The 288,358-nt window shown below is 44.7% G+C and overlaps 1 protein-coding gene across 2 annotated transcripts; it reads right to left on the bottom strand.

Annotated features, from left to right (window-relative positions):
* Positions 1 to 49,624: 49,624 nt before the first annotated feature.
* Positions 49,625 to 279,543, bottom strand: RNF13 (ring finger protein 13). Of its 2 annotated transcripts, none has more exons than XM_078668038.1 (10): positions 279,428 to 279,543; positions 218,128 to 218,255; positions 202,057 to 202,137; positions 180,375 to 180,503; positions 167,261 to 167,348; positions 135,692 to 135,782; positions 116,635 to 116,740; positions 113,512 to 113,605; positions 88,388 to 88,468; positions 49,625 to 50,476 (listed from the first exon to the last, which is right to left on the bottom strand). In XM_078668038.1, exons 2-10 carry the CDS (start codon positions 218,239 to 218,241, stop codon positions 50,121 to 50,123), a joined length of 1,140 nt encoding a protein of 379 aa, XP_078524164.1. In that variant the 5' UTR covers positions 218,242 to 218,255; positions 279,428 to 279,543; the 3' UTR covers positions 49,625 to 50,120. The 2 variants fall into 2 exon arrangements, with proteins under 2 accessions (XP_078524164.1, XP_078524165.1); XM_078668039.1 differs by having other exon boundaries at positions 49,972 to 50,476; positions 279,461 to 279,507.
* Positions 279,544 to 288,358: the final 8,815 nt, after the last annotated feature.

Raw genomic sequence — 288,358 nt, 5'->3', positions numbered from 1 at the left:
TACCAATCATGTCCCATTTATCAAAACCTTTTGTCCGCCATAAATTACCCAAACATTCAGTCATACAGGGGGGGTCGCACGGGTAAATCTGTCAGTCCATCCAGGAGCCGCAGTCGCATCACGCCACACTTGTACCGCAATTTTAGTGGGTCCTGTAAGCGATTTACAGAGCCTCCGGGAATAAAGCGCCCTGCTGAAGTTTCCCCCCGGCAAAAGGTGCTTATCCATTGCAAAGGCCGGGGCCGGACCGGGGGCATAGGTCGCGTGGTTAACCGCACTCAGCTGGGAAGCCCAATAGTAATGTCAGGGAGAGCGATACCTCCGTCGTACCACGGCAATGTGAGTTTAGACAGAGCAGTGCGCGCACGCCCATCCCAGACAAGACGCCTTTGTAGACCCTCCACCTCACGAAAGTACCGAGAGGGAACAAGATCAAACGAGTTCTGGAGAGCGTACAGAAATCTGGGCAGCGACATCATTTTAAAAAGGGCCGCACAGCCCAAGGGGGAGAACGGCAATTGGCGCCAACGAGCGACATCTAACTTCAGCCGTTGAAGAGGAGGTAGCAAGTTACGTTCATAACGGACGGCGGCATCCAAGGAGATATAGATCCCCAAGTATTTAAAGCCGGTCTCAGTCACTTGAATTGGACACCTACGAGGCAAAGGGGGGATTCCCCCAGCCAAAACGTAGACACAAGATTTAGTCCAATTGATAACGAGACCCGAGTTCTTCCCGAAGGAGGTCAGAACATCGAAAAGCACATTGAGAGATTTCCGAGGGGAGGTAAGGTACAAGAGGATGTCATCCGCGTACAGCAAGATACGATCCTCAAAGTCGGGAGTCCACCGAATGCCCCTCATGGAAGGCTCCCAACGGAGCCACTCAGCCAGCGGTTCCAAAGCGAGGGCGAAGAGTAACGGAGACAGCGGGCAACCCTGCTGGGTACCTCGCCTGAGCGCAAAGGCCCCGGAGACCTTACCATTAACCACCACCTGTGCCAGGGGCTCCTCAGAAAGAAGCTTAACCCAAGCGATAAACCCCGGGCCGAACCCAAACTTCGAGAGAGCAGCCCAAAGGTAGGGCCACTCAATGGTACCGAAAGCCATCGTAGCGTCAAGGGAAACCAAAATGGCCGACTCAGTAAGAGTCCCAGCCCTCGCGAGAACTCCATGGAGTCTCCGCAAATTAAGGGCGGTGTTACGATGAGGAATAAAACCGGACTGATCCGGGTGGACCAAGTCCCCGATAACCGTAACCAGCCGGGTAGCCAACAGTTTGGCAAGAATTTTGGGTTCGGCGTTAAGCAATGAAATGGGTCTATACGAGGCACAGCGATCACGAGATTTACCTTCCTTGTGGAGAACCACAATGGTAGCAAGCCGCTGATCCGCAGGCAAGGAACCAGAGTCCAAAGCCTCCAGGAACATCCCCCTTTAAATAGGGTGCCACAGTGTCCGGTCGCAGCTTATACAATTCGATGGGTAAGCCATTGGGGCCCATTGCTTTACCAGAGCGGAGGGAGCGGATAGCACCCGCGATCTCGTCTTCCGTGATGGGAGCGTCCATAAAGTCTGTCGTCCTCAGAAAGACAGGGCAACGCTATGTCCCGAAGAAGTAACCGGGAATCCTCCTCGTCTCTAACAGAGACCGAGGCATACACAGTTTGAAAGTGATCAACAAAACAATCAACGATCCCAACAGGATCAGTAACACGCTCACCATCCAGCCTCTCGATCACAGGGACAACACGATTCTCTCTCTCTTTCTTATCCAGCCACGCAATCAATTTACCAGCCTTGTTCCCCACGTCATACAACCGGCCCTGTTGCTCACTGTACATCACCTTAGCCGCCTCAGTAACGAGGGCTTTGTAATCAGCCTGCTTCAAACGGAGGGAATGCGACACTAAACGTGACACCCCAGAACCGAGGTCATTCTCAAGTGTAGTGATATCTGTTTCAATCCGTACCACTTCCTCATGTTTAGCTTTCTTTGCAGCAGCAATAAGTGACAGGGACTGCCCACGGATAACCGTCTTGAAAGCCTCCCACAACGAAACAGAAGAAGAAACAGACCGCACATTGTCATTGAAGTAATGGTCAATAGCTTTAACAATTTCAGAACGGGTCTTAGGATTACGGAAATACCAAGGATTGATGGGGCCATCCTACCCACACTGCCGACCCCAACCTGAAACCTAAGCCACAGAAGAGAATGGTCCGATATGCCCCTGGGAAGATGACGAACCTCAGCAATGAGGGAAGATTGGGCTGAGGGCATCAGAAAATAATCTAGCCGGGAGAGACTACCATGTGCCCCAGAGTGAAAGGTGTACTGGAGCTGTGTGGGATGCAGCAGTCTCCAGCTATCAATGAACCCAAAAGTTTCCAGCAGATCACTTAGCCACATCTGAGATCTGGCCAACTCCCGGGGCGGAAAACGGTCAGCAGTACCAGAGACAACGGAGTTAAAGTCCCCACCAAGGATAAGAAACCCCTCGGGCAACCCCAGCACAACCTTACCAACATCAGCATAAGTAGGGGCCTGTAGTCCCGGAGGGACATAGATCGAGAGAATGGAGAGTCGTCCCCTCCCACCTACCCGTGAGGGCAGCATAGCACCCCCTATCATCAAGTATCACCTCATCGATCTCGAAAGGGAGAGATGACCGGATGAGAATGCCCACCCCCCGGGAGCCAGAAGTGAAACCAGAGTGAGCGACTAAGGGATAACCACGCCTATGCAAGGCCTGACAGACGTTACCAATCAGATGTGTCTCCTGTAAGAGAACAACATCGGGAGAATGGCGTCTGAGGAACTGCAAGACCACCCCCCGCTTTATTCTGTCTCCCAACCCATTAACATTCCAGGACAACAGTTTCAACTCACCACCCCCATCCCCGAGAACGAAGCAGGGCACCCCACTCTCGAACCCAAATGACACGATCGGGAAGGAGAATCAATATGAAGCCTTCTGACAAAAAAGAAACGCACACAGTCCCCCCCACCACCCCCCAACCGAAACCCGTTACAACGCCCCCCACCCTGCACCCCTGCGTAGGACTCAGAAGCCACCCCAACTTGCAGTGTGCCTGTCGCCCCATAGTGAAACTATTCTACACAAAGAACCCAGGAGGAGAAAGAGTCCCCAGTAACCCCCGCCACCCTCAGGCCCAAGCAATAAAATAAAAGCGAAGAACCAAAGTCCAGACTCAGCCTAGAAAGTAGAGAAGTTCAGACGCCAGGGCCCACGGCATCATTCCTGCTCCGACAAGCCACCTTCAGCACCACCAGGGTGCTCAGTTCGATCATCACTCTTGGGCAAAGAGTCAAGCCAGTCACTGACACTGTCCGGGCAATCAAAGAAAAACGTTCGTTCACCACGCAACACACGAAGTCTGGCTGGAAACAGCATGGCATATTTGAGTCCCAGGTCCCGCAACCGTCTCTTAACTCCCTGAAACCCCATCCTCTGCCGCTGTACAAATGGAGTAAAGTCGGGATAGAAGTTCACGGTAGAATTCTCGAACTTCACCGGGCCTTTGTCCCGGGAGGCTTGCAGGATAGCGTCTCTGTCCCTAAAGTGGAACAATCTGGCAACAATGGGTCGCGGGGGGAGCCCCGGGCCGTGCCTTCCCTCCCGGAACTCTGTGAGCTCGCTCAACCGCAAAGAATCTGGTGAGCCCGGGGGGAGCAAGATAATTCGAGACCAGATCTTCCACTAGGAGGTCAGTAGCAGAGGGCTCGGGAGTCTCTGGAACGCCAATAATGCGCACGTTATTGCGATAGGACCGATTTTCGTAATCCTCCAGACATGCCATCATGTCACGAGCGGAACGCAGGTTCCCGATCTCCGTTTGGATCTCCGTAACATCAGTAGTCAGGCTGGAAGTCTTCAAATTTAACTCCTTAACCCTCTCATTGGTCTTCGCCAAGTCCGCTCTAATTAGCGTAACATCCACTGCCACCGTGTCTATCTTGGAGGCAAGCGCCTCATATTGCTGTCCCATTGAGGTCCGAAGGCCGGTGATGGCGCCCATGACATCCTGCAATGAAAGTTCCGGTACAGCCTAAGGATCGTCAGGCAAACGGCTAGCACTGCTGGGGGACCCCTTTAGTTGAGAATAATGGTCCATAATATTCGTTTGGGATGGGCCCCCACGAAGCGGTGCCTTGGTCTTACGTTTCTCCGGCTCTTGTCTGGCGGCCATACTGGAATAGGGACCCCGAAGGAGTCCGCGCGACCTGGTGAAAATGGCCGAATGCGATGAGGCCAAAAAGCCACGAAACTGGAACAAATGGGCAAACGTCAGCAACGTTGAGGACACGGTGGTCAAACGGAATGGCTGGAAATAGTGCAGCTAGACCAGGCTGGAGCAGGAGTCAATCTGAGCCGTAGTCCAGTCAATCCTCGCCAGGAGTAGGAAGTGAAACCGAAAGTTAGACAGAGGCCGTCCAAGGGGGAGCAACCCCTCCGGCCGATGTTGTTCAACTACTCCCCGGCCAGCAAATCAACTGAGCCCCCGGTGTCGCCTCGGGGCAGGCCGAAAAAGGTCCAGACGATGTAAAAATGGACCCAAGCGTCCGATTTCGATTTTTCGAAGAATGTTGAAGGTAGCCAGAGTCTGCCTTCAAAAGCCCATCGGTAAAATCAGGATTCGGAAAGGATAGATGCGAAGGGCGGCGCGGGTCTCGGGAGCTCCTAACTCACGCGACCATCTTGGATGCCCGCGAAGCTCCTCCCTCAGGAATATGAATTTTTGAATAAGTACCCACGCATGCCCACAATCTACACTCTGCCCAAAGTCCATAAACGGATGGAAGATCCCCCTGGAAGACCGATCATTTCAGGGTGTGGCTCATTATTGGAGCCTCTCTGTAAATATATAGACATATTTTTAAAACCCATCGCCATATCACCTCCAACATATTTGAGAGACACAATGAATGTGATCCAGTTAGTGGATGGGCGCACATATGATCCTGCGACAAGTATACTGGCCACTATGGACATCATGGCTCTCTACACAAACATTCCGCAGCAAGCTGCATTAACGTGTATGGAGAATGTCTTGAATGAGAGACCCACACCCCATCAAGTGCCGACAGAATTTATCATTCAACTGCTCACAATAGCGATGACACAAAACTTTTTTATGTTTTTGGGCCAATTTTACATTCAGACAAAAGGTGTAGCGATGGGGGCGCAAGCTTTCCCCCCAATTTAGCTATAATATACATGAGTGAGTTTGAACATCGGTTTGTCCTCAACCAGCAAAATCTGTATTACAATCATATTGCCCTATGGGCACGGTACATTGATGATGTGCTGTTAATTTGGCAAGGAAGTAGTGAACAACTGATGGAATTTCACAAGGGGCTTAACACCTGCTCAGATGATATTCAGTTCACTTTGGAATACGATAGGGTCTCAATTAGCTTCCTGGATATTCAGATCAAATCAGATGAAGGCCAATTGTATATCACCCTTTATCGGAAGAGCAGTGAGCGAAACACTCTATTGTGGTACACGAGTCATCATCCCCGCAACCTCAGAGACAATTTGCCATTTGGCCAATTTCCGAGGTTGCGGAGGAATTGTACCAAAAAGGAGGACTACTTTGATGAGTCATCGTTGCTCATTGTAAGGCTTCATGAACGAGGCTATCCAATGCGGCTTTTAAAAAAAGCCCGTAAGAGGGCATGGTATAACCAACGTGAAAATCTATTGGTTTCAAACCCGAAAAAGCAAGGTGAAGATCGCCATGTTTGTGTCACTACTTTTAACACTAAGAGTAGTGCCATAAAGAAATCTATCAATCACCATTGGCATTTGGTGAGCGAGGAATTAGGGGGCTTACCTCCACCTCTACATGCATTCCGTAAGGGAATGAATGTGAGGGACCATTTGGTTCGATCACTGTTACCTACGAATCGAATCTTGGGCCAGACAACACTTTGGGACCTTCCCCCTATCAAGGGACATACGAAATGTGGCTAATGCCGTGCATGTCCCCTAACAAATGAGTGCACCACATTTAACTATAACAACAAAACACATACTCTGACGCAACACAGTAACTGCAATACCACAGGGGTCATTTATGCCATCTTATGCCCTTGTGGTTTTTTGTATGTGGGTCAAACGACACAAAGAGTTAAATGCAGAATCCTACAGCACTGCAGTCGCATTAGATGCAAAACACCAGGTGCACCCTTGGTCGAACATTTCACCTCTTTTGGATATGATTGCAATAGCCTCCGATGGTGGGTGATAGAGAAAGTGGCCACTAATGTACGGGGTGGCGACTTTGGAAATGTACTCAATTTAAGAGAGTGTAAGTGGATATACTCCCTTAACACTGTGAATCAAGGACTAAACGAACAGGAGGAGATAAATAGACAGGTGTCTCTCCTGAGAGTTTAGTAATGTGAATGCGAGGCTTTTGCTCACTATTTATCATGAAAATGTACCGTTGTGATAAGATATGATATATGAACCCTGAGTTGTCATCGATCGTATATAAATGTATATGTAAATGTGCCTTTCTTGAATCTGTACTACCAGTCTGCAACGATCATTTGAGTTTTGGGTTTTGTATGCATTGGACACCGTAATATAGACAAGTACTATTAACTATGGGAGTTTTCTGATGCATATGTAATAATGTTTTATATGGCTGCCATGATATCACGAATAAATGTCAAATCCGTTTTAATCAACATAGATTGCCATAATAGGAATATTTCATTTATAAAACCTTGTCTGTAAGGCATCAACTTCGATCTTGTCCCAATCCAAAATGGCCGTCACATGTTCTCGAATGTGATAGGTTTTATCTAAAAACATCCATGAAAGTGCATTTTCAATAATGCTTTGACTCATATTTACCGACCAAATATAACTTTGCCATAAGCCTTTTTGTTTCCAGTTCCGGGCACCTAGTCCTCCCAACATGCCGTGTATATAGTCCGTTCTCTATATTGATGATGTTCTGAACTGAGCGTGTAGACACCGCTCGAACGCTTGTGAGAAATTATGGACTAATTTGGTGAGTGCATTCTTGACGACCGAGCTAACTCCTTCTGCACTCCGTTTCTTAAGTATGTGGCGTGTAATGACTCAAACTCTGCTTTACTTGTAGGGAGTCGCGTGCCTTTGAAACTGAATGGGCTGAATCAATTGTACTTTATTGAACTACGGTACAGCCTTACAGCTGATTTACTTAAGGGCTGGCTTGCCGGTACACTACTGGTAAGATTTACTTCTGAGATATCTATTGGTACATTGAGTGTTGAGAACCCTCCCCCAAGCCCCGACCCCCCCCCCCCCCCCCCACCCACCCCCCGGTATTAAAACATTATTGGTTCTTTTTCAAAAATAGGACCAACTCTAATCCCTATGGAAATCGAGTATGCAGAGAATTTAAGCCTGCTAAATCTGGAAGACTAAAAATACCAGTCCCGCCTTATGTAAAAGGTAATGACATAGACATACTAGGTGGGAGCAGTGATTGTGAGATATCACAGAATTGGTCTAATGACCACCTCATTATGTCTCTAGGTATTAATTCACTTATCCGTGGAACAAGAGTAAAGACATTACCGTCCTGTTCTCCACTACCATTGGGTAAGCCTAATTCCTTACCATGGATGATTGCGATACTTGAATGATCGCAATTTTAATGCAACAGCTTGATATATATATATTCACTTTGTTTCAGGGCTTGTGCTGCTCCTCTGGTTGCCCAAACTCGTAGTTCTGATGAAGACTCGCATGGCCACGGTCTAATTTACCTAAAGGCCCCAAGACGAGTTGAAACGTCGACGCTTTATTATTTTGTCCTGGATGGTGTCACACATTTTTAGTGCAATATAAGTTTGGAAGCAATGTCTCCATTTAATGTAAACTGTGTTTAGAATCCATAATACACGCCAGGACATTGAGAAATTGTATATTGTGCAAATTCACTGCTTGTATATATAAAACTGTAAATATTATTCTGTGCTCTTTTTCTCCTTTTCTATTAAGCACTCTACATTTAAACTTTTCGGCACACTTCTCTTTGGGCAACTAAAACGCTTTTATATTGAGATAGCCATGAATGCAATGAATTAAAATTGCCCCAGAATTTCGAATTATTGCTGTTGCTTTTTTGCGTTTTTGTGTATAATAATAACATTGAATGGACTGGGCTGATCTGTTGGACATGTCCCATGACTAAGAGAAAGCTTGAATAATTATTTGATTTATCTGTCTTGAGTAAAAATAATAGTTTGAGACCATTGTTTTTGAATAAAAAAAAACAAAAAAATCTACTGGCGCTTTTCCACAGGTGCCTGGTGACAAGGAGTCTAAGAAGCTGGAACAATCAGCTAAAAACGTTTTCTCTTCGGGCTAGCATGGCCCTCAAGTCCACGAATGCTACGTGCCTTTTAGGGCGCTATATACACGCTTTGATGGACTCTGTGAAGCAGTTGGTGCCAAAGATTCCGGATGAAGACAGGCAAACCTTCAATGAGGTTCTTGCGGATACTCAGGCTGCTGCTCGCCAGGTGATCCAGAGCGGTTTGGACACGGCTGACTCTGTGGCAAGGGTCATGGGATCATCTATTGCCACCAGGAGGGCTGCTTGGTTGAAAACTTCTGAATTTTCTCTAGATGTGCAGCGTACTTTAATAGACCTTCCATTTGATGGTTCCGGCCTGTTTGGAAAGAAGGCGGATGCTGCCTTGGAAAGGTTCAAGGACAGTAAGGCGATGGCGAGGTCTTTAGGTCTTCAGTCCAGAGGATCTTCTAGTAAGAGGTTCAGAGGTTTTGGGAGATCTTCCTTACCCTCTTACAAGCAACTGCAGCAGTAAAACTCATTGTACAAATCGTACAGAGGGTAGAAACAGGCCGCCCTAGAGGTCGTCAATCTTCCTCCTCCTCCAATATTCCTTTTCCCACCCCCCTCCTCCCACAGCAAAGCAGCCCTAGATCCGCCATTCTGGATCATGTTGGTTCTGTGGGGGGGTCGGCTTACACATTTTCTGCGAGATTGGGAATCGGTCACATCAGACCTTTGGGTTCTCAATCTCGTGGAGAATGGGTATGCTCTTCCCTTTCGGAATTTCCCCCAAATTACCCTCCTTGTCAAGGATTTTGCACAGAGGACCACCTTCTTCTCCTGCAGGAGGAAGTTCTGGCATTATTGAGAAAAGGTGCGATAGAGGTGGTCCCAGAGCAGGAAAGGGGTCAGGGATGCTACTCCCGGTATTTCCTGATTCCCAAGAAGGATGGCAGGGTTCGTCCAATCCTGGACCTCAGGATCTTGAACCTCTTTCTGGAACAGGAGAAGTTCAAGATGCTCACCCTTGCGCAGGTTCTTCAGGCGCTGCAGCAAGAGGACTGGATGGTGTCGATCAACTTGCAGGATGCGTATTTTCATATACCGATCCTGAAGTCGCACAGGAAGTATCTCCGTTTTACGGTAGGGTAGCAACATTACCAGTTTCTGGTCCTTGCATTTGGTCTTACTACTGCACCTCGAGTCTTCACCAAGCTGACGGATGTGGTGGCAGCACATATCAGAAGGTCAGGGATTCCAGTATTCCCTTATCTGGACGATTGGCTGATCAAAGCGAAGTTGCCAGAGAAAGTGCTCCATCATCTGCTAGTCACAACTCAGTTGTTGTACAGATTGGGCTTTTCGATAAATGTACCCAAATCTCACCTGGTGCCCTCCCAGCGCAACCTGTTCATAGGTGCTGTACTGAATACCACTGTGTGTCGGGCATTCCCTCCTCCACAAAGGATTCTCGACATACAGGAAGTGATTCCTTTATTTTACAATGGAGCGGTTGTTCCAGTCCTGAAGGTCCTTAGTCTGCTCGGTCTGATGGCTTCCTGCATTCCGTTGGTCAACCATGCACACTGGCACATGAGGGCACTCCAGTGGTGCCTCCGTAGGCAGTGGTATCAGCACAAAGGAGATCTCCGGGAGTCTGTGAGGAACTCTAAGGAAGCGGCGGCGGATCTATCTTGGTGGAGCGTGGAGGGCAATCTGTCTCAAGGAAAGCCCTTTCATCTGCCTCCATCGGTGGCCACAGTGATAACGGATGCATCCACCCTAGGGTTGGGTGCTCATCTGGGAGATCTGGAGATCAAGGGTATTTGGTCTCCAGAGGAAAGGTTGCTTCACATCAACCTTCTAGAATTGCGGGCAATACGTTTGGCGCTCAAGGCATTCCTCCCTTCCCTTCGTGGTCAGTCGGTTCAAGTCCTAACGGACAACACTACCACGATGTGGTATGTCAACAAGCAGGGAGGAGTGGGATCTCATTGCCTTTGCAGAGTGGCTCTGCATCGCTGGTCCTGGGTTCAGGACCATCAGATTTGTCTGATTGCAAGTCATCTGGCCGCTCACTGCCCGTCATTCTGCAGTCTCGAGTATCCGATGCAGGGAGCTTTGGGGGACGCGTTTCAGTTGAGTTGGGGCGCACAACTCCTTTACGTGTTTCCTCCCATACCCTTGATTCCTCGTGTTCTGAGGAAGAATCGCCAAGACCGAGCCCAAGTCATATTGATCCCCCGGATTGGCCAAGAAGGGTGTGGTACACGGATCTTCTCCACCTCTCCCCGTGCCCTCCGCTCCGTCTCCCTTTCAGGGCAGACCTCCTCTCGCAGTCGCAGGTTCTATACCCCCACCTCCAGACCTTACACCTTCATGCCTGGAGATTGAACGGGGCAACCTGAACTCTCTCCCACATGACGTGGTGGATGTCATTTTATCAGCCAGGTGTCATTCCACCAAATCTATCTATCTATTCTAGGTGGTCCAAGTTTGTTTCATGGTGTGGAGAGAAATCCATTGACCCCTTGCAGGCTCGCTTGTCTGACGTTTTGCAGTTTGCACTCTCTTTGGCTCAGCAAGGATTTGCTGTGGCAACTGTAAAAAAGGTTATCTTTCGGCCTTGTCGGCATTCCTTTGTTTGCCGGACCAGCCTTCCATATTTAAGTCTCCTATTGTTTTAAGGTTTTTAAGGGGCCTTACAAATAAATTTCCTCCTACCCTTTTATTGTGCCTCAATGGGACTTGAATCTTGTCCTTTCTTTCTTAATGGGTTAACATTTCGAGCCCTTGCACAAGTGTCCCTTGAGGTTGTTATCTTTTAAAACGGGCTTTCTGATTGCGATTACCTCGGCAAGGAGGGTAAGTGAGCTTCAAGCTCTAAGCTCAAAACCCCCATTCTTGACCATTCATGCTGAAAGAATGGTACTCAGGACCAGGGCTGCTATTCTGCCTAAGGTGGTAACTCCCTTCCATCTGGGGCAGTCCATTACCCTCCCTCCCTTCCTTCTATCCTCCCCCTCCCAGGAGGAGGAGAGACTTCACCGTTTGGACCCTAAGAGGGCGGTGAGCTCCTACCTGGACAGAACCAGGGAGTTCAGAATTGATGACCAACTCTTCGTGGGTTTCCTTGGTGCCATAAGAGGCAAAGCGGTGCACAAGCGCACGCTGTCGAGATGGATTGTCTTGTGTATCAAGATATGCTACCCTCTGGCCGGTAAGGAACCTCCAGTAGGTTTGAGAGCGCATTCCACTAGAGCAAAGTCATCTACATCTGCTTTGTCTAGGGGTGTTCCTGTGGAGGACATTTGCAGGGCGGCAACTTGGGCCTCCCTCCACACTTTCGCAAAGCATTATTGTTTGGATGCAGAGGTGAGGAGGGACGGACACTTTGCTCGTTCTGTCCTTCAAGACTTCTAGGTATAGAAGGGTGGACACCCTCCTCCAGGAGTGGGACTGCTGTGGGAATCTATGCACAAGGTGAGGAATCCACTGGCAGTTGTATCCATCAGAAGAACAAGTTATTTACCTTCGGTAACTCTTTCTGGTGGATACAGTATCTGCCTGTGGATTCATCACTGGCCCACCCGCCTCCCCGTTGTCCATCTTGTATACCTTCAATAGTGACAATGTTTTAATGCATATATTTATTACTGTTAAAGGAAGTGACTTGTTATAATTGCTTTTCAGCATTGTTTGCACACTATGTGTGTTATCTTGTACTGTGTATATATCTACTGTTGTCGATCCCTCTGTGTGCCTCGAGGGCACTGAAAAAAGGGCGGAACTGATGTCATCACACCGACGAAGTCCTATTATGGAGTCAGTGACGTCAGCGGAGCCGCGCATGAGGCCGTGCTTCTGTGACGTCGTCAGCGTGAGGAGCTACAAAAGAATTTCAGAATGTTGCTGACGCAGGGGAATATTCACGAGGTGAGGAATCCACAGGCAGATACTGTATCCAACAGAAAAAGCGTTACCAAAGGTAAGTAACTTGTTCTGCAGGTGCAAGGATGGAAGTCTGCAATGTCCACCACCTGTTTAGATGGGGATCTGCGATTGAGTAGCATACATTTCAAGTGGGGTATGGTCAACTGAGGTAGCCTGTGTGATGGAAATTTGCTTAAGATTGGAATTGTTTATGGCTCTGGAATTGAGCCTAGGTTCTCTGTGTGGGTTTACAGGATTTTTGGGGATTTGAGCCAAGTTGTCAATATTGTAGTGTATAGAATAGTATGAGGAGGAGGGAATGAATGACCTTGTTGTACTGTGGATCTTTCATCCTGAAGGGCTCAGTGGAGGCATTGGGGGTAGGGCATGGTTCTCCAAGGCAGAGACTACAGGGTTGCTGAGATCTGATTGGGGGGGGGGGGGGGGCTGGCTAATGGGTGCCTTAAGTACGTATTGACTTGGGAGTGTCTATTCCCTGGAATCCTGACAAGCCACCAATAATTTGCTAGCTGTAGGTGATGGTCATTAAGCTTTGTAGTTCTGCCTTAACTTGTAGGTTAAGAGTAATCTCGGTAAGTCTGGAGTCTAGTGGGGATTTGGAACAGGTGGTTGTGGTCAGTGGGCCAGGAGTTGAGAAGGTGCTGTTAGTGCTGCTGAACTTGGAGAAGAGTGGGGGTTGGAGATGGAGATAGGTTTGAGGGGAGGAGGTGTAGAGTCAGTGAGCGAGCTGATAAGTGCTGGGGGACGCATAAGCCATGTTGCTAGTCGTGTTTAGGAGTTCAGCCTTTGTAAGTATCATGATTTGGTCCATGGGGAATGTCAAAGGTGCACTAGTAGTGTCCACACGAGTGTATTCACAACTTGAGTTTCCAGTCGGTTGTCTGAAGAAATCAGATGAGCGTGGGCGGGGAGGATTCCTTACTATTCCGTTTTTTTATGAAAGAACATTTCATCTAGTACTTCTAGGTTTTGGTCAGATGACTGGATGAGGATAATCCCATTGCTATATAAGGAGGGAGGGAGCTACTGAGTCTTCGTCCATGTGAGGCTTTTTTTGTTGTAGTAATCCGGTCAGATGACTGGATGAGGATAATCCCATTGTTATATAAGGAGGGAGGGAGCTACTGAGTCTTCGTCCATGTGAGGCTTTTTTTGTTGCAGTAATCCGGAGCAATTGCCTCCATTGTGCCCTTTTAGTGTAGAAGATCAGACAACTAAATAGGAGCTCCTTTTGTGCAGATGTATGGGTCAGAAATGAGGGTTTCTGGTTGGGATTTGAGACGCCTGTGCTTAAAGTTCTTTGATGCTTTTTTAGTTTGATTAGGAGGGCATTTGATGCTGTAAGCATTGCAGTCAGCTGGTACCGGTTTGGTGTTTGATGACTTTTGAGAGTTTGGATCCATGATTGAGTGATTGCTAGAGCTAGAGACGTATGAGGGGGAAGGACAGTATGTAACGCTCCCATGGAGACAGAGGAGATTAAGTGGTAAGGTCAGTTGGGGAACGAAGAGCTGAGGCAAATCATGGTATAGGTAGATGTACATGGCTCCATTCTAGGATACCCACCCTTTTATCAGCATCATGACAAAGGATGTCCAGAGAGATGAGGGTTCTCTTTCTGTATCCGGTTTCCCACCGGTTGGGATCGTAGGACTTTATATACTCGGTGGAAATCTGCTTTCCTGGAGGGGAAGGGGGTTCGATTACAATTACAGATAACTGACACTATTACAATCGAACCAAAGTGTGATAGTTAAGCAAGGTTGAACACTGATTAATGAGGGGGGGTAGGGATGTTGTGGTGGTCAATGAACTATGATGGGATGAGGTGGTGTGTAGACAGGCTTGGACACTCCCTAATTTGTAATTTCATGGATACCCAAGAAATCAGGAATCAACATCATTCCAAGATGGCTGCCCACTTTATCTATTATTGATCATATAAGTCCTCCTTTCATGTCAATGAAATGGTCCTTCTGAGTCCCTTGCCAATTTCAAAGATGGAGGGAGTGTGTAGACCTGCTTGGACAATCTAAATTGTTGGTAAAGCCACCATTTTAAGTTAGGCAGAGACCTTTGTGAGGGGAAACAACCCCAAGTTGGAGAGTACGCCAACCCTATTTGGACCTCTAACACACAAAAGTCCCCAAACTACTCCTGCACAATTAGGTTGGACATCGGCATGCCTTCAACAAAATTAGGAAATCATCCCGTCAGTGCGAGCCAAACTCTGAACAAGTCCTCAGTAATGTTGCACAGTTGGGAGGGCTCCAGAGAACGGAGGCGAGCCCCTGCTAGCAGTGCTGGAGCCCAGCACGGATGGATGGTCCAGAGTGAATGTAGGCAGCCACTCGTAGAGTGTCAGAGTTGAAAGATGACCCAGAGCGAACACAGTCGGAATGGGCTCCGTCTGGGCCTCTGTGGATGCTCATGTAAGCTGATATAAGTTCTTGCATGGACAAGAGCCTGGCTAGGGACATTTTATTTGGGAGCACCCAAATTTAGAGTAGACTGTGACTGGCGCTGCAATAACTTGCCAATGTAAGCATCTGTAAGGGCGAGAGACTGGTGAGGTCATGAGAGGGTCAGACAAGGGTTGAAAGCGAGGGCCGTGCCCACAGTGAAGCCTGCGGCTCAGAGGGAAGGCACAAACCAGAAACAGGCTGCAGGACAACTCTAGAGTGTGTCAGAGGCCCCAACACAAAGCCCTGGCAGAGGACAGAGCTATAAATGAAACAACGGGGGTCAGCTCCAAGGATGGGCCTCAAGGATGACCCAGCAACTCACCTTCAAATACGTGGACCAGGTCGGGACTCCGGACAAGTCATCATCAAAGGGAGATACACAAGGACACTCAGCATGCTCCTCAGCATGAGTTGTGACCAACCTGCCTCATAATTCGGTGGCAGGCCCTCATCCATACTGGAAACTGATCTCATGAGGGACTGCACAGAAGCCCAGGATGACACAACTTGGGGCTGGGGACCTGATGTCTCGGCTCTAGTTCGTGCTATATAATACTCCTAAACACATTTCTTTTTAAAGCAACTGCTTGTGCAAGGCGTGATGGGCTATAGAAACTGCTGGTTTCTTATAGGGGTAGTATCAAATCACAGCTACTCCGTGCTGCTTACCTAGTTCCTTCTTGCTTTCCTTTATATCTAGGCAGCAAAGTCAATGTGTGCTGCAATGTTTTAATGTATTTTTCTAATATATATATTTTTTTTAATTCACCCTTAATGTGCTACAGTATAGATAACTGGAATTAAAATGTCAGTTCTGCATTAAAGTCTCTTTATTGATAGTCCTAAACGCTGAATAATTACCAGCTGCCTGTGCAGACCCTGGAACACCTTAGAAAATATAGCCTTTAATGAAGTTACCTTTGTGAATGTTCTACATTCTAGCTTTTTCATATGACAACTGCAGTGTTAGGCTGTCAGGGATGTCATTTCTTTCCGAGTGTTAGTAAATCTTGATGAAAATCAATAACTTTTTCAGCTTACACCTTTTAATATGTAAAGCATAAAAGGAAATTGCAGCCTAGCCTGATGGGAGAAATAAAGACTCCTTCTCACAGTTGCCTGTACGAGTCAGTTCTTTATTCTGGCTCCTTCAGGTAGGCTCTCTAAACACTGCAGATTTTTTTCTTGACATATTTTCCTCTACTGTTGGGTAAACCTCCTCTGATACCCTTATAATGTTTGAATTATTTCTCCTTCCTTCTTGTGGAAAGAACAAGGTATCTTCTGATGCACACAGTCTGTGTGGTATGCCTGTTGCAATCTCATCAGGCAAAAGGGTCTAACATTTGTGGCAAAATGCAGAACATGATTCATAAAGACAGCGAGGGCATCGGATTGAGAGGTCTGATGCAGGATATGAGGGCAGAAGAAGATTGGAAAGATCCTCTGTTAAAATTCATAGATCTGATAAAGACTCTCAGACGGAGATCTACAGATAAAAAAAAAGTCACCTCCAAAACAGTCATTCTCATTGACCCACCCGATGGTGTCAAGACCAGTGCCACTGCTATGGGGTTCAGTGTAGACTCGCTCTGCTTCAAAAGAAGGGTCTATATCATGTCACTGCTGCAGCTTGCTGTCAAAATAGACTTTGAGAATATCTGTGCCTCTTACAATGCCAAAGATCCCGACAGCAGCAGCTTGTTTGTCGCTGCAGACCACTTGATCAACAGTACTATACACACAGTTGGAAATACACATATCACTGCTACAGTTGACGGCGTCGACAAAAAGCCCTGCACTGCGTCTAATCTCCCTCGATGGTAAAAGTTTCACAAGTGGTACTCTCCTTCACCAGGGTGGTCTGAATCACTTGTGCATTCCACCTCACCTCAACCATCCTTTGATCCAGGTATTCAAATGAAATCAGTCATACCCCAGATGATCCCTTGCAGACACACTTGTATCCCTTAGTTCTCTCGCCAGTTAAAAGGATATCAAACACTATTTCCATGTCCCCAGTCAGAAAATGGAAACCCCTGTCACCCATTAGAACAATATCACAGAAAACCACCCTCAAACAGAAAAAATGCATTCTATTCCAGATCTCCTTTTCCAACAACATACCCCTTATACTCCTTCACCACCACAGTCCTCTTTATCTCCTGTAGGGGATATTCTTACTTTTAAAGATGCTTTAATTAGAGGAGCAACTAAGTTAAATATTAATCTAGACATACCTCAACCCAGGGTTTCTGCCATACTCAAAACTCTACATCAAAAGGCAGCTCCGAAGCCTTTTCTACAGGTCTGTTGGATATTGTGGAAGACAGATTTCTTAACTCAGCCACTGTTAAAGCCGCCACTTCAAAACGTCTAAATATATCTTAATCACCCCAGCAAGATCCCTTTTTGATCATAATGGATCCTAAACCCAATTTAGTATTTTTTACAGTGGTTAGATGGAAACAAAGTAATATATTCAAGATTTTTTCTAGTCTGAAAGAAAAGTCAAGCCAGACAGTTTTAATCAATTCTAGATTTTTGGTTCCTCAACAAATGTATCTCCATATTTACATTTTGAGTGTTGGCTCTTCATCAAATCTAACCACAAATACAAAAAGGCGATTGTTCTGCGTGATAGATTTACACATTTTCACATTCCAGTTTACCATCCTCACAGGAAACTTCTCAAGATTCCTGGTAGGAAACAACCACTATTGGTATGCTGTAATCCACTCTGGTCTAAAATCAGCTCCTCTAACCTGCTCAAGATGCATAATCGTCTTAGCAGCTCACTTGAGAAAACAAGGAAAATGTATATACCCTTCTCTCAGTGATTGGATGATAAAGGCAGATTCACAGTCCGAGGCAAAACAAGACTTCAAAACTGCAACAAAATTACTGGCCAGACTGTCTTCAAAATAAATTTCAGCAAGTCAATTACATCACCACTGCAGTGTTTGACTTTTCTAGACACAAAGATGGATACCTAAAAGGAAAGCGTGAGTTCTTTGGAGGAGAGGGTATCAGCCACATCCATGCAAAAGAAATTCTCAGATCTGATCAAACCATCCGTCCATCAGATCTCATCCCTCCTATGGTGTCACAGATTTTCATAGTCCCAAATCCAAAACTATTCATGAGACCTCTTTACTGCTGTGTAGAAGACCAATGGTCGCAGAAAACAGGAGGCCCAGAAGATCACATTTGCTTGACAGACTGCGCTCGACATTCTTGGATCTAGTAGTCCAAAGCTCAAAATGTACTATTCAGTCACTCACCATCACAGACGCCTCCCTGTCCGGTTGCGCATATGAACCATCTAACAATTCAAGGTCTATGGTCAAAGAAGGAGAAATCTTGCTATGTAACGGGTTTGGAACGGAAAGCAGTATATCTTTATTAAAACCATTCTACCATCTCTTTCCTCCAAAGAAACTTGAAATCAAACTATACCAAGACAATATATCACATCAACGAACAAGGAGGAACACAATCGAGGCTGTTATCACGTCAAGCTCAAACAGTGTCGCACTGGGTGCTAGCAAGAGGCTGTTCACTCACATCTATTCATATACCAGGAGATCAAAATGTCAAGGCAGATTTTATAGGTTATCACAAAGAAAATAATGAATGGATACTTGGCGATGAAATAAGATATTTTTGCAGAGTGGGGTACTCCCACAATAGATTTGGTTGCTATGGCACAAAACAAAAAATGGCTGAAACTTCGCATCTAGGGTACCAGAACCACACTCAGTGGGCAGTGCCCTCTTGATCAGCGAGTCAACTCCCATTTCTTGACGCCTTTCCACCAATAGCACTAGTGATCCGCAAATTGCGCAAATCAAACATGACAATTATTGTAATAGCACCTCATTAGCTGGGACAGTGGTGGTACATGTACATTCTTCACCTATCCTTGAGACACCACAAACGCCTTCCACTCAGAGGAGATCGCCATCCTGATTTCAGGGCCAAATTTGGCTTCTGACCCTCAGTCTTTGAATTTGGCAGCATGGCTCCTTAAATCACACAATATGATCACTCAAATGTACCTATTGTTTGTATTAACATTCTTGAGAAATCAAAACACCCTTCCACAAGACCATGTTTCCCACTTAAATGGGAAAGATTTTGTATCTGGTGGCAAAGCAATGGGCATAATCCTATCACTGGTCAGGAAAACGCCTGTTCGAGGCATATGAGCTGCAAATTTGCACTGTTGCATAGATCGCCATCTATAATATCCACATTTGTAAAGCGCACAATCACCCGTAAGGGTCTCTAGGCGCTGGGGGCCGTCGGGAAGATTAAGCAAGCTATTGCCCAGAGTCACATGGTGCTGGGCTAACCTGCCGCCGGAGCTGGGGATCAAACCCTGATCCCCAGATTCCAGCGTCAGTCGCCCTGGCCGCGGTGCCACACCTCTCCCACCTCTCCACACCTCTAGTGTTGGGCCCGGATGTTTGCACTTGTTATTGTCCTGAAAAATTCTTTGGAAGTCACGAGATAGGGGACTCCTCCTTTGGATCACATTGCGCATGGGCATCGGCTCCATCCTCAGATTGTTTTTTTTCCGCCATCTGGCTCGGATGTGTTTCCTGTGCTACAGTTTTGAACCGAGGTTTCGTTCGGCGCGCAATCGCTCACCCGTTTCCGAGGGTGTTGTCTCTTACACGTTTCCCTCTCGACAGCTTCGAGGTCTTCGATTCCTGTCGTCGACGAAGGACTTCGGGCCTACCTAGGCCATATCTTCTGGTTCATGGAAAGGACGACATTCAAGAAGTGTCCTCAATGTGGGTCGAAGTTTCCCTACACCGATCACAATGAGGTGTGCAACCTTTGCCTCTCACCAGAGCACGAGGCCAGGGACTGTTCGGCTTGTGCCTCCTTCCACTCCAAAAAGACAATTCGGGACCAACAAGCTCAAAGTGCCATGGCTCACTCGTCAGCTTCGATCCCCAACGACCTCTTTGAAGAGGGCTTCGATGTGTCAGAACAGCAGCGGGCCGCAGAAGGTGTCAGCTACTCTGACGCCGAGGACATCACTCCAGCACAGCGGGTCAATAGTAGACACGTTGCCCCGACCCGTCCTCTACACCCTCCAAAAAGGCTTCGGTCACACCCTCGTCTTCAGGCCCGGGTGCACACCGAGAGACTGCTTCCCATGCCCTGCCTTCGGGCTCAGTAAAGAAGCCTACTAAGCCTTTAGGCGACTCAGGCTCGAATCAGCCTACCCCCAGTGCAGACACACACCGACCTGCACAGAAAAAGAAGCAATCTTCTTCCTCATCCACGCCGACTGCTGCTTCAACATCCAAGCACTCTGCGCCAAAGACTGGCACCGGCTCATCGACATTGAAAACACACTCGGAGCCGACCAAAAAACTGCCACCTAAGGGCCCCGACTCCCATGTTTTGGAGCCGAAAAAGGCCTCGGAACCGAAACAACAACACGCTTTGCCTGCCAAGGACACTGCAAAAGGTCACGGTTCCAAGTCAAAAGAACCTATAAAAGATACCAAGTTGGTGCCCGAAAAAGCCTCCGGAGGCGGGAATTTCGACACCAAAAGATCTGTCTTATACAGAGGAACTTTTTCAACCAGATCCTACCCAAAAGACTCTTATGAAAGATCCTAAGACTCGTCAATTGGCTCTTCGCTCCAAGAAGCGACCACTAGATGCGCCTGCACTGGCTCCTCCTCCAAAAAAGAGAGACTTTGCAACATCTCCATTAAGGATCCCTTCTCCTCCTCCCCCACCACATCACTCTCCTGCACCATCACCTACTCCAGATGATGTGGATACCTATTCTGATGATACGGGGAGGTGCGGGTGATCCATTAGAGAACCCTAGTCCTCCTCACTCCCCTAACCCATGGATGATTATAACACCTCGGACGTCCCTTATGTTCCCCAGGATGATATATATATCCCTCCAGGCTTTCCCCCCCAGAGGACACTTTAGGCTTTAACCAACTTGTCCATAGGGCTGCCCAATACCATGGGGTTGACCTACACACAGACACAGTGGAGGAAGATTTTTTTAATGGGCACTTTCGACACCACACAAAGATCCACTTCAATTCTACCCATGCTTAAGGGGGTCATTAAGCATGCACCAGAGGTTTTTAAAGATCAAGTCAGGGCTCGAGTCCTCAACCCCCGAATCTAGAAAAAAATAAGGCTGCCCCTACAGATCCAGTCTATATTAGGGGCCCCACACCACTAGACTCCCTTGCACGGAAAACGGCCAATTCACAAACATCAGGTGAGGCCCCCCCACCAGATAAGCAGTCTAAACTCGTTGACGCCTCTGGCAAACGAACGGCGTCACAGGTAGCAAACATATGGCGCATCGCTACTACTCAAGCGCTGTTAGCAAGGTACAACAGGGCACATTGTGATGAGCTGGAATCCATAATGCAGCACCTTCAAGATTAATACAAAAATAGGGCCAATGGACTCCTACAAGAAGGTAAAACTATCACTAATACCTCCATACGTTGTGCCCTAGATGCAGCAGATACTGCGTCAAGGGCAATTAACACCAGCGTCCTTTTGCGTAGGCATGCCTGGCTACGCATGTCAGGTTTCAAACCCGAAGTCCAGAGTTCCATCCTCAATCAACCATTCGATGAGCAACACCTATTTGGCCCTAATGTTGATGTATCCCTTGAAAAGATGAAAAAGGATACAGACACAGCTAAATCTATGGGAGCCTTTCAGTCGCAAGCTCCCAGACGCTCCTTTTGTCGCTCATCCTACAGAGGCAATACAAGAGGCTACTCCTTGGATAGCCCCTCCACTTCTTACAAAAACCCTAGCCAATCCACCTTCACTAGGGGCTACCAAAGAGGGGGTTACAGGTTAACAATAACAAAGGCAGAGGCAAAACTAATAATTCCCGCTCTGCCTCCACCCCTACACTAACATCTACCCTCCAAACATACCACCCAGATAGCGCCATGTCACAAGAGCATCTATTACTGCTAAAGCAAGAGGTAATATCCCTCTTACAAAAAAGTGCAATAGAACCAGTTCCTCTGCACCAACTAAACAAGGGAGTTAACTCCCTGTACTTTCTTATCCCAAAGAAGGACGGCTCTCTAAGGCCTATTCTAGACCTCAGACCCCCATATACATACAGTCAGACCATTTCCACATGGTCACACGCCAGCAGGTCCTTCCTCATCTTTCACAAAACGACTTCCTTGCTACTCTCGATCTCAAGGACGCCTACTTCCACATTCCCATTCACACCGCTCACAGGAAGTATCTCAGATTTGTAATAGACAGTCAGCAGTATCAATTCGAAGTACTCCCATTCAGAGTCACGACAGCACCAAGGGTATTCACCTAGTGCCTAGCAGTAGTGGCAGCGCACTTAAGAAGACAGCACATTCACGTCTTCCTATATCTAGACGACTGGCTCATAAAAGCCAGCTCTTACAACCAGTGTGTACAACACACTCACGCCACTATCCAACTACTTCACGACTTGGGGTTCACAATAAACACCTCAAAGGTGCTAGCTTATCCCTCTTCTGTCAGAATAGCAGACATAGTAAACAACAAGGGGGACAATGAGAGCTTGATAAAGGGACACTGTACTTTCCCTGAATAGAACTAGAAGACTAAAAAGGTACGATGTTCCTGGGTGGCAAGTTGGCCACCTGGTGAGTACTCGGGGAGGTGGGGAATCCCTCCTTTCGGAAACAGGACCCTCACACACCCAGCAAGCTAGGTGTCATGCTTCATCATATTGGTCGGCTCCTCGTTGAGCCGGCGCTGCAATTATCTGGGGGTCTCTCAGTTTCGACTTGTAAGTCTTCAGCGTGTGCGGAGTGCAGCAGCCCATCTGCTGCTGAGATGCTTCCCTATAGCCTCCGCTCTTGCAAAGGTGCACTAGCTTCCCTTGAGAGAAAGGTTGTCCTTCAAAGCCTTGTGCTAATGTCATATAATCCTCAACAGTAAAGGCCCATGGTATATGCAACCTTAAGTTACATCCTATACGCCAAGAAGAGAATGGAGATCTGCCGGGGCCTCTTTGCTTGTATTCCTAACATTAAAAGAGCTTGCATTAGAAGCTGTCGTTTTGGCTTTCTGGCCGTCAAGATGTGGAACTCATTTCCTCTTTCGCTTAGGCAGGAAAAATCAGCTAGATTTTCAAAAGAAGCTAAAAACCTGGGTTTTTAGATCGGCATAGTACCTTAGGACTCACCTGACCTGGACTTTAGGCGTGAAACCATAGCGCTGGGACACTTCAGTCAGTGTAACCATGCACTTTATAAATTACTTAATTATTGTTAAAGCTGGGAAAACAATCATGTGTAATGAAGTCCAACAATGAAGATGGGTGGAGCACTTTGAAGCACTGCTGAATCAGCCCATGCTGCAGTCCCCACCATACATACAACCAGCAGAAAAGGATTTGCCAATTGACTACAGCAGATCAACCAAGGAATCAAGGACTGCCTTCATTCAGCTAAAGAACATGAGCTCCAAGGACACAACACTGCAAACCAAGATCAGGCTTTTTAACACTAATGTAAAATCCGTTATTTTGTATAGGGCAGAAACTTGTAGGAAATCTGTGACCACCACCAACAAAGTTCAGACCTTCATCAACACCTGTCTGAAGAAAATCCTCCAAACTTGCTGTTCAAACACCATCGGCTGCAACGACCTATGGCAGAAATCACATAACGATGCTGGGGCTGGATAGGTCACACCCTCTGTGAGCCAGCATGACATTACCAGGGCAAGAACCCTCAAGGGAGAAGGAAAAGAGGAAGGCGAAGAAACACCTGGCACAAAGGTCTGAAGGCTGACTGCAAGGAGATGGGTTACACCTGGAGTCCGATTGAAAGAAAAGCCCAGGACAGATGGCTGAAGAGTCATGGTTGATGGCCTATACGCCGAGAGGTAAGAGGCATAAGTAACATGTCAGCCTATGTTTCTTAGGGGGATCTTTTCACAATGTGATAGTGTCTTTGGTTAGCTTAACATTAGCATTTCTGGGTTATTACCCCCACCTCCCCTGCAAAGTAGGGGGCCATATGATGTCATATTTGCCTCCCAAGTCAGTTTTTCCTTTGCTAATAGCCTCTATAGTCTACTTGACCATTCCTGGATGTTATAGCCATGGTTTTCCAATGTAGGGTGATCAATTGTTTAGCAGCCAGCAGAATATAAGTAATCAATAGCTGCATCTATATTTATCCGGAGTCTTTCCGCCTTGTACAGAGACAACTCAAATAGCAGTCTGAGTTGGGAGACCGGATAGTAGCGCTTAACATCAAGTAACCTAGACCTCCTATTTACTTTACCCAATATTTGTGCTAGTTTCTCTGCCCAAATGAAGGCATCAATGGCTACCTAGAGCGCCTTCATGTCCTTCTTGAGAACTGTCACTAGTAAGGCTTGAAAAAAATACAATAATCTGGATAGTACATTGAATTTCACAGCCACTACTGTCCTTAGCCAGAATATAGAGAGGTTTTGCGGTCTGCTGAGATCAGTAGTAATATCATTAATCAGGCTTGGGTAATTGCACTAAAAAGATTTCAAAGCTTAAATATAAATTCCATGGTTTTTTAATGTTAACCATGGCCCATTGCAAAACGTTCCTTGGAAAAAGACAGCCCTTTACATGTTGGGGTAACCCCACACTGAAAAAGTCTGACTTATCTAGGTTAACCATAAAACTGGAGACACTCTTCTATAACCTTTAGGGCCTTCAAAATAGATGTACCTGTCCCAAGAATATCCTATGCAAATAAGTGAATTGTGTGTTTACCCCCAAAAGGCTTCCCTTAATATCAGGATGGTATCTTATAAAAAAAAAAAAAAAACAGCCTGTGGTACAATTAATGCAAAAAGAGGAGAGGCTAAGGGGCGCCCCTGGTGCGTATGTCTATATAGAGGGACTCTTGTCATGTTTTTGCCCCATTAACTGTTTTTACATCCTACATTCAGTGTTTTATAACTAGCTTCAGTCCATGTTTTCATATGTGGACCCAATGCTATTGCTTTTAAGTCAACGAAGGAATGTCCTATTCACCCTATCGAATGTTTGTTCAACATCAAATAAAAGTATGCCCAGAGGAGATTTCTGATGGTTTGACATTTCTAGAAGGTGGAGAACACGACTTGTATTATCCGCTAGATTGATGTGGTGTATAAGGTAGGGTGAGTTTTATGCAAGCCTGTAGGTTAATATTTTCGTGAAGATTTTAGAGTGACTTTAGGAGCGCTATTGGTCTGTATGGCGCACAAAAGCCTTCAGCCTTTGTATCGGTAATATGCGACTCAGTCATCGAGGGAGTAACTATATGTGAGTGGATAAAGGAGTTAAGTGTCTCTACCAGACGTAGAATCAATTCAGCATAAAACTGTAAAATAGATTGGTCATCGCAAGGGGTTTTATTGGGATGCAAGTCTGCAATTGCTTTTGAAACCACGGTCTTCTTTTAAATATAGGTGTCTAGAGCCTTATAGTTGGTAGTCAATAACTTGGGGGGATTAACCGTCCTCATAAAAGAATCCACCAAGTCTAGGAGTTCTTCTGAGTAGAGCTTACCGTAGTAATCCCTGAATGTAGCTCTATATCTTCCATGCTAATTGGATTGCTCTCAGGCACTGGAGTGAGGAGATTCTCTTATCGGTTAATCACAGTCTTCAGTTTCATGTCAGGAGTCAATCGGTCTTAGTACTTTTTTTAAGAAATCTCTACTTTAGATATAATGGTGCTTTTTCTGTGGCCAGGAGATTAAATTGTCCTTGACTTTAGGAATCCCATTCCAAACAACCTTTACATTTAAAAATATTGCAGCAGAAACGCTACATTTACATAATTACCCAGTGTATGTCTGCACAATTGCCCCTTTCCCAAACACCTTTTTCTTTTCTAGTTTAACCCGTTGGCTGCGTCGAACGTTCAGCTACAGTGCTGAACGTTTGAAAAACGGGTGGGGCAGCGTCGGCCAACGGACGTGCGCAGCACTGTGGAAAAGTAAATTTTGCCATGTTATATGTGCCTACGTGTTCCCCATGTTATGTTATATGTGCATGATCGATATGCATGTATTCCCTTCTGATCGATTAAAGACGCAATTACAGTTGTGTCCAACTCTGGTATGCCAGTTTCCAGTTCTCGTGAAAGCTACGAGTATTAAGCTTATGTAAAGTTATGTTGCCACGTTTCACAGTGTGCACGTTAATTCAGTAAAAGTCCCCGTTTCTAGGCCTCAAAAGGGCCCGGACTCAGATTCAGCTCCTGTCTCCTGAACCCTCTCCGAGGAGCGATACAGCCCCCACCTGTATCCCTGACCCTTCACTTACTTCCTGCCTCGCAGTGCCCGGCTCGGCCTGGCTCTGCCTGCCAGTCTGCCAAGAGTATGTTATGATTCTAGTTATCAGTCCAGCCCTCCTTCTCTGCATTCCTAAGCTACTGAATCACATCAATAGTTTCCGTCATGGTCTAGCCTTTATGTCTCCATGTAAGAGAAATACTGTATTAATGGTCATTTAATATTCCTCAACACGCACTACATGTAGAATAATGCAAGCATCAGTCTTAGAGTCTGTTAGCCTTTACCCTGATAACTTTTGGATTCTATTAACATGTTCTCTAAACATCAGATACTAGATAGTGTTTAGGTACATGTCGCTCTGACTCTCCAGACTATTAGTCTCTTCCTCTAGCGCAGAAGTCATAGCCCCCAGTTCCTCCTAGTAACACGTCATTGCCAGCTTGCGCGCACCACCAGGTCAGAGGTCCCGGCTCCTTAGGTAGCCCCCTCCATGTTTCCACCCCATTTATGACATATTCTGTTACGTTTACATCACATGTCAATGTACACGCCTCTTGTTACACCCACTTCAGCCTTATCTTTCGCGACTGCTACGAACTCCGCCCACTGCTACGCCTACTGTATTAACTGTAATGCAATTGTTCTAGTATATATATACTTGTGCACTGTTATTAAAAGTTGCCATTCCTTTGTCCCTGCCCCCGGCAGCTGCCATCCTATTCCCGTGCAGGTTGTCCTGTTGCTGTCCTTTATGCTGTATTAAAACCTGCAAACTCAAGATACCTCGAATCTTGACTCTTATTTATTGAGCTATCTGTTATTGTATATCTAGTCAAAAATAGAACAGGTATTTAATTATTTATTTACCACATAATGGCGCCCGAATAGGGACTTGCCCTTTCCCCAGGCGCCGGAGAAGCCACGCAGGCCCCCTGATCCTCTGCAGCCGTGACGGAACCATCCTGCGCAGTGGCAGATATTTCTGCTTCAAGTATCCCTCAGGCCCACGGAGGAGACGGAGGTTGCGGTCCAGCATCCAGACGAGGCGGTGGAGGAACGCGGCGAGTCCCGACCAGAGCCCAAGCCGAGAGTCCAAGGTCCGAGGTATCCGGAGGCCCACCCGTAACTGAAGTCCGAAGTTCGTAGTCCGTCGTCGTAGCAGTCCAGTCCAGTCCGAGGCCTTCCGTTCTTGCTGCCCGGTGAGTACCGTTGCTGGGGTAGTATCTAGACAGGGTCAATTAATTTGTCTCTGGTCCGTGGGTTTGGGTACGCAAATCCAACACGAAGTGTCCACCTAGGTGGATGCGGGTCCTGACGTGTCTCTTTATGAGACCGGTATGTTTCGTACTGTTTCAGCAGTGCATCTAGTAATTCTAGTAAGTTCTGTTCTCGAGAAATTCATGTGTTTCTGTTTTCAAGTATTCCAGGTGATGTTTCTACCCGAACTGTTATCTTAAATGTCATTTTAATGTGTTTTCAATGTCGTGGTATGAATGAGTTGTTTCCTCAGTCATTATTGTGCTCATCGTGTATTGTATTGTGTCCAGATCCCAGTTTACGTCATGCCTCTGTTCTCCAAGTTACGTCAGTTAAGAACTAGGAAAGGTCTGCTCGAGGAAGCAGTTCCTGTCCCGCCTAGGGACAGTCCAGGTCATTTTATGTATCATAAGCATGGCATAAGTGCCATATTATATCTGGACTTATGGGTCGAGTATACTAAAGATCTAGAAGAGAAATATAGATGGCCTGTATCAGGCACATGGGATGCCGAGTGCATCATGCGAGTAGAAGAAACATTATGGAAAAAGAAAGCCAGACAGTCACAGAAAGATGCCATCGAGTTATGGCGCAAAGAATCTCATAAAAGAACCGAGAAAGAAATCAGAAAGTCAGAGTTAAGTAGAGAATCCTCAGAAAGAGCCCAAGAAAGGGAATTAATCGAAATAGGTGAACGAGTTAAAACCGAACAGTCAGACAGACAGAGGAATGCCCTTATTAAGGGTATGTACCCTCTTCTTGCCGAGGGGTTGCCAAAAGCAACCCCGGAGGCATCCAGTAATTTCCCGCCACCCTTAGTTCCGACCAAGCTACGTCACAAACCGACCGCAGCTGATATTTTTCTCTCGTCCTATTTGGACGACACAGTCCCAGAATATGCGAATCCTGCTCCGCCCGCTCCTGTAAATAATGTAATTCCTGTTCCTCCAGCCACCGGGGCACCTGTTACAGCACCTGTTACGGTACCCCCGGTCCAGCCCATAATACAAGGTCCCGCTACATCGGTCACTCTGCCAGCACGAAGAGTATCAGTCGACGATTCCAGTTTAGGGGCCGCGGGAGGAGGTCCTCCTGGTACCCCGCCGCCACACAAACGTGTAACATTAGTCGAGTTACATGAACGTGCGTTACAGCGTACGCCCAAACATCAGTCCGTTGCAGATATCAAGCGAGCTCTTACTGAATGCCGTTATGATCCAGTCCCAGGTGATGATAGTATGGTCATATATTCATTGTGTGTAAGACGGGTGACCGAGTATTTGGACACCCTACCGAATATGAAAGAAGATCTAGACAGAATATATCGTTTCATCCGTACAGGGGATGATCCAGAAAGTATTGGCGAAATCATGTCTCTAAGGAAAGCTGAGACCCAGCTCATGCTATTAAAGTTTCTAATCAATTGTTTAATAAGGGAACAAGATTGTCCGACTAAAGATCCGACCGAAATGAAAGTCCTGACAAGGTGGAGTGATAATATAGCCGAGGGTAGACACAAGACACTCAGTAGTATAGAGAGTATGTACAAGAAAATTCGTAAAGAAATAATAAGGTTACACGTGCAACGCAAAACAGCACAAGTAAGCGAGAAGGAAAACGACTCTTCTACTGAAGAGGTAGACGACGAGAATCCTACCAGAATAGCGTATGTAGGTAAATCTAGATTTCCAGACCGACATTTACGCCTAGAACACAAGAAAGTCGTTCATCTTCCAGCACCGGAACAAGGTTCTCTTGAACAAGTATTTCAAGCTACCGATCACATTCTGAAATCACGAATCGGTTATAGTGAACTTAGTACCATGCATGAACAAGAACTAGCCCGATCAGCAGTCCGATGGATTACTGATTCTACCACTTTTCCAGACGAAATAGTGGCACAAATGTTTCTGAAACTGCCCCCAGCCGAGCAGCGACTGGTGGGTATGTATATGATCCAGCACCTCATTACATTGTATGAGGGTCAGCATTCTGATCCAGGTCCGTTACATGATGTTCTGAACGAATTACTCCAATATAAATGGAAAGGTTTAGGTACCGATTTAATTAGTGTCATTCTAGAACAGCGCCACAAATATAGAACGTTTCTGAACCCGCATTTTGTTCATGTCTCACCTCCAGAAAGTAAACCATTCTACATAGATAGACAGCATCCGTTACGAGAAGTACACCCAGTTAGAGGAACGGGTGGCGATCTAGAACGAGTATTTGTTTACACCCCGATTACCAAGATGGAACTCTTAGAGATGAAGAAGTTAATTCCCTGTCACGACAAAGATCCAGCAGGGTTCCATCGAGAATTAAAAGACATGCTCCGTATGGGAGAATACACGTATCCAGATATCATTAAAATGTTAAAAGTCCTGTTGCCCGCAGGGGTATATGAGAAACTCAAGGAAAAGGAATGGGAGGTGGGAGAGAAAAAGATAGATTGGACAGCTCTAGAAGCTGAAGATAATGCACGTGTACCAGGTACCGGTCTTGGAGATAAATGTAAAGAATTACCAGAGTTATTGATTCAGGTTCTGCCAAGATTACTAGCCACGAAAAAGGAAGACTGGGATGCAATCTCTGCATGCAAACAGAAACAGGATGAAGACACTAGTGATTTTTATTCTAGATTTGAGAAATGCTTTATCAACAGTGGTTTGAAGACGAGTAGCGAGTCATACCCTCATCTTTTTGTTACTAAATTAGTCGAGAATTCAAGTCCACAAGTTAAAAATCGAGTTTTGAAAGTCGAAAGTACTTGGCAAGCTAGTACCCCATCCCAGATGTTACAGATGCTCCAGTATCACCAGAATAGAATCAGAGAAGAGCAAGAACACGAAAGGAAACGTATGAAAGATACGAAAATGAAAGTATTAGTTGCACAATCTGTTCCACAAGACAGTCAGAAGAGGGGTCCGAATCAAGCCAGTCATCCTGCAGTTCCCGTTAAAGGGACCTGCAATTATTGTAAACAGCCAGGTCATTTTATAAACGAGTGTGCAGTTCTGAAACACAACATAGCCACTGGTAAAACTAAAGAAAGACCACGTCCGCCTAGACAAGAACAAGTTTCACAGACTTCACCGTCATCACAGAATGCACAACAGACAGTTCCAGCACCGCAGCCTATAGCTGCAACACAGCATGTTACACAGCAGATGTACCAGTATGCCCAGTCCGAGTATCCAGAGTACCAGCCGTATTCATGAAACAGCCTAGAGAGGGAGGTAGGCTTGCCTCTCATCGAGATACCTGTAGATCAAGAGGGTCCCTATGTTCACAGTCAAGTATTAGGGAAAGACAGAAAGTTTCTGATTGATACAGGGGCAAGTAGGACTACTATCAGTCATGACGAGGTTCCAGGGGCTCCGCTCTCAGGCTCTAGAAATGTTTCCCTTGGATTTTCAGGAAAGCCTATTGTAAACGAGATATCAAAGCCAGTTACTCTAGAAGTTGGTCCATTGTCCCGAACTACTGATTTGTTACTTACGAAATCATGTCCAGAAAATTTGTTAGGTATTAAAACATTGAAAGAATTAGGTGCAGTTATTTGCTGTTCCCCAGAGGGAATACGCTTGTTTTTAAGGGACTATAAAGGTCACTATGTATTACGTGATTTTGATCCAAGATTGTCTAAGGTTCCGCAGCATTTATGGGCGCAAGGTCCAACTGATGTAGGTTTAATGCAAATCACACCCCATCGTGTGACTCTCAAGCAAGGTGTAGTGTTACCACGAATCCGACAGTACAGATTGCCACCTGAGGCTGTAGCAGCCTTATCCAAAATTATTGACGAGCTCATTGCTCAAGGAGTGGTTGTAGAAACTGACTCCAATGTATGTAATTCTCCTATCATTCCAGTCATGAAACGTACTGATCCAAATGCACCTCCAGTATATCGATTAGTGATTGACCTTCGAGAACTTAATAAATGTATCATACCCCAGTATCCAGTAGTCCCAGATATTTCATCCCTATTGACAGCTATTGATTCTGAAGCTGTATTTTTCACTGTCATAGACCTCAAGAATGCATTTTTCAGTGTTCCCATTCATCCAGACAGCCAGTACCTTTTTGGATTCTGTTTAAATGGAAGGAGCTATAAATTCACACGAGCTCCTCAAGGTTTCACAGAAAGTCCTAGTATTTACAGTCAAGCACTTAAAAGACAACTAGACAATATTCACATGCCAGCTGACACTGCCCTGCTCCAGTATGTCGATGATCTACTAATCACAGCCCGTTCTGAACGTGACTGCGAGCGAGCGTCACTTACAGTCCTGTATTTCCTAGCCGAGATGGGGCACAAGGTGTCCCCTTCGAAGCTTCAATTCTGTGTCCAGCAAGTGATCTACTTAGGCCACTTACTGTCCAAGTGGGGTAGGCAGTTGACACCAGACCGTATCCAGTTAATAGCGAGTCTTCCACAGCCCAAGACACAGAAGGAGGTACGTGCTTTTATTGGCCTCACTTCTTACTGCAGACAATGGATTCCTCAGTATGCATTTCTAGCAAAGCCACTGATACAGTTAACGACACAGGAGGCAGCCGTATCGACTGTCCTCCCTTGGACATCTGAACATACACTTAGTTTTAATGAATTAAAGAAAGCCTTATGCCAAGCACCTGTTCTAGCTACACCGAACTACAGTAAGCCTTTTACACTTTTTGTCACAGAACGTGATGGTACTGCATTATCTGTTCTCACACAAGATCAAGCCGGACAGTACAAGCCTTGTGCTTATTTTTCGAGCACATTAGATCCAGTAGGCCAGGCTCTGCCTGCGTGCCTCAAGTCAGTTGCAGCCACAGCACTAGCTATCAGACAAAGTGATTCTATAGTATTAGGACACTCCCTGACAGTACAAGTTCCACACTCCGTGGAAGTTCTTTTAAACCGAACACAGACTCAACACTTGACCATTGCACGTTTAACAGGTTATGAACTGACACTGTTCCAGCCACACATAGAAATCAGACGCTGCAACGTTTTAAATCCTGCTACACTGTTACCGTCAGTTACTTCAAATCCTGCCACACATGACTGTGTGGAAGTCATTAACACTATGACTAAGCCAAGACAAGACCTGACAGACATTGCATTACCTAATCCCGACCTGACACTTTATGTGGATGGTTCATGTATGAGAACGAGTACAGGAGAACTAGTAGCCGCGTATGCAGTGACTACTGACACTGAAGTTATTGAAACACACCGTATTGACACCCTGTCTGCTCAAGCAGCAGAGCTAGTTGCTCTGACCCAAGCCTGCATACGTGCCAAGAACCTGAAAGTTAATATTTACACAGATTCACGTTATGCATTCGGAGTCGTACACGACTTTGGAGTGCTCTGGCAAGAAAGAGGTTTTATGACTTCTCATGGAACCAAGATTCAGCATGGTCTCCTCATTCAAGCTCTGTTAGAAGCAATACATTTACCGACAGCTATCGCTATCATGAAGTGCAAGGCACATACGAAAGTTACTGACATCATTTCCCAAGGTAATGATCTAGCAGATCGAACAGCCAAGCTTACAGCTCAGACACCAGACATTCCAGTTAACAAGACACAGACATCCACTCCAGAACAGACTACTTGTATGACAGTTAAGGACCCTACACAAGATGTCATAGACATACAGTTACATGCTACTCCCGAAGAAATCAAGAAATGGTCCGAACAAGGAGGGGTCCAGACAGATCAGGGATGGGTGACGAAGGGAAAAGCCACATGGTTTCTCCCCGACTCTATGGTTCAAGTCATTATCAATACCGCACATAGTCCAGCACATCTAGGAGAAAAAGCTATGTTAGACAGTATCCAGAACCTTTGGTTCAACAAGCACTTACGAGCTGCAGCCAAGCAGAAAGTCCGTACTTGTATGATATGTTGCCAGTTCAATCCAGGTAAAAGTGTCCCGGTGGAACAAGGTGGATTCCAACCCCCTGACCACCCTTTTAAAGTCCTCCAGATGGATTATATTCAGATGGAGCGATGTCGAGGTTTCAAATATGTTCTCGTAGTTGTATGCGCTTTGTCCAGGTGGACAGAAGCATATCCAGTTCCAGACTACACAGCAGCGACCACTGCCAAGCAGTTGGTTCGTGAATTCTTCCCCCGTTATGGACTCCCTAGGGTCGTGTATTCTGATAACGGCCAGCCATTTTCATCTGAGCTAATGAAACATGTTTCCCTTTTGTTAGGGTACCAGTGGAAGTTCCATTGTGTGCGCCATCCTGAAGCAGCCGGTCTCGTAGAGAGACATAATCAGACCCTGAAAATTCGAATTGCTAAGATATGTCAAGAGAAAGGTGTAGACTGGCTAGTTGCCCTGCCAGTTGCTCTATTCTTCATGCGAATGGTCGCACATTCCAGATCAGGTCTGTCCCCTTATGAGGTCGTATTCGGCCGCCCCCCAAACATGTGGGGAACACCTAGACCCCGAAGTATTACAGATGTTTCCAGTAATATGCTGACAGATTACCTAGCTTCCTTGATGTCTGCCCTCCACTCTTGTCGTTCACAGGTTGCCGCCGCATTTCCAGACAATACCGAGGTGAAACCGCATGAAATCGTTCCAGGATGTTTTGTACTTGTAAGGAACTTTGATCGTTCAAGTCCGCTGGAGCCCCGCTGGAAACAACCTCAACTTGTCCTTCTGACCACCCGCACGGCCGTGAAGCTAGAAGGCCGCAAGGGCTGGGTGCACCTGTCCCACGTCAAGAAATTTCATGGACTTCGAAAAAAAGAGTTTGCCGAGAACATTTTCAAGGACTGCCGGAATTCTAAAAACTGCCCTATTCTCAAGGACTGTCCCGCTACAAACTTTGATTCCAAGCCTCCCCTGTTAGAGGAAACTCCGCAGCAGGAGTATAAAAAGAAGCTCAGGTCTAGTAAAATAAGTCAGCCAGTTTAATTGTCTAAGTCCCCCTCGGGTGAAACGGTTAGACAGGTTTCTGACATGTATGAGGTAGACCCCCATAGTGAGAGAGTTAGTCAAAACTCTATCAGATGTATCGTTATTTTATGTTTTCTTCTATTTTTGAGTTTGATGGTTACCTGCACAAGTTATGCATTGCATTTATGTTTTCCAATTTCTCATGTAAATAAGTTTCCTAATGCTACAGTAGAGCACACGTTTAGTGATCTGCCTCCTCACGAGTTATCCTATCGTCTTGCTATGAGAAATAACACATTCATCAGAATGTTACACTATTCACACCAGACCAGCAATGCCACTAATTGTTGGGTGTGTGGTCGACTCCCCCCTTTCCAGACACCGAAGGGAGTTCTACCACTCTTTCCTTATCCATTTTCACATAATGGTTTGTGTGGAGCATGGTCCACGTTAACGTCATCCTCAACTGATATGTCCCTTTTGAATAGTACATGTTTTCCAGACAAGCAAGGTCTCACCCATAGAACAGGGTTAGATCTAGAAAATGAAGTTTATAATTTAGGTAATTATTCTTCGAATTTTATGGTCTTGAATGTTCAGTCTGACACTACTCCAGACTTACCTGCTATTTCAGTACTACCAGTCAAAGGCGAATTATGTGTCAGAAAGAATGGTTCCGCACATGTAGGACATAGTGATTGTACTACTATTGTCAAGTATAGTGACAGTGGGAAATCTATTTTCAAAGCCTCACGTCATTCTTATTTTGTTTGTGGTCAGACCGCATATGTTCGTCTGCCCCTCGATTGGGATGGAACCTGTTACATTGCCTTCCTACTGCCACCAGTTTTCCTAGCCCCATCCGATTATCATAGAAACACATATCTAGTACACATTAAACATAGAAGGGAGATCGAGTCCCCGATTGTCGATCAAACTGAAACTGCTCTAGAACAGTATACAGACTTTAATAAAGGATTCTTCTTCTTTATAGGACCTGTCCAGAATAGTAAGTTAATCCGTAGGTTAACCAGAACCCTTGAAGCAGTAGTGAATGAGACTACTTCTGCTCTAGGTAACTTAACTGAAGAGCAATCTGCTATGAGATTTGTCGTGCTCCAAAATAGTCTCGTTCTTGACGTCATACTGGCCGATAGAGGAGGAGCATGTAGAGTCATCGGATCTAGTTGCTGCATTTTCATTCCTAATAACGCGCCGTCTGTTTATTCAGCTATAACCAGACTTCATAAAATTGCCCATCAGTTACACCAGAATCCAGGCACCTGGACATGGTCCGGTTGGCTCTGGAGTATCATATCTGCCTGGGGATGGAAAGTATTGTCATTTCTAGGTATTGCAGTAGCGATCATATTCAGTTGCTGCCTCTGTATACAATGTGGCCCTGCGATTTGCGGCATGTGTGCTACCTCTTGTATTCCTAGTCCTAAGTCCCGTTCCAAGACAATTCGAGACGAGCAAATGATGATATATGAAATGATAGATGGTATCATGAATATAGATGTTTCCTGATGGAAACGTAGGGCACAAGGAGGGAATGAGGAAAAGTAAATTTTGCCATGTTATATGTGCCTACGTGTTCCCCATGTTATGTTATATGTGCATGATCGATATGCATGTATTCCCTTCTGATCGATTAAAGACGCAATTACAGTTGTGTCCAACTCTGGTATGCCAGTTTCCAGTTCTCGTGAAAGCTACGAGTATTAAGCTTATGTAAAGTTATGTTGCCACGTTTCACAGTGTGCACGTTAATTCAGTGAAAGTCCCCGTTTCTAGGCCTCAAAAGGGCCCGGACTCAGATTCAGCTCCTGTCTCCTGAACCCTCTCCGAGGAGCGATACAGCCCCCACCTGTATCCCTGACCCTTCACTTACTTCCTGCCTCGCAGTGCCCGGCTCGGCCTGGCTCTGCCTGCCAGTCTGCCAAGAGTATGTTATGATTCTAGTTATCAGTCCAGCCCTCCTTCTCTGCATTCCTAAGCTACTGAATCACATCAATAGTTTCCGTCATGGTCTAGCCTTTATGTCTCCATGTAAGAGAAATACTGTATTAATGGTCATTTAATATTCCTCAACACGCACTACATGTAGAATAATGCATGCATCAGTCTTAGAGTCTGTTAGCCTTTACCCTGATAACTTTTGGATTCTATTAACATGTTCTCTAAACATCAGATACTAGATAGTGTTTAGGTACATGTCGCTCTGACTCTCCAGACTATTAGTCTCTTCCTCTAGCGCAGAAGTCATAGCCCCCAGTTCCTCCTAGTAACACGTCATTGCCAGCTTGCGCGCACCACCAGGTCAGAGGTCCCGGCTCCTTAGGTAGCCCCCTCCATGTTTCCACCCCATTTATGACATATTCTGTTACGTTTACATCACATGTCAATGTACACGCCTCTTGTTACACCCACTTCAGCCTTATCTTTCGCGACTGCTACGAACTCCGCCCACTGCTACGCCTACTGTATTAACTGTAATGCAATTGTTCTAGTATATATATACTTGTGCACTGTTATTAAAAGTTGCCATTCCTTTGTCCCTGCCCCCGGCAGCTGCCATCCTATTCCCGTGCAGGTTGTCCTGTTGCTGTCCTTTATGCTGTATTAAAACCTGCAAACTCAAGATACCTCGAATCTTGACTCTTATTTATTGAGCTATCTGTTATTGTATATCTAGTCAAAAATAGAACAGGTATTTAATTATTTATTTACCACAGCACTACCAAGGTAGTGCACGTGACGACCGTTGGCCGACGGCCGCAGCCAACGGGTTAAAAGGAGAATGTATTTATACATAATTCTACATTCCGCACTTGGGCGCACTGTGACTAAGTATACTTTAGGATATACTTACGGATGTCACAGTACTTTGTTTACAGTTGACTTCAAATTGAAAAGTTTTAACTACCATATAGTATGATGAGGGAGAAAATTGTAAAGAACAATAAATCAGATTGAGTAAAGAATTCTGACAGTGGGTTGCAATTGAAATTTCTCACACACTCGTTTTAACTTCAAAATGGGCAATGCTGAAGGGTGACATTTAAATTGTACAGCTTTTCTGAAAATAAAGTGTGGGGTCATCCAGCTGAAAACGGTCATTACTAAACTTACTTTTTAGGTTTTGCTTGCGCTGTGTTTGAGAGATCAATTGTTTTTAATATAAACATAAAAGGGACTTACATCCTGTCTCCTCTCTTTCCTGGCTTCTCATTGGTTCCTATGCATGAGACTTACCAGTCCTCCATTTCTATTGGCTGTAGCATATTTTCCTGCATTACAAATGCTTGTTCCTTGTCTGCTTCTCCTATCAATTTCCTCCCTGCCAAAATATTGCTAACATCCGCTTTAGTGGAACTATATTTTCATAAAGGTTTGCCTTTTAATATTGCAGCATATTTATAGAACAATTGATCACCCGGAGAGATTAAGTGATTTGCGTAGAATCACAAGATGTAGCGTGCCTCAGCCAAGACTCGAACCGGGATCCCCAGCTCCTGAGTTAGCAGTTCTGGCTGCTGCCCCACATCATCTCCACTCCTGTGTTATCTGTCAGAGAGCTCTTTCCTTTTCCCAGATGATTATTGATGAAGACAGCTTATTATTCATTACAATAGAGAGCCGATGCATTACCAATGCTTGTTTGGCTTATGTCCACTTTTTCTAGAGACAATTCATCATGCATACCTCAGCACGTTTCTGTGCCCTCATGTTCCATTAATACAACGTTAAATACTGCCATTTGTAAGTCCAATATAACCATCTGGAGAGTGTTCAATCTCATGTTTTCATAGGACAAATTCAATTTGCAGATTCATACTTTTACATGACACCGGTGTCATTTAAGAGGGGTAACTACTGGCTTCAGTTGTACGCTGGTATTTGAGACACTAAACTTGAAATTGCTTATTTGTAGGTACTCTACAAAAATGCTGCTTTAATACCAATGTTTGGATAAAGGCTGATAGTTTTTAAGAATCGTTGAAATACAATATTGCATTTAGTCCGCTAGATAGACCTGTACTGCTGAAACTTGAGCAACCTGTGCTCTGGACATCTTGAAATATGTATATTCACACACTGTTAAATCACTGTATTCACCATAGCCATTTAAAATAAGAAAACTAAAGAATTATATATACATGAAAGAACAATTGGAAATGATATTGGTTTTATGTGTTGTAGAGCACACTAATCGCTTGTAAGATTATCTAGGCGCTTGAGCAAGTGAATCCACGTGTTGTCACTGCAGAATTATTCGAAGAGCCAAGTCTTCAGCTTCTTGCAAAAATCCAGAAGAGAGGAGGTGGCCCTGATTTGCTGAGGGAGGTCGTTGCATGTTTTGGGTGAGATGTAGGAGAACGACCTCCAGCTCTGTTTTTGTGAATATGGGGTGTGTACAATAGGGTCTTGTTGGCTGATGAAAGTATAAGCTGCTGTTGAGGTATGCTGGTCCAGTGTTGTGTAGGGCTGTATTTATGGGTGAGGAGTTTGAGTTGCTGCCCTTGTCAATGTGGAGCGCTGTGAGGTGCGATGTGGGTGTGGCGCGGGAGGTCTAGTATGAGTCTAGGGGCGGCATTCTGGATGGTCTGTAGTCTTTGGAGGAGTTGGTTGGAATAACTGACTTGACTGTCTGGCACAGTGGTTGGGTTACCATTAAGAATAACAGAACTGATCATAGTTTGTTTGGATTTATTTTGAGGAGGGACGTGTCGCTGGCAGAAGGCCTGGGGAGAGAAGTCTATACCTACCTATGAAGTTAGTCAAGAGTAACCTGAGCTGTCGATCCAGACTATGCCACTAAAGACTTGACTGTTGTTTACCTTGTTCACAAAATAAAAACCCGATCAATACCCCTCAATTGGTGCACACCTTGTACCTGCACCTATCGCAGTGAGAAGCTGTGCCAGAGTATACTGCTTGCACTGCTGGGGGGGCGACTGACTTCCATCAGGCCCTGGGACTGTCATACGTACTCATAAGCACGGCGTTGACCCATGGGTGTGTCCGTCCATACTCGGAGGGGGCTGCCCCCACCGCCCCAACATTGTTGGTTCCACCCAGTATTTTGCCTCTGTCAGGCTTTAATCATCACCCTTCTAAAAAAGACAAACCCTCTGATTTATGTGACTCATGTCGGCCTTTATCCCTGATTAACCTTGATGCTAAAATACTCACAAAAATCTTAGCCACCCAGCTCCAGCCTTTGATGCCTTGTTTGGTCCTGCCAGACCAATCTGGCTTTATCCCAGAGTGGTTCACATCTCACAATCTTAGGACTATCTTTGCGATGATGCATGTACTTGACCCGAATCTGTACGCTGCAGCCGTAATGTTGGACGCGGCTAAAGCGTTTGACTCCATAGAGTCGAGCTACATGTTCCGAATCCTGCAGCGGATGGGGTTTCCACCGCTATTTCTGGGCTGGGTGGAAATATATGCTGAACTGACGGCAAGGATCCGGGTGGGAGGTCTGACATCCGAGCCATTCTCAATCAAACGCGCCACCCGTCAAGGATGCACCTTATCACCGTTGCTATTTTCTATTGCACTTGAGCCACTGGCTCCACCACAGCCCAGGGTCGGATCCCGGGATGGACGGACGGGCGACGTGGGATACCTGCTGGATGCCTTTAGTTATAGCGTGCAGAGAAGGCTGTGCTGCCCTATGAAATGTTAAGTTGCAATAAAGCACTTTGAATCGTTTTGGGGCTCATTGTGGAGTCAGGGACACGAGGGACATTCCTGGAAACTGACCAGTTTACGAAAAATGACCGTCCAGGTGTTGCTTTTATTATTATTATTAGTGTATCTTATATAGCGCGCAGCTATCCCAACGGGATGTCCCGGCGCTCCTTCGTGTGTGCTGAGACTTACTTAGGTGACTATTTTATTAGCAGAAGAGAAAAGTTTTCAGTGCTCTGCGAAATGGAGGTTCTTCATGAATCATCCTGATGGAGAGTGGGAGTTTGTTCCAGAGGGATGAGGCGCGTACTTGAAAGGTTTTTCCACCGGAGCGTGCCTTTTTAAATCTCGGGGTGGCGAGGAGAATTTTTGAGGTGGATCGCAGGGATCTGGCATTTCTATAGGGGCGAAGGCAAAAGGAGAGATGTGCAGAGCCCTTCCCTTTGATTGCCCGGTGCGCCAGTGTGAGGGCTTTGAATTCGGCCCTTTTTTGTACTGGGAGCCAATGAAGCCTTCGTCGATGTGGCGTGATATGTTCTCTGAGAGAGATGCCACAGACCAGTCGGACTGTGGCATTTTGGACCATTTGCAGCCGGTGGCAAAGGCCAGAGGAGAGTCCAGTGTACAGGCCGTTGGTGTAGTCTAAATGAGAAGTTATGAGCGCTTGGACGATGGTTTTCCTGGTGTTGCTAGGAAGGAAATTAATACATTTTTTGACCATCCTTATCTTCGCGAAACAGGCAGCAGAGACCGTCTGTACTTGATTGTGGAAAAAGAGGCTAGAATCCCATCTAACCCCTAGGTTTTTCACTGATTCCTTGGGGGAGGGGGGCGAACTCAGGTCGAGTGGCCACCACAGGTTTGAGTCGAGTGGGGACGGCTGGTGGAAAAAGAGGATCTCGGTCTTTCCAGCATTAAGCCGGAGACAATTGTTGTCCATCCAACGGGCGATGTTGCGGAGACAGTCTTTTAGTGGATCAAAAGTAGACTGGGAAGGCTTATCATAGGAGAATAGGAGCTGAATGTCATCAGCATATGTGGTTGCTTTAATTCCAGACTGGGCAATCAGCTCTGCCAGGGGGGAAAAGTAGACATTGAACAGGAGAGGACTTAAGGAGGAGCCCTGAGGGACTCCCCACTTAAGTGGGCGGCTATCTGAGGTAAAGGGAGGGGTGAACACTGCCTGTTTCCGGTTGGCTAGAAATGAAGACAGCCACTCCAAGGCCTTGCCTTGAATGCCCTTGGAATGGAGGCGATCGAGTAGGACGGGGTGGGAGACGGTGTCGAAAGCTGCCGACAAGTCAAGCAGCACCAACACCGCTCTCGCACCACCGTCCAACTTCCATGGAACGGAGTCAGCCATTTCGATCAGGGCCGACTCAGTGCTATAACCTGGCCTGAACCCGTGTTGTGAATCGTGAAAAGACCCGTGGGCTTCAAAGAAGCTCGCCAATTGCTGTTGTACTAATTTTTCGAGCACCTTGGCTGGAGCGAGTGCTTTTCGCTAACTTTACCAAATCAGGAGATTTTCCAAAAGTTTGGTATAAACGGCAGTGGCATAGGAAGGATGCCAAAACCCCCAAAGATGGACTCCCAGATGTCGTTTCAGCCATATGTAGTACACCCCCTCAAACTCCTGGGCCTCGGTGCCACTGCACCTGCCTGACCTTTGATGGCTTTGAGGACACTGATGCGCAGATACATACCTATTAAGTCAGATGTTAAAGTTTGATTCAAAAGATGGCTCCCAGGTTTGAGACCCATGTATACTGTGTTCACACGCTAAGCAATTCACACTTTCTTTATCAGCCAGTATTTTCAGCCAGAAAGTGCAGTCCTAGTTGAATAAAAAAGCCCGAAAACCATGCTGGAATGACTTTATTAACAAGGGTAAACCCAAAATCCACCAAGAAAAATAATAGGTAGCCAGTATAAAGAAAACAAGGAGGCACAGCTCGCTCCTGCATGCAAAACGCAGTGCAATGGGAGGAATGCAGCTGAGGGGTGGGGGGAGTGCGGCTGAAAGCGTTTCCCTTGCGGGAACGAGCAGGAGCACCATCTGTTTGCAAGTTAATTACAAACAGATGGTTTCAAAGCTCGCTCCCGCAAGGGAATCACCAAACATGGACGCGTTGCCATTGAAAGCAATGCAAAGCATGCACGTTTTTGGCCCAAAAAGGGAATTAATTCCTAAAGGTCTCCTCCTATGTAGCGCATGCGCGCTGCGTAGGCGAGACCTAAAAGTGCCCAAGCACAATATGCATATTTCTGGTTTAAACCGCATGCCTACACTCCTCATGTGGCAGTTGAAGACGGCGATGCTCTTCCGACCCCCCTAAACAGTATCATCACTCATGCATGACGGGGTACTCCAAAAGCTGAAATTAACACAGACACAATTGCAGCATGGCAATCCATAGGTCAGCTAGTCAGTAAACATCCTATATATGCCCCAGCACTACCTCTAGCACATCATGCCGCATTGTTGGTGACGCAAGAGGCCAGTCCAGTGCGTTCACTCAGGCATAGTTACTATGCAGGATCTTTATCCAGATGGCACTTTCATAACCTCTGAAGACCTCCGGTATATTGATAACCCTACATTGCTCTTTCAATTCATTGTCCATCGACTTAAACAAGCTATTAAATAGCATTATGTGACATACCTGGCTGCACCACCCATTCTACAATCATTACAGCTACTACTGACTACTCCTACATGGAGAAAGTTAATCACTAAACTATATAGAGCAATACGAGCCGAGAAAACCAGCAAGCCAGATAGGAGCCTTGCTCAGTGGAACGACAAGCTGACCACCCCCCTGACACTGTCTGAGTGGGAACATATTTGCAACCTAACAAGCCAACTCACACTTAATGGCAACCTCTGAATCATAGATTTTAAGTACATCCATCAGATATATCACACACCTCTTCAATTACACAGCTATGGCCTGCGGGATTCTAGCAGATGTAAGCGGTGTGGTCAATTGGAAGCTGACTTTTTGCACCTTACCTGGGACTGTGGGAGGGTGGCAAGATTCTGGCAGCAGGTGGTGCATCATATACTGGAAATGTCTGGGTCAGAAATACAATGTATACCGTTGGTGTGTCTCTTCTGTTATGTTCCTAAGGTGAAGGGGACTCTGAATAAATGTATACGCATTGCCTTGCTCATGGCCAAACGTCGGGTCGATATAACGTGGGAAGGCACTCATACACTGAAGGTTGAACACTGGCTTAAGGACATGGTGTATTGCAAAGAAAATGTGGAACTATATGCAGAAGAACTCCCAACGTCATCTAAACCCAAAGAGATTTGGGAGCCCCTACACCAATTTCTCCAGCAACAAGCCGCGGCTGGATCTCCAGCTGGGACGGGTTGGTGCACTATGTGGCTATGTCCTATCACTTGTGGTGTTAGCTAAGATCATTGATTTGATATGTAATGATCATGCCTTTCCGTGTTGATCAATCACAAATGTTTTTGTTAGTTTTGAGTTGGAGCTACCTTGCATGGTAGCTATGCTGCCTCTTTTTTTAAATGCAATACAAAGAGTTTAAAAAACAAACAAAAAAAAACATTGTTGGTTCCACAGACGGTGCTTAAACTTTACCATGGGCAAAAAGATAAAGCAGCCAGAAACAGGCGAGGAACTAGAATCTACTTTGGATTTTTTTTTTCTTAAAAGCAACACATGTCCTAACAAAGGAAATAGAATTGACTTAACAAAGGCTCTCATTGGGAGAAGCGGGAGATGGTTGGTGCTAACCCCCAAAGACCTGACTCTAGTAATCTACCTGGGGGCCTCATCGCAGATTTATCCAACACCATGATTTATGTGATACTATAATGCTATCTCCCAAGTAGGCCACATGCAAAAGGAAAAGAGGCAGAACCAGAGACACATTACCCATTAAAAGATCTAAGAAAGGCCCGGTCATGGGAACTCTGACTCCCAAATTATTTTGCAGGGCGTGCTGTTACCAAATATGGAAGATCTATAGCCTTCTGGTAAGTTTGCTCCAACCTTTATTATCCTGCCTAAAAAATATTGAACAGCGGGTAGTACAACTAGTTAAGAGGGGAGGGCAGACGGTACTAACAGTGCATGCTACGTAAGCTCCTAACAAACCTAGGGGCATATTACCAAGATTAAGCGATATTTATCGCTTAACACGGTTTGCGGCAATATTATCATCGCAGAGCTCCGCCGATTTTTATCGCAGATAAACATTGCTATTATCAAGGTTTATCTCAAAAGCGATAAAAATCGGCAGTAATGCATGAATATCGCTGAAAAGTCAGCGATATTCATGCATTACCGAGCTAATGCTCTTAGCCATGTTATCCACCTACCATTGGATAACATGGCTAAGAACTGCTCTGGGCAGGCGTTAGCTTTTGGAGATATTCGCGCTTAGCGCGAATATTTCCAAAAGTACGCCTTTGTAGGTAATAGGAGATAGCGATGTTAGCGACTGTTTACAGTCGCTAACACCTTGGCACGCCCACTTTGCATGTCATTAGCGATAAATATCGCTGACATGCAAAGTGGGCCCCAAGATGATCGCTATCTCCTACTAGCTGTCGCTAACTGGTGTTAGCAACAGCTAGGTAATAGGGCGATAAAGTTATCGCCGCTTTAGCGGGGAAAAATACCCGCTAAAGCGGCGATAAGGCCCTTGGTAATATGCCCCCTAATGCCCTGAATACACTCCCAACCCTATATTGAGCCTCCCGTGACAGGGTGGTAAGGCAGGGGATAGAGGATTAGGCCCCCAAGCAACTCCTTATGTGCCAACTATGGAGAACAGACAGCAAGGTAGTGCACCTAGAGGTGTGAAGGGGGTCTTAGGCCTACATCCTCAAGCCAGTCTACCAAAAGACCTAATTTAAATCAAATCTGTCCTAGTGAAGAAGAGAAAAGGATAATACCAAGGGAAGAGAGGGAGAATGGAGCGCCTCCCTAACTAAGGGAGGGAGTAGAGCACAATTTATGATTCTCCCCCGGCATGGTCCCCGTATGTCATAGTACTTGTTAATGTACCGGAGTTCAATTCTACACTACAAGCAACAACAGAGCAACTAATGGACAAAGCGCCCTACCGGCTGACTAAGCATGCTAGAGGAGGGCTGTATATTCAGGGGCATCTCCTTATGTCTGGGAGAACCCCATTGGTAGGTCCTGGCTCAAACAAGATCATGGGGTATTGCATTGTAGTCAATTTTGATAGTACAAGATTAGTGGAAGATCTCTTAGGACTGCTTCTTTAATTGGAACACAGATTTATGCGCTACCGCTGGGTTCTTTTATAAACCCCAAGACATCTTTAGGTACCAGAAAAGGAGAGAAGGCAACAAAGGCTCTCACTACATCAATTTCGCACCTCAAAGAGGTTTTTATGACTCCAGTGGGATCCATACTTTAAACCAGTTTGCTCCATTAGACAGCTTAGAAAGCTGCAATTGACTTCCCCTGATAGGAAACAAGGTCGAGCCTGAGAGGGTATGTACGCAATCAGGAACAAGGGAGGAGAATTAAAACGCAGAGGGGATAACGCAATTGAAGCTGATATCATGGAACATCGCAGGGTATAGCGGCAAGAAAACCAATACAGACTGGATTAGAGATCATTAGACGTGATATTGTTTGCTTTAAGGATTTCATCTCCCTGGATGGTTATCTATCGTTCCAAACTCCGGTATTACCATCTAGAGCAGGCAGAGCAAAGGGAGGCCTAATAACATTAGCAAACACAGCTAAAATCAAAATCCTAAACATTTTCAACAACTCGCCGTATTTCCATTACCTGGCCTGTGAGTGACAGGGTGAGTGGTCATAAATTATTATAACAACCATTTTGGGAATCTGATATATGTAGTGGAAGAAGTTGAAAAGGAAATTGAGATAACTTCCCATCATCCTAAACCTTTGAAAATAATATCAATAGGAGATTTTAATATCAAGAACTGCCAAATAGTTGAACAACCCATCTGTGGAATATCAGATTCGGATGGAGACCTTATTACACATTTTATCCACTCATCCTACGGTAACGCCCTAAAATACTTTTGATCACCTGGAACTTAATGGTTGGTAATGAGATAAACGCGAATATTGGACACATGGACGAAATCTTTAAAAAGGTAGGCAAAGGGTCAACCATAGTTTATATTATTATTTCAGAGAAGGCAAAAAAACGTGAAGGAATTGCTCACAGACTTTAGTTATCACGTCCCCTGACTTGTGTATTAGGATGGAAAGGATTCACCAGTTTGACGGGAAGGAAAGTACCCAGGCCAATTTTATCCCGGAAAAATAGTTACACATTAAAGTGGGACAGAGTGGATAAAGCTAACTTACTCACCTCGGTTTTGTCATCTAAGAAACGTGAGATTATGACCTGTTTAGATGACCTAGCGTCCCCAATTCAGGTGCTAGTGCTATATAAAGATAGCCTAATTGGCATTAATCAGTTTTTAGCCTGCCTTTCCACTACCACAGTGTGTCCATCAACTTGATAGTTTGATAGCAATTGCTCTAAGGCACTAGCAAATTTGCGCACAGTCTTGAAAGGGGTTCCAAAAAATATCCAACTTGTTAGGTCCCTTCGGGCCAGGTACAAAGAAACAAGAGACAACAGATTGACATACCTGAAGCTTGGGAGAGCCTAAAGCAAGCCTCAGAGAGAAACCACAATACTGGGTTTTGAAAGATCGTAAATAATCCTTTCTTAAAAGATACAGTGGGACCGTCCCTAGACACCGACATTGAGGAGAATGGGTGGGTTAAATCTTTTCAAAATGTTTTTCAAATTAATGAGGGGTTAATCAAGCACGTGGATTCCCTCGAGGATAAATAACCATCCCCTGTTCTTTGAAGTGGTAGATGTAGAACAAGCTCTGCAGCAGTCACGTTGCCTGAAGGCCCTCTAGCTCGATGGGGGTACCTGTTGACATCTTTTCAACCAACATGTCACTGTGGGCCCAACTATTGGCAAATGTCTTTAATTTTATAGTAAAAACTGGACCGTCAACTTCATGGACTCACTCAATAATTATACTGATTTTTAAACAGGGAGACGCATCTAACCCAAAAAATAATAAGCCTAACCCCCTAATTGATTGCTCAGCAAACATTATGGGACGCCTACTGCTAAACAGGTTAGAAGAATGGTCAAGGGGAAAAGAAGATTTTATCGGAGGCTCAATATGGGTTCAGGAAAGGTAAAGGTACCATTGACCAATGTTTGAATTTAATGATAGTGACCGCTAAATATACTATGCCGAAACAAGGTCAACTCTGTATGGCCTTTATGGACCTCTCCTACACGTTCAACTGCATGGCCCATAGCAAGCTATGGGGCATCATGGAAAGCATGGGAGTAGAAGAACTGATAATAACTTTCATAAGGCAGCTGTATGGGAGAGCCATGGCAAGTGTGCGGTATGGGAAACAAGGGGAATGTACAAAAACCTTTAATATCGAAAAGGGCATGAGACAAGGCTTTGTCCATGCCCCTTTTTTATTTGCACTTTATACTAATAAATTGGAATCTGTATTGGTGGAGAGTGGGAAGGTATCCCATATGTATAATCTGCCCCCTCCCAATACTCTCTATGCAGATGACGCAGTGCTCTTGGCTAGAACTCCAAGGGCACTGCAGAGACACCTAGAGGAATATATACACTTTATGGCAAGCTTAGACCTACATGTTAACGAGACTAAAACAGTTGTCTTAATTGCAGGGGCAGGCTCTAAAGAATTACCAGAGTTCTTCATATGTAACAGAAGAGTAGAAGTGGTGGATAAGTTTTCTTATCTGGGAGTTCCTTTTGATCGCAAACTAAATTGGAAGGACATGGTGACAAACAGGCAGTCTTATGGAAAAAAACATTGTAACAATTTTGGGGAATTTCAAAACAATTAGGCTAAAAACCTATCCTGGAGATGCTTAAGATGTACTCGGCTAAAGCAAAGGCTTTTTCTACATATGGGGCTGCAATTTGGCGTATGGCGAAAGTTGGAGAGCGTGGAGGACGCTTTTTGTAAAAGACTATTATCTGCCCCCTGCGCTTGCTTGAATTTCATCTGCCACACTGTAGTAGGTTTACCTTTCATCAGTGATGTGATTAAACTGGCCCCTATATTACTGTGACACTCAATATGAAAAAGGGAAAGTGTCAAATTGAACCAATCAGTGGTAACAGATGTTCTAAAAATGGACCATGCACTTAGAATCCCATGGTTAAGTTCTATAAAGACCACTTTGACATTGTAACGCCTCGGTGAACTGTATGATCCCCATCATTGTGTATCACCTTCCCGAAGTGTAAACTAAAATAACTATTTTTGGCTAAGGCAGCAAATGACCGAGCAGTCAAAAACAAATATAAAAGCACAATCATTGTATATAAGATGGTACCTTCTGTAAAGCACAGCACACTCATCTGGGCTTTGTTAAAAACTTACAAGATCGATTCATTTTGATACGATTCCATTTAAACCTTATTCCACTTATGATTGGTTTCCCTGAAAATATATAATTCTTTTAATCAGCTGTCGCCCTGTCCCTGTGATGGAAAATCTACACAAACTATTATGCATTTTGTATTCTTTAGCTTTTAATATACATTAGAAAAAAATATATATTGGTGACTTTCTACGCAAATATGGATTCATACAGTGTCTGCAGCTCTATCTTTTATACAGCAACTAGACTATGTTTGTCTGTTACACCTTTGCTCATTTTCTATCAGCAGTTATTAAACGTCGCCGATTGTTATAGTCATGATAATCCTCACTAGGATAAGTATTTTTTTTTTAGCCGTCTGTCTTGCAAACAGCCTACTATATATAATAGGATGACATAAAAGTTTGACTGACTAGAGGAAATACGGGGCTTAGACGTTTATACTATTTTATAAGATCCGAATCCGTATGACACAGGATATAGATGAATTATATTTCTGAGTTTAATAGGCCGCTTGCTTAGGGCATTGTTTATTCATTGCACCTTCTTGGGAGCCCAGTGAATTTTATTAACCAGATTTTTACTTAATTATGTTCTGTTTACTTTTAGAAATGTTTATGTATTTATTGCATTTTTATACTTTTAAATGATGCGACAACGTTTTTTGACAGACTGATAATTTAAATTTATTTGGTGCCTCGTTAATGAACATGAACTGTTACTGCTCTGAGATGGAGTACACCTGATCAGTAAGGATTGTCTTTTTTACCCTGTGGCACTCCTTTAGGGACTTTCTAGTATTTGCTTTGTTTAGCTCTTATGGATTATGTACATTTATAAGCAAATTCTTGTTAATTTGTCTCTGCTTGTGTTTTTATTACATTTGTGATACAGTCTAACTCATCTGATTAAGTATGCATTTAAAAAAAATGCCACACACTATTAAAACACATTGTTTACAGACAGATTGAATACATTTATTACACATTTTTTAAAACCCTAGGCTGCTGTGTTTCTTTGTGCGAATCGTTGTGATGTTTTCTCCTGGTGTTGGTAAATCACAAGTTAAAAGCACTATTATTCAGAGGGACTAGACCACTGTACAGCAGTAAACTACTGATGCTCAGGTAAACCAAAAAATGACCCTACAGTAAACTGCTGCAGTTAAGCTAAAACAAAAACACACTAGCAACAGTTTTAAAGTGGAAAATACCACTTTGATATTTTATTAGAAATTTTCCAAGGCTCAAAAGGCTGATTTTAAGCATCACTAGAATAAGTAGCCTATAGTGTACATATCGTGGTATATACATACATGTTGTACGTAGCTTATTTGCATACTGAGTACATACAGACAAAAATCTGTGACAGTGTTCATGGTAGAATCATTAGCCTCCAATTGCAGTAATAGTTCAGTATCAACTCCCTGGCAAAACGTAACCTTCTCATGCTCTCCATTTACCAGCAGATATTGTATTTAAGGATTAATTCATGATGTTCATCCACACTTTGAAGAAATCCATATGTCAAATATGTCTAGATTTAGGTTAGATGTCAATAGCGTCCAATGTTTTTGTCTGCAGCAGATGTAAATATATTTGTTAATGCTAAATTAATTGCTCCGTGGGACTCCCATATTTGGGTAACAGAAGCGATTACGCATTTATTTATATTGTTGCACGCAAGTTTCTAAACTATGTTCGTTCCTTCTGAAAGTAAGTCAGTATTTTGTTGCAGTTGAACCACAATCCTATCTTCATTTATTTCATCTTCATCACTGCTATTTGTATCTTGGTTGTCATCATCCTCGTATTCAGAAGAATCTACAATATTCTGATGTGAATCTGACATTGCCCCAAACGACTGAGTACTAATGGACGTTAGGGGTCTAATCAAGGGTGTGTGCTCAGTGACTACTTCATCTTCTTGACTACTGTCTGAATCGGTATCCGAGTCCCCTTGAGATGGAACAACTTTCTGTTTACAAACTGGACAAGTCTTCTTTGTTTTAGTTAACCAGGGGTCCACACACTTGCAGTGATAGGCTGTCAGATAAAACAGAAATGATACAAAATGTCAGATGCATGTTTTGGTATGAGTTACACATTAATGACATGTACGAAACAATCTATGATTACATATACAATTCTTAAAATTTCTATGAAATACTTTTATAGAGCCATATTTGAAAAACAATATAGTAATCTTTGGTCTAGTCATCTTTTGTTGCAGTGACAGGAACTGTACAAGTGCAGTTTACAAATGAGGAGAAGAGGTTTGGACTGGAAAGAATGTTCAATAAGGATTTCCATGAAGAACAACAGTTATATTTGAGGGGCCTTTTCGTCGTAATGGATTTTTTTTTATTGATGGCCCAAAGTACTTAATAAAATAGACCATTTTTTTCAGAGACAAGACAAAAATACAAAGTGGTCACCGACCTTGAAACCGAGCTGTACTTGAAAGGTTTCATAAGGAAACCTGGCCCATCTGGTTTGGAGACTGAATTAAGGTAGAAGCCCTTATTAAACACATTAAACGATCTCCCAAGTGACAGCCCTGTAGATTTTGAAAAAGTGACTTTCCCTAAAGAACTGCTTCAGCGCTTGGACAAAGCATACAGTATTCTCAGGAGGTGGCCTATTAACGTTATGAAAATGTAACAAAATGTAGAAACTAGATATACGTTGATTGGAAGCAGTGAAACCTAGCTGAAGTGTAAGATTTAAGAAACCTACATTTTACTGACTCTTTCAAAATGAAGTGATGACCAAATAAGCGGCTGCTGGTACAAGGCATGATGGGATATAAAAACTGCAGGTTTCTTATAGGACTAGTGCCAAATTAGAGCTATCCATTGCTGCTACCTGTTTTACAAATATTTTAATTTAGACAAAGTATTGACTATATGGCTATCTCACCCTCCCACTCTCGCAAATGAAAAAAGTAGTACTTGCTGCCTCATTTGACCCAGACAAAATCCATAGAGTAATTAAAAATTTAAACTCATCCAGAGCTGGTCGGCTAAACATTTCATTTTTTATAAAACATACTGTATTTCTATCCAATGTCCTCTAACGGAACTAAACCACCACTTCTCATCCTCGGGCGAGACAAACTGTAATGTCAGATGGAAGCTACGGTAGCCGTGATCTCGAAAGGAAGTAAAGTCTTAACCATACCCACAAATTATAGCCTATATTCCTGATCAATGTAAATTGTAATATACATGTAAAGGTCCTGGGGCCAGATATACAAAGATTAAGAATTCAGATTTTCTAATTGTGATTCTCTCCAATGCGTAATTAAGAAATCGGTAATCCTAAAGTATGAAACTCGTTTAGTTTCATTTAGGGATTCCTTGTGGGTTGCAAATCGACCCACCTTATGAATATTGAGGTAGGTTGCAGTTTGCGACCGATTAGGAATCAGAGCCATCATAGGGATGGTGCACTGCTGAGGTTAATAACGTAATCTTTTCTTTTCATGCAGCCCATTTCCCGTAATGGAAAACGGGATGCGTTTAAATACGAAAACCTTGAGGTTTCATGTTTTAAGAGTAGGCGGTGGTCTGTAGAACCACTACTTGCTCTTGACAAATATTTTTATTTACATTCTTTTGGGACCTCTCACCCTTTGCGAATAGGTTGCCACCAGTTTTAAACCAGTGGTAAAGTATAACTGTTTTGCGACTAGAATTTGATCACAAAACCGTAATACCATACCTATTCAGTATTTGGAAAGGACGCCATAAGTATGCCCCTTCCAAATACCGAATCCCAAATGCAAAATGTCATTCAGTAACTAGTTACTAAATCGCGTTTTGTACATTTGAAAAACCATTTTTCCAGTTGCAAAAGACCTGATTCTACAAATCGGGTAGTTTGTGACTAGAAAAATGCATTGTTCATCTGACCCCTGGCAACTAGATTAGAGAATCTCTTCCTTATCAACCCAACCAGAGTAGATTTCCTAAAGCAACGCCTCTAGTGTTAATACCAGATTGTTCTGTCATGTAATAGAGAAAGCCCACCTAGCTGACTTCCCCGCAGTAGCAACAGCTCTCGAAACAGAGAAGGCTTTTTCAAAGTTCTCTTGGCCTGTACTAAGAAGAGTCCTTCACAAATTTAAATTAGGATATTTTATTACATTAATTATGGCTCTATATGCCAACCCCAGAGCACAAGTTAGATTACAAAGTACCATACATGACTATTTAGACTTAACAGGACTGCCCTCGGTTGCCTGGCTTATGTGTATTGATAATCAAAATTGTCTTCTATTCTATTAGGGAAAACAAAAATCAGGTGGGGAATTTAGTGACATCACAATTAAAGTAGGCACCTACATGGATGACCTATTAATCTTTACAGAAAATGCATGATCCTTCATCAGGGCCTTAAAGAAAACCAAAGAAATCATTCAAATTGGTTTCTGGATACACCCTTAATAGAGACAAATCAGAGGTATTAGTACTGTATAAATTAGGTAGTCAAGAAGTTCTGGGTAACCCAGGACTAATCTGTCAATTCAAAGTTATAAAATATTGAGGTACAGAATTCAATTATAACCTTAATAAAGCAGTCAAGCAAAATGAAAATATCGCCCTTTAACCCCTTCGACGCTCATGACGAGCTGGGCTCGTCATGCAGTAGCCTCCCAGCACGCTCATGACGAGCCCAGCTCGTCATGAATAATGGGTTTTTGTAAATCCCAGCGCAGCAGCAGAATATGATGAGCTTCCAAGTGGTTAAATTAATGTGGTTCATCTAGAAAGCTGGTCTCCCAAATTCATGTCATGGTGGAGGCAGGCTGGAAACAAGGATGGATACTACCGCGGTAAACTACATTGTAATTATGATCCCAGTGGTCCTCTCAAATAACTTTTTCACTGAATTAGATATAACACATTTCTGAGGAAAGACAAGTAGCCTAGATTGTCTGGGAGAAAAATTCAAGACTACCCAAAGACCAAGGAGGAGTGAAATTGGCAAATCATAGAGGCTGCCATTCTTTTTCAACTTCAAAGACGGTGCTAGACGTTTGACTCAAATATACTTTTATGGCTGGGTGTCAAAAAATATATACCTCATAGCTTCAGTTTGATCTCGCTCGCTCCCTAAAACACTCTCCCTCACTTTAACGCTATTCTAAATAAAAGAAAAAACTGTCATACAAAAGGAGGCAAAATTAGATGTACATCTGAAAAAATTGTCAGCATGGAACAATAACAAAAGACTTGGGGATAACCCATAAATTGAAACAAATGGACCTCAAAAGGAATTTTCCTGGTTAAACAGTTAACATTTTGAACCAAACATACTACCCAACAGACTCATAATCTTCATTTCTATAGATTGTTGAAACTGAAGGTGATGTTGAATAAAGCTAACCTAGACTGTGACCCTTCACAACTAAGTCTTATAACAAAGTTGTTTATAGCTGAGACCTGTTTGTTACTATTGCCCGTTTTAAGTAAATTCTTAGGGCTATATACTCAAGAACGTGTGATAACCATTGCAAAAGTAACAACGCAACACTCAACATCGCAGTCTATCGCTGGAAAATGACGCCGTGTTAACTAAGTATTCACAAGACGGTGGCACAATGCAATAGTCTCCAGATAACCCGCCAAATGACAGCGTTAACATCAACGACACGCCACAAAAATGCGAAACGCGAACGCAGAAAACGTTGTGATGAGACCAATCGCCATACAAAAATCAGTGAAAACCAGCGACAGGCCTGCAATTCACACACTTCAGGCGGGAAAAATCACCATGAAAGTAGAAAAAACAGATAACAGCAGCAAAGCACAATGGATGTTGCCGGAGCAAGTACGGAGGAGAACCAGAACCCCACAAGCCCACCGGAGGACCAGCCTGGGACCTCGGGGTCAGGGAAGGCCAAGGAGAAGAAGAGTAGGCAGAAGCGGTTCAGTTCGCAGGAAAACAGGATCATGATAACGGAGGTGGTAGAACACCATCAACAACTGTTTGTCTCCTCCACTGTGTCATTGGCAAACAAAAATAGACTATGGCAGTCCATCGGGGACAAGGTGATTGCAGGGAGTGCTGAAGAGGACAATGGAAGAGGTCAAGAGGTGCTTCACCACAGGAGGAGCTGGATGACATGGAGGAAATGGTGTCCACAGTCATCAGTGGGGAGACGGTGGCAGGAGTTGGGGGAGCGGACACTGGTCAACATGACCAGACAACAGCACCAGGGTGAGTAATGACCGGGGAAGATGAGCACAATGGCACACATGCACAATTAAGTAGAGCACATCTGCGGACAAACCATGCCCCAGACCACCAACTCCCGCCATAAGACCAGTGCACCCAAGTATGCAACATCTCTGCATTGTACAAGCACAGAAGTCAAAGGCACACCGCATGAAAGGGAGAAGAGGCAGCAAAATCAGAGCTGCAGGAGCGCCTTCCCCAAAATGCAGCGCACACACACAACATGCAGAGCACACCAACACTGACAACAATGTGGTATAAACCGCAAAACACCTACAACAGAACACACAACACAACTGATGCCGCTTGGGTGTAGACACTGGCCAATCACATTTTGCTTTGCAGGAAAATGTGAGTTGATAATGTACAAGTACAAACACACAGACGTCTGTTGTCGAAATGTCCAATGTCCCCCATCAAATAGACAGCTCATCCCAAACAGGCACAATGTAGACAGTCATGCAGTCTTTATGAAAACATGTACAATGCAACAACATATATGTGGACACATTGTTAAACTGCATCTCTCCTTCACATTGCAGAGGGAGCGCGACCCTCTCTTTGATAAGAAAGAGGCCCACCACAGCTTCGAATCAGACGCCCTCCAAGAGTTTGACAGCCTCCACACCACACCTCCAGGAGCTGGGCAGCCCAGCAGCTACGAGGAGACCCCACCCCCTGCACAGACCACACAGCAGGCAGCACCCACCACCACGGCTGTCTCCCAGGACCCCCACGAAGAACACATGGCCTTCCAACGCCGTGTGTTGGGGTGCCAGGAACAGCTGGCTGAACAGGTGTGGTTGAGCTTCGACTGTATGGCAGACAAACTAGATGCCATACGTGGGTGTCTAAGTCCCATCAGGGACACTCATGGTCCCTAACAGACACCCACAGTCCGCTCCGTGCTCTCCAATGAACCATGGCTGACAGCGCAGGAGCCCTGACTCAGAGAGTAGAACAACTGTCCAGTCAGAGTGGCTCTAGCGATGTCACACAGGAGTTGGGAAACATGCGGAGGTTAATGGAGACCATGGAGCAGGCGAATGCGGAAAGAGCGGCTGCTATGGCTGCATACCAGAGAGTGATAGCTGGGTTCCTCAATGACCTCAGGACCATCCTCATGGCATTGCTGCCACAAGGCCTGGCTCTGATTCATGCTGCTGCTACCACTATATCCACATCTCCGCCCCCTAAAGTGACAGTGCGGCAGACATTCCACCTCCTGCTCCTGAGGTGTCACTGCCACACAGTGCAGGAGACAGAACACTGCCACCCATATGTGAGGCACATGAAAAGCAGAGGACAAAGATGCAGATGAATCTGCCCTTGTGGTAAGAAGGATGCAGTAGCATGCATCCCTGCCATAGGGCTGGCTTCAGCTTGGTTCTCTCTGCATCATCATCTTCCACTGTCCCCCGATGCACTCTGCAACACTCACCTAGGAACTCGACATGAACTGCCATATGCTGTTTGATCGCCAATGACACAAGCAATCTGACTGCGGACTGAACTCTTCCTTTTCCTTTAGACTTGTCATTCCCTGAAGGACTCTGGCTGGCCCTCCACGGGCCAACATAGTCATGTGGGGTTTGCATGGCCCTGTACTGCTCCAGATGCAACACTCCACTGAATGTGCATTTAACATTCATAATCACACAGAGGAGTCATGTCTATGGTCTTTCAAGTGTGGAAGTATGGATGAATGTAGGCTCACTGGACTCCTCTTCCGTCTATGTGGCTCATGTCATAGAACAGGGAACACATTGCGGAATGCGGTCCGGGTGGCGCTGACACAACAACAGGGACACACGCATAAATTACTTCCTTGTCTAGCCCAGTACGGAACCTCGCCCAGGGTCATTTACAAACACTTACGCTGGACTGGCATACGCCAGGCCAGCCCACTCCGCTTACAAGGGGTGACAGCAACGCTACATGTCCCAGGTCTTCATGGTAGTGATCTCATGGTCACAGGTCTAGTTGTCAGCATGCCACAGCCACTCCCTCACGGCTGGTTTACACCCACACAACACCCATCCAGCACACGCGTCACAGGACTTAACACCCTGCCAATAAAACGGGCCGGGCGCACGTGGTGGACGCAGTTTCCACTCTCTATCGAGGTGAATCCGTGTGGTGTACATGGAAGCATGAGGGCCTAGGGCCCTGCAACGTCACATTCCCAGGGCCGGAGGTGACATGCGGTCGTCTGCAACACGATACCCAATCATACAGGGTCCATGACTATGGGGGCACAGACTTGGTGGCACCGGATACATTGCGGCCGGCACAGACACACTGCCACGGGACAGTGACTTTGGGTGCACTGAGGTAGGGGCACCTTAAGTGCTGAGCGGGTGTGCAGCCCGCGATGATGCCCCGTTCCGGACTGCTCAGGATGTGTGTGCCCTGCTGGACCGCAGTGTAGGCCAGAGCCAGTGAGCAACGCGGGCCTACCGCCACGTGGCGTCGCATCCCGGATCACAGAGTTAGTGGCACCTCAAGGGCTGAGCAGGTGTGCAGCCTGCGATGATGGCCTGTGCACTGGTATGTCCTCTGCCAATGCAAAATCAAGACCCAAAATCAAATGTGAGACCTGGTGGCCTACGGAGTAGGGCTGCATGAATGTGGAGGGTGCCATGTCCGTAGGCTCCGTTGTCGTCGCTCTTCTTTACCCTTATACCATTGCTCAGGATGTGTAAAAAGTTACGAGTATGACACTTGGATATAAATATGTCAACACAACAAGCCAGATCTTATAAACACACTCCCTTTCCATCCTCAAACTCTCCCCTTTTTCACCTGAAACTTCAACTACATTCTTGTTTTCATTACAAGAACGGTAAAAGTGTAATCATTATTATAAAAATCTAAATGGAGGCATGTGTTTGTTCCTCCATTTTACATTATACTTTGAATGATGTTAAAATATTTTTAACTAAATAAAAGCATCCACCAGAAGGACCAGTTCTCTTTCAGGGGATCCTCATCAATAGTCACAAGCACTAAATATTCCCGCCCATGTGCGGGGACCCCGGGAATACTAAAAATCACATATGAAAAACACACACACACATATATATATATATATATATATATATATATATATATATATATATACACACATACATACATACATACACATAGATAGATAGATATATATATATATATATCCAACATAACCTCCCTTGTAGAGCACAAAGAAGCACGCCGCAGACCGGATTTTGATGAAAACAGGCGCTTTATTTAATGCAAACTTCGGAATGTCAACAGATTGTCAACAGATTGTCTTGACGCGTTTTAACTCTCTTCGAGTCTTGTTCACAGGTCAGCCAAATGAGGAATGACTTTAAATTTAGTCCGCTTTTAAAGGGCCACGGCGTCACTCCGTAGTCCCTTAGTACTGCAATGTCCATAATGCACTGGGAAAACTTCCTTTGCAACGTAATAGTGCTGTGTTTTTCAAGCCTGCAATTCCGTTTTCCACTATAATAATTAGTTCTGGGGAAAATGCTGGCTTATTTATTTTGAATATGTTCGTGATTTCCCATGCACAAAAATGCTCCAAATATCTTGATGCCCAATTTTCCTGCAGTGTCTGTTTCTCAAAATCCATCAAAAGGGCAAGTGTCCATTTGAATTTCCTTGCTCTGCTACACGTCGTAATACAAGGTGAAGAAGTTTTGCATGTTGGCTCTCCATCAAATATATCCACATCTCAAGCAGGGAGATTGGATGTGTTTGCTGGATCTACAGGATGCATACTTTCATGTTCCGGTCAGTCAGCATCACAGACAATACATGAGATTCCTGGTGGGATCTTCTCACTACCAGTTCAAGGTACAACCCTTCTGGTTGAAGTCCGCTCCCCAAGTGTTCACGAAGTGGATGGCGGTGGTGGCAGCCGCACTACACCGCAGAGGGTCCCTCCCCCCACAGCGTAAGAAGTCATTTCCTGCATTGCCTAGAGCTTTGTCACCGGCTGGGCCTCCATGTGAACTTCAACAAATCGACTCAACACCCCACACCGAGAATCCATTATCTAGGAGCTCTGCTAGACTCCGAGGCAGGAAAAGTGTGTTCAAGGCATATGAGCTGTAGATCTCACACTGAGCATTAGATCGCCACCTGGTGTTGGGCTCGGATGATTGCATGTTGTTGTCGTCTTGAAAGAAGTCTTTGTAGTCACGAGATAGGGGACTCCTCCCTTGGACGATAGTGCGCATGGGCATCGACTCCATCCTTAGATTGTTTTTTTCCGCCACTGGGTTCGGATGTAACTTTTCCGCTCTGGTTCGAAATCTACTTTCTAAGTAGTTTGACGCGTAAAAACGTAAACTCTTCTAAACAAAGTTAGACATCAATAACCATCGACTCAATCTCATCAGCTTGATTCCGGTCGTCGACGCGGGCCGTTGGGCCTATCCACGCCGTTAGGCCTACAGCTCATGGAAAGGACGCTGTTCAAGAAATGCCCCCAGTGTGGAGCAAAATTCTCGCACAGTGACCATCACAAGGTCTGTAACCTGTGCTTATCACCAAAACACGACGAGCCCAGCTGTCCAGCCTGCGCATCATTTCAATCCAAGAAGACCATTCGGGATAGGAGGGCCCGTCGAAACATCATGCAGAGATCAGCTCCGGAACCGGTGGACATCTTCGACGAGGGTCCAGATGTACCAGAGGAAGATTCTGAAGATCTTGAAATCGTATCTGGGGCAGACGACTCAGATGACTCCATACCTTCAGGTCAACGCACGAGTACTACTGCCTCTACCCCAACCGAAGCCCGCCTTCGAGCCCGGCTCCAAAGAAAATTCAAAAGCCTTCCTGTAGCTTGAACCAAGCAAACCGCATGTGCCAATACCACCAGCTCCCTCGGCAACGAAACCGAAAGAAGTCCTGGTTCCGAAATCCACTCCGAAACCGTCGACTCCGAAAGACAAAATGGCTCTGAAAATAATAAAGCCTGCTTCCAAGCCGACAAAACCAGCTTTGTCTCCAAAGCCAAGATCTTCGGGGCCAAGAACCATGCCAAAGGACTCTGCCACAACTCCTAAGGCTAAAGACATACAAAGCAACAACCACGCTCGGAACCAAAAGAATCGGCACCGAAAGCGGTTCCTGAAGAAGAGGAGCTTTTTCACCTTGATCCTAGACAGAAAAAGATGTATAATAACCCAAGGACAGGACATTTTTCTACTGTGCCAGACAGAAAGAGGAAGTTAGATATAGCACCTCCACCTCCAGTGCCTGTAAAGAAGGAGGACTCTGCCACTTCACCTATGCACGCCTTCTTCTCCTATACCTCTCTCTCTATTCCACCTCCTCTTCCTTCACCCCCTCAAAATTCTCCTCATTTTTCACCACGACATACACCTCCTCATAAAGATGATGATGATGATGATACTATGGGGGGAGGGGTGACCCAAATGTCCCTTTTAACTACCCAACAGATCCACCTGACTGGGAGTACCCTATCCCACAGGATGTACCAGATATTCCTGACCCTCATCCATACCCATTAAACCATCTCCTCCAGAAGATAATATTGGGTTTGGACACTTACTCAATAGAGCTGCCATCCATCATGGGGTCACAATGCCCTCAGATGAGGCAGAAGAAGATTTTTTATCTAGACACTTTTGAACAATCCCAAAAGACAGTTCAGATATTACCTATGATCAAAGGGGTCATTAAGCATGCACCAGAAGTATTTAAAGATCCTGTACATGCTAGGATCATAAACCCTGCTCCGGGGATCCTGCCTACATTAAGGGACAACTACCTTTAGATTCCCTAGTCGTTTCCAATGCTAGAAAACTCCCAAACCTCAGGTGAAGCGCCACCTCCTGATAAAGAGTCAAAAATGATAGACGCTTCAGGCAAGAGAATAGCTGCCCAGGCAAGCAACACATGGCGCATAGCTAACACACAAGCCCTCCTCGCAAGATACGACAGGGGTCTTTATGATCAGTTAGAAACACTCTTACAGCATCTACCTGACCAATATAAAGCACAAGCAAATGACCTTATCCAAGAGGGTAAGCTAATTTCTAATGCTTCTATCAAGTGCGCACTTGATGCAGCAGACACTGCATCTAGAGCAATCAACACTAGTGTCCTTCTTAGACGCCACGCATGGCTACGCATCTCAGTCTTTAAGCAAGAGGTGCAAACTACCATCTTAAATCAGACATTTAACCAACAGCAGCTTTTTGGACCAGCTGTAGACACAGCACTTGAAAAAATGAAAAAGGATACTGACTCTGCCAAATCTATGGGAGCGTTGCAGTCCCCACAAACACAAGGCTTCTTTTGTCGCTCCTTCTATAGAGGAGGCTCCAAACAAGCTGGAGCAGACAATTCAGCTTCCTTTAAAGCCAATACGCAAACTTCCTCCAATAGGGGATATTTTAGAGGAGGCTACAGATGCAACAACAAGGGAAGAGGGCGAGGTAATAAAAATCAAACCTCTCCCAACACAAAACAGTGACTTCCTTCCGCTCCCCCAACAGCATTACACTAATGTCGGGGGGAGACTAACAGTTCCTACCTGTATGGAATTCTATCACAATAGACAAGTGGGTAAGACTGATTATCCAGTATGGTTACTGCCTAGAACTTACAGCTACCCCTCCACATATACCACCCAGACAGCGTCCAATGTCCACAGAACATCTTATGCTGCTCAAACAAGAGGTTCTCAAAAGGACACAATAGAGAGAGTTTCCATTACAACATCAAGGGACAGGGGTTTACTCGCTGTATTTCCTAATTCCCAAGAAGGACGGGACACTAAGATCAATTCTCAACCTCAGGCCCCTCAATCTGTATATACACTCAGATGATTTTCATATGATCACTTTACAAGTGCTCCCACTGTTGCAACAAGGCGATTTCTTTACTACACTAGATCTCAAGGACACCTACTTCCACATACCCATACATCCTTCTCACAGGAAGTATCAAAGGTTTGTACTAGAAAGACAACACTATCAGTTCAAAGTCCTTCCATTCGGGGTCACAACTGCACCAAGAGTGTTTACAAAGTGCCTAGCAGTAGTATCAGCACATCTCAGAAGACAACATATCCATGTCTTCCCATATCTAGACGATTGGCTCATAAATGCCAAGTCATTCAATCATTGTGTCCAACACACATCTGTGACAATTCAAACATTGCACAACTTGGGGTATACAATCAACTACACCAAGTCGCATCTCCAGCCTTCTCATGTACATCAATACCTAGGAGCTACAATAACCACTTCTACAGCTCTGGCTTATCCCAGTCCAGCCAGGATACAGAGCATTCAAGCCTTAGCCACAAGGTTTCAAGACCAACACTCTCTCCCAGCCAGAGTGTTCATGCAACTAATAGGCATGATGGCATCTTGCATTTTTATTGTACCATATGTAAGACTGCAAATGTGCCTATTGCAAGAATGCCTAGCTCATCAGTAGAACCAAGCTCAAGGACAACTTACAGACCTGGTTTTGGTGGACAGCGCACACATCGCTCTCTGATGTGGTGAAACACCAAAAACTTGTCCACAGGGCGGCACTTCCTCGAACCTGTTACACAGATAGTACTTGCAACAGACGCATCCCTGACAGGATGGGGAGCCCATCTCCTACACCATACAACTTAGGGAAGATGCTCCACATCAATCACCTAGAGCTGCTAGCAATACTCCTAGCACTGAAGTCCTTCCAAGTACATGTACAGAACAAAGCTGTCCTGATCCGGACGGACAACAGGACCGCCATGTACTTCATTCAAAAACAAAAAGGCACACATTCTCTGCAACTGTCCCAGCTTGCACAGAACATTTGGAGATGGGCCATTCCACAAAAAAATATATCTACTAGCAGAACACCTTCCAGGAGTTCACAATCAGATTGCAGATCTGTTAAGTCGACAGACACAACAGATTCACGAATGGGAACAACATCCGCAAGTAGTTCTACCATTCTTTCACAAGTGGGGTCATCCAGACATAGATCTGTTCGCCACACACGAAAACGCAAAATGCCCAACCTTCACTGCCAGGTTTTCACACCCTCTGTCCAAAGGCAATGCGATATGGATGAACTGGTCAGGCAGATTTGCGCTACGCTTTTCTGCCACTCCCACTATTACCACTAGTAGTGCGCAAGCTACGACAACAAAATGATCTTAGTAGCTCCCACATGGGCACGCCAACCGTTGTTCACAACACTGCTAGAACTCTAGTTTTACGCCAAAGACTGTGTCCGACACCATCCATGCTAACGCGGAGACATCAGACATCCAGATTCAAGTCAACTGAATCTGGCTCCTGAATTCTTAGAGTTTGGTTACCTTAACCTGCCACCAGACTGTATGAATATCTTTAAGGAAGCCAGAAGACCTACTACTAGAGCTTGCTATGCTGCAAAATGGAAAAGATTTGCCATTTACTGCACCAATAATCAAATAGATCCCCTGGATACTTCCATCCAGAATATCATCTGCTACCTTCTACACTTACAAAGATGCAATCTAGCATATTCATCTATACATCTACATCTTGCAGCCATTGCTTCGTACCTACAAAATAGACAACATATTTCATGATTTAGAGTGCCTGCAAATAAAGCATTTATGGAAGGATTACAAAGAATAATTCCTCCTAGGTTACCACCTTCTCCAGTGTGGAACCTAAACATTGTTCTTACCAGGCTCATGGAACCCCCTTTTGAACCTTTACACTAATGTGAGCTGCAATTCCTCACATGGAAAACAGCTTTCCTTGTTGCTATTACCTCTCTTAGGAGAGTGAGTGAGATTCAAGCTTTCACTATACAAGAACCATTTTTACAATTACACCGTAATAAAGAAGTCCTAAGAACAAATTCCTTCCTAAAGTCATTACTCCTTTTCATCTAAATGGTATGGTCAAGACGATATTAAGGGGTAAGTCGGGACCAAGATATAGAGATAAACAGGCGAAATAATAAAGTGAAGAAAGCAATAAATTCGAATAATCAGAAGAGTTCCTATATTTTTTTGTAGCTATTATTGAGATTATCCAGTCTATTCCCCGCAACCATTGTGCACAAGACGGTGGCTCCAACGTACCATCACAACAGGGAGTTGTCACATGTTGTAAAAGGTAAATTACCTATGAATAGTTGTGAGTTTTCTACTAATTATATTTGAAGACAGTCAATAAGTTCTGACTAAGGTCTTTAATATTTTTATCCTAAAGGCGACAAGTAAACAGCCGATACTGAGGTGGATACTTTGAATGCCCCAGGGATTATGAAATTGATGAAACAATCCGATTAATATAATAAGGTATGGATGAGAACTATTGTCATCAAGACGGTAATTTATGCCCAGCTAAAGAAGAAGAGTCTAATCTTTTAGAAATATGAGGGTAATTTGATTTTTATCCCAATTTGTCCATTCCTAGTGTTGTAATGCGAGACAGAGATAGTTGTCTGCAGATATTACTGTTGGACTCGTTTTAACCCCTTCGACGCTCATGACGAGCTGGGCTCGTCATGAGGTAGCCTCCCAGCCCGCTCATGACGAGCCCAGCTCGTCATGAATAATGGGTTTTTTAAAAAACAAGCACAGGGGCAGAATTTCGCTAGCGCTCATGTGGTTAAAAAAAATAATGTTCTTAAGAAAAAGTTGATATGTTCAGGCATCTCGAAGAAACAATGTTAATAATTAAATACTAGGGTTCACAGTATATGCTAGGCGTCTAAATGTATTGTTTTTATTTAGATTTAGATTTTAAGAGTTGTTTCGTCCTGATGAAGGTGGAAATTATCTACTGAACACCGAAACGCCGCGTCGACTGTTTTTAACAAATTATATTTGTCTCATCAAGATAAAGAGACACGTATATATATGTTTTTAGATTGTAACCCTTAGGGAGGTCCAAGTATGATTTAATATGAATAAAAATCCTTTTTAACTAATATCTTTTTTATTTGTGCTTTGTAATGTACTGTGATACCCCGAATATCATTAGAATATTTTAAACATTTTGTCAAATGAAATTCAGCCTGTGAAAGCAAACGTTATGTGCATGCTGATAAGTGGAATTATTACTGTGGTTGATAGTTTTCTCTTGTGTAACATTGTGTAACAGGGTTTATGTCCTTTTGGTTCTACAACACATACCTTCACTAAACACTATTGTGTTAATGTGCAAGCCAAGCAGCAAGCTGCTGTAGGCAAAGCTGTCCTCAAAACTCTCTTTCAAACTACTGCAGCAGATACAGGTGACCACCGCTAGGGGAGACACTGCTGTATAATCAATGCACAGTGTGAGATCTGCAGCTCACATGCCTTGAACGGAAAATGCTACTTACCAGTATGCATCTGTTCTTGGCATGTAGAGCTGCAGAGTCTCACACGCCCACCCGCCTCCCCAGTACCTGTATCTGTTCCAGTTCTATCTTACTTGGATATACACGCATGGACATCCCTTTTTCTTTCTACTAACTCCATCATTTCCCATCATGGCGAAAAACAATCTAAGGATGGAGTCGATGCCCATGCGCACTATAGTCAAAGGGAGGAGTCACCTATCTTGTGACTACAAAGACTTCTTCCAAGACGACAACAACATGCAATCATCGTAGCCCAGCAGCAGGTGGCGATCTAATGCTGCAGTTCTACATGCCAAGAACAGATGCATACTAGTAAGTAGCATTTTCCTTCCACTGGAGGAGAGACAATTTTCCATCATACAGAAATGCAAACTTGTTCTGGACAACAGAATGCTGTTGGTTCATTGGATTGCCTCCCTGTTAGGGTCAATGGCATCCTGCATTTTTCAGGTCCCCAATGCCAGGCTCCGAATGTGTCCTCTACAGCAGAATCTGGAGGACAAGAGAGACTTAATTTGTTGCGAGCTGGGATGACAAAATAAGTCTCTCGAATGCAGCAAGAGCATCCATCACATGGTGGATGAAGGAGAATATGCAAGTAGGGATACCTTTTCATCAAGCACCTCCCTCTCAAACACTGATCACAGACGCTTCCCTCCAGGGCTGGGGATCCCACATGGGGTCTCTCCAGACACAAGGTCAATGGTTGTCAAATGACCGGTCATATCACAAACATGCTGGAGCTGAGAGCAGTTCACCTGGCCCTCAAGGCTTTCCTCCCTTGAATTCGAGCAAGTTCAATCTTAGTACAGACGGACAATACCACCACCATGTACAATGTGGTGGTTCCATGTACCTGAATAAACAGGGGGGCACTCGCTCATGCACATGGTCTTTGGAAGCTCAAGCCCTCTGGCATTGGCTCCTGGCACGGAATCTATTGATCACAGCGGTATATCTGCCAGGAGAACAGAATGCAAGAGAGGATGCTCTCAGTAGACATTTCGAAGACAGACAAGACTGGGTTCTCAACGACGAGGTCGTCGAAGACATCTTCCAGACTTTGGGGCGTCCCAGCATCGATCTCTTCATGGACGACGAAAATATAAAATGCCGAGACTTCGCTTCAAGGTTCTACCGGCCAGGGTCAAAGGGGAATACCCTTTTGATAGACCGGTATGGGGCATTTGTGTACGCCTTTCCACCCCTTCCTCTCATTCCAAGGTGGTGACCAAGCTGTCTCATTCGAACACGAGAATGATCCTGATTGCCCCGATCTGGCCGAGACAATGGTGATACCCGGACCTTCTGCACCTGTCAGAATGCCCTCACAGGAGGCTGGCGTGCAGAATGGACCTGCTGTCCAAAATGAATGGGGGGGATTCATCACCCCAACCTTCCCTCACTGAACTTGGCAGCCTGAGGTCCTCCAGTATGGTCATTTAGGACTGCCTCAAGACTGCATGTCCATCTTAAAAGAAGCAAGAAGGCCATCCACTAGACACTCATGTGTGTGTAAGTGGAAAGGTTTTTATATGTGTTGCATTCAAAACAATTGTAACCCAACCAAAGGGTAGGAAGAGGTCATTCTACCATACCTGCTTTACCTGGCTAAAGCAGGCTTGAAGTCTCCTTCCATTAAGGTGCATTTAGCAGCTATCACTGCATATAGGCGCTCACCTTCTCAGCCTTCTTTCTTTCAGTCACAGGTTGTAAAAGACTTCTTACAGGGTCTGAAAAAGGTTTACCGCCTCCTTCACCACCCTGGGAGCGAAACCTGGTGCTATCAAAGTTGATGGGTCCGCCTTTCAAACCTATCCACAAAGCAACCTTGCAACACCTTACTTGGAAGGCGGCTTTTTTGGTGGCGATCACGTCAGCTCGCACAGTGAGCGAAATACAGGCCCTCTGCTCTAAGGAACCTTATACTGTTTTCCATCTTAATAGGGTCGTATTGAGGACCCATCCCTCTTTCCTTATGAAGGTGCTGTCAGATTTCCATGTGACTCAGACTATCTCGGCCCACTTTTTTCCCTAATCCCTCCACTCCAGTTGAGAGGGCTTTACACTCTCTGGACCTAAAAATAGTTTTAAAATTCTACCTGGATAGGTTCAGGTCCATGAGAAAATCTGTTCAGCTATTTGTTAACTAGGAGTTGATCAGAACAGGTTTTTCAGCTTCAAAGCGGTCCATTTCCAGGTAGATAGTTTCATGCATCAAATTAGCATATCAATTAGTGCATGGCCCCTTGGGCCTACTCCCAAGGCGCATTCCACGAGAGGAAAAGCGGCTATGACTGCTTTTCTTCATAACGTGCCTATCTCTGAAATCTGTAAGGTGACAACTTGGAGGTCTGTCCATACTTTTACGAGGCATTATTGATCTGTTCAACAGCTGATGGCGGCTGTTATTGTATGTTGGGTCATTCTTCCTCTCATTTGCCTGCAGGTGGAAGATGGTCTTGCTATTCTATTCAGTGCTTATGACTATTGATGAGGATCCCCTGGAAGTGAAGGATAAGTTACTAACCTGTAATCCTAGTTCTCTTCCAGGGGTATCCTGATCAAAGTCATAAGCAACCCACCCACCTCCCCAGGCAAATGAGATTTTCTTCATTGTTAAAGGATATCTTTGTGCCCTGTTCTTCAGGGTTACGCAAAGAACAACTGACCTAACTGTCACCCCTGAGGCATGATGGGAAGCTATGGGTCATGGGTGCCTTAAAGGCACAGTACCAGTTTTGTATGAAAATGCTTTCATTGTCTATGCTATTGGATTACAATGCAGCCTGTAGGATAACAATGTCTATTTTATTTGCAGTTTTTCTTCACGAGGTTTACTCATTAAAAACAGAGTTTAAGTGCTACTTGCCCGCTTGTGTTTTTATATATATATATATATATATTATGTATTTTGCAAAATCAGTTTGTGTTTTATTACATTGTTTAGCCTCCTAGATGGAGCTGCATTGGTGTGAGAAAAAAGGATATATGTGTGTGTGTATATATATATGTTTTTCATATATAATTTTTATTATTTGCGGGGTGCCCACACATGGGCGGGAATAAGAACTAGGATTACAGGTAAGTAACTTATCCTTACTGACCTTTGGTAACACTCTTTCTGGTGGGTACTCTAACCACAGACTCCTCACCGGCCTCCTGTTTTGTGGAATGGACTCTTTACATCTAAAAAATGGTCTCTAATTCAAGACCTGAAGGCTGGCACAAACAATTGTTTGTGGTGGTCTGTGTTCAGCACCCTTGATGTCAGTGTGCATGGGTGGTGCCTGTATGTGGCTGCATGCCGGAAACAGCAACATGACACATCTACTGGCGCAAAGCAGCTATGCTGAAATATCTTCCAGATCCAGTCTAGCGCCTTGTGATGTGCTAGAGGTCAGGAATCTGCAGTTTGAGTATCGACCAGAAAGACCATAAGCAAATGTAAATAACGTGTTCTTTACAGATGCCGTCTTCACTAGAAATTATAAGGACTATATCTCTGTGTTTTTAGAAGTTAACATATGAGGAGAGTAGCTGGCCTTTATGCTCAAATAAGTGCCTGATTATGCCACCAGAAATACTGGCCGGATTAGGCCTTAGAAATTTACTTTGTTGGGAAACCTTATTTGCAGACTCTACAGATTAAGTGAGTGATTTACTGCCAAGTTTTATTTCTTCTATAGGTAGGTGTAATCTGGCACCTGCTAAACCTTTAACACATTTGAGGAATGTTTCTGCTATGCCTTCAACTTATGTTTAAGCTTCTTTTATTGCTAGACTGTGCGGCCTGAACAGGCAAAATCAGGTTATGCAGTCATCTCTGTGATCGCTTAACCAGATTTTGAATGCTCAGGAAGAAATCTTCTGCGAGTGCCTACATCGCTCCACACAGACATCAGATGCAATTGAGAGCATGAGTAAAAACAAGCATTTGCAATGCAATAGGTCTCATATTTGTTGAAGTTAGAGATGTTGGTGTTGAAAATAACAATGTTTTTTACTTTCGTTTTTTTTATTTGCAGTGGAGTTATTATATTTGCATAGCCCTACTGCCAATGGTATAAAAAAACAAACATAAAAAACATTGTCATTTTCAAAGCCAACAGCTCTAACTATGCGAGACCTATTGCATTAGAAATGCTATTGGTCTTGCATTTTTTGGGAGTTGGAGTTATTGGCATTATAAATGGTCAATGTTTTTACCTAGCCATGTTCCAGGGTGCGGTACCATAGGTGGCCAAAAGTAGTCCCATGGGCCCTCTGATGGCCACATATAGTACTGCACCCTGCAAAGTTGGAGTTATTGGCATAAATATGGCTCCCAGTTTATTTTTATTTTTTTACATTTACGTCTGTATTTATTCATATTTATTTTTTGCCCATCTTATTAGTATTTATCCATATTTATTTTGCAAATATATAGTCATAAAATTGTATATTTCCACATTTAACTGATAAACATGCACTCCTACTTTGCGGCCTGTCGCGTTTTATCAAATTAAGCAGCCAAATATAGCAAAACACTATACGTTCAGGTAAATATGAGCATTATATTACAAATATTTTACCATACACCTGCGTTTAGGGAAATCTGAACCTATTTTTAACTTTCCATGCTGCCTATCTGCTCAGTTGTCCTAGAATTCACAAAAAACAGCATGGCAGAGTCAGCCACAAGAAGCACACTTTTCTGCATTTTTCCGCTTTCAAAAATAAATACAGACAGGAAACACTTCGTTTTCAGTCTGTAATTATCTGTAAAAATCAGTAAAAATAGAATACTGGGAGCCTTAATTATAAATGCCAATGTTTTTTTACCTAGCCATGTTGCAGAGCGCAGTACTATATGTGGCTAAAGAGGTTGCATGGAACCTCTTTTTGTCACATATGGTACGCACCCTGCAGAAGATATGGTAAATTCACCCTACCCATAATGCATTGCATGCAAGACAGTACCACAAGTACATTCAAATAGCTATGTCTATATATACAATTAGTAACTTAGGAATGTGACAAAAGAATTATATTAATTCCAGATTAGGTTGTACTCTGTGTGGAGCTGATGAAGGGAAATGTATAGAAGGTCTCATGAAAATGTGAGATGTGCTAGCTAGTGGGTAAAATAACCACTGCCAGCCTTGCTTAGGATTAAGTGTGTGTTCTGCCTGAAGCCCTTCAAGAAAATAGTGCTCGGACGTTGTAATTAAAACCTAGGGAGTAACAACATATGTAACGGGGGTGTCCTCATGGGAGGTTACAAGAAGAGACAATGCAATACTAAGGAGGGACTACTAAGCCTACTGACCAATGAAAAGCCACCATTTACAAAGGATGGGGGAAAGGACTCAATTGAAAAGGGGGAGGAGGAGCTTTATGTCCATATCCTGAATACAGCATGTCTCGAAGAGACAGTGCAAGCACTGCCTAGGCGAGACCTAATCATATTTACAGGTCTAACAGGTAATAGAGCAATCACACTCGGAATCTCAATGCCTGGGTCCCTTCACTTTTTATATTACAGTCCCTAAAGAAATTAAGAGTCATAATGCCTTTTCTGTATTTTTACCTTCTAAATACTCTACACCTAAGCTTTAACTGTGCCTCACTTTCTGAAGGAAGTTGAACAGGTGATACTCCTAGGACTGCTTGATGCATACATCTACCTACAAATCTAGGCCTCCAAGAATTCTCAGCCTTGTAATTTATGATGTGAACCTCTACTAATACAAGGTTCTTAGGTTTGGCTTGAATATTAACCAAGATGCAAATAGTATATTCAACCCAACCTAAGAGGCTATGACATCCATCTGCCTCCATTTTCTGAGGGCTAGCCCATCAAAGCTTCTTCTCTATATAGGACTCTTGGCCTTTCCCACAATATTCAAGGTACTTTACCAATTGCAGCTGTTTTCATCTTTCAGGCAAAGCCCCAGAATCCTGATCCCTGGCCTGAACGATGTGGTAGGTTATGAGGTTTCAGAAAATCCCAGGTATTTTGGGCTCTCGTCCGCATCTTGTTCTTTATGCCACAGAACTTTAACATCAAATAACTAATTTTGATCACAGTGTACCTGAAGTCAGGTCTGTCTTGGTGAAGTATGAAGATCCCAATTTTTTGAGGGGGTGAGGGATTTCTTTGTTCAGCCCTCAAACTGCATATATATATATATATATATATGGAGAAGTGTGGCTCACTGGTTAGAGGAGGCAGACCCTGATGCAGAGGTCAGACCCGGGACCAGGGTTCAATTCCCGACGCGGCAGGGTCTTGAGCCCAAATGTCCACGGACTCGATAATTCTCGCCTCGGTGCCTACTCGAATCATGGGTTCACACTCTGCAGCTCTGGGCAATAGCTTGCTTAATCTCCACTACGGCCCCCCCGCGGCGGGATGCCTGGTCTTCACCTTGGGGATGCCCAGTAGGGGTAATCTCGCAGGGAAAGCCAGGACGGGTTCCCAAAGCAAGCGCTAAGAGACCTGTCGGTGATTTGGCGCTATATAAATCGAAATTAACATAACATAACATAACATAGCCGCAAACACCACAAATTACAGTTCAAGATTTAATCTGGTCATTTTTGAGAAGTGGAGAAACATGCACCCCAACCTTCAGCAATTCACGTTGCCATCCTATAACTCTCCTGGGGTAAATCGATTCAAAACCAGTCAGACAATACCACTGATGTGATTTAATTCATAAATACTAGACACTGAAAGGAGGGGCTGGGGGGACATAGATGTCTAACACCAGAATGCCTTCATGCTAGGCCTATAATCACAACCATCGCCAGGGAATGAGGAACTTGAATGCTCTGAGGAGGCTCCTTCTTGGCAAAGCACAGCACAGCTTAAATCAAAAGACAATCCACATCAATAAGGTCTGTTTGAGGACTGCTTTTCTTAGCACCAATAAATTGGACAGCTGATAGACTACCAAGTCCTATCAAGCAGTGTAGCCACTCCTTTTAAAGGGACATGGCATATTGGAGAACACTGGGAGCATGAGGAACTGTTTCACACTAAAAGATGCTACTACTTTCCGAGGAAAGGATGCTAGAATCCAAAGCATCAACTTTGGGGAAATCGTGGTATGCTGCAGCTGAACACATTTTTCCTGCATTTACTGACACAACCTTCAAAAGAAATGGCGAGGAGAAAAAATGCCTTGAGGCTTAAAATTGTAATTGCAGTTATATAGCATTTACTGCCCGACGAGGCATCGAAACGCTTTTTCAGCGAGTAGCACACTACCCTGGAACCCAAAAAGGATTAGTGGTGACGTAGTATAGGGCAATATTAAATTAACTGCAGCGGTGGACATGTGAAGAGTTTGCATTTATATAGCACTTGCTACCCCTGAGGAGTTGTCAAAATGCTTTTCGGCAGGTAGCACGCTACTCCGGAACACAAACAGGATCAGTAGGGAGTTAGTATAGGAAATATAAAATTAATTTGAGCAGTGGACATGTTAGTTGGATTGAAAAGGATAGTGGAGGAATAGAAGAGGGAAGGGTCTAGAAAGTTTTTTTGCTGAGCTCATATCAGTAGGAGGAGGTTGGGGATGAGTAAAAGGGGAGGTGGACAGGTGAAAAGTCATAGAGAAAGGTTTGAAAAGGCTTTTGTGGGAAATCTGAAGAGTTAAAGAGGTATGAAATGATGCAAGGAGTGAAGAGTCTAGAAAAGGTTATTTTTGTGGATCATAGTAGAATGGGCTTGGGGATGAATCAGAGAGAGGTGGTATAGGATATATTGCGAGAGGTATAGGGTGAGAAATAGAGTAGTGCTTTGGAGATGCTGAATTAGAAAAAGTCTCAGTAAGCAACAGTGCATAGACACACAGCAATAAAGTAAGGGGCAAATAAAGACCCCTCTGCCGCATGATTAAATAAGCCTGGGGAAACATCTGAAAAACAATTGCCAGCCTCTAAGAAATGGATGACTTTAATAAAGAGAGCTGGTCAGGTAAACAAAGAAAGGCCTAAAGGGCTTACAGCAAACCCTTGTTGCACCAGCGACGAAACAAACAAAACACAGGTACCTTGGCTTGATGAGGATCTACCAGTCTGTCTTAACACCAGGTAACAAACCTAGACCAGCAGCCAGAGTAAATGGACTTGGTGGATGGACTACAAGCAGTCAAAATCACATCCACCAACTCTGGTGGAAGGTCAAAGCTATTTGGTTGGTTTTGTTCAATCTCCTTGCAAGGAGGGATGGATTGTGGAGGCTTGCGTGCAGAATTCTGTCTTCCTGTTGAGACACAGGATACTATGGCAAAAGTAGTCAAAGTGGAGAGCAGATGCTCAGATCCAGCAGGTCAGGGTACAAGACTCATGGAGTCCAGTGTGGGGCTATCAAGATAAGCTGGGCCCAGTTCTTTCTGACCATTTTGTGGAATAAGAGGTAGGAGTACCATCAAAGGCAGAGCAATAAACAAGTTGTAGCCCTCCTGGTTGCGGCTAATGAAAAGTCATTAACCCACTTTGTCATTAGTTGGATCCAGCTGATCGGGAACAGTTAACCAGCAGTAGCAGCAAAACCAGACAAGAAAGACCCTGTGTAAAGCAACCGTAATTTTTACAAGACACCTCAACAGACGCTGATAGCTATTGTGTCCTGGGCTTCTTATCATTAACGCTTGGTCTTAGGAGGTCACAACATATTGTGGTTGATGCTAGATCAATAAGACTGTTCATATGCTTCTTAAGTGAGTGTGCCTCCTAATAATCAAGCCTTTCACATATCAAAACATGCAGGGATTCAGAGGTTCCCTGGATTGTGTGTCCTCACATTTGTTAACAACATACCTGGCTGGGTAACACCTCTCTCTTTCAATGCGTGTTGCATGACCAGTATGTTTTAAAATTTCAGTACATGCTATGACCTGTTTCATTGCCAGCACTATTAATGGCAATTTCAACACCCAAAAAGGATCAACCAGCTTGGTATTGGTGCCTCAGAAGTACATCCAAACCCAATAAGGAAGTCTACCTGGTTCAAGAAGCATCAGCATTGTTAAAGGTAGCATAAAAGATCTATAACTTAAAAATACTTTATATTGTTGTCAGTGTCTCCTGTATTTCGTAGAAGGAACCAGAAAAGGAAGGGGTGAATATACCTCAGCAAGCCCTGCACAATGAAAGCCGACTCAAAGCCTTAGGGTCGCATTGCAGGAGAAGACCGGTCTCAGATCCTGTGGGGACCCAACCACCAGCACAGCCTCTAGACAGGGCATGATACCTCACACCATCCTGGTTGTGTAGTTCATTTGAGCCTGCCTGTTCAAGGTAGACAGCTCCACGTTTTTGGTAAGATGTTGCTGCTTCACCAAAAACCTGATTTCCACCTGGTCCAGGTGACCAACCCATCCCAGAGGAACAACATATGTTACAGCCATCACCTCTGGAAGTACAGGCAGAATGGCCCACCACATGCGAGGCTGGCATCCATCATTCACCACTGAAGGCACCTGGCTGTCTCTTAACATATGCAGATGTCGCGAGAAGCACCTTCAGTGTGGGGTCCACTGAAGGCGATGCATCCACTGCCAAGCCCACGTGCCAAAAGGCATCAGGAACCAGCAGTATGCACAAGATTAGATCACCCAGAAGAACCTTCAAAATCATCCGGGCCTGAACCAAGGCCCAGCCCGAAACATCGTCATTACAGAATACCCCAGACTCGAGGCAGAGATGCCTTCAAAACCTCAAGTCCAGGATGGTCTGTAAAGGAAATCATCTACATAGGGAAATAGATCGCTCCTGCCCAGATGGAACCGCATAAATAGCTGTTCAGTGTGGGCAGGAGCAATGCAGACTCCTGCAGCACGCAAAGAAGCAGCAGGGGCCCTCGGGCTCCCTCTCAGAACTCATCTTTTGTTTGTGTGGGCCCTGGGGCACCCACCAATGTTACAGTGAGTCCTCTGGGGGATGGGATCCCGAGGGGCTTAATAGGCTCAGAAGGCCACGCGGCCACCCTCCCCTTTCAAATATAGACACCCTGGGAGATGGGGTCAAGAGGACTTAATAAAGCTCAGTGAGAGGGGCAGCACAGTCCTCCTCCCCCTTAAAATATGGCCTGAGAGTAGGGTCCATGGTTCCCCCTTTTTATTGGTGCCGAGTATGTAAAGGCGGCAAATCACGGGCAGGTTCCGCCTATTGGCCTCGCCACTTCCACATCCGTAGTATGCAACAGTGTTTTTGCCATTTTTCAGGCTGATGGACAGTGTGTTTTCTGAAGGGCAGAGTTGGCCTTGCTGGGATTTGGTCTTGTGATTTACATGGTGTAGCATATGTTGGAGGCTAACTTTTACACCACAGAACCACCTTTCATGCTCGACTTTGGTCTGTATCAAAGGCCTCTGAAGCCTAAGGTGACATAGCAAAGGTGGATATTGCACCTGTTAAGAAATATAAATGTAACTTGAGTTGTAAACGTTCAGGGCTCTTAAGTTTCCCAGGTTCATGTGTGAGTGGCTTAAACAGGCCACTTTTTGCATTCTGAGATTTAGAGTCCATCATTTTTATTAAGCGGGAATATAGCACGGTACACAGCCCAGCTACCTACATCACCTTGCTGGCAGGGCGAAAACTCAGTGCAATGACACAGCGTTTGAGTCTACATCGCGGAGGGCAACCCAGCGTTTTCCGGAACTGGGGAGCTGCCCCACTTGTGCTGCAGTTTCCGCCTTTTATCCAAGAACGAACAAAAAACCCAAAAACAAGTCAGAAACACCCCCCCCCGCAAAACAACCCCCCTCCCACTCCCACCCTGCTCAGCATCAGCTTCTATCGTCTCAGCTCACTTCCCATGATCCACTAGCTCAGTCTGATAACATTCAGTCCCCAGACTTGGTCACTGTTGACTCCAGGGGAATGAGTTGCAAAATCTGCAAATATTTCGGGCAAGTTACCTCTCGGAGGTCTTTGGATAAGAGCTGCAAAAACGGGCCCCATAGTTGAGCATATTCCGACCCTTTCCCATCCATCCCCATCGAGAGCCGTTCCATCGCTAAAATGTGCCAAAGCGTTTGGAACCAATCCCGAGGGTCGGTTACAGCCGGGGAGTTCCAGTGTGCCAGGAGCACCTGCCTCGCAGCCAACAGCGCCAGTGCAATCTGTCTACCCTTCAGCGTGCACAGGGGAAAGACTTTAGGGTAGGGAAGCCCCAGCAGCGTGTACTCGGGAGACCGGGGCAATGTAATCTGAAACGCAGCGTCTAGCTCATCCAAGATCGTGGTCCAATACCTCTCCAACTTCGGGCAATGCCATAACAAATGCGCCAGTGTGCCTGTGAGGCCACACCCCCGCCAGCAGAGGCCCGACTTGGAAGCATCCCAAGCCCTAATGCTCGCTGGGGTATAATACCAATATGCCGCTACTTTGTAGGCTGACTCGGCACCCGCGGTGCTAGAGGCCGTGTGCTGTGCGCGGTAGAAGACATGCTCACACTCCTATTTCGTCAGCGGGCGTCCCAGCTCCGTTTCCCATCTAACTTGCGCCGATATACGTCGCCTCCTGGGCTTATGCACAATCATCGCGTATAGCTCTGAGATGAATCTCCGGTCGTCTTTCTTACAGACCAACCATTTTTCGAACGCTGTCAAAGGTCGGGACATGGAGGCAACGTTAGCTGGCTGGATGACCCAATGCGCCACCTGCGAATAGTGAAAAGCATCAGCCATCGGCAACTGAAAGAACTCCGTACGTAGCCGGTGGAACGGAATCAAACCATCTAAATCAAAGAGGGAACCTACCCTCTTGCAGCCTTCCTCTCGCTAGCGATGGAAGACCAAGAACGCGCGGCCCGGTGGAAAGTACGGGTTGTCCATGATAGGGGTCATCGGGAATGGGAACGTAATCCACCCTTTGCGTTGCGCCAGTTGATCCCATGCTGTGAGGGTCGGGGACGTCACCGGGGAGGAGTAAAGGCCCCTGTGTTTGCGCGGCAGCCATAGCTCCCACCAGATATTGCAACCTGCCACAGTCTGGTCCATAAAGTTCCAATGTTTACTAGACATGGGCCTGTTCCATTCGACTATATTACTAAGAATGGTTGCTTGGAAGTAGGCGGTCAGCATAGGAAAGCCCAGCCCTCCGGCCGCCTTCTGGGTGACCGCTACGGACAATGACTGCCGCGGTCGTTTATTGTTCCATAAGAACCTATTGAGGAGCCCCTGCAGCTTCCGGAGGATGCCTTGCGGAGGGCTTAACGGTAACATTTGAAAGAGGTATAGTATCCGTGGGAGTACAGTCATTTTCAGGGCCGCCAGTCTCCCATACCAGGCCAAATTAAGACGGGACCGGTCCGAAAGGGCTTTAGTAACCTGGTCAATCAGCAGCGCATAGTTCCGGGACACCGTTTTGGCAATAGAAGGGGCCAACCGGATACCCAAGTACAGGATGTCAGACGGAGCACACTGGAACTCGAAAATCTGCTTCAGGTCCCGGACATCCGCCTCAGGAAAGGATAGATTGAGGATTTGTGATTTGGAGAAGTTAACTTTGAAGCCTGCCACTTTCTGAAATTCCGATAATTCCCTCGAAAGGCTGCACAGAGAGGAGTGGGGATGGGTAAGTGCTAGGATGACATCGTCCGCATAGAGACTAATCTTATGAAGATCAGCCCCAAATGTAATCCCGGTGATGTCCACATTCGACCGAACGCGCTGAGCAAACGGCTCCATATAGCGCGCAAAAAGCAACGGGGAGAGGGGGCACCCCTGTCGCGTCCCCCTGTCAATGGGAAAGAGAGCTGACCTACAGCCATTTACACGCACCACCGCCTGGGGGGCCCGCATAAATGCACTGAATCCATCGCAGGAATTTGTCCCCCATTCCGAAGGCCTTCAGCACCGCAAACAGCAGCCATTTCGTGTTGTCTCCTCCTTGCCATGTAGTAATAAATCCCGAATGGTCGGGCTCGATGATCCCGTCCATCAGGGGGCTAAGCCTCGCCGCCAGCACACCCGCAAAGAGCTTGGCATCAATATTGAGTAGCGAGATCGGCCTGTACGATCCGCAATCTTTAGGGTCCTTCCCTGGTTTGAGAAGGACCGTGATGACCGCCCCCGCGTCAAGAAAAGAATTAAAAAGACGAGTCGGGAGAGGAGCCAGCTCCCTACAGAAGGTTTTTAAAAAATAGCAGAAAAACCATCCGGCCCCGGCGACTTCGCAACCTTTAGCTTTGTAATGGCCGAGATGACCTCTTCAATGCGAATCTCCGAGTCCAAACTCTCCGCTGAGTCCCGATGTAAGGGGGTAATTCCACACGTGGCAAGGTAGTCCGCGATTCCCCTAGCAGGCACTCCTTCTGCCTGATACAGGGACCGATAAAAGTGGCAGAAGGACTCTACAATGGCAGAGTCCGTGGTGTGCTCCACCATCTGCAAGTCCCGAACAGCGTGGTCAGCAGAGTGCTCGCCCGGAGCCTATGTGCAAGCATCTGCCCCGCCTTATCGCCACAAAGGTAGAACTTGTGGCGCAGACGCAATAGGGCATGCATGGCTCTATCCATGTCAAGATGTTTCAGCATGTGCCTCTTTGTCTCCAATTCTTTCCAAACCCTTGGCGCTCCGGTTCCCTTATGGATCGCCTCCAGGGCACTCACCTCCCCCTCTAATTCCGCTCTATTTTCTTTGCGCAAACTAGAGTATGTCGCTGCAATCGCGATAAGTTCACCCCTTGCTACCAGCTTCAGGGCCTCCCGAACCGATGTTAGAGGAGTGTCCCCCACCTAGTTTTCAGCAAGGTAATGTACGAGGACCTCCCGCATCTTTGCCACCACCGAGTTGGAATGAAGTAGGGAATCTCGAAGGCGCCAACCCGCGGCCGGGGGTCTAACACCACTAGAGGTAAGGACTACAGAGATAAGCGCATGGTCTGATAAGGAACGCAGTGCAATGTCTGCTGCAGATAAGTGGGGCATCAGTGAGGACGTAGCTAAAAAGTGATCCAGGCGCGCATAGGTCCTATGGGCCGCTGAGTAGTACGTGCAGTCGCGTTCCTGGGGATGCTGAGTGCGCCATACTTCATGCAACCCTCCGTTAACAGCCACTGGCCCCCCTACCCCCCCCCCACCCCCCGGGACATTGCTCCCGCCTGGTTGGGCCGCTGCCCCGATCTATCAGCTTCTGCCTCCATGACAATGTTCAGATCTCCACACACCAGAACTAGGGCATCCGGTGACGCCAGGACCTGCGAGAGCGCTGCCTGCAAAAAGGGCTCTTGATTCGTGTTTGGAGCATAAATGGACAGCGTCCCCCCCACTGTACACGTACAGCCAGAAACCTGCCTTTGATGTCTACTACCTGTAAGACGACTTTGCAGTGTGCGTGCACGCTAAAAAGAATGGCAACCCAGTTTTTCTTATTAGGCCCTAAAGACCACAGCTGCAGTGGGAAGCGCCTGTCCGCCATGCGTCGGGTATCTTTAGAGAGGAGATGGGTCTCCTGCAGCAGGCAGACGCTACCCTCTGCACCTTCCAATAGGGATAGGACAGCAGCACGTTTCACTGGGCTATTAAGGCCTCTAACATTGAGGCTCACCACCTTCAACTCTTTACTCAACATGGCAACAAGTGGGGTAGAACATCAACGCACATTCCCACTCTGGAGCTCTCATGGTCCCAAATCGCCCCCATTTCCCCCCCCCCCCCCCCCCCCCCAAGTTGATGCGGAGCCCCCAAAACAACACCGATCGCCTCCTCAACCCCTGCTCTCCAAGTGGGGAAAGGCTCTCCCCCCCACCCGTGGAGCGGGAAATGGCAAGCTCCCTTGGGGCCCAACATCTCTCTGCTGGGCACAAAGCGCCGCCGGGTTCGAGGGTGGGGGAAGGGCCCTACTGCCAGCTCTAGGCCGCCTCCACACTCCCCGAACCGCGGGCCCATCGCAACCAACCAGATTTCCAATCGAGGGATCGCCGGGCCGCCACAAGAGACAGTCTCAGCCGCACAGCCCCCTCCCGGGTCAGGGACACAGCTCCGCCCTCTAGCGCAAGCCAGCTGCCGGTCTGCGGACCAAGTCGCGGGAGAACCGAGGAGCCCCCATCTCACTCCTCACCTCTGTCGAGCGCTATGGGGCAAAGATGGGGTTCAGCACCTCCGGCGGGCGCCAGGCAGGGGGTCCCGGCCGCCGCGGGGTCCCAGCGGGGATCCCCGGCCGCTCCGCTCACCACAGCTGCACTCTCCGCTCCGGGCTAGAGATGCCCGCCCGCTGCCTCCGGCATCTCAGCGCCCTCTTCTCTGGCCTTTCCTCCGCCGCAGGGCTGACGGCTTCGCCCTGGGAGTCACATGCCTCCACGCACCTCCAACCACGAGGCCCTCCGGGCTCGCCGCCCGCCTGGGCCACACCTCACAGCGCCGCCGCTCCTCAGCACAGAGCCGCTAAATAGGGCCGTCAACCACCGCAGGGCAGCTCCGGGGCACAGGGCACCGCAATTCCTTGCACGGATGGGCGCCTAACAGGGCGATAGGACATGCGTCGCCGGAGGGACAAGAAAGCACGTCCTACTCCGCCGCCATCTTGGCCACGCCCTGCATTCTGAGATTTAGAGTCCTGTTTATCACATTATAAAATTCAGGGCTAAAAGACCTAGAATACAAAGTGAAAACATGGACTGGATTACACTCATATGGATCTAGGAAACTGGAGTGCTCTGGTATCCACTTTCAGCCGCTCCTGGTTTTTCCTTATCTTCTTTCCGTATAGTGCTGTATGACATGTTGGTGAGTATTTTCACTTTGATGGATTTGATTGTAATTATAAAAATATTTGTTGGCATGTGCAGGTTCCACAGAAAGTAATTTTCCTCTAACAAGATTTGGAATGAACGGGTACCAGGATAGTAGATAAAGGGATGTTTGTTTAAGAGTTCTCCTGTTTCCCTTTTCCATGTGCGACTAACTCCATATAATATAGAATTTTTCTTTGCATTCTAGTACTTGTGGTTCTGAATTTATACTGTGGTGCACTAGAAGGCAAAAACACAGGACTGGATTGGCTGGAAAGAAGAAACGTCCTCTGCATAGACAACTAACTATTTTTATTTAATATTCAGCACTCCATCGGAGTGAATGTGCTTTCTTGCTTTCTGCAATGTGTGCCGCTGCATGCTGTAAAACTAATAGTTTAGCCCTTTAAAGCTGCATCCTTTTGACTTTATCGATGCTTGTTCAACTTGCAAGATATTGTCATTTATTGCAGAAATGCACTTTTAATTTTCAATGAGTATACTGTTTGTAATGTTTATTATTTCTCTGTTGCTGCCCCTCAGGCACCCAAACTTCCATGTTTTGGGACTCTTGATCTAAATACATTGCATTTGCTTTCTGGTTAACTCACTGGCTAATTATGAGCCTAGCTTAATAGCCGTATGTAACATGCTTTGGAGAGCCAGTGGGTTTCTAATGCTGATCCTGTTCAGCATCAGAAAGGCGATAGGTGCAATGGAGGCGCAATAGATGTGCTGGGTGGGCATTTAAAAAGCCAGAAAGCCACGCAAGATGAAGAAGGGCTATAAAAGCACTGGAGAGGTGGAGCAACACAGAAAGCACAGCAGAGGTAGGGAAGTCATTGAGTTAAAAGGATGGTACAGAACATATGAACCTTGTAAAGTGGGTGGAGGTGGTGGGGTGGGGAGGGATTGTTGGGGAAAACACAAAATAGAGAAATAAAAGACCTGGAAAAAGAAGCAAGCAAATGAAATTGACAAGAAAGCCAGCCAGTGATCATTGATAATCAGTGGTCTGACCCAAATCCCACTCTTAAGTATTGATAGTGTACACACTAAGTTTTCAACAAAAGCCGTCTGTAAGCCAGACCAAAAAAGGAGACTTTGGGCATGTTACAATTTTTTTTCTTTAGTATTATAAAAAAAAGTTTAGGGTGGAATGTTTGCATTAACCTCAGTCACCTGTAATTACTCTGAGCTGCATTCAAATGTATAATTTATTATTTACTTACTGCGCCACTTCAGATAGGGACCACCAATTCTTATTATTTCTTCAATAGAAACAGTCCAAGTGAGCCTAGACCAGCAGGCCACATCCTCTTTGAATGGGAACAAACCATATCAGCCTTGTTTGACCACATTTGTCCCGTGGCACAGCAAGCAAAAGACCCACGGACATCTGACAAAAGTAATTCATTTTCGTCTTCCAAGTACACCTGCGTACTAAGAAGCAGCATAGTGTTCTACTGTAACTATGTGTAATAGTTAATTTTTTTTCTACTTTTAAAATTTTTCTTCCAACTGTATGGCATCATGAATATATGACGATACATCGCATGCAATTACAACGCGGTTGTTACAACGCAAGTGTTGTTACAAAGCGTTGCTATTAAATCGCCTACTTTTACCACACTTGCTATTACAACGCAAAGGCATGCGTGGTAAAGGCATACACTTGGTAAAAGTGCTTAAGGTAAGTAAATATATATAGATATATAAATAATAAAACCCCTTGGGTTGTCCGGGCTTCATAGAAAAAGAGGAATCTGACCTCCATGTACTCTAATTTTGTCCCCTTCATAAAACAGCTAGAGTAAGGTAGATTCGGCAATTATGCAACAACTTGGGCCTCAGGAACTACTTAGTAGTATACAGGATCCTGAAATACGATTCTTCTCCATTGATTGCATTTGCCACCTCAAGGTTTCTGTTCTCAATGTGGTGCACTCGCAGAGCTAGGATTAATATTACAGAAAGCCTGTGTAGTTAGGTTCCAGCAAAACAACTGCCATGAATGATAAGCTTCTCTTGATCCTTGGTAAACTGTATTCGTTCTATGTCTTTTTTCTTACTTTTATTGGTATTTTAACATACACAATATGTCATATTTGTATTGTGACCCCATTTATACTTTTAACTCAGTTTTATGTAAAGCTTTATATTATTCAGTGGATCAATTGTCTTAAATTTTATATTGTGTTTTCTATTCTACTTTTATGGTTGAAAACTGCAGAATTAAAGCTCTCTTTTTTTACCCCATAAAACAACCCTAAAATTACCTCTACTACCTCAGTACCCACACCCCCTAAAATCCTAAACATACCCTTACCACCCCCAAGACCCAACCCCTGATATTACCCTTTCCACCCCAAAACCCACCCTGAACCCCAAAATTACCCCTGGCACACCAAAACCCATACCCACCCTGAACCCCAAAATTAACCCTTGAAATCCAAACTCACCCTGAACCCTAATATTACCCTTGGGACCACAAACCCCACACTGAACACTAAAATTACCCATGGCACTCCAAAACCCATACCCACCCAGAACCCCAAAATTACCCCTGGTACCCCAAAACCCAAAATTAACCCTTGCACTCCAAACTCACCCTAAACCCTAAAATTACCCCTGACACCCCAATACCCAAACACACCCTGAACCCTAAAATTACCCTTGACACCCCAAAACCCAAACACACCCTGAACACCAAAATGAACCCTTGCACCCCAAACCCAAACACATCCTGAATTCTAAAATTAGCATTGACACCCAAAACCCAAACCCACCCTGAACCCCAAAATTAACACACCCCAAAATACATACCCACCCTGAACCCCACAATTAACCCTTGCACCCCAAAACACAAACACACCCTGAACCCTAAAATTACCCCAGGCACCCCCAAACCCATACCCACCTGAACCCTAAAATTACCCCTGGCACCCCAAAACCCATACCCACCCCGAACCTTAAAAATGACTTAGCAACCCAAAACCACCCTGAACCCTAAAATTACCCTTGCCGCCCCAAAACCCATACCCACCCGAAAGCTTAAAATTACCCTTGGCACCCCAAAACCCACCCTGAACCCTAAAATGAACCTTGGCACCCAAAAATCTATACCCCTACACCCCAAAACCCAAACCTACCCTAAACCTTATACTTACATGTAAAACACATATGCCTTTACCATTCATACTTTTACAACGAAATTTGTGTAAAGGATGTGTGGTAAAAGCATTTGCATTGTAATGCCATGCGTTGTAATGGCATTGTGATGTAATGGTTGTTGCGTTGTTACAACCCGTTGTAATGGCAATGCGTTGTAACATCTGCAATGTAAAGAATGTTTCCCTCCACGTGTAGGTGGCTGCCTGTTTTTTTTGTGCTTTTGATTGCCAGCTTCCCAACGCCAAACATATTAACCTTGCCAGTGCTTGTTTTGGTTTGGGCTTATCCTGGTGCCCTTCTCTAGCACAGAATGCAACTGCAGCAGAAGTTGCGTTTATGGTGTAAACGAAGTGACGAACTTTGCAGAAGACTCATAAATTGTAAAAAAGGAGAACACTTCATAAGAAGTTAAAGACAACACTACATTAAAATATTCTCACAATTGAGCCGTCCCTGGACCTTTTTCGCCTCAACCCACTCCGATATCTATCCGTATTGTCCTTGGTTTCATACAACAAAATGAGCGTTACTCTTCGATTATATAAGCTCTGTGCTCCCTATCCCTTTGAGGAACCTTGCAATCACTGAATCACATCCTTTCCAACTTCAAACAAGAGGGGAAAATAGATACAAAGTAAACAAGCCCGGTCCAGGCAGAGATGAGTGAAATCTATGGAAACCAGACACCTCTCCCCCACCATGGGCAGTGGCTCACACTGCCTGGGGAATGCAGCAAAGAAGTCTCTAGGGCTGTACAGCTAGGAGCAACTGAAGTGTCTGGAGCAATTATGTTAGAGGGGGGAGCTTCAAAAAGAGTGACTTCACATTTTAGTGCGTTAATGCGGGAACAGACACTAAAATGAGCTACCCTAAACTGTGATGCATGGCACTTGGAGGGTTGGGCAGCATATTGATTTCCTTACACCAAACTATTTTGTAGACGTTGGGGCATTTACTTATATGACAGGAAATCAACAGATCACTGGAAGCCTCGCGCACACTAAGAGGTGTTGTGCTGCATAACACAGCAAAGTTTTGTTGGGTGGATGAGGGGGCGGGGAAGCTCAAACCTAGTTTACATGACACCTGTTAACCTGTTGACCGCGGCGCGCATTCCGCTGCGTGCGAGCATTTTCAACAGCGCGCGGGGTTTAGACGGCCCGTGGTTGTCCTCCGTGCATGCCCACCGTCACGTGGGATGGCCGGGAGCCGTCCGCAGCACCGAAGGGGTTAATTAACCCAGTTCCAAGCGCACCAGCCGCATCTAGGAGATCAAACGCAAGCAGGACAACGCAAACCAACCAATTGTTATCTTTTTGTAAATCACCGCAGGCAGCAGCATATTTTTATGGGTTTCTAACGCTGGGTCCTGGTGGGGGTAAGCGTGCTGCCATTCTGTCTTTCAGTGGTTTTAGAAAGAAAGCAGCACTGTGTGTAGTGCATGAGGTTGGGGCGGACTAGCCATAGAGGGCTCCAGGCATTTCCCCGGTAGGCCGGTGGGGCTGGTTTTGGGCCCCTGGGGGGCCGTTTTTGTTACTGGGGGGTCTGCAAGATCAGCCCGGTAACAAAATCGGCCGAAACCGGCCCTCGCAAACTGCTCCGCTGCACTCTCCCTCACCCCAGGGAGGTGCAGCTGAGCAGTTTGCCAGGGCTGGTTTCTGTTCCCAGTCCGGCTCTGGGTTGGGGACATCGGGCATGTTTATGGACTCGCTAAGTGTTCACTGTAGAAGGCAGGACTTGCCAGCCGGCGCTAACAGCGTGCTACAGTCATGCTGTCTCACGGCCCAGAAATGGCCAAAAGCCCAGTCTGTGGGTGAGCAGAGCATGCGCTGGAAGCCATGGACGGGAGGGAAGGGGAACAATGGTGACACATGGAGGAAGCGCCCATAATGGCCCCGCTTCAGGAACATTAATCGCGGTGTCCGTGCAGATGAGGATTTATGGGGGGGGGGGGGGGGGGGGGGGGGGGTCAGGTGGGCAGCATATTTAAAACTTATAGCACGACGCCCATAAAGCGGAAACCGCGCTGAGCTTCTAAAAAGCTTTGCAGGAAACCACAAAGCGGTTAAAGAAACTAGTGCCGACAGACTATAATTAAAACTTTAGGTGTACCAACACAAGTAAGAGTGACAGTCCTCATGGGAGGCTACAAAAGAAGACAAGGCGGTACTAAGAAGCCTATTCGCGAATCAGAAGCCAGCACTTAAGGAGGACATCGACACGAGCCAATAACAAATATGGGCGGAGAGTGGGCCCGGCTTCAAGTACATACTCCAATCCAGCATGGCTCGACCTAAAAATTATCTGAAATCTTTGACGGAGGTGAATGCATCGTTGATTTATTGGCACGCAATCTCTACTGTAGTGACTGTCCATGACAAGTAAGTTCTCTCTTGTCTCCTAGTCTGAGAGCAAAGTCCATAGTTCTCCCTTTTAATTGCTGCTGAGTATGCAAAGGTGCTAAATCGCCCACAAGCGCTGTCTGTTTGGCTCCACCCCTTTCACGTTAGAAGTTATGCAACAGTGTTCCTGCCATTTTCCAGGCTGATGGACAGTGTTTTTCCAAAGTCAAGTTGTGGAGAAAAAACAATCTGAAACGTGGTGTTTGGTGGGTATACCAGGACACTCACCTTTATTTAAGGTAGGCCCTGGAGGAATGGGTCCCCGGAGCCATTATAGGCTCATGGAGGGGGCCGTGCAGCCCCACTCCCATCTTTAATAACAGGCCCGGCGACTAGTAAGGCTCTGGGAGAAGCACTCTATGTACCCTCCCAAATTTTTTTAATTGGTTTTGGACCCAGCTGATGGGGCCCTGGGGCCTATAAAGGCTCAGTGAGGAAGCCCCTCTCCTTCTTAATGCATTTTGGCCTTGGGATCGCATTCCCATCCCTTTGAAGGATCAGAGAGGGGTGCCCTGCACCCTTTCCCCTTTTTTTTGTTCTATTTGGCCCCAGTGATGGGGTCCCCAGGGCCTATGAAAGGCTCGGGGAGTGGGGCCCACAGCCCCATCTCCTTTTAACTGAATTAGGACTAGGGGACTGGGATCATCGGGCCCAATTAAGGCATGGTGATGGAGACTGCACATCTCATCCCCTCAATGTTTTGGCCTGCTGGTAAACGGTACCCTGGTCCTAAAGGCCAAGCCTATGCCGCACATGCCAAAAGCTGTGAACAACTTGGGGCTGACTGGCTCAGGGATGGGTTGAAGACAGGGCCTGGCTGAAGGCCGTGCGCATCGTCAATTTAGCTGCCTGTGGGGGAGGGGGCAGCACCAGTGCCATATATATGTTTTGGCGCGGGGTATGGGGTCCCTGTGGCCTGAAGGCCAACCTTATGCTATGCATGTAAAAGACGTGTGTGGCGTAGAGTTGGCTGCCTGCGGGTGGGCTTGCCAATTAACCCCCATATTACATTACTCCTAATATCACTGATATCACTGCAACATTAGCAATTAAATTGATGTTAAAATGGTACATGGCGCGAGTTATAGTTACCTTAGGGCGCGCGTTATAGTTTTTTGAGTTAACTAAAACTATAATGGGTGAATTTCTGTGGTTTTTAGACTTTCAAACTTTACATGGGTACTGAAAATGTTACCTAACTAACGTTACTTTGACTTTTTTTTCATATATATACATATATATATATATATATATATCTGAAAGGGTTCCCTGCACGATAAATCCACAGAAAACACAAAAGACTCGCACTCCAGGGTCCGTGTTTCAGAAATCGTTTATTGGCGACGCGTTTCGACCAGGCGGTCTTTTTCGTTAGCCCATATATATATATATATATATATATATATATATATATATATATATATATATATATATACATACACACACACACACACACACACAAATGGAAGGAGAGAACTTTCCAATTTTTAGGTAGAGAGCAGCTACTTTATATGAAACACTCTACACTACCACCCGCATCCAAAATCTGTTCACCTCAAGGGTATGTTTTAAGCGAAGTTTTAAGCATAGGATTAGAATAGTGCTATCCATGCTGAGCTAGAAAATCTACAAAGTCCTTTGCTATTTTTTCAGCAAATTCTTCAAGCATAGGATTAGCTAGTTCCATATATGCCAAGCTGAAAAATGACAAAAGCCTTTTCCAACTCCTGGCACAGTATTACTGCTTTGGATTAGTAAAATACCATCCAGGTCTACAAGGAATGAGTGACAGCAGTCCTTGACAGATGTTTTGCTCTTATTAGAACTCGCCAGAGTGACAGCTTTGTCCAGACACAATGTAGCACCCAGTATAAGTATGACTTAGACAGATTTCCCTGCTTTTATACTAAATCAGCAGATAAAAGTATCCATCAGAATGAAATGTTGCAGGCTACATTTAGGGTGTATAATCAAAACATCTGTAATAAAAATTTCGAAAAACCAAAGAATAGCTGCTTACCATGTGAACATGGAAGAATACGGAGTTTGTCCCCCTCCTCATATTCATCCAGGCATACGGCACATACATCGTACTCATCACCTGCAGATGAGAACAAATAATTATTTACAAAACTATAGCCGGAATGGTTACATAAGGAAAATCACATTTAAATGCATTCTTTGCATTTGAAAACTAAAAATATGTTTGGAAGCCATTGTTTCGTCTCACATGCTAGAAATCTCCTTGGATTTAAAAGTTGGAAGGTATATGTTTACTTAAAGGCCAACTCCTACAGTCCATTCTGATACTCCAAAACAGTCTGCTGTCCTAACGAAGGTCTCTATATTTCCACATTGACAATTTGAGATGGGTAGTAAAATTGAGAAAGTTTAAATATCTTTAGAAAATATAGATAAATGGGAACCTAGGATTGGTATGAACATCGAATATTGCCCAGCATGTTGACAACTGGAAGAACTCCAACAAATCTGACATCTTTTTGCTTGGTCATTCTGTCTCCATCTGGTTTTCTTCGTGACCTACCAATCTGGGTTCCTCCCACAAATCCTCATCTGCTGGTCAATCATCGTTTCTGGTGTCGCTGAGAGTCACAGGGGACTTTGAGGCCCAAAACCCTTTGCAGCTGAAGCGGGAGATTTTCATACCTCCCTGTATCATATATACTGCTGAAACAGCCCTACTGTGCACCAGGGAAAAACAGGGGCCAAGAGTCTTGTGCCTATCAGAGACAGGAAGAGGCAGGACAGGGCCATCCCCCTTGGCTATATCTCCCCGGAGGCATCTTGGCAGTGCTATACCTAGCTGTAACAGTGGAGTACTTGAGTCTGTGTTTATTAACACGATCAAGGGCAAAAGGACCCTTTGGATAATGCTGCAAGTACTGGTCCGAGGGAAAATCTGCAAAAAAAAACATACTGCAGAAAACTTCACTCTAGACTGAGGCTACAGGTTCCAAACCAAAAATCACTCACTTCTTCAAAGGTAATAAACAAAAAAAGCACGTCTAGCGTGGGAATCCTTCGCCCACATATTACAGTAGGTCTTGAAATTCTTGCTAAAACAAATGACTGTCACCCAATTGATTTATCAACTGCAGCTAACAATCAAGCACCAATGGCAGAATCAGCACATGCCTGCCCACACGTCATGCCCAGCATAGAATGATCAAACCAATATGCCCTGCTTGCAAGCTTGACATAAGAAATTTATGAGTCCAATGCTCCAAAGGCAGCAATAGAAGATATGGGTTTATTAATTTCCCACCTAAGGAGTGGACTTAATGCTGTGAAGTCCTTAAACTTAAGAGTGCTACAGCTATAGCCCGCCTGGCTGGGTGCAGACAGGGAACGGACTTGCTGCTACCCATTTTGAACTAGCTCAGAGGGTGCAGTGTATTGGGTAAAATAAACACCAGAACTTCTACGCATTGTGCCCCGACCAATGCTGATGGCTATTTCATGGATGGGAGCAACTGGTGACACATTAGGAGGGAAAACACTAGTACTGCAACACATTCAATAGATCTTCCAACACCTGACAAGGTCTGATCGTCCAATTAATCCACCCTCAATTTCCAACAGGAACCATATAATTCCATAATGGGCTGGAAAGGATGCCATTATTTATATGATGAGTCCCTAGATTACTGGTGGATCAAAGGGAGTCAACCGGGTCATTGGTCAACAAGGTGACATATAGGATCAGTCACAAGTGCATCTCTTAATACACTCAGATATCACCTTTGCGCAATGTCTGTCTAACGCCTGAAGCATCTATGTCAACATTAAAATAACTTTGAGAAGTCCTGCTGTTGCTGACAGTATATTGGTACTGAATGCCCAAACATATCCACTCTCAGGTTCCAATATTCAATTTATATGTGCAACGGATTTTCATACCAGCTGCAATGGATTTTCATACCAGCTGGTACTGAATGCCCGAACATATCCACTCTCCGGCTCCAATAATCAATTTATATGTGCAACGGATTTTCATATCAGCTGTACAATCAACTCTTCTGGATCACAACAGCCCAGAACTGAGTTAGTCAGCCACCTGAAGCTCATTGAAGGGGAAGGATAGATCCGCAACAACAAAACTCATAGAATCTAATGCAGAGGGTTCCATTTAATCTCCACTTAAAGAAGTCAACTGACTACACACCGCTGTGTCAGACATTACTTGTAATGACATTGTAAGCTTCTACATGCAGCCCTTTAAACTAAAAATCATCAATCCCATCAGACTCTCATGATTTGTTTTCATTGACTTCTGCAATATCAGCACTTTTAGTATATAAAGTACATAATCAGTGTAATTCCAATCTAAATTAACTCAACATGTAATGCTCCCCATGGCCAACTTGATGTACGGACCTAGTTCCACTCAATCAATCAATCAGTCTTTATTCGATAATTTTTCAATCATAAAAGACACAATACATCATAAAAATGTCGTAAAAAGGTAACATCCTAAAAACATACAAACTTACAAATTTAAAAGAATCATTATCGAAAGACCCTAAGAATATTTCATATTCCATATAAAAAAGCTTTAAGAACATTTTGAAATAAAATATTACATCAGACAATTACAGGAAAGGAACCGCTGACCGATCTGGTCTTAAGTGATGATTCCTAAGGGGGGGGGGAGAATTTTCCTTCGGAGTGACCATGCCCAAATAAGGAATTTCGCAGTGGCTATAACAATATCGGGTCGGGTATTTGTTACCAAGATATGCATTGCTACCATACCCAATCTCATACCTAGGTTGGAGCAAAGCGGCTTGAGCCACTTGCGACGGGGGCTGCTGCAGGCCGGACACTCAAACAATACAGGACTAATCGACTCTTCCTGGGATAGACACAGGGGGCAATTAGTATCTGGGACATTGTTCCAGTTTGCCGAGAACGATCTTAACGGAAGGGTGCCCACTCTGAATTGGTGATATAATTTCCTGTCGCCAGTATTCGTAATCAGGTTCCAGTAGGCCTCTGCCTCTACTACAAACTTATGGTCCATAAAGATACCTGTGAGCGTGTTACTGTCCACCACCGACAGGGTCTGCTTGGTAACCATATGCCAGTAAAGCGCTTTGCAGTCATTTTTGCTGGGAAAAGAATTCCCTATCGGGTCATCCCACAGGTGTCTATGCCCCATGTCATACAAATTGCACTTGAGCTTCTTAAGCCATTTGATTTTTGAAGACAAGTCAGCAATCCTAATGTACATTAGAGCCTGGGCATAGGTTTCCAATTCTGGAGTGGTCCATAGCCTCCTCCAGTAAGCTAGGGGTCTGAATCCTGCCACCTCGTCAAAAGAAGTATAGCCTAAATCTAATAGCAGAGGCTTAATCGGGGTGGATTGCGGGAGGGCAGTCAATGATCTCAGAAACGTATGTTTTGCCCTAACTAAGGGTGATAAATTTTTGAACCCCCAGAGTTCGGCACCATATATTATAGAAGCTCGGATTTTCCCATTATAGATTGATAGAGTTGGCCCCACCAGTTTAGAAGTTGAAAGTCGGTGTTCTTTTAATACAGCACCTGCTAACTGGTTATGCCCTAATACTAGAACATCTAACTGTGGTGTCCAGTTCATCCTCCTGCCCATAGTCACACCTAAGTATGTAAAGGTATCGGTTTGTTCCAAAGGTGCCTTGTTCAATACAGCTCTACCTTTAACAGATTTATGTTTATACAGCACCATGAACTTTGTTTTGTCAACGTTTACTATTAGGTCGTAGTTGTTGCCAAAATCAATAAATCTGTTTAGGGCACGTTGCAGACCTGATTGAGTTTTAGATAAGATTAAAGTATCATCTGCAAACATTAGAATGGGAACCCTTTGCGTGTTTGTATCGCGCTGGGATCGACTCCCGAAGGAGTATCTCCGCGCCTTTGGCAGCCATAATGCAAATAACGAGTACTGGCAGTGAATGCTAGCAGTTTTGGAATAGGAAAGTTTTTAATTGTTTCCTAAACGGGAGGTGGTCCTTACAAAGTCTCAAAGTTAGTGGGAGACTATTCCATAGGGTTGGGCCAGCAACTGAAAGGGCTCTGTCTCCTTGTCTTTCTTTTTTTGCTCTAGGAACACGCAGCAAGGCCTGTTCGCTAGATCTCAGAGAGCGCGTGGGTGTGTAAAGAGAGAATTTATTGGACAGATAAGCAGGGCCCTTCCCCTGTAAACATTTATGTATTATACAGCAGGTTTTGAACTTCACCCTCAGTTTGATGGATAACCAGTGCAGCATGGTCAGAAGGGGTTTAGAGGGGGTGCGAGGGGGCCGGTTTAGAACAAGGCGAGCAGCGGTATTTTGTACCACCTGAAACCTGGAAATTACTGCTTCATTTGCTGACAGTAGTAGCCCGTTGCAGTAATCCAGGCGACTCAATACTAGAGCCTGCACCAAGGTTTTTCTAGTAGAGTCTGGCAGCAAAGAAAATACTTTCCGTAGCATCCCAATGATATGGAAGCAGGAACCCACCACTTGGTTGCCATGTTGTTTTAGGGAGAGCTCCTGGTCTAATCGGACGCCGAGGTTTTTCACCACCTGCTTGGGCTCGGGGACTGGGCCCAGATCTTGAGGCCACCAGTCAGGGGTCCACAGAAGTTTAGCCTCACCGAACAGCATCACCTCCGTCTTAGCAACATTACATTGCAGGAAGTTAGATGCCATCCAGTGAGCCACTGCCTTCATCCCCTGAGCAGAGGAGTTCCTAACCTCAGCCGTGAGGATTTTAAAAGGAAAGAGGAGTTGGGTGTCATTTGCGTATGACACTGGGATGAAACCATGGGACCTCATGATGTTAGCTAGGGGGGCCACATAGATGTTAAAAAGGGTAGGGCTCAAACAAGAGCCCTGTGGCACCCCCTTAGAGATCCCCAACTCCTCTGACCGATAAGCACCCAGGGTGACCCTTTGGGTGCGATCTGTCAGGAAACTCCTCAGCCAAGCCAGCGCCTTATCTTCCAGGCCGATGTTAGCTAGCCTGGTGGTCATGATGTTGTGTGACACGGTGTCAAACGCCGCAGACAGATCCAACAGAACCAGGATAACAGAATGGCCTTTATCCTGGAACATGTGTAGATCGTCTGCGACTGACAACAAGGTGGTCTCGGTGCTGTGTCTTGGCCTAAAACCTGACTGGGAAGAATCTAATCCACCTACTTGTTCAATGTAATTCGACAAATGTCGATTTACAAATTTCTCTATAATTTTGCCCAAAAAGGGGAGGAGAGAGATGGGTCTTAGATTAGCCAGTTCCGTCCAGGGAATAGCAGTGTTTTTCCTCAGCGGTCTCACTAGCGCCCTTTTCCAGTCTATAGGAACCTCCCCTGTACTAAGAGAGAGGTTAATTAGATTCTGGATTCCTGGCCCCAGAACATCTGCCAACCTAGGCATGATGCGGGCTGGGATGATGTACTGAGGGCTACCGCTCTTAATTTGAGTGACCAGTGAGGTTACCTCCTCTAAGGAGATGGGGGGAAAGCTTGTAAGGCATTGAATAGGTTGCACCTGTTGTGCATTAATCTGAGAGATGTTGTTATCTGCTCCCGCAGCTGTATTCGAAGCCATTATCCTTTCATAGATTGCATCTATCTTCTTCATGAAGAATAGGGAGATCTCATCACACAAACCTTGGGAAGCAACCTCTGCAGTCTCACAGGCTACCGGCCTGGTAAAAGTTTGTAAGATGTTATACAATACTTTAGAGTCTTTCCCAGCCTCTGTTAGTTGTGCTGCTGCAATATGATTTTTTCGAGCAGCCCTAATGGCCTTATGGTACAACTTAAGGGAGGATCTGTGAAGTTCTTTATCTTCCAGCCTCTGAGACTGTCTCCACAGTTTTTCCAGTTTTCTGGTTTTTTGTTTCAGCGATCTCAAATCCTCAGAGAACCATATTTCTTGCCTATTAGCCAGGCGGGGTCTGTATACTTTCTACGGGATAGTGATGTTTATTGCTTCCCTAACCGTCTCCTCAAACCTATTCAGCTCAGTTGTTACATCTTCTGTAGAGTTTTTAAACAGGGGAGCTTTATACTTGTCTCTGAAGGCTTCCGTGGTTAGTTTATGCCAAGGTCTCCTTTTGGTAGCCAAGGCGATCTGAATTCGTGGCTTATCAATGACAGCAGTGTAAAACTTTAGGATGAAGTGATCTGTCCATTCTACCTGGGTGGGTGTCATACATTTGGTTAAAGATGAATTGGACATAACTAGATCCAAAGTATGACCTGCCTCATGAGTGGGTCCATGATTGATCTTTTTCAGTCCTAGAGAGTCCAGGTCCATTAGGAGGGTTCTTGCCTTCTTACCCTTGTAGCGGCTAGAGTTGGTGCATGGGTTGGAAAATTAGTGTAGTAACTGACTACCTTATTTATGAATAGGGTAGGGGCAAGGACACACCCTTGCCGCACTCCCTTGTTGACTGGGAATCGATCAGTTAGTTTGCCCTGCTGTCCCCACCTTACCTGGGAGTAATTCGCCTCATGCAGTTTGATAATAAAACCTAGGATTTCAGGCGGCATCCCAGCCTCCTTTAGCGAGGCCCATAACTTATGGCGTGGCCCTAAGTCGAAAGCTGATTTTAAATCAACAAAGGCTGCATAGAGAGTCCCCCCTGCAAGAATCACTGTATTCCAATATATCATCATGAAACTCAAAACATGGTCTATAGTGCTGACGTGGGGTCTGAAACCAGCTTGGTAGGGCGATAGTATATTTTGATCTATTACCCATTCATTAACCCTACCTAGCACAAGTCTAGTCACAATTTTCTGTAAGGTATCAATTAGGCTTATCGGCCTATAATTGCTTGGGCTAGCACAATCTTGCTTTTTATATATGGGGATGATTTCAGTCCCACGCCATGTATCTGGAATTGACGCACCTCTAGCAATGGCATTTATGATGATATAAATATATGCAGTCCAGTTCTTCCTGTCCAATTTGTAAATATCGGCCGGGATACAATCTGGGCCAGGGACCCTACCTGCCAGGACCCCCTCCAGGACGCTTTCTATCTCCCTTTTACTGAACGTGAGGATAACCTCACTAATGTCCTCAGGATAAACTGTCACATTACTGTTTGGGGAGGCAAATTGGGCTTGGTAGTGCTCCACCCAGAGTTCTGGAGTTACATTGTTTACTGGTATAGTGTCAGTCACACTGCTGCCCACTTTACTATTTGCCAAAACGTGGTCCAGTTCTTCCCCTTGCTAGCATTGGATAAGCTCACCCATCTATCCTCATCAAAGGCCTTCTTTGCCTGAATTTGGGCTTTTTTATATTTTGCCCTTGCAATTTTGACCTCATGGGATACTTCTATTTTAATTGTATTCGAGAGATGTTTGAACGCAGCTCCGCATGCCTCGTCGTACCATTTGGCCGATTTTTTCTTTATGGTATGCCTAAGAGGTCTTCTGCTTTTAGTGAACAGAGATTTTAATTTAGCGAATAACTACTCATGAACCTTCATGAGATCTAAGAGAGGGTTATCCTGGATATCTCTAGAGCCAAGCCGTGATAAGGTGCCTTCAATTGACGACTTAATCTGCTTTAGAGCACCCTCGTCTTCAGAGTCTACAGCCCATCTCGGGTCATGATTACATCTCCAATTTCAGTTTCCAATGGAGCCTTAGGGTGATCCATACCCTTCCTGGCTAAAGTTAATAGGAGGGGGTCGTGGTCACTTTCCGGTCTATGGTGAACCCGCATGTCCACAAATCTAGGCCACAACTCCAAACTGAGTAGGATGTAATCAATTCTACTACCCTTAGCCCATTAGAAAACGTATTGGTACCTTCCATATCTGAGGGAGATCTCTCGTTAGCAGCCCTTAACCCCCTCCCCAGGGATAAGCTTTTTAGCTGCAGCGCGGCCTCGGTCCATTTATTGATAGGTGGCAACGATAAAGACGGTATCCCCCAGTTCTGATCTTCTTCCATACTAAGACTATTGTCATCTGGGCCTAAGGGCTCAAATGTGCAGCTTAGGTCACCCACAATGACCAAGTAATTTATGCTTACCAGGTCACCTATGAAAGTATCCAGAATGGCAATAGTTGGAGAGGCTTTCCCACCTGCAATCCCTCTCGCATACACATTAAGAAATAGGAAATCTGGCTCTCCCTCTGAGCTGATCTTGATAGCAAGAATGTCTGTGCTATTTATTGATAGTTCCTTTGTTTGAATGGACGACTGTTGCTTAACCCAAATTATTAATCCCCCACTAGACCTCCCCCTGGGATTTGCAATTGCTGCTTTGTCAAAAGCCAAGTAACCTGGACGGTAGAATGTATCTACCAACCAAGTTTCTTGGAAGGCAATAACATCATAGCCCTCAGTAAAGCTTGACCATTCGGGAGACAGTGTCTTAGGTATTAAGCCAGCAATATTCCAAGATACCAGGGAGATCTGTGTTGATTGCAAGCCCTGGGAGTTGATGGTAGTTAGTGAGAGCCCAGTGTGATCCTGACACATAGCCTCCATTTGGTGCAAGACCTTTTTAGGGCGATGAGGTGAGATTGCACAGCTATCAGAGTGCCCTACCGAATCCAACGTACATGAGGGTAGTCAATCACATTGGTCTAAATCAGACAAGGGGGCAAATCTATTAGACAAAGGGACCTCTTTTATACTTTGTACTCGTCCAAGGTTGGTCCATTTTTGCCTATCCATCCCTTGACGTTCCAACATGTTAGGGAAGCGGGGGCCCGGTTTATAAAAGTACCCTAATGGTAAAATGCACACCCTATCAGTATGTCCTCCCGACATCCCTCCCAGATTCTCCAGCAAAAACCTTGTTATGTGTACATTATTAAAATTGACGACTACACAATCACCATTCCATTCTTTCCTGGAGGGCCCTAGTCACGAAATTTGTCTAGCCATAATCATATGCTTATCAACACCTTCCTCCCATATCCCAACGTCCTTGAGACGAGTACTGAACCAATGCAGCGCTTTAAGTAATAATTGCTCAGTGGTTTCAGTCTGTTCTGCCTGTAATGGTGGAACATTCGTCAACACGACCACTAAGGGTGCAGCTGCCGGGGGTAGGTTAAAAACAGTAAGATTCAATTTCACAGCATTATATTCCAGAGCCCTGTTTGCCTGTGGACCTATGGCTGTACTAGGTTGTCTGTCCAAGAAAGTTTTTACAGTTAGTAGGTTTGGTTGAAGCTGTTGCTGTTAGCACTTTACCATCGCCCGGAGTGCTCATAGTCGATTGGGCAAATTCTCCTGATAAATTCCCTATATGGGCTTTGTTCACATGCGAAGGAATTCTTTCCTTGTGTGGTGCCGAGACTGCAGCTGGAGGCGCCCTAGGAGCTAGATGATTTGTTGCTTCTAAACACGGAGGATTGCATTTAGCTGTAGCCGGGTCAGGGACCCTGTTCCCCTTGTTGAGAGAAGTGTTCACAGCTACAGATTTCGGTTGGGCGAGAAGAGCCTCCTGGGCAGAGAAACCTGTCTTGACCTGAGATTCAATATTTATTTGACGTTCCTCAATCCGGTTCAATCTATAGGTATATCGGGGTCAGTAATGTTACTAGTAGATTTTCTAGTCTTCTCCACATTTCCTCACCTGAGTTCGAGGTTAGGCCACCATAGAAGCAAAGTTAAAGTCCAGATGGGCAGTATCAGTGCTGTGTTGTACATTGCTCTCATCAACGCGAATTCGGCTTCCATTTTTATTAATCCATGGCACTTTAGCACTCGCTGGCCTCTGTGCCCCACCTCCCCTTGTCCTTGTTGCTGCTGGGTCGGGGGTCGATTGGTTTGTTTTATTTGAAGTTTATCTAGCTGACGTTCGTGGGGGCACAATAGAAGCAATTTGGGTGGCAGCTGCAGATGATTTTGCGACATTCTCCAGTGGCCCAGCTGGGGGTGTCACAAAACCGCTCTCCTCGTCAATGAGCGCAGGAGTAATAGTGTTGGCAGCAGGATGAACTGGTGAGCAAGCTGTTGCAACTATACCTAGGGACGATATTTTAGTTTGTTGGGGATCCAGGGACAGGCGTCTCTCAGTGATAGCTATTTCTTTTTCCAGATCATACGTGGCCCTTAATATGAATTGGTCTAAGGTCCCTGCCATGCTGCCACCAGCAAGTGTACCTATCCTCTTCCCCTCACGTTTAGTCATCTTGCATCAATTACAAGCCCACACAGACGCTATGTCACTATACTTCGGGGTTTAGTAAAATATTTTACAGAATTGACCTTGAGGTGAAATTAAGGTGAAGTTGGCGTCAGAGGGAGGTGGGGGGGGGGGGGGGGGGGGAGGCCGGCCCGGCCTCGTCAGGTCTCTGTCAGGCTCAGACGGGCCCGGGCGAGCCCGCACGCCGTGGGAGCCCTGCAGCTGCTTTAAGCGCCGGGCGGCTCGAGATTGCTGTGCGCCTCCTGCCGCTATTTCCTGGTGCCTACTGGGGCTTGTGGTCTCCGGTAGAGGGTGAACAACAAACTGGCAGGCAAATAAGTCAGAGGGCGTCCCGCGCTGCGGGAGCCCTGCAGCTGCTTTAAGCGCGGGCCGCGCGAGATTGCTGCGCAGCTCCTGCCGCGATCTCCTGGTGCCTCCTGGGGCTTGTGGTCTCCGGTAGAGGGTGTACAACGGGCAGGCAAATAAGTCACAGGGCATCCGACCTAGTTCCATATTCCAACTGTTTTTTCTAATCATGAAACATTGCTGTTCGGAATCTTGGTGTCGTAGTTTACTCCAATCTTTCATTTAAAGCCTATGTTTCCCAGTTTTCTGCAACATGTTTTACACATTAGTGTTCGACCAACAGCCTTAGGGTGGTATTCCCCCCAAATGTTTTGCCTTTCTCTTGTTTTTGCTGAATTTGATTTTGTTGACTTAAGGACTGTACACTTTATCACTGATAACCAGTGCTAAAGTACTTGTGCTTTCTCTTTTAAATATGGTTACATTGGCTTACACCCGACTGGCACACTTAATTTACTTCTAAGTCCATAGTAAATGGTACTGCCTGTACCCAGGGCCTGTAATTTAAATACTACTAGTGGACCTGCAACACTCATTGTCCCACCTACTTAACCGCATGCGTGCGGGCGGAATTCCGCTCGTACGCGGAGTTTTGCGAAACCGCATTTTACGTGACGAGCTGGGCTCGTCATCAGCGTAGCAGGAGGCTACCTCATGAGGAGCCCAGCTCGTCATCAGCGTGGAAGGGGTTAAGTAGCCCTCTAAACATGTCTCAAGCCTGCCTTTCCACGGAGGAAAGTGGAGATTTGCTATGGTCACAGTACAGATTTCGCGCATCGAACTCGCCTGAAGTGTTGGTTTATATAACCGAGTTGTCGTATTATCCCGAACCCATAGTGTGCACTCGCTATGCGGGTTCACCATATCAGACTTTCATTACAATGCATGATGTTCCAGTAGTATTCCCCCGACGAAGGTGCTCGCACCGAAATGCATTGGGAATCGTGGAATACCATTTTTGTGGCGCAACAAGAAAGGAAATTCTACAAAGCCAATACATTTGAATACATTGTTTTGAACTGCCTATATGAAGTTTTGGATTCTGTTTTGAATATAGTTGCTTGTTGTTAATGTTGGTGGAGACCCCTAGGACTGTTGGGCATCAACATACACTGAAAATATAAAAAAAATACAACAATGTGATTCATTGTATAGATAAGTGTTGGTTGAATTGTTGTATTAACCATTGATACCTTACAGGATTGGTGAACAGTGCGCTCTTGGGCTCAAACAGGCTCTGTTTGACAATTGTTGCCTCGTTATGAGTGGCCAGATTCAGGTGTGGGCAGACTGGGGACAATAGGGGCGGATCCATCCAGTATACTTGCACCTAACTCTGGCCACTATGAGAGTTCGCCCTTGGAATGAAGAATAACCAGGAGGTCTGGCGCAGGTCAGCGATAATGGGGATGGGGGCTGTCTGGGACAAGGGCAGGCTCTGGCTGCTCTGGGGTGGATGCCTCGCTGCACCTGTACCTGAAGCTCTGTCAATCTATAACCACAGTTGTGTGTCGTGGATCAGTACCCGGTAACACTCGGTCCAAAATTCAAACCTAATAATCCCTGGTAAGGAAACACTGGCCCACTCTGCACTGGCCGAAGTGTTCTCTCCTCCAGGGATAACTCGTGACGAAAGCCTCTGTCCATAGGATTTTGGGGGAGAGAGGGGGGGATGTCAATCATTTCGTAAAATTATTTGCTAACTTTAAACCAAACTAGGAAATAAATGATTCTTGCCTGGAGAATGGCCCATGTGTCCATTCATTATAATAAGTCTTGCTATTAATTACTTGCAAATGGAACAGAGCATCAACAGTCATAGTTTTGGCACAAGGATCAAGATCCTTATATTCACACAGCATTAAGTACAGTATGTGGTTCATGACCATGCACACTTTTTCACCCTTCAGTCACTCAACACTGCTTGCATAATGAAGGTTGGGAGCTGCTACCACAGGCGTCTGTGCCAGAGGCTCAGCTCGATCTAGTGACATTACCAGCCTCAGTTTACTGCAGGTACCTTTCCTGACTTACCACCCTACAAGTGCCCAACTGACCCTAGTACCGAGACTGCCATATAAGCACCAGGCCAAATGGTCGCAAGCATGACAAGCAGCTTGGTAAAGCACAGAAAAAAGATATGCAAAACCAGCATGAAAGAAGGAAGAACTGTGTAAAAGAGTAGAAGAGGGTGTAGAAGAACCCCATTAAAATGCCCTTTTGGAGCTCAGCAAGGCTAGGAGCATTACTGTCAGGTTAGCCAGGGACTTTGCGTTACCGGTCAGGTTAGCCAGGGGCCACACATTAACTGTTAGGTTAGCCAGGGGTTTTACACAACTGTCTGGCTCCAGCTTCACTTTCAGGTATCAGTAAATCCCCAACCACTAAAGCGAAAGAAAGCCTCCACCTGAAAGACACACAACAGCGACAGGAAACTAGTGCGGGTGGAGCCACAGCTCCCGACAGCTGGGATGAGAAGACCTGTAGGTCAGTGGCACTTAACAAGCACTGTCAAAGCCAAAGGGCCTTTTTTTTTTAAAGAACCACTGCTATTCACTGCTGGAATACCCTCAGGGGTTTGACCAGATGTATTCAGCATTTTCTCAATGCAGACTATAGTACCCTATGCCTTCAGCAGCTGCCCTTCTAGACAAGAACACCTCCTTCTGTAGAGGACTGTAGTTCCTTAAGCTGTTACTAGAGGTTCATTAAGTAAGACTGAAATCCTTGCTATAGCATTCTGCAGTGCCTTGGGCTGCAAGCACAGGCCCCTCCAGTACCACAAATTCCTCCTTGCCAGAGTGTGCCACCTTACCTTGGGTTATTGCTCTGTAGCATAATTCAAACTGTCCTACTGAGCGCCTTTCATGCTGCATTTAGGATCTTTCAAAGTATGCGTCCTGTTAAATATAGAGATACACTGGTTATTGAAGTGCTATGTATAAAGGTCCCTGGGCACGACAGGGGGATATAATATCCTGAACACAGGCTTGGTAGGGGCGGGAGGGCTTCATTGTTGCTGTGATGACGAGAAGAGGATTCCCCGCCCCGGTTATTGTCCTATGTATCGCCGCAGTGTAGCGTCACACGCAGTCTAGCGTTTTAAAGTGTTACGCTGGATAATGTCAAAAGTTTTGACTCAAAACGAGCTTCACCTTTCACAATTAAACGCCGCTGCGCCAGTATTGTGAAAATACCACATAAAACACAATTGTTTGTTTGAAATCCTATTTAACGTATAGAAGGGTTGTTGCACACTGCTCCACTAGGTGGCAGTGTTAATTAGAGAATAAAACATTATTTTTTGAGCCGCTGCTCATAAACTCCTTTAGACGGTGAATCTCTTTCAGAGGAGTATTATGCGCTCCTAAATGCTGTAATTAAAACTGGCATTGTTCCTCCACAGAGGGCAGAATTAAACCTGACGCACAGTGCAGGGCTGTGTTACCAGAGACGCCAAAAAAAGGCACTTTCAGACCTGAACAGTGCAGGCGGTGTACCAGCAGCCACCCAGTCAAGCACACAACGAGACTACGGAACAGGCACGTCTTGCCATGCTAGCTGTGTTTTCCTTTACTACTGGTTAACTCGTGCTAACCCTAATTCGTTGCTTCATGTGTTCCAGGCAAGCATATACTCCTACCGGTTGCTTCAGCAAGGCAGGGAGCAGAGTCGTTATCGAAGACTGGGAAGAAAGAAAGGCCTAGAGCTGCTGGGAGATTTAACCTAACTGAGCAGGACAGGTCAGCTCCAGGCAATTCACCGTTTCCAAATCAGACAGATTTACACATTCTGAGTGGCTCCTAACAGGTCTATATTTATTTATTTTAAAGGTTTTTTATAGCGCTGGCTAGACCCGAAGGTATCAGAGCGCTTTAAATGAGTATTCAGACCATAATTGCAGGTGACATTGTAAGAGCCCGGCTTGCTTCCATTACCTCCTCACCCTTCTAACATGACAAAGTCCTTACTCAGCAAGGAGGCCACACCCTCCAAAATAGGCAACCAATAAATAAACATGATCTCTGGCAACCCTGGCCAGATCTACCCATAGACGTCGTATCCACATAAAAAACACATTGTATTTATGGATAAGGTGCTGTGCCCGTAAGTAATCCAGGATCTACGTATTGAATCTACACCGAGGATTCACAGCTAGTACCCGAGACAAGCCTCATTACAGCATCCATCAACTCGCATATCACTACACCTTCACAGGCAGCAGTTATGGGGAGATCAGAGAACTGCAACGTCCACTTAGCTCAATGAATGTATTGTATTGTAAATGCATTTATATAGCGCTTACTATCCCGCGAGTAGCACACTACACTACTCCGGTACTCAAAGAGAATTTGTAGTGATGAATTAGTATAGTAAGGGTATACATTGATTTATCTGAACGGCGGACATGTGAGTTTGTTATTTGTGTTGAAAAAGGTTACTAGATGGAAGGGATTGCATTTAAATAGCACTTGCTACTCCTGATGAGCTGCAGGAGCACTTTTCGGCGGGTAGCAAACAGGATTAATGCGGAATTAGTTACCTGCACTGGGAAACCAGGTACTGCAGAAGACAGTTTAGAATTTTCCACTTTTCTGTGCGGAAAGCTGAACAGGCTTTTGGAAAGGTTTCTGGGCTCTGCACCTACACATTCGTGAAATAAAAATGTTTCCGAAAATATTCCTTGCCATTTGTGTGATTTACATATTTAAATAGTTGCGTGTGTGAAATCCCAGCCTCGTTATTCTGTCTGATTTACAATGTTACTTATTTTAAAGTATGCTTAAATAACTGTAGTTGAAAACAGCAATTTATAATTTATACCAGGCAACATTTTTATTGGCAATAAATATATATTTATACATGTGTTTATTGTTTCCTAATATTTATTCAGAAACTTCATTTTGAAGCAAGTGAACATTCATGCAGGTGGACAGAACTACTGACAAGAAGAGGGAAAACCTAACTCTGAAATTTCAGACTCCACCAACTAATTGGTTTGACAAAACAAATTGGTCTAGTCAGCAAGTACCAATGGAATTTTAATTTAATTATCCATGGTCTTAATCTATATAGGGTTGTATGCGCAAAACGGAGAGCTTTAAAGATAATTTGCTTCATAGATGGAGGCCTTAGCAAGCTCACCAGAAACTCAATGATACTTAGGATTGTCTAAAATGAGCCTTGCTGCTGAGTTTGAACGGTTTGGAATTTTTTCAGAGAAATTTTATTGATGTTTAAATAAAGGGCATTACAATAATCGATCCTCAAGTAAATTAAGGCCAGGACCACTATTTTACGTGTCGTTAGTCGAATATAGGGAAGGACTGTCCGTAAGAACCTATTATTATTAAAACCTGATGATACCGTCCAATTCACGAGTAGATCAAAGGAAAGTTGTTGATCAACAACGACCCCAAGATTTATAGCAGACAACCAGAGAAAGTAGGGCTCCCAGTGATGGCTACCAATTACTATTCCAAAATGATGGCTGACCTCCAAAAATAATAACCTCCGTTTTATCTGCATTTAATTTAAGACAGTTATTCTTCATCCAGAAGGACATTGCCTTCATGCAGTTGTTACAATTGAATGCCCGTCATCTGTAATAGCTACAATAATGTGTGTGGCATCGGCATAAGATAGTGCCTGAAGACCATAGGAGCAAATCCGCTTCACTAAAGCGCGGATACATATAAATTAAACAATGTGGGGCTTAAAGCAGAGATCAGATGTACCCCACATGGGAGAGAAAAGATATTTAGATTTAAATTACCGCAAGTTCAGGAGCACAAATGTAGCAGTTTTAAGCATGTGCTTATAAACATAGCTTCCTGCATCTGTAATAAAATGAATTTCTTAGAATTAAATGGAAGATTAAAAAAACAAAAACAGTTTCTTTCAAACATGGTTCATCAAATCTCATTAGGGCGGAGTATTTCTTTCAGGGTAAAAATCACTTCAGATCTCGGTTTTATTCCTAAGATTTGTATGATACCACTAACATATGATTTATATTGTGACTATAAACTGTTATTACCCTTTCTATGGGCCCATTTCTTAGACCCTCAAACCCAGGCATTTACTGCAATGCATTTAAAAGTGCCAACGTTGGCGAGGTCTTCTCACAAAAACAAAACAAAAACAAAAAACTCAACAGGTGTGCTCCTTGTATTGTTCCACCAAATCAGTCCCATGAAAATCATACTATTCAACCAACTATTTAATGATTTTCACCCCAAATTTCTAGAGTCTGATTTACAATATCAATATTATGCAAGGGACAGGGAAAACCCGGTTGGTTACTGACTGGGGTGAAGTAGGGTCCTCTGCGTCGAGCACGCTGACTCCACACCGGTCAATGACTTTCTTGCAAGTCTGAAGTCTCAGCAAATCTTGCAAGATCACCAAATCACAAGGTATTCAGGGAGCAGACTTCATCCTGAGCAGGAGATGTAAGGAGGGATGAGGTGGGTGCCACCCCCACCCCAAAGAGCTTGAAAGGAGGGGACCATAGCATTGGTGAAGTTCCCCACAAAAGGTGAGGTGGTCACTTGGAAGGACTGTGTGCATGTATGCGCTTGGGCATGTGGCACTGGCTGCCTTGGGGAGTGCAGTACTAGTAGTGTTTACCAGGGGCTGTGAGGTGATCACTTTGGATGAGGTTCTTGGGTAACAGTGGTAGTCTATGGTACATTATCATTCCTTACTTGGAGCGATTGGTTTGGAGTTTGCTAGACAGATAATATAGGGTAGGCTGTGGATTTATCATATTTTAATATCTCAGTTTTTGATTTGCATAGTTTGAGGTGATTCATTCACATCCAATGATCAACTGCTTGGAAGTAATTCCAAATGGCACAGGAATCCGATTCAAATAGGCTTTGAAGTTTTAGAGTAATTTGTGTATCATCCACTTAGCTGTAGCAATTGAAGTTGATTGAGGACATAAGCTCTGGCTGTACTATCTGTTAGGAGTTACAGAGCAGGCGGTGATGATCGATCCTTCAGCAACTCTTGCAGTTGAAAACAAATGTGTCAGAGCTGAAGGAAAGTAGAGGTAGAAGGGTGCATCTATTAGTAAAGTAGGAAACAATCCAGCTAAAGATTGCACCTCGTATTCCTATAGATTCAAGGCTCTGGTACAGAGTGCAATAGTAGACTATATCAATGGCAGCAGTAAGATCCAAAAGCAGAAGTCCCACTACTTAATCAGAGTCCACCACTGTATTCAAGGTATCCGATAAGTGCAGATTTCGTGACCCTACAATGTTGGAATCCAATCTCAGTTGACAGTTGTGTGTAGGGAGTTCTTTCAGCCCTTTGCTCAGCAGAGGATCAATGCATACTGGGAAATAGTCCGAAAGGAGCATTGGATCAATGCCCAATTTTTGTTAGAATAAGTAAACAATCTGAAGTGCTTCCAGGAGCAGACTACACTGCTAGTGCTAGGATTGTTTTGCACTTGTTATGACCATGACAGCAGATCAGCTGTTAATTAGGACACCCTCAAATATATGAGCTGGACAGAAGTTCAACAGTGATCTTCATGGTCCTTAGACTTTTGTCAGATTGTTGTGTCATCAATGGGTTGAAAGACAGTAGATTGTGTAAAGGCAACCTTGGTTTTTAGAATGGAGTACACAAATATTTTATGATTATCACATGAAGTACCCTGGTCGGGGATGTAGCTTCATAAATGAGATGGGAGTAGTGGAGCCCTTCCGACTGCAGGTTTATAGACAGCAGGACGATCCTGCAGACTCACTTTCTCCTTGTGGCTGTTTATCTTTTTACATGTTTTTCCACTGATTATCTGTTGAATTTAAGCATTTTAGTTATGGTGTCAAGCAAACTGCTTTCCAACATTTATTGGAATGTGGAGGTCTATGTTGGCAGGATACAGTCTATGACTGATATGAGCCAGTAATGGATCTGTTGAGTGATACTGATGGACTGTCAGCACAGATGAGTTAATTTCAACATTGAAATCCATACAGTCCAATCATTTCCAAGGTCTACTACATGTGACTCTAACCTTGGCTGCGGATGCCGCCAGATGGAGGCTGAAAGGAATGATTGCACGATCAGCTCAGTTCGAGTGAAAGTTGCTGATTGTTGGACCCGGCCCTTTTGGCAGGTTCACCCCGAGACTTTTTGCTTTTTCCTAGCCTGTTTCTGTGACCTGGTGTTGTTGATTTTAGGCTTTGCGCACTTTTTCACTGTGGTACAGTGTAAAGTGCGTGAGTTCTCTGTGTATGTATGGTGAGTGACCTGCCCTCCCATAGGAATGAATGGGAATATGTATGCCCATGGTAGTTCCTGATGTGTGGGGAGTGAAGGGTCGAGTTTGGTATGTACGAACACGTGAGATTGAATGCTGCGCAATGGTATATGCGGCATGATTGTGTCTAGTATAGAAGTGCCACTTTTAGAAGTTGGCATATTTGTGTAATCTGTGCCTGGCGTGTGATTGGCTGGAGCCTGGCTCCAGGAGTGAGCCTGGGCCTGCTTGTGGATTGACTGTCTGGTTTGAGGGTGACAGGGGCTGCAGAGCCCCCAGGAGGTTGTCTGAGTCAGCCCGTGGATGAAAGGCTGCATCTGCTGACAGGGAAGTGGGAGGAGATAGCACCTGGGAGTGAATAGGGCTGTGCCTGCCTGACCACAATGCTGGCTCCACCTCCCGCTGGGCGACTGTCACCTCTGTCCCTGATACTGAAAGAAAGAAGGAAGCCAGGAAGCCCAAGGGCTCCAGCAACACCTAAGAACTGGTTTAGACTTAGACCGGGCTCAGGGCCCACTTGCACAAAGACTGCAAAGGACTTCAAAGACTTTTAGGGGTATAAGAGAAGGACCCCTGACTACAGAAAATTAGATTATACAATCAAGAGGAACCTCTGTTGGAAGAAGGACTGCTGGAGAACTGAGGGAAGATTGCCTTGCTGTGTGCTCTAAGGGCTGACCTGTTCTGCTGACCAACTGAAGCTGAGGAGAAGAGGGACTTTGCTGTGTGCTGTGACCCTGCCTGCTTGACCTACAAAGACTTTGCTGTGTGCTGTGTCTTCTAACTGAATCTCCAAGGGCCTAAGAAGAGCTGGCCTCCTGTTTGGTAACTCAGGGACAGAAAGGTTGCCAAAGACTACAAAGTTCTGCTGTGTGCTGCAGAGATCGTGAGCTGTTTTTATAGACCGTCGATCATCTGCCCGTGTGGAGCGCTGGCTGCTCGCTGTTTGGCTTGTGAGCGCCGCGCTGAGCATCGCCTGCCCACCAGCTGCTGTGCCGTGGTATCGACATGCTCGTCGGCACGTGTGAAGTGGTGGCCGTGAGCCCGTAGGCATCCCCAGGACGAAGGAATCCTCTGTTAAGGATTCGCGATATTCAGATCGCCCTGCTGACCCTGGGCGCGTTAAACTCATCTGCCCGCAATTCACCGCCACGGCCCGGGGCCTGAAATTGACCAGAGTGGTTCCAAGAGCCGCGGAGAAGAATACGATGGGGCCGCGACCTGATTGGTCGAGCCACGAGAGGAGCCGCGCTCTGATTGGCCTTTGCCGTAGGCCTGCCCCGAGAGCCGCGCTCTGATTGGTTGCCGGCCGCCGAAGCTGTACTGTGAAAGAGGGCCTGCCCCGGGAGCCGCGCTGCTACTGGCTGACTCCCGGGTGAGGAAGAAGGCTCGCCGCGGAGGCCGCGACGTGATTGGGCCGGGAGAGGAAGAGCCGCGACGTCACTAGGAGGCTCGTCTGGCCGAGCCACGCCCTGATTGGTCCGCGTGACCGGGACCCCGGAGGCAGCCGCCGAGAGCCGTGTTGCGAGTGCCGAGGCCAGGGAAGACTGACCCGATCTCGAGGGAGCAACGTGAGTACTCTCTGCCCCTGGCCTGTTGTCCCTGCGCAGGAGCGCCGAGCTAGCTCCCCGCCGCTCCCCGAGGATCTGAGAGCGGGCGGAGGGCTGCTGGGACCGGCCGGGGCTGGGAGAGTCTGTTCTGCTCGGCACGGCGGTGCCAGTATAACAAACGGTGAGGCGCGCTAGCCTTGCTCGGGCCCAGTATATCGAAGGGCTCATCAGTGAGGAGAATAACACGCTGGCATTGCTTTGATACATCATTTGAAGAGCTGAATAAAGGGTAAAATCGGTAGTATTATATTTTTGGTATATAGACTGATTTACAGAGACTAGAGACTATTCTTTCTACATAAGAATGTCATAATACAAGTGCAGACGAGCCAGAGAGGCTCATGGGGGCATATTGGTTCAAGAGCCTGGGTGGCTCCTACCTTTTGGCGCAGTTCTGTGCCAGGGCTAATGAGAGCCCATGCCATAGTTTTATTGATGTCCCAACTGCCCAGCAATTAGTGGGCAGCTGCACCGTTTAGGACCCTGACATTTGGACACAGGGCGTCCTAGCCCCAACAAGGCCAGTTGGCCTAGGGACTGCCACAAGGGGTGGCTTATGTGAGTTTTGCGCAATGTGATGTGGTGCTAGGAAATGTAATGCATTTAATATGATTACGCACCTTGATCTTACACCTCTGAATGTTTTTAGGCATCATGTGTTTTTGCGCTATTGAGTTATGTTCTGGCACCTCTGAATGTTATTATGCATCATGTGTCTTCCTGGATTCTACACCTCTGAATGTGTTGGTTTATGCATCATGTGTTTTTCCTTCCCTACACCTCTGAATGTTGTGATGCATCATGTGTAATGTGTTCTTGCTGATACCCCTAAATGTATTTTATTCTTAGGTGGTTGTTCTTTCCAGTACAGGTGGTCCTAGTGAGGTCCTGGTCCCCTGCGTGACATTCTCCTAAGGTGGTTAGGGTTCCGTAGGTGGTACTTACCTGTTACCAGTAGTTACTGGTTGTGATTTATAACTGTTATTTTGTGCTATACTTATTCTAAGTTCTAGAAGTGCTATTTCTACTAAGTGCTGATTCTGACAGTGGCCCATGTGGCCCTGTCTTGTACATAATCCCTTGTGAATATTGCCCGTGCCAGTTGGCACAATGTACATGTGTGATTTCTATCTGATGCGATTTTGACAATACAGAAGTTATTTTTATATAACCTTGAGTGGAGTTCCTTTCGTGGTGTACCTAGGATGTTGTTGCTGTTGTGTGCTGGCGCAAATGCTTTACACATTGCCTCCGAGTTTAGCCTTACTGCTCGTGCCAAGCTACCAAGGGGGTGAGCTGGGGTCATCTTGGCGTGTGACTCCCTTGCCCTGACTAGAATGGTGGTTTCTGCCTGGCTTTGGCGTCAGCCTTAGCCTTCCAGAAATAGCCAGTTCTAACACTGATGTTCTGCGAAGCAACATGTCATCCACTGAAAATCCAGTCAGCCAATACGCTAGAAGTAGATTGCTTTTCAGTGGGCATCTCTAAGATGCCCTCGGAGTGTATTTTATAATAAATCCAACACTAGCTTCAGTAAAGCCATCATGGAGATGTGGAGTTTGTAATGAGAAGCTCCCAGCCCATGTACTCAAAATGACTTCACTACACTTAAACTGCCTGTGAATTGCACAGGCACTGTAGGGGCATATTGCTCATGCAGCTATGCCCTCACCTGTGGGATGGTGCACCCTACCTTAGGGATGCGAGGCCTGCTAGAGGGGTGACTTACCCATGCCATAGGCAGTGTTGGTGGGCATGGCACACAGGGATGTGTGCCATGTCGACTCTTCAGTTTGTCCTGCACCAAAACACACAGCCTGCAAAGGCAGTGTGTGGGTGTTAAGGGGAGCGGTCCCTGAGGGAGCATAATACATGCTGCAGCCCTTAGAGGCCATCTCTGGTCATAAGGCACTTGGTACTGGGGGTACCTTTACAACGGACTTACAGGTGGCCCAGAGGTGTGCCAATGGTGAAAACAAAGGTACAGGTTTGGGGAAAGAACACAGGTGCTGAGGCCTGGTCAGCAGGGTCCCAGCACACACACAGTCAAGTTACGATCAGGTATCTGGCTAAAAAGTTATGAGGTAACCATGCAAAAAGCGGCACTTTCCTACACCGGATTGAAAGACAATGGTAACAGATGTATTCTATAGCACTGAAGGGAGCACAGCATTACACATTATTCAGACTTGATGATCTTAAGCACTTCAGCCTAAGTGGGAAGGCAGGCAGTTTTTGGGCTTCTCCAATCAGTCTTTCCTGATCTATGAGGATTCTTATCTTTTCTCAGTGTGTCTTGCACCCACTCGCAAAGGATGACCAGTTGCATTTGTTCGCTTGGACTATTTATTAAGATGCTGGTAAGTCCCACGTGTTTCAGGGCAAGTTGCTTTCTACACCCGACAAGCTTGGTCAGCAGGTATTCACACATAATAATCTTCTTCATTCTGTAGATGGTCTAGTTTGTTGAATGCTTCAATGTAATTTTGTCTAATAATGCTTGTATATATCTACATGTCGTATGCAAATAGCAGTCTGTGTCCGACGGTAGGTCACAGTATGTCATCTCTGTAGATGGATAAGATGGAGTTGGAATTTAGATATGAATTTTAAATAATTAAAACAATATGGAGTGCTAATTTATAAAAAATATATGTTTATGTAGATTAATTAAGGAAGTATTCAGACATTTTATGTCAGAAATGTGGACATGAAAACATTTTCACGGTTTCCATTATCTTCTTTTTCTATATATTCATATGAGCGATGCGTCATATTATACTTGAAAAAGGCATCATGCCCGAAGCAAAATGTTTTGGATTCCGCATTTAATAAAAGGGTGAATCTGTGCAAGTCTCAATAGCACTCATGTTTTGTTTTATGGAGGACAACTTTGAATTAAATAGCAGGATTCTGTGCCTGCTCACATGCACCAAGGCCGTTTGGCAGAAGGATCACATTAAAGCATGAGTAGTTTAAGTGTGTATATTATATAAAACATATCACATGTATATACATTGTCAACACATGTTCTGATTTTTTTTCCCTCTTCGCTTTCCCCACCCATGAATTCTGAATACAAGTATGCTGCAAATGAGGGTAAGAGTTCTTGCATACTTTTCTTATAGGCCATCACCAGAGAGCGATATTTGTAGAGTGTTCTACAAGGACAAATAAGGAAGGCGTGGATATTCAGCATGTGGTTTGCAAAGAAATAGGCAGGAAGATGGAAGTCATACCTGGTTCTAGTTGACCAAGTGACTTGAAATTCTCTAAGCCCCATGGAAGCTGTAGCATTTGGTAGTGACCCTGTATTTTGCATGCTATTTTTTTAAATTTCGAGTAGTAACGGACAGAAATATATGATACTTGTCTCCATGTTAGTCATAGAACTAAGAGTTCTTAACGGTATTAGTGCTACAGTTTTCTTTCTCTAGAGGTTTAAAGCAAAAAGCTCAATGTACAGAGCAGGGCCGGACTGGGAACTAAAACTGGCCCTGGCAAAGAGCTAGGCCGGCCCCACTGGGAGTGGCCGAGCTGTTTGCCTGGGCCAGTTTAGGCCGATTTTGTTACAGGGGACGAAAACGGACCTGAAACAAAAACGGCCCCCAGGGGCCCAAAATCGGCCCCCACCCTAGCAGCCCACTGGGGAAACGCCCAGTGCCCGCTATGGCCAGTCCAGCCCTGGTACAGAGCCCTGTATCATCTTCACACACTAGCTGCTCAGTTTGTAATATTTTGTTGACATGTCCATTTTGGATCTGCAGTACTGGCTCTAGTTTTCCTTGATAACTTGTGCAATTCCTCTTGGGTTTGGCAAATAGTGTAAACTGTGTTGGTTTTTGTTTTCCTGAGTGACTTTAGAAGTAGCCTTTACTATGGTAACTTTCTGCCTCAATCTTTTCTTTTACCCTTTTACTGACTAAATGTAGGACTTTTTAAAACATTTATCACTAGATGCTAGACTTATGGTAGTTGTTCTTTGTCACATTTCTTTATTTTATCTGAAAATCTGGCACAGGTATTCTGTGGCTTAAGGTTGATGAACAACTTAATATCAAGTACCATTACAAGTCAGCGGAGAGTATTTCAAGGGAACCGTAGAGGCTACATATCAAGAGAATAAACGCCAAAACAGTAAGCAAGCAGTACATATGGAAGTTACCACTCTTTGCAGTAGTATGCTCAGTGCCTGATTAGTATATTTTCATCTATGCCTTTCTTTCAACAGTCCCTAACATCCACACTCTTAACATTTTCAGAGATGGATGGTTACTAACAGCTTCATCCAATGTCTAGAGTGAATACACCTTCTCATTAGCGTTAATGAGCGTCTCCCTACTTTGCACCTCTTTCAGAGCTGAAGTGTGAAGAACTTGCAGCACAGGTGCCCGGCACACAGGAATCAGTGGGTTCAATTAATTGACTCTTCCAGTCCCAACATTCATTTTAAATTCAGATAACTTACAAACCAATTCTTTTTTAGGAGTATTTAACTTGTTGCATCTCGTTTTAGAGGAAAGGTGAATTACTGACAGAGTTCATCGTTTACATACCCAGGTCTGTTGTGAGGGTCAAGAATCTAATTGTATCTCATTTTAACTTTAAGAAATAGTTATTTTTTTATAGCTAGACTAGTTCTTATGGCTTAACGTGGTTTACAACTCTGTAACAAAAACATAGTCTACTTGACTGGCATTTAATAGTGACATTTACTTGCCTTTTTTGTACTTATGCACTGGCAGCTTTTTCAGCTGATCTTTCCGAAGTCTATTTTTTCTCGATTTGTGCCTGTCCTGCACAAATTTTGTGATCTGAAAAGAAGAGCACTAGTAAAGAGACAATTCATTCAATTTACTCTCACATTTTTAAAGCATATCTGAAAGTTACATTACTGAATGATAACATTCCTTCATACATGTATACCTTGTAAAACAATATTTTCAAATGCAGTCCTAGCATTTGAACAGCAATAAAGAAATGTATATTTTACTTTAGGATGGACAGCATTGTTGCCTTGTTGTTATGGTCACAAATGTGTGATGTTGTAATAGAACGCCTACATAATTAACATTTGCACAGATTCATTATTAAATAATCAAGGACAAGATCGGGTTCAGTGCCTAACTGAAATTAAATAAATGGAAATATAGAATGAAGAAGCTGGCAAGGCCTGCTAGCATTACACTTGCCAGCTCTCCGCTGCTGCTTCCATGTTTAAGCTGCATTCATGTTTAAGAAATCCCATCTCTGCAGTGTACTTTTCTTCATTAAACATATTGTTATTCAGCACTTTACCTTCCCACTTACAGCCACGCAAAATGTTTATTTAATGAAATACTGTGGAAAACACACGTTTTCTCCTCTATGGAATCCATTATGCATATGACACTGCACCTCCGACAGGATGTTAATCAAATTGGTAATTAAGATTGAATTTGAGCAATGTTTGTAAACATTATATTTTATACTGCCAAATAAAAAAAATAATCAATTTCAAATGACAGTCCAACACATCGTTAAAATCTTTACTGTGTGGGAACATGTACTCTGGGGCAAACGCAAGAAATTACAGTAAAGGGGTAATCTGTTCCTGTTGTAACCACTCCACAGTGCGGGGATGGCTTTTATTTTAATTTATTTTAAAGGTTTTATATAGCGCTGGCTAGACCCGGAGGTATCAGAGCGATTTACATGCGTAATCAGACCATAATTGGAGGTGACATTTTTAAAGAGGTTACATAGTTATAAAGAGCCCGGCTTGCTTCCATTACCTCCTCACCCTTCTAACATGACAAAGTCCTTACTCTGCAAGGAGGTCACACCCTCCAAAATAGGCAGCCAATAAATAAACATGATCTCTGGCAACCCTGGCCAGATCGACCCATAGACGTTGTATCCACATAAAAAACACATTGTATTTATGGATAAGGTGCTCTGCCCGTAAGAAATCCAGGTTCTACGTATTGAATAATCATAGAGCTGTTTTGGCACACTATATGAGACATTGTGAAAACTGGATTCAACCGCACCAACTCAATCTTGAATACTTTTGTGATATGTGAAGAGAGCAAAAGCTCCGAGATGGAATGAGGCATAAAACGTGTGTACCATTAACAATTCCAAATAGAAAAACTGTTGCCTCTACAGCACAAATCGCTCAATTAATTTTTTATCAAATTAATAAGGTGAAGCAGTCTGATAAAGCTTGCGATCATGTGGTTCGTAGAAATCCCCTGCATGTGTTTTGCAAAATAGGCATAACAATAGAGGTCAAATGATTTTATTCTGAGATAGAACCACCATTATGAATTCACGATTCCCCCATGTTCACCAATGAATTTTCAAGAGATGCGATTGACTTGGGAAAGCTTCAATTAATTTTTTTCTTCACCATCATAATGGCCCATTGGAAAACATTCTGTGGCACCAAGGGAAAGAGGGTATGATGAGAATTATTTGCCCGTAGGGGTAGTGAGGAAATGTCCCAGGAGGTTACAAAAGCCCCTTTCAGGGGATAACTAGTTTTTCATATCGCGATTTTGGAATCTGAAAATCTAGGTTTTTCAACATAGAAAATTACTCTCTTAGGTATATATATATATAGTATCAGTCCAAACTTAAATACCATGTTGGTTCTGTCTCCCATCAACCCATGCTGAGACGGACATATGGTGGAGTAAATGTGACTCATTATCTACTTCTCATGGGTAGTGCTACTGGGTTATGCTGTGTGTTCAGTTAGTAAGGTCATGGAAAGATGAGTCTCAATCCACAGACGCCATGAATTCACCTTGTTACCCAGAGTAAGAGAAAAGCTGTCAATGTGCAGTTCGGAGAGGTAATCTTCGATGAGCTTCGAGTGATGTGGTTACCTTATGGGTCCAAATTAAGTTTTCTGCAGAATGAGCACGAGAACGTTCAAATATATTACATTGTGCAGCCTAGCAAGGTGTATTTTGATGTTCTACCTGTCTGTGTGCCATTAGCTGCAATAAAGGCAAATCAGCAGGGAAAATTACCTTTTAACATGTTTGTTTCAAGGACTGCGGTGAGCCTACGATGACCAACTTGACTGAATGCCTCCAATAAATCAAGCAGGATGAGAAGGCGGATATCACTATTGTGAAACATGCGGGGATTGCCACCCAGAACAGTAATGGGTGCAGATTCAGTGCTGCAACATTAAGAAAACCTGACAAGAACCACTGGTATGGTGCTAGCAACTTACACTGGGGAGTGTCGAAGGTGGCCAGCCACACATTTTTCAATGACTTTATCTAAAAGAGATAGGACACAGGTCAGTAACTGGAAAGTTAGTCTGCAATATAGCGAAAGTAGATCCCCCTCGGAATGAAAATAAACTTGCTGTGCAAATGCACATTCATTTGGGCCTGGTTCCATGTGTTCGAGATTTCCAGATGCACATGTCACAATGGACGGATTGTATGCATACACAAATTCATAATTGCTTTGTGGAATACAGTGCAGCCCACTGAGCCCTGCTTTGTTCATGTTGTTTATTTTGGTATGATAGGTTAATCAGGATGGTATTTTAAGTATTTGATTAAAATATTTGATCTCTCCAACTATAATACTTTTAAGTGCTGAAGTCTGCAGCCACTGTAACTTTCTATCAGTTATCCAACTATAGAACAACAGAATAAATGGACACAACAGAGGCATGGTTTGCTGGACAAAGGTGATCTTTTCAGGGCTCACAAACGTATGTATTACAAAACATGCATATGGGATAGATGAGGATTACTAAATACAAGTCTAAAATGTCTTTTGGTTACAAAGAATGAAAAAGACGCGACACCATTTCAGGAAATATACCTACCATGAAGATGACAATTAGAATAAGACAGATTCCCACTATAATGAGGAAAGGAATTAGGTAGTACTCCAATGGAAGACTCCACTCAGGAAGTAAAACAATATGGCCACTGTGTATCAGAAAGAACAGTTGGAATGTGTTACAATTCACACAAAAGACGTTAACAGAACAGGATACGAACGTAAAAACATTATCGAAAATCAAATCAAAATGCCTGTACAAATAATGCTCATGACAGAATGAAATAACTTAAAAAGTGGAAAGAAATTAAAAACACAAACACTTTAATTCTGGCTTAATGTATCTACACAATGTGGACACGCTGTAAATGTTTGTAAAACAGTACAGAGAGAAAAACATGCCAATGTACATTGCCACTAAAAGGTTTGAATACATGAAAATTCTTGTTTTAATTAAATAACGGCCTAATTGCTATAATTCACTCAAGATTAAGTTGATGAGTTAAGAGGTACAAATCAATTCTTGATACTGAACTTTCTTGTTGCTTTTAAGTTCCTGCAGTAGTTAGGCAAAACAAAATGTTATCTTTCATTGTGTGTACACATCACTACCTGCAATATAAGTCATATTAAAGAGACTAGAAGCAGTAAATATGCATAGATTTAATGGTTTGTGTTGAAAGGTATGGGTGGTTTCTCAATCCATAGAAACCGTAGACTCTAAAGGCTTGGAAATCAAAGATTCATGGTTCAAACAAGCATTTGCAATACAATAGGTCTCGCATGAGAGTTTGAGCTATTGGCATCGTAAATGACAATGCCTTTTATTTATGTGTTGTTTTTAAAACAGATATATAAAAGCATTGTCATTACAATGCCAATCGCTTAAACTATCACAAATGTGAGACCTATTGCATTGCAAATGGATTTGGTGCCTGTGCTATAAAGATTTTTTTTAAACCTTTATGAGAGCGCATGTCCGACCTGCAACTGCAGGCAGGACGCTGCTTTGGTCTCATTAAATCACTGAAAAAATTCTTTGATTTCCTCCCCATTGCAGCTAGAAAATCAGTCGCGGTAGCCTTAATACTCTCCCGACTTGATTACTGCAATGGATTAATGGCTGGTGTGAAAAAGTCCACCCTTAAGAAGCTGCAGAGTATACAACATGCAGCGGCGAGACTGGTCCTACAACTTCCCAGAAGGTCATCAGCTTCAGCAGCATTAAGAGCTCTGCATTGGCTCCCATTGCACAAAAGAATTCTTTTTAAATTGCTTCTTACCGTTTTTAAATCTATGCAAAACACAGGTCCCCGCTACTTTACACATCGTTTTGTGCGTTATAATCCTCCGCGATGTCTGAGATCATCTGGGACAAACCTCATCCTGATTCCCAGATTTAAATATCAAACCAAGGGTGGGAAAACTTTCACTGTCTTGGCAGCCAAGGCATGGAATAACCTACCAGTTAGCCTCAGACTGACTGAAAAGGAGGGTCTTTTTAGAAAACTCCTCAAGACATGGGTGTACAAACAATCAGATACCTCCGTACTGGCAGCCATTTAGTCTCATCCTTTCACCTGCTTCATTTTTCATCAACCTACTGTTCGCAAGCTTAGCGCCAAGATGCTCCCCTGGGAGCGAATGTTCGCGCTTTATAAAAACACATAAAAAAAGCTATTTGAGAAAATAGTGCTTGGAGGGTGTAATTAAAGCCTACTGAGTAACAACACAGTTAACAGGGGATGTCCTCTAGGAAGGTTATGAAATTAGATAAGGCAATACTAAGGAGGGACTACTAAGCCTATTGACCAATGAAAAGCCACAGTTTACAGTGGACAATGACACAAGCCAATGAAAAATATGGGCGGAGAGTGGGCGGAGCTTCAAGGCCATACCTGAATACAGCATGCCTCGCAGAGCAGCGCATGCGCTGCCCGGGCTCCACCTAAAAAACACATTCCACTATATAGAAACACTATTCTGTCTGCAATTAAATAAGCACAAGTGGAAAAAGAATTGCCATCCACCTATGCATGATAACGTAAAAATTGTTGTCTGGTAAAATATGTTGAATAAGAGCACTTATGACTGCCAAGACAGCTGTGATAGATGGCTGCTAAAAAAGCTTCTTAGTAAGATGAACATCTTACTCAGAGACATGAACATCAAAGAGTCAAGTCTTACTCAGAGACATGAACATCAAAGAGTCAAGTCTCGGAAGAACCAAAATAGTTTTTCATCCTTCCGAGGATGAAAAACATGAGAAGCGCAGACTTGTGCAACAATAACACACAATGGCAATTCTATTGTTGTACTCTAGATTTTTAGTTCTGCGCAATGTTTCTATTACATGAATGCTGTCTTGCGGAGTTTCCAATTATTAACCTAAATATGGCTCGCAGTTTCGCCTGCTTTTCTTATGCCTATATGTTAGCACAGTTTTCACTTCTGTGTGCTAGTTAGTGCCACTAATTCACAAACATTTTGAATGCGGGAACATTCCTTGCTTAACATTCTGAAATTGTCCTGCACCAATAACTCACAATTACTCTGCATGCAAATGGTTACCATGCCATATTTTTCTCACAAGTGACAACACAACTAAAATATAAACATGAAGAAGTCCTGATTTCAACAAGGGAACGTGCAGTGCACAGTATGTTCTGATGAAAAAACTAGGCCGCTTCGTAGACACCTAATGGATAAATTACTTACCTTCGGTAACGCCTTATCTGGCCAGAGACATGATCTAGCCGCATATTCCCTACATTTGAAGTTCCAGGAGCCAGGCTGGGTCTGGAAGATTTTTGATACCAGTATCCCTGCACACCGGTAGGTGGCGTCCGTAGACTGTGTGGCGGTGTGTTCATCGTCGTCGGGACATCCGCGTCGTCAATATAACTGCCACTCCGGCGCGCTGATGCCCGTACTTTTCATGACTTACCATACCAGAAGCCGGGAGCCATGAAATGATAGACCATGGTGTGCTAAAAATGGCAACCAGGGCCCTGAAAGGAAATTGCCCTTGACACTAGAACCAATCCCCAGTGCGGGGGATGTGTGGGTTGGTAAGAAATCTGCAGCTAGATCATGTGTCTACCAGATAAGGCGTTACTGAAGATAATTCAATTGTCCATCTGATCTAGACATCTAGCCACAGATTCCTTACATTTGAACAGGTGCCCAAGCAATACCATTCCCAGAGGAGGGAGTGCGGAAAGATTTAGATAAGGAAGTCCCGCAAGACATTGGGACCAAACAGGCCTTCTATGCAAACCTGGGAATCCAGGCAGCAGTGTCTGGCAAACGTGTGCAGCGATGTCCATGCGGCTGCTTGGCAGATATCAGAAATGGGAACACCATGCTGGAGAGCCGTGGTGGACGCTTTTGCCCTGGTGGAATGGGGTCTAAGCGCTTCAGTAGGATCTTTCTTTGCTAAGTCGTAACAGATTTTGCTACAGAGGATAACCCAGAGGGATATAGTCTTCTTTTGGATAGCACGCCCTTTCTTTGCACCCACTTACCCTATAAAGAGTTGGTCATCCGCCCAGAACTCTGTGGTTCAATTAAGGTAGAACGATAACACTCTTTTTGGGTCCAGATGATGGAGATGCTCCTCTTCCTTGGAAAGGTGCAGAGGTGCATAGAAGTTGTGTAAAGTAACCAACTGCCCCATATGAAAGGGTGTTACCATCTTAGGTAGAAACGTTCCCTTATGCGGAGCACCACTTTATCCAGAAAGACCGTCAGATAAGGAGGCTGTGATGACTTTGGCTGCAGTTCGCTCACCCTCCTAGTAGAGGTTATTGCCACTAAGAAGGCTGCTTTGATGGTGAACAGCCATAGAGTTCAGTTGTGCAGTGGCTCAAACGGTGCATAAATCAGAAAGGTATGAACCAAATTAAGGTCACACTGTGGCATAATAAAGGGTAAAGGGGCAAACAAGTGGGTTAACCCCTTCAAGCATTTCTGCACCAGAGGGGATTTGAAAAGAGAAGAAAAGAGGAAAGAGCCGAAAGATAACCCTTTAAGGTGCCCAGAGCAGAGCCCTGCTTGGCCAAAGAAAGAATGAACAGGAGGATATCAGATAAAGATGCAGATAGAGAGACAATAGACCGGTCTGTGCAATAGTTTAAAACAATTGGACTATCAGCAGACGTATACCGACTTCGTGGAGGGACGCCCGGCTGTCAAAATAACCTCACAGACTGGGAGGAAGGTCGAAAGCTGTCAGCTGTCGCTGCTTAATCTCCACGCAAGGAGTTGGAGAGTGGACAGGTTCGGGTGGAGAACCCTCCCCTGCGACAGGAGGCCTTCCCGAAGGGGCAGTCTGATCGGAAGATCAATGCTCATTGCCAGAAGCTCAGGTTACCAGTAGCTCAGGTTACCAGTAGCTCAGTATACCAGAAGCTCAGGATACCAGACTTTCCATTCCCAGTCCGGAGCCACAAGAATGAGTTGTGCCCGGTCACTCCTGATTTTCTTGAGCACTCTGGGTAGGAATGGTATGGGCGGAGAGGTATACAGGAGGCCAGAGCTCCACTCATGACAAAAAGCGTAGCCGAGTGAGAGCCGCCTTGGAAACTCCAGCACGCAAAGCGGTTGACATTGCGCGTTCTCGACGGAGGCAAACGGATCTAACCAAGGCTCTCCCCACTGCTGAAAGAGTCCTTGTGCCAACTCTGGATGCAGACGCCACTTGTGATCTGCTAGGCACCTTCAGCTGAGTTAATCGGCTCTGGCGTTCAAAGAACCGTCCAGATGCTGAACCACCAGGTTAATGCCCTGCTGTTCCAGCCAAATCCAGAGGCGCAAAGCCTCTTGACACAGGGGCCACGACCCCACCCGGCCTTGCTTGTTGTAGTATCACTTGACAGTCATGTTGTCTGTGAACACCTGAACTAGCCTCCCCTTGATGGAAGGCAAGAAGGCTTTTGTAGTGCCAGCCAGATCGCCCGAAGCTCCAACAGGTTTATATGGAGTCGGGCCTCCGCCGGAGACCAGAGTCCTCTGATCTCCACCTCTCTCAGATGGCCGCCCCATCCCAGAAGTGAGAGGGGTCTGCCTCTGACCCAATGCGGATTGATAGCCACCACTGCAGGTCTTTCGCAGTACCCGCCGAGTCCTGGACCAGGGTGGTGAGATTTCCCCGATGCTGCGCCCATTGGAACTTCAGGTCCCTTTGCAGAGCCCGCCCGTGCCATCTGGCATGGGCAACAAGAAGGATGCAAGAGCCCAAGAGGCCGAGCAGCCTCAGAGTAATTCTCACAGGAATCAAAGATAGAGGCTGAGATATCGGTATCATAGCTCGAATATTCCTGCTTGCGAGGATAAGCCCGAAACTGCACCATGTCCAGAACTGCTCCAATGAAGGGGAGCATCTGAGAGGGCATCAGGTGTGATTTTAGCATGTTGATAGTGAAACCCAGTGGATGTTAGGGGTTCACCGCAGTCTAGGGATGGGAGACGTTTGGAACCCCTGTTCTCCGCAAATAAGCTGCGATCACCTCCTTGGGGCCAAAGGGAACCTCAGCAAACTGAAAATGCTCCTGGCCCACTGTAAACCGCAGATAGCGATGATGAGCCAGCAGGCCGGGAATGTGGAAAGAGACATCCTGCAAGTCCAACACTACCATCCAGTCTCCTGGGTCTAGGGTAGACAGTACCTGAGCCAGAGCGAGAATCTTGAATTTCTCCTTCTTGAGGAAGTATTTGAGGGCTCTGAGGTAAAGGATAGGACAGAGGCCTCCATCATCCCTTGGAACCAGGAAATAGCGGGAATAGCTACCTCAGCCTATTTCTGGCCCAGGAACCTTCTCTATAGCTCTCTTGGCCAAGAGAGCCTTGACTTGCTTGCGGAGTAGCGCAAGATGATCCTCCATCAGCCGATTGTGAGTTGGAGGGGTAGTCTCATAGTGGAGGGAGTATCCCCTTCGGACTAGCTGCAACACCCACCTGTTCGTGGTGATGTTGTGCCAGTGGTGGAGGTGATGGCGTATCCTGTCACCCATTGGACGCTTGTGACCCGAAGGACCAGAGTAGGAATGTTTTGTGGTGGAGGAGCGGATGGTGGCTTGGCTCGACTTCTGGCTTCCCAACCCTCGAAGACGGGATGAACAGCAGCCACGGCCTGCAGAGGTTGCTGAACTTGCGGAACCCACTGGCTGGAATAGGGTTGGCGCGGTTGGAAGCCCCTTCAAGGCACAAAAGGAGCGCAAAGCAGATGCAGGCCGGGTTGTAGTACTGAGGCCCAAGGATTTGGCCGTAGCCCGCAAATCAGTAAGTGCTTAAGCGCTGCGTCAGCCTAGTCCCCGAAGAGACTTGAGCCATCAAAAGGCATGTCCATGAGGTTTGCCTGGACATCCCCCGAAAAGCCAGACGTCTTCAGCCAGGCGTGGCTCCTGATGGTCACTGTCAAAGAAATCGTTCTGCCCAGCGAGTCAGTTGTGTCCAAGCCACAGCGAACGGCGAACTTCGGTGCATCTCTCCCGTCTGATATTGCTTGGGCGAGCAGGATCCTGTCCTCCTCCGAGACCCAATGCAGCACCTGCGCAACCGTATCCCATATAGAATGAGAATAACGGCCAAAAGGCATGTGTTGGTCACCGACCGCACTGCAAGGCTGGCGGAAGAAAAAAAATTCTTCCTAAAGATCTCCAGCCTTTTGGATTCCCTGTCTGGAGGGGCGGAAGGGAACGCACCACAGGAAGTGGAAGCCTAGATCACCAAGCTTGGGGGTTGTGGTGGGCAGCGAGGAAAACAGAGTTGCCCGGTGCAGGGCGATGGCATTGGGCAATCGGTCAATTCACAGGAGCCCTTGTGCTGGGTTTGGACAAGGTGCCCAGAAGAACATCCGTTAAGGCCTCTTTAAAAGGCAGTAAGGGCTCCAATGAGGACACATTAGGCAGCAGGGCATCCGTCAAGACATTCGTCTTGACCGCCACTGTAGGAAGATGCAGGTCCAGGACCTCCGCAGCCCTATGCACCACCATAGCAAACAACGCCCCCTCCTCAGTAGCCAGGTATGGGGAGACACCATGCCAGAATCGGGGGAGGTGTTCAGGCTACTGGCTTCACGCAGCTCCTCATACCAGCCATGTCCTGGGGCTGCAGGATTTCTAAGAGATCCTGCTCCCCCTCCCAATCCTCTTCTTCCAACACAAAACTTTCAGAAAGGGGCTGGTTAGTTGGTATCAAGCCGAGTGGCTCAGTCGGCGCTGGAGACCTCGGAGTCGGACACAGCCCCAGGGAAGGTCGCTGTGTAGATGAAACCGGCGCGAGTCCGGACTAGGGAACGGGTCCACCAGGAGGCCGTGGCGCTGAGGCCGAAGGTGTGGGGTACATGGGATCTCCTTCACCTAGACCTACGGAACCCTAAGGCGTTCCGGCAGGGTCACTAAGGCGTTCCGGCAGGGTCAGACCGCCCAAACACGGCGCACATGGTTTTAGAAAATTCCTTAAGTTGTGTGGGGTCACTCCTGCCCCGGGAAAGGGAGGGAGACATGGAGTCGACCCTGGTGCCTGCTCCGCGGAACGGGGCCTAGAACGCCAAAGCTCCTCCATCTCGCCGCTTGGCGGACAGGGTGAATGCTGGGACCTTCCTCTACGCCGAGTTCGGGACCAAGATCGATGAGGCGACCTCCGTGGTGCGTTCCAGGCCGCGAGCAGCTTCAGGGACCGCTCCCTCAAAGCCTTCGGCGCCATGGCCTGACAATCGGAGCACGACTGTGTCGTGGTCGCGTTTCAGGTACCAGAGACACACAAGATGGGTCTCCATTACAGACATGGTGCAGTGACAGTTGCCGCACAGCTTGAACCCCTAAGTCTTCCTACTGGACATTCCTAATACACCAAAAGAAGTCAACAAAAGGTTAAAAAAACTCTCAAAAAGTGACAGGGGTAGCTCTCTTCAACGGATCGGCACTGGTTGGCGTGAAAGAAAATAACTGACAACAGCGCACCAGAGTGGCAGTTCTACTGATGACGCAGACATCATGACGACGACGAACACAACGTCACATGGACTCAACCGATGCCACCTACCAGCACGCAGCGGTACTGCTATCAAAAATCTTATGGATCCAGCCTGACACCTGGAAGTTCAAAGGTAAGAATCTGTGGTTAGATGTCACTATCAGATCATAATTAATTTTTTTGTTTATGTCCATTCTATGACAAAGACAAAAATGAATTGCAACAAGTCTAGCAATTTTAAAGTTCTCATCCTAAGAATCCTGTAGCTGAGGAGCAAAGGGGAGCAGAGTAAACACACTTGTAGCCTAACAATTTCCCTTTTCTAACATGCTATCTTCTAAATCTGACTTGCACGGAGATTAATTCTGCAAGAAAGAAAATCTACAATGAGCTAGACACCATTCAGAGGCGAGGGTGCATTCTCTTTTTATATCGCAGCTCCCCTTGTCTATTTTGAGTCCCACTGCATAGCAGAATCTCAGACCACTCTGACAGGATGCAAGACTCGCTAAATTACAGGGACAGTTATCACTTTGAGACGCTGAGGACCTAAAAGACGCTATATTTTACATGGTTAGAGAGAAAACAATAAATTGTGGTACTGTTTTAAGTTAAGTAACTTTGCATATAAAAATGTATTTCACATTTGAGGAACCTTTTGCCAGGCTTAAACCTTTCTTTTTAATACATATAGGTCAACCCCAGGGTAGGCGCTGGACAGCCCAGAGGGTAGAATGCAGTGTTTTTAAATAGTAGGACATGTACTTCTATGTTTTACGTCTTGGTAATGAATAACCTTTAACTTCGTTTTTCACTACTGCAAGGCCTAGTTCTCCCATAGGATAACATTGGAGGTACCTAATTACAATGAAAAATGATAATTTCCAATGGTGGAAAGTTATCTAGTTCATGTTTGGTGTCTTTTGAATTGTAATTAAAAATCCCCTCTCAAGGTAAAGTTGGATTTTAAATTTAATTTTTGAAAATGGCACTTTTTAGAAGTTGGCCTTTTCCTTCCTTAGCCATTTAGTGCCTGTAGCCTGTCTCTGGGCCACTTGACTGGGTTTAGGGGACAGCTAGGCTTTGTGCAATCCTCCTAGGCGGCCACACACAATAGAGAGCTTAGGTGTGTCTGGATGGGCCATCACTAGCAGGACAGGCGGGCTGGGCATAGCCCTACTTGCACTTGAATACCCTGCCAAGTGGTTCCACCCCAGGTCTGGACCCTTGGAAGTGGGCCTTAAGGAGCTCTGCCAGCTCATCTGTGGATCCAGCAAAACCGACATGGCTCCTCTGCTGCATGGCGCAATCCAGAGCAGAACCGGTGCATCACCTCTGCTGCAAGAATTTTCCCAGCTCAAGGACTTCGCATCGACTTCACACCCTGCATTGAAACTGCCATACTGTGAAGTTTCACCCATGCAGGCACTCGCATAGCAGCTCTTCAGAACTGAAACATCAATAATGCAGGACACTGCATCGCAGCGCCTCGGAACCGAGCCATCACCACAGCAGCACGATACATCCTCAACGCGTGGCCTCTTAAGGCTCTGCAACCAGTGTTAAAGGTACTCTTGTTCAGTGGGTCTAACTGGGACCCTGTTGCCATCCTGCACTGCACGGCAGTCGGCCTGAACTGGTGACTTTGTCCCGGTCTGGCACAACCCAATATCCACAGTTGATGCTTTGTGCGTTTTAGAGCTACATTTGCGGAAATCTTTAAAACAGCCTAGCTCCGGTTCTATGGATTGGATTTTTGTTGTTTTGGCCTTGGTTTATTTGTGAAAATGTACTCTATTTTTCTAAATTGGTGAGGGATTCTCCTTGTATTGTGTTTTTCACTTCATTATTTTTTGAAGTGCTGCATAAATATTTTAAACATTGCCTCTAAGTTAAGTCAGACTGCTATGTGCCAAGCTACAAGAAGGTTGAGCACAGGTTAGGCTGGGGTTTGCTTGTGCATCACTCCGACAAAGACTGTGGTTGCTGTTCGAGTAAGTGTTTCACCCCCCTCAGCCAGTAACCCAATTTCTCAAAGTTAATATTTCTTGGACCAAGCTACTTGACAGGGAAAATGTACTTTGAGACAGCACTAAAGGCCTGTGTGGAACTTCTACAATATCCTTTGTCACATGAAATCACTGAATCTACAATTCAATCATCCTATGAGATACATGAGCCACAAGACCTGGGGTAAATGTTTTAACTCTTTATGAAGCTGAATTCCTTTACGGGGGCATGTATTAGATTACCTCTCACCACACAATAAGATCAAACATACTAGGGATTCCATTTAAAGGATAGGACTCTTCAACAAAAAACCTGGGAACTGTGTACAGAGCTTCATTAGACTTTGAAGTAAGGCCCCACAAAGGAGGCACTGATGGATTTTACCACTCTCTCCATATCCTGGATTAAAGGTATCACTATATATGGGTTACCCTACAAGGGATCTTTCTTATCCCACTGCAGTTATTGGCACAGAATACAATGAATAAATTGGCCTATCATGATCAGGTGTAGATTATCACCCTTTGTTCTGAAATTATTTTTGTTCACTTTTGCAAATAATAAGGTTAACATACTATAATGAACGTAGTAAAAAAAATAACACTATACCCAAATACAATACCTTGAAAAGTTAAAAATATAAGACAAAATGAACTACATGCTGATAACAAAAGAGCTGATGAGATACGTTTGTTGACTTGCATGATGTATATAGAGTATGCCATTTCTAGTTACAGTTCAGAATTAGGAAGAAGTAGTCGGATTAGGAAAAACACAACCTGTGATACGTGTTGAAATAATGCACTAGCATTTAGCCAATCGATTATGCTTTTGTACACAAGTTTCATCAAGAAGAAAAAATATCATGCAGGATCTACTTGGGAAGAACAGAATAACAGTCCCAGCTTTATAAATCAGGTCTTTTCATAAGGTTTAGGGACAAGTGTATACTCTAGGAGGGTTTAGAAAACGTTTAGTAAACAAGATATTAAAATGAGATTAATTGGAGTCAAAGTAATGTGATGCGTGATATAACCATTTCAGAGCCCATCACTGTGCAAATCAAAGGAGGCTGTAAGGGACAAGGGATGAGAACTCCATGTTTAAGAAAGATATAAAATAAATCTGGAAAAAAGAACGGATATATAAAGGCAGATGGTAATGGTGAACCAAAGTTCAATAGAGATTTTTGCAGACATTGGTGTGTAAAGAAGATATGAGAGAATACCCTTGAGTTACCAAGAAGACACAAGAATGCTGACACCTCACTACAGCAGCCTGTGCCAACCTCAGAACAGTCCTGAAAGTTTCTTGTAGTTTTTAGTGAGGCAATTGGGAAAGAGGTGACAATTTTAGGTTTTTTAGTAAGTTATCCCAAATTTAAAACCACGAACAAACTGATAGAGATACTCAAGTATCTGTTAACAAACCGAAGTGAAGGCTGAACAAACATATAGTGGAGGAGACTGCCAGGGTCAATTTAATTGATTTTTGTCCTCTGTAACTTAGATTCTAGTTTATTCTCAGAAAGAAGGAAGGCTAAGTGGTATGAATTAGGAATGCACAGTAACCGCTGGAAGCACAAAAACTCAGCCCCATAAAAACATTTGGAATTCTTTAACACATTATTTCAGTGATATAAATTCCCTTTATTTTGACGTTTGGGTGTAAAATGTGAGACTTCTCAGGGCTATGTTGGAGGAGGATGGGTTGATCCACCTGATACATAGCTCTATCTCAAGGTGTCACTGATGCAGGACATCCACTGTGCTCGAGAGGCTGCCTCATCCTCTTGCAATCTTGGACGTCAGTATTCCATTTCAGATTAAAATCCAGCTTGCCAAATGTATTGATCATGATGCAATCTATACCAAACCTACTAGCTGGGCTATATCTCTTTGTTCCACTGAGAATTTTCCTTTAAGGTAAATGTGGGCAACAAAGAACAACTACCTGGTACCAGTTCACTCTTTTCTGGAAGATACACCTTTCCTCTGTACCAGGTTCTGCTCCACCGTACAAGCCTTAGTGCTCTCCTGTTGCAGCACAGGAAACGCCTTGCTAGATGGTCAACAATATTCCACTCTTACAGCTTGAACGGCATGATCACTGCTGCTTACAGAAAGCTTGGCTGACTTGCCCCCATCCTAAGTGCCTACAATCAGTGACATCACAACACGCTATCAGTTGAAAATGTAAGAGCCTTGAATGTCAGCTGTGAAAATTTCATCCCCAAAAGGCTAGTGATCTCCAGTGGCCAGAGAGCAACTAACAATCTTTCTACTGGAATTGAGGAGAGTCAAAAAATAGACTGTTCTGAAACAGCCTTCTTACTTTAAAGACCCAAATTCTGTAAAGGCTTCTCACTGTATTTTAAACCATGTGTCTTCATTTCTCAAATATAGGAAGAACGGAACACAGTGCTCTTCCTGCATTTTCGGCAGCCCTTGTCGCTAGATACATATCTATTTGACCTAGCAACATTTTAAAGTGTGATTACTAGTATTTAGTCATCCACAAGCCTAAAAATTGTTCTAGAAATCTAGAAATGATTTGAATTAACTCTTGAAAACATATTAGTTGGTCAATTTATCATAAGTCATCTGTGTAACCCTTTTTGCTGTGAACATTGCTTTACTACTTCTAATGGCTTGTTTCACACTTTCCTAGTACCCAAGTAAAAATAAAACAAACTGCTTACTGAGTTTCAGTGCTTCTTTCTGTAAATCGGTCTCTCTTCTTCATCCAAACAACAATTAGGTAGACTCATGTTGCCATAAGTTATCCCATAGCAGCTAAAACTCCCCCACATGCACCCCATGTGGGATTGTGCTTGATCCAGCATCTGTTGGAACAGTTCAGCCCGAACTGCCAGGCCAGGTCCTCCCTGGACTAGAACACAAGCAACCTTTTGTGTGTTTGATTAGTCTAATGAACAGTAGTTATTCAAATTTTTTGTTTGGGTGCTTCTTTCTACAATTACAAATGAGCAACATTCACATACAATTACTTCTTTTGGTACTGTATGAACTGCTGCCTACCAGCAGCATTCAGTTATGTGTATTAAGCAAAGCTCCAGTGGGTACTGTGTTCTGACATTTTTGAATACTGTTTCCATTGTTGCCCCCTTTATCTACCTGCACACTCATCATGTACCTTTGATGCACCAACAAGCTACCTCTAGAGGTAGGAGTTAACTGTACATTAATAATACATACAACATAAAAATGACTTTTGTGCATCACTTGCTACACTTCTTGGTAGTGAGTTCATTTGCTTCGGTCTAGATACTTCTACAGAATTCCTTTTGCTATATTTAACCTACAATGTCTTCATTACTAGATGAAATTGTACAGGTATTTTCTCTAAGCTTCTTTACTGACACCCACATATTATTGTTGTATGGATCAGATAAAATCTATCTTTCAGTAAATTGGCTTGTAGAGACTGATCTGCACTCTAAACATGTTTTTCATTATGTTGCTCTCTGATTGATAACAGTGCTCCTAGAAGGATCATTTCATGATCAATATGCAGATTATTTTTTCAGGATGGCTTAGCATCGTCTTGGACGAAGTAGCTCCTTTTAAGACTAGAGACTGCCGTAGGGATTCACCTTCTGCACCTTGGTTCTCGAACAGTCTTAAAGCATTGAGGCAAACCTGTTGTAGACAAGAAGGGATTTGGCGCAGCGGTTACGACCAGCAGGAAAAAAGTAAAAATAGAGCCCTGATTAGAGAGTATAAACAGACTGTCTTCAAGGAGAAGTCTAAACTCTGCACTGAGAAAATCTCCAATACTCTCAACTCTTCTAGGGAGTTATTAAAAATCATAACTACCTTGTCCTCATTTTAACACTCCGAAGCACCCAGAAGGCAAACCGACTTTCTGTGATGATGTAGCCTTGTTCTTTCAGTCACAAATCCTTACCATCCATAATGAATTTATGGTAAACAAAGATCAGGAGCACTCTCATGACCTTAGTAGGGCCTGACTGCACGAGATGCTATAGCATCTAGGGGACGAATCTAGGGGACGTCAACTCTCCTTCTCTTGTATCCAACCTATAACAAAGGAAGAAACTATACATACTCTCGAAAATTTCAAATCAGGATCCTCGTTTGAGCCTGTCCACCAAAAATCTTTCATATTGCTGCTCAAACCATTGCTGGGCCACTAACATCCATTATCAATCAATCTATTGCAAATGGGTGCTTTCCAAAACTATGGAAAGAGTCAGTGGTTAGACCGCTCCTAAAGATACCTAGTTTAGAACCGAAAGAACTGAAAAACTACCAGCCCATATCCTTCCTTTCAACGCTGGCTAAAATTCTGGAAAAACATCTTAACAGACAAGTGATGGTACTTATTGAGGACTATGAGCTATAGACTCTTCAAGGTTTGGGTTCTGTGGTGGACATAGTACAGAAATCAACTGATCTCAGTGGTGATAACATAAATGTGGTGAAAATGTGGGTCAGGCTGTGGGACTGATCCGGTCTGCGGCTTTTAATACGGTCTTCTCAGTAATCCTTACATCTCGCCTAGCTAAGGTCGGATTTAAGAGCACAGCCCTAAATATGCTGAGATCCTTCCTAACAGGCAGGACTCAGTTAGTGAATATTGGTAAGCTCAAATCCAAACCCTTTTCTCATCCTTGTGGTGTCCCTCAGGGCTCCTCATTAAGTCCCACACTATTCAATCTTTACTTTTCCCTATTAGCCAAACTTATTTGATCATTTGGTCTTCAGTTCTTCTCCTAAACTGCTGAAACACAGATCATTGTATCTATGTCAGAGGATGGATCGGCTACGGGCATCAATTTTAACAATTGTATGGAAGCAATTTTCACCTGGATGAGGAAAATGGTCTTAAACTGAACATTGAGAAGACAGAGGTGATAATCATTGGAAGTCAATCTTCTATTTGGAACAGAAATTGATTGTCGAAAGACTGGGAAATCTGCCTTTACCAGTAAAAGCTGCTAACAATCTTGGTCATAGTGAAGGATCCACTCGCCTTTGATTCGCATGTTAACAAAACACCATCCTTCAGTTTTAAGTTGGTCAGAATACTGCAGAAAGACTTTCCCTCCATTCCACAAAACAGTAGTCGTCAAACTAATTCTGTCTAGGACTGATTATTGTAATACCTTGTACCTGAATATCAACAAGTTCTCCATCAAGAAACTGCAAACTGCAAAGAAAGCAGCAGCAAGGCTCATCTCAGACCTACCCAGGCATCAGTCGGTGGCTACTGACTTGGTCAGGCTCTAATGGTTGACCATTAGTAAGGGAGTCCTCTTAAAAGCCTTGTGTATTGCACACAAGGCATTAAATAGCTCAGTACCCTATGAATTTCAGTGGTACCACCAGCAAGACCGCTACGCTTTATTAAGAATAAACTAATGGTCATTCCTCAAATTCATAAGGTGAGGAAGATACTCTGTAGCCACGGCCAAACTGTGGCATTCTCGTCCTCATTATCTAAGTGCTATGGAAAATCATCTTCCCTTTATAAAGGCTTTAAAACAGGACTATTCTCTCTACAGACTGATCTTATTTTCATCCGAATGCTTCTATTCCCCAGCCTTTAGATTGTTTACATGGCTCATAGTGCCTTGACGCCAATTGGTATTTGAGGGCTTTATGAAATGTAATGTCATTTCTAAACAAGAATACTTTTTATTGAATCAAAGCAGGCAATAAATACATTTTACTGATATATATATATATATATATACACACACACATTTTCATAGAAAATGTTCTTAGATGCAAATCCTTTCTAAGACCAAGACGGTACTTGCAATTCAGTACTTTCAAGTGCATGATAAGGAAATACATCTTTCATTCCTACTACCAAAATATCTACAATATTGGACTCCTTTACGTTTAAATCACTACTCAACCTGGTCAGTGTTGTAAGTTTTATGTATAAATTATTCAGAATCCAGTCAAAGAGATTTATGGGATTGTGCAGAGTCTAATAAAGACAGTGGATAACTCTCCCGATTGATGCATCAAATGACAAATATAATCTGGTTGCAGATTACTTTGTTAAAACAATTAAGGATTTACTCCAATTTGTTCAAGGAAAACACGATGGCTTGGACCACTGCAGGCTATTCAATCAGAATTGGATATCATACCAAGTACCTGTCTAGAAGAATTTAAGCCATTGGACTTAAATGGGCTGCAAACCTTTATATCTAAGGTAAAAGCTGGAGCCCCTAATGATCCAACAAGGCTGGACATTTTAAAAAGGACAGGTTCTATTCTTTAAACAACAATCCTCAGTCTGTTAAATAACCCCCCATCCCAGCTACAGAGGTGCCACACGCTTGGAAACAAGCTAAAGTTATTCCTTTCTTTTAAAAAAAAAACCTAGATCATGCCCTGCCTGAAAATTATCAGCCAATCTCCATTTGGCCGTTTCTGACAAAAATTGTAGAGAAACATGTGAATAAACAATTGATGAAGTATTGGAAGAATATCAACTGTTACATACTTCCCTGAATGGCTTTAGGCCTGCTCATAGCACCAAGACAGCGTGTCTCAAAGTGACCAAGGAGCTTCATTAGTTGGTGGATAGGGGGCTTTTATTACCATATTCCATAAGGTGGTCTTAGGCAGACTGAATGAGACCAAGATACAGAGTAAGGTGCTGGCTTGGCTCACTTATTTTCTTAAGGATTGCTCCTTTCAGGTATCTGTTTCATTTGCCGCCACTAAGCGTCAACTGAAGTTTACGGTTCCTCGAGACTTTGCTTTAATCCCTGCACTTCTTCACGTTAACGTAAGGCCACTAGCAGAAATTTAGAATCCTCTTGGATGTCCTAAGTATCATATGCTGATGACACCCAGCTGATTCTATCATTGCCATCCTTAGAGGAGAGGGGGCCTACCATACTTGAGAACCGTATGTCAGAAGCGGCATAATGGCTAAATTCAAACTATTATAAGTTAAATGCCAATAAAACCGAAATTCTTACATGGGCAAACACTCTCTGGAATGGGGTCCACATTGATGGCCTAACATGTTGGGTAAGCCTCCTGAGCCCAAATCAGTAGTAAAAAACTTGGAATTCTGAGCGGATAAGCGGACCTTTGAGCCAAAAATCACAGCCCTGATATTTAGTTGTTTTGGTTAAGAAGCCCTAAGAAAATCTTAGGTTTATTCTCTCAATCAGTTAACAAGATGATTAAACAGGCCTTAATTATTTCATACCTAGACTACTGCAACATTCTATATCTGGGCTACACTGGGTATGTTAAAAAGAGGTTGCAGATCATTCAGAATGCGCCAGCAAGCTGCTATGACAGATGCCAAGAACTCATTTAGTGTTGCAGTAGCTCGGCACTCTGTATTAGCTCCCCCTGGAGAAGTGTATTCAATTTAAGGCATTATGTGTGGCTCATCGAGTCTTTAGCTAAATGGGTGCGCCAAGCTTGTTTTCTCTGCTTCAATCTTCCCACCCTACCAGGTTAAGATCAGCAGACCTCAATCTGGCAGTGATTCCACGCTCACGGCTGGCCAGACATAGAGAAAGGGCTTTCTTTCCATGTTTTGGCACCTAATCTTTGGAGTAAGCTACCCAATCATTTAAGGGACATGTCGAATCATTTTAGCTTTACGAAGCAGCTGAAGACATTTAAGGGACATGTCGAATCATTTTAGCTTTACGAAGCAGCTTAAGACTTGGCAGTTTTAATTTTAGTTGTAATGTTTGCTATGTTCAGCTTCCATCAGGATTCAAGCAAGCCGGGCCGACGACGGCTGTAATGCCAGAAACCGGTCCCCGGAAGCTTGTCTCCTTTCTGGTGAAGAATTGGCTTGGTAGTTTGGTCTGCCCTGTTCCCATGATGCACTGGGCCAGGGACAGACTAATTTGCATATAGCCAGGTTCTGAGCTGGGATGGGGCAGTGAGCTAAATAACGGTGATGGATCAAGCCCTGATCTTTGGACTGGGTAAGAGTGGTCTGCTTAATTCAGACACTCTGTTCATCACCACCCCCTTTTCTGAATCATGTTCAGCTTCAGGCGCGATGGGACACCATTTCTAGGGCAGCCATGCGTGCTATAAATCGATGTAACATAATATAACATATAAAGTAGTTAACAAGAAAAGTACAACAGCACAGATCATGCCATTTTCGATATAATTAGATCAAGGCAAATCTTAAACTGTGACTCCCCATTATTCAGAAGAAAAGTATAGCTTGCAAATCAAACGGCAGAAATTAAAATGAAATTATCAGAAATATGTCTAAGGCAACCCATAATGGTTTTTTTCAACAAAAGGACTATCCACCCAAGAGGCAAAAAATGTTAGTGTTCAGGAACTGCAGAAAATGAACCATGAAAGGAAATTAAATACTTAATAAGCTGCAGCTCTAGTTTATATACAATGACTGTGGTAGTCTTGTTATGTTCAAAGGTCAACTTTCTTATCATTTATCATGAATCCCCCAAAGTCTTATATGGCAAGCTATTTACCATTCTTATTCTAACCAACCTGTCAGTGCGACACCTATTGGTAAACTCTAAACAAACACTTTGATCTTCCTAAGTTTCTGTACCAACGTTCAAATGCCATATGTTTTGTACAAATGTTGTTTATCAGGGGCAAGTGAAAGATCATTTCAAGCCGTACATCTGGATGGTAGGGGAAATAGAGGAATACTGGAGCCAAACATAAAAGATACCATTTTTTTTACAAAGCAGGCAGCAGTCTAGATATTTCTTGTAACTGAACCATAAATATGCATTTCTTATCTATTCTTTTATTAGAGATTTCAACCTGGCAGAAGGGGTGCTTTCAAAGTGCAGGAAATGAGGGGATTGCCACTTTCAAAGCAAATTCTATTACTTTCCATTACCTAATTGAATAAAAGTGGTGGTATATAATAACACATTCAATTGAATAGCAAAGAATAATAATTACAAATGTACTTCAAGTAAGCTATCTACTTATGAAATGTTGCAAACCTGTTACTAAACATATTCACAAGTATTATGACATGAACAAAATATTAGGCCCAAATGTTCAAATTAATTTAATGTCCGAGTATGGTTTAGCAAAATAAATAATATAGAGGCAGATACAAACCCTCTCTCAAAGGTGAATTCGTCTTTCAGGGAATTGGCGGACGCCTCACCAATAAATACGGAAGGGATTTCAATCTTCTTTATTAATTCAACTGCCAAGAATGAGGGATTTGAAAATAAAAAGAAAATGACAATCAGTAGATAAATAATTTGTTCTTTATTAAAATATTATATTTTGACTCCACTCATTTTTATAACTGTGAATTACCTTAATCAAAGTAGGAAGAAATTGTTCATGTCGGTTATTTTAAACCAAGTTTTTTAGATTTTGGCTGCAAACAGATTTCACAGCCTGTTGGCCTGATCTATTGTTTCAAGCTAAGCAAATCAAAGTAGAATTTCATGGTGATTCAGATCGATTAAAAGATGTGCAAGTGAGTAGTGCAAGAAAGGACAAGCACTGGCAAAGCCAATAGGTTTTGGCAATGCCCGAGCTATGAGTTGAGTCAATGTGAATGTCTTTTAGCCATGTTGTCTAGCAGCACATATGCAGTTCAGCGTGGCTGAAAGTTACTGAAAGCCAAGAATTACAGGATGGTGAGCCAACGCAGTCTCTTTGCCCACCCCTACTAGTTGAGGTTACTGTTCGGCCCCTCCTAACACAAAAATGTGCTATGAAGTGGCCTACGCTGGCTGCATCATAGCACTTATTTCAGTAAATTTCGGCAGTGCTGAACAACAGTGTGTGTTGCTAGACAACATGGCGAAAATACATTCACATTAACAAAGCCAATAGCTTGAGCGCAGTAAGATCTATTGACTTTGCCAACACTTGTTTGGTGTGGACAGGGTCTTGATGAATGTAGGAGAGTAGGGTCTGCTTTCCTATGGTCACCCCAATTTTTGCTTTTTGCTTCACTGGTTTTCGACTTAATATGGCTGTGGGCCTGCTAATCAGACCCACAGCCTGCTGTTCTCTCGCTAAATTCACAGACATGTACTTTAGGTACAACACCAATTTGGTACTGGACACCTTATCAGCCCCTGTACAGTGTACTATAGGTACCCAGGGCATAGGTGCATCCAAGGCCTACCAGGGACTGCAGCATATCGTTTACCACCCCTGGCTGGCCATTTAAATCGACACAGCTGGCTGATCACTCAGCTGGGGCAAGGTGGTGTAATCACCCCTTGCTTAGATAAAATATACCTATGTCTAAACCTATATCTGGACACATATATACCTATAAGTCACTTCTATGGCAGGCCTTAACAATCCTGGAGGCAGAGTGCGTGGTTTTATGTGAGATGGTGCTCTAGCATGAGCTGAGCCTGTCTGAAGCTTTCGGAACCATTTCCTTATAGCTGTTCCAGGGTATTGCCATACCATATACTCTTAAGTGCATTATAATCCTCGCGGTTATTGCTAACTTTGGTTTGGCTTTATCAAAACATGTTGTGTAAGGTGTCATACACTTTGGAATACTACCCCCTCGCCAGTTCTGGCGACGGGGTAGCATTCCACCCTTCTAGAGGGAAAAGACATGCTACTTTACTTAAAACGCGGTTAATCCTAACCAGAGCTTCAGCATCACAAAATGGATGCTGCTGCCCCGACACAAGTCTAGCCTCCTGCTGCTGACAGAAACCTGGCAGGGGAGGCTTGGACAAAGAGTTTCCTGTCACAGGGAGGTGCTACACCACTCCAGACAGGAGATAGTGGATTGGAGCAGGGAGGGTTGAAAGAAACTAGACACTGCCTGGGGCACACAAGGTGTCCCATGCAAAATCCAGTCAAACCGGTTCTGGGGCACTCCAGCCCCAGCTCTGGCGCGAAACTGGACAAAGGGAAAGAGGTGTAACCACCCCCTTCCTGGGTCCCACCCATAGGAGGGACCTAGCAGGTAATCCAGCCCCTTGATTTGGAATAAAGGTAGGAGCTGTGACAACGCACATCAGATTATCCTGACTGAAACTTTGATACCGAACTCTGGACCCTTCGACATCCCACTCGACGTGGAAGACTGAAGAATCTCCCTTGTGGTCAAGGAGTGACCACCCTGTGCAAACAGGCACCATCCAGCGCCCAACGGTTTGCTTTGTTGCAGTTCCCGCCCGAACTCGAGCGACAGAGATCGACAAGACCCAGCTTCCCTGACTTCTAGCAGCCCGATCCACAGTCCCAGCGAATCTGAGACCCGTGGAGGTGACGTAAAGCGTGGAGCTGGCCATCTTGGAAAAACTACGAAGTGCTGACCGTGCAGTTCTCGAGGCTCCCTCGAAGCTGTGCATTGGGGTTTGAGAAGCCCCAGCCCCGAGCAGCTTTTGCACTGAAGATCTCCCCTCCACACTCATCGAGTGCTGCGTGGGGCCCTTTTGCATTTTCCTGCTCGACGCGTTGGTCCGGTCACTTGCCCGTTGGCTAGTGGCCCCAATACCGACGAACCTTCGAATTTACACTGCTAGTCTGGTTGCTCCAAACTGGCCCTCGCTCCCCTGAAAAGGAGCAATCTATCTGACCTTGCTGGTCCAAGTAAGAAGCGATCTTCAAATCCTGCGTGGGTTCCATTGCCAAGACCTGCTGACTCCGATCCGGAAGTCGACACCGCCGACCGCGAGAGCCTTAATGGGACAGCTCGTGATCCACTCCTGGACGCCCTCGACGCCCCAGAGTCCACGTGGCAGCGGAGACAAGCTTCCCGTCAACCACCTGATTGCGCCCGACATTGCCTGGTTACTTCCTGGTTCCATCCTGGTCACTGCTGAGTGACCCAGACTCTGTCCCCTCTGCTTTCAGGTACTCTACATCTTCGATCCACCCTTGGATCCAACCGGACTCTTCTCTCCTGGCCGCCTGCAGCATTTTCATCTCAAGGCTCCATAGATATCCACGACGAAAACCTACACACTTTGGCACCTATGCACCCGCTTCCTGTGGGTGAGGTAACGATCTAACACCGGTGCTCCTGTAGTGTCTTAGTCTAAAGTGTGGTAAATCTATTCCAGTCGGAAGACTTCCAAAACAGTAACTTTCTAACTTTTACGCACCATTGACTTTGCATTGGTGCATGCGTGTGCTTTTAGCTCTGCACCCGAATCCCGTGGGCTACTCCTGTCCTAACTGCTGTTAGTCCAGTGTAGTCCCAGCGATTCCCAAGGCCCTAGGCCTTACCACTGTTCTTAAAGTGATACTTATACCTCTTTTTTAATATATGGTTTGAGTGGCCACCGGCCCTATCCATAATTGTGCAACTTGTGTATGTTTAACTGTGCTTTTGTTTAAACGCTTGTGCCGCTGCACTCCTAAAGAGTACAGAGGATTATTCTAGTAATAAATACATATATTTTTATAATATATAACTTGTGTGGTGTCCTTTCATTTGATATTACAGGTTTGCATATGGTAAAACAGCTGGCTTCACATGCCCTCTTGAGTTAAGCCTGAGACTGCTTAGGTCTATGCTACCCATAGGATAGCTCGTCTACAAGGTTGACTTACAACCACCACCATAAGGGATTGTTTGGACTGATACAAGGTGCCCCCAGAATTGGAGACATCATACATCAGGCCAACTTCTCACATTGGTGTGCAGCGGTGGGGATTTGAGCTTGCTGTTGTTTTACCATTGCAATCTTTATATCATTTGAAAGATCACATTGAGTACTATAGGTACATATAAACAAAGTTAACATACTTAAGTTCTACTGAACTTAGTAGTTGTAGATTAAAGGGAGTAGCACACCCTGACTACAACTGACTAGCAAGGTACAGTAGGAAAACACTTAGTGTAGGTAAGTGCATCACTCACACCTCACTAGAGCTATGTCTGGCACAGGTGAAACTTCCAGTTCTCTACCTGTGATAGGTGACCTGACCAAGGCACCTTCCAGATATGCAAATCTCAGCTTCAAGGACTTGAGTGGCTTGTGCAACTCAAGGGGGCTGAAAAAGGGTCACAACCCTACAATCTCACTCCTAATAGCAATCTTAGAAAAAGATGATTTTGAGAAAGCTAGTGCAGATCCCAAAGGGAATCCAGGAGATGAGGTAAACCCCCCAGACACTGATCCCATCACTCCAAGGATAGATGTGGAGTCAGAATCAAGTGATTCAGAGTCAGATCAGGATCAAGAGGATAGCCAGGTCCCAGTTGGAAGGCTTAGCCAAGCTAACTTGAACCTACATGGGAATGGAGAGGGAGACCACCTCCCCAGACCCAATAGCAGAATATACCCTGGCAATAGAAGAGAGAGATCCCCTTCCAGGGAATCTAACCTTTCTAGTGCCTCAAGGGCCTCTGAAAAGGGAATGACTACCCCTCAGAGAAGAGAGCATAGGGCTAGAATGAGGGCTGTCAGACTCCAGAGAGAGGGAAGAGATAGCCCTGGCCCAAGCTAAACTTGCTTTGGCAAGAGAACAAAAATTGAGTGGATTAGATTTCACTGGTGGCAGCATTATTCCTAAAGAGAAAGACAGGTCCTATGACAATAGAAACCTGACAAAGAGTGTGCCCCCCTACAAGGAAGGGGATGACATCCACAAATGGATGACTGCTCTGGAGAGAGCCCGCATGGTACAGCAGGTTCCTCAAGAACAGTGGGCAGCAATCTTATGGTACTCCTTTTCTGAGAAAGGGAGAGATAAGCTCCTCACTGTTAGACCTGAGGATGCTAAAAACTACACTGTCCTGAAGAGTGGTCTTATTGATGGGTTTGGCCTAACCACTGAGCAATACAGGTTGTTGTTCAGAGATACCCAAAAAGCTCAGACTCAGGACTGAACTGACTTTGTTGATTGTGCCACTAAGGCTCTGGAGGGTTGGTTGCTGGGAAGTAAAGTTTCAGACTATACAGGATTGTACAATCTAATAATGAGAGAACAGATCCTTAATATTTACCAGAACCAGTTGTTGCATCAACACCTTATTGACTCAGATCTGACCTCTCCCCAAGAATTGGGAAAGAAGGCAGACAAATGGGTCAGAACAAGGGTTAAGCAGAAACCCCAGAACCATGGAGGTGATCAAAATAAGGCAGACCAGAAGGGTGGAGATAAGAAAGAAAAAGACCAGAAGTCTTCTTCAGGCCCCCAAAATAATTCTAATAAGGAGGGTGGTTCCCAGAATGGAAACAAGAAGAAGAAGAATGATGGCCCAAAGAAACCTTGGTGCAATAACTGTAAATCAGTTTCTCACTGGGGTAGTGAGTGCACTAAGAAAAATCCAGTCCCTACCACTGCAGCCCCTAAGGCACCTGCACCCCCTAGAACAGTCAGCAGTGGTGGTACACAACCCAAGGCTATAGTGGGGTTAACCCTGGGTACTGAGATGGAGTCTGGCATAGTCAGAATCCCTACTCAGGCAGTTCTGCTCTATGATGTGGACATGGCTGTGTCCACTACTATGAGTCCCAATACTTTGGGCAAGTATAGGCAGACGCCTTTAATCAATGAGAAACTGGCTCAGACCTACAGGGACACATGTGCCAGTGTCACTATGGTGACACCTAACTTTGTGGACCCTGGACAAATTGTACTAGGTGAGAACTACCTAGTGACCAATGCTAGCAATGCCACTACTACACATAGTGTGGCTGTTAAATTCTCCTGGGGAGGGGTAACTGGCCTCAAGAAAGTTGTTGTGAGTGCAGACCTCCCAGTTAACTGTCTTTTGGGCAATGATCTAGAGAGTTCCTTATGGTCAGAAGTGGAGTATAGGACTCATGCAGAGATGCTAGGTATTTCAGCACATGTCCTTGCTGTAACAGGCCCCAGGCCAAGAAGTGCCTACCTGAACCTGTGGTGGATCTTGAAACACTAGACCAACCACAACTCAAGAGAAAGAGCAAGAGGGTAAAGGCAGTGCCTTCCCACTTGCCCCAGGTTGAGGATCAGCCCTCTCAGGAGGGTGATTCTGTGATCCAAGAGGAGACTGTCCTAGAAGAGCTTGAACCTGATCAGGTTGAGTTCCTAGGGGCAGTGGGACCCTCAAGGGCAGATCTGGGGCAGGCTCAGTTAACTTGCCCTTCTCTTGAACCCCTCAGACAGCAAGCTGCTGTTGAGGCTGCTGGGAATGCTCAAGGTACCCATAGAGTGTATTGGGATGATGGGCTCCTTTATTCAGAGGCTAGAGACCCCAAGCCTGGTGCTACCAGGAGGTTGGTTATACCTCTGCAATTTAGGGGCTTCCTTCTCACCTTGGCCCATGATGTTCCTTTAGCAGGACACTTAGGCCAGATTAAGACTTGGGAAAGACTTGTCCCACACTTTCACTGGCCTCACATGTCAGAGAACACCAAGGAGTTTTGTCGCTCCTGTGACACCTGCCATGCCAGTGGCAAATCAGGTGGCACCACAAAGGCCCCCCTTATACCTCTACCTGTGGTGGGGGTGCCCTTTGAGAGAGTTGGGATAGACATCGTAGGACCAATGGACCCCCCAACAGCATCTGGGCACAGATTTATCCTGGTGGTAGTGGATCATGCCACCAGGTACCCAGAGGCAATTCCCCTGAGGACCACAACAGCTCCTGTTGTGGCAAGGGCCCTACTTGGAGTTTTCTCCAGAGTGGGCTTTCCAAAGGAGGTCCTTTCAGACAGAGGTACCAACTTCATGTCTGGATACTTAAAAGCAATGTGGAAAGAGTGTGGAGTAAACTATAAGTTTACCACACCCTACCATCCACAGTGCAATGGACTTGTTGAAAGGTTCAACAAGACCCTAAAGGGAATGATAAAAGGGTTACCTGAAAAGCTTAGGCGAAGATGGGACATCCTTTTACCCTGCCTGCTCTTTGCTTACAGAGAGGTCCCACAGAAGGGGGTTGGCTACAGCCCTTTTGAACTTTTGTTTGGCTACCCTGTGAGGGGTCCATTGTGTCTTGTGAAGGTAGGATGGGAGTTACCTCTCAAAAAGCCTAAACTTGATAGTGTGGACTATGTACTTGGTCTCCGCTCCAGGATGGCTGAGTACATGGAGAGAGCAACCAAAAACCTGGAGGCCAGCCAAGAATTACAAAAAGCTTGGCATGACCAAAAGGCTGTTCTGACTAGGTGCCAGCCAGAGCAGAAGGTGTGGGTGTTGGAGCCAGTGCCCCCAGCAGCTCTTCAAGACAAATGGTCTGGACCCCACACCATACTTGAGAAAAAGGGGGAGGTCACCTACTTGGTGGACCTTGGCACCCCTAGGAGCCCCCACAGGGTGCACCATGTAAACAGATTGAAACCATATGTGGACAGGGCAGACATGGGTTTACTCATGGCTACAGATGGGGACCAGGAGGAAGAGAGTGATCCTCTCCCAGACCTGTTATCCCAAAACCCTGATGATGGTTCAGTGGATGGAGTAGCCTTGGCAGGCAGCCTCTCTGACCAGCAGCAAATGGACTGCAGACAAGTGTTGCAGGCTCATAGACATATGCTTTCTCTTACACCCAGTCAAACTAACTGGTGCACCCATGAGGTGGACACTGGTGACAGTCTGCCTGTGAAGAGTAAAATCTACAGGCAACCTGACCATGTCAGGGATTGTATAAATGCTGAGGTACAAAAAATGCTTGAACTTGGAGTTATTGAGCCATCACAGAGCCCCTGGGCCAGCCCAGTAGTCCTTGTGCCAAAACCTCATACCAAAGATGGAAAGAGAGAAATTAGATTTTGTGTGGACTATAGAGGTCTCAATGCTGTCACTAGGACAGATGCTCATCCTAATCCAAGGGCGGATGCCCTCATAGATAAATTGGCTTTGCCAAATTTCTGAGCACATTTGATCTCACAGCTGGCTATTGGCAAATCAGGTTAGCTGAGGAGTCTAAGGCCAAAACAGCATTCTCTACCCCCAGTGGACATTATCAGTTTGTGGTGATGCCCTTTGGTTTGAAGAATGCACCTGTCACTTTCCAAAGTTTGGTGAATCAAGGCCGTGCTGGGTTGGATGACTTTTGTGCAGCGTATCTAGATGATATTGCTGTCTTCAGCTCCACCTGGGAGGATCACCTGATCCACCTGAAGAAAGTTATGGAGGCCCTGCAAAAGGCAGGCCTGACTATCAAGGCTACCAAGTGCCAGATAGGGCAGAGCAAGGTTGTGTACCTGGGCCACCTAGTAGGTGGGGGTCAGGTTCAACCATTGGAGAGCAAGATCCAGGCCATACAGGACTGGGCTCCTCCAACTACCCAGACACAAGTCAGAGCCTTCTTGGGCCTGACTGGGTATTACAGGAAATTTGTAAAGAACTATGTGTTCCTTGTGACACCATTGAATGATCTGACATCCAAGAAGATGCCCAAAAAGGTTCAGTGGACAGTTAGCTGTCAAAAGGCATCTGATGACCTGAAGAAGGCCATGTGCTCTGCACCTATCCTGAAGAGTCCTGACTACTCCAAAGAGTTCATTGTCCAAACAGATGCTTCTGAGTTGGAGTGGGAGCTGTGCTTTCACAACTTAATGTAGATGGTCAAGACCAGCCCATTGCTTTTATTAGCAGAAGGCTGACCCCTAGAGAGAAACGTTGGTCAGCCATTGAGAGGGAGGCCTTTGCTGTGGCTCTGGCCCTGAAGAAGTTGAGACCATACTTGTTTGGCACTCACTTCCTAATTCAGACAGACAATAAGCCCCTCTTGTGGCTTAATCAGATCAAGGGTAAAAATCCCAAACTACTCAGGTGGTCCATTTCCCTACAGGGGATGGACTTTACAGTGGAGCACAGACCAGGGACTGACCATGGAAATGCAGATGGTCTCTCCAGGTACTTCCACTTAGAAAATGAAGACTTATCTAGTCAAGGTTAAGTTTAATGTCCCTGCGTTTGGGGGAGGGGGTTATGTAGGAGAGTAGGGTCTGCTTTCCTACGGTCACCTAATTTTTGCTTTTTGATTCACTGGTTTTCGACTTAATGTGGCTGTGGGCCTGCTAATCAGACCCACAGCCTGCTGTTCTCTCTCTAAATTCACAGACATGTCCTTTAGGTACAACACCAATTTGGTACTGGACACCTTATCAGCCCCTGTACAGTGTACTATAGGTACCCAGGCCATAGGTGCATCCAAGGCCTACCAGGGACTGCAGCATATCTTTTGCCACCCCTGGCTGGCCATTTAAATCGACACAGCTGGCTGATCACTCAGCTGGGGCAAGGTGGTGTAATCACCCCTTGCTTAGATATAGTATACCTATGTCTAAACCTATATCTGGACACATATATACCTATAAGTTACTCCTATGGCAGGCCTTAACAATCCTGGAGGCAGAGTGCGTGGTTTTATGTGAGATGGTGCTCTAGCATGAGCTGAGCCTGTCTGCAGTTTTCGGAACCATTGCCTTATAGCTGTTCCAGGGTATTGCCATACCATATACTCTTAAGTGCATTATAATCCTCCCGGTTATTGCTAACTTTGGTTTGGCTTTATCAAAACATGTCGTGTAAGGTGTCATACACTTTGGAATACTACCCCCTCGCCAGTTCTGGCGAGGGGGGTAGCATTCCACCTTTCTAGAGGGAAAAGACATGCTACTTTACTTAAAACGTGGTTAATCCTAACCAGAGCCTCAGCATCACAAAATGGATGCTGCTGCCCCAACACAAGTCTGGCCTCCTGCTGCTGACCGAAACCTGGCAGGGGAGGCTTGGACAAAGAGTTTCCTGTCACAGGGAGGTGCTACACCACCCCAGACAGGAGATAGTGGATTGGAGCAGGGAGGGTTGAAAGAAACTAGACACTGCCTGGGGCACACAAGGTGTCCCATGCAAAATCCAGTCAAACCGGTTCTGGGGCACTCCAGCCCCAGCTCTGGCGTGAAACTGGACAAAGGGAAAGGGGTGTAACCACCCCCTTCCTGGGTCCCACCCATAGGAGGGACCTAGCAGGTAATCCAGCCCCTTGATTTGGAATAAAGGTAGGAGCTGTGCCATCGCACATCAGATTATCCTGACTGAAACTTTGATACAGAACTCTGGACCCTTCGACATCCCACTCGACCTGGAAGACTGAAGAATCTCCCTTGTGGTCAGGGAATGACCACCCTGTGCAAACACGGTACAAAAGGGGGTGGTGATGGACGGAGCATCTGAACCAATCAAACACTCACACCCAGTCAAAAGAACTGGGTTTGATCCATCACCGTTCTTTAGCCCACTCTGCCACCCCAGTTCAGACATGGCTATATGCAAATCAGTCTGACCCTGTGCCTCATGGGAACAGTCCAGCCCGAACTGCCAAGCCATGCCTTCCCTGGACCGGAAACAAGCTTCCGAGGACCGGTTTCTGGCATTACAGCCGTCTTCAGCCCGGCTTGCTTGAATCCAGTGGCAAAGTGAGCAAGGGACTCACGTCTGAGCATACCCTGCCACACTTATGGCGGCCAAAGCGGTACAAAAGGGGGTCCCAGGATGCTTGTTTCCGGTCCAGGGAAGACATGGCTTGGCAGTTCGGGCTGGACTGTTCCCATGAGGCACAGGGTCAGACTGATTTGCATATGGCCATGTCTGAACTGGGGTGGCTGAGTGAGCTAAAGAACGGTGATGGATTAAATCCAGATCAGTTGACTGGGGGTGAGTGTTTGATTTGCTCAAACGCTCCGTCCATCTTCCCCTTTTGTATCGCTTTGTTCGCCCTAAGTGTGGCAGGGTATGCTCAGACGTGAGCCCCTTGCTCACTTGGCCACTTGATTCAAGATAGCCTGGCTTATTTGGATTATGAATCCGAAACCGGTCCCAGGATGCTTGTTTCCGGTCCAGGGAAGACATGGCTTGGCAGTTCAGGCTGGACTGTTCCCATGAGGCACAGGGTCAGACTGATTTGCATATGGCCATGTCTGAACTGGGGTAGCTGAGTGAGCTTAAGAATGGTGATGGATTAAACCCAGATCAGTTGACTGGGGGTGAGTGTTTGATTTGCTCAAACGCTCCGTCCATCATCCCCTTTTGTATCACCCTGTGCAAACAGGCACCATACAGCGCCCAACAGTTTGCTTTGTTGCAGTTCCCGCCGGAACTCGAGCGACAGAGATCAACAAGACCCAGCTTCCCTGAATTCTAGCAGCCCCATCCACAGTCTCAGCGAATCTGAGACCCGTGGAGGCGACGTGAAGCGTGGAGCCGGCCATCTTGAAAAAACTACGAAGTGCTGACCGTGCAGTTCCCGAGGCTCCCTCGAAGCTGTGCATTGGGGTTTGAGAAGCCCCAGCCCCGAGCAGCTTTTGCACCGAAGATCTCCCCTCCACACTCATCGAGTGCTGCGTGGGGCCCTTTTGCATTTTCCTGCTCGACGCGTTGGTCCGGTCACTTGCTCGTTGGCTAGTGGCCCCAATACAGACGAACCTCTGAATTTACACTGCTAGTCTGGTTGTCCAGACTGGCCCTCGCTCCCCTGAAAAGGAGCAATCTATCTGACCTTGCTGGTCCAAGTAAGAAGCGATCTTCAAATCCTGCGTGGGTTGCCTTTGCCAAGGCCTGTTGACTCCGATCCGGAAGCCGACACCGCCGACAGCTAGAGCCTTCGTGGGACAGCTCGTGATCCACTCCTGGACGCCCTCGACGCCCCAGAGTCCACGTGGCAGCGGAGACAAGCTTCCCGTCAACCACCTGATTGCGCCCGACATTGCCTGGTTCCTTCCTGCTTCCATCCTGGTCACTGCTGAGTGACCCAGACTCTGTCCCCTCTGCTTTCAGGTACTCTACATCTTCGATCCACCCTTGGATCCAACCGGACTCTTCTCTCCTGGCCGCCTGCAGCATTTTCATCTCCAGGCTCCATAGATCTCCACGACGAAACCTGACACTTTGGCACCTATGCACCCGCTTCCTGTGGGTGAGGTAACGATCTAACACCGGTGCTCCTGTAGTGGTTTACACCTCTAGTGTCTTAGTCTAAAGTGTGGTAATTCTATTCCAGTCAGAAGACAACAGTAACTTTCTAACTTTTATGCACCATTGACTTTGCATTGGTGCATGCGTGTGCTTTTAGCGCTGCACCCGAATCCCGCGGGCTACTCCTAACTGCTGTTAGTCCAGTGTAGTCCCAGCGATACCCAAGGCCCTAGGCCTTACCACTGTTCGTAAAGTGATACTTATACCACTTTTTTAATATATGGTTTGAGTGGCCACCGGCCCTATCCATAATTGTGCAACTTGTGTATGTTTAACTGTGCTTTTGTTTAAACGCTTGTGCCTCTGCACTCATAAAGAGTACAGAGGATTATTCTAGTAATAAATACATATATTTTTATAATATATAACTTGTGTGGTGTCCTTTCATTTGATATTACAGGATTGCATATGGTAAAACAGCTGGCTTCACATGCCCTCTTGAGTTAAGCCTAAGACTGCTTAGGTCTATGCTACCCCTAGGATAGCTAGTCTACAAGGTTGACTTACAACCACCACCATAAGGGATTGTTTGGACTGATACAAGGTGCCCCCAGAATTGGAGACATCATACATCAGTCCAACTTCTCACAATGAACAAATGTGTAAGGGATAGTGAGAAACAGTTGAGGAGCTTTGAAGTGAAACATGGATGTGGCGTATAGCCTGGGCTGCCGATTGGGGAACCAAGTTAGAATCTCTGGGTCGGTTGAACAATTTGTGATTCTGGTAAAATCATTTACTCTTCCCACTGCCTATGACAATGTATGTTTTATTGTGTAATATAACTGGTGAGCACTGAAAGCGCTCTAATACCATCGGCTGGTGTTAGCACTATGGCAAGATGAAGTACGGAGCAAGCGCTCCAATACCATCGAGTCGTGCAAAAATAAATAAATAAATAAACAAACAATTGCTGTTCCCATTTTAACACTTTTTAAAGAAATGCATTAATTCATATACATGTTCATGGATTTTAGTGGGGTGTGTGTGTATGTGTACACTGGGAGATGGCCTGAAAACACAAGTACTCCTATGGAGTGCTTGAAAACAAAGAAAAAAATAGCTCTGCAAACTGGGAGCAGTGTAAGGAGACATACACTTGATCAATGCGCTATGGTAGGGCCAAACACAAGAAGAGGGCATGATGCCCACATGCCATGACGAGTGGCATCAAAGAAAATGAGAGAAAAACTGAATTTTAGCAATGGTAGGAGCTGAGCGGCCTGTAAGTCCACAGATAGAATACAATACGGTTTTTCGAGACAGCGCACGCGCTGTCTAGCCAAGACCTAAGAAAGGAGTCAAACTAATCTTGGTTGATGTCTTTACAAATGCAAATATTTCATTAAACTGTAAAAGGAAGGAGAGCAGGTGAGGAATGAATAGATCAAATTACAGGGTCGAACGAAGAGGAGGGAGAGTGAGGCAAAACCCAAAAAGGTATCAGAGAGATGTTGCATCTGCACCACTGGAAATGGAACTGTCGTAACCCTAACATAAATTGTGATGCATTTCACAAGCTGATCAACTAGAGTCTACATAACTTCCTCAGAGTCACTATCCTACCTTTTTAGGACTCCTCGAAAATGGCAGACTACTCCCATATACACTGCTTCCTGTAGACCAAAATAGGTCCTTTGTGAAATGTATGATAACCTCATGCGTTACTGATAACATTTTTAGCTGCCAGATCCTGAAAATCTCTGAATTCTCTTCACTGCCTCTTTCAGGTTTGACCATTGAGGCTGCTGGCATTTTATACAAGAGTCCCACACCACACTACAGATAGCCTCTCGGTTATTCTAGGACCCATCACTGATCAGCACTCCTTGTCGAGCCCTTCCTCACACTCAAACACAATCGCAAAGAACCTTACTCCTATGCACACGGAATTGTACTTATAATGAGGTTTATTTGAATGTAGAGAAATTGATCGAAATTGAAGTTCTAGCTGTATTATGAACAATTACTGATTCTAGAGACATTTAAAATCAAAATAATGTACCTGAATATGTCTTAGAAATACTCAATCAAGTCCCTTCTACTTTACTGTGCCAACATGCTAATGATATAGGTTGTGTCATTTAGGTGAAGCTTGCACAGATTAAAGTAAATCCTTTGAAGAAATTGGCCCGAGCTCTTCAGTACCTATTACACTACGAAGCGCAAGCAGGAATTCAACGATTTGTATCTGCCTCAATAAAGCAATGGGTCTACTGCCCTCCATAATTACGTGTAGTACTCCTATTTGGACGACAGAAAAGCCTGTTAAGGCCATGTACATCTTTGTGCAAGACCTTAAAGGTACTAGTAACCAGTTTTTCCATATTGTCTTCGTAGTACAGGCACTTCCACATGTTTCACTGCTGTAGATCTTCTTTCTGCTTTTTTCAGTACCCCCATATGGGAAGACTGACAACAGTAACTCGCTTTCTCATTTTTAGGGGGCCAATTAGCATGGTATCAACTCCCACAAGGGTTTACTGGGTCCATCCATTTTTCATTATTCCTTGAACGAGGATTTGGACACCTATGTTTTCTCTGGCAGAGCTACATTGGTTCAATATGTAGATCTGTTGACTGTATCAGATTCACTGGACTAAAGCAAGGTTAACTTTCTGTATCCCCTCACTGAATTGGCTAAAATAGAGCATAAGGCTTTAAGGGTGAAATTACAAATCTGTCTTCACCATGTCGCTGTTTAAGTCACAACATCAGGGCAATTGAGAAACACTTATCCACAAACTGGATTAAAGTCATCTATAAGTTCCGAAGGCCTGTTACAGTCTCTCAGGTACACACTTTTTTGAGAATGCTGCCCTAATTGGACTTCGCTAAGACTAGGTCAAGAGAGACATTTCAAAGCCTTTGCGTTGGACAAGAGAAGCAGAGCAAGCTCCTGTAAATATGAAGCAAACTCTCTCATCCAGCCCTGCGATAGGTCTTCTGGATTAATCCAGACATTCACTCTGCATTGTCATGATAAAGATGGGCTTGCCCCTTGGGTATTGGTACCAGATCACAGAATTCAGAAGAAACACACAGCCTACTACATTTTTTTTTCCTTGCCACACTTGTGGTGGGTCTCTTGCCACATTCAGAGGCTGTAGTGGCTGACACCCATCTTGTGCAAGCCTTTGAAAATATGGTCATCAGCTCTATTTTCATTGTGGCTGTGCCCTAAGGTGCAGTCATCCTCCCGCTTAGCACTAAAACTCATCACCTATCCATAGCCAGTTTCTCCCAGAATGAAATTCTATTGTCTGCCTCTCACATTACCCCGGTCCACTATCCTGTCTGGAAATAGCCTTCACAAATGCCTGCAGACAAGATGAGGAGCCCCATGACTGTTTGTGAATTGCAGCTCACCTGTCTAAGGCCAGTATTCTTGTCTGATGCACCAATATCCAATTGTGAACTCATATACCATGTTGATGGTTCATGTATTAGAAATAGTTGTGGAACATTAGTGGCCAGTTATGCTGTTTAATGAGGGTTGGAAGATTGCGTGTGCTGCTTGCAAAATCAATAACGGGACACCCTTCCGATAGTTACAGTGTTCCCATCAGAGTTCCATCCTGTACCGCCCTTCATCATTTGGGAAGACCACCATAAGTACACAGGGAAACCCCATATACGATTAGGCACAGCATGGTGGAAAACAATGCCCAATGAAGTTATGACAGGTCGGTGGCAGGATGTAACCAATAAGCAGTGCTAAATAATGAAAATAAAATTTTTCAAAAAAGTGGTGATGTTAAAAAGGGGTAGAAGAAGGAAAATAGATTTATTAGCAACCTTCAACTCCCACTCTCTAAAAACAGTGCAAAAAGGTAGTGTAAGCAAATTACTACCTCGACAGTTTATAAAGTCACGGTCGACATGTTTCTGCAGCTTTTACCTGTGCCCCGGGGTCACTTGCTGCTTCTTCAGGACCTATCCTGCTACTGCTTAATTAGTGCATAATAAACAAGGAAACTTAAATAAAATAAATGTCACCTTAGATTCTCCTGATGGAGGAACCAGTGGATTTCGCAAAACAGCACACACACATAAAAAAGAAGAAAAAGAGAACAAGCCTATTAGCAAAAGCTCTCTGGGCGAGACTCGAATACAAAGCAAAGTCTCGCAATTAATGGTTTATAATCCATTTCCTTCCACACTTATTTTGAGATAACAGCTATTCCCAAAAGAGCCAGATTGCCACTTGAGTACAAAAACACACTCACCCCACGTTATGGAGAATGCTGCCCCACCTCACCCGGCATTAGCTCAGGTACTGCGGAGCCCCGCTCTGTATGAATCACAAACACATATAAAACAAGAATCAATTAAAGGAAGTACTGTAAGGTCAAGGCAGGCCACTCGATATAGCGTGGCTTACAGAGGCGCCTGTTCTGTCTGTTGACTCACCTATCCGTCGGTACTCCAGACGTCCAACTGGGCTGTCTGTGGGAGGTACCGGCGGTCGGAGTCCTGTTACTTAAATAGGCTATAGATCTTATGAGCCTACCGGCACATACCGTGAAACGGGGACGCGCTGCCCCGCTCCTTGCTGCTAGCGTCAGTCTGTCCTCTTCCGGGTATGCCAGAGGAGTATTACGATTGGCTGGCGCGGAGCGTGACGCGGACGCGTCACGCGAGGAACTATGGGCTTAGTGGTTTGAAACCCTCGTGTGTACTCTGTCTAAACCTATCTATTGTATAGGGACTAAAAGGTCTCATAGACTCCTCAGATTTTTTACACACAAAACCGGCGTCAGCACGCAAATTATCGTGACGCCCTCGCAATGATGCAAGAAATTTTTTTTAACAATTTAAACAGCGTATAAAACAGCCTGGCGGCAACTCCTAGTTGACAAAAAAGGGGGAGCACCAAAACTAAGGCCCCGTGTGTCTTTATAGCAAGGTCAATGACCATATCATGTTTAGGCTATTGGCGCATCTGGGTAAGACCTAGACAGATCTCGCCTCAAAAGACCATTATAAACGCGCTACTCCTGCGCTGTATCCATTGTGCTGGACAACAAAACTCCTGAGCATCCATGCACCCAGGCAGCGAACATGTTCTATCTCCCTTAATCAGCAGGCTGGCGGTGCTCTATCTACAGCATCTCCACCAGTCTCATTAATCTGAACACAACATGTGTTACACGCGTCATTCCTGATATCTACTGTCGAGAGGGCCCCTTCTGTTACCCTGTCGTGATATGGGAGTAATACTCACAGCCCACATGCCACACATACCATATGATCATCAGGTACTCATACTCAAGGGAAGTAACAGATATACCTCTCTCCGGGCATATCATTCATTAATGTAAAAGCACTGATTATCTTGTGCCTCTAACTCTTGAGTGACATCCAAGGAATATCTTCATTCAATCCTCGCTTGTCTGTGCCCAATTTATATACCCATCGCTGTTCACGCTGGAACAGGAAACTCTTAGTGTCAGTGATATGGGCTGGTATCAAAGGCTGCTCTATCACAGTCCAATGCAACTCAGACGACATATGCTTGGCTGTTAAAAAGTGGTTCGTCAGTCTGGTCGACTGTCTTGAGCACCGAATAGAGCTTTTGTGCTCACAAATGCGTGTCTTGATTTTGCGAGTAGTCATACCCACATACCTCTTGTTACATGGGCAGCTAATTAGGTACACTAAATTGGAGCTGTTACAATTTGTGAACCTACGCTGTTCCCACGGTCTCCCAGTCCCTATATCAATAGTTTGGGATTTCGTGCACTGTTTTTAGAGAGTGGGAGTTGAAGGTTGCTAATAAATCTATTTTCCTTCTTCTACCCCTTTTTAACATCACCACTTTTTTGAAAAATTTTATTTTCATTATTTAGCACTGCTTATTGGTTACATCCTGCCACCGACCTGTCATAACTTCATTGGGCATTGTTTTCCACCATGCTGTGCCTAATCGTATATGGGGTTTCCCTGTGTACTTATGGTGGTCTTCCCAAATGATGAAGGGCGGTACAGGATGGAACTCTGATGGGAACACTGTAACTATCGGAAGGGTGTCCCGTTATTGATTTTGCAAGCAGCACACGCAATCTTCCAACCCTCATTTCTGAGCAGGTTTTTGACTGAGTGTTACTTGTTAGTTGGTGTCTAGTACTTATGAGGGACGTAGCACTCTTGGTCATTAAACTTTCCCTCTGACCCTCCCTAGTGAAGTTTGCAGTTATGCTGTTTGTCTTACATATGAAGTTGTTGTTGAGTGCATTCTGCTCAACTTGCTAAATGATTTGTTCTTAACAGTGCTTTCATACTCTGCCCCAAAAAGTAACCTATTTAGTAGGTCATGCCTTTAGGCTCTTTTATGTGCAATTTCCTCACCTCTACAGCACCCCTATTAAGAATGGTACTAAAGTTAAGGGCTTGCTTGATGTGCTTATGTTGTGTTTTAAAATTGTTACTCTTTAACATGTGCCCATCAGTCCTCTCACGGTGGCGTGCCTAGGAGTAATGCTTTTGCTGATCAAACTTACAAAGCCAAATGGTCCCCAAAGTTTGCTGTGACTCTGGACATAGCCCATCTCTTGTACTCTCAATGATTTGCCGGACTTACAGGACAGTGCACCAGATGCTAAGAAACAGGCCTTATTATTATTATTATTAAATCGATTCTTGGTATAGCGCATGTCTACCCTTAGGCTTCCCAGCGCTGGTTGCGGAGGCATCACACATCCCTGTTCTACTGCAGCTTCTGGAAGAACCATGTTCTTAGTTGTTTCCTGAAAGAGAGGTGCTGTGATGTGGATCTAAGATGCAGGGGAAGTGTGTTCCCACAGAATGGCTAAGTTGTACGAAAACATACGTTCCCCCAGTTCTTGCCCTCCTAATCTTTGGTACCTTGGCTGGGAACAGATCGGCAGATCTCAGATTACGACAAGGGCGATGGAAGGAGACCAGGGTAGAAAGAATTTTTGGGCCTGTGTCCCAGGGGGTCTTGTGTGCGCTGCAGAGTGATTTGAACCTAACACGCTCGGATATGGGGAGCCAGTGCAGTGCTCTCAGTGCTGGCTTGGCTGATTGCTTCCTGGGGATGTTGTATAGTAGTCTAGCTGTGCAGTTCTGTACCACTTGAAGTTCTTTTACTACAGCGTTAGGGGTGCCTAGGTAGAGTGCATTGCAGTAGTCTAACCGGGGGAGTATCAGGGCTTGTACCATTGTTCTGTGTGCGGTATCTGGGAGAAGTGGTAGGATTTTCCTAAGTTGCCTTAAAATGCCAAAACATGTGGCTGCCACTTGTACCGCTTGATGGTCTAGTTTTAGTGACTTATCCAGCCAGATTTCAAGGCTCTTTATTCTTTCCTTGGGTTCGGGAATTGGTCCGAGGCATGCTGGCCATCTTAAGTCTGTGGGGCCGCTGACTGTATTACCAAGGATCATAAGTTCAGTCTTGTCCCCGTTAAGCTTCAGGAAAGACTTATGCATCCAGATAGCCACCTTAGTCAGACATTCTTCCAAGTCAATTTTGCTGCCATCAGGGTGGTTGAGGGCTAGCACCAGTTGTGTGTCATCGGCGTATGTTACTATATCGGCTCCAAATGGGGTAACTAGACCGGCAAGGGGTCTCACATACACGGTGAGTAGGGTGGGACTCAGTGAAGACCGCTGAGGCACCCCACAGGTGAGTGGAATCTTCCTTGAGGTATGATTGCCTTCAAACACTTGGAATGTTCTGTCTGTTAGGAAGGACTTGATCCAGAAAAAAGCATTCCCTGTCACTCCCACCTCCTTGAGTCTGTCTAGTAAAGTGCCATGGTGTACCGTGTCAAATGCGGCACTCAGATCCAATAGGATGAGTGCCACTGAGCCCCCCAGGTCGAGAATTTTCCTTGATTCCTCCATTACTGTTATCAGGGCTGTCTCTGTGCCGTGTTTGGGGCAAAACCCTGTCTGGGAGATGTCCAAAAGTTTGTGTACTTCAAGGTAGTTTGAGAGAGAGGTGTTTACATGTTTCTCCAGAATCTTACGGCCCAGGAGGAGCATAGATACTGGCCGGTAGTTGCTCCATATTTCTGAATTTAGGTTGGGCTTTTTCAAGAGTGCTTTGACAATGGCAAGTTTCCAGTTTGATGATCCTGTAGCGGTAGTTAGGGACAGGTTGAGAACTTCCAAAAGTGTAGGGAGTATGGATTCCTTTACCTTATGCAGTAGATGTGCCGGGCCAAAGTCGCGAGGGGATCCAGATTTAACTTTCGTGAAGAGTGTGGATAGGGTGGACGTGTTAAGTGCTGGGAGGTCACTCAGGTTGTTTGCTACATTCCTGTCGCTATCCATTTTGGTGCTTATGTTTTTCATTTGCTGCGGTTGGGGGAAGGCGTTGTAGATGTTAAGAATTTTGGTGTTAAAAAACTCTGCCAGTTCCCTGCAGCGCAGTGGGGCTAATTCAGAGGGCCTTTCTGGCTGAGGACAGATAGTTGTTTTGCAATTCTGGCGATTTCCCTAGGTGTATTGGATGCCAGGTTAATTTTCTCCTCATAGTATTGTGCCTGGGCTTTTTTGATTTCTGTTTGGTATATTTTTATGGTCTGACCAAGGGACTGGGGATGGGTTGCTTATTGATAAATTGTTAAAGTTTGAGAAAACTGGGTCCAGTATGTGACCTTTATTGTGTGTTGGGCATGATACTCTATGTTCAAGTTGTAGTGCCTGCATATTGAGTATGAGGTTGTGTGCATCGCCTTTATTAGTGCCTTCTAGATGAAGGTTTAGGTCGCCTAGAATGGTGAAGTTGCCTGCCATACTTGCCCTCATTGCTGCTGTGTCGGTGAGGGATTCTATAATCATTCCACATGGGCCTGGGGGTCTGTATTGAATATGCTACTTACCAGTATGCATCTGTTCTTGGCATGTAGGGCTGCTGACATTCATATCTATAGCATAGATCGCCGCCTAGTGTTGGGTCCGGATGATTGCACATTGTTGTCCTGGAAGAGTCTTCGAAGTATGACGAGATAGGTGGCTCCTCCCCTGGACTACAGTGCGCATGGGCATCGACTCCTTCCCCAGATTGTTTTTAGCCATTGTGGCAAAGATGGAGTGTAATAGTGTAAGCGATGGCCATGCTAAGAGTAAGTGTTAAAAAGTCTGCAGCGGCTACAGGCGCCGGGGAGGAGGGCGGGCGATATGAATGTCAGCAGCCCTACATGCCAAGAACAGATGCATACTGGTAAGTAGCATATTCAGTTCGAGGCATGTGGGCTGCTGAATTCATATCTATAGCATAGAATACATAGCAGTCCCTCCATTAACGGCGGCCGCCTGTGCCAGCTGTAGAAGTCTGAAAAAGCGTTTTAAGAACAGCCTGCCCTACAGCTGCTTGGAGTGCACATCTACACAGTAATGTTTAGTAAATGTGTGTGGTGTAGACCATGTGGCTGCTCTACAAATATCTTCCAAAGGGATATTACCAAGGAAAGCCATAGAGGCCCCTAACTTTCGAGTGGAGTGGGCTCTTGGAGGGACCGTTAAAGTGCGCTTAGCCTTGTGATAGCAAATCTGAATGCACTTAACGATCCACCTGGCTATACCTGCTTTGGAAATGGGGTTGCCTTTGTGCTGGGCTGAGAAGGCAACAAAGAGTTGTTGTGTTTTCCTAAAGTCTTTGGTCCTATCGATGTAGTAAATCAAGGCTCGTTTGACATCAAGAGTGTGGAGCATTCTTTCGGCAACTGTTTCTGGGTTTTGAAAGAATGCAGGCAGTTCAATGGTCTGATTGACATGGAACTGCGAAACCACTTTAGGAAGAAATTTAGGGTTAGTGCGCAGCACCACCCTGTTGGAGTGAATTTGAATGAATGGCTCTTGTACAGTGAGCGCCTGTAGCTCACTAACACGTCGTAAAGACGTAATGGCAATGAGAAAAGCCACTTTCCATGTCAAGAACTGAATCTCACATGAATGTAGAGGCTCAAAAGGTGGGCCCATCAACCTGGTGAGGACCACATTGAGATTCCATACAGGAGCCGGCGGGGTCCTGGGAGGGATGACCCGCTTCAGGCCTTCCAGGAAGGCTTTAATGGCAGGCACTCTGAAGACGGAGAGATGCTGCCTGTTCTGGAGATAAGCCGCTATGGCGGATAAGTGTATCCTGATGGAAGCGTATGCTAGATTGCATTTGTAAAGATGTAACAAATAGCAGATGATGTTGGGAGTGGATGCATCTAGCGGGTTGATGTTGTGTGTTGCACAGTAAATGACAAACCGCTTCCATTTTGCTGCATAGCAGGCTCTGGTGGTGGGCTTTAGTGCCTCCCTTATGATATCCATGCATTCAGGGGGCAAGTCAAGGTAGCCAAACTCTAAGACCTCAGGAGCCAGATCGCCAGGTTGAGCTGTTGCGGATCTGGGTGCTGAATGTCGCCATGGCTCTGCGTCAAAAGCTTGGGCATGAGGTGTAGCCTTTGATGCGGTACCACGGAGAGTTCCAGAAACGTGGTGTACCATGGCTGGCGTGCCCACGTTGGAGCAACCAGGATGAGAGTCATCGAGTGTTGCTTTAGCTTTCTTGCCACCAGCGGTATGAGAGGTGCTGGGGGAAAAGCGTACGCAAATCTGCCTGACCAGTTCATCCATATCGCATTGCCTTGCGACTGTGGGTGAGGGAACCTGGCGGCAAAGCTTTGGCATTTTGCGTTTTCCCTTGTGGCGAACAGGTCTATCTGTGGATGACCCCACTTCTGGAAGTACGGGCGGAGTACTGATGGATGTATCTCCCACTCGTGCATCTGGTGGCTGTACCTGCTGAGCAGGTCCGCCATCTGATTGTCCGTGCCTGGGAGGTGTTCCGCCATGAGGAAGATGTTCCTCTGAATGGCCCACTTCCACATGCTCTGAGCCAGATGAGACAACTGTGGAGAGTGTGTACCTCCCTGCTTCTGGATGTAGTACATGGCCGTCATGTTGTCCGTCCGGATCAACACGACCTTGTTGCACAGATGTACTTTGAATGCTTTCAGTGCCATGAAGATTGCCATCAGTTCTAGGTAGTTGATGTGCATCTTCTTTTGCTGTATCGTCCATAGTCCCTGCACTGTGTAGTGGAGTACATGAGCTCCCCATCCCTGGAGAGACGCGTCCGCTGTTAGGATGAATTGTGGGACAGGCTCTTGGAACGGTCGGCCCTTGCAAAGGTTGTGTGGATTCCACCAATGCAGAGAGTTGTATGCCCGACCGGTGACCAACACTAGGTCTTTCAACTGTCCCTGAGCCGGATTCCACTGATGCGCTAAGCATTCCTGGAGCGGACGCATATGTAACCTCGCGTGTGGGACTATGAAAATGCAGGAGGCCATCATGCCTATCAACTGCATGAACACTCTCGCAGGAAGCGAGTGTTGCGGCTGGAACTGTTGGATTAGCGACTGGATGTTGGTGATCCGCGCTGAAGTTGGCTGAGCTGTGGCTGCCAGAGTATTGATTGTTGCACCTAGATATTGCCACACATGGGCTGGCTGAAGGTGCGACTTTGGATAGTTCAGGGAGAACCCCAGACTGTGAAGAAGGTGAATGGTGTGGGACATGTCGGCGGCGCACTGCTGGACCGACTTCGCCTGAACCAGCCAGTCGTCCAGATAAGGGTAGACATGGATGTGTTGTCTCCTGAGGTGCGCTGCCACTGTCGCCAGACATTTGGTGAACACCCTGGGGGCCGTGGTCACTCCGAAAGGGAGGACCTTGAATTGATAATGCCGATTTTGAATGGTGAATCTGAGGTATTTTTTGTGTGATGGATGGAGTGGAATGTGGAAGTAAGCATCCTTGAGGTCCAAGGTTGCGAGGAAGTCTCCCTGATTGAGGAGCGGAAGAACCTGCTGCAGCGTTAGCTTGTGGAAGTGTTCTGAGAGAATTAACTGGTTTAGGGGCCTGAGGTCTAGAATAGGTCTGAGGGACCCGTCTTTCTTTGGGATTAAGAAGTACAGGGAGTATACCCCTGTGCCTTCCTCCTCCACTGGCACAAGCTTTATAGCGCCCTTTTGCAGCATGACGAGAACCTCCTTCGTCGACGACTTTGGCTGGTCGGTCCGAGGCGTGCCTGTGGCGGTGCCCTGGGCAACCTTTGGCTCGATGCCCTTGCCGGTCTTCGGCTCGACGCCCTTTGCGGCCTTCGGTGCCGCGGCCTTGCTCGGCTTCGGCTCGATACTGGATCCGGACTTCGGCTCGACGCCCTTGCTGGACGGAGTCTGGATGACCTTTTTGGGCTGCACCTCGATGCCCTTAGGCTGCTGCGGCTGGACGGATTTCACCGACTTTGCCGTGTCGACTTGCTTCTTCGGCTTGGGCTGTCCCGACACCCCGGAGGACGAGGGTGTCGATGGTGGATCAGAAGGTTTCGGTTTCGATTGCGACTGAACCACTTTAGGGTGTTCGGAGACCGAAGGTTTCAATTTCGGTTTCGGTTTCGATTTCTTCAATGGCGGCTACGCCGAAGTGTCCGTAGCCGGGCCTGGAGGCGGGGCTGTGGATTTTGGGAGAAGGTCTTGGGTAAGGCCGATAGGCGATCCCTCGACCTGAGCCTTAGTAAGAGTTCGAACGGGGCATAGCCCGCCCTCTGAGCTATCTTCCATGGCCCCATAGGCCTCATCGTCGTCTCCTACCTCGTCGACGACGTCTGCTACAGGTAGGTCTTCGACATCCACTTGAGGGTCGTCTGCGACGTCTTCCGCTGGAGGCGAAATCTGCAGGTGTTAGTCTGCTTCGTCGCTGTCGAAGATGTCCACTGGTGCCGGGGCCGACTGCCGGGCCTCCATGCGCGCCACGCGCCGAAGCCGAATCGTTTTCTTCGAACGAAACCTGGAACAAGCCATACAGTTGGCTTCATCGTGGTCCGGCGACAGGCACTTATTGCACACCGGGTGGACGTCGATGTGTGGGTACTTCGATCCGCACACGGGACACTTCTTGAACGGGCTCCGTTCCATGTCGCGTCGTCGAGGGTCTTGCTGCGTTGACTGGGCCTCGAGCTCCAAGAGTCACGCGACTCCCAGAATGTCGAACTCGGAAGGCGAGTCCGAACAGAACCGGGCACCGAACGCAAACAATACCGACGATAAGATAGAAAGAAAGGCCTTTTGGCCTCGAGAATTATGTTGATTCCGAACTGAGAGAACGAAAGTACATCCGAACCCAATGGCGGAAAAAAACAATCTGGGGATGGAGTCGATGCCCATGCGCACTGTAGTCCAGGGGAGGAGCCACCTATCTCGTGATACTTCGAAGACTCTTCCAGGACAACAATGTGCAATCATCCGGACCCAACACTAGGCGGCGATCTATGCTATAGATATGAATTCAGCAGCCCACATGCCTCGAACATTAAAATTCGTGAAAGGGAGCATGTTTGGGTGAATGTGAGCGTGAAACCCATGCTCTCACAGTCTTGTATCATATCTGGTTTGATGCGTCCCTTTACCTGGTCTTTAAGAATAATGGCAACCCCCCCCCCCCTTCCGGGGTGTCCTATCTTTCCTCAAAATATAGTATCCTGGGGGAAGTGTTTGCACCACATCAGGCTCGGCATCTTTGTGCAGCCATGTTTCCGTCAGGAATAGGGCTGCCGGCTGTTGTTCGGTAAGTAGGATGTTAATTTAAAGATGGTGTTTTGGCAGGGACCTACAGTTCAGCAGAAGTAGTTTAGTTTCTGAAATGATCTCTTTATTAATCAGGTGCTGCCCTGGGAGGTGCAGTTTAAACTGACAGTTGTTACATATTTTACTGCCAGAGGTAGGATTTCTGCGGTGTTTGCAATTTTCATCGATAGGTTTCCAGAGTGATTTTAGGTGGTTATCGGAATATGTCAGGCGCCCTGAGCTTGGTCCAGGGGTTCTGGCCCCTGGTCCCGTCCTGGCGCAGGCGTGCTTGCCTTTGGCGCATCTTCGGCGCGCCAGCAGCGCGCCCGCTACGCGTCTGCGCTGCCATGCGTGGATTAACCAGAATTGTGAATGATAACCCAGTGGAGTGTGGATAGACAGCACTAGGAGAGTGGTTGCCCTGAAATCTCGCCTTCCCAACCTCCCAGAGTTGTACCAAGACATCACCCTTGTCATCAGACAAGGCACAATCTGTGCTGCATAAACACACTGGTTTGCTCCATTCTTTCTTTATGTTGCCCAATACTATTGCCAGTCCTGTATCACTTGCCAAGCACACAATATTGGGAAAAGAAATAGAGCCACAGCAGCTACTCATCTACTTCATCTGAGCTTTTCATACATCTGCAGATGGATTTTATATCAATGCCTATATGCTGTTCATTCGCTCATATTCTAATGACTGTTAATCTTTTCATGGGGCTGAAGTATACCCTTATACTAGGCAGACTTTATTGCTGTGGAAAAAGGCTAATTTGAGATTTCATACCCACGTTTTGGGTCCAAGTTAAAGAGTCCTCCGTAGTTCAGAAATTAAGAATAGCCTTAGGGATCAAGCAACACCTCCTTTATAAATACCTTTTCAAGGCATCTAGAAGAGCTGAGCAATTTATTTGTACTTTGAAAAATAAGCTGGTCAATTCAAGCCATTCCTAAGGCTAATTTCAAAGGGGGGGGGCTCTTGTTGCTCCCACCAATTTCTCCACCGTTGCTTAGATTGCATTTGAATGATTTGAGGTCCGACAGATATCCCGTCCACCAAATAATAAATCCCATAGGATATAATGGTATTTATATTTCGGCGGATGGGATATCCTTCATCGTGGTCACAGAGTAACCCAACCACCAAGATCTAAATCAGGCCCTTAGTTCTTACTGTGCAAAGAACGTATTCACGGTCACCACAGCTTCTGTTCTCAGGTTTGTCTTGCCCTTCCTGTTCGTCTAATCGGAGACTGTCAAACTATAGTCTGGCAACTGGATTCACATATACATTTATCCATGAAAGTCCATCTTCCAGCCCTGGTGGAATGGCCCCTTCCAAGTCCTGCTCCCACTCTATAAAAGTGTGTGTAGTAAGGTTTCTGGTAACTGCAGACCAGTCAACGTGATGTTGGTTGTGAATAACTAAACACAATCAGTACTGCTTACTACAAACATCATCTGCAGTGGCTCAGGATCGAAGACTCGATTCAGTGCAACTACTAAGCAGACTACTGACTATCTAGATCCCAACCCTACTGCCCCTGCTGGAACTGTGACTCAAGGCTTCTTCTACATTACCTGTTCCGATTTCATAGAATCACAAAAATACAACAGCTAAAATAGTTGTTACAGCTGCTGCGCTCTCTCGCAGACTTCTTTGAAGAAAAACAAAGTGCAAACATCTGGGCCCAACACTAGACGGCGATCTATGCATAAGCATGTGATCTACAGCTCACATGCCTCGAACTACCAGTACCTTGCCCACAGCCAACCTTCAGAAGCAATGCTCATTGTACAGTGAAAAAAAACATCTATCTGCATTTCTTGGAGGTGTACAAACAGAATCTTAATCTTTTAAAAAAAACGTTTTATTGAGAGTTTTGCCCGGTATCACAACCAGGCTTGGTACAAAACGGTCCGTGCAAAACACATAATGAGACACACAGACATGTTTCATAACAACTTGGAGCATGAGATATTCTCCCCTCACCGAAAAATTCATGATGTTATGGCCTCGAAGGAGTGTATCTTCCCATCCACGGACCATGGGCGAGGGAGACACGGCTTTAGGTGCCTCCCCCCAGTGCACGGCCCACTCCTTCCAAATGTTGTAATGTTTCTGCGGGCACCCCCTGGCCTGGTAGACCAGGCACTCCAGGACCATGCAATAGTCAATCCCTCTTGCCCATCCGTCTAGAGAAGGGGCCTCAGCGTCCTTCCATGCCTTTGTAATGTTTTGTTTGGCTTTCAGCAGGCCCATCCAAAGTAGCACCCTTTTACTTCTGCTGCCCCCTATATTGTTCGCAATGTGCAGTAAAGAATTTTAGGTCTCTGGGGACCCTCCAACGCAACACTTTCCCCAAAGTTCCCACCACTCCTTTCCAGAAGTGCAATAAGGCCATGCAGCATCAAAAGGTGTGTAACAGGTCCCCTGTGGGATCATTGCAGCGCAGACAGCACCCTGAGCTAATCAGCCCTTTCTAAACAGGTGTGTGAGGTGTAATAATGTAGGTTATATAAGATGGTCAGAGCCCACCACAGCTTCCCTGGGAGTGGTCACCTCATTCCAGTCCTCATCCTCAAGTGGCCCCAGGTCTTGAGCTCATGCCTCCCTCACCTTTACCATGAAATCCGGCAGATTCACCAGCAGCGTCTGATACAAGACGGTTAGTTTGTGTTCTTTACTATTGGTAAGTAGGATTTTCACCTCTTGGGGTGAGTATTCCAGAATTGCAAGGCCTGTTGGTAAATAGGTCATGAGGACACGCATGTGATTTTCCACCTGCAGCTCGTAAAAACTTCAGATCCTTTGAGGATCCCATCTCCCAGGGTTGTTATGCCTATGATATCCCATTTGGCAAATCCACGAAGCGCTGACACCTGGGGGAGTCTGGGCTCCTTCCAGTCTTCTCTGCTGCTTTCCAAACTGACACTACTCGAGTAGAAGTGGGCAGGGGCCACTGTACTTTGTTGCTGTACAATAGGTGTGGAGGCAGTCCTGACCCATGACTCATCCCTAATCTCCATAAGCCAGGTCCCCAAACCGCTCGAACCACAGAGTCATTAAGCAAAAATAGACAAGCAGCTATATTACATAGCAGCAGATCTGGGGTGTCTATGCTGTCCTTGAAGATGAGCCTGCAACATTTCTCAAGGACAATCAGGGGCACTCCCCCACTCCACAGGAGATCTAGTATGAGAGCGTTGGCCCTGGCAGAAAAGCCCCGTCCCACCAAGAAGGGTTAATTTTGAAGGTGGTATAGGAGTCTTGGGAGGGAGACCATTTTGAAGATAGCTGAACGGCCAAGCAGAGATAGCGGGACGGAGGTTCAAAACTTCACATTCTTGGCTAACCCCACTAGCTAAGATTGAAGATTGGCCTCATATGCTAGGGCTCTGTCCTCTGTTATGCACACTCCCAGATATTTGAACCCCAGTTGGAAGCACACGCAATTCCGGGGCCCATGATGTGACCGGTAGATGGAAGACTTAGCTCTGTTCACACAAACCCTGGAGTAGGTCCCAAATGTGTTAAGTTATTTGCAGGGTTCCAGGACCCGACTTAGCTGGATTGCCCAAGAATAGAAAGACACCAACTGTAGACAAGGAGATTCTGTTGCTGACCGTCAGGGACCACAGGAAGCTACAAAACAGTGCATCCACTCTTACTCAAGCCCCCAAGGGCTCAATCGCCAGTGCAAAGAGCAAGGGGGAGAGTGGGAAGCCCTGTTGAGCACCTCTCTCTATGTTGAACCAATGGGACACGGCCAACGGGCACTCTTGCTTGAAGATCAGTCTATAACAATCTGACATAGTTGACACATTTTTAGGCTCAAAGTGAAGACGTGTCAGTAGCGCAAACATGTAATCCCAGTCGAACACCTTCTGGAAGTCTACCTTTAGCAAAGCCTGGTGGCCCAGTAAATTAGCACTCATCTCAATAGCATTGTGGACCCTCTGATTGTTTTGTCTGGTGGCCAGATGGGGCATGAACCCCGACTGATGAACAAGATGCTCAATCATACCGACAGCCTACTGGCCAGCACTTTACCCGCACCTTCACCTCTATACTCAGAAATAATATTGGTCTGTAGTCCTCACAGCCGGATCCACACAAACCTGCAGCTCTAAGATCCCTGGGCAGCCCACCCACCTGCAGGGCCCCCCCCCCCCAAAAGGTTTGCAACAGAAGCTGGCCCAACTGGGGCCAGAGGAGCCTCAACAATTCCACCGGAATGCAGTTAGGCACTGGCACTTTACCCAACTGAAGCTGTGTAAGGGCCTCCCCCAATTCCTCAAGCGTGACATCCACCTATAAGAGGTCCTAGTACAGCGGATCCAGGCGTGTCACAGGAAGGTCTGCCACAAATTGTTGTTGGTCGGTACAATGTCCCTCCCGGGCTATAGAGCTGTTGGTAATACACAGTAAAACCTCCTGCAATGGCTTCGCTGTCGGTCACATGCAAGCTTTCATCAGTTTCAATACAGTCTATAGGATCGCCAGCGGGGCAGGGTGTGCACAACCAGTGCGTTTTGCTTGCCTGGTCCTTCTACTGATATATTCGACTGAGCATAGCCGTCCATGCCTCTCGGGCCTTCTGCATGTGTCTGGGTATGTAGGGAGTCACACACAATCTAGTCTTCCGCTATAGCCATATCCCGCTGCTCCACCTCAAGTATGTGGGACTCCAAGTCAGGCACAATTTGTAGTGCCCGCCCCGCTGATCTTTGTTGTAACTAACAATCTCATCCCTCATGGTGACCTTCAAGAACTCCCAAAGGACACCAGGGAAGTTCACCGACCCGTGGTTTTCTTAAAAAAAAAAAATGCAGACTTGTGTGGCGACAAGCCTCACAGCCTCATTCTGTAGGCACCAGCAACTTATGTGCCACCGCCGCAGCAGTCGAGTCAGTCCCCCAGGCGAGGTCAAGCAGCAATGGCGAGTGGTCAAACAACCCGCTCCCCAAGATTTGGACAGTTAGCACTCCGTGCCCCTCCCTGTTTAGGGAGAAGAAAAGATTTGAGGCAGGAGAGTGATCTATGCCTGTTCAAATAGAACGTGTAGCAGCGCTCAACAGAGTGATGCACCCACCACACATCAATGAGGGACATATTATGCAAGAAGGGGGGGGGGGTAAGGTCAGGCTATCCCTTAACGAGGCCTAAGTGGAGGAATGATCTAAACCAGGGTCGCAAATCCCACTGAGATATCCACCCAGGACCCATGGGGCTGCGGGGAGCTCCATAAAAAGGTGACTTACTGTCCATACAAACTCAGATGTGAGGGGCGGAGGAATACAGACATGAATAAGGGTGTGCAGTGACCCTTGTAAAGTCCCACACACTGCCATGTAACATCCCTGATTCTCATGACATACCCTGGACCCAACAAGAGCTGCTTTCTGCCATATAGCGCCCCTGTCACCTTTGTCTAAATCCATACCCAGATCTTGTGACCACTGTGCGATATATCCAACCTTCGTTGGAGTACCTACCTATTCCTAACTCCAGCAATTACGACCTTCTGCACAGTCTAATGAGCTATTCAGCAAGGTTTACCGGGGTGCTACAAACACTTTTCTTAATTACTTAGATATTCTATTTTGTGTTCTATGCGGGGATCTTGTATTGATCAAGGTTTGCAGGCACTGTCTTTTGAAAATGGGGTACTATGATCCTCTATCCAGTCTGATCATTTACTGCTTTGCATCAGCACCTCACGCCTACGCTCTGGTGTGAATACTTTAACAAATATCGGTACAACAATTAGTAATTTTTTTCCAGAGGCATCTAAATGTTTTTCACACTTCTGAATTTCTTTATCCATTGACAAGCCTAAATACCGTTGTCTTCCTTCGAGAAGAGAAGATGTGGCATTGTGAGTAACTCCTATTGTACAGATAACTCAGAACCAGATTTTGTGATACTTGATCCTTTGGAATATTAAACCTGTAACGCATGTCAGGCCAAATTCTCAATTTTGATTTACCTTTTTTTGGGATTGATATTCAAAACTCTGCACCATCCTAGATTAAAACTGAATTTCAATAGAAAAATATGTATTTTTCCTGACATTTTTGGCAATGTTCTCCCATTTTGTGCTACTACCCACCTGACCTCCCAGCTTCAGCTTCTTTAAATCGGATTTGTACATGAGACCATACTTACTATCATTAGATCCCATGCTAATTAGGTCATCGGAGTCCACATTGTACACGACAGCTGCCTTGTATCCAGCCTGCTGAGCGTTTAACACCTGAAACACATGCACATGGATGACCACTCCGCTGCACAAATTAACAGCATGCTCATGCTTTTCAACCATTTCAATTAGCAATTTAAATATACACTCTTTGTAAAATAGCGAAGACACATCAGCAGTTATATTAGGACTGTCAAAGACAAATGTGTGCAATGTCCCTAAGTCCATCTGTATAGCACACTCAAAGAATCCAATGTGTATGCTATCTTTAGGAAACAAGTTAAAAATGAAAGCAAATGCAAACAAAAATGATAACTAATTATACCCAAAATTGTCTGGTTCAAATTTCTTTTAATGATTTAAATCTTTATTCATTATAAACAGTACCACATACACTCGCCTACATCCAGCGGCCAGTGAGGTACAGAACAGGGTAGTACAGAGGTATGCGGGGAGAGCAAGGAAGAGGGGGAAGGGCAAAGAACAGGGGGAAGAGCTAAGAACAGGGGGAAGAGCTAAGAACAGGGGGTGATCTCCACAACCAAGGAGAAGGGTATGGCGGTAAGACGCAGTTAGGAACTGGGAGGAGGGGGTATTCTCCGCTGCTCAAGCACCTAGCTGGGAAGAGAAGGGTTCTCCCAGTTGGGCATTACAGGGCATCAAGCTCAGGCTGGACCTTCTCCATTTCAGTGGCCGAGAATGGGCTCCAATTGCTTGGGTGCAGCAGTTTATCATAAATGATGCAGTAGGTTTTTCTATGCCAATAATGTCCCAGGTTGATGCAGCCAGTCCGCATGCATGGGCAATAAATTAGTGCCCCACTTGGAGTTGATAACCTGTTTGGCTGCACGCAGTGTCTTAGTAATAGCATTGCCTTTATGGGAGTTGATAGGTTAGTAGATTGACAAGTCCCAGCAGGGTGTTGCTGTGAAAGGGTGGTACATCAGTTTCAAATAATTTCATTACCACCCTTCAGGTCCTCATCCCAGTTTTTTTTACATTTGGACCAATGCTAGAGAAGGTCTGTCAGGCTGCCTGCGAGGCTACTGTCTCACTAGCAGTCCTCTCGGCTGCAAGACCTCCATTTTGCCACCCTCGCGGGGGTATATTACCAATAGTGCGTTGTTTTACGCAGCGCTTCAGTACCCGCTTCACCGAAGAAAGAGACTCTCGATGTGTGGAGAATATCGGTCCATTCTTTGGGAGTAAAAGTTTGTTCAATCCTCCTCCCATCATCATTGGGCTGGTGATTTGCTACTGTCTGACGGCTTATTTACAAACTTGTATATGGCCAAGAGCAAACCTTTGTCTCATTTTCATTACAAGCCACTTTTTGAAATTTGTTAGTAGTCTACTGGCTGCAGCTCGTACCTAGGGTTCGATGATCCAGTGCTTAACAGCTGTGTAGCTTCAAATCTCTTCATTTGGGAGCCCATAGTTGGTCTGTACCTGCTGAAACTCCATGAGGCCTATGTGGTCAAAAAGGTATTCAACCCTTTTGCATTGTGTGGCTTGCCGCAGTGGTAGGTGGGGCCTGTCTTACCCAGTGGGAATTCAGGGTTGCCAAGCAGTGGAGAAAAGAGGGAAGGTAGGATTTGAGAGGCCCTTGGAGAACTTGATCCTGTGTCATGCCCCTACTGTTGCCCTTCCAATGGATGTGATGTAGACTTCGGGTCGGTGTCGCTTGAGGAGCCAGGGCACTTTCCATATATGTATCCTGGAAATGCCCTGGTCCATAAAGCACCAATGTTTCTCAGTGAGTGGTCCGTTCAACTCCACCATGTAGCAGAGCTGGGCTGCTTCATAGTAGTGAGTAAGGTGTGGGACACCCAGACGTCCTTTTGGAACTGGCAGGTATGACCATTTCCGAGCAATACGAGGCTTCTTGATCCCCCAGATATATACCACCATCAAGTGTTGTAGCTTACTGAGCAGGTGCAGGCGAGGATGTAGGGGGAAGTGTTTGCATAACATACAATATTTTGAGCAGTAGTCTCATTTTCATTGCAGCTATCCTGCCTAGCCACGAGTGGCCACCCCGTTCCAAGATTGTAAATCTACTCAGGCTGTGGCTAATAGTTCAGTGTAGTTGGACTCCGGTGTTGTTCTGGGGAGCGGCAGATCTGGTGGCTGAGGTAGGGTGCCCAATGATTCGCCCACAGGAAGGGGCACTGGTGCTACAGGCAGAGCTTGTCATGGTGGGGTACATTAGGGTTAAGGGCTTGAGATCTTTATTTATTTTTTATTTATTTATTTCGGAAGTTTTATAGAGCGCAAACAAGACCCTTGCGGATATCAGAGCGCTTTAAAGTAAGTGAGGTTAATTATATAACACATAAAAAACAAGTAAGTCAAATATACATAACATCTTGTTCAATATAAAGTAAAGCAATAAGGTGCAAAACAGGAGAGTCCTGATGAGTCATGACTATGGCAAATACAATGATTGGGTTTAGTAGTTGGATAGCGGGTATGAATGTTCTCAAAATTTCCTAAGTCTGCCTTTTACTTCCTTTTTGAAAGATGCAGTGGAGGAGTTCAGTTTTGTTTATGGGGGTAGGGCATTCCATATCCTAGGCGCCATTCCTAAGAAGGATCCTTTATATGTTTTTTAGGTCGAGCCTGCCAATGCGCTTGCGCATTGAGCTTGCGAGAGATATTGGGGCTTAACCAGAGCTTAACCATCGGGCGATTCCATGCAGTGCCCGTGAAAAGCACATGCACATCAAAGCCACCAGCCTCCCTCCCACAGGCATCTGAAGCTTCCCCCCAGCGTGCGCTCTACCGCAGGCATTTCTCCTCCCCTGATTTTTCACTGCCCACGGCCTGCCGGCTGTACTTTCACTTTCACGGCTGCCAGGCCGTGACTCGCATTTATTGTCATGTCTGTAGATTACTCATACATAAGTTCATTTGATGTCACAAAGCATGTACTTTTACCTTTATTTTGTTAGTTTTTTAATGATACGCTGCAATCGCACAAGAGTACTTTCTTTATTACATGAGAATAATACATCCACACTACCGACACTCCACAATCTACTGCAACGCTCAGATTCACTAGCACTATCCGGCACAGGTCACAGAACTACAAGTCTTTCTTTCACGTAGTTCATTTTAGTTGAACGCTCCAGAATCACATTCAGGATACGCTCGTCACTTCCGGTTCGTCTACATTCCTTTCCGAGATCACAATCGGGCCATCGACTTTTCCAGACACCGTTTACAGGAAAGCATTGAGCACACCGTTTTCAAGTTCCAAGTAAGTTTTTTTTAACTGTTGCACGCCATTATGCTTACAGCATGCCATTATCCGCTCGCGGTAACAGTATCTTTGTCTCTTTCACAGATACAGAAATTTTGTAATTCACGTACACCATACGTGAGTATTTACTCATCTATTTACCCGGTTCCACATTTGCCACCTCGTCACCTTTGATCACTCCGCTTGGCGCGTTTTTTTACCCACTTGAATGGTATGATTACCCGTCATACTTCCGCATGACATGATCAATCTTGTGGTTTTATGGTGCCTCAATCACTCGTTTATACTTGTCGCACCCAACACCCGTAGTGCACCATCATTCTTTTCTCTTCGTCTATATCACACAGTCCAATAAATCCAGGACGCACACCAGTACTTGTTTCACTAGTTGTTACACTTTTTTCCGCCACATTTATCGTACAGGACATTGGTTGCACCAGCACTCCATGCGCACGGTTTACCTTTCTTGTCACGTTAAAACGCTTCGGACACACTTGCAGCCCCTGTACTACAGTATTCATATCTGGAGATCTCCACCAATATGTACTCTTGCACTAATTCATTCTATTTGTGTCTCCCGCTCATACCTTGTTGTGCCTTTCTGCACCCTGTTAGACTTGTTTTTTGTGCCCTTCTGCCGTCTGTTAGACTCGTTTTTGTGCCTTTCTGCCCTCTGCATCACATCATCACTCAGCGCTACCCCAGCATCACTCAGCACCACCACATTATCACTCAGCACCACCACATTATCACTCAGCACCACCACATTATCACTCAGCACCACCACATTATCACTCAGCACCACCACATTATCACTCAGCACCACCACATTATCACTCAGCACCACCACATTATCACTCAGCACCACCACATTATCACTCAGCACCACCACATTATCACTCAGCACCACCACATTATCACTCAGCAGCACCACTCAGCACCACCACATTATCACTCCGCACCACCACATTATCACTCCGCACCACCACATTATCACTCAGCACCACCCAGCACCACCACATCACTCAGCACCACCACATTATCACTCCGCACCACCACATTATCACTCCGCACCACCACATTATCACTCAGCACCACCCAGCACCACCACATCACTCAGCAGCACCACTCAGCACCACCACATTATCACTCCGCACCACCACATTATCACTCAGCACCACCCAGCACCACCACATTATCACTCAGCACCACCCAGCACCACCACATCACTCAGCAGCACCACTCAGCACCACCACATTATCACTCCGCACCACCACATTATCACTCAGCACCACCCAGCACCACCACATTATCACTCAGCACCACCACATTATCACTCAGCACCACCACATTATCACTCAGCACCACATTATCACTCAGCACCACCACATTATAACTCAGCACCACCACATTATCACTCAGCACCAGCACGTTATCACTCTGCACCAGCACATTATCACTCTGCACCAGCACATCACTCTGCACCACCACAGCACCACTCTGCACCACCATAGCACCACTCTGCACCACCACAGCACCACCACAGCACCACTACAGCACCACTAAGCACCACCACAGCACCACCACAGCACCACTCAGCACCACCACAGCACCACAGCAGCACCACTCAGCACCACCACAGCACAGCCACAGCACCACTCAGCGCAACCACAGCACCACTCAGCGCAACCACAGCATCACTCAGCGCAACCACAGCATCACTCAGCGTAACCACAGCATCACTCAGCGCAACCACAGCATCACTCAGCGCAACCACAGCATCACTCCGCGCAACCACAGCATCACTCAGCGCAACCACAGCATCACTCAGCGCAACCACAGCATCACTCAGCGCAACCACAGCATCACTCAGCGCAACCACAGCATCACTCAGCGCAACCACAGCATCACTCAGCGCAACCACAGCATCACTCAGCGCAACCACAGCATCACTCAGCGCAACCACAGCATCACTCAGCGCAACCACAGCATCACTCAGCGCAACCACAGCATCACTCAGCGCAACCACAGCATCACTCAGCGCAACCACAGCATCACTCAGCGCAACCACAGCATCACTCAGCGCAACCACAGCATCACTCAGCGCAACCACAGCATCACTCAGCGCAACCAGAGCATCACTCAGCGCAACCACAGCATCACTCAGCGCAACCACAGCATCTCACTCAGCGCAACCACAGCATCTCTCTCAGCGCAACCACAGCATCTCACTCAGCGCAACCACAGCATCTCACTCAGCGCAACCACAGCATCTCACTCAGCGCAACCACAGCATCTCACTCAGCGCAACCACAGCATCTCACTCAGCGCAACCACAGCATCTCACTCAGCGCAACCACAGCATCTCACTCAGCGCAACCACAGCATCTCACTCAGCGCAACCACAGCATCTCACTCAGCGCAACCACAGCATCTCACTCAGCGCAACCACAGCATCGCTCAGCGCAACCACAGCATCGCTCAGCGCAACCACAGCATCGCTCAGCGCAACCACAGCATCGCTCAGCGCAACCACAGCATCGCTCAGCGCAACCACAGCATCGCTCAGCGCAACCACAGCATCACTCAGCGCAACCACAGCATCACTCAGCGCAACCACAGCATCACTCAGCGCAACCACAGCATCACTCAGCGCAACCACAGCATCACTCAGGACCACCAGAGCATACCACAGCATCACTGGTTCTAATATGTTCTCTCAATGTTTCAAGCTTTATTACAAATGTCACAAAAAGATGTTAATATTTCACTTCTGTTCTTGGATTTTCATCACAATAAATTAAACTGAACATAATCTTCACAAAAGTTATTTACAAAAGTTTAAGCTATTGCCATTATAAATTACAATCACTTTTATTTAAGTATTAATTATTTACAAAAATTAAAAGCCATTGTTATTTGTAATATCAATACATCTAAGTCACGTAAATACAAAACATGTTGCATTACAAATGCTATAGGTGTCACATTTGCAAAAGGTATAACTATTGGCATTGTAAATGACAAAGCTATTAATTTAGCTATTTTCAAAAACCACATATAAATGCAAAAATTGTCATTTACAAGACCAATAGCTCAAACTTTCCTAATGCGAGACCTATTGCATTCCAAATGCTTGTTTCTTGTTGAATCTTTGTGGCTTCATTAGTAGGTTTTCCCCACTTCTTGTGGATCTTATACCACCAGATATTGAAAGTTTCTGTGTGAGATAGCTGGGTGCATTGTGATGTATGGCCTTTTGCGTCATGCATACTATTTTCAGGTGAATTCTGGCTTCAAATGGTAGCCAGTTTAAGGATTTTAGGTCAGAGGAGATGTGGGACCTTCTTTTGGAGCCAGCGATCAGTTTTGCTGCAGCATTAATAGAGGTTCTTAGGGGAGCTGTAGTAACTTTGGGGAGGCCGCATAGCGAGACACTTCCATAGTCTACCGAGGTATAACTTGAGCTTGAACCGCCATCTTGAAGTCATTGGTGGGCAGGAAGGGTTTCCTCTTCCTCAATGTATTTATCTGAAAGTTTGCTCCCTTAGTTGCGTTGCTAATGTGTTTCTGCATATTGAGGTTGCAGTCAAGTGTTATACCAAATGATTTCGCGGGGTCCACAATGGTTGGTTGAACGTTGAGTGCAGTAAGATGTTTGACCCAGTCATGCATTATGGGGACTTTGCTGGGTGGAGCGATAAGGAGGAATTCAGTTTTTAGAGAGTTCAATTTGAGGTGGTTCTCTGCCAGCCATGTTTGGGTGCTCTTAAGCGTAGAGTTAAGCAATTTACTCAGCTTAATATAAAAGGGCTGGTGGGGAGGTAGAGGAGAGGGCTGGGAAAGCGAGAACATGACTACAGCAGTATATAATGCCATCTTATGTTTCTGGTTGTTACGAGGGATGCCCTTAATCCATCCAATTTTCTGGCCCTGCTCAGAAAATGGCTCTATGTACAGGGTGAACAGGAGATGGGACGGAGGCAGTCCTAACAGGTGCCTACAGATATTGCAAAAGTGTGTGAAGTTAGGCCATTGACACTCACTCTGGCTACAGGGCCGGAATAACTGCACCAAACCCACTTTTGAATGTATGCCTGAGGTCCACTGTGTAGAGGATGTGCCCAAGGTAGGGCCACTGCACTCCGTCCAATATTTTTTCAGCGTCAACAGATATGAGGAGCTCAGGTATGCACGAGCAGATCGCTTTAGCTTTAAGATGGAGTAACCGCTTGGTGCTATTGTAGCAACCTCACTTTGGAATAAAGCATGGCTGGTCTGAATCTATAAGACCAAGCAAATTAGTCATGGTGGATTCGTGGGGCCAAAGATTCATTGTGCTGGTGGCTCTCGTGATAGGGTAGGCCAGGTCTTTTCCTCTGAAGAGCCGGTCAAGTCCAAGACCTTCCGGGCTTCAGTCACAGTACGGACGGATCATGTTTCACTGTCCTACACAAAGGTCAGGTGGAATGTGTTGCCTACTTGCATTTCATACCTTTGTCACGGAGGAGCCTAGTGGCGGGTTTGAGCAAGCTGCTTAGATGGAGCGTAATCAAAGATAGTTCTTGTATGGCCAGATTTTTGTGCACTTGAACTGGACAGTGTTCTTGTGCTGCCGCCATTATGGCTTCTTTCTATTTGCAGTAATTGACACAGGTGAGCATGTCCTGCTTGGATTATTTGCAGCTGATCACCTTTACAGTCTGTGAGTATGGTCAAGGACTAGGTCTTTCCGCTCCAGTTCTGGGAGAAAGTGGTGAAAGAGTGGGATAAAGTAACACTCTCTCCTGAGTCTGCGAATAGTGAGCAGGAGTGGTTTTCCAGGGCTTCAAGATGTATTTGTAACTCTGTCCTGTGGAACCGGAGTTTCAGGAGTTCAATTCCGGTAACTGTTGAGCTCCTCCTCGCTGGCGTCACTGTTATTCTCTAAGGTGGCCACCTGGTGGCCAATCTCTGTGATGTTTGAGATAACTGTCAGAGATAACTTTGTCAAGGAGGGCCGCAATATCTTCCCTTATTTTGTCAAACAGGGATTCCATGAAAGCTCGGGTAATGGAGGTTTCCACCTTGTCTGACTCTGGGGCATGCGCCTCGTTGGGAGTAAAATCCCTCGGTGTGCCCGCTGCTCAGATCTTGTTATTTTGAGGTGACCTTGGCAGACCACTGCGTCAACATGGCTCCCAAAGGGGCGCTCCAAGGGGACGGCCCAGGGTGGCAGAGGACCCTATGGTCTGTGCTTAAAGGGGGGCCCCCTAACATGAACTGGGTGATCTCGCTTTGAGTTTTTTCGGTTGTAACCGATGGGTCACACTCCCGCCACCCCTTCTCAGGTTAGGGGACCCTGCCCAGAGAAACTTGAAGTGATGAGTGGAAGAGTGGGTCCACAGCCCGATCCCAACAACTTGATCACCCGAGCACTGCGAAAACGTGGTAAAAATGAAAGTTACTGCCCCCACTCAGACCGCAATTGGGGGGCATGGCGTGTTCTGGGCCACAAATGACCCCATTCATGAACCCTATGCTAAGGGCACCCTAGCAGCTGCACTGTAGTGCTTCCTCCTTGCAGTTAACTCTGAGAGTGGTCTACAGCCTCACTGTCTTCAAAGGTAGTGGGGGACAGAGCAATGTCAAGTTGGGTGAGTTTCAGGAATAGGGCACATAACACTCACTGCGGAAGCGAGGCCTGTGCCCTGTCAGTCTCTGGCCAGAAGGAGGTCTTTAATGCAGGCTTCCAGATGTGGGGCAGGTGCCTGCGCAAGCATGTGGCTGTTCCAGTCAGTGGAGGAGGGGGCACCATGCAGCCTCTGGTTGGTGCCCCAGCTCGTCCTCCGTGGCACCTGATGAAGATGGGAAGCTCGAGTGCAGCGTGCAGGGCGTCTTCAGAGCTGGGGTAGAGCTGGGCCCCACTGGCCTTTTGTGCGCCACATGGGTTGTCACCTGCGGCCAGTGCAGCTAGGTTGCAGAACCTCCTCCAAGGACCAGGATGAGAGAGGAGCCCAGGGTATGATGGGATCGGCGCCCTCCCCTAAAGTTCTGTGGCAAGTGGCTCCCCAGGTGAAACGTCTCACTCACCAGGCAGACTCGAGAAAGGCCCCATCTTAGTAACCCGCTGCAGGCCATGCAGTGAGCCGCGATCCCTTGTGGTGGACACGTCCTCCAGCTCCTCTAGCGTATCCTTGCCTTCAGGGTAATTTCCTCCGCCTGCTGCCGGGTGTCAGGCAATCGAAGGCGGCTCTACGATGAAGGCTGGAGAACGGAGCGGCTGAGCTCAGCAAGAATGTTCCTACATGGCAGCCATATTGCCCACGCCCCATCAATTATTCTTTTAAAAACATATACAAGGAACACATTAAGTAATATTTCAAAGGTTTATATAATTATTTTCTCTCCTTCCACACAGTTCCGCTGCAAGCCTCTGAGACTCCCTTCAAGACAATCTCACTAAGCAAGTTCATATAAAATAAGTCTTTAAGCAAACAACTATGCTTGGGAAGATGTTATTTTTAAAACTGCTCTTTTGATTTGTTTTAGGAGTAGGACTATATAACAGCCTTTCTTGCACTTTCCTCAATTACAACAGTGCCCTGGTGAAAGAGTCTGCATACCTCAAGATGTTCACGCACTCATCGAAAACATCAGTCATGAAAGACATCTGTATGGCTAGTGACATTTAGCTTTTGCAGACTACATAGAAACATAAATGTAATGCTACTTCAACACGAAATACTTATTGTTATAAATGTAGTTAATGTTAGTGGTTGTCTCATTATGGATCCTCGTCCATTGGGCAGCGTTGGCATCGGGAACCAAGATAATTTTCTGAAAAGCCACTGCTCTCTTGCATTTGCATGATGGGTTCTTCCAGGCTTCAGTTCTATTTAAAGCTGACTGGCTGGTAAACAAATATATATGCAAAAAGCTGACAAACCTAGCTTCGGGCTGTCACTTACATTATATCCTAACTTGGAAGGCTTCAAACCTCGAAGATGCCTGATCTCCCATTGTAATAATCCTCCATTCATTACCACCTTTCTACCATTCTGTAGGCAATGCACCTCACCCTGGCACCTTTTTTTGTTCTGTAGAGGCTACCTCACTCCTGGGGTACGAAGGCAGGACATCAAGGATTTCATGGCCTTCTCAGCATGCAATCAGCCAGACAGAGTATTAGGCCTTTTATTCACAGCGATGGTGGTGGTGGGGGATGACACAGTACTGTTATATTTCACGCATATGCTGACTGACACCAAAGCATACATCCTTGGCTCTCAACAGGAAACTAGTTTACATGAAGGATTTTCAGACAATGCGGAAACACTTCCAGCCTTTCAAACTCAGAATCTGCTGTATTACCTAAACCACTTTACCCCTTACTCATTAAGTGAAAGTGGCAGTCCTAATTTCCAATCTTATCAACAATATATTGGCCTTGGCAACTCCTTTTATGAGCAACACTACACTTACACAGCAAAACTACATTGGTTATAGACAGAGATAAAAACTAAATGAGAATGAAGAAATGCATGCCAAGCTAAAGGTACCGGGCCATTCGCCCTCCACCAACCAACAGACCCTTTACAAGCCTATAAAGAAGATATCAAGCAAAAGGTTTCTGAAACGAATTGAAGAAAATAATAATTGTTTAAGGAATGACTGCGTAAATATATCAAAGATGCTTAGACCCAAGTAATCTCTGCATTGATGGTTGTTGTCAACTTACTTTCAACATATACCACTGACTTCAGATAAGCAGAGTGATGGAATCCCGCCCCCCCCACCCCCCCTGAGTCTCACACTCGCACAGATGATGCCATGGATGGACCTAATTCCATGGATGGAATTAGTTGAAGTAACAACCACTTCACTCGTTACACCAGTTGCGAGAGAATGTCTTATTTCAGTTGGTAACTTGGGTAAAGGGAAAGAGAACAAATAGGATGTTACCTGGTTATTATCTATCAACAAATAAAAAGAACTGGGACTATAACCAAACAGTTACTGACTCTTAAAGACACTATTGTAATTATGTGAGGTAACCATTGCCTTGTTCAATAACTAACATTATACTAGTTTTGAAGTTTGCGCAGCTTGTTGCCCTGACTGTGGCTAAATTGTTACTGGTATATAGTAATCTTTATTCCATACGTTCAGAAAAGTGGTGCTTCAACTTTACCTATTAAGTTCATTAACTGCCTTTAGGTTCTACCTTCACTTCTATGCTGAATTTACTCTCTAACTCTTCAATCGCAGACTCAAAGTTCAATCAAAGTTTTTCGATCTCTTTGTTGAAATAGAAGCCCATCATAACAGCCTGTGTTAATTCCCAATAGTGATTGACAGCCATTCCACAGAACTTTCAAAGGAAACTTCCCTCTGTAGATTATCTTTCAGTAAGAAGTCATAGCCCCCAGATTGTCTCGGTGTTGTTGCAGAATAGCTTATGTTGATGGTGATTGAAACTGGTCAGACCACTTTCGAAGTGTTATCTTGGATGTGGTAAAAGGACAAGAGGTTATCAGTGAGCAAAAATCAGGCAAGCTTGGAAAGGGTCTTTCCAATATTTGAATGGGTGTCTCCAAAAATTCAGTTTGGGATCGGGCTTCAATGTCCTCCCCCTCACCACCCAGAACCAGGGTTCAAGGAATCTGCTCCAATGTTGTGAAACTGGGATTGGCTATATCAAAATAGGGCTGTACAGCTTTAAAATGAGCAAGCAAATATATTTTGTCCAGCAAAAGAGAGGATCTGGAAGATTATGGCAATAAGACAATCTTTCTGAGCACACAAGAAAGGAAAACTTTGACAAAGGGAGAAAGAAGGGATGAAAAAGAACCTGTCGGAGTAAGATACAAGGCCATAAGTGGCATGATGTGGAATCAAGCCTGGACACCCTTGGTTCTCGTCAACACTGGAATTCAGCAGTGCAGGAGGAGCGCTCTGATCGAACAAGAATGGGTAAGTAGTTACACGCCATGACATCGCCAGGCGAACAGCGGACTTCCCTTTTGTTCTGCCTCCTTGCTTGGGTCTGTTGTGATCCGGCCATCATAGCTTATTGGCAGCTGGTAGACTCACCCACCTTCTTCCACCTCTCCTGTGCCTTCACAGACCCAAGGGAGGCGGGAGAATGCTGCGCCTACACCAACTGCCTTCGCCCTTATCAGCACCGCCATGCTGTGGTATGTATGCCATTCCCATTACTCCTGTACCCATGAGTATATGTTGGAAACTGGGTTAGATGATTTTGGGACGCCATATACAACTTACAATTATAGCTAGTTGAACTGTGAGTAACAGGTATTTTTCATCTCAGGATTCTGAGTGACTCCTTGCACAGCTCGAGCTTTGCTCTTGTTGTCCTAAGTCACTCAGAAACCCTTGTTGAAAAACATTCCCATTATTCAGTTATCCATCTATTCTATACATGCTGCAAAATCTTGCTATCGTCATGCATAAAACCTTAGTCTTTAGGGCTCAATTACTACTCTGGTATTCTGATATTCTTTTGGCCATGACAGAAATATACGAGATTATATTTTTTGATTGACTCACAACATAAGATAATTTATCTAACATTTTACATAGATGTTATGATTTTGCTATTCCTGTTTGTGATTTCATGTCATCACTGGAGGTTAGACTTATGCATAACTCTTCAGTGATATTTCAATTTGCAAAATTCTCCTTCGCTGTACAGGTCTTTGATTGTTTCCCTTACGTGAGCCCCACACAACCAATAACTGAGTCAGACCACCGAACCATATTTACAGAGCAACTGAGAGAAAAAAAAGACTGAACATAAAGAAAACACATACCTTAATATCGAAGTTGCAGTCTAATCTTCTAATTAGCACAATGAAAGTGCTGGCAATATTTTCCTTTGGCAGTGGCGGTAGGGCTATTGGCTCACAAGCATTCTCAGGCTTTGAAACTATTAAAAAACCCTTAAAACAAAACATTGCACATGGGTGATCAGTAATGTCTAGATGTCATACAACAAAATCACTACTGTTCAAAATCTTAACGAAACACATTTACTGTGGCTCTATTCATGTTTATCTAGATAGAACAGTTTATATCTGACGATGTTTTAAATAACCTTGTTGAACATTTCAGCAAATGTTGACAGACACATAGCTCATCTAGAAATATTTAAATCACATTTGTATCTGAAACTGTTATCATCAAATCACAAATATACACGAAACAGTCGATCTCATGTGCATCCTGGGACTTTGTTTTCCTCCTCCTCATAAGAAGTCCTAACAAAGCTAGCACTTGACCTCCAAACGCAAGGTCAAGCCCTGACCACGCAGGTGGGAAGTAGCAAATGCACAATTATTCAAGCATTTCCTTTTGTCTTGTATTTAATAGGATTTATACCAATGCATTTAAGACCACGACAAAAGTCTCATTTTTAAATCTGTTCAAGCACCTGAGGAAACACAACTGGATTTCAAACATAAACCAGAGATCCTTCATCCTTATTTCTTTAAATTCATTCCGATACTGGATATACTTTGACTATATTAATGTATTTTTGTTGGATTGCTATTCTTCTTGATTTCTGCCTATTAACCGTAGTGTGCCCAATGCCCCTTGGTCTCAAGGTGGGCTGTATTAAGTGTTTTAAATAAATGTTTTGAGCAAGCGGTTCAGTAGTCAGGGTTATGTAGGAGAGGAGAGAGTGCGCAGTCCAGCCTGGTGTCCCCGCAGAGCATTCTTTTTTGGACATGATTTTATTTGTTCTGAGTCTTGAATTCATGTTTTTCATACAGGAGCAAAACCCTAGCTTGAGTCACGCCATGCTACATTAAGTGTTTTGAATAGAGTCAAGTCAATACTCATATATAAAGCACCACAAACCAAGGGTGTACAGGCACAGGTTCACCACAGACTGATGTTAAATGGTCCAAACAAATGGTATCAACCTGTCTCTAAACTGATCCAGCACGCCAACCTCCTTCAGGTCCACCGGTATCTCACTCCAACATTTGGCAGACACCATCAGTAGGATTTTACAACCCCCCACCCTAAAGATTTAGTCCGAAAGGTGGAACCTCGAGCCAGACCCTACCCTGAATTCTCAGAGTATCATTAAATCTTTAAAGAAGTTTTTCGAGTTCCTGCCCACTGATTCTAGAAAGACGGTGGCAGTAGCCTTGATATCGCGTTTAGATTACTGCAACGGCCTGATGGCCGGGGTGAAAAAATTTACGCTAAAAAAACTTCAGAGTGTACAACACGCAGCAGCGAGGTTGGTACTTAAATTACCTAGAAGATCCTCTGCTTCTGCTGCGCTTCAGACCTTACACTGGCTTCCGTTACATAAGAGGATCCTGTTTAAGCTCTTGTTGACCTCCTTTAGAGCTCTAAATAAGACAGGTCCGAAGTATTTTATGAGACGTTTTTTCTCGCTATAACCCTCTAAGATGCTTGAGGTTGTCAGGTGGTAATCTAATTAACATCCCTAGATTCAAGTATAAAACCAAGGGAGGTAAGACCCTCACGGTACAGGCTTCCAAGGCTTGGAATGCCATGCCCCAATACCTTAGACTCCTGGCGCAGGACAATGCCTTTAGGAAGCAACTAAAAACTTGGATCTATGGTTTGTCGGACGGTTTTGTAATGGCGGCCATCTAGATTTACTTTTGTATTTGTACACTGTCTTAGCGCCAGGATGCTCCTTTCGGAGCGACAGTTAGCGCTCTATAAATACCACATACAAATACAAATACAAATACAGAGTGACGCAAGGTTTTAATGCAGTTCGTCAGTGAGCTAACCCTTATGGTAAGTAAAGTCGCTGGAAAGCCTTGGCCCTTGAAAATCAGATGAGGCCAAATCCTGGAGAAGGTCTTCCGCATCACAGATTCCCAACTACACTAATTTAAATTATGTGCCATTATTGCACTAGAGTCGAACACATGGATTTGTGATGCACCACTCTGGTGCATGTGATCCATCGTTATTATTCTTTTGCTGACTTCCATTGAAATGATCTCATTATTTGAAGATGTGAACAGCACAATAAGCCAGTAGTCTCAAGTGATGGTTGACGGTTAACCTTGCTTTTAAGCCAATAGCATGGCCCATTCTTGAACCTTAAAGTCTCTGTTGAACTTGCCACAGTAGGCTCAAAGCATTCAGAGCACTGTTGGTCAAAAAGGCAGGATTGGGCAAATAACGTGACATGAGACCGTTTAGCACACACAATGCCACTGGTACACCTGCTCTAGTGATAACGGCAAGAGGGCGAAATTAGGCACTCCTGTGAAGACCATGTGCTTTATAGGTACGCGGTTTGAAAGTGGACCGGAATTGCATAGCTAGTTCTCCCACTCCCTTTTGGTTTTAGGACAACAGAGCACAATGAGCTGCTTCAGTGACTCACACCGTGCTAGCCATGTGTTCTATGCGCAGAGGAAAGAGATCCGAAGGGTGTCTGAAATTTACTGGTTGGTCGCTTCAGACTCCCATCTGTGGGCCTGCTTCCAGTCAGGTGCAATGTAGACCCGCAGCAGAGACACCTTTCCTCGCACAGAATGGGTAACAATAAATCATGGTTACAAGGGAGCCCCAGATGATGTGTAAAACTTTCATTCATGCAAAAGCTTCTAGCCTCCAAAACGTACTACTCTTATAGATGCTGTTCAGTTTAGTTTTAGTCTACAAGTATGGGATTAAATCCAAGTAGAAAAGTGCTATTGGCTTAAAAGATCTCACATGTGGGGGCATAGTCATGGCGGCAAGGTTAGCAGATATGCTTTCCCCATGCTTAGAACTGACATTGATGATTTGAGGGCACTCCGCTGTCCTCCTGAAACATACATCCCTCTCGCTGATAGCAGAGGGTCTGGAAAGACCGGCACTTGCTCCAATCCTTATTTGGGCCAATAAAAGTGGATTTGAGGTATGCATCGTTCGGACAGTGCAAAAAACAAGATGGCATCAGCCATCTTGCTGAAGATGTGGAAAGGCTCACAACCCACTGGAACCGTAGTGCTCCCTCCACAGGACTTTTGGCTTTGAGAAGGTGAGGTGAAACTGGACATCCTGGAAGCCTGGAAACTCGCTGAGAGAGGAGATCCAGAAAAGTAAAGGGAGGAGTAGGCAGGACGATGTATGGGGCTACTTGGTCCAGACTTATTGGAATGAATAGGGAAAGGTATAAGAGTTGATGGTACCTTCCACTGGGATCCCGAGATAAACGCTGGCCTGGCACAGGGGCATGGTGGTGATGGACCACCATACTTGTTGAACTAAAAGAGCACTGTAGACGCAGATGCTCCAGACTTTGATACCTCAATGTGAACTCTAAGGAATTGATTGGCAAAGAGCTCTTGAATGGGACCCTGGCATGGGATGGAACCACTGCTCAATTTTTAAAATAATGAGTGCTGGCGCCTAACGCGCTGCTCAGAAGCCTGTGTCCGAAAACATTTACTGTCAGTGCAGTACTGAATTCACCTCAGGCCTCTTTAATCCATCACTAGATACTCCCTGTCTATCTCACTCTTGGAGGTCCCTGCTTTCTCCCTTTGTCTCTCTCTTTCTCCTTTATTCCCCTTTGTGTGTTTTTCACTCTCTTGCTCTCAGGAAATGTTCGATGAAGAAAAATAAGCGCCAATCTCCAAAAGGGAGTGCAAGTGAGCCTCACTGGCTCAAATTAAGCATTGTCTGGGACACACACAACATCTGAATTTCAAGGTTTTCATATCTCGGCTTTCCTGGGGATACCCAGCTGTGCTCTTCTGCTGAATGCCTCCCAAAGTGAAAACGGCACAGGAAGGAATACTTACCTTTCTGGAACAGATCATGGTCAAAAAGGGCAGACCGGCTGACACAACAATGAGAGAGGTGTCAGTGAAGGAAACTGTTCTCCCATGGTGATGACTAAAACTGACCTGTTAGAGAGCATTCACTTTCTCACGTAAGAACTCTGAGATGCAATTAGAAGCAACATGGAAAGACCCTGCTTGAGTTCCGAGTGGACTTGAACGCCAAGATTATTGAATTAAGGCTCGATGTGGACTCAGTCAGTTTGAGTTTTCTTGAGGGAAACAGCAGAGTCAAAGTCATGGAGACCTCAGGAGCACTTGTGGCACAAATGCAAAACTCCCAAGGGAAGAAACTTGTTGAGGCCATGAGAAAAACTGATGAAATCAGAAACCGATTCAGACGAAAGAACCTATGACTGAGGCCTAAGAGAAGATGCAGAAACCCAGCCCAAAAAGTATTTGTGACGGGCTATGTTTACGTCCATCTGGGAGATGACCAAAAAAATATTAGACTGGACAGAGTTCACAGGGTGGGGGCCTGTCATATGCAGCACTTCCAGAGACAACATAGTAAAAGGTCATTACTACTCTGAAAAGGAAGAACTCTTTGAGGCATAAAGAGGATAAGATGAGGTCTCTTTCCAGGATTACTCTCTGAAGGTGCACCAAGATATTTCTTAGACAACACTATAGGTGAAAATGAGTGTCAAGCCCATGATACTAAAACTTAGAGAGGAAAAGATATGTTATAGGTGCACCAATTTTTCATAAGATTTGAGCGTAAGGGAGAACTCGGAAGCATTGGACTTCTTGAAGATACACATTATAGATGGGAACCTCGTTGAGGGGATCTTGACTTGAAATGCTAGTTCTGCTCAAGCTACTGTCCTAAGTCTGCAGAGGTGGATGACAAAGTCACCGACATCAACACATCAGATTTGGAGGTCTGTGCGACGGAAGCCCCTAGACTGAGGATTTCTGCCAGGAATGGCTGTGACTAGATGTGATGGGCCTGCACGTCTTATTATCCGCTCTGGCCTGCTTGCTCTTTGATGTAGAACACACTGGGATGCTTAAATAATGCTATGTCTCGGTTTCGCAGTCTCTTCCCCTTCCCTTTTGTGTAACGAATATAACAGGAATACATTTTTAATGGACAGCATGTCACTAGTTTGGACCAAGACACTCTTTAATTTAGTTAAATGGTGCCCCTCACTTATTTACAAATATGCCTTAAAAATCATAAATTTTGATGTGGTTGAAAATTGAGTTTTAACATTTGCAAATGCGGCTCTACATTGAGTTACTAGCCTTATCTTTAAAGCTTAGGAAAGCCAACATTTTTTCGGGTGTACATATACATGGAATACAGGTTTGAATCACATGGAGGCTACTACATACTCCAGCATGTACACATCTTTAGGCAAGAGCGATAGGCAGCTGCTGCTATTACACAGAACAACGTCCGGTGATGACGCTGGGATTGGGTCTCTGTCTCTCTGTCTGTCTCTCTCTCAGTAAATTTTCAGTAATTGCTATTTAAGGAAGCACAATGATATGTAAGAAAAGAGCGATTACCCAATAGCGATTCCTAAAGATTTGCAGTCGCAATTAGGTCATCGCTATTAGGTAATAGTACTCCATTTGTTATGAGCCCATAGGTGTGAATGGTTTTGCATTACCTAAATCGCATATTAGGTAATGCCAAGGGGGCCCGGGGGCCTATGGCCCCCCGAAGCATCCCCCACGAAAAATGTCTGTGCTACATGGTACTTTGAAAAATGCATTTTCCTAAATTTGCACAGTTACCAAAATAGCACTTTCTAAATGCACAGGTTACATTCAGAAAGTGCTTGGTACATGTGCTAAGAAAATCGCAAATTGCAAGTCCCTATTAGTAGTTGCAATTTCACGTAATTGCGATTACCTAAAATTGCGACCACAAAGCCTTTCATACATCTTGAAAAACAATTTTGCATTCGCAAATGGGTGAAATTACAGATTTGCAGTTTTTTCAAATGCAAAATTGTTTGCTACATGTAGCCTTAGATTATACATGGCAAACCTCAAGCCAACTACATCGCTAATTAACTGCGTTGACAGGACAATTAAGATGTGTGTGCACCCCCCAGTATTATCCCCATTACACCTAAATAAGGAGAGCACATGTCTGGGGTGATAAAGCGCCCGTCCTTGGCTAGGGCTTAGAGTTATGAGGGATAGATGGAGTCATTGAGATTCGAGTCGATCCCTCATCAAAGAAGAAGATAAACTGTAAGAAGTTCGAAAATTCTACGTAAATTGATACTCTAAAGAGGACTCTTTGTGACTGTACCAACAATCTTATGTTGCCCAGGTGGAGTTACCAACAAGATCAAGGTGAAATTAGAAATAAAAACAAAAATAAATAAAGCGCCAGACACTGATGGATTTGCAGGAAACTTTTCCTGACGTTTGAAGTAAAGAACTCACCTGTGGAAGAGGGCCACTTGAGAACTATGAAAAGGTACAGCTTGTCCAGCAGATATGTTTCCCTACACACAAGAATATGCTCTTCACAGCCGACTAGTATTTATAGAAAGTCAGGGGAGATGACAGCGTATTGGCGCAGGTGGCATGTTGCAGTGCCCCTGGGAGTCAGTGATACAATGCAGAGTGCTGCTTGGCATCCTGGCAAGACCTACTGTCCTGGGTGCTGTTGCCACATCATCAGGAACCCTATGTGCTTCTTAGCAATGGGTGCAGGGTTAAAGACTGGTGATGGCGTGAAGCTACTAACAGAGTACATACTCCAAGGCCCCTGCCTGCTGCATGGCCACAGGAGAACAGAAAAACAGCTGAGGTGCAGTGTTCCGAAAGCTGTTGGTAGATTCCTGATGCTGCTGGACTGTGTGTATTTGCTTCTGGCATCCTGGGTACTGCTGATGGACCAAGAGTGCCACTTGGCAGCTGGTATAGACACCGAGGGTAAATGTATTTGCTGCTGCAGGTCCTGGGGTGTAGAGATTATGTTGTATGGTGCTTATTTCTGGTCCTAGGGAGCAGATATAGGGTGCCACAACTGGCCCTGTACTTCCTGGATGTAGAGGGCGCTCCACACACGTCTGAAGTCTGAACAGGGCTGTAGATGGAGATGACTGATAGAGGATCCCTTGGTGCACTAGAGTGGGGAGCTCTATCCTGCGGTTTGCCAGGCCTGATGGCACCATTAGAGGTTATGCATCACAAAGCAGCTTCATTCCTTTGCAGCCCGGGGTTTCTGAGCTTAGCACCTTCCAGCAGAATAGTTAAACTCTTCTTCCATGGCTAGGCACTGACCTCGTGTGGAAGGGGGGTCTCTGCACAAATAAGTGGATCAAATTCATCAGACCTGCTTCATAAATGCATTACACGTGGAGTTCCTGAAGAATGTTTACATCGAAGGGCAGACTTATTTACATAGGTCTCCTGGGGAGAATGTTACACTGGGATTGAGACAGAGCGCTGAGTGGGCCTCCCTGGAGTCCATGGAAACCTATGTTTATGGTGGAGCAGGAGGGAAGAATTTTTATGAAAGGATGGTGGCAGCTATACAATTCAAAATTGTGTTGTGTTTAAAAAAAATCCCGTTTGTATTTGACTTTCAAGCCTGGACACTGAACCATTGGGGTAGGTGATTTTCTTAACAAAAAAGCTATGTGTTGCTAGTACATATTAAAAATCTTCAGGGAATACCTCAGGTAGCCCCATTAAATTTACCACCCAAGCCTGCATAATCCTGTTGAGGTTTACAGAACACACCATAGAATCCAAAATCTTTTTAATTTCATTTTTTCTGAATAAAAGTTTCTAGTCATCTTGCTGTGAGTCAGTGTTTTAAATGGGCAGGTTTGTATTCACAAGAGGTCATCCATCCGTTATACTTTCAATCGTACTTTGCTTCTATGGTTGTTGTCTCCCCCTTCCTCCACTCTCAACACCAACGCAGCCCCGGTCAGACTCTAATCTTATCAAATGTTTGTGAGTACCCCTGCTTTAAATAAAGGTATTTGAAATAACTACAATAACGAACAGTAAATTGGTTTACACATGCACCATTGTCTCTAATCAACCTTTTAAATAAAAGATGCAGCTGCTCCCTCTAATAGACACACTGCTACATTGGCCTATTTAGGAAGGAAAAGTGCACTTTCCTGATACTGCACTTTGATCAATGTCTTCAAGAACGATGGTATTGGTGAGTGGGATGCTTAGCACAGTCCCCCAGTTCCTAATTTCAGGATAAAAATCGGTTGTTTAAATTAAAAAGCCTAAAATATTAAACTACAAGTGTTATATTGTTAGTATGAAATGAAACGTCAATTTGTTTTCCATTCAGTTTAACAATTTAAAGGTCGAAATCTGGCACTCCTTTTTACAGCAGTCCCCTTTTCAATTAAATGCTTAAACATAAGCCCTTTGCCCTAAAGTTAGACTCCACTTGCGAGTCCACATTCTGACCTTTACACAAGCTGTTAGACCGGACAGCCATGGTGGGGGGGGGGGGGAGGGGGTCAGAGGGTCTTCCCCCAATTTTTGGCTTGCCTCCCTCCATTTTTCTGAACTCAGTTTTGCAGGTTTAAGGGGTTTGTGCACTTTACCACTGCTAATCAGTGCTAAAGTGCTTGTACTCTCTCCACTAAACACTGTAACATTGTCACATACCCAATTGGCATATTTAATTTGCTTACAAGTCCCTAGTAAAGTGGCACTACAAATGCCCAGGGCCTGTAAATTAAATGCTACTAGTGGGCCTGCAACACTGATTGTGCCACCCACAGATGTAGTCCCTTAACCAGGTCTCAGGCCTGCCACTGCAGTGTCTGTGTGTTTGCCGGTTACTGCCACTTCGACTTGGCATTTAAAATGACTTGCCAAGCCTTAAACTCCCCTTTCATTACATATAAGTCACCCCTTAAGAAGGCCCTTGGTAACCCAAAGGGCAGGGTGTTATGTAAGTAAAAGGAAGGACATGTACTTCCTGTGTTTTAAAAGTCCTAGTAGTGACCAACAGTTACATTTGTTTTTCACTGCTGTGAGGTCTCATCCTTTGATAAACTAGAATGAGTAATTCCTTAAAATACATTTAAGCTGCAATTACTGATCAGAAAAAGTATCTTTTTCATGTTTCCTATCACTGGAATGATAATGGTATATCCTCTTTACTGGTAAGGTCAGATTTAACATTACTATTTTTGAAATGCTTCTTTTAGAAAGTGGACATTTCTTTGCTCGTACTGCTCTGTGTGCCTTACAGCCTGCCTCTAATACATATCTGGGCTAGGTGACAGATCTCTTTGTGCATTCCTTCTACACAGGCACAGACACAGGAAAGGGCTGGGTGTGATTTAGCACCAATCTGCATTCCGATGGGTCTTTCTGGGCAGATAAGAGGAAGGGGCTCACCCTTACCCTTCAAAGGACAGTTGCCTGGCCCCATACAAAGGGCTGATAACCCCCCACTGGTAGACTGGAGTGAGGGCGGGGATTGAAAGAGATACTGGTGCAGTTCAAAACAACTCTTTGATGTTTACCTCACACCAAAGGCCTATTTGGGTACAAGTACTGGGTCTCTAGCCCCATCAAATTAGATACTTCTGGACCTACATCGAATCTCCGTCAGAAGAAATGCGGTGCAGCACAAAGGACTCTACTGGACTGTTTTTCTGGAGGGACTGCATTTCTGCTTGTTGCCCTGCAGCATGCTGCTCTCTCACTGTGCTGGAGTGAAAGCCAGACTCTGCTTTCCCTCCAAAGGGATCTCCAAGGGCTTGTTAGCTTGCCTCCTGTTTCTGAAGTCTCAGGGACAAAAAGACGTCTGTCAGTTCTGCTTGTGCTGCCGGACCCTGCCTCTTGTGAGTCCTACCCTTGCCTGAGGTGCCTATTCCAAGTTCTGGGCCTCAGAATAGGGTTCTGCAGCGGAGTACCTGCCAAATCTGATGCCAAGCAGTGCGAAGCCCCGTAAAGCATCACTGCATAGCTGACAGCCTTTCAGAACAGACGGCAGTTGACACAAAGCCTCGCCCTGCAGTCTGCAAACAAGGATCAAAGGTACTGTGTTCAGCAGGCCCAAGTGGGTCTCTGTAGCCAGCCCACGCTCCATCGCTGTCGGCCTAAACTTTGGATTTGTACCGGTCCCTTGCAACCTGAAGTAACCTTTTTAGCGCTACTTGCTTCTATTTCTTCAACATTCATTAACTCGACTTCTGCTCGATGGATTTTGATCGTTTTGGACTTGTTTTGCTCTTGAGAAATATTAATTTTTGGGTCGAGTCTGGGCAGCAAATGCACTGCTCTGCTAGGCATGTTGTATTCAGATATAGTCTTGACGCACCGACCATTTCCGGCCTATCTTTTCAATAGGCTCCTCTTACAGTCTTTCTAAATCGTTGCTTTTGATTCATGAGCAGGCTTAACAGTCCCTCCTTGGTACTTGCCTTGCCTGCATTTGTATTCTCCCATAAGGACTGGACTTTTTACTTCTGATGTTACACGGTCTGCTTTATCTAGTCTGTGAGCACTATATTCTTTAATGATTTTATCCTATTCCACCCACAACGCCGCCCACTTTTATATTTTAATTAGTAATGGTGGTCCACTTTAACTATAGCGGCCATGCTCCTTTCTTTCTTTACTTTCACAGCGCAGTCCGCTTTAACTATATCGGCCGGGCACCTTTCTTTATTTGTTTTGCCACAGGGGTCCACTTTAACTATAGTGGCCGCCATCTTTTGTTTTTATAGGAGTACTACCCAATAGCGGCAGCACACCTGGAGTGGGGAGGTGTGCATTTTGCACATAAAGGCGTGCAGCCGCCATCGGCTAGTACTCTGTACTCCCTTATCTCCCGGATCTCCCATGCTGTGCCCAACACCATCTCACCCCTCCCACTTACCAACCCCACCACTCCTCCAGGGTCGAGGTCCAGAATTTAAGCTATTGGCATTGTAAACTAAAATGCCTTTTATTCATGTGTTAGTTTTCTAAACACATAACTAAACATTCTGGACATCTCTCAATCTGGATTCCAATACTGTTGGTTCCCACACATTTAGCAAACACCGTTCAGGCTCTGGTTCCAGATGCTCTCCCAATGCTTCTCCCATGTACCGGAAAACAGCATTCCAGTACCCACTGATGGACTGACATTCCCTCCAGGGCACATTGCCTTCTACAGTTAGGGTCTTCTCTATATCCCATCTTGATCAAAGCGGGCCCTGTAAGATAGATTCCATGTAATATTTTCAGTTGCACTAATTTCAGTTTTGACGATATTGCTACCTCCCTTGGCGATGCCAATGCCTCCAGCCACTCCTCCTCCTCTAACTCCGACAAGTCTCACTCCGACTCACCCCATCCATTTTAAAGCCAATTGTATGTTTCTTCTTCAGACACCTCAATAAAGCGGGAAGGTTTCTGACTTTACTTTCCATGGATGAAGACTAGCAGGTTAGCCTATGGCATGGAAGCCGCAGCCTCTGAACAAAGGACATGGACAAGGGCTTGGAGGCACTACTTCACCCATAGAACATACAGAGAGCAGATTAGCCGCCTGCCTGTTTCCTGCATCCTGTGTCCTGAAGTGCCCAAGAAGCAAGAGCCTCCAGGTGCATGGCTAGTGTCAAAGACATGAGTATGTTCCAATGGCAAGCACCATCCAAACCCTCAGGTGTGGCTAATTTGAGACTGTCAGCGATGTGTTATATTTCATTGGCACATGGAGTGCGGAGGTAGGTGCATGCAGCTGTGGAGAGCTGATGGTAAGCACGGCCATACTGGGACTAGCCGACTGCCAGAGAGAGGTGACGTCACTGGCCTAGATCATGGAGGCAGATAGATCTGCCTTAAAGTGGGGAGAGGTGTGTGTCCAGGAGGGTGGTGAAGGCTCAGAGATGTGGCTCTTCCCATAATAGTTCAAAAAGGTGACAAATGTCCTGGAACACCACAAAGGTGTTGTATGTGGTGCCAGGGGCACCCAAGGTGGGAAAGCTAGGGGAGAGAGATGCTGAATGTCATTATCAAATAAAAGATGGGGGCTTGATATTTTGTATGACTGGCAAGATAGCACGCAGTGCTTAATTTGAACCAGTGGCTTCCAGTGCTCAACACCAGAACTTAATAATCAACACAGGAACTTATGACATTCTGCCATAAGGTGGCACGCAGTGCTTAATTTGAGCCAGTGGCTTCCAGTGCTCAACACCAGCATTTAATAATCAACACCAGAACTTATGACATTCTGCCATAAGGTGGCACAGTCTATCTAAAGATGAGCACAACAGCAGTTGTTGTTTAATTAAATATCCATTAAAAAGGACTAATACCTACTGCCCATGCCATTTTTTAGCTTTGGGGCATGGAATAGTCTGAAATTGTGAGTGTGATGGTCAGTACTTGTGTTAGTAAAGCATTGGCAGCACTGGCTGGGGCAATGGGTGTGGGTGGTGCATGCTGCAGTGGTCTCCTGACAAGGGCCCTGGCACTTATTTTGTTGTTTCTTTTTTTTACAAATTAAGCACTGGATAGCAGGATGGCAAGCAGGTCCGGCAGACCAGACATCTATGGAAGTGCAGCATCAAGGGACTAAAGGGACTCTTTGCTACAAAGAGATTAGATACTGAAAGGAAAAAGGTAACCTTTGATCTTGCTGGGACAGCAGCAATGGGGATGAGAGGGACACCTACCACCTGCTCAAAGAGATCTTGGCTGAGGCACAGAAAGAAGATGCCTGGAAAAAAATGAACCCTCAAAACCCACCAAAGATTTGCTCCCCTGTCTATTCAACATTTAAGATAAAGTAAGTAAAACTTTCACTTAAAAGTTGTAGGTAGTAAGAGCTGGGATTTCGACCGTGATGAGTGAGGTTAGCAAAGACATTCAGGCGATCTGTGATGGCGTAGGCACCAATAAAGACACTAGTGAGAATTTGAAATCTGCAATGGATGACACCACCACTACCCTCGCCCTGATGATTGAGGCCATGAGAGTTCGCAAAGACAAATGCAACGGTCTTGAAAAAAGTGTTAAAGTACACAGGGAAAGTAGGGACAATGAAGACTGCTGTTCTGCCACATCTCACCTTAGCCCCCAAGAAAGTACAGACTTTGCAATTACTACTGTGACGGCCCACAGAGGGAGAGCACCATGAACCAAACATGGAGTTCGATGAGAGATATACTGGCGGAGTTGACATCAGCAGTGAAAAAGAGAATCCTGCGGGAGGGGTGGAAATCTGAAACCACAGACTATAGAGAAAATATATTGGTGCTTTACCAATAACTCTCCCACAACAGAAGAGCCCTTCAGTATGTGACAAACAACTCAGGAGACAGCAAATCAGATTAATGTGGGCATACCCCATTTACTGGAGTATTCCAAACGCATTCTAAGACACATTTGGTCACGCTCCTAGAGGATGGAAAAGTATGACTAAAGTTGACAAGCACAGAGTCCACCACCATTCAGCAAGAGGAATAGGTTTATGGGAGTAGGCTAATCACAAGTGTGACCTCACTGGCATGCTTGTGGGTATCCATTCCCCGCCTGATCTCAGTTTAGATCTTTCTATGTTGAGTAAAGTTAGTTTCTTGAAAGTATGCACAGTCACCCAAGTCGCAGCCTGGCTGATATCTAGAACAGGTAACCCTCTTGCCAAAGCTTCTGTATTGGCCCTTGACCATTGTGTAAAGTACTTATAGGGAGGCTGCTTCTTGCCCAGTGCGTGCAGATTTTGACGCAGAAGACTATCCACCTTGACAGGGTCCTCGTTTGCATCACCTAGCCTTTCTTTGCACCAGAAAACCCCACAAAATGATGGTCTCATATGGGCATATATTTAAAAGCTCAGCACCCTCTTCGGTCAAGAAAAGTTCCAACGGAACATCACCTCTGATGGCTGCATCCTAATTACCAGCGGCAGTTGGTTCAAGATTTTTGCTGCTAGAAAGCCAAAAGATCAACCCCCCAATTGTGCTCTTTGCACTGTAGGAACAGTCAGCCTAGCAGTGGCTGCATATCTAAGATTCCCGATAGGTCTGGAAGTGGTAAGTAGAGTGAATAGATAGCTAGGGTCTTTCTAGTTTAGAACTCTGTGACAAAAGCATAAAGCTTTAAAAGTCACTCTGTCCTGCACCAGCAGCCAATGTAGTTCCACGAGAGCCGCTCCCACCGCGGCTCGTCTTAATAATGTTCAGAAAAAAGCGAGCTGCGGCATTCTGTATTCTCTGCAGCATTCTCATTCTACCCTTGGTGACCCCTAAATAGAGAACATAACATTATCCCAAGCTAGAGATAACCACCACCATGATAATGAGTTGTTTTGGTGCCAGAGGTAATAGATAAAATATTTTACATAACATCCTCAGTAGGCCAAAGCACGTACTGGCCAAGTCTGATATATGTTCCGAAAACGAAAGTGTGCTGTCAAACCACACCCCTAAGTTTTTAATCTTTTGTTTGGGAACCGGGGAACAAGGCCTAGTTCAGGTGGCCACCAGATGGGAGACAAGATTGAGGGTTGTTTGCCCACAACCATAATGTCAGTTTTGCCTGCATTTAGTTGAAGGCAACAGAGTTTCATCCAACTGGCCAGGTCAATTAAACAAGCTCTAAGTTTAGGAGCAGCCTCTGCTTCATTCTGTTTGAGCGTAATAATGAGTTGTGGGTCATCAGCATAGCACACTAGCTTCACCTCATGTTTTGCAACTATGTCTGCTAGAAGGCGCTTCTAAACATTGAATAGCGTCAGGCTTAGGGCCGATCCCAGTAGAACTCCGTTAACAGGGATCAGCTTTCAGACTTATAAGGACGCTGAAAAACTTGGAAGGATCTATCTCGAAGAAAAGGGTGGGAATTCCAATAGCCATACGATCATTCCCTAACCGCTGCGCTCAAGGCCCAGGCTCATCTTATCACTAATTTCTAAAACCAACCATTAATCAGGAAGTGTAATACATACATCTCGAACGCGACTGGCCAAAAACCAGCGGCCATATTGGTTATCACTCTAGTTTTTTTTCAAAGGCTGACAAAGCACACTTCTGCATACAACACGGTAGTAGAGGCGGTAGACCAGCCCTCACTTTCGCGGTTTTTCTCAAATCACTTTGCCCGACAAATACAGCAGGGTCAGATGCATGGAGTCAATCGACGGAGCTGCACTGGGGCACAATAGAGAGGTGACATAGGTGGTTATGTAAGTAAGACTACGGCCAGAAGTATTTAATCCTTGGCTTTTTTTACCGCCGTTTAACTTTATCGAAAATGCTTATCTTTCACAGTGATCAGTTGAATAGACCTTACCTCAGATGCCAAGCTCATGGGGCTCGATAACGAGTAAAAGATGTATGTATATTCAGAAAATATGTCCTTTAAGACAAACACGTTATGTGCATGAAGCAGCGATGAAATTACCTAAATGACGTTTTCTCATGTTCACGATAGCAATGACTTCTTGGTTTCTTTAACTCTAACATGTAAACATGGGCCTAAACAGTGCACCATCAATCGGACAAAACTAAGGTCTAGCGTTAACAAAACTAAACATGATGCAGCTCACGAGCGTCATGAGACTGCCCTAGTATACTGCAAAAGCCTTCAAAAAACGGGGCCATCCTGATAACTATACGGATACAAACAGAGCCACAATAAATATCCTGTTATGTTCTAAAGAGTATGAGTGAAGTGTGTGTGTGTGTGTGAGTTTTGTGCCAAAATAACGGCGAAATGACCTCAATTGATGTCGAAAAACGCCAGTTAAACATAAGGATTACATAGACAACAATACTTGAGAAAGAGAAAAATATATCACTTTTTTCCAACAAGAAAAAATTTAATCCACGTATTGGTGATGTGTTATTCAACAGACCACTGAAGTCTTTTGATACTCTGTTTCTTTTTTCTTCTCTCTTTATTTTCAGAGACCACACTGGGTCATTTTTCTCAAAGGGCTCATTAAAGCCCATTAATAAATAGACTAGCCTATTTTTGCAAGTCTATTTTAGGAAAGTAGGCATATAACACTAGCAATAAGTTTTTTTTAGAGTGTAGTAGGGATCAACATAGGTCCTGATGAGTAAAGCAGTGGGGACTGCTTACGAAACCAGTCGACCAAGTAGGGTATAGTAGATATCCCTACCACAACCCCATTTTAATATTCCCATCTAGAGAAGTGAATAAAATGGGTTTTTTCTACTAGCCAGGGAATTTTTAATATTTTAATATCTTTCACATAATCCTTCCACCCCCTACCACTCACATTCTTTTCACATCCCACATAGCCTGATTCCATAACAACAAGTGCTCCCGCGTATTCCGTAGGTAGTAGCACGCCCCGCCCGTAGAGGGGGACGGGAAGACCCCCATGATGAAGCATGACACTATGGGATTCATAGTGTGTGAGGCGTATTTTAAAAACACATAGTGCTTTTTCTTGTCAACCACAAGGATCAGCAATGCACACCGTATCTCTATCTCACTTTATATCTAGAAAATAAAACGAAAAATTGATAGAATCCTATTGATTGTAAACATTTGTACTGGAGGTTGATTCTATCATATACACCTCTACCCTCCCCTCGTTGTTTATTTTGGGAACTCCAATAGCCATAAGATCATTCCCTAACCGCTGCGCTCAAGGCCCAGGCTCATCTTTTCTACACGCAGGCAGGAGTGATCACCTCAATTGCAACTTTCTAAATCCCATTTTGGCAATGCAACTTTTAAAAAGTCATTTAAGCAATCACTGGAAGTTACCTAAACACTGGCAGGAGCCCATATCTCCATTTAAACCAAAATCTTGTGAAGTTGCAGGCATACTTTACAGCCTATAGACGCATTGGTAAAGAAAAATGCTAACATGCTCTCTGAACTTACTCCCTAGGCCTAGATCATAATCGGGGCCACTGAAATAATGCGGCTGAGGAACACCACATTATGGTGCACAGTTGACTAAATTATGTGCCAAGAAAAGGCAAATTATGTGGCATAATTCAGCAGTTGTTTAAATAAAATCTGTAGATTATGCGGATGATGGATTATGTGGCAAATCCAAAATAATATGAAAAAACTGCGGCAGCAGAATCACAATATAGTGACCCTGATCAGGTCCTCCCACAACAGGTTCATCACACTGAAGTAAGTTTCATACAGTTGAGACACAAATTTGACAATGTTAGTAGGGTAATAAATGCGACTGACTTGGCAAAAAAGATGCAAAAAAACAAACACTGGAGCTTGACTGCCTTTCTAGGGCAGGATATGTATTGCAAAATAATGACACTCCATTACCATAGTGACTTGTGCATAACACCCAGGCCATGTACCAATGAGGTCACTGTTTACGGCCAACGGTTGATTGCAGCTGGCTTGGGCGAGGTGGAGCTAGGAAAGCAAACCCCAAAAAGTCATGAAAAAATGATGCCAATGGAAGTTATAATTACTTCTACACAAATTAAATTAATATAAACCTCAGAAGTGCACTGAAACACCTACAGAATGAGGTTATTCTTACAATGCAAATGTTTAAAAATAATGAAATTCAACAATTATGATAAGAGACAAAAGCCATGCTGCATGAACCTTTCACAGGCTGCGCATGCCCTTCCTTCGCTGTTGACAACATAGATGGCTTCACCGATGACATGATGACATCACAGTGAGAAGACAAACACTATCAGCAGTAACCAGACTTTGGAAGGAATGTGGGAACGGGCATGGGGGAAGGCCACTTGATGTGATCAAAGATCACACCTTGCTTGCAGCCACCCACTGTGCATAGCCAAGAAACATGCACAGTTGTTTTTAAAGTGTGCTTGTAGTCTTAGAGGGTAATGATAACAAAAATAAGGCAGCTGCTTAACTTGGAGGCTGAGCACTGGGCCAGGCCAAAGGCAAGATCCTGTGATTAACCCCCTCTGTGCGTGGCAGAAGGCTGTGCACAGTTATGTCTGCCAGGGGTCTTAGCATAGGCCTTGCCCAAAGACCAGGCTCCATACTCAGACATGAGGAAGCAGGTTTAGGGAAGGGCATGGACAAAGATCAGCTGTGTGCGTCATCACCGCTGCAGTCAGTGTTTGACCATAAGCATGCGGTCATCAAATCTTGCTGCAGCGCCTTGCCGAAGTCCACATCTAAATCTCAACCTGCCCTGTGCATGGCTGAAGACCAGGAGGAGTGTTGTATCTCCAATCTTGGGTCTAGTTGTAGGACCTGCACTAAATCGTGGTACACAGGTCGGAAGGCCATGCACAGTGGATTATTTCTATATGAGTGCGTTTACACGGAAATCTGCCTCACAAATTATTCTGGTCACACACCACTATTGATAGCTTCAGGAATTTCATGTGTGAGATTATGAGCCACACATGACATACCAAGAGCGTAAATTAGGGTAAGCAGACCTTTTTATAACCAGGGAATTACAGCAGTTGTTTAGATTTCAGATTGTCACCATAATGTCACTTTTTAAGAGACACAAATATTAATAGCTCAGACTTTGTTCTTATTTGACAAACATGTAGGTCATTGGGCAGACATTTGAACCATTTAACCTAGGTGTACTATCCAAATTGCAGCACAGTTGGTAAGAGGAAAATGCAATTGGTCACCATAATGTCACTTTTTAAGAGACACAAATATTAATAGCTCAGACTTTGTTCTTATTTGACAAACATGTAGGTCATTGGGCAGACATTTGAACCATTTAACCTAGGTGTACTATCCAAATTGCAGCACAGTTGTTAAGAGGAAAATGCAATTGGTAACAGTACAGAAGTATCATTTACTATTTTCAGTCTCACAATAATATTTGTCTTTGGGACATAAAAATCTGAAATGTAATTACACCAAATTTGGAATGGCGATAGAATTTCACAGCTCAATTTTCCGTATAACCATTCAGTACTTTGCAAGATTTGCATAACGAAAAAGATGCCAGATTGGATGGAAAGGGTTAATTTTCTCCATAGTTGTATAGTTAAGTTCACAAACCTCGAGTTAAGATTAAATTGAATATGGCTGAGAGAGCAAATTTTCCGGTACACCATTTCGAAGACAGCAGGCTTTTAATAAGCCCATGGAAAAGTAGGACATCTTCACCCCTGTTGTCAGAGATGGCGCAGCCTGTTATAAAGCATCCAGCTACTTCCAATGACACCACTGGATCTGCCAGTAAATGAGCGCCATAGTCTCTACCAGTTTACACAACTGGATGTTCTTTATGAGCCTCTTGTGGTAATGGATGGTCACTGAACGTATGACTATGAACCTATGACAATTACAGAGGAGCCGTGAGAATGATTTCTCTTATCTGTATGCACATTTGCCATTCCCTGCAAGATTATGTTTTGTTCTCTTGGAACTCCTTTCTAATATCTACCTCTACCCGTGTATGCCCTCTAAGAGGAATAGGCTAAAGCTCTCTGTCGTGCTACTAGTGGTAGACTCTTCTCTCCTGGAACCTTTGAAAATATGATCCTGGGCCTGATCAGGAGTCCCCTACCTTGACTACCCTTGGCAATAGGATGCAGGAACAAATAGCTTTTTTCAACTAACACTATTTCTCCAAGTCCATATATGTACCCATGAACCGGGTGATCTCTTTAATGAACTAATAGCCAAAGAGGAATCTGTGTCACATCTGCGACCTCCGTAGACGCTAACTTCCCAACCTAGGGTCTTCCTTAAAGAGAAGTCTCTTCTGTCTCTTTGCAGAAAGGGTGATATTTGCATTTTCCAGAGGAGTGTCTTGGTCCTTTTCAAGCAGCCTCTACTGGCCAGCAGGCCCTGTAAGAGTCACATGAGCAGTGTGAGGAGCACCACAAAGCGCTCCTGCGGCCACCTGAAAGGAAAACAGCAACGTTAAAATCGCACAGTAGAAAACAATACAAGAATAACCCCAAAGCTGTAAATAAAATACAGTTCTCTCAGTTATCGATACAATGAAAGCTACTTAACTCATGGCTGCCGAGCAGAGAAGAAAGAGGGGGCGTGAACAGTGATAATGGCTATATTACATGAACTGACTGATGATTGTTCACGATGTTTTTTCTCTTTCCCTTATTATTTTCTGGGAAAGGTAGTTTGTTTTAAGGCTGCTGTATGAAATAAAGTGAAGAAAGATAAGCATAACCCTTGCCTTCGGTCCTGACAAAGAATTGTATGCAGCAGCTGCGAAGACTTCAGAAATCCACTACACACCATAAAATGAAATCGCCGTGTATGGAATCACTGGGAAATTAGATCATGCACCAAATACTCTTAAGGCGATGCTAGAATTTGTGGGTTCTTGGACTGGAATACTTAAGCAGAACCTACAGTATCATCTTTGTGCCATTAGTTTAAAAAACTTAAAGCTCACATATCTTGCACCTATTCTGCAGTGTTAAACTTGTGTAAGAAACATGTGTTTAGTCTTTCCTGAAGAATCATGCAGGTCCGTAATACTATTTTTTTTCATGAGCAATAGTGATCGTATTATTAGCAGAGTAACAAAATTATGAAGCAAGGCTACAAAGAGACTTATCAGGGCAAGGTAATGGCACCCTGAATATGAACATTTGTGGAGCACCATTGTAAAGGAAATTGAGATTGTGCTTCCTACATTTAGAGTTATAACTTGGTGTCTAGTAATTGACAGTAAGTTAGAAGCTCTTTTGACAGTAATTGAGGAATGTCACAGTTGAGTTTTAACTACAAGTCTATTTTGATTTGTTAATTTTAAGTTCTTATTAACAGGTTTCAGATATAATTTTAACATCTTAATCTATAACTATTCTAACATGATCTTAATCATAGAAAATCCATATATTCCACTACTGCTTGTTTTGCTGTTTGTTAGTGATTTTAGGTTTGCCACGAAAAAAGACTGAAGTCATGGTCTTTCAGAATAAAACAAAAAAATTAAAAGAAAACTCATAGCTCTCTTTAATTGGGCAGAAGCCTAAAACACCACAGGGCATACATGCCGGAGCTCAAAATAAGCTCATCTAAAAGTTTTCTATTAGAAATAAAACCAAAAGAAAATTTCTTCCCTAGTGTACAAGTAGCAATGCTGCCAAAATTATTTGCTTTGGTCACCCCCTAAATCATAACCCATGAAAGCAACGTATTATTCCTTAGATGAACACAGACTGTGTGAAATAAGCACACAAAAATCAGAACCCATCCAGAACTGTAAATAGGTGCTACATTTGCAACAAAAGGGCAGAGACAGGTTTAATCATTTGATGTTATTTATCCTGAAACAAATTTCTGGATTACAGTTGTCATAATAAAGAGAGTACGAAAAGCTGTACCAGATCAAAAACACATTCTCATTGCTGACCCCGTTCTCCACCTCCAAAGAACCATTTATCGCATCACGTTAATGTTTAACACATGTGCTCCCCCAGGAACCTACTTAGGGACGAGTAAGTCAAGAAACAGCTTACCAGGATACACAGAGTGGGCAACACAACAGCTTGAATGTTACCCTGTTGGAGTATAAAATGATGTAAAATTGCAGAAAAGCATCAATTTCATTTTAGATACATTAAACCTAAGACCCATATGAAGAAGCGCCCTGATGGAGTCAGCATTATATTACCTCAGGATAGATGTTTTGGTTTAGTCAATTAAAATTACTAACAATAGCTTGAATTTTGAAATTGGATGAACATGGCAATAGACCTTCATTAGACCTTTTCAAATGATCACTTACCTTTAAGCCATTACTTGGAATCCTGTATCCAAATCTTGCTGGCATGTCATCAAATGTTTGAGTAACATTTTCTAAACTGTACTAAAAAGGAAAAATAATAAAATCAGTTTACACAATGTAGCCTACATGGCACTACCCATTTTCTGTTTACATTTTTTTTTGCTTTAAAAGAAGAAAAATATAGCAGTTTGTGAACAATTCTGGAAATACTTTTACTTTGTATATTTGTAATTCTCTGGCACTTTGTTACACATCCAGAGGCGTTAGCCACATCAATAAAACATATGCATGATTTAAGAGTGAAGTAAATTGAGAATATTGCCACTAGGCCCTCCACATTGTCTCATGTTTTAACAGATTCTCTTATCCTGTAAACAGTCACTTCTGCTCTGCTTCTGCACAATCCTCCATACCCTTAATCCACTAACCAAGCGTGGAGGCGTCCTTGTTTCTCCAGTTCGTATTAATGTCTCTTTTACACATCAAGCATCCAATTGCATTCAGATTGCAAGCACATCTGGGACCATTCCAGGCCTCCATTACGCCTAAAAATGTTGTTTAAGAATCTAAAGGAATTTGTCAATTCACCATCTTCTCTTTATTTGCTTCTAGGGACAGGAGATCCCAGGGCATTCCCAAATTGTATGATAAAATGTACGTATGGAGTCCCCACATCGAAGACAATTTGGAATTTGCCCATCTTCCATATTCTTCCTCGGTTACAGTAAACCTTCAAAAAACGATTTTAACTGAGTGAGAATATTGCCACTAGGCCCTCCACATCGTCTCATGTTTTAACAGATTCTCTTATCCTGTAAACAGTCACTTCTGCTCTGCTTCTGCACAATCCTCCATACCCTTGATCCACTAACCAAGCGTGGAGGCGTCCTTGTTTCTCCAGTTCGTATTAATGTCTCTTTTACACATCAAGCATCCAATTGCATTCAGATTGCAAGCACATCTGGGACCATTCCAGGCCTCCATTACGCCTAAAAATGTTGTTTATGAATCTAAAGGAATTTGTCAATTCACCATCTTCTCTTTATTTGCTTCTAGGGACAGGAGATCCCAGGGCATTCCCAAATTGTATGATAAAATGTACGTATGGAGTCCCCACATCGAAGACAATTTGGGATTTGCCCATCTTCCATATTCTTCCTCGGTTACAGTAAACCTTCAAAAAAAGATTTTAACTGAGTGAGTCTATCTGGAGAAGAAACATCCAATATACCTACGGTCATCTTCGCTTCCCTCCACTCATCCTCCTCCAACAGTTCAAGGTCCATCCATTTCTCTCACCTCGCCTAATGGATAAGGGAACTTAAATATTAGGGATCTATATATCCTGGAGATTCCCTTTTAACTGAGCTGCTCCACTGTTATTTGGGGTTCAAGTTAATTAAATTCAGGAACCCCCTCTAGTTTCTTTGGTACTATTTTTTGGTGCGATGGAACTGCAAATACCAGAATAATTTGTGCTTTATGTAGTATGAATTCTACAGATAGTTCAAATGACTTTAATGTGGTTGGATACCCATATGGCTCCCAGCTGTGATTTGACACATTATGTCCAATGTGCCAAAGCCCTGTAGTTTCACTACCTGGGCTAGCCCACGTTCCCTGTCACTCAGGAGTTTTATTTAGGAGCATGCCTTGCCCTTTAACATGTATTAAGGTGTTATGCCAGCTTAGAAATGGTACCCTAGTGACAGGGTGTTTTACATGTGGAAGTGTTACTCCATATTATAGAGACAATATACCCGATTTCTCATTGATATCCAGTTCCAGCACAGCGCCAAGTCATTTCTGTGCCCAAGCAACACTCATTTATTGGGACCAACAGGGAAGCCTAGCAGTAAAGACAGATGTCATCTAGACTAAGCCCCTCATCATAAAGCACATGTATAGATTTTTGGCAGGATTCTCTGGAGAGTGTTCTAGCTCATGGACATTTAGCAACTAAGGACTGCAGTTAGGAGATTAAATCAGGAGAATAGTATAAGGGTTGATTTTTTATATATACAGAAAGTGACGCAAGGCTATAATTTTAAACAAGAATCCTCTACCTACAATAGGAATCGGAAGAATTTCCCTCTTTCAAATCTCTCCTCGTATGATGGAGTAACAGGGAGGTGTTCAAATCCCAAATATTATTACCCAAAAAATTATTATACCCAAATATTTTAAGTAATCTCCTGCCGCTGATGAATGAGATTGCAGCAGAAGGCAACGCATTGTTGCCATATGTTTGCCCGGGATGGACAGATGCTTATGTTCACTTACCTCCTCTACTGTATTTGTTTCAGGTGCAAGTCTGCACCCTTATTGCCGTTTGTCATGATAAAAAACTAAATAAAGATATTTAATAAAAAAAAAAGATTGCAGCAGGCACTGCAGTGGAATTCCTTTTATTTAGGCATGTGTTGATTTGTCCCATTATACCCGTACACCCAACACTGCACTATACACCCAAAGTATCTGAAACAGTCGAGATGTTGTGCACACAGGCCTCTCAACAAATAACATATCATCAGCATCTAACAAAATAGCCAATCTTTAAATCCTCCGAGACAGTGGATGCCCATCACATGAGCGTCCCTTCTTTTCCACTCTGGCAATGTCTTAATTACTATGACAAATAAAGTGTGGGAAAACCCTGTCAGGTGCCTCTCTTGATAATAAAGGAGGGCAAGAGTATACCATTAATTCAGACCTGTGCCCATATAACGCTGCTACATATTTAAGAAAGGAGGGGGCAAATGTATCTTTGAGGGCCTGGTACATAAACAGACAATAATCCCATACCAAAGCCTTTTCAAAATCCACTAGGACCAATGTGCTTAGGTCCTGCTCTGTTCTTGGTAATACTACATTCAGAAGACACTTCAAGCAGTGACTTCTACTCCTACCATGCATGAGGCCATTTTGGTCCCTTGTTAATATCATATTGTTCAGAACACTTTTAGCAATCTGCTGGCACGAATGTTTGCTTAGATTTTGGCCTCTAACCTAATTAAGGAAATAGCCTCATCTGATGTACATTCACCAACTTATTGTGTTTTATATAACATAGATAATAGCGCCCTGAAGGTCGAATGATAGGGAGTTTGACTGCTGGGTCTCTTCAAACATCTCTAACAAGTGTGGGGTCAGCAGTGTGACATATTTCTTGAAAAATTGTAATGGAAATCCATTAGGACCAGGAATTCTACTTGAAGACATACCCACAATAGCTTGCCAGATTTCTTCAGCTGTTAAGGAGAGGTCAAGTTAACTTGGAGTGAAGGAGTTTATTTATGAGATCGTTTATTTTGAGTTCTCAGTTTCTAGTGGGAGTAGGGTCTGTTTCTGAGATACATTTTTTTAGTAGTTAGCGAACAGTGCTGCAATCGCCATAGAGTGTGTGACTAACTTAGCTTCGCTACGGAGTATCGATGGGATAATTCTTGCCTCTCTATCCCTATTCGCCAATCAATATAGTAATTAATCTGCTGTATTCCCTAGTTCATATATTTTATAGTAGGACATAATTCTTGCCGTTTTTGTTGTGTAGTGCGTCATTTTTTGCCTCAGCGTCCCTCAAGTAAGCTCGAGCTGTGTAAGAGGGGGTACATGATCGGAGGTGTTAACTGACTTTGTATTAAACTATGTTCTTCCAGCTTCATTATATCGCGTTTCCTGTCTTTGTCCCCTAATATAAGATATGGCCCTGCCCTTTATGACTGTTTTTAAGACCTTCCAGAGAGTGCCTGGTGAAGAGACCAACTCAACATTAGGTTCAAAATATGCTTCTGTTTCTGCTTAGAGAAAATGTTTTGTCTTTAACCACACCTGAGGAATTATATGATAGTCCTCATGGTACTACTAGACATGTGCCTAATGTTCCGTGTAGTAATGTAGCAGGGTCAAACAAGATATCTAAATGCAACAATAAACAGTGGGAGGGCTGAGTTGTAAGTATACTTCAGGTCTCCTACATACTGCTTTTACCACATATCTCAGAGACCAATCAAGACAGGACAGCGGAACTGTTTGCAACAGACAAACTGCTCACATCCAGGACTGGATCCATATGGAGTCACCCCCGTTAAAGTCATTCCCAGTGGGGAATCCAGCATCGAACTGGAAACAGTGCTATTAGTTAGATCTGTGGGGACGTACACACAGTATATGGTCCGCATCAACACCTCAAGCCTCCCTGAGATCATTATCTTGCTCAAATCATCCATGCGTACTATTGACACTATGAGTGGGACGGTTTTATGGAGGAGTATGGCTACTTCCTTGGTGCCCTGGGTGAAGTCTGCTTGGTAAACTCTGGTGGAACCATGGCATCCAAGCAAGCTGCATTTGGTACCAAGCAGATGTGTTTCTTGAAGTAAGAGTACATCCAAGAGGCACATTTTTTTTTACATAGCGCAGAACAGCTACTCTCAATTTTGTTGTTGAAACAGTTGACATTCTAAGAAATGATAGGGTAGAGCCGTAGTGTTTTATCCTGTGACAGTGAGCTCTATGTATGAACAACATGTTCCTGTACATGAATGCCTGCATCTGCAGTGAACTTAGAAACTGGAACATAACTGACCACAATTTCCCCCCTCACAACTCCCGCTACACATTTCACTCCCAATCTACAGGTGTCTGTCACACGTATGAATCTAACCTCCCTAACAATGTATAACTACGTAAGGATTAATAGAACTGAATCTTTCCCTTGGGATGAGTACCAATCAATAGAGCTGCCTCAAGTTTCTTAACTGGGTCCATAGAACATGATACAATTTGTTATTAAGAAGTTAGGAGTACACCATCCAAACTCCAAATACTGTTGACATTAGGAATCTCGATGCACACACCTCACCCCACAGAAAAAAGCAGATTTGGGAGGAAAAAGGAAGACAATCACACCTGAATATCACCACTAAGGGCAACTGTGGAAAGATCCAGGAAAGATGTTGAAGGTCCCCTCAGTTTCTTCCTTGAGGCGAGTCTTGGCTTAGCAATTTTTGTGTGTTCTGGGAAATCTTAGAACTTTTAACTTGTCTACATCATCGTTTTGTGTTGCTCTCCAAGGGCCAGATTTACGACCATGAAAATTTGCGACTCGCAAATTGCGCTCGGTTGCAAGTCGCAAGTTGCCACGTACAACAGTGTCGGAGACGCTGTTTGCGATTCCCAAAGTGTTTACAAATTGCATGCCTCATCAAGATTCATGAGGCACTCGCAATTTGCAAACTCATTGGGAATAGCTGGCCATCCCAGGGATGTTGACCTGCTGGGCTCAACAGGCCTCCATGTCTGGGACTGCTTTTAAATAAAGCATTTTTCTTTTTAAATGTAGCCCGTTTTCCTGAAAGGAAAACAGGATGCATTAAAAAAAAAAAAAAAAAAAAAAAAGAAAGAAATGAAACATTTTCGTTTCTGTTTTAAGGGCAGGTAGTGGTCCCTGGGACCACTGCCTGCCCCTTAAAAATATTTTCCCCTGCATTTGCAAAGAGGAAGGTGTCCCCTGGGGACCCCTTCCCATTTGCGAGCGTTTTGCAACCGCAATTTAAGTCACAAAACATTTATACATGGAGTAGAGAGTTGCGATTAGGAAGGGATGCCCTTGAAATGCCCCTTCCTAATAGCGAGTCGCAATTCCAATTTAGCAAGTCGCAAAAAAATTGCAACTTGCTAAATAGGAATTGTACATGGCTCAATTCGTTTTTGCATGCGCAAACGGGTCGCTAACCAAGTCTGTTGCCTCACCAGTTGCTTGGTCTCTATCATTTGTCATCTCAGTGTCTACCTGAGGGCCATATTGGGTACCCTTGAGCATAGGAAAACTAAGTAAATAAGGGGAATGATTCAATTAAGGGGAACAGAGGCTGGAATCAAAAAGCAACTTTCAACAAAACAAGGTACATCTGACACCATAGATCATACTCAATTTTTCACAGAAGTCCCTTTTATTGACTCTGTGTTTGTTAGATTATTTTTTGTGATTATTTCTATTTTTTACATTTAGATATTCCTTTCACCTGCAACACAAATTTTTATTTTTGGAAAAGATTTTTACATATATACAAAAAACATTACAGTGATATAGTGCTTCAATTACAATACACGTGAATATATTCAAATGTTTAAAAAATCATGACTGTTACATTTTCGTTTTATCACTTCATAGGAAAAAGAACATTTAATACTATTATTGACTGAACAAATGCATTAACGCAATTTGAATTTCTACAAGATTGTCCTGTCCTACTATTGTCTGTTGTGTCAGGACCATGAAGAATGTCCTGTACACACGTCTTGTCTTATGGTCCTTTTTATGTGGTCTGAAAGCAATTTGCAGTTTGTGTTTAGGTGGATTTATCTTGTTCCAACTCAGTCAGCTGAATAAAACAGCTGTTTCCTTTCTAGTTAGATCTTTCTAGACCACTTGGTAGTGCCGACGCGTTTCGACCTTGTAGCTGTGGGACCAGCACACTTTTTTACATCAAGGTCTTCATCAGGGCTTGTTTTGGTTGAGGTAGGACAACTTTGTTGGTCGTCTTTGTAGCTGAAGAGAATTGCTTTTTTCTTGCTACCACATCTCCAGTGTCTGTAACTTGATCTTGAATGTCGACTTTTGTCAGGATTGTATCGGCTGTAATCTTGTTTTCTCTACCCCGCATGTGATGCATGTGCAATAAACCCCCTCAAGTGACCAGAGGAAGAGACAATCACATTGCTTACGTCAGACACCAATAAGACAGCGAGTGAAGCTGCCCGCTATGATTGATCGCCAATCGAGTGGGAACACATCCACGGAGTAAAGCGCCCTGGAAACCCGTCACGGGGTAAAGAAATGAATATGCTACTTACCAGTATGCATCTGTTCTTGGCATGTAGGGCTGCTAACATTCATATCTGTAGCATAGATCGCCGCCTAGTGTTGGGTCCGGATGATTGCACATTGTTGTCCTGGAAGAGTCTTCGAAGTATCACGAGATAGGTGGCTCCTCCCCTGGACTACAGTGCGCATGGGCATCGACTCCATCCTCAGATTGTTTTTAGCCATTGTGGCAAAGATGGAGTGTAACAGTGAAAGTGATGGCCATGCTAGAGATTAAATGCAAGAAAAGTCTGCAGCCGCTACGGGCGCCGGGGAGGAGGGCGGGCGATATGAATGTTAGCAGCCCTACATGCAAAGAACAGATGCATACTGGTAAGTAGCATATTCAGTTCGAGGCATGTGGGCTGCTAAATCCATATCTGTAGCATAGAATACATAGCAGTCCCTCCATTAACGGCGGCCGCCCGTGCCAGCTGCAGAAGTCTGAAAAAGTGTTTTAAGAACAGCCTGTCCTACAGCTGCCTGCTGTTTGGAATGCACATCTACACAGTAATGTTTGGTAAACGTATGTGGTGTAGACCATGTGGCTGCCCTACAAATGTCTTCCAAAGGAATGTTACCCAGGAATGCCATGGAGGCCCCCAACTTGCGTGTGGAGTGTGCACTGGGGGGGACCGTTAAAGTGCGCTTAGCCTTCTGATAGCAAATCTGAATACACTTAACGATCCACCTGGCTATTCCTGCTTTGGAAATGGGGTTGCCTTTATGCTGGGCTGCGAAGGCAACAAAGAGTTGCTGTGTCTTTCTAAAAGGTTGTATTCTGTCAATGTAGTACATAAGCGCTCTTTTGACATCAAGTGTATGGAGCATCCCTTCTGCCACCGTTTCTGGGTTGGGAAAGAATGCGGGCAGTTCGATTGTTTGATTGACATGAAACTGCGACACCACCTTAGGGAGAAATTTGGGGTTAGTGCGCAGCACCACCCTGTTTGAATGAATTTGTATAAATGGCTCTTGAATGGTGAGCGCCTGTAGCTCACTAACACGTCTTAGAGACGTTATGGTAATGAGAAAAGCCACTTTCCATGTGAGAAACTGAAGCTCACATGAATGCAGAGGTTCAAATGGGGGACCCATCAATGTGGTGAGCACCACATTGAGGTTCCACACAGGAGCTGGCGGGGTCCTGGGATGGATGACCCGCTTCAGCCCTTCCAGGAATGCTTTAATGGCAGGCACCCTGAAGACAGAGAGATGCTGCCTGTTTTAGAGATAAGCCGCTATGGCGGATAAGTGTATCCGAATGGAAGCGTATGCTAGATTGCATTTGTAAAGATGCAACAGATAGCAGATGATATTAGGAATGGATGCATCGAGCGGGTTGATAGCGTGCTCGGTACAGTAGATGACAAACCGCTTCCATTTTGCTGCATAGCAAGCTCTGGTAGTGGGCTTCCTTGCCTCCCGGATGATGTCCATGCATTCAGGGGGCAAATCAAGGTAGCCAAACTCTAAGACCTCAGGAGCCAGATCACCAGATTGAGCTGCTGCGGATCCGGGTGCTGAATGTCGCCACGGTTCTGCGTTAAGAGCCGGGGTGTGAGGTGCAGTCTTTGATGCGGAACCACGGAGAGTTCGAGGAACGTGGTGTACCACGGTTGTCGCGCCCACGTTGGAGCAACTAGGATGAGCGTCAGCGAGTGTTGCTTTAGCTTTTTTGCCACCAGCGGAATGAGAGGCGCTGGGGGAAAAGCGTACGCAAATCTGCCTGACCAGTTCATCCATATCGCATTGCCCTGCGATAGTGGGTGAGGGAACCTGGCGGCAAAGCTTTGGCATTTTGCGTTTTCCTCCGTGGCAAACAGGTCTATCTCTGGATGACCCCACTGCTGGAAGTACGGGCGGAGTACTGATGGATGTAACTCCCACTCGTGCATCTGGTGGCTGTATCTGCTGAGCAGATCCGCCATCTGATTGTCCGTGCCCGGGAGGTGTTCCGCCATGAGGAAGATGTTCCTCTGAATGGCCCACTTCCACATGCTCTGAGCCAGATGAGACAACTGTGGAGAGTGCGTACCTCCCTGCTTTTGAATGTAGTACATGGCTGTCATGTTGTCCGTCCGGATCAACACGACTTTGTTGCACAGATGTACTTTGAAGGACTTGAGTGCCATGAAGATTGCCATTAGCTCCAAGTAGTTGATGTGCATCTTCCTTTGTTGCGTTGTCCATAGACCCTGCACCGTATAGTGGAGCACATGAGCTCCCCATCCCTGGAGAGATGCGTCCGTTGTTAGTGTAATCTGTGGCACAGGCTCCTGGAACGGTCGGCCCCTGCAAAGGTTGTGTGGATTCCACCAATGCAGAGAGCTGTATGCCCGACCCGTCACCAACACTAGGTCGTTTAGCTGTCCTTGAGCCTGAGTCCACTGATGCGCTAAGCATTCTTGGAGCGGACGCATATGGAGTCTCGCGTGCGGGACTATGAAGATGCAGGAGGCCATCATGCCTATCAACTGCATGAACACTCTCGCTGGGAGTGAGTGTTGCGGCCTGAACTTTTGGATCAGCGCCTGGATGTTGTGGATCCTCGCTGGGTTTGGCTGAGCTGTGGCAGCCAGGGTATCGATCGTCGCGCCTAAATACTGCCGCACATGGGCCGGCTGAAGGTGTGACTTTGGGTAGTTCAGTGTAAATCCTAGACTGTGAAGGAGGTGAATGGTGTGGGACATGTCTGCGGCGCACTGCTGGGCTGACCTTGCCTGCACGAGCCAGTCGTCCAGATAAGGGTAGACATGTATACCCTGTCTTCGGAGGTGTGCCGCCACTGTCACCAGACATTTTGTGAACACTCTGGGAGCAGTGGTCACTCCGAAGGGGAGTACCTTGAACTGGTAATGCCTGTTTTGGATGGTGAACCTGAGGTACTGTCTGTGGGATGGGTGGAGTGGTATGTGAAAGTAAGCATCCTTGAGGTCCAAGGTTGCGAGGAAGTCTCCCTGTTGTAACAAGGGGAGAACCTGCTGCAGTGTCAACATGTGGAAGTGTTCTGAAAGAATGTACTGGTTCAAGGGGCGTAGGTCTAGAATCGGTCTGAGTGAGCCGTCCTTTTTTGGGATTAAGAAGTACAGGGAATAAACCCCTGTGCCTTCTTCCTCCACTGGCACGAGCTCCATTGCGCCATTTTGCAGCATCACCAGAACCTCCTGCTGCAATAAGTGCAAGTGCTCTGCTGACATAGGACGGTGTTTTGGGGGCATGGGTGGTGGGGTGGATGTCAGTTCTAAACAATAGCCGAACTGGATAAGTTTCCTGACCCACCTGTCTGTGGTGATGGACTTCCAGACGGGCAGGAACTGTTGGAGTCTCCCCCCGACAGGTGTTGGATGGTCGGGGGGCAGTGACAGGGAGTCACTGTTTGTTGGCGGCAGAGGAACGGGAACTGTTGTTGCCTCTGCCTCTACCCTTGGCACTGTTCCCTCTGTATCCAACTCTGCCCTGCTTGCTGTAGGAGGATTGCGCACCACTTTTATTGAATGGCGTCTGCTGCGACATGTGCCCTCTGTTAACACCTCGATTGCCTGAGCGACGAAAAGTGTTCCCTCTAAATTGTTTTGACTGGAGAGCTCCCATGGACTTGGCAGTCTCGGTATCTTTTTTGATCTTCTCCAGGGTGGTGTCCACCTCTGGTCCAAACAACCTGTCTGGATTAACGGGTTGGTTGAGGATAGTAGTTTGTATCTCTGGCTTGAATCCCGAAATGCGGAGCCATGCCGGACGCCTCAACATCACACTAGTGTTGATCGCTCTCGCTGCTGTGTCCGCAACATCTAGCTCACACTTTATAGCAGCGTTGGAGATGAGCTTCCCCTCCTGGATAAGCATTTCAGCTCCCTCTTTAAACTGGTCTGGGAGGTGTTGTAACAGCTGCTCTAGGGTGTAGTAGTGTGCCCTATCGTATCTGGCCAACAGAGCTTGCGTGTTTGAGATGCGCCATATGTTGGCCGCCTGAGCTGCCACCCTCTTCCCAGACGCCTCCAGCACTTTCGACTCTTTGTCCGGGGGAGGAGCTTCACCCGTTGTTTGAGAGTTTGCCCTCTTGCGGGCATTAGAGACCACCAAAGAGTCCAAAGGCAACTGGCCCCTTATGTAAGTGGGGTCGCCAGGTGCCGGTCTGTATTTCTTCTCAATGCGTGGGTTTACAACCCGAGATCTTGTGGGTTCCTTGAAAATGTCTGCCGCATGCTTAAGGACCCCTTTCAACATTGGGAGAGTTTTGACAGTTTTTTCAGAAGTAGAGAAAGTGTCAAAAAGGAAGTCCACCGCTACGGGGTCAGCATGCATCTCCACCTTATGGTTTGTAGCTGCCCTTTCAATTAAGGCATTAAATGCCGCAGAGTCCTCAGTGGGAGACGGCTTCACGTTATAAACCTGAGGATCCTGGACCGCTTGCTGGTCCCCTTGATCACCAGAGTCCATCCATGAGTCCTGTTGCTCATCAGGCTCTGTATGAGCAGGAAAATTGTACTCCTCATCTTGCTCCCCTCCATCCCCATCAGAGTATGTGGGTGAAGGTGTTGCACTCCTCCTATGCTGAGGAAGAATCTGCTCCACCAGAACCGGTGTTTCTGCTGCAGGCTTCTTACGTTTCAGAGGAATGGTAAACGACTGCAAAGGTTGTGAAGTAATCTTCCTCTTGTATAGCGTGAGTTTCCCGGTGTCGGCATCGATGAAATGCTCCGACCGTTCTTCAACCAAAGGGTGTCGATGACCCACAGTCCCAGCCCGGGTGAGTGGACGTCGCCACAGTGTCCTTGGGCACCGACCGCGGTGCAAAGGCCTTCGGCGCCACCTTAGGCGGCAACGTGTAGAGGAGCGGGGCCGATGTGGTCTTGGGTGTGTCTGCCGGCTACGGTGCGGAAGGAGTCTTCGGTTCCGATGCCAAAGCCTTGTCCTTAAGGCGCTTGAGGGAGTCCGAGACCTGCTTCGTAAAGGAAGCGGACGGCTTCGTCGATCCGACTGATGTCCTTGGTCCGCCCCCAGGAGAAGACCCGAGCGTGGATGACTTGTGTTTGTCCGTTCGAGGCGCAGGAGCACCCTTGACTGGTGCGCCACGATCACCGTCCACAGCTGCAGACGTCGATGCCGACGGCTTCGGATCGACGGGTTTCCCTTTAGGAGTAACGACCCCAGACTTTGGCTCCGCGCCCTTCACTGACTTCGTGTCAACGGGCCCCTTGGTCTTCGGCGCGACAGACTGTCCGGATGTAGGCTCGACAGCCTTCTCGGACGTCGGCTTGTCTACCCTGGTCGACACCGGCTCGACGGGCTTCTTCGAGCTTGGCTCCTTAACCACCTTCGGCACCTTTGCCTGGTCGCCAGCTGGCATCGGTTTGGAGGGCCCCAAAGACGACGGCGTCGGCACCGGAGCAGACGTATTCAGTTTCGATGGAGCGTCGGCCATTTTTGTTTTCATCGATACCGAGGGTTTCAGTTTCGGTTTCGATTTTAATAATGGCGGCTCCGCGGAGGTGTCCGTAGCCGGGCCGGAAGGCGGGGCCGTGGATCGAGGTGTAAGGTCTTGGGTAAGGCCGCGCGGCGATCCCGTGACCTGAGCCTTTGTAAGAGTACGAACGGGGCATAGCTCTTCCTCCGAGCTATCTTCCATGGCCCCATAGGCTTCGTCGTCGTCCCCTACCTTCTCGACGAGTTACTCAATGTCCTGACTGTGGATGTCCGCTCCGTCGTCGGACTCGACCTCCACCGGGGTAGGGGAAATCTGCAGGTGACGCACTTGGTCGTCTTCCGCGGGGTCGTCAAAGATGTCCACCGGTGCCGCAGCCGATCGCTGGGCCTCCAGGCGCGCCACACGCCGAAGCTTGATCGTCTTCTTCGATCGAAATCTCGAACAGGCCATACAGTTGGCCTCGTCGTGGTCCGGCGACAGGCACTTGTTGCACACAGGATGGACGTCAATATGTGGGTACTTGGATCCACACACGGGACATTTCTTGAATGGACTCCGCTCCATGCCGTCGAAGTCTTGCTGCGTCGACTAGGCCCCGATCACCGAAGAGTCACACGACCCCCCGGATATCCGACTCCACGAGCTGGAAGATAGACGGGACCGAACGCGAACAATACCAACGGTGTAAAGGAGGCCTTTTGGCCTTGAAAAAGTTCTATCACGATTCCGAACAGGAGACGTCGAAATCACATCCGAACCCAATGGCGGAATAAAACAATCTGGGGATGGAGTCGATGCCCATGCGCACTGTAGTCCAGGGGAGGAGCCACCTATCTCGTGATACTTCGAAGACTCTTCCAGGACAACAATGTGCAATCATCCGGACCCAACACTAGGCGGCGATCTATGCTACAGATATGAATTTAGCAGCCCACATGCCTCGAACACAAGATAACAGCTGATACAATCCTGACAAAAGTCTTTTTTTTTATAAGAAGATAATCTCGTTTATGTGGTCTGTATAGCTTATTCAACTTAAATGCTGTCAGTCTATTTATAAACTCTAAAATCCTTCAAGAACCATTACGGTATGGCTGCGCAGTCTCTGCAGTGTTCCTTTTACTGCTACTACGGTCAGCTTGCCACTCGTTTTCAGGGTAAAGTACCGACAGTTCCTCTTAGTTCTAGTCTTCTATCCAATTTGCTATTCCAATAAATCTCTTCTCTCAACGCATCATACTCCTCGGGCGATCCGCTTGATAATCCGTCGACGGATTATCATGCGGATCGCCCGAGGAGTATGATGCGGTGAGAGAAGAGATTTATTGGACAGCATTTAAGTTGAATAAGCTATACAGACCACATAAACGAGATTATCTTCTTATCAAAAATTTGTTTATTGGAAACTTACCCCACAACCGCATCTATGAAATTTTGAACATTAGATTGCCCTCAAACGAGTTAGAACGAGTCAAGGGGGAGCATCATAAATATTGCCTGATTTTTGAGACAAGATAGCATTGACCTTATCTAAAAGCCCTGATGATGTCCTATGGGGGACGAAATGCGTAGGCTGTATCTGGCTGTACTTGACCAACATATGAACTGTATCGATATCATTGAATCATCTCTTCTAAAGAAATCACTTGAAGTGTGAAAATAAAAAGAAGAAGCAAGCCTGCTTTAAAGAGTTTTTTCTTTAACTGATTACGTCTAAAAGTGACTGTTTAAAGTTTACAGTTAGGATATAAGATACTCCTTGGTTATTGTATAGAAAAGAAACGCTGTACGAGTTAAAAAAGATTGTGAGTCACCCTACTCAGAGAGGTGTGTTGGCACGTATGACATGGATAGAAATGGAAGTGCATGCAAATATTCTTCAAGCGTACAAACACTTTGGTAATGGGGCCTACAAGCATAGGGGTGCTATTTAGCACTGTAAGTGGCATAAAAAAGTTTGAGAGGGTACTCTAAAAAGGCATGGGCAAAGAAGTGAAATTAGGAAAATGTTATTAGAGGCGCTCCATTAGTAATAGGAAACACACTGCGTATATTATTATAATACCTTCATCAGCTTCATCTCAATTATTTTCACAGAGAAAAATGCAAGTACTCCCGAGGCCGGGCTTACATCCAAACCACCCTTAAAAAAAAAAAAAAAAACAGTGGGGAGCCACGGGCAATGGCCAATGGGACAAGGGAGCCGCGGGTCAAAAAAGTTTGGAAACCATTGCGTGTAAGCTCTGGTTTGCAGCAAACAGCTTTTAAAATCTCTTGCTTCTACATTTTGATATATTTTCCTCACAGGAAAATGCTATTTGCCCCAGATAGGTGGTGGCGCCCGGAGAACGGGCGAGCCCATTGGGCCCGCCCGCATAGACATTTAGATAGTGCCCCGGGGAGGTGGCAGACTCCGGGGCTGGGAGGGTGCCACATAGGCCCCCCACCCGCATTGCATTATTTTTATTTGAGTTGCCCTGGGGAGGTGGCGGTACCCGAGACGCAGGTGAGCCCATCAGCCTGCCCACATATAGATTTTGATAGTGCCCTGGGAAGGTGGCAGTCCCTGGTGCTGCGAGAGGGCCGCGCGTTCCCCCCCTGCATTATTTTATTTTGACTTGCCCTGGCGTAGTTGTGTCCTGGGATGCAGGAGAGCCCATCGGGCCAGCTAGCATATACACTTTGATAGTGTCTCAGGGAGGTGGCGGTCCCAGTCCCCGGGTCTGCAAGGAGGCCACGCAGGCCCCCTGCATTATTTTAATTTGACTTGCTCTGGGAAGGTGGCAGTACTCGGGGCGAGGGCAGGTCCGAGCGGGTCATCTGCATATACATTTTGATAGTGCCCCGGGAAGGTGGTGGTCCCTGGTACTGTGAGGGGGCCGCACAGGTGCCCCAACATTTTTTATAATGTTTGCCCCAGGGATGTGGCAGTCCCTGGTGCCTGGAGAGTAGCGTGCCAGCACCCACCACACATTTATATGTGAGAATGCTCTCGGGACCTGTCCACCGGGGGTTAAAGATTAGAGAAGTGTGGGAGCCTGCGCTACTTTACAAAAAAAAATATTTCGGTGGGAGCCACGGACTAAGCACCGCTGACGCCCCTCACAAAAAAAACATCTTTTGCCCTGTTAGGGAACCGCCCACCACCTCCCCAGAGGCATAGTGGGATCACAGTATACCTATCCTGCCGCCTCCTCTTTTTTTCTACCTTTTTTGTGGGAGTCGACCCAAGCCGAGTCACAAGATGGAAGCCAACACTTCCTGGCTGGAAATGTTGGCAGCCAATCAGATTTCAGCACAAGGACTTTTGGATACTTGGAGAATCCACATCCATACATATAAAATATTTGTTTCTCTCAATATCGCAATATCTACTGAACGGATTAAGGCCACTTTCTGGACCAACAGCTACCTTTTTGCAAAATTTGGTGCAATTCCATTCAGCAGTTTGGGCGGTAGTCGTGTCTAAAATCTCTTTGGGAATTAACATGCAGAAAACATGTTTTGGGGGACCCCCCACCCTCCCTTTTCTCACTTCACGAATCACCACAACATTTTCAAAACAGCAACTGGAGTGACCGTCATACTAGTTTTGAAAATGTCATGAGGATTCGTCAAACTACCTCAAAGTTATTGCCAAATGAAAAAACGCTCTTCCTAACTAGCTAGGTCCAAACTATAACTACCTACTGGCGACTGCCAGTAGGTAATATATATATATATATATACACAGGTATACTATAGTTAACATTAAAAATAGAGTTTGTATACTTACTGCTTTAATATCCGCCTTTACAGGCAGAAGGGAAAAGAAAGCCAGCAGCTGGATTGTAATGATTGTCTTGAATTGGTTGGTAGATGGCACTGAAATCACCTTTAACAGCAGCATCTTTGACTGAAAACCTGACAACAGAAGAAAAAAAAAACAGGTGTCAGAGAAAAATGATCATTCCATATTCTGCAGTCTACTGGAACATGTGCAGGAGAGTTTAAGGCATACTGTAATCATAAACACATGAGAATTTCAGAACGTTTTGTCTCATCTCAGTGGTGCAAAATTGCTTTCTCTGTCTTAACACTTGGTTAATCCCATTATGCACATTTTCAGTAGAGGACAATGAATCCGACATCTGCATGCAGGTTTATATTTACATGAAAACGGGAAGGCTACATTCACCCATCATACTTGGGTCTTGTCACAATTGAGGAAGGGAAGTATCAACTGGCAAGGAACACGTGGGGTGATGTTCATGTCTTTGTACCAAGTAAACCAATTACATGACTTCCATCATTAAAGACATGACCTTGAATTTAGAGTATTTTAATCTGCTGATTAAAGTGACAATCAGTCCTCAAGCACTTACAAATTTGAGGGAAGACGTGGCCTTATTGGAGGACACTTTTCTTCTCATCTTGTTTTCCATCCACGTATTTTCATGCTATATGGCAAGGATCCATGGAATAGAAGTGTTGGCCAACAATGATGTTAGATACCCTAAGCAATGGAGTTGCAGCTACCTCTTAGGAGCCAATAAAACCATTTCAAAAAGTCCAAATTGCACTGTCTCTTTGCTTTACACATTCATTTGTACATTGTATTATTGTTGGCCATTGTTCCTGCTTATCGTCTACTTTTTTTCTCTGATGTTTATTAGAGCCGCAATCAATACATTTTCCAACCCTTGAAAAGTATCTCAGTTTTGACAGGGGAGTCCAAATCAGTTAACACATGATAAGAAAATGTTTGCGAACATGTTGGATATTTCAATGTTGCCTGTAATTACATTGTTATAATACGTCCATGATTGTATTAGCCAAAATGAAATTCTACATTCACATCCCAACGAAAAGGAGTTATTATTCTCCGGGGAAGATATTAATCGGATACCCCTTGATAACCTGCAGACCAGAAAAGGTTCCCACACTGGAACCTCAGTAACAGGAATGAGGAGAGCCAAAATAACTGGTTTAGCAGCAGGTATCCAATAAGCCAGGCCATTTTTCAGCTCAAAATTTAAGATATGGACAGGGTCCGCCCCCACTGGATCCATACTTTGTTCAACACACCAAAAGATCCACCGTCCTCATGCTGTTGTATAGCATTTAACTGTACTCTCTGGCTAAGCTTCAGATCCAACTTGGGTCCTTTGGCAGGAAGCTATCCCGGAAGAGGTAAAAACTCTCCATCTTGAAATGCGACTACACTACCAATCAATGGATCTGTAAAGACTAATAACTGACTGGATGGTTGCCTTTGTCCATTTCCACCAGGAAGCTCAGGAAACTCTTGGAACATATGACAATATGGCCCCTAGCCAATTTTTCCACCTCTGCCACCTCCTCGTCTAGGAAGAGGCCCTCATTCTGTAATAAAACCAGTGGCCTAAGTCTGCCGCATTATATTGGAAAGCTATTCGGGAACCTCTCACCATCTGGAGCACTGTCCCTAGTCAATTGCTGACACTGGATTTCTTTATGCTGGTCACAACAACTATCCTGATACAAAACCTGGAAGAAGCACTACTTATGTGGATACTGCGCAACGAAGACATAGGAAACGCTTATTCTCTTCTTGATTAAATATCTTGATAGAGAGCGTTGTAGAGGTTCAAAACTGCTGATATTGTGTGGACTACTGAGAATGGTAATCTAAATAAATCTCGTTGCAAATTTTCTTTTGAATGGATGGAGTTGGCTGCTGAAAATGAAATTATATAAATGAAGAAGGAATATGCATGATTCTCGACTCCGGGCCTGACAGACCCACAAAGTAAACACAAAATATTTACACTACATAAGACATTACTAACATATACCGGTTTATTTCCATTACTCAGCTACAAGTTGGCTTCAGACTTTAAATGCTTGCAGAAGACATTTCTTAAGTACTAAACGTACCAAGAAACCTGCCATTTATCAAATGGGCCCAACATTGGGGGCAACACTATTTAAAAATGAAATAACATAATATATATATATATACATATATATACATATATATATATATATTCACTGAAAAAACCATAGGTTATAGACCATATATAGTTAGGAATTAGCATTTAAAAAACCTTATTTTACTCACACAAAACCATTGAAATTCCATATATAGTTAGTTGCACTAACTATATATCGCGCACCCGCAATCCACTGCTGATGATGTCACATATTACATCATTCATGACATGGTCAGTGACATCACTGATGACATCACTGATGACATCTCAAATGACATCACTGATGACATCACTGATGACAACATCCAGTGACTGTATGTTTCTGTAAAGTTAAAATATGTCTTACATATTGAAGAATGAGTGGATGTAGAAGAGTCTGGATGAAGGATTTAGTAGGTGCATGACTGACTGTATGAGTGAGTGATTAAATGTGTCTCACTGAGTGCATGGGTTAGTGACTAAACTGTCTTAATTTGTGCATCATTATGTCTATTGTTCTGTAAACTGTTGCATGTGTTGATCAATAGCTATATGAGTAACTATATGGGTTATTGATTGATTGTCCAAGTATTTGTATGGGAGACTGAGTGTGTGTGTGGCTGGCCCCTTGGGAGGTGTGTGACTCTGTGCAGATCAATGTGTACTTATATCAATGATTGTATAACAAGGTAAGTATGTGTTAGTATATGTTTGAAAATATAAGGTGCTCTATGTTTAACTGTATAGACAAGAACATGGAAGTGTGATTGATTCTTTACAGGACTGACTAGGTGTGTGAGTAACTCCATGGATGAGTGGCAGAGTGTGAGTGTCTGTATAGGTGTATGAGTGCATATGATAGTGTTGTAAAGATGAGTGATTGTATGTATGAATGATTGTATGGGTGAATGAGTGAATGTGTGTGTAGACGTAGGAATCAGTGAGTACATATGTAGTAACTAGTATTGGTGTGTCAATGGTTTCAAAAATTATACTCTGTATTTAACACTGGGTGAAACAGAGGTTATATTAAAATATGAGGAGATGCATTGTATTGTCACATGAATGATATCATCAGTGATGTGGTCATTGATGTCAAATGAGATGTCATCAGTGATGTCATCAGTGATGTCATTTGAGATGTCATCAGTGATGTCATCAGTGATGTCATCAGTGATGTCACTGACCATGTCATGAATGATGTAATATGTGACATCATCAGCAGTGGATTGCGGGTGCGCGATATATAGTTAGTGCAACTAACTATATATGGAATTTCAATGGTTTTGTGTGAGTAAAATAAGGTTTTTTAAATGCTAATTCCTAACTATATATGGTCTATAACCTATGGTTTTTTCAGTGAATTTTCAAGGTTTTGTAAATGCTAATTCCTAACTATATATGGTCTATAACCTATGGTTTTTTCAGTGAATTTTCAAGGTTTTGTAAATGCTAATTCCTAACTATATATGGTCCATAACCTATGGTTTTTTCTGTGAATTTCATTGGTTTTTTAACAGCTAATATCTGTAGCTGTAAAATGTATTCTTCTTTAAATCCAAAAATATATTTTATATGTTTATGAATAATTTTTTTTTTAAATATTTTTTTTTCTTCGTTCCCGCTTCGCAAATCGGGAAGCTTCCCGTTAGCTGACCTTGATGCCGCGAAATAGACCGCGAGCCGGTAAACGTTTCTTTACCGCAAGTGCCGCGTTACAAAACAACATCGTGACGCCTCCCGTCCGCATGACGTTTCACGTTGTCGCGTGATACGTCATATGACGTACTACGTTAGCGAACTGGTACGCGAAGCGAGTCGCAAAGCGCAGGTTTCTGGAAGCAAACCGGGAGGCCCTGCAAAGCGCTTAACGTAAACACAGCAAGTCATGTGACTTGGTAATAACACTTTTCATTGGTTCATTTCACTTTTGGTTTCCTAATGATGTAAGACTAGGTCATATAATCTAAAATGAACACTTTTGATTGGTTGAGAACTCTTGTTTTTCCCAAATGATGAAAATCCCTCCTTCTTTCCTCACTCTGACTTTCATCATTGTGAGAGAAAGACCCTTTGTGATCACTGAGCAATGGCTTCTTTAGTAGCTTCAGCTGGTGCTTCCCCACCACCTCCACCACATCCAAGGAAGAGTGGACCACCTGCTCAAGTTATAATTCAACAAGAAGAAGAAGAAGAGGAACAGGAGGACGAGCACGAAGAGAGGCAGTTTTTGCCTGAGCAGCCCAGGACGTCTCACCGGAAAGAAAACTTCATTTGGCAATTTTTTAAAATTCCCAAAGGTCAGAAAAAAGTAAATGCAAGATACGTAACTTGCCTTATATGTCAAGATAGACTGTCCAGAGGGACCGACAAAAAATACAGTTTCGGAAACTACACAATGCATCGCCATATGACTAGGTGGCATCCTACCAACTACAGTGCTGCACAGTTTCGGAACGACCTAGATAATCTCCCTATTATGGCCAGAAGATCTGTTGTACCGGAAGTAACAGGACCAGAGGGCAGGGAGATGGTGCCAAATATACAAATGAGATTTGGTGAAGTAAAACACACCTGCGTATTTTGCGATGGATTCATTTCCTACGGAGAAAGAAGCATCACTCTGATCAACAGAGCTATTGACTATCATATGCAAGTTTGTCCGAAACGCCCAAAATAATAAATACTTCTTTTTTTTGTTTTGTTGCTCCTGTTGAGCCCTTTACAATGAATCGTTTTCATTGCCCCCTCCAAGAAAAACCCAAAAAAATATAAAACGGTTCCGAAAAATTCAAAAACAGTAAAAAAATGTTCAGAAAAATAAAAAAAAAAAGTTATTTTCAGAACTACCTCCCCGTTATTAAAAAATTGGTACAATATTTGGAACTGTGCCAACCTCTATTTCTCTTAGTTCGCTTCCTAGTTCGCTCGCCGGTACGCGAACTGGAAGCGAACCAAAAACAGTAAGTATAAGGGAGGGAAACACACACTTATGTTAAAATAAAGACAGCTATAGGGGAGTAAACTAGAGATACTATTACCCGTAATCCACTGCTGATGATGTCACATATTACATCATTCATGACATGCTCAGTGACATCATCAGCAGAGGATTGCGGGTTTTTTGACAACATGCCTTATCCACGGTTTAATAACGCTGCCTTTTGCTTTATATAAGTTTTCAAATTGTATGAAATATATACCAATAGGTCGTTATGAACCTTTAGGTAGTGCTTTTCTTCATGAGGTCTGGTCGCTTCCATACACATACAGATGTTTCAAAGATGATCAAGACCTTTATCTGAATGGAGAGGAATGCACTGAGACGCCAGATCATTCACTAATGTGTAGGCACATACAGTTACACGGTTCATGCAACAAACACCGACCAAATATGGCTTGCGTGTTGCAAGGCACGCCAGTTCCTGCTATCATCCCCACGTTCAAGTTGTTGGAAAATGGTAGTTATTTGATGCTCAATAATGAAGATTGTTCTGAGTTAATTAAAAGTATTCCTTTTATCGTAACAGTAAGTGAACGGGTTATTTGCTGCAGAAATGTTCTATTTCCTCCCACACATGAACATAGGGAGTTTTCAATCTGGCCACAAATACCAACCTTGGGACACGTTTCAACGGCATGGCAAGAATAAGAGCTCTTTTGTCTCAGAGAGAGGTGGCCTTGAGTTCGGCCCGTGAAACTTTCGTACTTCACATAGCGAACACCCGTACAGAGGTGCACACCCTTTTCAATTAAGATTTGCCTTTCAATTTCAGCAACATGTTTCCGACTATCTTTAACGCATCCTCCACAAAGTCCCTGACACACTTTTTTAAAGTTGTTACCAGTGGTCTCGTGACTTCATTTGAGAAAATCTTTGGAGTCATCCCTGCTTCCTTTCATTGTATTTTCTGCACTCTGGTTCGTGGATTGGCATTTTTACTTGCATTACCAGCGGACGCTCTTGTGCTTTTTTACATTTTTAAATATGGATGTCCCTCCTATGCAACCTCCGACCCTGCAGCTGCTGACACTGTTCCGCAATCGCATGCTAGAATATTATGGCACAATGCCGTTGGCGATATTAAGCACGGCATATGGATTATCTTTTCGGTTCTCCTACTTCACCTGTGTCCAGCCTGTATTTCACTGCCTGACCTGTGATTTCGATTGGGCCATTGATTTGTGTCTCTGCGGACCGGTTTCTCCTGACGTCGACTTTAATCAGCTGATGACTCCTATCATTACTCACGAGTTGGTTTGTCCTGGCGAAAGGATTATGGCTGTGGCATTGATGCATGGACTACTTGGTCCCTGGAATTTACTGGCGGCAGCACAGTCTTTCTTGGAAGAGAGCTTTCTTGAAAACCCACCGAGCTGTCCTCTGATGGTGATAGAGGATCCGGTGCTGGGAGAGCACGTATGTTCTTTTCCGCTTTTAAATTGGATGGCTGAACTGTTTTCGGATGAAGACGGTGACTTCCTATTGGAGGCTGTTGCAGCTTATTTTGCATACACAGTTATGTCATAGACCTTTTTCATGTTTGATATGCTGAGTACTAGCATTTCATTGACAATTCATTGACTTATTTGTCAAGTTTTTATTATTTACCTTGCCTATTGGCTTAAGACTCGATAAAGTACTTGGCTGTTTTATTTTTCTTTAGCATTAAATTTTCCTAGTTTTTAATGCTTTACCTTGCGGACCGTCCACATATAAACTTGCAATCTGCTCTCATGAGATGGCACTTCTATTATCTTATTCAGTTCGTTTCCGGATCATGAGGAGGTGTCATCTAGGTCCTGGATATCTTTACACCGTGTTAAGTTAGCATGGGCTCATTACCGGTTTAAACGCCATTTTTCCTTTTTTGCAACTTCTGCACACGACACTTAGTTGTTGCTTTAGCTTTCCACCTAGTAGTTCATCGTGGTTTACATGAGAATAATATGTTATTGGTCTACTATCTGCTTTACTTGTTAAACTATATCTGTACAGCGAGTGCTAAAGTTTCAAGAACAACACGATACAGAATTGTTATGAGGTCTGATCTCCACGACTTCATACTCATAACATAAGTGCAACTTCTGCCAATTCTGGGCATGAGGCGGGTTTTATATTGCTTTGCCGAACACACATACACAACAGTTGATGCGGTTCACATGAAGAGAGAGCTGGTGTATGCTGATGTGATTCCTTCAAATCTAAGACACTAAAGTATGGGCACGCCCTAAACCAACACAAAGAGACCTTCTTAGCAAATAATATAATATGTGTATTAGGGAGGGTGAGATATAAGCAGCCGCGGGCCGTGGAGGGAGTTACGATGGGGCAGGGAGGCGGGGAGGGGGAGAAGCAGGGTGGAGCCCTCTCTACCTTGCCCCTCCCCCTCCCCGCCTCCCTGCCCCACCGTAACTCCCTCCACGGCCCGCGGCTGCTTATAAGTGTTGCTAACTCTTATTCATTTACAGCATGTTAACATACTGTCACCATTCGCTTTTTATGTACTAGTAACTATGCTGGTAATTTTGCTACTGATAATATGTGTACTTGTATTCTCCACCCTGCTTCTCCCCCTCCCCGCCTCCCTGCCTCACCGTAACTCCCTCCACGGCCCGCGGCTGCTTATAAGTGTTGCTAACTCTTATTCATTTACAGCATGTTAACATACTATCACCATTCACTTTTTTGTACTAGTAACTATGCTGGTAATTTTGCTACTGATAATATGTGTACTTTTATTATCTAAGGTACTACGCCTGAGAAGACGGCATTAGTAAATAAACATTTCAAATACACATCTGTTCTTCTTAACTCCATGTTCTGGTTTCTAAGAAATCTATAACGACCGACTGTTCGTGAGTTCCACGTATCCTGAGGTACTATAAGTTCATATTCTGGATTGTCTAAACATTGAGAGTTTGTTATATCCAATGTGACACTGTACCTAGCTTGCTAAGGAGTTTTTGATTACTAACGTGAGTTTTGGGACACCCTAATTCGCCGAGGTTCCAATCCTCTGTCCACAGTTCTGTGTGACAACAGAAACCCTGCGACAGGGGCACCCCCGACCCTTGCTGGAGCTTCATCACACTTGCGATACAACTCCAGCAATGCATTCGCCGAGGTTCCAATCCTCTGTCCACAGTTCTGTGTGAGAACAGAAACCCTGCGACAGGGGCACCCCCGACCCTTGCTGGAGCTTCATCACACTTGCGATACAACTCCAGCAATGCGCCACCTTTACGGCACAGATACATCACGCATCTGTGCTGTTTTTGCCCCATGATGCGCCGCATTGTAAATGCAGCACACCATAGGTGACGGAACAGCGGCACAGAATGACTAACACATCCCTGGTGATGCGCCAGTCATCATAAATGTATCCCTATGCTTCTTATCTTGTTAGAGATGAACCGCCATATATATCATCAAAGTTTTTTGCATTTCCTAAATAGCGAACTTTAAGGAATAAATAGCGATTCTTTACCATTCCTAGTTTGCGATGAGCTATTTGCTAATTAGCCGAATGTAGCCCAATGAAGCCCAATGTAGCCCAATGTAGCCCAAAGATGGCCGCCAGACACACAAAAAAACAAATGTAGCCCAAATATCAGCCAGATGTAGCCCAACTATAGCCCAGTGACAGAATGACCAATCAGCTTCGCAAACCTCCGTTACGCGAAGCGGAGCGCTGTTACAGATATATATCTTTTTTTGAACGTTAATTTCTCAAAATCCACTGGAGCACATATATTGAGACCTAGCAAAGGCACATCGGGCTACCAGTCCCTAATATTTTGCCAAGTTTCGTGCAAATCCATTCAGCCGTTCAATTATTATTATTATTATTTTTTTTTGCCCCGCGGGGCCCTTTTAAAACCTCCACATCAAACCTAGGGGGTCAGCGAGGATCTACTATGCCCCCTTATAGTTATTTCCCCCTTTGTTTTGACCTCCTCTTGTCTCTCGATCCTACCGAGAGACAAGATGGCGGCCGCTACGGACTGTTTGGAATGTTGACAGACGCCGGAGAACCAATCAGCTTCGCTTCACAAAGCTCCGTTGCGCGAAAAGTCCGCGAACCAGAGCGCTGCCCGGTCCGCTGTTACAGATATATATCTTTTTTTAAACGTTAATTTCTCAAAATCCACTGGAGCACATATATTGAGTCCTACAAAAGGCACATCGGGCTACCAGTCCCTACAATTTTGCCAAGTTTCGTGCAAATCCATTCAGCCGTTCGGGCTAAAAGTGAGGCCAACCGCCCTATGGAAAACTCAATGTTAAAAACACGTTTTGGGACCCCCCTTTTTTCTCGGCCCCCACTGGACGAACCCCCCCCAAATTTTCAAGGGCTGCTCAGAAACAAAATGTGCCATTTTCCTGAAAATTTCAGCCAATTCCGTCCACAAACGCCAAAGTTATTAGACATAGAATTTTCAAAAAACCCATAGAGAAAAAATCCTAACTATATATACCTACTGGCGACCGCCAGTAGGTAATATATACATATACATATATATATATATATATATACATATATACATATATATATATATATATATATATATATATATATATATATATATATTACACACATGCCACTGCACTCGTCCAGCACTGCTCAATGTCCCGTGGCAACGCCGATCCGAACAAACGAAAGCGGATGTATGACGTTACAACGCATACTTTTACCACGCATACCTTTACAACGCGGTTTTTACCACGCATACCTTTACAACGCATAGTGCTTAGAGGTGCTGGATAGTGGCAAGTATAATTTTCTATTCCAACTCCAGTCTCCGAGGACACTAGGGAAGGTGTTGGATAGAAAATTAAACTTATTCCCTATCCTAGAGCACCCGCCAGCGCAATGCGTTGTAAGGGTTTGTGTTGTAATGCCAGCGTTGTAATGGTATTGCGTGGTAAAAAATGCGTGGTAAAGGTTGTATACCACCGAAAGCTGACCCAGTCTTGAGGTGAAGAGAATATTTGTATTCAATTTTGTTGCATCGCCACCAGCATAACGTTTTGGCCTGCTCAGAGGCCTTGGTCACATGACGCTAAGGGTGGGACAGACTGTTTTTAAAGTGCTAGTGCATAGTTACAAAGACACATCATTGGTTAAACACAAGTGCCTGGTAATAGACATAGAAGACATGTCAGTGAACACATTAAAAAGCCAATAAAAGTACAATATCAAAAAATGTTAAAAAACAAATTTACATATGTACAAAGGGCAAAATAGATTTTAAATACAAAAAAATCCATCCAACGGGCAAAGATAACCCCATATTTCACAGAGGGGTTAATGTTGATGAATATCGTCACAAGCGAAATGTGGTAGCCTGTAGGAATCGAAACAGTGTTCAATCCCCTAATGTAAATGTAAATGTAAATGCAGTATACTTGTAAAGCGCACAGCTGCCCCAGCAACGGGGCGTCCCGGCGCTGTATAACTCTGGGGAACCCGTCCTGGCTTTCCCTGTGGGATGATCCCTTGCTGGGAGTCCCCAAGGTGGAGCCAGGCATCCCCGGAATTGGTGGGGCCGTTGTGGAGATTAGGCAAGCTAATGCCCAGAGTTGCCGAGTGGAACCCCTGGTTAGAGTAAGCACTGAAGCGAGAATTATCGAGTCCGCTGACCAAGGTCCACGACCCTGCCGCGTCGGGAATTGAACCCTGGTCCCAGGCTGACTTCTGCTCTCAGGCCTGCCGCCTCTAACCAGTGAGCCACACTACTCCACGTAATTTATGTTACCAACTACTCCATGTAATTTATGTTACCAACATTTCACATCAGCACAACCCCACCCTATGGCGATTGTAGATATAATATAACCCAAGTGGGTTAATAAAACATGTCATGTTCGATTGTTATGTTAACCAAGCCAATTATAGCACTGCTTTAATGCTTATATTAACAGTTATAATAACCATCGTGTTAACCATCGTGTGTCAACCAAGAGAAAATAAAGCAAAGGGTGTCGTGAACAGCGATGACACAAAATAAATAACATTAAGACCCCTCCCTAGATGGATGATGGGAGTATGTTCAAGTAGTCATCATGAATCTTATATCATTACAGGAAAGCTGTGGCAGCATTGTATGTATTTCATAAAGGATAGGGATATCAGCGTCTAAGTGATAGCACTGGTATACAAAGGATATAGTTATACTGTACTATCTGGGAAGGATTGCCCAGTAAGGCTGACTGGGATTTACAGATGAGTGTAAAAATCCACACTGGTGTTTAAACCAAGTGGTGTCTTGGTGTCGAGATCAAGGATATATTTGGTTTCAAGAGCCCTTAAGATAGCTTCACGGTTACCCCCTCTGCGAAGAGGCGGGACAGAGTCAATCGCGAAATATTTCAGCAAATGGCTCTGTTTCTCATGATATTCCTTAAAATGACGTGCCACCGGGTAGGTGTGGTCCTCAGTGTTGATGGCCCTAATGTGCTGGAGTATCCTCTTGTGCACCTGCAGCTTGGTGCTACCCACATATCGCAGGGCACAGGGACACTCCAGCACATACACTGTGAACTCTGTTTTGCACGTTAATTGCTTGGTGATAAGCCGAGGAACATCAGAGAAAGGGGTTAAGTACTCAGTCATGTTAATGCCGTGCCTGCAAGCCTTGCAGGACGAGCATTTTTTAAAACCTTTGATGGCCTTGTACCAAGGCGTTAATGCCACAACCTCAGGACTGGACTTAACTAATGCTTCACTAAGGGAATAAGCTTTCCTACAGGAGATATCCGGTCTAGCTGGCATAAGGTGTCCAATCACTGGATCAGAATTAATAAGATTCCAGTTTTTGGAAATGATTTTCCTTAATGCCTGAAATTGACGATTGAAAGTCAATACTAATCTCACCGGTTGATCAGCATTGTCTGCTTCTTTGTTTGTTGATCTCCTGGGTTGGGTTGTAAGGCTACCTCCCTAGGCATGGCATTCACCTTACACATTTCCGAATCAATTGAGCTCTGAGAATAACCCTAGGTAAAAAACAGGCTCTACTGTCACATTGGGCCTGACTGCATTGTTCCTCTGTGCTACAAATTCGTCTGATGCGCAGCATCTCCCCATAGGGGATGCTGCGAATCAGGTGTGCCGGGTGATGACTCTTGGCGTGGAGCACAGTATTTCCGGAGGTCGGTTTATGGAACAACGTAGTGTGTAACTTGTTGTTGGTGACCAGGACCCCGACATCCAAGAAATCAATACATGTTTGGCTCATATTGTGGGTGAACTCTAGGTTATATGCGTTGTTGTTTAGTTGTGCAATAAACTCGATTGCCTCCCGTTTGGTGCCCCGCCATATTAAAAATATATCGTCGATATAACCATACCATTGGGCTACCAGTGTAGCCATAATCAGACCGTGCGTACCCATGAGGACCTGCCTCTCCCAGTAGCCCATATGCAAGCAGGCATAACTGGGAGAGAAGCAGGCCCCCATGGCCACACCCCTGATTTGTTGAAAGAATTGGCTATTGAATTGAAAGTAATTGTTATTCAAACAGAATGAAATCATAGCAATCAACATTTTGTTATGTTCCACATATTGCACAGACCTGTTCCCCAAGAAGAGTTGTATGGCCCTTAGTCCGTCAAGGTGCTTGATGCTAGTGTATAGTGACGACACATCAAGCGTGATTAACCAGTAATCTGACTCCCACTCCACAGTCTCTAGTTTTCTCAAAAAGTCACTTGAATCTTGCACATATGATGGCAGTGCAGAGACAAAATCTTGGAGAAAAAAGTCGATATATTTCGTGACATTTTCCAAAAGACCATCCCTGGCAGAAATATTGGGCCTCCCCGGCGGTTTGTTAACATCCTTGTGAACTTTGGGGATCAGGTATAACACCGGCATCACAGGGAAATCTTTCTTCAAGAACTTAAATTCATCTAAGCTCAAGAGGCCAGTGCTTTTCCACCCCACCAATAGACTGCCAAGGTTGCTTTGTGCCAATTTGATCTCTGAAAGGTCACAACGCTTGTAGCAGGAAGCATCGTTTAGTTGTGTATAAGCTTCCTCCAGGTAAAATGTTCGCGGTCAAAGTACAACATTGCCACCTTTATCGGCCTGGCGAACAATGATTGAATTGTCAGCCTGGATTTTTTTGACCAAGTTGTAGTAGTTGGTATTGTGCACCCCTCCATGATGTTTTAATTTGAGAGTTGAGAAATGCAATTGTTTGATGCCGGCAATAGCAAGGTCATGGAAAATGTCCAAATTATCGTGGAGTGTTAACGGAGAAAAGGTAGACTTGGGTTTGAACTTAGTTAAACCTGGAGCATTATACACCTCAGCTGCATCTTGCGACCCAGAAAGCGCCCCTTCCTCACGTAATGTGGTCAGATCCTGGAGCAAACCCGCTTCATTGGCAGTAATATATATGTATATTGTGTTTTATTTTAGGACAAAGTAGGGTATAAAAAAAAATCTGAAGGACTGGTTTGATCAGCTTACAAGTAGTAGAAGGGCATTAACCTGAGCCTTATTATTTGGTTTAATTCAAACATTGTCTGTCATCAGACATTTCAGGGCCCACTGAACCTTTAATCGGTATACAGTCTTGCCAGTGATTTGGGTGATTCAATATTTTCCTTAAATATTTTCTTACGATTTTTCAGAAAGCAAGACATTTGCATGTTAGGATTTTATAAGTACAGATTGAAATCCACATAGCAAATGGATTAAAAATTCGATAAGCATCAAATGCAAGCTTTTGTTAGAGAGGAAATGTGGATCAGGAAAAGAGAAAAACGCAATAAGCATCTATCAATCGATTTTACGAATTTTGAATTTCAGTTTGTAGTTGCATCACTCATTCTCCACCACAGACATTTTTAAAGACGTAGCAACTGCAACAGGTGTGGTTTTACACATTTTAGGTAGGTAAAGACCTATAGAAATCGCTTCGGCTTTTCAGCCAAAAACGTGCACGAATTGCTTTGCTTTCAATAGCAATGCGTGCACGTTTGGCGATTCCCTTGTGGCAGCGAGGTTTGACAACATACGTTTGCTCGCTCCCGCAAGAGAATCACTGTGTGTTCTCTCGCACTCCCCCCACCCCTCCCACTTGTTAGCCCAGTACTGTTTCACTTTCTCGGCCGCGGGCTGCGTTTGTGTTTCAGCGCTTGTTACTATTCTATCGACTGACATCCTGCATATGGCATTTCCAAATCTGCTTTAACTGGTGTGGACAATTAGCGAGTTTTGAATATGTGCAGCTGACAACTCAAATTATTAACACTGAATGTAGGCGTGGTGGAGGTTGGCCACAAAGAAGATGGTTTTCTTCCGATAGAAAGCCCAGGAATCCAGCACCTTGTAGCAGATAACACCGTGCCTGGGAAGACCAAAGACCCGTGGGTCGAATGCATTGTCACCGGCATGGACAGAGACTTGGGGGATGAAGTGTGAGACACATGCAAAACTAATCAGCTTAGTGAGGCGATTACCGGCCTTGGGACAGCATGCAGGCTTGAGCGCGTACGACCACAACGACCCCTTCAAATAGGAAAGCAACGAGCTGAGGGCACAATGAAGAGATTGTAGGAGGAGCAGCAACAGACCCAAAGCCTGGGCCGGTGGACGGAATGAAGTGGTCGAGAAAATCCCATACCGGTGAGCCCCACCATAGACAGCATAGATTGAGACACCTGACACTGCCTAGTGTGTGAGATCTAGAATACCCCCAGTCTGCATTGCGGTCTGACCTGGCACATTCATCCCTGCGTAGCAGCGCAGTTTCAGCAGAAACCATGCCCGTGGACGAGGCATGCTCTGTAAACTTGCAATACCTTTCCTACAGTGTGAAGCTGCACCACAAAACACACTGCTAAGTCAGCCGGCTCTTGGATTTGGCCTCAGAGGCCAAAAGATGACGAAAGACAGCTTGAAGCAGAGTGCGCTTGGGCCATGAGTCTAGGTAAAAGTTCCTGGACACAGGACCAGTGAGAGTTGACAGCCCAAGTCTGAAGCCGACCTCTTAGATGGCCTAACACCCTATCACTGAAAGATTATAGTACTGGCCAAGGGAGTGAGCCTATCCCCGTAGGAGGGCGGGGCACATTCCCCCTGACTGGCAGTGTGTGCCTCCCACATGACTGTTAAACCACAGCTTACTCATTCACTGCAGTGGGCTGTCGGAACGGGCGGGACTACAGAACTATGCAGAATGGTTAGACGGAGGACAGGTGTGGGCAAGTCCATGCAGACCTTTTAAGCACTACTAGTGGTTGTAACCTGATCAGCGGGGGCTATGGCCTTCTTCTCTATTAGTAGCCCTGGTGCCCTCCCACCATCCAAATGGGGGACCCAACCCCTCCTCATTGTTTATGTCAAACCACCAAGGGGCAGAGTTTCTCCCTCTAACACAACATAACGGAGACAAGTCGCTTGAGAGGAGCAAGGCTGGCAGTCTCCTTTCCTGCCAGCCTTGATCATCGTGGGCAGGGACTTTTTCAGGGTGCATGTTTATGCACCGATTGCAGGTTTTAAAAAAAATGAATAAAAGGCCTTGTCATTTTCAATGCCAATAGCTCAAACTTGGTACTCCATGCATCAGTATACAGTACTTCTACAAATTGCAAACAACATACATCTACTCCACTACAAGCAAAAAAACATAAGTCCAAAACAATATAATTTACAAAGCAAATAGCTCGAACTTTCACAAATACAAGACAGATTGGATTGCAAATGCTTGTTTTTAAGTAGTAGTTGGGGGAAGCAACACAGGAGAGCAGAAGCAACATGGGAGCCTGGAGCAACACTGGGGCACACGTGAGTAAAGAAGAAGAAATGGGCAAGAGACGAATGTAGAGAGGGCGGGAGAGAAGCCTTTTTTTAACCTTTGCCTCAAATTGTAAAGCGCTCTGATATCCTTCGGGATCAAGTTTGCGCTATATAAAACTTTATAAATAAAAAAAATAATAATAATAATTTACCCTCTGGGACACAGGAAGAGTAGTTGCGACCTGTGGGAACACCCAAACAGAACCTAAAACACAAACAGAGAACTTCTCAGTGAGAGCCTGTCAGTCGTTTCAAGGGCATTTCCTCCCGTCTGACTCGCGGCCTACACATATCACTTATGCCCTAAGGAAAGGCACAACACTAATTAATTTTCACATAAGTGGTGGCGGGACGATTGAATACTCATCAAAACAAAATGGCCACAAAAAAACATGGCAGTTTTGATGCAGGAACTCACCTCAATTGAAGTCAACATAGGCTCAGTCCGAGAGGACACTAAGACAACAACCAGCTAAACAAGCATTTGCAATGCCATAGGTCTCGCATTTACGCGAGTTTGAGATATTGACATTGCAAATAACAAGGCCATTTATTTTTGTTTTAAAAACATAAATAAAAGGCATTGTCATTTACAATGCCAATACCTTAAACTTGTGTAACTGCGAGACCTATTGCATTTTAAATGCTTGTTTAGTTTTAATTCAGTCCCCTCCTCTGCTTATGGGATCTACATGTTCTATGCCCTCAAAGTTTAGCTTTTATTGTCCACGAGAAATGTACTGTTGCGTTCTGTTAGCTTGTTTGTTGTCTGTGCAGTGCATTTGCTATTTCTGTCTTTGTGCTATCTACAAATGCTAGTTTACGTGGGCAGTCAGGATGGGAATGGGTGTTACAGCCATTGCTCGCTAGCCTGTCTAACAGCAGACTCAAAGCAGAGAAAACATAAACCGTCACATATTTTCCATATATCTGAGCGCCTGTGGGTGAACACTAACAGATCTATTCAGGTTTCGCTTCTTGATGTTTGCACTGTCACACCCTGTAATGGCATAGCAAGCCCACAGTCCGCCCCCACCCCCGGACATTCCTGTGAGAAGACTACATTTTGAAAAAATCCCCGCCGGGCCGCCGCGCTGCCTGCGACGACCCGGAAGCGGTTCGGCAGCCGGCCAATCACATCGCGGCCCCGCCCCATCGCCGCGAGAGCGAGAGAGAGCTGCCCGAGAAGCCACGAAGGCTCCTGATTGAGTCCCGGTCCCGAGATGGGGGACCGGGTAAAGAGCGGCCGGGCGCATGGGGAAGGCAGGGCTCTCATGTGGTGAGAGAGCCCCGCAAAGCGCTACCGCCGCCCGAGAGCCAGAACCGCCGCCGAGCACCGCCAGAACAGGTGAGTGTGTTGAGGGAGAGGAGAGGTGTGTGTCTGAGTGTGTGTGTGCGTGCGTGTGTCTGTCTGTCTGCGCGTGTGTCTGTTTAAGGGGGGGTGCGTGTGTGTATGCAGTGTGGGTATGGCTGTGTATGTGCGCATGCGTGAGTGAGGCTTTATGAGGCACGGCGACGTGCGCGCTCCCGAGGTTCAATCTCGGCAAGGGAAAGCGCGTGGAACTCTGCTGTCCACATTCCCCGAAAAGTAACTACATAAGTTGTCTCGCCAGACAGCAAAGCTTCGCTTTGCTTTCGTCTAGGCGAGACCTAATAAAAGCTCTCTGGGCTGACTTGGGCACCTTTCAAATACTCCTCATCAAAACAGACAGTGACGGCTTATGAGGATCCAGTACCTAGGCTCGAAGGAGGCCCAGATATTGGTTGGGAACTATGGATGGTGTGGAAAAAACTAGTGAAAGTCAATCACCGAAGTAGAAGGAACAATGTCCAATTCATGGAAATTTAAGAGAGGGCAGAGTTGAGAGATATGACTGGCTTCTTTTCTAACAGACCCCATTGCCAAAGTGTTCACTCCTTCATTGGAGTTTCAAAGAGCACACAGCATCCGCTCCCAAGGTCACTGCCTGTCTATTGATTCATACTACAGCTAAGTAGCACAAATGCCCCTTTGCCTACAAAGACAGTAAGATACATATAGCAGAGGAATTCTAACAGGAAGCAATGATTCATAGGAAAAGATTTCTGCCACTGTGACCTGCTATCAGGAAGTAGAGTATTCGCTATGAACTGCTGGAACAATCCACAATTCAACTGATATTAATGAAAATTTAGTGAATTTGAGGAGCCAGAGGGTCTAGAAGTCTTGGACATCCTGGAGGGTGCAAACATTTACAAGAATGGCGCTACTGGTACACTAGCCAAGAGGCACTCAGAGAAGATTCTCCTGCAGAACACAGACCAATAGAAACTGTGACAAAATAGTTAAAGGATAAGAATGAGCAGGACTTTCAAAACTGGTCCCTCGAGACAGACATACCTCACCTTCCCCTTAAAGGCTTGAAGAACCGCTAATGACAAGAGAGGTTACAAGAGGCTGATTGCTCTAGCCATGGCAGGGAATCTGGTAAGATCTGGCCAATCTTGTTGTGTACAAAGGAACTGTGTAAGGATGCACGGGGGATGAGATTAAAGCGGCCTCTGGATATTACGTACAGCATCGAACTAAACAGGGTTGTAGTAATGACAATTTAATTGTTGAACTGAAGCCATGTTGTCTTAAACTGGTTGTTGTTTATGGGTCCTGGGAGAGCAGACTGGAAGGAGTTGCAATTGGCCGTTTAAAGTGAGATTTAAAAAGCAGTAAAAACATAGTGTTTTTTGTAAGTTCAGTGATTTGTGACTCACCTTGAATACTAAGGAAATATTGTTTAATGCCAACCCCAATACAAGTAAACGATAAACTGGTCCCCATTGGGGTAGTGTTGATCTTGACTACCACTGCAATAGTGTTATTTTAGGGAAAGTTAAAAAAAAAACCTCTCAAACGATTAAGTTTGTTATGCGTGTTAGTGATTTTATTTATACATTTCTTTTTTATGTATATTTTGATCAATTCACACAGTATAATATAATACTTACATAAGGTAATCCTAAAAAATGACAGCGCAGTGAAAGTGATATATGGGGACTGAAAAGTGCATTTGTGCTATGTACAACATGTTGCTAATAGGGAAAATACATTGCTTTGAAGTCACCCACCCATGAAGCGAGTGTTGACATCCACCATCAAAAAACTTAAAAACACAGTAGACATATGATATTTGTTGACGTTTCGACCCCTCAACAGGCATTTAGAGTGATGTCATCATCAGGACGAGAATTATCTAAAACGGAGACACCAAAGGTTTGGGGCATGAATTCCCATAATCAATCAGACACCAGACAGACTTTCCTGGACCAACTGCAAAGTAGATATTGGCATGCCCAAAATGAAGGACATTGAAAGTCCCATACACGTAGAAGTGTCACGCTGTTTCTAAGGACAACTTCAAAATTGAGTTTACATACCCAAGGTATTCAAGAATCCTAAAACTGGACTTATCAGGATACCATTAATGCACCTACAATCTGGATGCATTTAAACAAGTATCAGATTGCTTCTAGAAAATAGCACAGGATGGTAACGGGACCGAAATGTCAAACCAGCATGAGCCACGGATGCATTGAGCACCAGAGTTAAAGTCAGATTTCCCTTTTAAAAACGCACTCTCTATTCAGTTTGTGTAAATAACAATGAAACGCTACCCGTTCTTGGCCTCCTGGGATCCCAAACACTGGCAGCGTTTCATTGTTATATGTTGAGAGGTCGAAGCATCGAAAAATACAAATATGTGGATTGTGTTTTAAGATTTTTTATGGTGGATGTCACTTGTTTCATGGGTGTGGACGTCAAAACAATATATTGCCCCTATCAGCCACATCTATATATGTTGTACATAGCACAAATGCACCTTTCAATTAACATTCATCACTTCCACTGTGTCGTCACTTTTAGGAGCACCTTGTATAAGTATTATATTCTATGGCGTGAATTGATCAATATATTCATAAATTTTATATTTATAAATAAATGCACTAAAACGCATAACTGAAACATACTCATTGGAGAGGTTTTCATACTTGACCTAAATTAGCAATATTGCTGTGGTAGTCAAGAGCTACACTACCTCCATAGGGACGGATTTATTGTTTAGCTATTGTCCAACTCAGGGTCCTGGGTTGCCCCTTCTTCTATTAAAAAATAAATAAAACCACAATACAACAGCACACTATTCCCACATTCAGTCCACATACTCGACATCACCACAAGGGCTTGCCCATACCCTGAATCTCCAGCCCAAGGCACACAGTTTTAAGGTCACATCACCAAAGGTTGCTTGAAGGGTTTAAGTCCCTCGCATTCTAATAAGCATTTTCCACACCACACTAGTGACCTAGTATCGGCTCTTCCAAGGAACAGCAGTTTCTAGACCTGGCAATAGCGACACATTCTCATCCAAAGAATTTCCATATACTAGCACTAAATGTGAACGGCATGAAGCAGTACATCAAACGGAAGAAGGTACTTTCATGCAAAGGCAACAAATCCTCAGATATTGCGCTACTGTAGGAAACGCATCTTTAAAAACAGAATCGTAAAAGGTAAGGTATGCTACGGTAGGAAGAGTTATCAGTAGCAGCCATGACAGGAACCAAGGAAGTCTATCACATGCATCCCCGACCAACCCTGCATCAAAAAATGCAATGTTGCTATACCATTCAAAAAGATCCTGCAGCGTAAAGTTCAGAAAACGTGGGTTGACATAAAAGGCTGATATGTGTTTACAAAGGTCAAAACAATGGATACCACAATGATGCTCGGAAGTGTCTATGTACCCAACAAGGATATGGCGGAGTTCTTTACCTCCCTCTCCAGACTCTTGGAGGAATTTAACTGTTCAAAGGTAGTAGTGGGACGGGAATGGATCTTCGTGCTTGATCCCCACATAAACAGGTCTGGCCCATATGATGCATATAATAACTAAGACCATACGATCTTAAGCAATGTTCTCACTGATAATGGTCTGGCAGACCTGTGGTTCCTGCTGCACTCGAGAGAGAGAGAATATACTTTTCTTTTGTGCATATATATTGGAAATGTTCCAGAACGTACTACTTTATATTGAACTTCCAGACGCTGGCGATGATGAGGGATTGCAAAATGACAGAGGGGTGAACATCTGACAATGCCCTAGTACTTTTGTACCTGGAGCTTGGCCACATTGTCCCAACCTTGATATGTAGAGACTGAACATGTCACATTACTAACAAGAAGCAGATAAACAGAAGCTCAAATATCTCTTACGCCAATGCTTGACGGATAATGAATCTTCAGTCTCATCCGCTCCAATTAGGGAAAGGTAGCCATCAGAGGTGAAATAATGAGGGATACCACCCTCAGAAAAAGAGCAACTCACGAGAAACAAAGACCGCTTGAAGCAGACATTACTAAACTGTCCAAACAATACAATGATAACCTGAATCCACTGACGTTTCAATTTTTCGGACATTTTTCTAATCCAAAGTGCAGCCTTAGTGCGGAGAGAAATAAAAGTTCAATATGTGAAAAACAACAAAATAAAGCAAGATAGAGTGGTCGCAAAGTGGCCAGAATTATTTTATGCACACCCAAACACATTTGCGCCACTTTACAGAGTTTGCCAGTGAAGTGCTTCTTTTGTTTTCTCATCTTTCTTTGAACAACATTGTTTTCCCTGGAGGTACTGTGCAATACATCCTTGATGGGTGGATTGGAAAACAAATTGTGTACAGTGGTGCTATGTTCAGGGTTGTGGTCCTTACAATGCTGCTTAAGTTTTATAAGGATATAAGCAATGGACATTGAAACTGGACCCTTCCGGACCCGGTAGTCATGTCATTAGCTTTGCAAAAACAACAAGTGATGGTTAGAATGCAGAACAATGTCATACATTCACCCCATTACAGAGATCTGGGCCTAAATCCATCATTTTTTTGCTCCCCAATGCCATTCCTGTTTAAACCCAGCCTTATGCAAATCAGTTTGACCCTGTGCCAAATGGGAACAATCCAGCCCTGATTGTCATGCCAGGTCCTCCCTGGACTGGAAAAAACATCCTAGGACCGGTTTTGGGGTCCTAGGATGCTTGTTTCCGGTCCAGGGAGGACCTGGCTTGACAGTTCGGGCTGGTCTGTTGCCATGTGGCACAGAGTAAAGACTGATATGCATATGGCCAGGTCTATACTGGGGTAGAATGGTGAGCAAAGGAATGCTGGATTTAACCCAGATCTCTTGACTGGGGGTGAATGTTATTATTTGTTCTGCATTTCGGCCATCAATTGTTTGTGTTTTGTTTCCTCGCCCTAAGTGCACCTGGTATGCCCAGACGGGAGTCACTGTGCCACTGGATTCAAGCTATCCTGGCTGATGAGGGGTGAAACCCCGAAACCGGTCCTAGGATGCTTGTTTCCAGTCCAGGGAGGACCTGGCCTGGCAATTCGGCTGGACTGCTCCCATTGGGTGCAGGGTCAAGACTGATTTGCATATGGCCAGGTCTAAACTGGGGACGGGTGGCATAGTGAGCAAAAGATGATGGATTTAACCCAGAGTTCATGACTAGGGGTGAAAGTTTTGATTTGTTCTGCATTTCGTCCATCAATTGTGTGTCTTTTTATGTCCTTAGTTTTCACAGGCAAAAACACTCATTGATTTCTGAATAATGAGTGTTAAGGTAACCTTGTTGTTCCTGCTTACATTTCAAATGCTTTACTTAATCTTGCATTCCCTTGCGTTAAGGTAACCATGTTGTTGCTGCTTACATTTCACATGCTTTATTTACTTAATCTTGCATTCTCTTGGGTGTTTGCTTTTTCCAAGACGTTGTTACTTTTTTTTTTTTTTTAACATTTTAGGCCCTGATGCGCCTGGAGGGGGTGGAGGCGCACGTGTCCCCTTGATCCAATTTCACTATTTGGTATCCTTTATTTTTGATGTATGGAATGTAAAGAAAAACCTTGCCAAGAGATTCTATTGTCACCTGATGTATTTTCTTTGTTGTTTTATTAATAAAATGAATCTTTAAAAAAAAAAACATTTTATGCAGCTCATTATTCTTGTCTAGTGCGTAATTTGAACTGAGTCGCTTTCAGGTGTTTACAGCGTGGCACAATTGGGTTGTAGCTGAAGGTAGTGAGAGCTTCTCTCAGTGGGGCAGTATGGTGATCAGTGGGTACTTGAAGGGCACTGTTAAAGATTGGTAGGGAGGAAATCAGTGGCGGAGGGAGTCCTTGGGGTGCACCAACAAATACTATCGCAAAGGGATCCACCAGCGCTAAATTCTTTTTATGTGCGATTGTGCTAGTGAGATAGTAGTGTGAATGCGATTTAGGTATGATTGATTTTTTAGATTTTGTGCAACTGTTATGATGAAGTTTTAACTGTTTTTGCTGTTATTCATTGTGTTGAGGGAACCATACTTTCTATTGTTCTTGTATGGATCCTATAAATACAATATATGTCATGATGTCATTTGTGTTGCTGTAAATTTTATGTATATGTAACAAAAACTATCATAAAATACAATCTATGTTTTGAAACGGTCATTCTGAATAAACTGAATTTTTATATATATATTATTTTTATTTTGAATTATTTTCTCTTCAAGTTGTGTTTGCATATAACTTCTGTATGTTTAACACATTTCTGATGTTGCTCCACACTTTAGGGATCGACCTATAGCTAGCCAGAGATGTATTGCGCTCAGATTTATACCTAGGCAGGTGACCCCCTTTCTCTTCCTGTGGAGGGTTTTTGTTTTCAGTCCACCAGCGCTAAAGCCAGCCCTGCCCTTGAGGCCAATCTGCTGCATGCACCCATTGGCACGTCCATTGGCCTCGTTTCAGCAGTAGTAGCTGCAACTCGCCAGTAGTCTGCAATGCAGGATTTGCACGCACAACAAACTAACTTCACTGTCTCTCTGCATCATGCAGAAGCATTTTTAACATGGGCTGCCTGCTTTGGGGGCCACTGGAATAATGCAGCAATGGAGGACAAAAGTATGCCACAGTGTTGACTAAATTATGCAGCAAAAAAAGGCTGCAGTGTAACGTGGTATATTTTCTGATAATCTATTATTTTGACATTTTTACACAAGCTAACAGCCTGTGCAAAGATTTTGCCTTATTAGTACCAGTGTAACATACAAATGCAGCAGTTAGAAAGATGATCAGTCAAGCTTTGCAAAGGGCTGTCCACTTCACAGAAACACATAACTTTTTTTGTAACTTTTGATCCGTTTGAGCTACTAACAATTAGTTAAATCATCAAATTATGCTGCAGGTGATGCATTATGTGGTAAATATTGCAGAGACATATTTATATAGTAAATGTTTGCAAACTACAATATTTTGTCATTCATGTTTGAACTAGTCTTGTGGAAAACGGGAGGATAAGTGCTGAAGACAGAAACTGCATGGCTCGTAGACAAATGGCTTGTGCTTCCACTTTTAAGCGTATATGGGACATTATGTGATTGGAAACGAATCCCACTTTGTGAATGTATTTTAATGTCATTAACTCATACTAAACGTGTATCCATTGGTTGAATTAAATAATGTAATAAGCTGTAACTGGGTAGTGAAATGACATAGTACAAATTTGAATAATTTGCTCTTTCTAGCCACACCTCTGACTCCACCCACTGACCCAAACCTCTGGTTATTCTCGCCCTCTTATTTTACGCCCACAGTTCCCATATTTTTTTCTCCCACTTCGACCACTGACCAGGATTGGTACAGGATGGCAAGGGAGGTGTTAATCTGTCGCCTGTCATCACACTCTACGAAGAGATCATCCCAAGCAAACACCTCAGTAAAGTGCTGTGCATGGCTTTGTTGTCTTGAAGTACCACTCACCAAGTGCACAAAGAGGACTTCAACTGCCTTGTGTGTCTCAAATGGCCCTTTGCCCTCAGATCAGGAATACATACAGTTGATTGTGCAAAGATTGTCACATAGATTAGAAGGGCCAGTCACATGGATGGATGTGTACTCTGCTTTCACTGTGCCAGGAACATCAGGCATGGAAATAATACTTCCTGCTCACAGAACTTTTAAAAAGAAACAGAGATCCAATCAGGCACTTTATCCCAGTCAACGATGAAAACAAATTGATTGACACTAACAGCAAGCCAACTATTAAACTGTAAAGTGATTTCTGCACAAAAGCAGATGCCGCTGCTTTGTCATGCACACAATTCAGAAACATTACTCTATCACACGATGAGAGGTCTTATATCAAAGAGGCAATGGAGGAATTTAAAATTGATTTACAGTCAAAGATGAGTCCATATAATATAGATTGGATTGGGGAAGGTCTCTTGACCAAATGCATCAGAATATTAATATGTATCACAGACTGTTGTAACTTAATATCCATTTACTCAAACATCCCTTGAGAAACCTCTAACAAATACAGCCACAAAACGGTCACATCCACAGATGCTTTTTGCCACGCAGAACAGGGACGGAGCAGACCACACATACATAAATTAAGAGGACATTAATAAGGCCCTACAAAAGAAGCACTGGCATGCTCATGGAGTAATACTGTAGAATTACAAAAGGCATTGACATACTCAGAAAAACATCAGTACTGACACACAACACCCAGAAGAATACACCATGAACACCTGAAATACACTTAGAAGACCCTTTAAATGTATAACTTCGCTTCAGACCACAGGTTTGCTACCTGGTCTAAGGCTAATATGATCAGCTGCAATCCTTCCACATCCCCAGACCACAATATATAGCTCCAGTACAAAAACATAATGGATTAAGCTAATATAAAAGAATAGGGAGGTTTACCAACTTCTGTCAACTCAAAAGCAAGATACATAATTTAGGCTCCTGGTTTTATGGTATTTTTTTTAATTAACTTTTCTGTCTGTATTTATCCATATTTATTTTTTCGCAATATCTTATTGATAATCATCCACATTTATTTTGCGATTTGAAAATAAATGGAGCTGTAAAATGGTATATTTCCACATTTATTTAACTCATGGGTGTGCACTCATACATGGATGAGTGTCACATATTAGTAAATTAAGACGTCGCATATGACAAAAGACTACACTCACAGGTACAATTATCGTTATACTACAAAGATATGTTAACATATGCATGTATTTAAGGAAATCTCATCCTGTTTTTAACTCTCCATGCTGTTTATCTGCTTAGCTGTTGCCTGGAATTCATGAAAGACAGAATGGAGAGTCTCTCACAAGAAGCATCATTTTCAGTATTTTTCCGCTTTTAAAAATAAATACAGATAGTGAACACATTGTATTATGTCTGTATTTATCTGTTAAAATCAGTAAAAACGGAGAACCGGAGGCCTTATACATAATGGACTCCTCATCATGACGCACAACATATACAATGTATTAGATGACCAGAACTTAAACAGAGAGGAGGCAGCATAATTATAAATGTAAGCCATAAACCCGTACAAACAGTACAAGCCTTGATTACCCACACTCTAAATTACCCATACTATACCTCCAAGCACTGCAACAGACCTAAACCACCACATCCAATGTGGCGTATACAGGACAGTTTAAAAATTACAATAAAAATAAAATATTAGATCCTCACCTCAGCAGACATGATGGATAAAACATTTAAATAAAAACATGGGTTACCGGGTTAATGTTACTATAGTGTTTTTAGCGTAATTGGAGTGTGGTCTGCTTAACCCCTTCTACGCTCATGACGAGCTCAGCTCGTCATGGGCGTAACCTGCGCTACGCGGATGATGAGCTGAGCTCGTCACGTAACGCGGGTTTTTGCGAATCGCAGCGCGCAGCGGGAAAACCGCTAGCGCGCATGCGGTTAATCCAGAACATGCGGGGGAGGGTACAGAAGAAATACAAAATGTCAGGCTTAAAATATAGGAAAATCTGCAAAAGGAACTTAAACAAAATGGTTGTAACCATTTAGACCCTTCAGATACATTTGAAAAAAATCAATCTGCAGGGAGAGCGCATGCATTTTGAAAAACACAGCAATCATATCAGCCATTACATACACTGCATGCCCTCGGGTCACCAGGCGCTTTACAAATCGCTAAAATAAAAAAAAAATGCCCTAGACATCCTTAGGTGAAAAATGCAAAATAGTGTGCTCCAATCAACAGGCAGTACCAGGCATCAAACTCTGCAGAAACAGCCCAAGGCAGAATTGAAAATACTACAACAGCAAGTCCAAGGATTAGAAGAAGTGTCAGCGGCTACCTTTAAACCTGAAGATTATGAGGATTTCATGTTCCTTACCACCACAGACAGAGATTCAGTACTAGCAGCCTGAGACAGTGTTAATTTCCCCGGGCCTGAAGTGTTGATCAAAATAGTACCTTTACAAGCAATTCAGCAGCCTCAAGCACAAATAAAGGCCACCTTACAGGGGTTGGTTTACACTTTTTCTAGATTTCTGTGCAGCAACGACAATGGTACATGAACAACCAAGAATATACACCAAGATGTTGAAAGGCATATATGACCTATTGCATGAACCACCCATCAGAAACTGGACAGTTTTCATACAGAATTTGCAATGGTGGGGAACAAACATTGCTAGGGGCAAAAGATATGAGGCATTGCAATCTTGTTGAAGATAGCTCTAATATCAGCCTATGGCTGTGGCCACAGGATAAACAGCCAGACCAACTCACATTGCCACTACATCCTCAAGTACAAATAATATCCACCCAACCCACTCCCAGGATCACTACAGCCCAATTCCTAAACATCATTATGACATACATTATACTTTGATAAAACTAAACATCAGTTGCAACCCTCCAGAAGGTGCCGCTATTTGATTACACTACTCCACAACAACTGCATTATCTCATGCAATTGGGACGAGAAATATGGTGATGTAAAATACAGTAATACATAAACTAAATACGTTTAACAGCTTGCACTGGCTCACTAAAATCTAGTCAGTCAAAGGATTGCTGGCGTTACTTACTGTGAACAGAGGATCATCAAAGTATGTCCCTAAGAAGCATGAATCTCCATTCACCCATTTTAGTTGATCTGTAAATAAATTACTGTGGTGTGGAGGAAAGGTGAGGCAGGCTCGCACTTAGTAAGTGTAAGATTGAGTGAAACATTTTACACCTGGACGCTGTTGTAAAACCCGGACATTTAGATCGGAACTGGGGAATGCCAAGAATAGACCCCGCAAGCTCTTTGAACTGGTCAAACACCAATCCACTATACTGGCTAAAACACCGAAAGAAACTCCCAAGTCTCTAATATCATCTGAGGAATTCCCCTCCTTCACTGATAAAATTACAGCCTTAGGAAATGAACTCCGTGTCGCTACAAATTCTCAATCCCTTCCTGGCCTGCCCCATCTTTCCGCAATGCCCCCACCGGCCTCACCTAAAACTCAAGCACGCTGGACCGACTTCAAGTACTATGACAAAGACTCAGTCTCTAAAATCCTCTCTACCTTAAACCCGAATAATCACTTTAATGACCCGCTCCCATCCAACTGCCTCGCTGCTGCCACCCAATCCATTGTTCCTAGCTGGACTGCAATAATCAATGCCTCCCTCCAGCAGGGATCATTTCCTGAGTCTCTGAAAGCCGGCCAAGTCCACCCCATTAAAAAAACAAAACATTGCTGGATCCAGCCTCCCCAGACAACTTCAGACCTATCTCCAACATTCCTCTGTTAGCCAAAGTGTTAGAGAAGTGTGTACAACAGCAACTAAGTCGACACATTAACAACTTCCACCTACTCGATTACTTCCAATCTGGATTCAGACCTGGGCACAGCACTGAAACTACCATGCTCCACATTGTGGATGATGTCCTCCAAGCCCTTGACCAAGTCAAAACCTGCCTTCTAATCATCCTAGATATAATCTCGGCCTTCGACACGGTCAACCATGAAAAACTACTCGAATGCCTCAAACTCAGAATGGGTTTAGGTCCTTCCTCCACAACCGATCACAGAGATTCCTAATTAACGGCAACCTATCTGCTCCCTCCCCGGTCACGGTTGGAGTCCCTCAAGGATCAACCCTGTCCCCCACCCTCTTTAATCTTTACTTAGAGCCGCTTACTGAAGTACTTCGCACAGCTAACATCTCCTACCATATGTACGCGGACAACACCCAAATATACATCAAAATTTCATCTCTCGAGGAGACTCTCTCCCTGAACGAGGCCCTGAAACTGACTGCCCAATGGCTCGCCTCGAACCAACTCAAAGTCCACGCAAAGAAAAACGAATTTCTCCTAATCTCCCCTCCAAAAACCAACCCAGAGATTCAGATGTGGATCAAGGCTATCACAGCCTTAAACTGCCCACCGACCATCGTGGATTCTGCCAAATCTCTGGGAATAATCCTCGACTGCAGCCTGAACATGCGAGACCACCTCAGCTCAATGGCTAAATCAGCCAGGTTCCACCTGAGCTACCTAAGGAAGCTGAAACCCTTAATCAATGCTCCCGACCTAAAAAAGGCAGTTCAAGCATTAGTCATCTCCAGACTGGAATATGGCTGTTCCACCCTCTTGGGTTTACCCAAGATCTCCCTGGCACCTTTAAAAGTCTGCCTCAACGCGGCCACCAGACTACTTACCAGCACAAGGAAATTCGACCACATCCCTCCACATCTGAAAGCTTTTAACTGGCTTTCCTTCGAGGCCAGAATACAGCTGAAACTGGCATGCATCACATATATGCAAACTCCACTGCTTATCTAGCACAGAAACTAGTGGTATCTGGACTCTTGCTCCAACCCGCCAGTTTTCGGAAAAAAACACTACAATCGGGCTTTCTCCGGGGCGCACCAAGACTTTGGAACTCTCTCCCAACCGCCATCCCTTCTCTGGCCCGCTTCAAAAAGGATGCCAAAACTTTCCTCATGGGTAAATTCCTCGCCTAATCTCTGCCTTTAAGAAACACAATGAGCCTGATTAATTTACGACTATCGCCTTTCCCTCAGATTGCCTACTCACTCCACCAAGAAACTGTGGGGCCTTGTACTGATTAACTGTACTTGTAAGCCGTACACATGTGTCCCTCTATCCCTCTGTCCCTCTATACCCAATGTACCCAGCACCCCTGCCCCGCTCCAATAGTTTATATACTTCTGTATTTCTAAGCCCTTTTGTTCACTTCTGTAAACCTTGTAAAGCGCTCCGATACCCTTACGGGTCAAGTTCGCGCTCTATAAAACACTAAAATAAATAAATAAATATATATATAAGGCAGAGACAGTGGCCACATTTCTCAAATTCCTTGCAAAAATCAGCCCAAAGGCCACAATATGCTCTTCGCTTCATGTGAGAATTGAGTTTTGAAGTTGTCCACTCATGGAAAGCAGCAGAGAGTCTAAAACCTTCTACTTCTGCTGTAATCTGTATGTGTGGAATATGGTACCCCAGTGTCTGAGAACGTCAACAACCATTTTCAACAAGATAGTAGTAGAAATGCTTGAGACTATCACCTGCCATGAAAGAGTCATATAGTATGTGGATGACATCTTGATTGCCAGTGAAAATGAAGTTCAATGCCTGTCTTACTTGGCTGAGGTGTGTCATGTGTTACAGCAGGTTGGGATACTAATGAAAAAAGACAATTTGACATGTTTTTAGGCTTCATGACACACCGAAATGGAGGTCCATTGCACAAGACAGGTTGGAGGCTATAAAGACGTTGCCACTTCTCACATGGGTTATTGACCAAAGGTTCCTTTCAGTAAAAAAGGGTGTTCAAGAACATGCTTGCCTTCGTTTGCACACTATGTTAAACCCCTTTATGACCTGTTGCATGCCAAGTATGCAAAAAAATTGATGGATGGAATACTTGAACTAATTTCAGCCACTGGTAATTACTTGGGCCGCATCCCAGTCCATTGTTATTCTGGGTCTTTAGGTTGCTTATGTTCCTCGGTCAGGGAGGACATAGTCTGGCAGTTCGGATAAGACTGTTCCCATGAGGAGCTGACTAAATACTGATTTGCATATGGCTGGGTCTAAACTGAGGTGGCATGGTGGGCGAAAAACTATGGATTGGGAAGCGGTTCCGAGCAATTAGCAGTGGCTGAGATTAATTCAAGCATTTAATTCAACACTTTATTTTTGCATTTGTAGCTCTAAGTGCGCCGGGTATTCCCAGAAATGTGTCCCAGACTCACAGTGCCACTCGAACTTAGCTAGACGTGGCTGAAAAGCACTAAGGGGGAAACCGGTCTTAAGTTGCTTGTGTTCCGGTTCGGGGAGGATCTGGCCTGGCAGTTCGGACTGGACTGTTCCCCTAAAGATCAGGGTCAAGACTGATTTGCGTATGGCTGGGTCCAAACGAACAAGTTACTTACCTTCGGTAACGCTTTTTCTGGTAGATACTATATCTGCCTGTGGATTCCTCACTTTGTGAATATCCCCTTGCGTCAGCAACATTCGGAAATTCTTTTTGTAGCTTCGCGCCGACGTGGATCCGGACGTCACAGAAGCACGGCATCGCACGCGACACCGCTGACGTCACCGACGCCTATAATAGGCCCACGCCGGCGTGATGACATCAGTTCCGCCCTTTTTTCCGTGCCTTCGAGGCACACGGACGGACCGATGACAGTAGACATATACACAGTATACGCAGTATAGAAATCAAGGTAACACACACAGTGTGAAGCAAATGCAATAAAACATTTGAAATAAACAAATCCTTGACCATAAAATAATACATTATAGAAACTTCTGGCATAGAAGAGTGGACAACGGGGAGGCGGGTGGGTCAGTGAGGAATCCACAGGCAGATGTAGTATCTACCAGAAAAAGCGTTACCGAAGGTAAGTAACTTGTTCTTCTGATAGATACATCTGCCGTGTGGATTCCTCACCTTGTGAATAGAGTCCCACAGCAGTCCCCACTCCCGGAGGAGGGTGTCCACTCATCTAGACCAGGAAATCCTGAAGGACAGAGCGTGCAAAATGACCGTCCCTCCTCACCTCGGAATCCAAGCAGTAATGCTTCGCGAAAGTGTGGAGGGAAGACCAAGTTGCCGCTCTACAAATATCTTCTACAGGCACACCTCTAGCCAATGCAGAGGTCGAAGACTTAGTTCTAGTAGAATGAGCCCTTATACCCTCTGGAGGTTCCTTACCGGCCAAAGAGTAGCAGATCTTAATGCAGAGGACGATCCATCTCGACAAAGTCCTCTTATGGACCGCTCTTCCTTTCTTGCAGCCAGCAAAGCCAATGAAGAGCTGGTCGTCCACTCGACAGTCTTTAGTCCTGTCCAAGTAAAAAGACACCGCCCTCTTGGGGTCAAGACGGTGTAACCTCTCCTCCTCCTTGGAAGGGTGTGGGGGAGGATAAAAGGTAGGAAGGGTAATGGATTGACCAAGGTGGAAAGGAGTCACCACGTTTGGCAGAAAAGCTGCCCTGGTCCTAAGAACCATTCGATCAGCATGAATGGTCAGGAATGGGGGCTTAGAACAAAGAGCTTGAAGCTCACTCACCCTCTCACCCTCCTTGCCGAGGTTATAGCAACGAGGAAAACCGTTTTAAAAGTCAGAAGCCTCATGGGACATTTGTGAAGAGGCTCAAAAGGAGCACCCATTAAAAATGTCAAAACTAGATTCAAATCCCACTGAGGCACAATAAAAGGGGTAGGAGGGAACTTATTAGTGAGGCCCTTCAAAAACCTTAAAACAATATTTAAAAAGAGAGGGCTGGTCAGGCAAGCAGATAAAAGCCGACAGCGCAGAAAGATAACCCTTCACCGTGGCAACAGCAAGCCCCTGCTGAGCCAGAGAAAGGGCAAACTGGAGCACATCCGATAAATGGGCCCTCAAAGGGTCTATAGACTTCTCCCTGCACCAAGCAACAAATTTAGACCACCTATAAGAATAGATGGACTTAGTGGAGTCACGCCTGGCTGACAAAATGACATCCACCACATCGTGAGGGAGAGAAAAAGAAATCAGGTTGCCCCGTTCAATCTCCAGGCATGAAGGTGTAAGGTCTGGAGGTGGGGGTGTAGAACCTGCCCCTCCATCTGAGAGAGGAGGTCTGCCCTGAGAGGGAGACGGAGCGGCGGGTGAGAGGAGAGGTGGAGAAGGTCTGAATACCACACCCTTCTTGGCCAATCCGGGGCGATCAATATAACTTGGGCCCGGTCCTGGCGAATTTTCCTCAGAACCCGAGGAATTAATGGTATGGGAGGAAACGCGTAAAGGAGTTGCGAGTTCCAACTCAACTGAAACGCGTCCCCCAAGGCTCCTTGCATCGGATACTGGAGACTGCAGAATGACAGGCAGTGAGCATTCTCGTGAGTGGCGAACAGGTCCACCCGAGGAGTCCCCCACATCTGAAAGATGTCGCGAACTATCTCTGGATGGAGCCTCCACTCGTGATCGGCAGAGAACTGCCGACTGAGACTGTCTGCACGAACGTTCTGAACTCCGGCCAGATGATTCGCCATCAGACAAATCTGATGGTCCTGAACCCAGGACCAGAGACGCAGAGCCTCTCTGCAGAGACACTGCGACCCTACTCCTCCCTGCTTGTTGATGTACCACATCGCGGTCGTGTTGTCCGTCAGGACCTGAACAGACTGACCGCGAAGGGAAGGGAGGAAGGCCTTGAGCGCCAGACGTATCGCCGCAAAACTAGAAGGTTGATGTGAAGCAACCTTTCCTCTGGAGACCAAAGACCCTTGACCTCCAGGTCTCCCAGATGAGCACCCCACCCTAGAGTGGATGCATCCGATATCACTGTGGCCACTGATGGAGGAAGTTGAAAAGGCTTTCCTTGAAACAGATTGCCTTTCACGCTCCACCAAGACAGATCCGCTGCAGTTTCTCTGGAGATCTTCACTGACTCCCTGAGATCTCCGTTGTGCTGATACCACTGCCTGCGGAGGCACCACTGGAGCGCCCTCATGTGCCAGCATGCATGGTTGACCAACAGAATGCATGAAGCCATCAGACCGAGCAGGCGAAGGACCTTCAGGACTGGAACGACCGCTCCATTGTAAAATAAAGGAATCATTTCCTGTATGTCGTGAATCCTTTGAGGAGGAGGGAATGCACGACACACAGTAGTGTCTAGTACCGCACCTATGAACAGGTTGCGCTGTGAGGGTACCAGGTGAGACTTGGGTACATTTATCGAAAAACCCAACCTGTGCAACAACTGAGTTGTCCACTGCAGATGATGGAGCACCTTCTCCGGCGACTCCGCTTTGATCAGCCAGTCGTCCAGATACGGAAACACATGTATCCCCGTTCTCCTGAGATGAGCTGCCACCACTGCCATCACCTTGGTGAAGACCCGAGGCGCAGTAGTAAGACCAAACGGAAGGACCACAAACTGGTAGTGTTGTGATCCAATCGTAAAACGGAGATACTTTCTGTGCGACTTCAAGATGGGAATATGAAAATACGCATCCTGCAAGTCGATCGACACCATCCAGTCTTCTTTTAGCAGCGCTTGAAGAACCTGCGCAAGAGTGAGCATCTTGAACTTCTCCTGTTTCAAGTAAAGGTTCAAAATCCTGAGGTCCAGGATTGGCCGAAGCCTGCCATCTTTCTTGGGGATCAGGAAATACAGGGAGTAGCATCCCTGACCCCTTTCCTGCTCTGGAACCACCTCTATCGCACCTTTTCGGAATAAAGCCAGGACTTCTTCCTGCAGGAGAAGCAGGTGGTCCTCCGAACAATAACCCTGGCAAGGAGGGTAATTGGGAGGGAACTCCTGGAAAGGAAGTGCATACCCATTCTCTACAAGATTGAGAACCCAAAGATCCGATGTTATCAATTCCCAATCTTGTAGAAAATGTGTAAGCCAACCCCCCACTGGACCCACATGATCCGGAATGGCGGATCTAGGGCTGCTTTGCTGCGTTGGCAGGGGGTTGGGAAGGAGAGGAGGAGGAGGAAGAGGAAGCTTGACGACCTCTAGGGCGGGATCTTTGTCTGCCCCTGTACGACTTGTACAGTGTATTCTGCTGCTGTTGAGGCTGTTGCTGGGATGGTCTTTAAGAACGAAAGGAAGATCTTCCAAACCCCCTGAAGCGTCTTCCAGTAGTACCCCTGGACTGAAGACCCAAAGATTTTGCAGTGGCCCTACTGTCCTTAAAACGTTCCAAGGCAGCATCAGCCTTCTTGCCAAACAATCCTGATCCATCAAAAGGCAAGTCCATCAAAACAGACTGGACGTCTGCAGAGAACTCCGAAGATTTGAGCCAGGCAGCCCTCCTAGTGGCCACGGAGGAGCCCATGACCCTTGCCACCGAATCAGCAGTGTCCAGACCACTCTGAATGACCCGTCTCGCAGCTGCTTGAGTGTCCGATATCACCTCCTGAAAATCCTTCCTGTCATCTTCAGGAATCTTCGGAATCAACTGCTTGACAGAATCCATCAAAGCATGGATATACCTTCCCATCAGACACGTTGCGTTGGTTGACTTTAACGCCATACTGGCTGATGAGAAAACCTTCTTGGCACTTTGGTCTTGCTTTCTGGATTCTTTATCACCAGGAACCTGTGGAAAAGCACCAGCAGATTTCTTTGAGCAGGCAGCCTGCACCACCAAACTCTCAGGCAGAGGATGTGTCGATAAAAATGCAGGGTCCTCAGGTGCAACTCTATATCTCCTCGCCACTGTTCTAGAAACTGCAGGAGCAGATAAAGGTTTCTTCCAAACCTCATAGATGGGCTCAGGTAAGGCCTCGTTGAAGGGTAACATAGGTTCAATAATAGATGAGGGTGAATGAAGCACCTCAGTCAAAATATTAGGCTTATAATCAGCCGTAAGTAGAGTAATATTTAATAAGCTCGATGCTTTTTTAATAACGGTGTGATAAGGCACTACATCCTTTGATGGTACATTTGACACTGAAGCCAATTCCCATTCAGGCGATAGTTCAAGCCCACTGGCCTCACACAAGTCTTCAAAAGGATCCTCAGAATCCTGTAATTCCCCTTCTTCAGTATCTGAATACTGACATCCTTCCTCTTCCAGAAGTCTCCGGGCCTTTCTCCAAGACCTTTCCTTCATAACAGAAGTCAATGGATTCGGAATCGACTCCGACGGGGTCGGTGCCGGCGTCGAACCCGAAGTCGGACGAGGTCTTTCAATACGAGGTCGGGCAGAATCCTGTCTCGGAGTCGTAGGCATCGGCGTCGATGGGATCGGCGTCGACGGAACCGGCGTCATGCGCTTCGGCGTCGACGACACCGGTGGTGTCGGAAAATGCCAATGCGGTGGTATAGCCGGCATAAAAGACATGAAGGGCGCAGGGGCGTAAGCCTGGGGAACACCCAAGTTAAAGGCCATAGGGCCCGTGGGACCAACAGGTGCACCAGACGGGAACATTGCCCTGGAATAGACACCAAACATGGCGTTCAGGAACTGAGAAGGATCCTGACCTGGAGTTGGAAATTCAGGATATGGACCTCTGGGATGATCCTGAGGAGGCGGAGTCGATACGACGTCGATCTCTTCATCGAGTCCAGGAGCCAGGGTCGACGAACCCGCAGGCACCGGAACTTCGACCTCACCAGCCCCCTGCTCCTCACCTTCCTCCTCCTGACCAGAAGGATTGGATGGAATCGGAGAATGGACCTGTTTCTGAGATTCGGGTGAATCCGGATGTGAAGCCTCATCATGTTCCGACTCCGAAATCTCCACTTCCTTACTCAGAAGTTTGACCTGGGACTTCGGTCTTGAACTAGAGTCCTTCCCAGAGTGATGACGTGACTCATGGCTCCTCTTCTTGTGTTTCTTCCTCGAAGACTTCGAAGCGTGAGCCGAAGACGACTCCGAGCGTGACCTCGAACGAGACCTCGACCTCGACTTCGACCGACGAGATCGAGACTTCAAAGACTTCTTAACTTTCTTATTTTTAAGTTTTGCCACGAGGAGTTTCGTCTCTCTTTCTCTTAAAGCCTTCGGAGTCATTTTCTTGCAGCAAGGACAGTCCTCAACGTCATGGTCGGAGCTTAAACACCAAACACAGCATTCGTGAGGATCGGTGATAGATATTGTCTTGCCACAATCGCCGCAAGCTTTAAATCCAGTCTTCTTCGACGACATTTCAAAGAGTATAAAGATAGACACAAAAGTATGATAATAGTAACAAAGTTAATGTAAAGCTACAGTACGATCCCTGAAAACCGTTAGCGTCGACGACGCGGAAAAAAGGGAACTGATGTCATCACGCCGGCGTGGGCCTATTATAGGCGTCGGTGACGTCAGCGATGTCGCGTGCGATGCCGTGCCTCTGTGACGTCCGGATCCACGTCGGCGCGAAGCTACAAAATGAATTTCCGAATGTTGCTGACGCAAGGGGATATTCACAAGGTGAGGAATCCACACGGCAGATGTATCTATCAGAATGATGTGGCATTGTGGGATAAAAACAATGGATTGGGATGCGACCCCAAGCAATTGTCAGTGATTGAGATTAGTTCAAGCACTCCATCTATCACCTTGTTGTTTTTGCCATTACATGCCAAAGTATGGATTTGAATAGAAGAGCAAACTAATGCAGTTGCTAAATTACCATACTGTTACAGGATGCACCAGCGTTAAATCAGCCTCAACCGTGAATTCCCAAATTATTTATGGCCCATTTCAAACACAGACACTATGGCAGAGATAACACAATTGATGAGAGCCAAACAGATTACATTTGGGTTTGTTTTTCGAATGCTATCCCCACTAGAACAATGCTGCACTAGCTATGAGTGGGGTTTTTTAACTGTGTATTGGTCACTGGCCAAGTTCCCCTACATTTTGGGGACACAAAAAAATAAATATTAAGACCCATGACACCCCACTGAACGTTCTAATATCAAGAGAATCACATCTAGGGACTTCCAGCAGTGTCAATTTAGTCACATGGACAGCTGATTTATAGAGCAGAGGAAGCAAAGAGCGTGTTCCAGCTACCGCTTCAAATCTAGTGTTGACTAGCGTCTCATTAAAGGGCATTAATTCCTCACAAACGCACCATGGAAGTCACTAACATGCCTCATCCAATTTTCAAACCATGTCCCCAGGAAAAATTCATGCCCACGTTCACAACATAAAGGTAACAGATTGACACTAAAAGGACAAAAAATATATTGGAGGAATAGAGATACATATATCGCATACCCCCTACAAGGAGCATAACGGGTTTCCAGTCACTAGCACTTTTATAGCAAAGACTAATAGATCTGCACAATATAAATTATTGGCAGCGCTCGCGATAGCTTTAATGCATACCACAGAACAACTGTAAGAGAACACAACCCGCATAAACAGTCACTGACTTTGTTTTTCAAAGCTGCAGAATCTACCTCAAAACTGGGCCAAACGAGGATTCCGCAGTTCAGACGGGGGATCAGTCAAACATGACACTTTCTGGGGAATGGCACGAAAAAGCATACCACTTTGACTGGATTGATAGGATAGAAAATAAAAGCACTTCACAAGCAAGGACCGGTGTGTATCACTTACAACGCAACTTTTACATCGTAATGCTGTTACAACGCAGCTATTACAACGCAGGATCCATTACAACGCATGGCATTACAACGCATGGCATTACATCGCAGATGCTATTACAACGCATACCATTACATCGTAAGTATTGGTAAGTATATAATTTATTTTAATTTTATTTAATATTATATAAATGATTTAATTAATATTAATTATAAATAAAAATAAATAAAAATATTTATTTATGTTTTTAAATATTATAAATTAAATTTATTAATTTAAGTAATTTTTTAAATAAATATGAGTATAGGAGTATATGTATAGGTGTACTGAGGTTTTAGGGCAGGGTTTGGGTTTTGGGGTACAGGGGTGTTTTTAGGTTTCAGGTTTGGGTTTTGGGGTACAGGGGTGTTTTTAGGTTTCAGGGTAGGGTTTGGGTTTTGGGGTACAGGGGTGTTTTTAGGTTTCAGGGTAGGGTTTGGGTTTTGGGGTACAGGGGTGTTTTTAGGTTTCAGGGTAGGGTTTGGGTTTTGGGGTACAGGGGTGTTTTTAGGTTTCAGGGTAGGGTTTGGTTTTTGGGGTACAGGGGTGTTTTTAGGTTTCAGGGCAGGGTTTGGGTTTTGGGGTACAGGGGTGTTTTTAGGTTTCAGGGCAGGGTTTGGGTTTTGGGGTACAGGGGTGTTTTTAGGTTTCAGGGCAGGGTTTGGGTTTTGGGGTACAGGGGTGTTTTTAGGTTTCAGGGCAGGGTTTGGGTTTTGGGGTACAGGTGTGTTTTTAGGTTTCAGGGTAGGGTTTGGGTTTTGGGGTACAGGGATGTTTTTAGGTTTCAGGGCAGGGTTTGGGTTTTGGGGTACAGGGGTATTTTTAGGTTTCAGGGCAGGGTTTGGGTTTTGGGGTACAGGGGTGTTTTTAGGTTTCAGGGCAGGGTTTGGGTTTTGGGGTACAGGGGTGTTTTTAGGTTTCAGGGCAGGGTTTGGGTTTTGGGGTACAGGGGTGTTTTTAAGTTAAATAAAATTAATTATATTATATTAATTACATTTCTTAATTAAAATAATTAAATTAAATACATTATTTTAAATAATTTATTTTAATTACAATCAAAAAAATATTTAAATTAAATTAATTTAATTATATTAATTAAATAAAATTAATTACATTTTTTATTAAAATTAATTTAAATAAATAATTACTATTATTTTGATTAAAATAATTTAATTAAATTAAAATAATTACATTTTTTTTAAAAAGGTATACTTACCTATACTTACGATGTAATGCCATGCGTTGTAATAGCATCTGCGATGTAATGCCATGCGTTGTAATGCCATGCGTTGTAATGGATCCTGCGTTGTAAAAATTGCGATGTAACGGTCTGCGTTGTAAAATAACGCGTTGTAACATCATAGATCCGCAAGGACCGTTTGCAGCATAGATTTCAAAGGCAGATGTCCACGCTGTAGAAACTGCTAGGTGGGGCACAGAATTTCAACATGAGAACAGTCACATAAATACACCGCAGAATCATGCCGTCGCATGAGCCCAATATAAATAGTAAACAAGAGAAGAAAAGGTCCACATGTTAAGAGAACTGCAGAGCAAAGATGAGGAGATCACAAACATTCTAGGGAAATGACATACATCTTACACAGGACAATGGAGAAACTGTGTCTTCTATGGCAGGGGGTTGTGGCACACAAACAATACACAGATTACTTAGGAAGAGAGTCAAAATGTGTTCACACAAACAGGTCAAGAGAGGAACACACACTTTTCAATACCTATTCATATGCGGAAAATTACTTTACCCATATGTCATGGAAACTACAGACAACACATAGGACAAAGCGCTAAAGATATGTTACTCAACGTAGGTTGGTGCACCTCATGTGAAAAGGATCTACAGCATTATAGACACTTGTTTCTCTTGCTTAAGACAAGATCAAAAACACAAGAGAAATGGTGCCCTGCAACATGGACCATCAGTAGGGGGACCATGGCTAACAAGTGACATACATTGACTACATAGGCCTTTTACCCGGAGCGAAGACAGGCAAGAGGTATGTCTTAGTTTATCGAGGTGGCTGGAGACTATCCCTACTATCCACTGCTACCCATTCATACACACAAAGTACTGACAGAGGATATATTTTGTAGTTCTGGATTGCTCCTCTGCATCTCGGCAGAAAAAGGATCACCTTTCAAGCCCAAAATGAATGAAACATGGTGTCAAATGTTGGGTATAGAACAAGAATTTCACATCCTCTATAGAACGCAGAGTTCAGGGAAGGTAAATAGACTGAAGTCATAACTAAAGAGAGGATTGGAAAAAATGAATGATTCACGAGTAACTTCATGGGAAGAGGCGTTCCAGTGTGTTCTGGAACAAATTTGCAGACAAAAGCACTCCACAATAAGAGGGAGCCCATATGAAGCATTTCTTGTAAGGCCCATGCCAGGGTGGGATTATTGACATATGCCACCACAAAACACTTCAGAAAGCAATTTGAGCTAGCTTCTGAGGAGTATGTTGAGAAACATATGCAAACAATACAACTGATACATGTGCATATTTGGCACTCCGAAGAAAAAGTGATTGAACCAGACTGTAAAAATACTTTGATAAGCACAGTCAAAGGATAGAAATGCAGGTTGATGACCTGTGTGTCATCCACTGAAATGAGTAACATCACCCCTTCCCAGCAGCCACCCGTGAGTGTCTTCACAAAGTAACAGATGAGCGGTCAACTGAAGTGTAATACGTACATATCCCAGGACTGCAGTACATACGGTTTCATATATCACAAAGTCTGTCACAAAAAAGCTGAAAATGCACCTCAACAGCATAAGCAGGTCACAGAGGAAATGCAGGAAGGCAGGCAATACGAAAAGAAAAAGATCTAAAAACAAAATCAAAGATAACAATAGGAGGGGAGACCCTGGCAAAATTACTTCTTCCTTTTCACAGGATTCATCTGGCAGGAACGCCAAGTCTGCTGCAATCACAACAAAGGACAAGTATCAACACAATACATCAACCAAGAGTACAAGCATCGCATACGACAACAAAAGCCATAGATCACAACAACGGGACACAGCTATAAGACAAGCCCAAGAATTATGTTAAAACATCAGCCATACATCCACAAAAGTTACGTATTGCAGACAGTTACTGTTATTGTATATCTCTTGCATATTCCATGGTTATTGCCAAAGTTTACGCCACCCCAGCAGAATTAAGAAGAGGCAAAATATGACTGTTCACAACCTTGGGGAAAAGGGTTGATATTTGGCTCAGGCACACATAGGTGTAATGGGGTGAAAATTGTAGCGACCTCCTTGTTTGTACAATGGGCCAGTGCCATCAATTGTAAGGATACAGCAGGAGCAATAGACAGCGTAACCCCTCAACCTCAGTTACTAGTCCCTCTTACAGCAGGACAGATTTTTCAGATAGCAGATGAGCTAGTACCCATGGCCATGGAAAAGATTAACAGACATAACCCATTATATGGAATAAATGCAGCTATAAGAACAAGGAAGGGTATATACCACTAACATTTACAGTCGGGCAATGGACAGAGAGGGAAGAAGAGCTACTTGTACTTGAAAATAGCCCTAATTGTGTTGTGAGCTGCCATGAACCAGTAACTACAGAGAGTGAGGATCAAGAAACTAAACGGCAACACAACCTGAAGATACTAATAAATCTGGGTATGCCACGGATGTATGTCCACAAAATAGCACAATCAGTTCAAGGGAGCAGGCACCTAACATTGGTTATTTACATGCATCTGAGCCTTACACTTTCTACGTATAATATACCTGATAAATAAAGACATTTAGGATGATATTCAAGAAAGAGATATATTTTGTTACTACAAATATGTAAACAACAAAGTAAACCTGAGAGAAGGAAAAAGTTATGGAATATACTCAATACAGAGGAGTAACTGGCAAATTAAAGAACAAACAATTTGGCTCATGGAGTAGGAAAAACAGCAGACCATCAGCAGGCTACCTATAATTGGATCAAGAACAATTAACTGTGAATGCTCCTCAGGTAACTTTAGACAACACAATATAATTACCACAAAGCATAGCCAGCATAGATACTACTCTCAGGGAGGGGAGTAGCAAAATAAACAGAGACATGATCGGCCTCTTGACCTTTCATCATATGGCAACATGGGTGAGCGCAAAGGTGAGGAGGATTGCTTTGGGCAGGAACGAGGTCATTGCCAATGCCTCAGCCTTGCTGTAATTAATGAATCACATGGTCATACCAATAAATACTGACCAATTACAATCAGTTACTATTGATTCGCCGGTGTATGCGTCAGGCGGTTGACTGATCGCAGACGTACTAACCCTGTATGGAGTGGGTAAAACAGAACAAGTCACAGTGGTCAGATATCTTGGCACATGGATCCACAATCACTCAATGTTCTGGAGTGATGTCCCCCCCCTTGAAACAATTCGAAACAGCCCTCTGAAAGGAGAATGTTGCAACCACAGACAGGGCACATGGCTCTGTTCATGTACTACTGGAGAAGTGGACTGGATGGATGTACACATCCTTCTACCACCCAAAATCCCAGAGCATAAAGTTACGGGAACACCATGTTGTATACACAAGTACATGTGGGGGGCAAAGGCTGGCTCAGGGGCAAGGGAAGGTCAAGCAAACAATGTTATGCCCAGAGAGGATTGTGAATGGAGAAGACAGTTTTATACAGATGAGTTCCAATGTTTTCGGAAGGTATGAGACATCCTAGAACTCTACACGGAGCATGAAAACCAACAACCGGTACTGAATGCATTTACATAGAGATCTTATATGACCCAGTCCAAAACTCTGTGTTACATGTTTCTCGAGGGAGACAAATAACACATTTTTAATCATTAAAACAAGGCAACTTTTGGGTCAGGCAAAAGACAATTATGACAAAACTGTCCATGAAGCTTCCGAAGAACGGTCTGATTGGCTAACAAACACCATCACTTCGCTATACTTCATGGATACACTGGCGAATACCAATAAATGTTACTTTGCAGTGCATAGTTCTACTGTAGCACTATATCTTTTTAGGTTAGTACTCATAAGTTAGGAGGAGTAGAATGAAAATGAAACATGTATTGTTGGGAAAAGAATAGTGTAAAAGAATGGTAATTGATAAAAAACACACACACACGTGTCCATATCGACTGAATTAGAAAATAAACTACAGCATGCGCAAAGGCAATACATGAAGGTGCAGTACAAACAAGTCAGCTGACACCTCCTTCCATGTTTATCAATTTCTATTGGTTCATGGAGCAGATAAATACAGCACTGATAGGGAAGGCTGAAGCATCGCCCTTATAAACAGTGATTTAACATGGGAGCCGCTTATGTAATAATAGCAAATGTGTTTTATATATGTTTGCAAGTGGACTATGGCAGCATTAAAATTGACTTTGCCAATATGAGTATTAAGCGAGAATTAGTAAATAAGGGTGCAAATGTGGCCATGCAGTCAAATCTTGTAAGTCATGGTGCAAAACCTTCTTAACTCTCAATATTTCTGAGTGCAAACGTGCACACACTCTCAAAATGAATGAGGAATGAATTACTGTGTGATGGGGCAAATTTAAACGTGCACTAATGCTTACTGAGTAATGAAGCTAATCTACGTAAACTGTTAGAATGAATATGTGATGATGCAAATCTGAACATGCATAATGGATTAATGAGTGATGGGGCAAATCTTAATGTGCATAGAAGTAGTCATTGTCATTCTTAACAAATGAGGGTAATCTTGGCAGAAATGGGCCCTGTTGTGCATCATGTTTGTGCCTACTTAATGACAATATATTCAAGCCACTCTGGGAACGACAGCAATTGCCTTTGCTACAATGCTTCTAAAGGTAAAATGCTGGTAATTATTTATATTAATTGAGGGGCGTTCATGGCACCCTGAAGCCCAGCCCTTCCTTAATACTTGCTCTGGTTGTACGCAATTGTTTAATAACAATGTTAATATTATTGTTTGACGCCTAGGCCTGGAAGACTGGTGCAATCTACCTACACCAGTCTGTGTCCTCACTCTTTAATTCATTCTTGTAGCTTCAACTTCATCCAACCAATCATCTGTGCACTCACTTATTCAACCACTCATCCGCTTGTTGACTCACTCTATGCTTATCAGGAAACTCACTCATCCATTCAACCACTGTCTCAGTATCACAGTCATTCATTTCATTTCAGTGATCTTTATTTCGGCGGTATGCCATAAAAGAGAACAATGGTGTATAAAAACAATACAAAATAGATGACAGTATAAATTCATTATAGAAAAACCAATTTCAGCAACATTTTACCACAAAGACAATTGGTCAGATTTCATAGATGTTAAACAAGGTTAAAATTGTTAAAGCAATAAATAAGTTACATGTAACAATTTAAGAACATATAAAAAAGGACAATGTGTAGCCATTGGCTGGAAGAGCATGCTTAGGTTTCTGCGATTAGTGACCTACGATTGTGCCACATGGCAGCCAGAAATTTTGAAACGGCAAATACAATCGGACCAGTTGTGTCCCTTTTTAATATTCTAAATGCCAGCATGCATTGGCGAAACCTAGGTTTTTGCATAAAGGAACAAGGCAATGTTTCCTAGCCTTGTAATAACCTGGGCAAAAGAACAGCACGTGCAGTTCGGTTTCAGAGTCATATTTACACGCTGGACAATTTTTCGGGGCAGAAGGTGACAGCTCGCAGTGGCAAAAAACCGTGCCTCCACTGAACATATAGTTGTTTTTTCTAAAAGAGGATAAATGTCATCTAAGAATTTCTCAAATAGATAAAAGTCTTTGACCAGCAGGAAAGAGGCTGTTGTAGAGCCAGTTAGGGGGATTGCGTTGTGCAGCATTAAGCCAATCGGCACGAAATATGTTTGTGAGTTGGGTGCGCGGAAGTTTTTTGCAGCCCCGGTCTGGGTCAGACCATAGATCAGAGATAACTAACCTTGTTAGTTCATTTCTCATGTAAACAAGCCAGGGAATATTCCCGAGCCTATAAGTGACAGGATCTCCTTAAGTTCTTCTCTATATTATAACAGCTCCGGGGTGACCCAGAGCCTGTGCCAAAATCTGAGGGGTTTTAGTGCTAGCTCATCATTGATCAGTCCGATTCCCAAGTCACACCTTAGGGGGAAAAGTGGGGTGCTTAACGGTAGTGCTAGTAGCCCTCTTAAAACTGTATTTTCTGTCCTAATGATTTCGGACCTCACAGTCATTCATTCACCCATCCACAGAAACACAAACTTGACAATGAAGGAAAAAGCCCTTTCCCTTATAAAATAACCAGACCTCCTGGCTGCAAATAAGTATTTCAGTAAGCTACAGACAAGATTAATGAAACTGCAACCCTCTGTGGAGGGACGGGGGCAGTTCAATGCGTCTTCCCAGATTTGGTAATTGGTACCAGTTGTTTCTGCAGTGATTAGCCCAATATACTAAGATTCACTTGACCTTAGCATAGGTTTTTGGAGGGTTTGAAGGGTGGAAGCGGAAGGCATATGAGGATTCAGCACTGTAAAGAATGGTGCCCTTCGTCCAAGTGGACCATGACCCTCCAGTTAAGTAGCATTTAAACATAAAGGCAGGGACACTGTCAGCTGGGCCACGTTCCTCTCTAGAACCTATGCAGTGAGCACAGTAATTGACAGCATCCATGTCTGTGCCATCAGAAATGATGTCCCACCACCTTGATAAATGAAATGTATCCACAGTAGACCCAAAAATGGATTACAGTCGGCGAGTGAGCAGAGGCGTTACAGACTTCAGCAGATCAGTGGTGGTCTTACCTTATGCTTCTTTCTGGAAACAGAAAAAACAAATTTGGCTTTACCAAGCCCTGGAGCTAGGGCATGTGTATGTCAGTGGCATCTCCGACTGATTTGGTGCATAAAGTACTGGGACTGGAGAGTTGTGATTGAACAAAGATGAGAACCCTGCTATCACGGGGAATATTTCCAAAATCATTCTTGGTCAAATCTGTACTCAGTATTGTGATAATAAATGTAGCTGCAATTCTGTAGATGCATATTTTAATAAAACGATCGAAATACATAGAAATTGCCTTCATGAAACATGTGCATTGGTAATGAATAGACCAGTTTATTAATGCATTATTATTGTTTACGCCCTGTAGCGAAGGCACGATGGAATCACACTCCCATTCAACAGCAACGACATTTGCAGATTAAAACGTGTACAGCCCTGAAATCCATGCCAGACTTCAATAATCTTACGACACTCAAACAGAAGCCAACAAACATCATGTGAGCTGCTGCTCAGATTATGTTGACGTTTGCTGTGCTGTCCCTAGAGATTTAGGAACCATCTGTTTTGTTTTCCTTTGGCCTCACCTGCATCCTTACGACCTGTCGCTTTTCTATTTTGATACATATCGTTATTGTCCATTCTACCAATTTGTTTTCAGAGGAGAAAACATGAAGACGTTCGGAAAGTAACAACTTCCAATTTAAAAAAAAAAGTACAGATTAAAATCATCAGAGTAAATTATATCAAATGGCGGAAAAGAATGTAAATATAAGATCTGGATGTAGGTAACGCACACCGAGTACATAGTTAATTAAAACAAATTGCTACTGTAGATTAGAATTCATGATGGAAATCTTATTCAACATTCTTCGTTCAACTGTTTGCGGTTTATAAAAACCATGTATGAACAAAGACAACAGACTTAGCTTTTGAAAAGTGCATTCAAAAGAGGAGACACTCAGCAGCCATGGACACACAGACACAGATCACACAAACATGACTATATATCCCCACAGAATTCTATGGACACATCAACAAAGAGTAATGACACACCCACAGAATGAGCATATCAACAAAGTCCCACACAACACGTATGTAACCAGACAGTACATGAGCAGGTTCACATAGACAGCCAGGGTTTGAAACAAACGCATGCTTTATTATCCCTTAAGAACAACTAGCCCTGTTTTTATGAGATAACTTGGGGTGGAGATAAAGGAACATGTCAATACCCATTCAATCCTTGGTCTCTTCTTGGGCGAAGGATGAAAGAATATTTCAGCATCTATGCTTAATCAGAGATCAAAGTGTAAAAAACAAAGATAGCAGAACTGTACACAAACGAAGTTAGAAAATGTATCTGCCAAATCTGGGTTAGGCCTTAGGCTTACTGCGTAGAGGGTGGCAGGATATATTTTTAGGTTTCGCTGGAGGGCGGAGCTCTTAGCTCCGCCTCCAGAGAAATCTGTAGTCTTCAGTAAGGGGCTCTTGGAATACGCCCTCTGTTTCATTGGCTAGCTCCATAAATGGAGGCTAGCCATTGGAACAGAGATCTGTCCGTCAAGGCCGGACCAGATTCGGGGGCGTTCCCGTGATTTTTTCCCTGGGCGTTCCCTCTGTGTAGTAATGCAGCGGTGGGCGGAGTTTCGTTTTTTATTTTTTACGAAGTACAGGTCAGTGCTTTGTTTTTCTAGCCTTCCTGCCCCCCCTTCCACCTGTCCTTGTGCCCGTTCCCACCCCCTCCCGCTGTCCGTGTCACACTGGAAGTCCATGGGCGTGCCTTGCCGTTCCCGCCCCCCCTCGCCCACCCGGCATCTGGACCGTTTGTGGTTACACCCGGCATTTGCCCGTAAAAATCAGCCCCCGCCTGCCTACCTAAGGAGAAGGGCCGCTGCGCTGCCCGCAGCGACCCGGAAGTGGTTGGCCGGCCGGCCGGCCAATCCCAGCGCGGCCGGCCGGAAGTGCCCGCCCCCGCAGCCCGGGGGGAAGAAAGGCTGGTAGGGGGATGAGTTGGGCAAACACTAATAAAAATGGTAAGTAATCGGAACAATGCTCAAGTTTGTGCAATCCATATATGGCTTTCCCATTCCTACAAGCTTTTATCTGTATTTTAAATTATGCCAAGAAAACAGTTTACTGCCTGAATTCGAAGGCGTGAGATTCCTTTAGTAAAATTATTAATTTGGGAATAATAATTGACAGGCAGCATGCTGAAAGTATCACACTCGCCGGCAGCCATGACGCCCTCCATCCCTGCTTTTCACAGTTATCCCCTCTCTTTCCTCGTCCAGCCACCACTGCCGTCACGAACCCTGCGCGGGGGCGTTTTTCATTACATTATTGTGTAACATTTCGAGCTTCATCTCTAGTTATTTGTCTTCATGCTTTCCCTCCCGGCTCCATCCCCTTCCTCGCTCTCTTTTCAAGATATTAAAGTTGTCTGCTATATCTCTTGTAAATATCAACTGAATTAAAAATAAAAAGCGGCGGGGGTCGGGGGGAGCACGGCAAACGAGGAAGAGCAGCCGTGGTTGCCTACCGGTCGCAGGGCTGCACGCGGTGCGGGCACCCAGCCAATCTGCGTTTGCCCCGAGGATTTTGCGCGTGCAGACGTCCACGAGGCCATTTACGTGCCGCTCAGAGGCAGGTGGGATTTTTGAGACAGATAAGCCTTCTTAGCGACCGCGTGAGTGGCGCTTGTGTTGAACTAGCATGTTTCGTGCAGCAATTAGCACATAAATGGAAATGGCAGTACACTTAACGCAGCGCCCCTTAACCCCTTCCACAGATGCCGCGATATGCGGTCTGATCACAGCTCCTAGCCTTTCTAATGTAGGTAATTGTCAACACTTTCCAGGCCTTCCACTCTTCAGGTTACAAATAGTAGCTGTCAGTCAAGAATCAGTTTTCATTTCAATGAGAAAATCCTCCGTTTAATTGTTTCTCTTTAGCTGTCCCAATGGGCTTAGAAGCATTATTATTCGAGTCCCAGGTATTCCAGTCACGCTGTGTGTGACCTGAAGCATGTCATTGGGCACTTAGTTCAGGCTTTAATGGATTCATACAGTTTCTTTGAAGGTTCACCGCGTGTCATAAAGGCTGCGTAGGGGGCCCTGAATGGATAGCTCCATGCCAGCAAGACGCCACGATTCTAGGCCTGCGCTTTCTTTAACAAATTATATATTCTTGGAGCCCCGTTCTCGCATTGCCAGTTCGACTAATGTTCCAGAGTGCAATTTGTTCACAAAAGAAAGATGTGGCCTGAAGCTATGATGGGCACCCATGACGTAGGGTCTTTGGAAAATATTCAATTTGAAATAACCTGTCCATTTATTACTAAGATACATTGTGTATTCATTTTTATCTGCTGGACGTTGCTGCTCTATTGTATCTTTTCCTTCGCTAACAAGATGTTATTTTTCAAGGGCAAATCTTGCAGTGTGTTTGGCAGAAGTAAATGCTTTCATTGTCTATTGTGTGAAGCTTCTGTTAGTATGGTACATGCAGGAAGTACGCTGGGCAAAAATATGAATTTATGCAATGTATTTGAAAGTTGTAAGTTTACTTCTGGTGAAAAAATGACATAACTAATGAATGCTTGCAACATGTTATATATAGTGTATTTGTTTTTAACAATATAAGTGCCATGAGGGAAAGCATGAGAAAAGTTTTTGTTTTTGTGTAACATCTCTTTTCCTATATCTGTAATGTATTAAAACAAGTCCCAATTTGTCTGTATAACATGTATTGTTCAAAATAGTATAAATGGATTCGAGTTTATTGTCTGTCACTTAATTAATTCACTTGAGTTTATTCGGGCCTCTTTTTGCTAGGCCACTTCATTTGGGTGCATTCATCATATTTTACTCTTGGACACTTTCTAGACCACTTTGCACATTTGCTCTGTTGCTCATTTATAACATCATTTTGCTTTTTGCTTCTAGGCTCGTTTGTTTTATGTTTTGAGTTTGTTTTGTTTGTCAGGCTTACTTTAACATGGCACATTTGCACTTTTGACTTGTTTTAGCTTAATATCAGACACGCTCAAAATGCAAATTTTTTTACTGGCTCTCTGAGCACACTGTTTTTTTCACAGCATTTTGTTACATATTCAAATTGATTTGGCTATTTGATTAAGCTCTTTTATTCTGCAGTGAGCTGATCTCACACATGAGGGCGTCCTACTTTGCTCTTACGCAATTTAAGGGCCGTGCTATTTTATCGCATCCTGCTGCTGGATTAATACATAAGAAAACACATTTTGCCTGATTACAAAAAGGTTTTTATTGCACCAGGGCAAACATATGAAAATCGGTTGTTGAACCAATGCTAGATGTGAAGGACATGCGAGCTTGCTGATAAATCATTTTACATGTGCCAGTGATTTTAGGAATTTGAAACTAATCTATGCTCGACGTTTCTTTACAACAAAATTAATTGCGCGGACTTTGCATTGCTTTGCTTTCGCTATTTACTAAAAACATTTAAAATGCAAACTGTGTGTGTGTGGCTGGCTCTGGGTGTGTGTGGCTAGCTCTGGGTGTGTGTGTGGGTGGTAGTAATTGCTGTCTGCTGAGCTCGTCCGTAGGGTACAATAGTTCTCACATTTGCGAGAGATTAAGCTATTGGCAATGTAAATGACAATGCCATTTATTTATCTGTTTTCAAAACCAACACATAAATACAAATTTTGTCATTTGCAATGCCAATAGCTCTAACTTCTCCTAAGGCGAAACCGTTGCATTGTAAATGCTTGTTTATTGGAAGTGTACTCCCAGACCTAGACTGCACAATATGAAACAGGAGAGGGAGACTCAGGTGTAATATTGGAACTTCTGTTTAATGAAAAGGATGGAAAATCATAGCCTAGAAAAGCAGTAGATTATGCACGACTGTACTGCGACAGCAAAGTGAAGCCTGATGCCATGTACAGTCTCTCGGTCATGAAAAACCAAGAAAAGGAAGACATTTGTGAATAGCGTTCTTTAAAATAATTTAATTCAAAAAGTGGTTTTACAAAGATACATTAGAATAGTAGTATTGAAAAAGCAAAGGTAATACTGAGACCATGTGGGGGACGCGTGTCATGAAGAAGCAGCGTTGTCTACTACAGCAATTAACGTAACTACAAAAGAGAGGAACATACAGATGCTTAAATGAGTCTGGTGAGATATTTAATTTCTACTTAATATTTAACCACAACAACAAGGGTATCACATTTTAGGTAGAATTTTAGCAGACTGTCAACATTCATGCAATCCCTAGCCACTTCTTGGAGAAATCTCTTTCAATAGGTGACTGAAGAATTTACTCTTATGCCCATTAAATTGTTCCCCTATTGAAAGGCCACAAAAAGGGCCCCAGGGCGATTCAGCCCATTGGGAAATGTGGTTGGGAGCACATGTTACACCCCCTTATATCAGCACAGTCGTCCGTGCACTGCATGCCATCCATGACATGGTGCATGGCAACAGTGCGCCCTATGCACAAGTGGTGCTGTACTGTGCCGGCATGCACTTCAGGATCTCTCTATGAGACAAAGCATGCCACCACAACACAGCCAGCCCCGAGCCAACATTGTAATATGGCGGTCGAGATGTCCTTGGTTTGGCGTCGTTCTCCCGACCGCCGCAGCAGGCTGTCGGTCCGCCCGCACAACTCTTAGAAAAGGTTTGGAGTGCCATGTTTTATGAAGATCTGTTCAAGGGTAAAAAATTTAGAAGAGGAGTAAAAAACAAGTTTTTTTTCACCAATTTAAGCTCCCATGGTTAATTTTGCTTCCATCTAAGGCCCAGAAAGCCGAACAAAGTTACATCTAACGTGCCATGAAAATAGAGCTTTTGTGATAAAGGACACTTTCTTTGGTTTGGTGGAAAACCATTAAGCTCTTTTTGAGATATTAGCATTTTAAAAGTTACTAATCGGACTTTAAAGAGTTAACACTTATCTCTGCCATTTTAACTCACGAGTCATGACATACAAATTTAGGTGCAGATTTACACGGTCTGGCGCATCTCTGCAAATCAGCAGGGATGCGGCAGAACACTTGCGACAGGTAAAACCACCCGCGCGCCACCACTGATGCGCCAAATTTACAATGCGGCGAGCCGTGGCGCACGGATGGGCAGATGCGTGTCACATTCCCGGGCGGAAGTGCGGCACATTGCTGGAGTCGCGTCGCAAGCACGAAGCAGTTCCATCAAGGCCCAGGGGTGCCCTATGCCTAACATGCTGCATCACTCCTTACGCCTGCTTCACGCAGGTGCAGGTTTTTGACGCAGCATGGCCGTAAAAGTGACTCAGTGAAATCTTGCAGATTTAACTGCTTCACTTTTACGAGGCGTACCTGCGCTTGGACGCCCACATGAAACCTGACGCAGGTTTCATGTGGCGCAGGGGTTTACAACGTGACGCATCTCCCTAGATGCGTCACGTTGTAAATATGGAGCAACATGGCGCATGATTTACGCTGCCGCTGCGTCACAGAAGTGACGCAACGGCAGCGTAAATGTGCCGCAAGGGGCTTGTAAATCTGCCCCTTGGTCAATAAGTGTTTTTTGTTTTTTTTTAAATACTTTATTGATCAAAAGCAGAGGTAGTATTTATCAAAACAATCACGGTTACAATCTTGTCACAGAGCACGTTCATTACAGCAGTGTATTACAATCACAATTACAGGGAGATATGAGGCCTGGTCATTTTCATGTCTGCTGAGGAAGTACACAATTCGCCTCTATAAGCATTCCATCGTCCCCATTTCTTATCCCAAACTCCAGGGCATCCCCTGATCTTGTAAACCATTTTCTCGGACAGCATGCACACATCCACAGTGGCCACCCACCTAATCAGGAGCGGTTTAGATGGTGAGCCCCATTGCATGGCTATCTCACGCTTCAGTAAAAGGAAGCCCAGAGCCGCCCATTGCTGTTCTATTGCAGTTAGATCTGTGGGGAAGTGCACATTTGGGGGTCAGGGGAACAGGTTTCCCTATTGCATCAGTCATTTTCTGGATGGTGCGTTTCCAGAGGTCCTGGACTGCTGGACATTCCCATAGAATGTGGTAGAAGGTACCAGTTAGACCACAATTACGGAGACAGAGATCAGATGAGCGTCTGCCTATTCTGGCCAGAAGAGGACCAGACATGTATGTTCTGTGCAATATCTTTAGTTGTATTAATCTGAGTTTTTGTTTATTTTTAAATAAAAGTGAGTGGCAGATTTTTTTCCCCAACCATCTTGGAACTTAATTTCACAATGGGGAAAAAATCTATCAGTCATGGGGTGGCAGAGGGCGAGTCAAACACCAAGGCAATGGTCAGGGGGTCCCAAACTTGTAGGAAACACAAAAAACTCCATAGATAAAGAGCACTAAAAAGTGACACGTGAGCAGCCATTTTAAGTGCTAGATTCGATTTAAAAAAATTAAAACACAAGTAAAACCAAACACTAGAACGTCTGACTACTGTTGCTTTAAGGGCAGGAGTTAAGACACCCAAACACCACTGCGCAGCACCCACTGCAGATGGAGTGCAGAGCCTGGCCACTGGCCATGTCTTACTTCCAAATCACCACTGCACATGGTTGATATATGTACACAGAAGGGGTTCAGCTCCTGTGGCAGGTTGGGCTTAAGGTCTTGCCACAGGCCAACCCTGCATACAACCCCCGATGTGCACAGCCCAAAACAGCGCATAGTAAGGGCTGTCCATTGAAATTTGTCAGTCATGACTAGCAAACCACTCCAAAGATTGCACAACCTGTCATGCTCAAAACACCAATTTGCCAACAGTACAGAAACATCGACATGAGAATCAGGAGAACAGAGAGGGTTGCGCAAGTTACGTTGTGTTTTGGGCATGTTACTTACCATAACTGACAAATGTCTTTGGTTTTGCACGTTTGAGCCCGAACCATAAATCCCTTTTTAACTACAGTATTTTAGTGTCATATTCAACTATCACTGCCATTTACATTATAGATCATCTTTATCAGATGTGTTAGTCCACGCGGGTCACAGCAAGCTAACAGATGAAAACTCCAAGAGTGGACTGATTTGTTGAAAAGAAGAAAAAAAAAACACAAGCATATTATTAGCGTAACTGGTAACACCTAGCAATACTAGGTGTGCACTGTAGTTTCTGAGCATTAGGTATACAATGTTGTAATTCCAAATCTAAAGATACTCTTAGGCCTTTCTTTTGAGAGGTAAATACTGATTCGCCAGAGAGTAACATTTAAGGAGTGAAGCGCTACCCCATTCACAATTCTGCCACTAGCAGTAGCTCTGTGTGAATTTCCCAATTCTTAAGAGCAAAACTGAATTTTTGTGGTTGTCTAAATTTTACCAGGTTTTACCTGGTAAACCCTTTGCAGGGAATTCATTCCACACATATGGTAATCTTGATTCTGGTGAAAAGAGGATTCCCACAGAAAGTGAAATGAGGACTGCAGTGTTTACTATGTGGACAAGTTATCTTAACTGAATAGTGCATCTGCTTTCAATGGACTATAACACGAATTGATGTTTATTAAACTTTTCCATTAATTCACTTAACTGGGCTATCGCATTTTTTTAACGTCAGCAACATTGGGTTGCATGCCATTCTTTTTCATAATACACAGGTGAAGCAGAGCTTGGTTATGTTATGTTAATGACATTTGTATAGCGCACATTCTGCCGTGGTATAGTGTTGAAATGCTGTTGAGTGCCTAGATGTCATCCATACCATCCCAATGTTTACACTGCAGATAGGACGAGTCCGAAGATTCCTGTAGTTGTGTGTGCAATTGGAGTGTTATGTATGAACAATAGTGTATCAGGTGACTGACTTAGTATGAAGTTTATAATTAGATTAACCTGAAAAAGTTAAATCTGTAGTCTCCGTGGCAATTTAAAGGAGTGGGAAAATCATTAGGCAGTGTTAGTAGGATATTGCTGTTCAATAAATGAAGCCAGCGGCCTTTCCCTATTGACTATGTGACTGAAGTCAATAGACTACACTTTGCCTGGTGACTGGAGAAAGTATGTGCATGTAATTCTTCATGACATGACAGAAATGGCATTCTTGGAAGACCATTATACAACACAAACAAGCTATTCACAACACCAGCAAGCAGGAAACTCTAGGAAGTTCCCACTCTTTTGGCGGAAGTGATTTTTTCTATGCACAGCAACCACAATACCACTGGAGCTCTAAATTGGCCCGACTTAAATATGTTTTTCTAGCCGAAATCTTAAGTACAAGAATAGCAGGTATCCATCCACACATACTGAGTTAGAATGATGACAAAGCCTTTTGCTATTTTTGGCAAACTTTCTAAGCCCAGATTAGAAGTGCTATCCACGCTGAGCTAAATAAAACCATGGCAAAGGCAATTTACAATTCCAGACACAGTATTACATCTATTTCAGCTATGTTGGATGCATGTGGAGTCTTCGTTAGCCGTTTAAAGCTACTATTCAACTCACTATTGAACAAGACAAAAAAAAAATCATTAAAAAAATATATGCCTAATGGATTTTTAAAAAATGACGCAAAATTGACAATGGGTCACCACTGAGGAAGCACTTGGTTGGGTAAGCAAACTCCCTAGCATCACCCCACACAAGCATGTATAAAGAGTAGGGCAGAAAGGTTTGCAGGTGGGAGTTTCACTGTATTTGCTCTCTGTTTCGCATCCCCATTCCAGTCCCCATCCCTCTTCATTCCAGTAAATGAAATTGCAGTGGTTCTGGTGTCCTTTCACTCATTCTGTAGGTGGGTTGTGAAAGTCCAAGCAATAAATAAAGATGCTTTTAAATTCTGTATTTATCTTGTCACACGTGCTGCACTTCAAAGACGGTCAATTGTCAGGCTATGTCTTCAGACAAATTGTTGCTTTTTTAACATGGAGATTGGTGCTCACAAGCTCCTCTCACTTTAAAGTCAGGGAAAGAAAAGGTAAGTGAATTATGTTACAATCATGTTGGGGTACCCAAAGTGTGAAATGAAAGGTTGCAGGATGTCCTTTTCTATAACATACAACAAAATGTAAATACCAGTAAATTAATTTTACACATTCAGCAGTCAGGAAAACAAAAATGAAGTACATTTTTTTGTAATTCTGACGTGATGGGAGTAAACATTTTAATAGTATCAAAGCAAATCAATACACTTAACTTGGTGATGCACAAATGATAAGTATTCGCTTAAACCAGATTTCCAGCGATCCTGGAGATGATCGTGCTCCCCAGATTTCTTTATCAATATACCCATAACGTTGCCAAAACACTTTTTCAAAATGGTTAGGGCCCACATGATCACACTTCTGTAGAAATGGGGACAGTAATATCCAACAATGACCTCAAGGCTGAGGAGAAATTACTGGCCGCCTCATTTGGAGATGAAGTGTCCGCAATCTCTATTAAATATAAAGCCTTCTTAGAAGTCTCCTAAGGTGGGCTATCGTAAACTGCATGAGGAAGTGCTCAGAGCATACCCAGGGGCTCTAGTGCCAACTCCTACATGAGAAGTCGGTTCATGAATAGAAGATCATGGGTATGTCCTGCCACATGGGTAGGGCCCTTAACCACTTGCTTAAAGTTTACGATTTCCAGGTCCTTCTCTAATTTATAATTGCTGGGAATGTTTGCAGATTTAAAATGATAGTTGAAATCTCCCGCCAGCAGGAAATATTCATATTTTACAGCATATGGGCTACTTCCTCAAACGCTGAAGGTAACCTTGCACGGGTAGGTCTACAGAGTAGTGCCCCTCCCTTAGAGGAAAAGCATAGGAGTCTAACAGGATATGAAAAACAAGCATTCCTCTAGAGGTTGACAGCATCATCTCCAAAGATTTACAATTAAAGTGCTACTTGTATATCAATGCGACCTTTCCCCCAATCTTTCCCTTCCTGTTTCACATGATGATGTTATATACCACAGGGATTACAACAGTCACATCCGGGCCTGATGCCTCGTTTAGTCAAATTTCAGTAACGAATACCATGTCAGGCTCACTATTATTGATAGTGCCCCATATGTTTGTTGCATTCTGAGCCAGAGAGCGAGTGTTAAAATACATACATTTAAGCTCTGGAGGTGGTAACTCACCACTGCGCCCACTCCCCCCCCCCCCACACACACACACAGTGGTCATCGTGCAAGATGTATTGGAGACTCTCTTCCTGAATCTTCTTAAAGTAGCATGAATCATGAGTTCCTGACTGCAAGACCATCTTCAATAGCTGCATGTAAATGGTCCTTCAAAAAACCCAAGACTGCCTAAGCAACAGAAGCTGGCATACCTTTGTTTTGGTCATAGGGCATGCAGCTGAGGGGCTCACTAGCTAATTTGGCAAGCTCTACCTGCAATAAAAGGACATGAGGTGTGGTGCAGTTAGTCCAAATCTTTTTAGAATATGCTTTTATCACAAAAAAATCAAAACAAACAGCAAAAGGTAAAATGTCCCTCGCGGGCCCCACCAGTATAACAAGCATTTGCAATGCAATAGGTCTCGCATTTGGGAGAGTTTATGCTATTGGCATTGTAAATGACAATGCATTTTACTTATGTTTTAAAAAGCAACACATAAAAGACGTTGTCATTTACAGTGTCAATAGCTCAAACTCTCGCAATTGCGTGACCTATTGCATTGCAAATAATTGTTACAAAATTGGCAGTTTTGAACTTGGAAAGAAAAGCACTATAAGTGTCTTGCAAGGTATGCAAGACTTCATGGATTTGAGCTTGCTACAGGCAATGCTTGCTTTAATATCAGGGAAATTGAAAGTCAAAACAGAGCCCAGCAGGCAATAATCCATCACGCTGTATTATGAGCCTTTTCTTGGTTTAGTAAGCCATGCCATCTCTTGCTTTATAAAATTGTAGTGACCCTGGGTATAGGCAAACATTCCTAAGAGTGCGCTCGTGTTCAGAAGGTGGCGTGTCATGAGCACGCTGGTGTTTGTCCCCAGAGTTATTCAAACAAAGGGCGCTTTGGAGAAATGTACAAATGGGCCCTTCTCAAAAGGCATTTTAGGAATTACCCGATACATATTAAATTGAAAAACAGTTGTGAAGCAAGAGTTTGTGGGCCATAGTGGAAACAAGTAACATGGCCTGATAGGTCAGCACGCCCGCACCAGTTGGGGAGTAAGAGCTATTTGCGGCCAATAAGACTCTTTCACCCGTGGAAACCGGTGCTGTGCAGTTGATAGATGTGCCCCTGAAAAACAGCTTGCGGTTTTTCGGCAGGCATATAATTTTAAATTACAATTAACGCCAAACGTTCTATAGTAATGGAGGCAAAGCAAATCCATGAAGCCAACGGGGAAGTGAGAATGTAAGTATTTTTTACCACTTGAGACAAAATGAAAGGGTGGGAGAATTGGATTTCAGCCTGCCGATAACTAGCTTGGTGCCACTGCACCTGCTGAACTATTGATCGCTAGCCCCGGGCCCCCTGGAATGTTCACAAGATGATGGGGTGTAGACATTCTAAACCCCATTTCACCTTTAACACTGTCTCCCCCGAGCACTGCTGCAAAGTGACACTCGCTTGTCAGCGTTGAGAAACAATGGTCATCCCGGAAAGCAGTTTACACTCAATTTTAGTAAAACTATTGTCCTTCCTACCTCCATGGTACACCTCCTGCAAGTGTTCCAGGTACCGCAAAGCGCAGTTCACACCGAACTGCACAAAAACGTTCTCGCCACCCAAGGACACATGTTGATTACTCTCTGTACGTTAAAAACAGTTTACTCTGTGTGAACAGGCCGCTGCGTGGGAGTCCACCAGCCAGGCTCACCGTCTGTGCACTCTGAAAGCCCCCCAAGCCCTGCACCTCTGCCGATGGAATTGCACTGAACCACCAATCCTGTTAAACTTGGACTTAACAGACATCTGAGAGCCCCCGGAGCAGGGGCACTCACAGTGTCTGTCCCGCCTGCCTCACTCAGCCATTTCTGGCTCACAGAAGAAGCTAAACACAACAAGCGATCCAAGGGGCGTGGTCTATATTACTCCTCCAAAGGAACTCTCATATACATCCAAGGTTTGTTGCGAATCAGTTGTGAGTCAGAACAACGTGTCACTTGTTACCAAGAAACAAAATAGACAAGCATTTACAATGCTATAGGTGTTGCAAATCCTATAGGTGCAGCATTGTAAAAAAGAAAGAAATAAACGGAGCACAGTGTCGCCTAAAGTGGGCGTCACGGTCCGAAATAAAGTAAAAATAAATAAACGGAGCGAGATGCTACTTTAGTGGCGTACGTAAACAAGTTGTTGACTCGTTGGACGGCCCAGGCAGCGCCCGAGGGAGATGGCGACAGGCGGACACGGCACCGCCTGAGGTCCATAAACAAGCTGTCGCCATTGTGCAAAGTAAACTATCCAGTCTGGATGGGCCGTCCCAAAAGGAGACTTGGCGGTATCAAAGAAGCCTCCTTTTCAATCGGAAGCCAGTGTTTAGCATGGACGATGAAGCCAGCCAATCAAAAAGATGGGCTGGGATTTAACTTCATTTCTGGAAATATCCTGATTACAAGAAGCCTCGCAGAGCGAGCAGAGCGAGCAGCACATGCACGCTGCAACGCAGGTCTGCAAGACCTAAAAATCAGCCCAGCCACTTTCATATGCGATAGTGAAGAAAGAGGAGCGATAAAATAAAATGTGTCTCAGAACACACAATATCGGTAAACACAGAAGCAGCGATTAAACTAGGTTTTATGATTTCAGTTAGTACAAATTAGTCAATAAGTAGGTATCTACTTTCCTTTCTACCTCAAATGTTGTTGTTTTGTTTTTACCTCCTTGTGCATGAGGGCGGAGCAAGAGTGGCAGACAGCTGCCAAATGAAAGCTCAGCTCGTTAAAGCCCCAGGCAGAGCCACGGCCAAGCTTTCAGCTCACACCCACCTCTATGACTGGCATAGCAGTTTGCAGTAATACCACATCTCCTACTGATGGACCCGCCTCTTGAAATAGTAAGTAGGCTCCCAGTTTTATGTTTGTTTATTTATTTTTCAACATTTCCGTCACTATTTATCCAGATTCCTTTTTTTGTCATCTTATTTGCTACTTAATCCATGTTTATTATGTGTTTTGAGAACAAAGAACAGAAGAAGAGGTGACAACTCGTATAGTTCCACATTTATTTAACGTATACATGTGCATTCAAACTTTGCTGCCTGTCAAGTTTTAGGACATTACCCAGCCAAAATAAAATAAAATATAAATCCACATGAAAAAAAGTACCATATTACCACACATACATATTGAGATATGAAGTAATTTAAGCAAATATCCTCCAGCTTACTAACTCCCCCTGCTGCCATTATGTACAGCTATTGGCCTGAAATTCATTAATCTCATCATTGACAGTCACTCAACAGAAGTCAAATTATCTGTATGTTTCCCCTTTAAAAAAGAAATACAGAAAGCAAATGAAAAGCATCGCTCCATATGCACAAACACACAACCTCCTGCAACAAACCATCTCTGTCCTGAGTCGTACATGTAAAACCCAAGGCAAAAAGTCAAGCATACAGCATTCTGCACATGCACATCCAGAGGTCAAATTCCCAGCCTCCTACTACAAGTCCACGCGCCACGCCTACTGCCACTTGGCCAATTGGAGAGCCATCTCAGCCAAAAAGGCTCACACACACACACATAGTCTCCTGCTCGGCATCCCAGATGTTCAGCACACCGAGCCAAGAAATCCAAAGGTGCAGCCTTCTGTCCTAAAGCCAGATGTAAATACCCACCGCCGAGCAGGATTACTAAATGCACAATCCAGCCAAGCCAAGTAAACCAAATGTACAGCTGTAGCTAGATTCCTCAAATTGTAGATTGTTTTCAGCTACGCCCCAGTCACCAAGAAAACGTACTTTGTGCAAAGACAATCCTGGGGGCTATTCAGCTACACACACAGCCCTATATCCTGTGCAGCAGGAACCTCAGACTTATGCGGGAGGCTTCACGTCCGGGAGCAGAGCTTTCTACGGGGAAGCACCAGAGGAGCCCCCCAAGGGTTACTCAGAGGCGCATGTATACTTACCAAGAGGCTGCGGACAACAGCCGCAGTGCGCACCTAAGAAGGGGGCACCGGACGCTACTCGCTTCCCATCTCATCCATCCCACAGCACACTCAGGACGACAGGCAGCGACGCACAGCCACGCCCACGCGAGCTTGCATTGGCTGCGTTTTAACATTGCGATATCTGATTGGCTCACCTTTACTGCCAGTTAGGAGGCGGCCTGTCAGACTGCGCGAGGCTTGTTTTCATTTTCTTTACTGCGCGTGACCTGGGCTTCAGGCAAGCCCGTGACTCCTCGCGCGCCGGAGGATGGGGTGGGTCCTGTCCGTCACTAAGGAGGAGGGTGGCGTCGATTGTGTCCTGCGGCAAGTGAATGTGTGTATGGCGTGCGGTGCTCTGGGCTCACTCTCCCGAGGCACACTGTTCGCTTTATAGTGGAGTGCTGCGAGACAGGCGCGCAACGCCCATTGGGCTCAAAGGGCTTCGGCCCCCGAAATTTTCTAGTAGCCTCCCTCCGAACTTTGGCTCTAGTTGAGCTTCTGCTGTGAGAGCAATATATTTTTTTCCACGGTGTATTGTAGTATTGCGTGCAGGCAGTGGCTTAGCTAGGGTGCCGTGGGGCCCAGTGCAATTAAGGAACAGTCAGAATGAAAATAATCTCCCCAAAGCTCGCAGTAACAAGACCGTTACAGTATGAGCGCTATGGAGTATTTCTACCGCATCACTAACAGCTACAAATGAAGATCATGCACGCAGGTTGATGCCTTAACGGTTAGAGCGGCCGACTTTAAAGCTGGGGAACCAGGTTCGAGTCTGGCGCAAGGCTCGGACCTAGGGCGATATGTATCAACAAACTATTTTGCATTTCCTAAATAGCGATTTTTAAGGAATCGCTATTTAGGAATTGCAAAATTGTATGTATGAAACAAATTTCTTAGCGATTCCTTAATCTTCCTTATTTGCGAATTCGCAATTAAGGAATAATTTCCAATGCATTCCTATGGGCCAGGAGGCCCATAGGAATGATTGCGAAATAATTCTCAAATTGCGAATTCGCAATTTGCTAATCGCAATTTGAGAATTATTTCAAGGGTGCAGGGGTGTCTCAAAGACACCCTGCTGCACCCCTGTAATGTACATGTGTGTGCATATGGCGCACATACATGCCCTATGGGCATGTGTGTGCATCACATGCCACCTTAAAAAATGCCAAAATATGCATTTTTTGAAGAATTCGCAAGTTACCATCAACTAAAAGTTGGTGGTAATTTGCGAATTCTTAACCATAATTCGCTAGCCAAAAATGCTACATACATAGCATTTAAGGAATCGCAAAATTGCGATTCCCTAAATGCTATGGCAAAATAAGGAATCGCACAAGTTTGCAATTCCTTATTTTGGGAATGTTTCATACATCCCAAAACATGCAAAACGGCCGTTTGCGAGTAGCAAAGGCCGAAATTCTGCGAATTTCGGACTTTGCGATTCAAAAACGGCTTGATACATATGGCCCCTAATCTCCCCGTGCCTTAACATGAATGTGTGCAACTGGTGCTCATGTAAAGAACACAGGCATTTGCAATGCAATCGGTCTCGCCTTTGGGACTTTATATGTTTTTACAGGGCACAAATCCTAAACAAGCATTTACAATGCAAAGGTCTCTGCATTATTAAAGGTAGAGCTATTGGCATTGCTCAAGACATTTTTTTATTTTTATTTTTTGAAAACATAAATAAATGGTATTGTCATTTACAATGGCAATAGGTGAGCATTAGAGAGTAGTAGAGAGTATTCGCGTACACAGAGCCGCGCACACACACACACACACACAGACAGAGCCACACACACACACAGACAGAGCCGCGCACACATACACAGAGCCACGCACACATACACAGAGCCACGCACACTCACACAGACAGAGCCACACACACAGACAGCCACGCATACACACACACAGACAGAGCCACGCACACACACAGACAGAGCCACACACACAGACAGGGCCACGTACGAGATACAAGACATAGAGCTGACCAACCCACTGAAGTGCCAGAGACACCAAGAGGGAAGACACAAGCACACACCTCCCCCGCAAGCACTGACTCGTAACGGTGACGCCGCCCCCGCACCCCCTGGCCCCCAGAATGGTATTTAGGTGACGTCACCCCGGCGTCCCGGCATTTTCCCCATAGCTTGTTCTTGACACCACTCCTGCCCCACCCGTGTCCCCGTGGGCCTTTCTGTCCTAATAAATACCCTATTCACCTCACTTTTGTCCGTCTCCTCTTTACAACAAATGGCGACGAGGACGTAAGCGGAGGAGAGGCTCACGGACATCATCGATGACATCGAAGTGTACAACGGCTTTAAAAGCGAGCAGAGGGTAACTCCACATAATGCAGAAATAATAAAAGAAGAAAGGAAGTAAGTGACACACCGCTGTGGAAGCCGCCACTGTTAGACAAAGTGAGGAGGCGCACAGCGATATTTACACGCGCGTGAGGCATGACGGGATAGATCCGAGCGTCCTGCTCATTCCCAGTCAGCTCACTGGTGCAACGTCACTAACGTACAACGTGCGGCCATTTTGTGGATGACAGTCAAGGCAAATCCAGTCAGACTAACGCGCAGTACACGAGCGAAGGAAAAATTACCGCATTAAAAAATAGTAAAACGCGCAGTGCCTCATATGAAGAGTATATGCATGAACAATATATATATACGCAAATTAACAATTTAAATGGGATAATATAAGCAGTAGAACCTGAGGAGGAAGTACATGGGAGTGTACATTACTAAACAGGAAAACAAGCAACCTGAACTAAGAAAGTAACAGAAAGAGGAATAAAAGGTTTTGTGAATGAAAAAATAATTTATGTGAAGTTAGAAGGATATATTAGTAAAATAGAACAAAGGAGAATAGACCAAGCAAAGGATCTGCCACTAGAGGAAACTATAAATAAAGATGGCACAAAGTAATAATATATGCGTTCCACCACTCTTCCTGGAGGTACCAGGGGAACCCATAATGAAGTGGAAGAGTTGGTTGAGAGCCTTTGAGAACTATACTGTATCTATAGACGGCAAGAAATACGATGCAGAGAGGAAGAAGTCACTTCTGTTTGGATTGTTAGGGAAAGCTGGTCAGGAGGTATTCGATAGCCTACCAGAATATGAAAGTCCACCAGGAGTGTTTATACCTCTCAATGAATATCAGGAAGCAATAAAAAGGCTTGAAAAACAGTACGATGAGGAAAGCAATATAATGGTTGGTAGGCATAAGTTTGCGCTAAGGAAACAGGAAGAAGGTGAAACAGTTGAAGAGTATATAGCATGTTTGAGAGTACTAGCAAAGGATTGTGAATTCAATGAAATGTCTGACATCTATATAAGAGACCAAGTGGTATTTTATTGTTACTCTAAAAAGGTGCAAGAGAGGTTGTTAACATGCAGAAACCCAACACTACAGGATGTAACGGACATAGCTAAAGCCATTGAAACATCATTAATAACTACAAAGGTAATGTCGGGCAGCAGAAGTAATGCCAACGTATTTTATTTACAGGATAAAAGAAAAGTGACCACAAAGGTTCTGAGAAAAGTTGGGGAGACAAGAAGGTAGGAAATATAAATTTGAGTTGTTTCAGATGTGGGTCACAGGAACATCTAGCTGATAGCAGGTCGTGTCCGGCCATTGGTAAAAGATGTGCGAAATGTAAAAGGTTTGGCCACTATACTGCGTTATGTAAAACAAAGAGACCAGCTGAAAATGTGAAGGTGAATACTGTGGGGGACTTTGATGAAGAAATGTGTGATAAAATTGTACTTTATGTGGAGATGGTGGATGGAAAAATAAAGGGGCCAATTGGTGATGTACAAATCGGAAATATTGAAGTACAGTTCACTGCTGACTCCGGGTCACCTATACCAATTATATCTGACAAGTTATTTGAAGAAAAATGGCAGGATGTAATGCTGCATGACACTGACGTAAACCCCAAGGCTTTTGGGGAACAGGATATCGAAATGATGGGTTATTTCTGTGACACATTAACGTTCAAAGGTAGAGAAATAAAAACAAAAATATACGTGGCAGTAAAAGGCAGAATCTTAGTGGGATGGAAGGACTTGGCGAAGTTAGGTGTCATCCTTCAACCAGGCGCTAAGGAACCCATCATACTCAGAGATGATTTCAGAAATAACATATGCGTAGAGGAGAATCAAGAGTGTAGAAGAAGTAGTAGATAAGTACAAGGAAGTCTTCCAGGATGTAATAGAATGCGTTAAAGGCTTTATACACGAAATCAGATTAAAAGAAGATGCGGAATCCATCAAACACAAAGTGAGAGCAATTCCACTGTCAATAAGAAGTGAACTAAAGGAGGTGCTGGCTAAATTATGTAAAGAGGGCGTAATAGAGGAAACTGATGCATCTGAGTGGGTATCCGCAATAGTAGTCTCAAAGAAAAGGAAAACAGGGGAAATAAGGCTGTCTGTGGATTTAAGAGCCTTAAACAAAAATATCTTGGTGAACTGCCACTCACTCCCAATGATTCAGGAAATTCTACAATCTGTAGCAGGATCAAAATATTTCACCCTGATCGACTTAAAAGCCGCATACCATCAGGTCATGTTTTCAGAAGAGTTAAAAAAGCTCACAACATTCATAACGCCATTTGGCGCTTACAGGTATATAAGATTAGCTTTCGGCCTGGCCTCCTCATCTGGCGTGTTCCAGAAGCTAATGGACATATTGTTTGGGGAGATCAAAGGAGTCAAGGCGTTCCAGGATGATATCCTGATACATACCGAAAATGAGCAAGAACACCTGCAAGTACTCAGCAAAGTATTGAGCATATTAAAGAACAAAGGAATGACTGTATCAAAGGAAAAATGCAAATTCATGAAGAGGAGGAAAATAGAATACCTGGGACACGTGCTATCATCCGATGGAATAACTCCTAAAGATGACCTAGTCCAAGCGATCAGAGAGGCACCGGAACCGAAAGATAAAGAGACCCTGAAATCTTTCCTTGGACTCAGTGAGTACTACTCCAAGTTCATAAAGGGATATGCTGATAAGGTAGAACCACTGAGGAAAATTTTACGGAAAAATGTAACCTATGTGTGGTCCAATGAGCAAGAACTGGCATTCAACAAAATAAAAAAAGAGATCGCTGAGGCACCTGCTTTGAAAGCTTACAACCCCATGCTGGAAAACATAATCACAGTAGACGCCAGTGCAAAAGGCATAGGAGCTGTATTTTGCCAAACAAAAGGAGGCCAAGAAAACACAATTGCGTTTATATCAAGGAGACTAAGCGACACAGAAAAACACTACAGCACTATTGAGCGTGAGGCACTTGCATGCGTTTGGGCGGTGCATAAATAAAAAACTACCTATGGGGGAAAAGATTTGAAATAGTAACAGATCACAAGCCATTAGTGTATATGATGGACGGAGAAGGGCGCGGAAGTGGAAGAGCAAGCTCCAGATTAATAAGGCTGTTGTCTAAACTTCAAGAGTACACGTTCAGTATCAGGCACATCAAAGGAGGTCTCAACAGCAGGGCCGACTGTCTATCACGGCTGCCAATGGACAACCAGGATAATGAATCACTGGATGACGTGGAATGTGTGGTAGCTTGGATAGATACTTTGGAAGCTAACAATGGGTCCATAACAGAAACAGAGTGGAAAGAAGGACTGGAAAAAGACAAGACAATAAGTAAAGTAATGAACTATGTCAAGTCAAAGTGGCCCCCTTGTCGTGTATTTCTATAGGTTCTGATTCGATCCCCCTATTCCTGACCCTATTCTGGTTAAACTTACTAGCTAGTTAACTAACAGTCAGCCCATGAGGCAAGAAAACCCCCATGATGCAGATACCGTTATCTGACGCAGTCACACTACGGCACAGGAACGTGTTATCTGATTAGGTCATAACGCTTGAGATCTAATTAGACAAGCGACATTCCTCCAGCCCCTGATAAGGCATACGACGTTCTCATAACAAATCAAACCTATGACAACCTGGATAATCCGTGCGGCCATTGTTTTGATTTCACAGAGAACTTTAGTAAAGAATGTGCTAACGAGCAAGTCGTATGACATCTTTATTGACGTACCTATGTCCATCCTTACGTCAATCTCGGCACCTTTAAGGTATAAATATTGCCGACCTTGCCCTATGCAAACACACGCGTGGTGACAAGACGGAGCAGCCATACTTGCCGAAGCCGAGAGCAGAAGCAGACCCCGCAGGCAGCAGCCCCGCCTTCCTGACGCGCTGAGAGACGCGCTGCTATCTCAAGCCGAGAGACCCAGCACCGGCGCTTCTGGGCAGCCCTCGCAGGCAGCCTGGAATATCGAGAGCAGAGAAAGAGATACAATTCCTCATTCATCCTAAATTCCAGGTACAGAACTGAATAACCCCTCCTAGAGAATTCTTTAGTTATTCACTTGGCAAAAACAAACTTAAACTAAACTGTAACTTTCTATTCCCGCCCACGCATTAGACTTAGGTCAGGTACACGGGGTAGGCGTATTTAGAAACACCAGTTGAGTACGTTTAGTCAAATGTATATGTGTATGTAAATATATTTTAATCATTTTAAACATCATATGGCTCAGAAACCATATCAATGTTTTTACAGTATTATTTTATACTATTGCTTCTAATGTATGCACTTTACTTAACTATAAGTATTGCAATAATATCGATCCATTTCTCTTGTACGAGAAAAGAGACTGATCAATAAATAACATCTTTTATTGAACACGCCCGTCTCTTCCTTTTCTCTACATTCTGATGAGACTAAGAATGCACGTACTGACTGAGTAAAATAATTGCCTTGTGCTCACACGACTCTCGAGATTGACTCTTGATTAGGGGAGAGCAAAGTTGTCATGTTCTATGGTTGTCAGAAACTAAATCCCTTCTTGTCTAATCAGGGGAGTTAATCCTTCCTTGAACATTCGAGAAAGTTTCTAGCGAACTCTGAGCTTAGCTGGCAAACCCAAAAATTAAGTCTAGTATCGACAGTAGTAGACCTAGTTAACGTCTGGCCTAGGCCTTTACTGCTGTAGGCACTATTCCAATGCGCAGAGCCTATTGGGAAAATAGGAGCTACACTACATGGCGCCCAACGTGTTTGGAAAGGGCGATAAAACTAACGTAAGACATTTAGAGTAACTCAGTCGTGCTTTCTCACTCAGACCCCTTTTCCCAAATACTCCAAAGACGTCTGGAGTGGGTGAAAGGTTATAATATCCTCCAAAACCTCGCAGGAGGGAACTCCTATGTATGGTTCTTGGTCTAGTCAACGTTGAAGGATAAAACAGTTCCAAAATATTGTGCACCTAATCTCTGTTTCCATAAAGAAACCTGATCTGCAAACAAAAATAATACCATCCTGTCAGTAAAATGGGAGACAGCGATGGAGAAAGAGAGGCAATTAGATTAGCTACTGAAATAGCAGATGCTGATGCTACCATGCAAGCAGCAGACGCGGATATAATACTTATTCCGGTCATCAAAAGGAGATCTATAACCTTAAAACTTATAGAAAATGGACTGACACCTAGAGGTGGCACAGTCATATTCGTAATTGAGGCACACGAATATCGGCAGACAGAGGTATACTATACATGGATACATTTTCCAGCAGCAAATGCTGTAACAAAGTACTTCCACTATTACAAAGTAGAGGAACCTCCTGAAACGTACACTCCTTTCGAGGAGGTGGAAGTACCACTCAAATTCCAAGAGCATTTGCTCTTATTTGATGGCGCCCTAATACATAACAATCACATTACAAGGCTCGGTCCTTTAGGAAGACCAGGAGCAACGTGGCCGGTCCTAGCCGGATACACACCACATCCAGACATCGAAAGAATGCCTGCAGCAGAGCTATTAATACAGCTAAAACAACTACTAAAAATTCATAGACAATTAGTTCAGTATGTAATGCGGACTTCAACAATTCAGCCAGCGATTAAAATTCCACAGCTGACCCCTCACCAGGGGAACACAAATAAAATCACACCACAGAACATCCAATCCTGCCTAGGTAAAGTTCCAGCTAAACGGGAACAAATACCATTCTGGTTGGCACAGAAAATTACCCAAATAGAGGCGGTGTTTCCTGACACCACCCCATTAGAAAAACACAGGATTCTGACTATATGTCTCCCAATGGGAATCGCACCACACATTGAGGACTGTGACACTTGGGGTACAGTCTTTGCTTCCATCTATACAAAAACGCACGGTGTTCCATCCATTTCGGTGATACCAGATGTGCTAAAACAAATTCAAGATGAATACGGTCCAGAACCTGCTTTAACTCTTGGTATGAAATTACTGAAAGACTTCAAGCAGGTCTCGGCTATATTACTAGCCAACATAAAGGGTGAAGCAGCAAACGTGGCGATCCGCCAGAGGTTAAAAGAGACAGATATAGCAGACCAACCAGCTGAAATTGCCAGAATCATAGAAAAATCCTATGAAGAACTAGGCAGAGATAGTCTAGGTGGAATACCAGTAAAACCGCAACTGACTACAAGTCCAGAAAAAATATTTTTTAATAATAATTCACCAAAAAAGAACTGGGATGGAAATAAACAATCCAATCCTAAAGAAAAGAAATTCCAGTCCAGAGGAAGGTCTCCTAGGCGAAGAGAGAAATCTCCGAACCCGAGACAAAGGTCACCTCAGAGTGAACCCTCTGGGAATAGATATAACCTTAGAAATAGGGATAATATTAAAAAACCTGATAGATATCAAGACATTGATACACGTCCGTCTCAATCTTTTCAGAATTCCTCGCAGAAATCGGAAAGAAGAGGACGATCAGAAGAGCACGCCAAGTCCAAAGACAAGGAACCTGCTCAACTGAAAAAGAAATCACAATTTCCAAAAAAGAAGGTAGCCAGTATCAAGGTA

Source organism: Lissotriton helveticus, chromosome 11, assembly GCF_964261635.1.
Source record: "Lissotriton helveticus chromosome 11, aLisHel1.1, whole genome shotgun sequence".
In the NCBI taxonomy this organism is placed as follows: Eukaryota; Metazoa; Chordata; class Amphibia; order Caudata; family Salamandridae; genus Lissotriton; species Lissotriton helveticus.
Note: the sequence above shows the minus strand (reverse complement) of the source record. Positions and strands in the feature narration are given on the sequence as shown.

Bases quoted from the DNA above. Each gene is read 5' to 3' on its own strand.
- RNF13 (XM_078668038.1), bottom strand. From the start codon at position 218,241: ATGCTGCTGTTAAAGGTGATTTCAGTGCCATCTACCAACCAATTCAAG. The intron at 180,504-202,056 runs GTAAGTGATCAT...TTTTGTTTTAAG, and splicing joins TTCCAAGTAATGGCTTAAAG to GGTTTTTTAATAGTTTCAAA. The intron at 113,606-116,634 runs GTAGGTATATTT...TCTTCTTTTCAG, and splicing joins TTCTAATTGTCATCTTCATG to ATCACAAAATTTGTGCAGGA.